Source organism: Nelumbo nucifera, chromosome 4 (assembly GCF_055504915.1).
Source record: "Nelumbo nucifera cultivar China Antique chromosome 4, China Antique-T2T, whole genome shotgun sequence".
Classification (NCBI taxonomy): domain Eukaryota; kingdom Viridiplantae; phylum Streptophyta; class Magnoliopsida; order Proteales; family Nelumbonaceae; genus Nelumbo; species Nelumbo nucifera.
Window position 1 is genome coordinate 2,766,198 of NC_142652.1, and position 284,406 is coordinate 3,050,603.

The following is a 284,406-nucleotide window of genomic DNA, read 5'->3' on the forward strand; positions in this document are numbered from 1 at the left end:
ATCACAATTGAATCTTTAATGTTGTTAAAGTCTTTAATAATAAATACATATTGTGAAATATAAATAGATGAGAATAAATAAACTATATAATGTCTTTAATGTGATTGATTGAAATTTTGATTTAATACATAGAAAATATTCAAAATGCATCATATGATTGAATTGTAAATACATCCATTGAATAATCCGTTGTTGATCTAGGTAGTAGGATTGGATTGGCAACCTCCTGGTTCAACTACAATTCATGTTACAATCAAACGAATCAACCATTAACTTGACATACTCGTCATCTACGCCTTAGGTGACGGGTGGGTTGGGCAGGTTTAAGCTCAATTTGGACCCTACCCGCAATGAAACTTGATGCATTCACGGTTGGCCTTGGGCCCAGATTGGACTTGCATTGGTCAATTAGCCCAAACTAAATTTTGACATAAATGTATATGTTTTATTTATGTATGCACATATATGAATATATATGTATATGTTCAAAAATGTGTTTATATATACATGTAAATAGTTAGGCTGGACTTTAGGTTGGGTTAATGTCATGCCTAATTCATGCTACCTAAAGGCCAGGTCTAGACCCAGTTCAAAAATAAAAAACAAAATTTTGTGTCCAAACCCAGCCTGAAATTAAACATCCAAGCCCAATCTTAGGGTTCGTTTGGTTCGTAGTCGAAATCGGAATCGGAATGATCCATTCTCATAATTTGTTTAGTTTAGACATGAATATGAATAGGAATTAAAAGCAGCAGGAATGGGATTTTATTCCCAAGGGAGGGGCAGGGAATGGCCATTCCCTCAAATGAGGGAATGCCATTCCAGCAGGAATGGAAATGGGATTCCAATTCCACCCAACCAAACAGTGGGAATCAGAATAGCCCATTCCAATTCTGATTCCAGACCCCTATTCCCGCGAACCGAACGGGGCCTTATAAAGTTGCAGGTTGGGTTGGGCTTAGGTTGGGCCTATCCAAGTTGCACCCCCTCCTAAGCCTATCCCAATCATATAGAGCCGGTTGCATGAATCTTTGTTTGACAATTAGTCCTGTTTTATGACCACACCATCCAAAAAAACATGCATGTTGACGTGACTAAGGCCATGTTTGGGGGTGATTATGTTAAAAATAAGTGCTTATTCGAATAAGAACTTATTTGTATTTGGCACCCAAATTTTTCAAGTGCTTGAAATAAGCACTTATTTCATATTGGGCATTTGGTAACATTTTTCTCTAATAAGCACTTAAAATGAGCATTTGTGACTATTTTGTCCTTCATTTTATTTCAAATTTTCAAAATATACCTTTATGAAAGTACTTTTATTAAATTACTTTTATAAAAACACTTTTATGAAAGCACTTTTATAAAAGTACTTTTATGAAAACACTTTTATGGAAACACTTTTATTAAATAAATTTTATGAAACCACTTTTACGAAAACACTTTTATAAAAGCAATTTAGGCCCCGTTTAGCATCACTCCTTGGGAGTGATTCTAGCATTTCTTGTGATTATCGAGATGAGAATCGCGTTTAGTGTGAACCTGATAGGTCCCACTCAAAGCTAGAGAGAGATAGAGTATTCTACTTAGGGCGAGAATAGACCACAAGAGGTTTATTAACTTTCAACTGCCCCATCCATGTGTTGGGGTGGTGTTTAAATACATAAACTTCTTAACTTCCTACCACTTAAATTAAAGGATTAGCCTTCTAACTATATGGCCTATCCCTATGCCTTCTCATGCTAACAACTTAACAGAAATAACAAATAACTTATTTGACTTAATCTTGCTTAAGACCAGCTAACAACATGCTTAAGACTACCTAACAATCAACAACTAACTACTTGACCGATTCTTGTGGCTTGACCGAATCCTTCTCTACTAGGTACTGCTCTACTGGGTCGTTGCATGGGCCATGCATGATGGGCTGGCTTTACATGGGCCATGCATGCGCATTATCAGTCCACGTACCTTGGGTCACGCATGGATACCCTGTTCGATCTTCTCGGCCCATCATTGCCCCCATCCTGAAGATGGACCTTGTCCTCAAGGTCCAGATTGAGATACTTCTTGCGCAACTCTTGGGAATTCTCCCAAGTGGCATCTTCGCTAGGAAGGTTCTTCCACTGGACAAGACTTTCCTCCACGAAAGTGGATCCTTTCTTCACCCAGCGGTTATCCAGAATGGCTGCTAGTTCGGTGATGAGTTCTCCCTCCTCGTTTATGGGTGGTAAGTCGGTGTCAGTGGCAATGGTGTCGCCCACCTATTTTTTTAGTAGGGAGACATGGAAAACTGGATGGATGCGCGAGCCCTCGGGAAGTTGCAATTTATAGGCTACCTTGCCTATTCGTTCCTCTACTAGGTACGGCCCATAATAGCGACTGGCCAGTTTGTGATAGGCCCGCCTATGAACCGTCTGTTGTCGGTATGGGTGGAGCTTGAGAAAGACCATATCGCCCACTTGGAACTCGACATCTCTTCTTTTAGCATTAGCCATTTGGGTCATGCGGTTAATGGTCGCATGTAAGTTTACTTTGAGTTGCTGCAAAATGGCATCGCGAGAGAGCATGGCTTGATCTACTTCTTCTACTAGGGATATTCCACCTTGGTAATTTGGAATACGAGGTGGAGATCTTCCATATAGTGCTTGAAAGGGGGTCATTCCGATAGAGGAATGATAGGTGGTGTTATACCAAAATTCGGCCCATGGCAGGAAGGAGCTCCACTTCCGAGGTTGCTGAAAAACAAAGCAACGAAGATACTACTCTAGACAACGGTTTACCACTTCTGACTGTCCATTCTGGGGGTGATAAGCGAAGCTCATTTGCAATTTGGTACTAGACATCTTAAAGAACTCCCTCCAAAAGTGGCTGATGAAGATAGGGTCTCTGTCACTAACTATCGTCTTGGGCATACCATGTAGCTTCACAATGCCTTCTACAAACCTTTCAGCTACTATCTTCGCCGTATAGGGGTGCGACAGGGTCAAGAAATGAGCTGATTTAGTGAGACGGTCTATTACCACAAAAATAGTGGTTTTGCCTTTGGAGGGTGGTAGTCCTTCTATGAAGTCCATGGTAATGTCGTCCCATACTTGTCAGGGGACGGGTAATGGCTGTAAAAGTCCTGCCGGGGATAGAGTGTTCGCCTTATTTTTTTAGCAAATGGTGCAAGAAGCTACATATTGTTGAATATCTTTGTATATGTTGGGCCATACGCTTGTATGTGCGTAGTACCCCAGAATGTCCACCATAGGGGGAGTCATGGAACTCCTGTAAGAGTATAGGAACGAGGTGGGACTGAGGAGGGATCACGACGTGGTTTTTGTAACATACCAGTCCATTTTTTCATGTGTAGGGAGCTCCAGGATTCTCCGTTGCCAGCTTGCTAATGCGGATCATGTAGGGGTGTGTGCTGGCTTCTTTCTTGATGGTGTCCCACAGAGATGTTTGAGGCATATAGAGAGTATTAAGGCTGGGACTGCCCAAGACTCTCGAAAGTGCATCTGTAGCAGAGTTTTCTCGTCCAAGCTTGTAGATGATTTCATAGTCATACCCGAACAGTTTGGATACCCATTTCTGTTGTTTTGGTGTTCCAATGCGCTGCTCTAATAGATACTTGAGGCTGCGTTGATCGGTCTGGACATAAAACTTGCGGCCCAACAGGTAAGGTCGCCATGTCCATATTGCCTGAACAATGGCGAGCATTTCTTTGGCATATGTGGACCAGCTTTGCTTGTTGACGCCTAGAGCTCGGCTCATGAATGCAATGGGTCATCCCTGTTGCGTCAATATTGCTCCAATACCTGCGCTGGAAGCATCTAACTCAATGGTGAAGGGCTCCTCAAAATTAGGCATTGCCAGTGTGGGAGTCGTGGTCATTGCCTTTTTTAAGGCTGTAAATGCTTATTGGGCTTCGGTGGTCCATCTGAATTCACCCTTCTTGAGAAGATTAGTAAGGGGTCGAGCTATAATCCCATAGTTGCGGACGAACTTCCTGTAATACCCTATAAGGCCTAAGAAGCCACGTAAGTCAGTGGGTTGAGGCCACTTAAGCATAGCCTCAATTTTCCCTTGGTCTACCTTGACCCGTGGGAAGTGACAATGTGTCCCAGATACTCCACCTCTGGCTGGCCGAATATGCATTTACTAAATTTGATAAAAAATTGGTGATGCCTTAAAACCTCAAAAGCTGTTCGAACATGTTCAAGATGCATGTTCCAGTTGGGACTATAAATAAGAATATCATCAAAGAAAACTAGCACAAATTTACGAAGATAGGGTCGGAAGACAGAATTCATAATAGCCTGAAATGTGGAAGGTGCATTACACAGGCCAAAAGGCATAACCAAATACTCATAGTGACCATTGTGTGTGCGAAATGTCGTTTTATGAATGTCCGGTGGGTGGATCCGTACCTGGTGATATCCGGATCGTAAATCAAGTTTGGTAAAAAAGGAGGCTCCATATAGTTCATCTAGCATATCATCAACAGTTGGGATAGGAAATCTATCATTAATGGTCACGGCGTTGAGTGCCCGATAATCGGTACAAAAACGCCAAGTCCCATCCTTTTTCTTAACTAGCAAGCCAGGGGAAGAAAATGGACTTGTGCTAGATCGGATGAGCCCCAACCGTAACCGTAACATATCTTGTACTTGTTTTTCGATCTCAGCTTTTTGGAAATAGGCATACCTGTACGGCCGAACGTTGACGGGTTCCGTTCCTCCTTTGAGAGTGACGCGGTGGTCTATCTCTCTTCGTGGTGGCAGTTGTGTCGGTTCTAGGTAGAGATCACTGAATTCCGCCAACAGTTGCTGCATATCCGGGTGTAGTTGTGGAGACACCTCTTATGCGATTGCTTGGAGACAGACGACAAATAGCGAATGTTTCTGTTTGATCCCCTTCGTAATTTGTTTGAAGGAGGCAGGCTGAATTGTTTGGTGGTCGATCCCCTTCAACAGCCAGTGTTGGTTGGCCCAAGAAAACTCCATCGTCATACGCTTCCAATCACACACCACAGTTCCCAACTGCTCTAGCCAATGGATTCCTAACACCATATCCAACCCAATTAGTGGTAAAGAATAAAGTGTCAAGGTGAATGGAATACCTTGTAGTAGGACATGCACGTTCTCAAATCTTCCTCGGCACTTAAGGGGTTCGCCATTGGCTACTTTGACGTTGAACGGCTCGGTAGGTACAACCGGCAGGTGCAGCAGTTCGGCTATCTTATTGTTGATGAAGTTATGGGTGGATCCATTGTCGATGAGAACAATCAGTTCGTGTGATCTTACCTTGGTCGTGATGTGCATGGTTCTAGCTACCGACCAACCCGTGAGAGCATGTAGAGATATTTCAGGCTCCCTGCGCAATTCAGTGAAGCTTGGTTCGTCGTCGCTGCAGTTCTCGGCGAGCAGTAATAGTTGCGGTCCCTTGCATTTATGCCCGGGCCCAAACCTCTCGTCACAGGTGAAACATAGATCTTGGGCACGCCTTCGTTGCATCTCTGTCCAAGAAAGACATTTCAATGATGGGGTTGACTTTGTCTTTGTCGGGAAAGAGTTGTCGGCAGTCCTGGTGGTTGTACGCAGAGTCCTCTCCTGACGACGTAGCTGTTCATCCTTCATTCTAGCTAGGCTGATAGCCTCCTTCAAGGATTTCAGTTTAAACATTCGAATCCCGTCGGCTATGTCAGTTTTGAGCCCTCCCATGAACGTACCGACCAATGCCTTCTGGGTCCATTCGTGCACCCTATTGCCCAGTCGTTCGAACTCTTTTTGATAGTCACGTAGAGACCCGGTTTGCCGTATTTTGGATAACGACTCATCGAAGTCTTCGCAGTCGGTTGGGCCGAAACGGGCCCAGAGTTCTTCTACAAAAATCTTCCACGTTACCTCCTTTTCGTCTTCGAGATAGGTCCGGTGAAGCCATTGCCACCATTGGTTTGCTTCTCCTTCCAGATGGAAGGAAGCTAGTGACACCTTCTGTGGATCCTTGGTGTGTTGGTATTCGAAGAACTGGTCAACACGGGCGAACCATTCAGTTGGGTCATCACCTGCATACTTGGGAAACTTGAGCTTGGCTAACTTTGAGGAAAACATGGGTCGTCCTCCTTCTGTATTGTCACGGGATTGTCCGTAGGAGGGCTGTCCGCTGTGTTCATTAGCGTGGCTCGCAGATGGTTCCTGCTGCGTCAACAAGACTTCAGACATCTTACTAATAGCTGCCTCAAGCTGTTGTAACTTGTCATTAACACCTAACTCGAGCCTGCTCAAACTTGCTTGGAGTCCTCCAAGTCCAACTTCCAAACTCTCAATTCTTTCTTTGTTGGTTTCCATGGAACCTAGCTCCGATACCAATGATAGGTCCCAGTCAAAGCTAGAGAGAGATAGAGTATTCGACTTATGGCGAGAATAGGTCACAAGAGGCTTATTAACTTTCAACTGCCCCATCCATGTGGTGGGGTGGTGTTTAAATACATAAACTTCTTAACTTCCTACCACTTAAAGTAAGGGATTAGCCTTTTAACTATATGGCCTATCCCTATGCCTTCTCATGCTAACAACTTAACATAAATAACAAATAACTTATTTGACTCAATTTTGCTTAAGACCAGCTAACAACATGCTTAAGACTAGCTAACAATCAACAACTAACTGCTTAACCGATTCTTGTGGCTTGACCGAATCCTTCTCTACTGGGTACTGCTCTACTGGGCCATTGCATGGGCCATGCATGATGGGCTGGCTTTGCATGGGCCATGCATGCGCATTATCAGTCCACGTACCTTGAGTTACGCATGGGTACCCTGTTCGATCTTCTCAGCCCATAGCGCTTTAAGTTTTACGAACACGTGTGCGGGGTCTCACCCGTGAAAGCAAGGTGTAAATGTAATTTCCCTAACATTATCCTCAACCGATCGAGGAAACCCTATTGAGCTCTTCTTTATCTTCTCCCTTCTTCTGATAGTTCTCCTTTCTTCTCCGTAGCATCCTTTTTGATTCTGCATTCCATAAGGATTCCGGCGCCAGTCACTTCACTAGTTCCAAGTAACCGAATCAAATCTATGGATTCTATTGTCCGCGTTTCTTGCATCCAGTGTTCTACGTCAAATTCCTGTTCTCCGGTGCCGATCAAGTTTCAAGTGAGAACTCCCGTCCTTCTTCCCCTTTTATTTTGTTCTAATAGCGGTGGATGTTTCCAGTGGCTTGATGTTTTTTTTTTCTCTTGTACAGATCGATTAGATCAAAATCATTTACAACTTGATCTTGATTAGACCGTGTTCTTCCTTTCTCAAACTTGATTTTTTCCTCATGACACGGTTTGATCTTGATTTTTTCTCCTGTACATGGTCTAATCAAAGAAATTGTTTTGCCAAATGTGATTCTATCTTTGAGAAACAAGAATTAGATGGCTGTGCCAAATAGGACAGGACTGACAATTCACATGATGATGAAAATTCCCATAATCCATCTATGAAAGGATCCAAAGAATGAGAATCCTGAGAATTGATGTCAAATAGGACTTAATAAATACAGTACTTTTATAAAATTAAACTATGGATAATTTTATAAGTGATATTTTAAAATTTAGCTAGGATTAATTTTGGAAGACAAGTTTTGAATAAGTGCTAATTGCACGCCCTTATTTTTAAAATAAACGCTTATTTCAGGCTTATTTTCCAAACACCAACAAGTGTTTAATGGTGTAGTCTCCACCCAAATAAGCACTCCCAAACATGGCCTAATGACCATTCCAAAATGATTGAACCGTGATTCATTTATCCAAATTATCAAAATTGGTATTAGTTTTTTAATTGTCATTATATCATAGGTTGATCCATTGATACAAAAACGTTAAATTAATGACCCATCCACCAAAGAGACCGGCTTCTATCGAGGCAAACCTGTGCCCATACCATTCTAACAGCCTTTCTCAACCTTACATTAGGAATATCTCTCCATGAAATAAAACACATAAATACGGACAGAGATATTCTTAATGCCACTGAAGCTGAACTATCCACAGAAGGGGTAATTGCTAATTGGTTTCATTGATGGGGCTGCGTTTTAAACCACGGGTTTCAATGACCAGATTGAAACGTCTCATGTCTCGTTTCTAAATGATTCGTGAAACCTCCCCACACAATACACCTGCAAATATAATTTATTCCATTTATTGCTATATTCACATTTTCTCTCCGATTAAAAATAACTATTTCATTAAATGCCAGTCTTCTTTTATAGCTATCCACAAGTATGGTTTACAGATTTAATAATACAGCTGTGATATCTAATTAAGACAGTGTTTGGTTCCAATCGTTAGTTTGGTATTGGTGCTAGTTCAGCGGCACATAGGTGTTCTTACAGAGGAGTTTGAAATTTGTTTGGTTTATCCATTTATAAAAAAAGCACTTCTATCGTTTTGTTTGAAAGCCAATCATTGGAAAAAAAAAAGATGAGATAAGGCGTATTTTTACTGTTTAGTTTATGTGGTGCCTAATTGTGCTCAACTGTCCTAAAATAAAAATGTTTTGTCCTGATTTTCAAGAAAAAATCTATAAAAGATGTTTTTTTTTTTCATAAATTGGTGATGAAACTAGCAGCCCCTGACATGGTATTCAATTCTTGGTTCTTTAAAAAAAAAAGAGTGATATGGTTGTATAATTGTATCAATCTCTCTCTCTCTCTGAAAATGACATTTTTGAGAACCATACAATGCAAAAAAAGCTGTTATCTTGGTAGTTTATTTATTTATTTTTTGGCCATGATATATATATCCCGAGCATTGATTATATGATTCATGTGTATATGTACTTTCACTATCTACTTTCGAGTGTATAAATGAGATAGAGATATCATAACTGGAACCATATTGATGTGTGAGACATCACATAAATGGTTGTCTTGCTTACATCAGTGAACTATATTTTCTGCTACTGTATAAAGAGAATGCCATTTCACTGATTTTAAAACCACAGATTATGAACTATGAATACAATTATGAACTGAGTACTTCACAAGGTTGCATTTGGCTTACCAGGTTTTCCTAAATCTTCTTTCAAATCATACACAGCCTAAGAGAATGATTAATAATAATACTATTACGTAGTATTGCGGTGGCATTAAATAGGTCGATTGCTCATGAGCTGAAATCGCAATGGAGAATTGGATAAAATAGTCATCTGAAGAATGCCAATAAAATTCAGACAAACCATCGGAGATATATGGAAATAGCTGCTGCATGGACGTTTGTTTATTACGTTGATTAATTCTGAATAAAGCTTTACAATTAGGTTGAATACTTTATCATGCAATGATGCAATACATTTAAAAAATGAATCGCTTTTGATTCTATATATTATCCTCGTTATTATTATTGACATCATTATTCTTCATGAGCTATAACTACACCCATGATTTTTTTTTTTCCTTAGAAAAAACAATGAAGAATGCCAACAAATTTCTTGATTCTCTTGGTAAGTTGGGTGATGTTTGGTACTCGATGTCTTTTTTCTTTTTCGATCTTTTAAAAATCAATGATTTTTCAAAAGTCGTGAATTTTGTTGTTTGGTATTATTTCTGTCATGTAAGCCATTTTTTGAGAAGTTGAATTTGAACCAATTTGATATTGATTCTCAATTTGATGCCATGTTATTATGAATCAGTTGAAAATCAGAAAAATCATTGAAAATGGTGACCTTTGAAAAGGGGCCGATTTCAATAATTGATTTTGGGTCAATTTCCTGAAAATCACCAGTATGGGCCAAGCAAACAGAAACCTCATGTTGATGTGCCTTCAACATGACAGTGATTTTTAGGAAATCAATATCGATGCCAAACATCACCTGATTATAAATTTATTTGATAGTGATTATCAACAACAATTGTTGTGTTGATGGGAACTTTCTCCACGCTCTTTTCGGCCTGAATTTAATATTCGTTTTATTTCTAATAAATCGGTATTACACAACACAATTAAGGGATGTTTGGAATCATAACCGTTTTTTAAAAAACAGTGTCACGTCGGATTCACATAGGTGTTTCAACAAACGCCTATGTATCTGTTATGGGCCCGCGCGTAGGATCTCATCACGGAGTGGTCCACGGGGAAAACTCCTAGCCTTACCTTGCCCTTCCCTTTGTGTGCTGACCCTATTGTGGCGAACTAGGGGGTGATTTGTCTAGGATATCACCCTAACTTTCCTAAGCTCTTTTCTTGATCGAAAATTCAATGCCTTTTCATTAATTCGTGGCTCCTTAAATAGGAGATTACATAAGGAAATTCCTAATTAAACTCAAACTCCAACTTGAAATCAAACTCCTAATTACATACTCCTAATGGTAACACAACTCCTATTTAAGATAAGATAAGATAAGATAGAGTAGCTGGCGGCGAGTTGGTGAGAAGAGATAAGTGTGAACCCACCCTGATGAGTTGTCGTGTGGGTCCCGCTCTACTGCTGCTGTCGGGCGGCGTGCGCGTCTCACAGTGCTGTTGCCGTGTGGCGCGTGCTGTTGTGCTGCTGTGCGGCGCTGTCGAGCGGTGCGTGCTGCTGCGCGGCCTGCTGTGCGTGCCGCTGCCTGACTGCGCCGCAATGTGCCGCCAGGCGGTGTGTCCATAACATCACACTCCTCCTGGACAACGAGCTTGTCCTCATGCTCGAGAGCTGGGTAGGCACTATGAAGGTCGGTCCAGGGAATCCAGGTGGCCTCTGCTGAGGGTAGTCCTTCCCATTCTACAAGAACCTCGAAGGTACCCTGATTGATGCGTGACCGGACAAGAGCTCGAGGGTGGAGGATGGGTCTGCCATCCTTTAGAGGGGGTAGAGAAGGCATGTGCTCAGGGGGAGTCCCTGTAAAAGGCTTCAGTAGGGACACATGGAAGACGTCATGGATTATGTTGTGCTCCGGTAGCTCGAGTTGATAGGCAACCTTCCCGACCTGCCGGAGAACCTTGAAGGGCCCGTAAAATCTGGGGGCCAGCTTGGGGGGGCCTCGCCGCCTGAGGGAGAGCTGGTGGTACGGTTGGAGCTTCAGCCAAACGAACTGACCTGGCTCGAAGGTGACCTCGCGGCGGTGCTGATCGTAGGTTTGCTTCATACACGCCTGCGCCTACTACAAGCGTAGGGAGACTTCGACCAGGAGGGCGTCGCGGTCTTGGAGACTGCGATCTACTTCTTCCAACCGTGTGGAACTTGGTTCGTAAGATAAAAGACGGGGAGGGTCTTGGCCATACACAACCCGGAAGGGGATCATGCCAAGGGAGGAGTGGTAGGACGTGTTGTAGCAGTATTCGGCCCAAGGAAGACAATCTACCCAGCGTCGTGGTTGGTCCCCTACGAAACAGCGGAGGTACATCTCTATGGTCCGGTTGACAACCTTCGTTTGCCCGTCCGTTTGTGGGTGGTTGGCGGATGAGAAGGCCAGGGTAGTGCCCTGTAATCGGAACAACTCCTTCCAAAAGGTGCTGGTGAAGACTGCGTCCCTGTCGCTGACGATGGACTCTGGCAGCCCATGTAGGCAGAAGATGTGTGTGAAGAAGGTGTGGGCCACAGAGACTGCACTGTATGGGTGGGACAACGGGATAAAAATGGGCATACTTGGAGAAGCGGTCCACCACTACGAATAAGACTGATTTTCCTCCGACTTTAGGCAAGCCTTCAATGAAGTCCATGGAGATATTGGCCCAGATCTGTGTTGGGAGTGAGAGGGGCTGCAGGAGGCCAGTTGGGTGTAAATTCTCCCATTTTTGTTGCTGACATGTAGAGCAGTTCTGGATGAAATCCCTAACTGAGCTGCGCATACCATACCAATGAAAATCGGCGCGGACGCGGTGCAATGTCTTCTGAACCCCTTCGTGGGTGGCGTTATGGATGCTGGCGATGATGGCTGGAATCAATGGGCGGGAGATATACCCTCCCTTTGTACAGCACAAGTCCCTCATGGATGGACCAGTTCGGGCTGGTTGTACCTGCTTGTAATTCTTGCACCCGATCCCTCCAAGTTGGTGATTGGGGCAGTACGCTCCTTAGGTTCTCCAATAGGGTAACGCGGGGCCGGGAGATCACGCAAAGGTGGACCGTGTCTTCATCACGCCTTGATAGTGCATCAGCGGCCCGGTTTGAAGTCCCTGCCTTGTGGTCTACGCGGAAGTCAAACCCTAGCAGTTTACTTGCCTAGTGTTGCTGGGGTGGGGTAATAAGCCGCTGCTCTAGAAGGTACTTGAGGTTGTAATGGTCTGTCTTGACGACGAACGGTCTGCCCCACAAATATGGCCTCCAGTGTTGGACGGCCTTGGCAAGCTCAATTAATTCACGCTCGTAGGCAGGTAGCTTTAGGTGCTGGTCTGCTAGCTTGCAGCTGAAGAAAGCTATGGGGTGCTCTTGTTGCTGCAGCACTGCGTCGATGCCTATGCCAGAAACATCACACTCAACCGTAAACTCCTTATTAAAGTTTGGTAGCTGCAGCACGGGGGTAGAGGAGAGTGCCTCTCTTAAGTTTGTGAAGGCGGCGTCCGCTGCTTCATCCCACTGGAATGCATTCTTCTTCAACAACTTGGTTAATGGGGCAGCTAGGAGTCCGTAGTCTCTTACAAACTTGCGGTAGTATCCTGTGAGACCTAAGAACCCGCGGAGAGCCTAATGGACTAAGGCTTGGGCCACTCCCGAATGGCCTGAATCTTGGAGTCATCTACCGAGACTCCTTCCCTGTTGATTATTGTCCTAGATAAAGGACCTGTTGCTCTCCGAAGGAACACTTGGTTCGTTTTAGGAAGAGCTTATGTTGGCGAAGTAGCTCCAGAACTGTTCGTAGGTGACGAACGTGCTCCACCCACGACACACTGTAAATCAGGATGTCGTCAAAAAATAGTAGGACGAACCTGCGGAGGTGGGGTCTAAATACCTCGTTCATCAAGGCCTAAAATGTGGATGGAGCGTTTGTGAAACCAAAAGGCATGACCAAGAATTCAAAGTGGTCGTGATGCGTTCGGAATGCTGTTTTCTTCACATCTTCTGGGGCCATTCGAACTTGGAAGTAGCTTGACCTGAGATCCAGCTTAGAGAAATATTGAGACCCATGGAGCTCATCTAGCAGTTCGTCCACCACAGGGATCGGGAACTTGTCCTTGACGGTCCTGTTGTTGAGCTCCCGATAGTCTACACAGAACCTCCAGGTGCTGTCCTGTTTTGGCACCAGCAAGACTGGCGAAGAGAATGGGGAGCGGCTTGGGCGGATAATACCATGCTTCAGCATCTCTGTACACTGGTTCTCTATCTCATCCTTCTGAAGGTGTGGGTAGCGGTACGGTCGAACGACCACGGGTCCAGTCCCTGGCATTAATGGTATCTGATGGTCACACAATCGGACAGGGGGAAGGCCCTTGGGTTCTGAGAACACGTCTGGAAAATTGACAAGAAGTTTCTCCATCTCGGCAGTGTGCAAGGCGTCGCCATGGAGAGTATGTACTTGTGGTCTTTTTGCTCTCATCTTGGTCCCTTTCCAGGTGACTTGTTTTCCATGTAGGTTAAACGTCATGGTCAAGGCACTGAAGTCCCATAGGATAGGGCCGAGGGTGATGAGCCACTTGATTCCCAATACTATATCAAACTCGTATAGGGGCAATACAAACAGGTCAGCGAGGAATGGTTCAGAATCCACCTGTATTTGGATGTTTCAGAAGATCCCTGGGCTGTGAACTCTCTCCCCATTTGCTACGGCTACCTGAAGCCGTGGTCTGTCTTCCACCGGTAGTTTCAGTTGGAGCACCACTTGCTTGCTGATGAAATTATGTGTGCTCCCTGAGTCTACCAGAACCCGTACTTGTTTTCCTGCTACTTGGGCCTGCAACTGCATGGTTTGAGAGTTTTGAATTCTGGTGATGGCGTGAAGGGAGATCTCGGGTTCTAGAGTTGTCTGCTCCTCTTCTTCCTCCTCCAGTTCGTCTACCAGGAGGCAGAACAACCGCTTGCAGCGGTGGCTGGCAGAGTACAATTCGTCACAGTTGAAGCATTGGCCCTTGGCTCGGCGTTCTGCCATCTCAGCTCTGGATAGGCGTCTGATGGGAGGTGTCGTCGTGCTGCTCCCCATGCTGGTTGCAGATCGGGGAGGGTTACTGGTGAAAGGCCGTGGTTCCCTGTTGGCTGCCAACGAAGTTCCTCCTCTAGCAGGCTTCGGGTTTGTCCAAGTCGTTGTTGGGCGTCCCATGTTGGAATGCCCTCTACAGATCTGCAGTTTGCGCTCGAAGGCTTGGGCTAAATTCATTGCCGTGACTAGGTTAGGCGGGCTCTGCATCTCTACGTCAACTCACAAAGGTTCGGATAGGCCAGCTGTGAACATATCCACCTGCTAGTCTGGCCGTACTGAAGAGGCTCTGGCGAGAAGGGTCTGAAACTGCCGTTGATATTCTGCTACGGTCCCTGTCTACTTGAGGTTAATGAGTTCCCCCAAGGGGTTGCTTGTTAATGGGGGTCCGAATCGAAGGAGGCAGTACGACTTGAATTGCTCCCAACTAAGACCTGGTTCTTCCTGCTCTACTCGGTAGAACCAGAGCTGCGCTTCTTCGATTAGGTGAAATGCGGCCAGGCTGACCTTGTCCTTCTCCTCTGTGCGCTGATTACGGAAGAATTGCTCACAGCGGTACAACCATCCCAGTGGGTCACCGCTGTCGCTGTAGGAGGGAAACTCCAGACGACTGTATTTGGGTATGACCGCTGCAGCTGGGGTGGTGTCTTGTCGTTCACCGGAGCCTTCGGCCCGTTCTGGGCGGCGGTTGTGGTTGGTGGCCTCCTCTTCTGGACTCCTTTCTCTGGTGGCGAAGTATAACTCTAGTAGGCACCGAAGTTCCCTGACATCCTCCTTGACCTCTCTTTACTTCTGCGTGATTTTCCACGAGTCGGTGTTCAAGTTTGTGGACCTTGGATGATAACTGCTCCATGTCGCCCATGGCGCTAGGCTCTGATACCAAAATGTTATGGGCCCGCGCATAGGATCTCGTCACGAGGCGGTCCACGGGGAAAACTCCTAGCCTTCCCTTGCCCTTCCCTTTGCGTGCTGACCCTATTGTGGCGAACTAGGGGGTGATTTGTCCAAGAGATCACCTTAACTCTCCTAAGCTCTTTTCTTGATAAAAAATTCAATGCCTTTTCATTAATTCGTGGCTCCTTAAATAGGAGATTACAGAAGGAAATTTCTAATTAAACTCAAACTCCAACTTGAAATCAAACTCCTAATTACCTACTCCTAATGGTAACACAACTCCTATTTAAGATAAGATAAGATAAGATAAGATAGAGTAGCTGGCGGCGAGTTGGCGAGAAGAGATAAGTGTGGACCCACCCTGATGAGCTGTCGTGTGGGTCCCGCTCTACTGCTGCTGCTGGGCGACATGCGCGTCTCACAGTGCTGCTGCCATGTGACGCGTGCCGCTGTCGTGCGGTGCGTGCTGCGCGCTGCCAGGCGGTACGTGCTACTGCACGGCCTGCTGTGCGTACCGCTGCCTGTGACTGCGTGCTGCTGCCGTGTGGCGCGTGCCGCTGTCGTGCGGTGCGTGCTGCGCGCTGCCAGGCGGTACGTGCTGCTGTGCAGCGCTGCCGAGCGGTGCGTGCTGCTGCGCGGCCTGCTGTGCGTGCCGCTGCCTGTGACTGCGCCGTCAGGCGGTGTGTCCATAACAGTATCTCATTGTTTGGTTCAGCCGATTATTAAAAAACCGGGCAAGCCTCGAAAATCGGGCCCCCAACGATGCATGAAACGCCAAATTTGACATTTTCATGCATCGATGAATCGTTTCCCCCATGGTTGACTGATGTGTATCCTATGTGGTGCTTACCAAGGTTTAAAGTATCGACACGTATGAAAACGGTGATGAAAATCACTTTGCCAAACAACATAGTGTTGCTCATGCCTACGTGGCAGAACCATTTTTCTTTTTTTTTTTGTGAAAACGGGTCTTGGAAGCATGGGCATTTTTTCTTGAAAATCGATCCCGAAAAACTCCAACGCTTCCAAACACCATGTAAGAAATTTATGATTTTTACTATCTCATAAAATTTTATTAATTTATTTTAATTTCATTTATCAAAATCCGATAGATTCTTCTACCTAAACTTTTATAAACTAATAAAAAATAAAAAATTTATGAAATAGGAGAAATAATAAAAATACTTGATTAAAGAGAGGAGGCTGTTGCCGGTAATTTTAGAATTTAGAGGCAGTAAGGGTCAACATGACTCGTGATTTTCTTGACAACTAGTCAAAAAGTGGACACTTTCACTCAGTCACTCACCCAGGGCCCAGGGGTCTACATTGCTCAACTCTCGTTCTTGATATTTTTCTCCGGTTTAATCTCGAAAGTTCCAACCTTTTGCCATTTATTGTGGTCTTTATGATCCTTTTAACCGACAGCGCCTCTGAACTCTGAAGCAAAACAGACTTAACTGCGGTAAAAACGACATATCAGGGTCAGGGGTTAGAGCGAACAAATCATAGGGGGAGAGTTAACTCGTTTAACCGCAGTTAAAAGCAGCTCGGCTCGTGGTGGCCGTGGGTCCCTCGGAAAAGGAGGTAGGGTAAAGGGAGTCCCGAAACGAATGATTTCAGTGGTACTAAGCCAGAAGGTTATTGTTGTGTGGGACCCACTCGGGTGTCCTGTAAAGGTGCGAGACTGCGAGCATCTCTTTCTTAAAAAATGCCAGGTCGGTGAGTGAATGCTTAATCTAGAGAGAGAAAAAACGGAAACGGAGAGAGAGCGAGGAAGGGGAGAAGGGGAACTGGGTAGGGAGGGTTTTATACTCTCATTAGCGGACCCAAAATGAAAAATCGCAGAGGTTCTGTTGTTTAATGACAAAGCTTCCTTCAAATCCGGTCAAGATAAAAAGCCAAAAAAAAAAAAAAAAAGCTAAAACACAAAAAAAAGGCTTCTCATTTCTCTGTCATTTGGATTTCAATGTTCCCGATATGAAATCGCTTTGTCGATCCATTCAATTCCCGAGAATCCATTAAGCTCTAATTTGATCGTCAAGGTCGTGTTTTTTTCCTGCTCCTCTAGGGTTTTGTCTCGACCGTTTTGTTTACTATTCTAGGGTTTAGGTAGTGGCAGAGCTGGAGCATTGAAGAACAAGTACTCGCCGATGTTGATGCATGGCCTTAAAATCATGCTGGAGATTCTTCGTTTGTTGGTTTCAGCACCAGGGTTCTTGATAGGAGATCATTTTCGTTGCAAATGGAGAACTTGATGAAAATTTCTTTTCTTTTTCTCTTTGCCTATTAAATCAATAATGGTGATTTTATATTGTGATGGGTTCGTGATTTAGTTTGGTTTTGAGAGTTGCTTACGTGATTGATGGGTACTTAGAAGATTTGGTTGGTTCGAATACGGGGGATTGAGCTTCAGTGTGATGTTAATGAAGATTTGCTGCAGAAAGGAGAAAAAATCGCGGTTTCAACATGCATTTCGCGAAACTAGACGATTCTCCGATGTTTCGGAAACAGGTGCGATGCTTTTCCTTCTTGAGCTCTTCTTTGTTAGAAGGAAGCGTTTATGTTTCTAAGGATTCGTTGTTCAGCTCTCTTTTTTTTGACCATTTGTTTTTATTTATTTTTATTTCGTTTCTTACTCCTCGTGCACTAGGTGTTGGTTAAGCTCTGTTATCTTCTCTACCGTGGGATGTTTTTACATTGTAGAACTTTGAACATTTGACGGGACGGGATGAATGCAATTGTTGCATCTGCTCTTCCTCTTAAATATTTGAATTGCTAAATGTCCTTAATTTGTGTTTTTGGTGGGCAGTCATGCATAAATATAAATTGATCCTCAAGGATTCAAGGATCCTAGAGCAATAGATAATGGATAGTTAGAAAAAGTGTGTACGTTGATTCAAGGATCCAGTAAACTTTTGTAGAACGCTGAAAGAATGGATAATGGATAGTTAGAAAAAAAGTGTGTACATTGATTCTAAGAGCAATATATAATCAAATAGATTCACTCTCACATCAATGTTGTACCATTGCAAACGTGATCCAGTAGCAAAATTTGAAAAGATAGAAAAGAAACAATGTACCTTGGTTTGACTGAAAATGCAGTCCTTAAGGCTGATTTTGTGCCTTTTGCTTGACTTCCCTTGGTGGTGTGTTGGGACGGCTTGTTTCTGTGGTTCAGCAGTCATGGCCAAAGTAGTGAAATGCTGAAACCAGACATCACGTGAACTATTTGATGCTTGTTTTGGATCACTTTAAAAAATGTGAGAAACTGCAGCTGGTGATTGAGACAGACAGGGCAAGAAGTATCAGGGACAGAAGTAGAACTGGTGGAGGAACAATCAGGAGGAGGAAATTCGTTTTTGGAATAGTTATTTGAGTGGTAATGGCTGAATAGTTTGGGAGATTACCCTTTTGATAATTTTGTTGGTGCCTTTGAATTTCCAAGTGGTGGCCATTGCCGTTTTTTTTTTTTTTTTTTATATGGGCTTCCTGGTTGGTTCCTTTGCCTCTGGGATGGTTTGGGTGATTTTTGGATTAAAAACTGGGAACTTATTAAAGTGATCAGGATATACAGTATAAATTTGCTAAGATACACATTTTGTATGTAATACAATAAGTTATTTATATCAGATCTGGTTATTGATTTTGTATTCAGGACTATAGGTTATGGTGATTCAATTCAGGCCAAATTAATAACAGTGCTACTAGGCTTGAGATTGGCTAAACCTCTCGTGCATAAAGATACAATGGTGGAAGAAGATTCTTACATGGTTGTGGATTGGCTAAGAAAGAATGGAACAAATTCATGGAAAAGTAGGTACTTACCTACTGAAAAAATATGGAAATACAGGTACATGATGAGGGAAGTAGTGAAGCTGTTCAAAGTTGATAAAAACTTTTAACTTGGTTCCAAGAACTGCCAATTGGTTGGAAAATGGGCATGCAGAACAAGGGTGTAAAGAATTCTTCTGTATTGGTGTTTTATTCCCCAAGAAGGATTTAATGTAATGTGAATGTAATGGTGTGTCTAGCATGGGCTAGGCCAATTAAGGGGGTAGTGGTTGCAAGTCAGGTTGCCTGATTTGAAGAATTTAAATATTGGGCTTGAGTTTGTGCTTGGGTTCATTCAAAATTTAACAAATCAATATTGTGATCCAGGTGGCTCATTGGGTCAAAACTTTGCTTTTATTTGAGCCTTTTACATTAGAAGATATTGTGAGGGGTTGGCAGCAATTCAACATCAAGAAGAAGAACAACAATTCATCTGCCTGATCAAAACAAAAGTCAGATTGAATTTTGATGGAAGTAGCATGTGAAGTGATAGAAGAGTGGGTATTTTGGGGGTGGTGTGGTGGTTTTATTCTCAGGTCCAATTGGTCAAGGGGATGATCTAAAAGCTGAGATGATGGCTTAAAGCTGGTTGCATCCTTAAATCTTTCTAATCTCCTGGCATAAGGTGATTCAACTATAACACCGGAGAGTTTATTAGATTGCAAGCAAGGCCTGGAGTACAGGAGTTTACCAGTGAACATGATAAAATGGATAAGGGAGCTAAGAGTTCAGATAAGATGGATCCCAAGGGAAGGGAACAGCATGGCAGACACTTTTGCTAAACAAGTGGTGAATAGAACTAGTATTTATTTGGGGTGGGGGTGGTTTTATTCTCAGGTCCAATTGGTCAAGGGGACGATCTAAAAAGCTGAGATGATGGATTAAAGCTGGCTGCATCCTTAAATCTCTCTAATCTCTTGGCATAAGGTGGTTCAACTATAACACTGGAGAGTTTATTAGATTGCAAGCAAGACTCAGAGTCCCGGACTACAGGAGTTTACCAAGAGACATAGTAAAATGGATAAGGGAGCTGAGAGTTAAGATAAGATGGATCCCAAGGGAAGGGAACAGCATGGAAGACACTTTTGTAGTTTGCGAAACAAGTAGTGAATGGAACTAGTATGTATTGGAGGGTAACCACTGGAGATCCAGCTGATTAAAATGTGCAGATAGAGGGTGCACATGGGCTGGCAGCAGGGGCTACTAGGGGTGGTGTAGCACATGGTTTCTCTTGTACAGATATCATCATCAGAGTCTTATCACTATATGGGGTTTCCATGAGCATAAGAGTTTGGCAAAAGTTTTTAGATGTCACCTGCCAACCTGAAACAACCCCTCCTTTATCTGTGCTTGGTATTGGCAGTGTAAGACAAGTTCACACCGGTGGAATTTTCTCTTGTACAGATATATTCTTTACTTTTTATAAATAATACAGTTTATACAGTTACCAATAAAATAATAACAAATGCTCAACCCAACCTGGCTCAAGTTGCACCCCTAATAGTGGTGTTTTGGCACTTATAGTGTAACTGTAGATACAATATTCTTTATTTATATCTATAAAATTTCAATTTTCAAGTATACTGATAAAAATTTTTCTTTTTCTTTTTTAACCTTTTGATATATTTTACCTCTACTGTCCAGAAAAAAAGGTGTTTACTCTCTGCCAAAAAAGGTGTTATCCTTTTGAAAAGGATGATGGATTAAATTCCCATCAACTAAGCTAACATATTATAAAATGAAAGATTAAGCATAGCATACATAATTTGAAAGATTAAGCTTGTGGATGCAAATATGCAGGAAAAGATATGCAAGTCTTATTAAATAAATTTTGTTTTCTGATTATAATTAATTAACAATGTGTAAATATGCAAGAGGGACGACCCTGTGACATCTAAATTAAAAAGATTCATGAAGTTGTGCTAAAGAACTTGTAAGTCCCTGTTTAATTTGCAATAAGGTGCATTAATATCCATTGTGTTTACTGCCATTATCTTTTTATTTTAGTGCAATGTTTTTTATTTTATTCTTCTCTTGTATTTCCAGTTTAAACAGGATTCATGTAGCCGATCCCATATGGTTGGGACAAGGTTTAGATGATGATGGAAAATTCATAAAACCATTAGGAGATGCTTTCTTTATTTGTGGCACATGAATCCTTAATTATCTTTAAAAAAATAAAAAAAGGAAAAGGACTCAATGCTAAGTAAAAAATTATAAATATGTGGTGAAATTATAAATCTGTAAAAGAATATGATTGATTTGAATATGCCATTTTCTAGATTCCTATGCATTCTTTGAGGGGACGTTCAATTTGCAGGATTACTCATTTGCATCATAGTCCTTTTTGTTGTACTAAAGAAAAGAAGCATAGTCCTCTATTTGTGACAATTGGGTTGGCACTTTTTGCTTAGTATGTATTTATGTATAATGAGTTTTGAGGAGTTGCAGTTGCGTAATTTTACTGGTTTATCTTGCTTGATGAAACAGATTCAGTGCCTGGAGGAAAGTGCCGAATCATTAAGGGAGAGAAGTCTGAAGTTTTATAAAGGATGTCGAAAGTACACGTATGCCTCTACTTGCACTTTCTTTATTGCATCGTGCCTACTTTTTCACTTTATGTTCTCCTAGTGTGTCATGAATTAAAGTTTTGTGAACATGCCAGGGTTATTTTAAATCCAAGTTTGAAAATGTTAATTTGGTGGTTTTGATGGGGTCTGTTGGTTTTGCTATTATTGGCTTATTGTGTTTAGTTTCTTTGGTGAGACATCTATCTGCGTTTTGGTTTATGTTTTCTATATTCAGTTGGTCTATCTTGTGATTCTTTGGTGAGGCATCTATCTTGAGTTTGAAGATTCCTTGGTAGGGGGAGGTGGAGACGAGTGGGATGAGGAAGGAGATGGGCAAGACAAAGTTTTTGAAGGAGATGACTAAGTTGCTTTTGGATAGGGAGGTCTTTCTTGTTCTTTCTGTGTTTAGTGTATTTGAAGTTCTGTTGTTTGGTTGCTGGCATGGGTGCTATCTTATCACCCCTGTCTGATGTTTGTAATCGGTTCCTTTTTCTTTTTAATCATTTAAAAAAAGATTTTGGTCTAGTTGCGTTTATGTGTCACAACCATTTATACATACATTATCATCCCATCATCTATGCTTTGTCCTATCTATATGGGACAATGTTTTAAAATCGCAAGGGACATTTTGCGCCCAAGGCGCAATAAACTTAAATTTTAAAATAAATTTTATAAAAAACCTATTATCTCAAATTAGCATACATAAATATAACATGTAAAACTCTCAATCTTTTTATTTTTTTCCTATTTGCATTACTAAAAATATTTATTATGATGTTAAACATTTTTTGTTCTTGATTCTATAAGTTGCCTTTGTCCTAAGCAAGGTGCACCTTCAATTTACTTCTCTCATTCTGTCACAGTTGGAGCTACTCTTAGGTTCCTTCGTATGACTTCATTTTTAAGCTTATCCTTCCTATTTTTACCACTCATCCATCTAAGCATTTGCACATTTGCCACACTCATTTTCCTCTGATCTTTTCTCATGCCGTTTCTTAGCTGCATAACACTCTACCCCATACAATGTAGCTGGCCATACAACTGTTTTATTGAAGTTTCCTTTTAGCCGAAGTGGTATTTGCCTATCAAATACACAAACACATACATATATCATCAATAAAAAATAATGCATTCCCCATTTACACTCCTATTATTACTAAATTTACATGTCATATACTCTGTTTTAGCCTTACCTATTGTTTTTTTTTTCCAAAAATTTGTGCCTTGCTTCAAATAGGAGTGTGCCTTTTCTTACACTTTCCACAGTTGCACCTTGGACACTAGAAGGACCTTGTGCTTTTCTTGCACCTTGTGCTTTTAAAACACTGCACCAAACACCCTCCAAATGTAATAGAAACAGGAAGATGCAAGAGAGAAAGGAAAAATAAAACTACATAACAATTTTTTGCTGTGCTATAAAGTCTATAATTCTTTAATTTCATGTATTCAGAAATGAAAACTGTTCTTTTTTAAGGGTGGACTTTTTTGGAGGTCCCTAGTGGATTGTTTTGTACCACATTGTATAAAGGACCTTTTTTTGATATTAATACAACATACTATACTTTACCTTTCTGAAAAAAAATCCTTTACTTTCTTCACTTTCTTGAATCTTTCTTCTTAAGTTCTTATTCACATGCCTGAGAATGATAGTGAATAGAATGCCTCATAAAATGGGTATGGGTTCTTATGATATGATTTGATTGTATGGCCATAAAAACCATTGAAAAATCTCTAGGAAGGCATATACAAAATTACACTAATACAGATTCCTTGTGATTCCATTAAATAAAATCTGTATTTTCATTCTTATAGGCCTTGTGATAATGAAGAATTTCATAGGCGTCCTTTAATTGCAGGGAAGGGCTTGGGGAAGGATATGATGGGGATATTGCTTTTGCTAGTGCCCTTGAAACATTTGGAGGTGGGCATAATGATCCTATAAGTGTTGCTTTTGGAGGTGAGCCTCTTGTTTATCTATTTCTCTGTTTCATTGCTTTTATCATTATCCTTCTGTATAAGTATACTTGAATTCCTGTTCTAGCAGATTCTAAGTTATGGATCTTGAATTATTGATTCAGATTCATGGAAATATCACTATTAGAGTCTGAAAATTATAGTACTCTTAAGAAGACGTTTTTTTTTTTTTTTTGAATTTTGCATGTCGCCTGTTAACAGACCTCATCACCTTCAGAATGAAACAGTTGAGGAGGATGTCATGATTCAGATTTTTTTTCCCCTATATATCGAGATACTTCAACATGGCTCTCTTCTCTTTCTCTATCAGATATTCTAGTTCTCTCTCTCTCTCTCTCTATATATATATATATATATTGTCCCATATCTTGTCCTCATTCTGTCAGGTAGAACTGTTGTTTCGTAATTCATGCTTATTTGTCTTGCCCAAGTTCAAATTGATTGGGATAATATTGTAGGCTGTAGCTTCTAGCTTTGTTTTCTTTTTAATTGTTACACTTTTATCAACATATGGAGAAGAATGGATAAGTACATTTGGAGGATGTTTAGGCTAGTACTGCTGTGTACCCCAGTAACTGAAATTTTACACACAAATCCCACCATCTGAAACTCCTGTTCTCTGCATCTAAATGAAGGATGCATTATTGTAACCTAAAGATTTTTTTTTGATCGTTATGTTTCTGTTTGGAATTTTCTATCATTAGGTTGGCCTGCTTTTTTTTTGTTTGCAGCGACTTTTTTTGGGTATTCTCTAGTTTTTTTTTTTTGATCAATAGGTATTCTCTAGTTATTCATTCTTTGCGTTATCCAATTTTCAGCAAAACATGATAGATAACGAGCTAACGGGACAAGGAGCAGAAAGCAAATTCCTATACTGGGGGGATAACCTCCAGGACATGTATGATATATAATTAAGCATGATAGAGTATAAAGAGTAGGTAAAAAAGAGGGACATGGGCTAGGCTAGGCAGCAGAGGGCTGGCCTACAATCCATGGCGTGCTGGGTGCACGTTTTTGTACGACATTCTTTTTTATAATGAATAAAATCTCTAACAGTTACCTATAAAAATTAAATTAAATCTTTTCTTTATTTTGTTATGAGAATTATGTTTTGTTTAGTTGCTTTTGTCGTATTTGGCATTATGCATATTTCATTTCTATTAATAAAATCTATTCCTTTAATAATGATAAGATTCTTGTTTATCTAGGACCTGTTATGACCAAATTTACAATTGCTTTGAGAGAAATTGGGACGTACAAGGAAGTCCTTCGGTCTCAGGTAAAGATCTTCTAGTGGAGCTTGAAAGTTGTTCATAACCACTTATTGATGTTGCATTGTTGGGTAAAATCTTCTATTACTCTTAGTAGTAAATGCTATTTGTTAACTACAGACACTAGATTTATTAATTGAATTGTATTATTGAAGTGATCTAGATGCTTTTTTCTTTTTTTTTGGTTCTTGATTAAGCTTCTTTGTATTTATTGAACTTGAGTTCTATGGATATTTCTAACCAGTATTTATTTTCACAAAATTATCATCATCATAGTTACCCTCATTATCATCATAGTTGAATCCTTGTCCAATTATTTCTAAAATAACATATTTTACATGAGGTTTTCTCTTTGCTACTGTTCACTCAAGGAATATCAGTTTAAAGTGCAGAATCTTTCATATTAACGGAGCTACTTCTTTTTGTCAATTTTTATGGGAAACAGTAACTTTTGTTAATTAATAAAGGACGAATTACAAATGATAACACTCAAAACAGGTTTTTCCCAACAATCTGAAACAAACCCTTACAAAGTCGCTCAAAAAAGTCCACCCACTTGTCCCTTGTTTAGCTAAGATATCCCCCATTTGATGATCTCCTAATTCATATCTATAGACAACATCAATCTTCCTTGCTAAACATGAGATTTCCCTCATAACCTGTCTATGAGATGAAACTCCCAAACTATTTATTTGCAGCCACCCTGTCATTAGCTTAGAATGACCTTCACTTCAATCTGTCTTAGCCCCCATCTGTTTAGCCAACCTTAACCCTTGATAGAGTGCCAAAATTTCTGCCCTCAGAGAATCACCCTCCCCTATTGGTCCTGAGTATAATGCATTAATGCTAATACTTTTCCTTCTCTATCTCTTGCAACATCCCCTATTCCCGATGGTCCTGGGTTTCTATACAATCTCCCATCAAAATTCAGGCAGCTTAACCCAAGTTTCCCGAATGACCAGTGTAGAAGTTGAGAAAGCTGCTATTTGCATTCCAGCCCCTAAACAAATCATCTGTTGAGAAATCCTTGAAGAGCTCTGCTGATTTTACCCAACAAACAACCATGGTGATAAGGCTATCATTTAACTATTCTCTTGATTTGGCTTTTGCATTGACTATTTTGTTATTCCTTTTTTGCCAAACCATCCATAATATAGCTGCTCGTGTGGTTCTCCACTACATCCTTCCCCTCTTCTTTGGCTGCCAAAGAAACTTGTCTCAAAAGATGCTGCCACATCGTGAGGTGTCCACCCAAAGAGAGAAGTAAACCATCCCCAAATATATGATACAAAAAACAGGAGATTCGTAGGTGCATAGCCATCTCACCACAAGCATAACATAGGAAACGGATATTAGGGGAAAGACACCAATTTGAGCTTCTTTTCTGAAGCACATTACAAGTGTTGATCTTCTTAAGAACCAGCTTCCCAACAGAAAGCCCAAACTAACTACACCAAATTTCCATTACATGTTAATCTATGCACTCTTCTTTCCATTGCATGTCTCTTTGCTCGTAGACAAGATACATAAGAAATTCAACTTGTGAGCGCTTTTGGCAAATTACATTCCATGCATATTCACACTTATTTCTTTTATTAACAATAAGGAGAAATTTATTAAAAGAAAAATGAAGGTTACACAAGATGGGAGGAGGTTTCACCCGAAGAGAAAAATAGATGATTTCTAACAACTTACAAGCAAACATAGTTTTGCAAGGCGTCTAGGCGATTCTGGGCGACACTGGGGCACCAAGTCGCCTAGGTGATAAAAAATTTATAATATGAAAAGCTGACTTTTGGCTAGTTTCCTAGTTTTACATGCCATTCAGCATGTACGTTAATTGAAAAATAGCAATGCTCTTTATTAAGAACATTCAATTTCCTCTAAAAATGTGGTAAATCATCACATCTAAAAGATAAAAATCTTTTACATATATTAATTTCATTATTTTCAAAAATAATACTACTATAATAAGTGTTTAATAGAGCAAATTCATATTAATTAGCAGCTAAAGAAGGTTATTAAATTTATATGATAAATATTCAAGACGGAAAGTAAAATAGAAAAAAAAACAAGGATGGAGTTTCTGTTTTATTTAATTAGAGAGAGAATAGAAAAAAAAAAGAACTTTATTATTCTATTGTTTCTTTCCCCTTTCTTTTCTTTTCTTTTCTTTTCTTTTCTTTTCTTTCTTTCTTTTTTTCATCTCAAAACCCTTTGATCTTTTAAATTTCAATAGTAAAACATTAAAACAAAATATAATTGATATATATAGCATATAATAAAATGTATTAACACATACATTAATAAGATACAGCAATATAAATGATATTATAAAAGGCGCTTGACTTGTCATTTTTGAAGCCTAGGCGGGGGCGCCTAGTTGCTAAAAGTCAAGGCGTTTGGGCAAGGCGCCCAGCCAAGGGCGCCTAGGCGACACCTTGACAACTATGCAAGCAAACAAAGGAATAACTAAATCTAATCAATTACATGATCTAAAGTTGACAAGATATTTCCTTTTTATCTTTACTGTCAAAAAAATTGATTTTTAGAGTTTAAACGGTTTAGCCTATGTAGGACTTGAAACTACATTGCTACATGGCTACAACCTTCATGGTAATAACACAAATCTCTAATCAATTGATCTAACAGAATTTTATTTCTTAAAGAATTTAGATTTTATTATTGCCAAATGGTAAGTTCTTTTAATTTATTTTTCATAGGTGCACCACACTTTTTGGTTTACACCTCACCTTGCACCTTAGGCTCTAGGCATTTCATAGGTAGAGTTGTTATTGGGCATCTGAAATTAGATAGGGATAAATCAAACCTTTGGTTTTAGGCACTTGTTTACTTTAGTGGCGATATTGTTTACCTATTTTACCAACTGGTGGTGGCTCAGTTGGTAAGGTCTCTGGCCGGTTGTATTGTAGACTTCTGATCAAATCCTGAGGTTGATTGCCCTTTCTTCCTCTAGGGAAAGAAAGATCCTGGAGGTATGGTCTCCCCCAAGTGGCGGGTGGATGAAACAGAACTTTGATGGAAGTAGTTTTGGCAAACAGTGACTCTCCGGAATTGGAGGAGTGATTGGAGATGGGAGTGGGAATATTTGTGGTTTGTTTTCGGGGCCTATTTGATCAGGGTGGTTCAGTGTGAGCTGAATTCATGGCTGCTATTATTGGGGTGCAAAAAGCAACGGCTCAGTTTGGAAAGAGTACAAATACAAATATGTACAGTGCAAATATATACAAAATAATACAATAGACAAGGTTTTGCACTCTACATATTTGTAGTTGTACTCCTTTCAAATTGAGCCTAAGGATTAAGGAAATGGGAATTACAAGGCTGATTGTAGAAGAGGACTCAAAAATAGTCATTGGTTGGTTGAAAAAAGGAGAAGGGGTATTATGGAATTCAGGCAGTTCAAGTGGCAGTCAAGACAATTGCAAATTCATGTAAGATGGGTTAGGAGGCCTGCTAATGGTTTGGCGGATCAATTAGCTAAGCAAGTAGTATATAGACATCATTTGGTTTGGGCTCAATGTTAAAAGGGTGGAGGGCCGTTTTGTTGTAAAGGGTTCTACTCCTAACAACTTGTTGTATTCTCTTTTTCTTTAAGTTTTAATGAAATTCTTTGAGTTGCTGATCCAAAAAAAAAAACCTTGCTGTCACCATGGTTGGGGGGCTATGGGTTTGGGTGACAGGGGCTACCCACCTGTTGTGTTTGTGTAGCCATATGAAGAAAAAAACCTTTGTGAAGTGGTATGTTATTATGCTATAAAAATCTGTACATGTTAGATATTTGATTAAATTTGGCAAGATACAAGTCTTGAGAAATGGGCATTTAGCTTAAAAAAATAGACATAAACACACGAAATAAGTCTTGAGAAATGGGCATTTAGATATTTAATTAAATTTGGCAAGATACAGGTCTTGAGAAATGGGCATTTAGCTTCAAAAAAATAGACATAAACACGCGAAATAAGACTGTAGTGGGTGAAGATATGTGCTAATTCCTTTGCGGATGTTTTAGCTAAACAAAGCACAGGTAGAGATAATCTTTTTTGGGCTCAGTTGTAACATGTAAGAATTGTTGAGGGGAGTTAAGAGAGTTTATCTCCTCTTAACTCTGACCTTTGTACTTATTGATTCTTAATCAAAATTTGCAGTTATTGATCAAAAAAATAAATAAAAAACAAATGTACGACATATGCATATCAGATGGGATGCTTGTTCCCTTACCCGTGTCCAAGATTTTAGGAAATAAAGTGTCATATCCCCATTTCCCATATCCATGTCCATGTCCTAGTCTGTTTATATCTTGTCATCATAGGCCATTTCCCCAGAGTCATCAGATCATTCTTGACTGATATGATTTTTAGCACATAATATTTGTTAAGCACGATTTTTTGTGATAATTTTAGCTGGTTTCCAGCAGATGTTATGCGAGTATCCTATAGCTTGACCTAGAACATGTTTTTTGTTTTCATGATATCCATGTGTATGTATTATCCTCTATCTGCTTCCCTTGGCTAATACTTTCTGAACATTTATGTCAGGTTGAGCACACGCTAAATGAAAGGCTGCTGCATTTTGTCAATGTTGATTTGCTTGATGTCAAGGTACCATCTTTACATATAAATTGGCATTTTATTTTCTTGAAAAAGGATGTGGCTATGTGTTACCCGGATACAACAAGGACACAGCTAGATACAGTATTGGATATGAAATCTGCACTAAAAATTGAATTATTTGACACAACACGGCACCCTTGTATAGTTATCTGGACATCATAGATGTGGTTACTCCTCAAGTACTTGAGATGGAATACATAAAACATACATTAGCAGAAGTATAGTTATAGGTTTTTATTGTGAAGAAGATATTACCTGTTTGATACTGTGGTTCAATTACTTCGGATCTTCTACCATTTTCTTCCAGTTCTTCCACACAGGAAAGAACAGACCTGAGGATTTGCAATTTGAACCTCATTCTCAATCACCTTGTTCACAGTTGAAGATGACTCACTCAAGCTTCAAATTGAAATTGGAGATAAAATATTCTCTCCTTTGTAGCCTCTCTCAAATGTGTATTCTCTATCTCAAGAGTGGAGTGAATATGAACCACCTTTTGTTGTCTTTTCAGTTTGTTCTCAGTTGTATAACTACTTTATTCTCCCTTTTGTTGCATCTTGGATGCTTCCATCAAACTTTTGTGAATTGTCTAAACGTAAATTGGTCTCTTGTCACACTAAAAGGAAGGAAATTCTTTGGTATTTGTACGAGGATAGCTATATATATATTTTGATCAGAAACGGTAACTTTTATTTAGAGATAAATTAACCTGAAATACAGAATTCAACCCTTATTAGAAAAGGTTGATCCAATAAACATCAAACATTACAGCACTGCCCAAAAAAGACTCTCCCTTGCGGTCCCTTGTTTTGCTAGGGCGTCAGCAAAACCATTTGTTGATCTCCTTACCCACTTGAACCAAACACCCACCTCCCTTGTTATGCTAAGAATTTTCCTTACAAGCTGTCTATATTGCCAAATTCCTAGCTGCCCTGATTGCATCCACCCAATTTTCCTTACAACTTGGAGTCTCCCTCTATCTCAATCTGCTATAGCCCCAACTGTTTGACCAGTTTTACACCTTGATGTAGTGCCAAGATTTTCGCTCTTAAGGAATCTCCAACTCCTATTGGGCCTGAAAACTAGACCTGTTCATGGGCCGGGTAGCCCGATGGCCTGGTCCGGCCTGGTCCGCACCCCGGTCAGGCTTGGTCATGTAATTAGGCCCGCAGGCCTGACCTCGGGCCTAACACAGTAAGCCCGACTGTGTTTCGGGCCGGGCTCGGGATTTGTCAAAAAAGCCCGGCCCGACTTAGCATTATATATTTTATAAAATATATAATATGTATTTTATATATTATATAAAATATATAAATAATATAATATTTATTAAAATATATATTTATAATTTAATATATACATTTTTTATTCTTTTCTTTATAATCTCTCTCTCTCTCTATATATATTCAGCCGCTAACAATATGGGCTAAATTTCGGGCTCGGGCCCAGGCCCGGGCTTCGGGCTTTTTATGAGAGCCGGGCTCGGGCTCGGGCCTTAGAAAATTCTGTTAATACAGAGTGAAAGCCCGGCCCGAGCCCGGCCCATGAACAGGTCTATTGAAAACAAAGCCATTATCTTGCCTTCATTATCTTTGAAAACACCTCCTATACCAAATGGGCCTGGATTACCTATAGAGCTTCCATCAAAGTTCAGTTTCACCCTTTGTTGTGCCGGTGGGGACCAAACTTTCTGTATCATAGCTTTGGAAGTAGTAGTAGATGCCACAATACCCCAACTTCTATAAATGTCTTCAACTGAGAAATCCTTAAAAAGATCACGGGATTTCAACCAATGGATAACCTTAGTAGTTATTCCTTCCACAACCTCTTCCTTAGATCTACATCTGCCTTTAAAGATCCTATTGTTTCTTTCCTCCCACACTGACCACAATACAACAACTCTAGTGGCTCTCCACATAATCCTTTCATGAACCGTTGGTTGCCAGAACCCAAACAGAGGCAACAAACATGGGGGGAGAGGCACATATTTGGCCTCTTTTTCTGCAATAAATCCAAGGTGTTTTTTTTTTTTTTTTTGAGTACCACTTCCCAACAAAAGGCCTGAATTTTAGGGGGTACAGGGCTACCCCCCACCTCCTTTGAAGGAAAGTTCCCTACAAGGTTAGAGGTCTGAAGCAAAATGTTATAAAAAGAAGAACAATTGAAAAACCAAAAGGGGAAGGTTTCCAAATTCTGCTATCTCTACAGGACTGATCAAGAAAGAGTTCCCCTAACTGAGTGATCAAATCATCAACCATCCCCATTTCAGAATCCCTTAGACCTCTTCTCAAGCCCAAATCCCAGGAGTTATCAACAAACACTGAAGATATCACTTTTCTTTTGTTTTCAGACAAGGAGTAAATAGAAGGAAATCTATCTCTAAGGGAGTTTTCACCAACCCAAACATCTTCCCAAAACAAGACTTTATTTCCAGTGCAAACATCATATTTGAAATAAGAAAGCATAAGAGGAAAAATACCTTGAATAGCTTTCCAAGGAGAACACTGAGAAGCCCCAGGGTCGAGTCCTGCATCCCAGCTGTTATCTGCCAATCCATGAATACTAACAATCACTCTAGACCAAAGTCTGTCCTATTCCATCGGTAGTCTCCAAATCCATTTCCCCAGCAAATCCATGTTTCTCAATCTTATATTTCCTAACCCAAGGCCTCCATCATCCCTACTCTTAGAAACCACCTCCCACTTCACTAAGTGATCCTTCTTAGTATCCCTTGGTTCCCACAAGAAATCCCTCATTATCTTCTCTAACTGGTTAGCTACTTTCATTGGTACTCTAAAGGTAGATAGGAAATACTGGTAGGTTGGCTAAGGTTGACTTGATTAAGGTTATCCTACCCCCTAAAGAGATGTAATTCCTCTTTCAATTTGCTAACCTCTTGGAGAATCTTTCAATTACAGGGTACCAAAAACTCTCAACCATTGGGTTCCCTCCCAGTGGTAGCCCCAAATATTGTAAAGGCCAGCCCCCCACTTCACACCCCAAAATCCTAGCTAGGGAATCCACCTCCTCTCCGCCCAGATTGAGCCCTGCCCAACAACTTTTTCCCCAATTCACTTTAAGATTGGACTTCCTTTCAAATTGAAGCACTAGACTCTTTAAGTTCCGTAATTCCCCTTCCTCCCCGTCACAAAACAAGATGACGTCATCTGCAAATTGTAAGTGTGTGACCATCACCTCCTCCCTACCAATCCTCCAACCTCTTATCAAATTGTTAGCATCGGCCCTCGAAATCATGGCACTCAACACATTAGCTACTAGGGTAAAGAGGAATGGGGACAATGGATCTCCTTGCCTAATACCCCTCTTTGCAGGAAAGAAACCCCTAGCTACACCATTCACCAATAAATGACATGAAGAAATGCATCCCTTTACCCAACTGCACCATCTCTCCCCAAACCCTCTCCGCTTGAGAACCTCTAGTAAAAAATCCCAGTCCACCATGTCATATGCCTTTTCAAGATCCAATTTGCAAACCAACCCCTTTTCCTTTCTCCTCCTCTTCACCTCAACACATTCATTGGCAATAAGTATTTGATCTACAATTTGTCTTCTTTCTACAAAGGCCCCTTGATACGGTGAGATTAGAGACGGGAGGATCTTTTTTAATCTTAGCGTTAGGACCTTAGAGATGATCTTATACATGCTTCCCACCAGGCTTATAGGTCTGAAATCCTTTGGTTGGAGAGCGTCCTTCTTCTTAGGAACCAAGGCAATAAAAGTTGCATTTGCTCCCGAGTTAAATTTGCCTCTCTCATAGAACTCTTCAAAAACCTCCAACAAATCCTCTCTAATTATCTCCCAACAATCTTGATATAAGGCCATTGAAAAACCATCAGGCATAGGAGCTTTAGCTCGATCCATGGAGAAGATTGCATTTCTCACTTCTTGGGCCTCAAATCTTCTTTCCAAAGATTCCAATAAGACACTATCTTCCACCCTCCACTCCAAGTCCTCTAAGCTCTCACTAGGTTTCCCTGGGTTGTCATACACTAATTTGAAGAGCTTAACCAAAGCTTGAGCTATATCATCTTCCCTTGTCAGCAATTGCCCATCCCACTCCAATTTTGAAACAGAATTCTTCCTTCTCCTCCCATTTGCCAACGAATGAAAAAACCTTGTATTGATGTCCCCTTCCTTTAGCCATTTGCACCTGGATTTTTGCCTCCAACTTATCTCCTCCTTCCTAAGAAGATCTTCCAGTTCCTGTTTCAAATTCCATCTTTCCACCTTACCCTCTTCCCCCAGCCTTCTTTCAGCTTCTAGTCCATCTAGCTCTTGCACTCTCTGACTGATTTCCACTTTCCTTTGCTCTAATCTACCAAAAACCTCTTTATTCCAAATCTTGAGTCTAGCTTTCAGGAGTTGTAGTTTCTTGTAAAACCTATACCCTTTCCATCGGAATTCCACTTGGTCCACTTCCCACCATTCTTTTACCTTAGCTAGAAACTCTGGATGAAGTAACCACATGTTTTCAAACCTAAAAGGACATGGTCCTCCATCTAGTCTTTCTTGAGTCAACCTGATTGGGCAATGATCTGAAATAGATCTCGACAATGCTGTAACACCTAAAATCCCCCATTCAGCTTCCCAATCCACTGTAAAGAGGAACCTATCCAATCGACAACAGGTAGGGTTTTCTTGGAAGTTTGACCAGGTAAAATTTGCTTGCTGAAGAGGGAGGTCCCGCAATGCAAAATTCTCCACAAAGAGATTAAACTTCCTCATGCTAGATGTAATCCTACGACTGGGGTTATTGGACTTGTTTAAGAATCTTATTACGTTGAAATCCCCACCCAAACACCAAGGGCCATCCCACAAACCCCTAACATCTGCTAGTTCTTCACAGAAACCTTCCCTTTCCCTGTAAGAGGTGGGACCATAGACATTAGTTAGCACCCAAGCCCACCCATCTTCCTTTCTCTTCAATTTTATTGACACCGAGAAGTTCCCAATGAATTCTTCTTCACACTCCCAGTCTTCATTTCTCCATAAAGTAATAATTCCCCCTGAAGCTCCCCACGATTGTGCAAAGGCCCAACTCAAATTTCTTGTTGACCAAATGCTCCTCACCCATTTCTCGTCCACCTCTGACAATTTTGATTCTTGTATTAAGACCACATCTGGATTTTCTCTTCTCAAGAAGTCTTTGATCACTTGCCTTTTCTTTGAACTCCCCAAACCTCTTACATTCCAGCTTATTAGCTTCATGGACAAACAATTCAGGTAGCCCCAACCAAACCACCCTCTTTACTCCTTTTTTCTATCCTTCCTACCCCCACTCGCTTTATCATAAACCACCCCACTCTTCAACCTCTCCACCTCACATAGCTTTTTCTTCCTCTTCTTAGAAAGCTTTCCTACCTTCTTACTAGACTCTTCCACCTTCTCAATTCCTTCTAGTTTCTTACCTGACCCCTTCTTCTTTTTCCGTTGTCCTTTTGATTTTCCACTGTATCCACTTTTCTCCACTGTATTGGGAAATTGAATAATCTCCTCCTCAACCCTACCCTCTTTCATATTCAGCTCCTCTTCCATTCTGATTCTAAATAGTTCCAAGATCAACTCCCAAATTTTTTCCCCTAGTTCTCTCTCTTTTGCTTCTGAATTTATCTCCCCCACTACCTCTGTCACTTGTCCCGAATCAAACGAATTGGCAGACTTTAAAGCTGGGCTGGAATTACCTGTAGGCCAGACACACACAGGACTTGGGGAAACAGAGTTAGTAACCAAAAACTGAACCTGAAAACAATCCAAACCTTGGGAGGAAGAAGACGCAATATGAGTTGCTGGAATAACCTGAACCCCTTTTGTTTGACTTTCGCTGGGAATAGGACCCTCGAAATCAAGATCTGGATTGATTGCAGTGGGAAGCGGGCAGTTTATAGCTCTGCTTGGAGGAACCAGATTACCAGCACACACCGTACAAGCACCCATTCCCTGGTCTTTACAAAGGATTGAATCCCCTTTTCTCCCTGTTTCGGTTTTCTCCTCACCCGAGCCTGTTTTCTTTCTTTCCAACTCCTTTCTAGGCCGAACCAACTCTCCTGGAAGTGTACAAGCCTCTTCTTCGAACAGTAACTTTAATCCTGGGTCATCTTCCTCCCCAAACCTTGAACGGCATTTACTCTGTATACTACCATAGCTGGACTCTTCAACATACAACTCCTCTTTCAGAGACTCATCATCTACACTTACCCAGTCTGAAGCAGAATCCTCCTCTTCTAACCTCGTGCGATTATATCTCGGATTAGGTTTATCTGGAGTGGAGTAAGAGACCAGTCTTGGCTGCCACGCTAAAGTTGGACCAGACAAACGTTTTTCTTTCGAGCCAGTTGCAGACCAATCTGAAGAGGGCGAAGATATACCACAGCAAATGTCCATAGTCTTTTGAACCTTGTTCCACCTCACGTGCCTATTTAAGTGGTTACCTGATTTATCTATGAGCTTACTTGCTGTTGGAGTCTTATTTCCAGGCCCATCCACTTGAAGTTTAAGACTGGGCCCACCAGTACCCCTCACGTCTACCGTTGGCCCATCCTTATAATTTTGAACCTGACCCAGTCTTTTTAAAAGTTTAGTATTGGTTCCCTGACTGCAGGCCTGGGCCATATCAAATGACAATCCACCTGGTTGCTGTTCCAATCTACCTCCACCTGTCCCCACCTTTGGACACTTGTTCAAATTCAAAAAGTCTTCTGACAGACTTTCTCCACCTTTGGACGTTACTACCTGAGGAAAAGTCCTAGTCTGATCCTCTGATTTGCCAATTAAAGTGGAAGACTGGGGTACTGCTTTCCTATCCCTTGCTTTTACAGTTTCCTTCCCAGTGTTAACTCGAACCTTGGAGGCCACGTCATCTTTGTCTTCCCCACTCCTCCCCAATCTCCACCATCTAGCTTCTGTAGAAGTTGCAATCCAAACCCTGAGTTCTACATTATCTGAAGTTAAATCCAAAGACCTTGGGATAAGCTCTGGCTTTGCTCCAGCTACATTAATCTGCACGGCACTCAGGTTGGAAGCATCAAAGGAAACCATCTCGCCTCCACATAGCTTCGCAACTTTCCTGAATACCTCCATCTTCCATAGATGGAAAGGCAACCCAATAATTTTCAGATTGATAAGTTCTGTGGGTTCTACCAACTGTACATTGCATAAAGGCTTCCATTTCTCCAACACCACCACACCTTGCTCTGTTACAGCCGAAACTGTAGCAAAATCCAGAGGAATCCCCTGAAAATACACTACAGCCTTGTGGTTGTCAAAGGGAGAAATCTGCAACACCTCTGTAGTCTTCAATATCTGTTGGACTTCTTCACCTAGTCTCTCCCAATCTTTTACTTTCTTGTTTACCGAGAGGACAAGTTTAACCTGCCAATCCTCTTTAGGTTTGTTCACCCACAATTTCACCAAACCTAGTCCAGCATCAATCTGCAATTTACTTTCCGTCCCTATCTCCTCTCCTGGGATCTCCCTGAAAACTTTCCCTGACTGCCCTTCAGATTGTTCCTTAACTTTTTGACCATCTTTTAGGGCACTTTCTCTGTCATTAGTTACCACCATAAACTCCTGAATTGCTTCTGCTAACTGGTCCCATCCCGAGGCCTCCCTTCCTTCAGGGAAACAGGTAAACTGCTTCAGCCCCTCACCAAAGTGTTCCTGCACTCCCAAAAACCTCCACTCCCTTGATTTTTCTGTTATTTTAGCTCAATCGAGAACTCCTTGGAACCATGGTACGCCCTTCCTTCGAGAAGCAAAGAAGCTTTCATCAATTCTACAATCTTTAGAGAGAGTCCATTTCTAGTCCAGATTTCTTCCAAGATGAAAGTCTTCGCTTCCACCTTCAACACTTTCTTCCATTTTTTTGCTCGCAGGAACTGACCCTCCCTCCCTCCCTCTTTCCAAGCTTCCCCCGCCGACCTTCATGTTTTTCATAACTCCATGCAGTTTGCTGATCCTAAGACTGCATGAGTTTCATGGAAATCAGTAGTTCTTGTAAAAGCATAGACATGTAAAGCACCAGACACCAGAGACAGACGGGCCCAATGACCAGCTTCAAGGTTCAAAGGGTAGCTATATTTTGGAGCCAATGAGGGACAGAAATGCAAGAAATAATTAATGACTAAGAACAAAATATCCATTCTCTTATTTAGTCATGGTGGATGATTTATTGAGGGATTGGTGGGAAATTGTAGATTTTTCTATTTGAAGTTGGCCAAGAACAATGGAATGGATTCTGGAACAGGCAAAAGCACTGTACATTTTGATAATTGTAGTTTAGGCAATATCAATAAAAAAATTGTAGTTTAGGCAATCCAGGTGCATTTGCTATAGGGAACACTGTTGGAGATGATGGGGGTAAAATCATGAATCACGATGCCAATCTTCCATTAAATGCCCATTCCTAATAGTTCTGGATGTTGATTTGGTATCACTTCCTGAATTGTTTTATTTTCTTATTTTGCTTTTTTGAAGATAGATAAAGAAGAATCTTACTCATAAAAAAGCACAGTACATCTTCTCAGTGACAATGAGTCACCAAACATCAGAAAAAGAGAAATTTAAAATAAAAAAGCACAATCACTCACTAATTGAATCACAAATTCAAAATACAAAAATCAACTTAGTCATTCAAGACTCTACATATTTTGTCTCCAAAGTCTTCTTTACTGAAACCTTCAAATTCTGGAAGAACTAGAACCCATCCAACTATCTTCAAATTGATTAACGCCTCTACGTCTTCATTGCTTTTCCTTTTCCCTTCAAGTATTCTTCTGTTCTTTCCTTCCAAACCACCCAACACACCGCAAAGGGGATGCAACTCCAAATGATTTTTGTTTGGATAAATTTATAGCATGTTGATAGTGTAAAGTGGAGCTACGCCCGGTTGTAAAAAAAGATATTGGAATGGGATTATTTTAGGCTTTCAAGAGATGAAGTCAGTTTAGTTCCTCAGGGTGGGAATTTGTAAGCAAAAGAAGAAACACTATAGGTCACTAGCTGAGGCTGTCTACCTATTTTGTGGTGCATGGCAGTTTGGATTATACTTCCTGTTATATATTTTTCAATAAAATTTTCTGCTTTTGATAAAAAAATATTGTCTCCCATAAAAAAATCATGCATCTTATTTTAACAACTCAAATGAATGTGTTTCTAGTTTTTGAAGGTGTAGATTGGAAACTTAACATGCTATTTGAAACTACACTGTAAGTGGTTCAATTTCATGTGATGTCCAAATGGGCTATAGATAAATTATACCATGCTAGTCCTAATGTACTTGATGTTGATATTTTCTGGTAAAAAATATTTTCCTTGGTATCACTTATTTTCATGGGCATTATGCTACACATATTGAGGCTGAGTGCAGACCATGTTTCAAAGCATCGATAGATACTCTTGATATATACCTATTACATCAGGTATTGGATCTTCATATTAAGTGTATTGGTAACCCTGAAAACTGGTACAATACTCCCTGCATTGTGCATAACGTGTTGATATTTGAACCTTGGTGCAGATTGCATTGTAGGGCTGCAACTTGGGTTTGGTTTGCTCAAACCCTATCCAACCCAACCCAGAAAACTTGGGTTAGGTTGGGTTGAACTGTTGAAGTTCAGTTTAGGGATGGGGTTGAAAAGTATGAGTGAGTGCAGCCCAACCTATGTGTGTATTTAAGCATGTGTCTATGCATGCAACTGTGCATCCATAAATGTATGTATATGTGCATGCCAACAATTTTAAGGCAATTTTTTTGCAAAGCAATGATAAAAATGTCTAAAACTGAATTGAGAAGTTGGGAAGTTGGGCACTTAGGCCAATCTGACCCCAATCCTCTTACTCTTAGGGATGGGGGTTCAATAACTCAAGTTGGGTTAGGGTTGACCTTAACCTGACCTAACCCAGCTCAACTTGCACCCCTACTACAGTGTAATGGGCCATAACTTGGTCAAATCATGTTCAAATAATATAAACCAGGCTTGTTGGATAGATGGCTGACTAAGCTAAATGTACCAAAGTCATTGCATTTGATCATATGTTGACACAGAAAATAAGAAAATTGATACCCAATGGTGACTCGTATAATATGTCTGATTCCAGGCTTTATAGCCTATCACATATCTTGTATTTTATTTTACATCTTAATGCATTACATTTCCATCGTCTTTTGACCTTGTTTTCATTTCTTCTTATTCCTCTTCTTTTTTTTTTGTTTCATTAAAGTATCATATCATTAGCAATTTGTTTTATTAAGAAAATTCCCTGTTTATTGTGTTGTTTTACTTTTCTCATAAATGCTGATTACTTGTTTAGGCTCTTAACCCCTTTAAGTTTTATATTTCTTGAAACGTGTGTATATGCTGAAACTTTTTGTATTATAGCATTTTTTTTATAATGAATCTTATCTTGTGCAGGAAGCTCGAAAGCGTTTCGACAAAGCCAGCCTTCTTTATGACCAGGTATGTCTTTAATGACTGTTTAACTGTTACGTTTTTTGTTTTTTTTTTTTTACTGATAACAGTGAGAATATTTTATTGATTATGGGTTCAAGATTAAAGAATGAGATATGTACACCAAAGAGGCTTGATTCCCAATTTTGTTAGGTTGTTCAGTGCTTCCTAAGCCCAGATTTTACAGATTATGTCACTCAATGCAATAGATTTGCCCAAAATAGTTAAATTTGGTGTACCCTTGTGTTTGGCAATGAACAAGCCAATCAGCTTACTGGTCTCGGGATGCATATTAGTGCACATCTTAGTTCCCTATATTGCCATAGGGCCTGGTTATTGTTTCTTAACCAGCACACTGCAACTGGAGAGTCCCCTGTCACCACCACATTCCTCAGGTGAAGTGATCTGCCCCTGCAAAAGAGATGGTAGTTCTGCTCTTGTTAAGTTCCCAACTCCAATGGGTTCTTAAAACTCATCTTATGCTAGAGTTTCCTTGACTACCATGCTACACCCATCGAAATTGAGTTTGATGAGGTTTGAGGCTGGTAGGCTTCAGTCCACCTTTGCTGTAGGTCTGCTTGAAGATGAGTCCACCACTTTCTGTCACCTCCTAAAGATATCTGATTATCTTTACCTTCTCGGTACTTAATGTTTCTATAATCCAATTATTTCGATTCATTGGTTCTCATTTCTAGAACGTAATGGATGTATTTTGAAGCCACTGTGCTGTTTGCTGCTATAATCTTAAAATCACATTATAACGCTTGATATATTTGCTTTTATTAGTTGTTTCTTCCGTTATGTCATTGAAATGATCAGGATTATTGAAAGAATCGATTACTCCAGGTCCATAGGCCATCTCTAGCCGTTATTTTTAATTGAAGTTTGATCTTATGGAATATGGAATAATAAAAAATGGAAGGATGACAATCAATTCTTTTTCAGAAGGTACCTGAATTGTTCTATTAAGACAGTGGAAGTGTGTGTTTATGGTGCAGAAACCTAGACAAAAAATAGCTCTGGAACCTGCTGAAGAAAACCCATGTAGGCAACTAGGCATTGAGATCTAAATGTGCAACAAAGTCCATTTCATCAATTCAGAACACTAGATAAGCACAATTATCTGGTTTGTCCAGGATGAGCAGAGCAAAACCAAACAAATTCATACCAAGAGGCAGATGAAACAAGCAATAAAGAGAAACCATAAATGGGAACACCATGAAGGGAAGGAGGTATTATAATACAAATTGGTACCATGTGCTCCTTCACTGGGCAACTTTGGCATTGTTCCTTCCTATTTCTGTTCCCGAAGAAATTCCTGTTCCGAAGCAAGAATTTTATTTCTTGTTTTTGAGGAATAACTGAGGCGTTTGGCAATTTATTCTCCGGGAAATCGGGAATAAATTTCTGTTATACAAAAACAAAAACAATGTTTAGATAGTCAATTCAATATGTTATTATGTCAAAGCACACCAAACCAAAACAGAGGCGGAAAAACCAATTGATGAAGGGGGAAACAATAGAAAGATGGAAAATTGGTTGAGATGGAACAAATTTGGGAATGGTAGACACTAAAATAGATTTGGTGTTACCTGAACTGGTTGTCAGAGGAATAGAGGGTGAAAAAGGTGAAACATTCCCTGGTGTCATTGGTGAAAGAAGGTTGCGTGTGGAGCAAGAGATAGGTGGCTACCAAGCATTGATTTAAAAAATCATTCATCAATGTGGGGGAAAAGATGTTGAAACATGGCACATCGATGGTGTTACTTGATGTTGTCACCAGAGAAGAAGAAGGTGATGTCTATGGAGCAAAAGTGCCGGCTGGTCGATCGAGCAAGAGGATGAAGGAAGAAGGCAGTCTGTTGAGAGGTTAGGGCTTATTGGTTGTATGCGATTCTAATTTTTTGTGGTTTTACCAAAATAACCCCATTTCCATGTGAATGAGGTTGACAAGTGTTCGGTTTTTTAAATCAGCGCCTGGGGACATGTTTCTCATTTCCATGTTCCTGAGAAAGAACAATATCCTCATTTCTCAGGAACATGTTTTTGTGTTTCATAGGAATGTTGGGAACAAGTTATTCCATGTGTTATTTTTGTACCAAATGTATTTCTGTTCCATGGGAATGTCGGGAACACCAGAAACGTTCCTGTGGAACGATGCCAAACAGGGCCTTGTTTTCTGACCTCCCAATCCTTTTGAACAAGATATTGACTCTAGAATCATGGCCTCTTACCTTTATTGCCAAATGTCTATGGTCAATCCGTTAAAAGTTACCCCTTAATCCAATTGGGTTAGTTTGATATTTGACATCGGTTTTGGACCCTTGGTGCAGTTTTTATATTTGTTTACCATGTCTCATGACCCTATCATGTGTCTCCTGTCTTATGCTGGTAAGCTTTCCCATACACCTAATGGCTCCAAGTTTTTGAAGGACCAGCCATCAAAACCTGTGCTTCGCTGCTCCTTTTGTGGTGGGGGTCAAACTCTAGGATGTAATCCACTGGCATTTAGGTGATTTCATCATATAGTACTATCCTCAATCATACATTAAAGGAAAATCCTTGAATTTCTTGAGAGTTTAGCTTCTTACTCCACTACAAGGTCAAATTCTGCTTTCTTTGGGCTGGTTTGTATGTGCTAGTAGAAGGTGATTGACTGATTGCAATTGTTTGGCTATATTTGAGCACCGGTGGTCCTGGCTACTCAGACAACTGATAAAGAAGGCAAAAGCATTATCATCGAACATGAACTAGTCCTTCACATAGGTCCACAGATTTTGCTAATAGCATAGCTGATTTGCCATCCATGGAGGGAGTGTCCAGAAATGAGCTAGTCTGGGGCAGGGTTTAGCTTTGTAAATGCTGCCTATTATTTTAGAAAAGCCTAGGCTGTTAGTTTATTTGTCCCTTTTGTTCCAATCAAGTTGATATGGAGGTATTATTTTAAATTGCATTAGTAAATTCTGATTATAGAGAGGAAAAAAAGGACAGAAAAAGAAATATATGATTGTTCTTTCTGGGTACTTTAGTATTCCTCTCATCTCATCTGTTCAATAGAAAGACTGCTTTACCTCTAAAACATTTCCACATTTTCCATTTTTGTCTTAGGGGAGATTATTTGCCAGTAATAGGCTGGGGATGTCTTCTAGCAGCTCCGACAAAAAAAGCTAGAAAATGTCTCCAAAATCCAAACTCCTGAAACATAGGGGACATGTAATATAGATATGATGGGTTTCAAATGGAACACATGGGGGAACCATTTCATGAATGTTACTATATTCAATGTATATGTTACTAATAATGTTCTTTTGGCTAATTTCAATGTTCTCCATTATTTGTCAATTGTAACAGGCTCGCGAGAAGTTTCTGTCACTCAGGAAAGGCACGAAAATGGATGTTGCTACAGTCTTGGAGGAGGTATTATCCAATATTAATTCTCTCTCAATTGAATAAAAAGGAGCATCCATTCTGGGAATATGATGATGTTGTTTTTCATTGTGAGGTTCTTCATTCTTTGAATGCTGATTTAGTTTAGGGATATTTCAGGAACTTCACAATGCAAGGTCTTCATTTGAACAAGCTCGCTTTAATCTGGTAAGTGAACGTCTGTCACTGTTCTATTATGATATCCGGTACCCTTCTTTCTTCAAGGGTTTCATATTTAGACATATGCCATGATGGCTAGTGTGCTTTCCTTAATTTGATAGTTCCTTCTTTATCTAGGTCACTGCTCTCTCTAATGTTGAGGCAAAAAAGAGATTTGAATTTTTGGAGGCTGTTAGTGGGACAATGGATGCTCATCTTCGATACTTCAAACAAGTAGATAACCTGGTGGCAGTTATTGTCTTTCTCATTGTAATGCATTGCTTATATTCTGCTTCTGAACCTTTTTGTCTTGGACTTAAATGCAGGGTTATGAGCTACTGCATCAGATGGAGCCATATATAAACCAGGTTTATTCTTTATTTGGCAATGATTTGGTGGAAATATTTTAGAGATATTAATGGGCCTTAGTTCTTCCTATTTATTTGTCCTTTTAATAGACTTTATTTCAGAGTTAGTGGACCTTATTTATTTGTTTACTCAGAAATTGAGTGCAAGCCTTTTCGTTTCTTCACCTTCTGAACTAAAGGATACCTTGGCTCTAAGTTTTGTTTTATATTTATATGAATATATAATATAATGGAACGCGTATACCATTGAAATTCATAATTGGTAGTTTAGAACCCAACTAGCTTAATTATTGGCATGAACTTTGCTAGTTATCTAAATTGTGGAATGACAATGGGGCTACTGCATCTAACACAAATTGAAGCATACAATGATCCTTTTGGAAAATGGAAGCAGCTTAGTTCCACTGCTGTAGCTAAGAATTGCCATATTGAATTGACACACTGTCTGTTCTGTCATTTCTCCTGAAAGTGCAACACAACTCATTCTCACCATCAGTGCACGTAAAACCCACTTTTTTCCGTTCTTTCTTTGTTTCTCCTTTTCCTTTTGTTTTTTGGTTTTTAGGGTGTTCTCAGTTATTGCATCTTTAGACACTTTTTCCCCTCAAGGAAGTTGTTGGTTAAAACTCTTGGGTTGAACAATCTTCCTAGGTTATTCATTATGCTCAAAATTCTGATATTCTAACATCTGATTTGATTTTTGAGAAAAAGAACGTATAATTTCATTAACAAACAAAAAACATGGACAACAATCCACTGTGCATAGGGGTATACGCAGCCGATGCCCATACACCCTGCTTTATAAAAAGATTATCATACACAAAAAAGGAATTGAAATTTCTCTCCCTAAATAGTTGTTCATAGCCAGCCAGGAAAACCATTTCCCCAAGATTTTCTGGTATACTGTGTCTACCGAGCTGCTTTTATTTTTGAAAATCCTTGTATTTCTCTCCTATACACACCAAAAAACTTCTGCAGGAGCAATATTCCACGCCACCTTCCCCCTCTTAGTTTTAGGCCTTCAATTCTCCAGCATTGTATAAAATCCACCACTGATTTTGGAATGCAAGTTTTCACCTCGAATAATTTCCATATTCTTGACCAGTTCTCATTGGAAAATTTACAATGTAACATCAGATGGTTAACTGATTCAACATTCTTGTCACATAAAACACTATTGGTGGACTACAGATGCATGCCCCTCCTGGTCAAGTTATCCCTGGTTGAAATTCTGTTTAGATAGGTGGTCCAAAAAATGAAAGCTACCTTTGAAGGGACATTCTTACACCAAACATTGTTTACTGGAATGGCCTGATCCTCTGATCTGGAAATGTAATTATAGAAAGACTTGACAGTAAAAGTTCCAGATTTATCCCACTCCCACATTCTTCTGTCATTGCTCCCTATCTCCACCTCAGTGCTATGTAAATTTTTGTAGCATTTCCACCATTGCCTCAACCTCACAGTTATTTAGGTTTCTTCTAAATTGAGGATTCCAAACCACATTCCCATTCTGTACCTGCAGGTAGTCAGCCACCGAAGCTTTTTTGTTCAGCACCAACTCAAACAGGATAGGGAAAGATTCTTTCAAAGGTCTGCCGTCACACCAAGAGTCTCTCCAGATCCAGAATTTTACCCGATGGTCTTCTCCAATCTTGAACCTTACTCCCTTTATGAAAGGATCATAGGCTTTCCTGATACCCCTCCAAACAGAGCACCCGCAAGACTGATTAGACACCCCTGACTCCCATCTCGCAGGGCTCTATATCTGGCAATTGCCACCCTTTTCCGTAAGCCTCTTTGGCTCTCTCACCAAACCTCCAAAACCACTTTTCCAGAAGGCTGTGTTAACACCCTTCACTCTCCATACACCCAATTCCCCTTGAAGTTTAGATTTGCATACCTTTTTCCAATTTACCAAGTTGTATTTCTTCTCATCCTTCCAACCTCCCAATAAAAATCTAATTTGGTTGTTGCATTTCTTTTTCTTGATCTAGTAAGTTGGTATATTAGACCAAGTGAGATTGTGTGTGTGTATCATTGTATTCCAGGATTGTTAATATTTAAGGTATTTTGGTGTTGTGAAGGTTTTAACTTATGCACAACAATCAAGAGAAAGGTCCAACTATGAACAGGCTGCGCTTACTGAAAGGATGCAAGAATACAAGAGGCAGATTGATCGGGAAAGTCGGTGGTCTTCTAATGGCTCACAAGGCTCTCCTAATGGAGATGGTATACAAGCTATTGGTAGAAGTTCACACAAAATGATAGAGGCAGTCATGCAATCTGCTGCAAAGGGAAAGGTATCTTAAAAGAACTCTTGAACTATTAAGGCACTCTCAATTCAAAATCACAAGAAATGCTGTTTTCATCTCTCTCTCTCTCTGTATATATATATATATATATATGTATATGTATGTGTATGTATGTATATACATATATATATCCACTTTCATACCTAACATGATATGCCATACATGATATTGTAGGTTCAAACAATTCGACAAGGTTACCTTTCAAAACGCTCTTCAAACCTGAGAGGTGACTGGAAAAGAAGGTTTTTTGTTCTTGATAGTCGTGGAATGCTGTACTACTATCGCAAGCAATGGACTAAGCCATCTGTGAGTAGCTGGAATATATTTTGGGATTTGAAGCACTTAAACTTTTTCTCCTTGAGATCTATTTCTGCTTTTGAAGGTTGATTCCATATATTGTTTTAGGGAGCTGGTGGTCAGCTCTCCAGTCAGCGAAATCATAATTCCTCCGAACTGGGTTCTGGACTGCTGAGTCGTTGGCTTTCTAATCATTACCATGGGGGGGTGCATGATGAGAAGTCAGTGGCCCATCACACTGTGAACCTGTTAACATCAACAATTAAAGTTGATGCAGACCAGTCAGATTTGAGGTTTTGCTTCAGGATTATTTCACCATCAAAGAACTACACTTTGCAGGTATAAATTTAGAGGTTAGACATGAATATGCAGATTTATTATTTATCTTGATAAAGAGTATGTATGTTTATTATTGATATCTATTTATCTCATCAATTATAACACCTCCAAGGTCAGACATGAATATGCAGATTTATTATTTATCTTGATAAAGAGTATGTATGTTTATTATTGATATCTATTTATCTCACCAATTATAACACCTCCAAGATCTTTTTGCATTACAAATTTGTTTAGTATATATTCTAGGTTCCAAGTTTATATTTAGTGATTGCTCATAAATACAGGCAGAGAGTGCAATGGATCAGATGGACTGGATTGAAAAGATAACTGGAGTTATTGCTTCGCTGCTAAGTTCCCAGACACCTGAACAGGCAAGTATTAAAAATGGCAATATTACTATGCCCCGTAAATGTTTACTCTTTGTACATTAATCATTTTAACTGTAAATATGAATTGTGTTTTAGCCTCTCCCTGCTAGTCCCATGGGCAGTGGTCATCATCGATCTGCCAGTGAAAGTAGTTCATTTGAAAGTTCGTCCGATTTTGATCATTCTGCAATTGATGAATACACTGCTGAAAGGAATTTATTCACTGGACATCATGAACGGATATCTAGAAGTTCTCAGCAGCAACGACTCAGTGTAAAGAATGAGAAGCCAATTGAAGTGCTAAGAAGAGTATGTGGCAATGATAAATGTGCTGATTGTGGTGCTCCTGATCCAGATTGGGCATCTCTAAACCTTGGTGTTCTTGTTTGCATTGAGTGTTCTGGTGTTCATCGTAATCTGGGTGTGCATATATCAAAGGTTAGTTGGAACTTTTTGCCATATCTATATCTGTATTTATCTGATTTTGTTGTCTCTGTATCAAATTGCATTTATCTTCAAATGATGTGTTGGGAACTTGTTCAAGAGATGGTAATTAGTTATATTCATATGTGAGTTTACAAATACCAGTTTGCTGCTAACTTGCTTTTGTTTTTCATTTACCTTTAAATTTTGTTTTAATTATTGTAGGACAATCACTAATTATGGTCATTTTTGTGTTGGAAAGGTGGATATGTCTATCGTCAACTTTTTAGTTTTCATTTTATTTTCTCCTTGAGCTTGGTTTGGTTGGGACATGGGAGGATTATATGTTTTCTCAAAGGAGTTTTTTTTTTTTTTTGTTGAAGTGGTAGTGGGAAAGGTTGGAGTGGATTTGTGTAGAAAGTAGGTTCTTCTAGTCTCTGTGGTCTCTGATGGAGGGGTTGATGCGAAGAAAGGTTTTAATAAATCTCAGCTGGTACATATTATGAAGGTTTTTTTTTTCTCGTTTAAAGGAGGGGTTGGTCGGTGCTGGTCCTTGCAGTAAATTTTGTTTTAATGATTGTAGGACAATCACTAATTATGGTCATTTTTGTGTTGGAAAGGTGGATATGTCTATCGTCAACTTTTTAGTTTTCATTTTATTTTCTCCTTGAGCTTGGTTTGGTTGGGGCAGGGGAGGATTATATGTTTTCTCAAAGGAGTTTTTTTTTTTTTTTGTTGAAGTGGTAGTGGGAAAGGTTGGAGTGGATTTGTGTAGAAAGTAGGCTCTTCTAGTCTCTGTGGTCTCTGATGGAGGGGTTGATGCGAAGAAAGGTTTTAATAAATCTCAGCTGGTACATATTATGAAGGTTTTTTTTTCTCGTTTAAAGGAGGGGTTGGTCGGTGCTGGTCCTTGCATTAAATATTGGGTGTATAAAGGAAGAGGGGTGAGCATGAAAGTTTAATTCAGAAGGTTTCTGGTAGGGATGGTGGTGATGATCTCTGGGGTGGTGGTGAAGGATTGTGGGAAGATGATGACTCACTTGGAGGTTTTACAAGTGAGCCTAGTAGGATGATTTTTTGGATTCAGATCCAAATGAACAAGAAGACTCAATGCAAGTTTGTTCCTTTTCATCTTTAATAGGAGTGGGGGAAGGGGAGTTGATTGGGAGGTTTCCGAGCATGATAGCAGAGGAAGGGGGGGAGAGGTTGAATTGTCACATAGAAGTGGAGGAAGATGAAACATTGAAAGAAGTTGAAGTCGAAGGGTTGAGATAGGGGGTGGTGTTGTAAATTTGAAGGGGGTCCAGGGTTAAGGAGGTAAATAGGGGTACTTTCCTAAGTGGCACACGTGGTGGAAGGTCCAGATTGTGGGAACCTGGTAGAAGTTGCAACGGAACTTCAAGCTAATCATGGGGGCCTTAAAGATGGTCGATGTTTCAATAAAGTTGGATATACAAGTGACAAAGAAAAAGAGGTGGATATACATGTAAGTAATCTTTTGGTTGGGGAGAAGGGTGGGATTTTAACTTTTGAAGAGGAAGGGGAAGAGGGTATTGGAACTGAAGAACAAAGGGAGGGGCGGTTTGAAGAAGACAGTGGGAGAAGCAAGGTGAATTTTGCAAGGGAAGGAGAAGAAGATAGGAGGGGCAGTGGTGATAACATTCTGTGAGGGGAAAAAACGGAGGAGGACATAGCAGAGGAGTCTGACAAGCAAAGTGAAGAGGGGTGGTTTGGAGAGAAGAAGATCTCGGAGAAAAAGGAGGGCTATGAGGCGGAATCAGGGGATGTTAATCTGTGAATCACCAGGTGTATAAGAGAAAGAAAAATAACAGAAAGGAAGCAGGTGGGGGGAGGAAAAGTAGGAATGGTCCAAGGAAGTGGAAGTGGATAGGATCTATACAGTGCAGAGAAAGGTGAATATGGAGAAGGTGGTGGAAACAGAGGTTCAAGTTAGTAAAATTCTTGGAATTTCATTGATAAAAAAAATTCTTGAAATTTCATTCATTGGGGGGGGGGGGGGGAATTTGCAAGACAGGTGTTCAGGGGAAATACACGTTCTTTTCTAAGAGAAGAGATGAGAAAGACAGGAAGCGTGATTTCAACAGCATCAGAACAAAGAGTCTAGTTAAAAAAATATGGGAGCAGAAGAAAAGTCTTAGAAACTGAAGAAATTGGTTGTCAATTTTGGAGAAAGAAAGTTTAAGAGGTAGGAGAGTGGGGTAGTGGGAGCTGAAGGTTTTGCTATTGGGTGAGTGAAGAATTGTAATTGTGTGGAGTAGGTTCTAAGATTCAAAAGTGTAGGGGATTTGTGTTTTTGTTTTGTATGGTTGCTTTCTGGGGTGGCTTTTCTTTCTATTTGGGGTGACTTCTTATCACCCCTGTTTGTATTCCTTCTGTCTTTGTAATGAATTTTCTTTTTTATTCATCTTTAAAAAAAAACAGCCTCTAAATAGAGTATGTTAGAGTTGTTTTTCTGGTCAGGGTGGCTGTTGATGAGGTGGAGCATTGTTGTTAATGAGAGTTGCTTTCTTCCTGGTCAGTTTCGTTTAGGTTGTGAATGATTTGATTGTGTTGTTGGGTTTATCTTTTCTCTCAGGTGATTTTTTATCATCTTCCCTCTGTAATTTCTATTTTTTATTTTCAATGAATTCTATTTTAGTATAAAAAACAGATTTAGAGACCTGGTATACAAGGGAATGGGATCAACTTCAGTGCCAGACAAATTTTAAACATGGTAATTAAGTAAGCCCTGTATATTAGTTATCAACTTTTAAATGATAACCAAAATTAAACTAGTTGGCAGATTCTGAAAATTGCATGAAGTGAAACCTTGGAAGGAACACTTCTCACGAACTCATTAGCTTCAAATTTTAGAAATTATGGTATACTCCTTTTTCATAATTTTATTCGAGTGGGGCCCAATCAGCAACTTCAGACCTTCAGACAGTCAAATTTTCATAGTGGTCAGATCATTGAAAAATGAACACATACAATTGGGGTTGAAAGGAAGGATATCTTCAATTGAGTAGGGGCTGTCTGGAGGAACTCAGATCAATTGTCTAGATGTTTTGCCAAGCTTGGTAAAATTCTCTTCTATTCCAAGTTTCCGCTGTGTTTCGGATATTGAATCATGTGGAAGCGTGCCTTGTTTGCAATTAAGAGAAGTTTCTTGTCCTCACATTACTTAATATCAGTATTGATGAATTTAATGTTCTTTTTCTGTTCTGATTTTCTCTGATCTTGTGCCTTGTGGTTGTTGCAGGTAAGGTCACTAACGCTTGATGTGAAAGTCTGGGAGCCTTCAGTCATAACTTTGTTTCAATCGCTGGGTAATACATATGCAAACTCGGTCTGGGAAGAGTTATTGCAATCAAGGAGTATTTTCCAGGCTGATGAATTCTCCATAGGGTAAGTAGAAATGAGTGCATTATTATATTTAAAAGCCTTTTATGGCTATTTATATATTTTGTTGGAAGTGTGTAATTTAACTTGGTATTGCTGAACATCTTTGTGCAGTTGCTCCAAATCTGATAAACACCAGATCCTTCTTGTGAACAAACCTAGTCATGCTGACCCTATTTCAGTAAAGGAAAAATTCATTCATGCAAAGGTATTTCTCTGAACAGTGTTGCCCATATTTTTCTCATCCCTTTGGAAAATCTCAGTCATTTGGAAGTGATATAACATGGTTTACAAGAGAATATACACTTTGTTCAACTGGTCTTTCTTGTTATTGAAGTCAGAATCTTATCATGGCAAATTCTAGTTGTTGATCGATAATATAAGTGAAAACTGGCCCCAATCATTTAATTGCTCAAATAAGAACTATCAACTCCTGAATGATTCCAATAAAACATTACCAATCTCACTGAAGAGAATGGAATGGGAAAACAGGATTCACGTAGCCGATTCTATGTGGTTTGGACAAGGCTCAGGTGATGATGACGAGTATATCTTAATTTTACAATAAATAATAATTATTGGAATTGGCATTGCTACAAATAGCAAGTCCAGAGTTACCATAAATAGTAATTCCAAAATAACAGAAATTTTCTGGAAAGCTTAGGACCCTATTCTTAAGACACCTAGGACTAGAAAACAAATTAAAAAACTCAAACAATGTCAATATCCTATCAACCAAAACTTATGAAATTGGTGTTCGAATTGAAAAATTGATTTCTTTCTCCACAATTCTTTCATTGCTTCAGTATCTGCATCAATTAATATGTATGTGGATATGTTTGACATGTACATGGTGTTTGCATACATGTATGTGCATATCCGATTCAGTTTCTTGCACTGTTTAATGCTGGTTTATCATAAAGGTTGTTAAAAAGCCGTTAAATAAGAGGTGAAACCTCACTGATTAAGCTTCATGAGCTGCTAAAATATTTTGAAGACAGAACAATCTTTCATTGGTAGTTAAAGAAATATGTATATACAAGGGTGCTAGATTGGATCCATGAAAAGTCCCAATAAACCTAGAATCATTGCATATATGAGAAACATAATTATATAGAAAACATACTTTAGCCATTCCTTATGCACAAGTTTGATCCAGAATGCTTCCATGAATGGGCTTACCTCTGTATTCCATTGATTACACACTGCTTGATGATAAGAAACTTAAAGCATGGGAGTGAGAGCAAGGACCAATTCCTATTATAGAATTCCCTTTATTCCAATCTTAATCCATTGGGGATTCATTTGATGAATCCTAATCAGCACTAACAGTGAATATACCTAGCTGATGGCTGTGATTTCAAGTAAACAGGTACCCATATTTTCACAAATCAATATCAGTTAAAAGTGTTATCTTTACCAAGATCATCTTAAAGTGATGTTTTCATATGTCTATGAGTCTTTTTACACTTAAAGGTGGGCCTTGAGGTGAGGTTGTCCTCAAATTGCAACCAAGCACTCAAGAGCCATGAGGCTTACACTACATGGGTTGAAGTGTTGACTCTTACATGAAGTGTAAGATATGCTTCAATCCTGAACTGTGTGTATGTGTGTGTGGTGGTGGTGGTGGTGCCACCATCGCCATCTTCTCTATGAAGTGAAAAAGAAGAATTGTGTTACATTTTAATAATTATAGCTTTTACATATTCATTCCTAGGAACTACAATCATTAGAAATTAATCCTAGAACTATCATAATTAAAAACTTATTTTATGGGTCTGTCAAAATACATTTTTGTCTTTCATTAAAACAATAAAAAATTAATTTTATTTTGAAATTAATTATGAATTGTACATTGCTCTTTTTTTCATATTTAAATTAAAGGAGGGAGTCCAAAAGATGTTAAAAAATAATTAATTATAAAATGTAAATTAAGTAATGAAGAATGATGCGTGCATGTGTGTCTAAAAGGTTTTTACAATGAGCCTGTTGACTTACGAGAGAATCAGGAGCTTTCTTACATTGTTTTTATTGATCTTTGGGGATACCCCCTGAGACGTGGACATCCTCGCGGTTGCCACGTGTCTTAATCTTATTGGAGGTTACTACTGGCTGTCCCATCACCACCAATGTGTGTAGCCTCATTTATCATATTTTTTACCAACAAAAAAGATGGTTTTTTAATCTTTGTGAATTGTGAAACATTATTATTTATTTATTATTTACTAAAAATATGCATGCTTGTGAGTCTTATGCTTAAGGCAAGTGAAACTCCTCACATCACACCTCAGCATCTGAGAATTGATTTAAGAGTAAAAATTTCAACAATGGATAACTCCAGCATATTATAATTTTGTTACATCCAATTTTATTATACTGTATGGTGGTGATTAACCAGAATCTGGTATATTTGTGTAAACGAGAAACTAAACTTCCTTTTTTGTAAGCAAAATGATAGATGCTATTTGAGTCGTCAATGACTCAACCAACATACCTTGTGAATTTTATGGGTTTTAGCTTGTTTGTTTGGATTATGTCATGGTTATACTTTGTTCCTTCTCTCTTTTGTATATTAAATTTTTTCAAAAGTATAGAACTTTTCCACTTAGGAGGTAAAGTAATAATAGCAAATATATTAATAATATTGGCAATGTTTATGAAATTAGATTACAAATTCTTTTGGGGTTCTTTCCCTTGTGTATGTGAAGAATGCCTCTATTTTGCTAGCTGTCATACAAGGAATCCAGATTGTTAACCAACTTGGGGTGGAGAATCTACTAATTGAAGGAGATTCTAAGGTGGTTGTGGGGTGGCTGTCGGATCCAAATTTTGTTATTTGGTGTTATAGGGATTTTCTAAAAAAAGTTACTTGTCTTACAAGCGATATGACTATTAGGTTTCAATGGGTGAGCAGATTGGCAAATGTAATGGCAGACAATTTTACTAAACAAGGGGCTAATTGGGAACAATTATTTTGGGCTGCTTTGTAATTGCTTAAGCTTTGAAAAGCTGTTATTTTAAAGGGAGGTTGCATGTTGTGCCTCTCTTTGGGCTGATTGTGAAGTTTTTTCTTCTTAATAAAATATTTATCCAGTTACAAAAAAAAAGCCTCTATGCTTGCCTGGTTAGTTGGTTACATTGTTTTCATTTTTTTTTCATGTGCAGTATGCAGAAAAGCGTTTTGTTTGCAAGCCAAAGGATGATCAGTATCTACTTTTGATAGCCCAACGGATGTGGGATGGTGTTCGTACCAATGACAAAAAAGCAGTGTATCGCCATATTGTTAGCTCTGAAGCAGATATCAATGGAGTGCATGGACAAGCATCTTTTAGCACATCTTTAAAAGTGATGTTGTTGCAAGAGCAGTCAAACCACGAACAGAGCTCCAGCTGCTTATCAGGGGATTCTTTGGACAATGCCTTCTCAGCAAACTCTTTAAAGTCAGCAAGTGCAAATGAAGAGGGGAATGCAAATTGCTTTGATGGGTACTCCTTGCTTCACCTTGCTTGTCAAACTGCAGATATAGGAATGATAGAGCTCCTTTTACAGTATGGAGCAAATATAAATGTCCCAGATTCAAAAGGGCAGACGCCACTCCATCATTGTATTCTTGGAGGCAAAACTGTGTTTGCTAAATTGCTTCTTACAAGGTGACTATTCTTTTCCTTCTAAATAATGCTTATTGTTCTGGTAATTCTTTTTGCCTCCAAGCTATTCTCCTCAGGTTCAAATTTTATGTACTAGGTGATGTAAAGTTCTTTTGTTTCTCCATTTTGTCATGGAAAGTTTTCTTAGAGAAGATTATTCTTGCAATAAGCTTGAGATAAAGTTGGGGACCTTTTCTTGTGCAAGCAATAAACTTATAAACCGTAGATTACTAATGTATTATAGGATGACCAACCATTTAATAGGCCCTTGGTAAGAAGATTGAATGTACAAAATTGCCATGAGATGGAAGTTATTTTGTCACCCACAACTTGTAGTTTGAGTTGTAATAAGACTGTTCTTCCACTCCCAAATGACTGCATTATTTACCCAGTTAGCCTTGCAATAATGCTGTATTTTGACCTGGATAATCTCTTAGGTGGGACCCCTTTAATGGTATTTCCTGATCCTCTGTTAGATTTATGAATCATTGGTTAGGGCTCAAACTCAAATTATTTTATTTCAGATCGAATTTCCTGCAAGGTTACTTTCTTAGAAAACAAAACTTCATGAACTTTAATGGCATTACTAGGAATTTCTTTTAATTTTTATGTAGACATTGCTGAAGTCTTCTTGCATCCTACATACCAGAAGGGTGTTGTATGTGGAAAACTTAACAAGGTGTATAGTACCATATAACAATTTGCAAATTCTTGGTTACTATGGGGCTATTATTATTGTTGTTATTTTTGGGTGAAGATGAAAAATAGTAATCTACACAAGATGTGGGGCTATAGTAGTATTTTGTACTGTTTGTTATAGCTAAAGTTCTATTTTTGTTTTTGTTGTCATCATAAATGGGAGATAATATTCTTTGTATAAGACGAGAGCATTTGGGACAGCATCATTTTAGCTACCATTTGGGCATGCTTCGTATTTGGCTAAATTTTTGTCAATAGATTTCTTGGTGTTGGCCATTTAGCAACTTTGGACACTTCTTAGAATTCCTGTATTCTTTACCTTCTATTGTCTAGTTTTCAGTACCTTTCATCATTTAGGTTTATACCCCGTATCTTTGTCTTGGAATTAGTTGAAAGTGTTTTCCCCAACATTATTCAGGAAGAGTGTAATCCCAGTCCACAATAACATAGACCTATAGACTGTAAGAAACAGTAACCTGCTGCTATGAAAATCATGTACATATCTTGTACAAATATTTGGATGATTGTACTCAGTCAAGCAGTTTTACTGGTTTATCTTGTGATTGGGACATTTGAAGGCTTTGACAAATTTCTGACAAGATTATCTGGACTTTAGACAAATCAAAGCTTGTTGAATTTATGTTTTCAAGTTCTTTGTTGTTGTATACTATTATATATCGAAGTATTTGTTCTTCAAGGTAGAAACACTTTTCTTGCTCTCTTATCCTTCATTTTCTATGAAAGGACTGCTGAACAATTACCACTGATCTGGTTGCAGGGGGGCTGATCCAAATGCTGTAGATAGGGAAGGCAAGACTCCTCTTGATCATGCAGCAGAGACAACCTTCAATGATGATGAGGTCCTGGCACTGTTAACAGATTCAAACAGATAACATCGTCTCATTGGATGGTTGAAGAGCTTGCAGAAAGAAGGCTGGAATCTCGTCAATGATGGTCTGGTTTGTGTGTGATAATATTTCGAAAAACCAGTGTCTATTTCTCATTGGAGGCAGCCGTCACAAGTAGCCTTGTAATTTAAAAGACCGGCAGGTTGGTATTCTTGTCCATAGGGTCCGCATTGTGGACCCCAGGTAAGTTAAAATATGGCCTTATCCTCCCATAATCTGGGAGTTGCTGCATGTTCTCTTCGGGGCTTTGTAATGTAATGGTCTTTTTGTCCTTGTTGTCATGTTGTGTTTCCTTTTCCTTGGTTAGTTGGTTGGTGGGGTTTGTGCCTTTGTGGGACTGGCTTTTGGCATTGTGGTTGTACATTGGTTTGTCTAGTTTTTCATTATGGGATGTTTTGGGGGATGATAACTTTACTGAATGTCCGAGGCTGAAAAAGAAATGGAAAAAAGGGGGAAATGTGCAAATAGCTACATCATAAAGTAGCCCGTGGTCAATTATGTTGAAAAGCTTTAGATTACTATTTGTTAAGAATCAATCCCATTCCCTTCATAGTGTTGCCATAAATGATAACTGCGCTGTGTAGGTGTCATTTTAAGGGAAAATTCCAAAATCCCCCTGGATCATGGGGGATGTGTTACTATCTGAAAACCTGAACTGTGAAAAGCCCCAAATACCTCCCCAATCATTCAATCGTGTATTAAATTACCTCTTCTGTTACCATTCTGTCAGGTATGGTCATGTAGGCATCTTGTGGCCTTTTAAGTTTTTCAAAATACCCAAATTAATCTTTAAACAACTCTTTCCTTGTTTTCTTCAGAAAAGGTCTTATCTGTATGAGATTTTTCACTCTTTAATCCTTACAGCTTAAGGCTGGTAAGCCCCTTTCAGACCTGAAAATCATTATCAATGATTTATTTTGGTGGAAAACCGTAAATATAGAAATGAAATATAATAAAACCCTGCCAAACATGCCAAATCGATGGGGTAATATGGCTATTCTCCTCTTGCCTTAAATCCGCTTGACATACTAGAAACCACACAAAAAAAAAGGAAAAAAAATGCTTTGCATATGAAAGTTTATGTTTATCAAATTATCCTATCTTTATTTTTATTTTTTTTACAGGGATTTACTATGAAGGGAGCTCTTCCAGAAATTCTCAATGAGTCCAAACCCAGGCCAAAGACCGGGTTTGGAAATGGTTGTCAACCAGCATTAGTCCCCTCTGGTTACGGTGACTTGCAACATAACATATGAACATTCCCTTGTTTGGTTGGTGGGAAAATAAAGTATAATGAATCCCTCTCCAGAGAAGTCCAGTGACGACTCGTATTGGCTGTCCTATACAATGTGATTGGGAGGGCACCCACAAACGCCCCTCTGTATATTCCAAATTACCAGCTTACTTGTCCTACAAGTTGGTAATTATAGGAAAGACATGATATTGAGGAAATATATAACCAATCAATTGGCATCCTAGAAGTGATAGGTGGTAATTATAAAATTAATAGGGGTGTAAAAATTAACAGGGGTGTTTTGATGGTCAAAGCTTTTCCGTATCATGCCTTTCGATTTTTCCATGGTATATATGGATGCTACATTGTGAAATAGTTAGATATGTATAGATACACCAGGGAAACACATACTTGTAGGGTTTGTTCATTTTTTAGATTTTGAGAGAGACAGTGGGTCAATAGGATTTTGGGTTTCTATTGATCAAGATATTCATGTTCTTTTTTTTTCAGATTTATGTGGGGTTCATGAAAAATTTATTTTCTTTGGGTATCACTTGGTAGGGATGCAAAGGGATCAGATCAGATTCGAATCATGGTATGTCTGAATTCGATCTGATCGGATCTCACAAACAGGGATTTGAATTCGAATCCGGTAAGTAAGTCGGATATTCAGTTTTTGATTTGATTTAAATTTAAAAAATAATAAATTATTAAAAGAAAAATAAACTATAACAAAAGATACAAGTATCTTTTTAACTATTTTCATCAAATATATACATGTTTTTTTTATAAAAAAAAATAAATAAAACAATGGATCCTATTATTCGGTCTAATCCAAAGAGCTGAAATAGTGATATCTGGATCCAAAAAATGGGATTAGACTTCGGATTGGATCAGATCGGATCATGATTTGATCCATTTGTAACCTCATCACTTGGTGGGTAAGTAATTTTTTTACCTGGGAGAAAGTTGCTAATATTTGGATTGGACAAAATTGCCCCTTTTAATAATGACTCTTTATGGGTAAAACAATCATTATATTATTTACCTGGGAAGTAAAAGAACATGGATAAAAAATGCACTTATTTGGATAAGTGCTTCCTACCCAGATAACTATTTTTCAAGCACATTTATTCGAGTAAGTGCATTTAGCTAGATAAATAGTTTTCTAAAGAACGAAAGAGGCTATAAATACATTAATCATATAAAATTAAAAAGGGATATAAATGAATTTGTCATCATTCATCATCATCATTACCATCCAATTCCAATTTCCAAACTACTCAAAAGGGATATAGATATAATATAAACATAAAAAACTTGTACTTAATGTTTTTTATCAAGTGATAAATTGATAGTGGTAATTGGTATAATGGGCATATGGTAAAATGCAAGGTTTAAAGTGCCGACATATTAGTCAAGGGAAAATCTATGATGCTGGAAAGACATGATATGGGATAAGTTTTGACCAATCAAAACCCACCCATGAATTTTGATAATTAACAACTGATTGGCTATCACGTTTATGATTCTAGTTGACTGGTTATAAGTTTTCAGTTATCATATCTTTTCTATATTATAGTCAAACCCATTAGCCAATACTCTTACCAAAAAAAAAAGTTGTATTAGGCAGTGCAGTCTTACATGCATGAGATTTCATGTAGGGGTGCAAATGGATCAATCTAATCCTAGTTGGTCGAATTAGGATCACCCCTTTTGGATTTTTGGATCGTATCGAGTCAAATAATATGATCCAATCATAAAATTGGATTAGATTTGGGTCACCCCTATCTGATCCAATGTATATTATATATTTATAAATATAAGAATATATATATATAATACATATATGTTATTTATTTATAAATATATTATTTATATTGCATTTTTATAAATTTGTCATATTATTTATTTTTTATAAAAACATTTATATATATGGTGAAAATAATTTAAAAAAATACTTGTATTTTTTGTTTTTCCTTTATTTAAATTGGTATATTTTAATTTTCTTTTAATAATTTATTATTTAAAAAAAAACAAGTCGAATCGGATCAGATCGGAAGATCCAACTTACCGATAGGATTTGAATTCAAATTGAGGTCTATCAAATCTGACCGAATCTTCGAATCGGATCAGATCCGAAATGTCAGATCGGATTTGGGATATGCCCTGATTTGAATCCGATCTGATCCGTTGCATCCCTAATTTCTAAGGTTGCAACTTGGGGCGGGTTGGCCCGAATCCAACCCGAAAATGTTGGGTTGGGTTGGATTGGGTTGATGTTTGGGTTAGGGTTAGGGTTGAAATTCATGAACCCAACTTTACTTCGGGTTGGGTTAGAGTTGACCCCTTAGCCAACTCGACCCAACCTGAACCCAACTCTATAGTACATGTCATATATAAGTATATATTATATGTAATATATAACATACATTAATTGTTTAGATGCATGATATTTGTATAGCCCTACCACATAGTATCATGCGTTTCTTTTAAGATAATCACTTCACTTAATCCTAATTAGAAAGACTAAAACCTTAATAACATTATTTTATGTTTTTTGAAAATTTTATTCTTCATCTCCTCTATATTGTTTATCGCCCAAGAAAGATATATCGTAAGTCATAACTCATAATAAACTACAGTCATTTCTAACACTTGTTTTTTCTGAGTTTTGTATCAAAAGAACAAAAAAACGTTAGTAAACAAATAATAATGAAACATAGGATTAATATATGTAGTGAAAGTTGATTTAAGATCTAAAATTGAGAAATTCTATGAGGTTTTAAGGGATGACAAGAAGGTTGGGTTAGGGTTGAAGCAATTTAGTTAGGGTTGGGTTGGTCGAGTTGAAGGTTGGGTTGGGGTTTAGAACTTAGGATTGGGCTAGGGTTGGCCTCAACCCGACCTAACCCGGCCCGACTTGCAGCCCTACTAATTTTATGGTTATTGGCATATGGATCGGATTTGGATTTTAATCTAGATGCTTAATATAAATAAAATTTGAAAGGTTATTAAAAAATTAATTACATTTTAACTTATATATATATATATATAATAAAAGTTCAAAATATAACAGTTTGAGTTTAATAATGTTAAACTTTATAATATAATAATAAATTTTAATCGGTCTCTGTTCTTAATCCGATAGGACGTCGGATTGGGTTTCGGACTTTTGGAGTCTATTGCCCGCCCCACCAGCAATAGCAAATAAAAATTCTGTGATCTGTCCCGCTGTCCATGATAACGTACCGAAGAGGGCATTTACGTAATAAAGTGGCGCCGAAGACACAGATTTCCTCTGGCCGTGATCTCCCCGCGATTAAATTTCGTCTTTGAGAAATACACGCAGAGTAAGATGGGGAGAAATTGAAGAACTAGAAAATAAAGATGCCTTGCGCTGATTCAGGGTACTCTCCTTTCATCCACTCTATGATTCATTTCCCCTTTTTTTCTAGTTAATTATCTCTCTGAAATTGGCTACACATACGCTCTGAATTTACGACTGTTTTGCCTTTCTATTTGATTTTTCTCCATGCATCAACTGGTGTCGTTTTACTATCTGTTTTTCTTTGATTTGACACCTATTTGAACTAGTAATATCCTGTTTACTAAATCTCACTTCCGATTGAACGGATGAAATCAATTAATTTTTGCGGTTCTCTTATGGAGCTCTGACTTCGGCATTGCATTATTTTGATTCTCTAAGTACTCTGTTTTCAAAAGTATCAGGGTTCTGAAATGGTTACTTTTCTCTAATATTCTGTGATTGTCTTGGCGTATTTTTGCGATCGGGCATTATGTCAGGCGTAGTTCCCAATTATTTTAAGTTTTTTCGATTAGAACATCCCAAGACATTCAGATCAATTGAATTTATACAATGATAGCTGTTTTTTTTTTAAATTTATGATCATTATCGATTATGTATATATTCCCGTGTAGTTTGATCAGTAAAATTCTGCAACATTTCTAGGACAGTTATAAATATGCTTGATTTACTTCAGTCAACAAAGTCTGTCATTCTTTCTGATGTTTGCAATAATTTTTGATGAAATGCTATCGTCAACTAAATTTTGAAGTTGTTAGGCAACATTGTTATGCTTTTATGCTTACTTATAGTTCAGCTGAACGTTATACTTCCATGTAATTTAAATGTTGCATCCTGAAATGAATCAACACCGTTGTCTCCAGTCTGAGGCCTCTAAGTTATGGGTATATTTCTAATGATTTGGTATATTGGTTACTGTTAATGTCTTCTTTCTATCGTACTTGTTGTCTGTTATGGGATAGTGATATATTATCTCATGAAGGAACACGAAAGAAAGGCATCTGATTCTATATTCTCATGGATTACTGCCATTGTTATGCAGCCAAGACATGTCCAAATAGAAAGAAAGGTATCTGATTCTTTATTCAACCAATTGTGAAGTTGGAAAGTCAAATAATTCTGGTACTTAATGATGTGCTGAGGAAATGCTTCCAAACATTTCTCGTCGGTTCTCCTTTTTGGGGGTAGGAGGTTCCTTTATATCTGATGAGAAAAGGGTTGATGGATCTTCCATTGGTCTCAATGCTGCATGTTCTCCAGCCTTGAAGATACGAACAGATAAAGATGCGTATAGGCCTGGCGAATCAGTTATTGTGATCATTGAGATTTGTAACTCGAATGCCACTAACAAGATATCTGAGAGGGAGCATAAATCTGATGATCCATGGTCACTTCTGGTTGAGAAGATTGCTTTTGAAATTAAAGGAATAGAGAAGTTGGATACTCAATGGTTTTCCATGCAGAAACCATTACCAGGATCGAAGCATCAGAGAGGTCTGTTTTTCCAATTCCTGTGAGTTCATTTGGATGTAGATATCAAGATGGTTGTTAAATTTGCAATCATTTATTTATTTTACTCAAACATGGACTATATTTTGATGATTTCACTTGCAACTTTTCGAAAATTCGTGGATTTCCATACTTACGTACTGAGAGCCTTCTTACACTGGTCAACATTAAGTTGAGGTTCTTCTATGCTTTTTCTGGAAACAGCAAGAATTAGTGTGTTAATATAACATTTGATTTCTGCCCATGTACCATGGACCTCAACAATAGGTTCCTACAAACAAGTGTCAAGTCAGATGGAAGTTAAGACATGTTGGGTTAAAAGATCGGCTAATTCTCTAGCTGACGGTTTAGCTAAACAAGGGGCAGAAAGGGATTCACTGTTTTGGGCTAAGCTGTAACTTTAGTGTCTTCTTTTCTCTTTTTCTTCTTTTTTTCCTTTCATGAGGCTCTTTGTGGCTCTTGGAAGATAAGTGTGTTTGTCTTCCTCCTGTAAATTTTCTACTGATGATTTAATGAAAGTGTTATTGATAAAAAAAAAAAAAAAACGTGTCAAGTCAGTTTTCTATGGAGCATATACAATTGATCAATCTCAAACACACATACACACACACACACACACAAAGGAGATGCCATTCCTATCATTTTTCCACTTCACAGCCATGAGGAGAGGAAACTTTATTGCTGAATGTCCTTTTATTTCTTTCATCCCAAATTGTGCAAATGGTTGCTACTAGAGTAATTTTTTAAAGGGATTGCCTTTTTTGGTCAACCTCCCAAACTTTCAAACACCTCCTTTTGAGTCCTTGGGGAATCAAGATATTGGTGGTGATTTCATGTTGTCCTTTTGATTTCTATCTATGGTGAATTCATGTTTATACTACCAAGATATTGGGTTTTATAGAGTTTTATTAAGATCATAGGTTCCTACTTTCCTTCCTAAAGAAAAAAAAAGAATATTTTCATGCACATAAGAATAATATCAACAAGAAAATAGAGCTACCAATTAATTAACTTTATAATTGTCATTTTGGGTCTTACCTACGCTTACATGGATACCTTCTTGTTGCACTGCTTCATTTGTTATTGCCCTCTACAGGTGAGCTGGTTTTCCTGGATTGTTCAACGCCATCTATCATTTCAAACCAAATCATTTCTTCAGGTGGCACAAAAACATGTAAGTCAGTTCTCATTTTGTACTTGAACTAGTTGTGACAACTTAGCATTTGGACTATCTTAGAATGATTGCATGCTTGGGTAATTTGGTTTCAATGAGTTCACATTGTCACGACATCTTTTTGCAACCCTACTATAAAACAGACATGCTAACAATCAAATGAAAAATCAATCACCCAATGAGTGCATGCCTTTTTCCTACCCTAAATGATACAAAAACAACCCACTAACATATGAAAAAATAGAGGCTACCTCTAAGGTAGCCTAACATGTGTTCTAATACTCACATTTTTTTTATCAGTAAAAAGAAATTTCATTAATGTAAAGAAATTACAGGGGTTATAGTTTATGAGTAGCCTCGGCTACCCCACTACAGTGCATCCACTAGTAAATTTACTTTTCACTTTTACAGTTGAGCCCAGAAACATTGATCCCTGTTCACCCCTTGTTTGGCTAGCTGGTCTGCAAATCCATTTGCTGCTCTATGGGTCCACTGAATTGAAAGCTGCATGTCCTTGGATAGACTTTTAATCTTCTTGATGTCATTTCTGAATATCCAGGGTGTACTGTCATGTTGTTTTAGCCAACTGATGATAACTTTGGAATCCCCTTCCACAACCAACCTTTCCACCCCCATCTCCTTAGCTTTTTGTATCCCATATACCATTGCCTTCAGTTCAGCTGTAATGGAATTTCCCATTCCAATGGGACCCGAATACAGCCCCAACACATTTCCTCTTTCATTTCTTATAACCCCTCCGATTCCAGATCTTCTTGGGTTTCCGAAACTGCTGCCATCAAAGTTCAATTTGACAAATCCTGGTTCAGGGGGCACCCACTCCTCCTTCAGGATCTTCTTTTTCACCGAGGAAGAGAAAGTAACTAGCCGCCAATTCCTAATCATATCATCCACTGTAAAATTTGAAAATAAGTTCAGTGTTTTCACCCATGAGATCACCTTCACTATAATACTTTCTATCATTTCTGCCTTGCATCTTTCCTTATCTTCAAATAATCTCCGATTTCTTTCCTCCCATCATACCCAATAGTACTGCTGCCATTGCTCATCTCCACATCATTCTCCCTCTTCGCTTTGGCCATCTAAAAGTAGATGGCGCAAACAATCTTTCCAAGCTCATCGGGGTGTCCCACCTGCATCCAAATAGGTAGAAAAACCAATCCCAAATGCTACTAGCAAGAGGACAGGAAACAAGAATATGAAAAGCATTCTCACCATTTGACTTACATAAATAGCACCAATTTGGTGAAAGGCACCAACTAGGTCTTTTCCTTTGCAACAGATCACTAGTGTTAATTGCACTATGATATACTTCCCAACAAAAAGCACCCACTTTGTGAGTAATAGGTCGACACTAAACTTCCTGTAAAGGGAAGGGTTCCTCAGGTTGGGCAGGAGAAGACAAAAACTTGAAGAAAGAGGCACAACTGAAAACACCCAAAGGATGGGGAGACCAAAGTCTAGTGTCTTGTTTAGAAGTGTCAAGCCACACCCCATCAAGTACCTGAAGTAGAGAAGATAAAGAATCCAGTTCTGAGTCCCTGACATTTCTGCGAAGTCCTAGGTTCCAAGTCGGACCAGACAAGGGTGGGGAGGGGGCAAGAAAATCAGCAATGGGTCTACCTTTGAGGGATGAAAGAGCAAAAATTGAGGGAAAGAGGGTTTTTAAAGAAGACTCCCCCACCCAAATATCTTCCCAAAATTTGATTTTGTTACTTGAATTAAGATAAAATCTTATATGACTAAGGAATGAGGGGAGAAGTCTGTGAATTGCTTTCCATGGTGAATAGCTCGATGCCTTGCTGGAAACTCCAGCTTCCCATCCATTCTCTGAGAGCCCATGTATACTAGTTACCACTTTGTACCAAAGCCTATCTGTCTCACATGGGAATCTCCATAACCACTTGCCCAAGAGAGCTTCATTCCTCTCCATAAGTCTTCCAATGCCCAGCCCTCTCAAATCCTTCCTTCTAGTCGCTACTTCCCATCTAACTAGATGATCTCTCTTCTTCTCATCAGGTTCCCACAGAAAATTTCTCATTATCTTCTCTAATTCCTTCCCAATAGCTTGAGGCATACTAAACACCGAGGGATAGTAAACTGGGAGATTTGCTAAGGTGGCTCTGATAAGAGTAATCCTTCCCCCCAGTGAGACATAATTTCTCTTCCATCCTGCCAACTTCTTTTCAAACCTCTCTATTACTGGTTCCCAGAAACCTAAGTTTTTTGGGTTTGCACCCAGAGGGAGTCCTAGATATTTCAAAGGCCACTCACTCCGCAGACAACCTAATTCCTCTGCCCAAATATTTATCTTTTCTTGGTTTAGTTTAATCCCGGCTATCACACTCTTGTTGAGGTTCACTTTCAGATTTGTCACTTTTTCAAAAAGGTTAACCACCAACCTAAGGTTCCTTGCTGCCAACTCATCTCCATTTTCACAAAAAATGATGATGTCATCCGCAAGTTGAAGATGAGTAACTACAACTCATCATGGTCACAATACTTTCTTGTGACTTTCCAATGAAACACCAAAAAGCTATCAATCAAAAGAAAAAAACAAATCACCTAGTGAGTGCTTGCCTGGGTGATTTGATTTCAATAAGTTCACATGGTCACAACACTATCTTGTGACACTCCAACAAGTCACGAACATGCTAATAATCAAATTTAAAATCAAATCACTTCATGAACGCATGCCAAGGTGATTTGGTTTCGATTAGTCTACTTGGTCACAAACTTTTTTGCAACCCTCTAATAAAACATAGACATTCTATCAATCGAATGAAAGATGAAATTACCTAGTGAATCCATTCATGTTGTTGCTACCCCAAGTAATACATGAACTATCTACTATTATATGATAGACTACCTCACTAGGAATATCAATAAATATGAAGTATTTTATATTTCATGGACTACCAACGGGTGCAATGTACCTTGGATCTACAAACATGCTCTAAGGGAAATAGAAAGCTTGGAGAGGGACCTAAATGCTAATTTTACCTGGACAAGAAAGGCTGCAAATGGGATGGATGACACATTAGCTAAATAGGGGGTTCTATGTGCCAGCAGTTGTTTTGGGCTCTGCTTCTCAGTTTTCTGCTTCTTGGGTGAAAGGTTACCCTCTCTTTATGTAACTTAAAACTGTCTTATTTTAATGAAATCAATTTCTTCTTGTTGATAAAAAAAATCAAGAAATGTGAAGGTAGTCTAACATGTGGAGCAATGAGCTCACAAAGCCATAACACTTTCTTGTGGCCTCTTAAAAAACCTAGACACGCTATATACGTTAAAGGATAAAATAAAACACAAACATGTTGTTATAAACCAAATGAAAAACCAATTAACCCAGCAAAGGCATGTCTATTGTTACTATACCAATGATACAAAAACAACCCACTATCATATAAAATAGAGACTACCTCTAGGATATACTACCCAACTATGACAATTAGGTAAAACCAAGGTAGCTTAACATGTAGAGTGACACATAGTTGAACGGACATTATTAAACTAAATTATTTAGTTTGAAGTAAAATACTTTTTTCTTTTTATTATTTTTCTTACATGGTGCTCAATCAAGATGTATACCGTCTTGAACCCTTCAATACTTAAAAACTTGAACTAATAAGCATGGAAGAACTCAAAATTTTGTCCAAACAACACACACTGATTTTCTTGTTCTTCTTTCAGTATATCTTTTCTTTTATTCTTTTTCTAGGACAAAAATAGAGTCTCAGCCATATATTTTTTGAAATTTCTTTTTCTTTCTTTTAATTTTTCATGAATATGTCAATTTTCTATGTTTTAAATGATTTTTATACATTTTCTATGAAGATCATAGACAATTAATAGTGAAAGATGGCTGCTGCTTGCTATGGAACCTAAGAAATTTCCCTAGGATTCATGATTTTTATTCAAAAAAATCCCATTGCCTAGGCAACTAGGCGACAAGGCATCCCTCTATTAGGGGTGTTCACAGTCTGCTTTGGTGCATTTTGGAGAAGATCTCAGGCCAAACTAGTAAATTACGGTTTGAGAAATTCCCAGACCAAACCAAACCATTTTGGCATGGAAACCGAACCAGACCGAACCGTTTTATTATGGTTTGCTGCGGTTTCTAATACGGTTTGGGGACTTTGGGCCATTCTATGATTCTATTGGGCTTAATCCAATTAGAAAGCCTGAACGACACCCTTAAAAAGTTAAAAGTTGAAACTTTTGTTTTATTATTTTATTATAAAATTAAAGAGTTATTATATATTTATAATTTTATACATTTGGTTTAGATATTATATATTCATATTTGTGGTTTACAGTTTGGTTTGGTTTGTAAAATCTAATAAGCCAAACCGAAACCATAAACTGCAAATTCGGTTTGGTTTGGTTCAGTTTGCAGTTTGAACTTTGAATTGTACAATGAACACCCCTACCCTCTATTGCCTATCCTTGCCTTGGCAATTTGAAAACTATGATATATATATATATATATATATATATATGTATATATATAAGATCTCTAATGGGCTGAATTGTGCTTGAGCCTAGAACCTTAAGGTTCTAAAACACTCAAGTACCTGAACCTGATCATGTCTCTTCTGGTTTGACATATTGTTGGACTGTTCCCTAGATCCAGCAATATGTTAAATTCAATTGTGGTTAATTTAATTGTTCTAAAAAGTAAGTTGTTTGGCATAATGTGCTCATGCTGATTTTAGCCTTTCCTACTCATCATAGCATTTAATCAATTTTCCTCTGATATGTAATTGCTTGATATAACAATTCTTTTTTGTTGAAAATACCTCGAACATCTGCAGATATAGTGCGAACAGAACTACCAAAGAGCATACCTCCATCATACAGGGGTACTGCCATTCGTTATCATTACTATGTTAGAAGCATGCTGTCTGGACGATGGTTGGCATTGGAGAATGGGCATTCTCACAGAGAGCCCATAAATGATCTCATTCAGCTGGTTGGTTTAATTTATTTATATTTTATTTGTAGCTCAAAAGGTTGTGAAAATGGCTTTAAATATCTCTGTGATTGTTGAGTACATGATAGTCAAGGTTGAGTTTTAGCTGATGGTGTTCTATGAGATTCTGTTTCAAACATAATAGTATAGTTATTTAGCTGATGGCGTTAAATTATGACTTGCTTGCATGTTGGAAAGTAATATCATGACCAAGACCAATGTTACTTGGTATATATAGTTATTTAACTTTGTGAAGCATGACTACTCTTCTTGTTGTCTTTGTATAAGAAGCAAAAAGTTAAACTGAGAAAGCTTCTATCTTTTCATGCTCTTATCTCTTTCTACATCTTTTTTATAAATAATGGAAAAATAAGAAAATGGTTTTAGGATAGGACCTTGATTACACAATAGAAACCAGCCCCACCCCCTAAATGTAAAAAGAGAGACTTTCTGTAGAGTATGATTTATGAAATCTAGAAGTTTTCAAAAGAACCGGGCTTAGCTTGTGTGCTCATCCTATTGTAGGAGTTAATGAAAGAGTTGGAATTCTGTAACTAGTATGATGAGTTTCTATATTATTATTATTATTGTTGTTGTTGTTTTTATTGTTGTTGCTATTGTTATTTGATTCTCTCTCTCTCTCTCTCTCTCTCTCGGACTTCATTTGAGTGGAACTGTCTAACTCTTATTTAGGACATTTGGCACCTCTTAAAGGACTAACTTCACTGACCATGGACAGATTAATTCAATCTACACACATATTCTATAATAACCTATAACTCTAGTAAGGTTTAACCTGCAAATTATACTGATAAAAAAAAAACTTGTAAATTATAATTACTGGTGCATAGCACAAAGGGGGTCATTTTCTCTGATCTAGGTAACTTTGATAAATGTTTTTACCCTTGTGATGATTGCCTCTTAGGAAGACATACTTAGTGGGATAAACATGATTTTAAACTTTTTAATTTTAGCTTATGTTGTTTTTTGACCTTATGTTTATATGGATTGTTTCTTTTGTAAAATATTGTAAAGGCTTTGCATTTTCTTTTTTTCTGTCTATGGTTCATTTTATATGTAAACTCTAATTACTGCAGGAAGCTCGTGTTCCACTACAAATATGGGCCACACAAAAGACCAGTGGCTTTCTAAGTGAAGAAGGTCAAAGTGATGGTGTGTTCCTCCTTGAAAGTTGAAATTTATTTGTCCCAATTATCTATAGATTCCAGGATGTGTTCTAACTATTACATATCCCTTTATTTTTACAACTATATTTAGAAACTTGAATTGTGCCTGCCACCACCTGCAGGGGTTTTATCTTCTACAGTCTTCCAAATGGATATATATTGGAAAGAGAAGGATGCAGACTCTGAATGGGTAAGCAGTTATGGTGCCTTTAGATATATCTATTCCATGTGTTCAATTGGAAGTGGTATCACTACCTAGTTTCAAGTTCTTGGGTCATGATCAGCCAGTCTAAGAATATATTCTTTCATGAATTAATTTTCATAAATTATTTTAGTGTATGATTTTCTAAATTCAACTCTATGTTTTTTCTTTGGCAGTCTAGAGCCAATGAAATGTATGATGGGGTAGAGGAAGGCTATGAAAGCTCCAGGGATGAGATATCCTCTGTTTCTTCTTATAATCCGACTAAGGGAACTGTAGACCTACCATTTGGAAGATCTCTATCCTTGCAATCTGTAGCAAGGAATTCAAACAAGGATGTGTCATATCTCCAAGGAGAGCGTGCAAGTTTATATTCCACAGCACTTACTCAGCTCTCTGTGGCTGAGGTCTTGGATGATCCAGGTGATATGAAGCACTTCCATAAACAAGAACTAGTATCATGATTGAGAAATGGTTTCTCATGTATTCTTGGTTCTGCAGTGTCGTCTTACCAATTGTGCTTTCTTATGCCCCTTTCTGAATTTATTTCTTTATTCTACAGAATGTGTTCAATTATGGGAACATTAACTGTTTAACATTTAACAATGCTTTCTGTATATTTTTATCAGATACTTCTTTACGTGTTTGAGTTTATTGTGCAAGCCAACTTTTAAAATGATGGCTTATTCTTCCCAACAGATGTATTTCCACCCTATAAGAGGCCTCCATCTGTTCTCTCTCCAAGGGAGCTGACAAAGCATAGAAATCTGATCTCCACTGAAGATGATAGAGAACTTCCTGTTGTACATGGAAATATTGAACCTATTGCATGTAAATCATCATAATTTCCTTCTAGTATCAGTAACAATGTTCTGTCCAATCTCTAGGATTTCCCAACTTGTCTGGTAAGCTTATTTGTGAAAATCATTTTCTGCAGCAGAAGGCTTTATTCGAGGAAAGTCTTATAATATCAGGTTGGATGACCAAGTTTTGCTCCGATTTTCTCCAAAGAACTCTGACTCAACTTATTACTTCAGTGACATGGTAAACATTCTATATATCCTTAATTTCATGTTCTGCATTACTCCAATGTCTAATGTAGTTATGGCATTTTTTATATTTGGCAACAGATTGGTGGGACTCTCACCTTCTTTCATGAAGAAGGAACAAGGAGATGCCTTGAGGTACTTGTATATTTGGCTCAGTAGAACATTCCTTTGAAGTAATATAATATTTTCTTCTAATTTTATGGCTCTTTCACTTTTAAGCTGAATTGCTGCTTGTCATGGAGTTATAATGACAAAGTCATTAATATCTTACAGGTTTCAATAACCTTGGAGACTTCAGAAACTATAGGTCAGCGTTTTATTCATCCTTCACGAAGGAATTCCCCAACAATCACAAAGGTATCCTTTTATTTTTTTTCATATTCATTGTTTAAAAGCGTAGCATGTATGAGTTTGTTTCTTGCTGTATGAGGCTATGGTTACCAGTTTTAATTGTCAGGTTAACATGGTCAGTCTGTTTTTCAACAACAATGAAAAATAATTTTGGGTGGTAAAATAAAAGAGAGCTTCAATAATGAAAAAGAAGAAATTACAAAAGACTGTTGCAATAACACCCAAGCAAAACAAAGAAGCATCTCAGAAGTGAAATAATACGTAATGTTTGAAATAAAGTTGTATGAATTGATAACATGCTTTTCAAGTGATGTTATCAATTTATCATGATTGATAAAAAAAAGTGATGTTATCATGTTTTGAGTTATTTTTTATCAGTAACAATTTCACAACCTCTTCAATTATTAAAGTACAAGCAAAGTACACAGCAGTAAGAAACTAAACCCATCATGAAGAACCTTTATTTAATTATCATAAAGATAAAATGTGATAAAAGTGTATCATGTTCTTATCTTTTTCTAATGTTGTCTTTTGTTTGTAGAGAATCTAGGCATATTGCTTGTGCATGTTTTCGTGCTATATTGACATCCAATTCATCATTTTTCTTGGATATACTTGATGTATTTTTGACATATGTGTCATAATTTTGAGCTTGTATATCAAGTTTGTTATTCATAATATATAGAATTTGTTCTTTACCTTTTGTCGAGATTAATACAACTTTACTGTTATAACATGCATACACACACAAGTTAAGCCCTGTTTTTTGAAAACTTAAAACACTAAATCATAGTTATCGGGCAAATAAAGTAGATCAAAATGATGGAGCTTCTATCTGGAGGGGCGAGAGTTCCATGATTTGTTAGAATATATGTTTATGGAATTGAAAGAAAAAAGATAGAAATGGAGAGTATTTTACCCATGTTGTAAGGGTATATTGACAATTTTGAATTTGGGGCTGAAGGGAGTTAAAGGCCTAGGGGAATGGTGAATGAATGTATTTTACCTATGTATGTATGATGCATCAACTGCTCAAACATCACATATAAGATTAACATGAAGAGGAACTTGAGTAAGATTTATCTTCCTAGTTTTGTACATACTGAAAAACAATGACCTTCAATTGGCAGTTTATATGCAAAGTCAACGATATTAAGATGTAAAACTGTCAATTCCAAGAAGTGGAGATGAAATGCCATGGTTATTATATCAAATTCCACTGGCTAGGAAATCTATAAAAGAAACTCTCAATTGGATGACATCTTCAAATAGGCCATTCAATAATTTTTTACATGTCAATAGTGATAGTCTTAGGACTTAGGTAGATTTTTGTTTGCTTATCTTGGGTTTTTTGGGGTTCTAAGTGTATTTCTGCAAAAAATTGTATTTATCCAGTGTGGAATCCAGCCATTAGGATTTTTAGTTAGAAAATTGTTTACTTATGTTCATGGTTTCATAGTCACTGGATCAGTAGATATGAAGTTATGTGATTTTTCTTTCACTTTTGTTAGCAGAGGCAGAACAATAATTCTGTCAATATATCCCATAAGTTGACTAATGATGTTGAATTTAATTTGAAATCGATGCCACCAACTTGGTGGGGATTCCTATGACTTATTTATTCCTAGGAGGACTCAAGTGCTTCTAAGGACTTTCTCTCGTTTCTTCCTGTTCTCTCCCTAATAATCTCTTGCTATTATGATTGTTATGTTGTTCCTATGTTCTAATTGATGATTGAAACATAGGCTAATCTTATCTTTTTTGTAGAAATCAAGTGATGGACCATCTATTGAATTTCATCCATTACTTGTGTCCCAGGCCCTAGAATGCCTTATGATGAACCCAAAAGAAAAAAAGAAAAAAAGAAAAAAAGAGAGAAATGTGAATGTGTTCTATATTTGTATCATTGTATGTTTTTTGTAGTAGGATCCCAAATTGTTGTTTTTAAGTAGCTTTGTTGACAGTTTGGATCCAGGGGTATTTTCATCGTTTTCATAATTCAGAATCTGGTTAGGGGCAGTTGGGTGCACATTTGTTTGGTTTTGGTCTTGGGTCTTTTTGTAACAAAAGTTTGTCTTTTGGGGGTTTGTTTGAAGTTTTTTTGTTCTTAAGGAGTTGTTTGTCAAAGGGAACATTTTAGGGGCTTATTTGTAAATATTTTAATTGGCTTGTCCAACAAGCCATTGAGTCTTATAAAAGACAAGGAAGTTGTTTCTGTAGTGGTCTTTTTGGTTCTTTTTTTCTTGTTTTAGCTATAGCTCAGCCCCAACTAGGGTTTTCAAGTATTGGGAGCTTTGGTTTTGAGGAGTCAACCCATTTTGGCACCTTCCAATCCCTCTATCATTGCATGTCCCGCGAGTGGCCAGCTTGATGCCATTGTTATTGTAGTGAAACTATTCCAGAAGAAGTCCCAAGTCTAAAATCTCTAAAAATTCAACTTGTTTTGTTGTTTTCAGCTTGGTATTTTATTCTTATTGCTGTATACTTCAAGTGCTGCATATAACTTGTTTTTCTGTCCACATCACCTTGTAGTAGGGATGGAAACACTGGGATGTTAACTTAAAGAGAACTCCATATAAAGCAATTTTCCTCTTTTTGGAACTCCTCCCTAGTCCTTTTCAGGCCTTTAGTTAAATTCTACCTAAATCCTTGGCACTCTCTATTTCCTACTTCTCTAGATTTTTTGTTAATAACAGTGACATTGTGTTATTTTGCTTAAACTGTTCTAGATGCCCTTACCAGGGAAAAAAAGAAAGATAAAAGAAAGAAAGAAAGAACTTACAGTATTTTGCTCATCAGCTTCTAGCTGTGTATCATGGGTCTTCCTTTTACCCATCTTAGGCAAAGCAGCAGCCTACCTTTCTTTCTTGATTCTTTAGTAAAATCCTTTTGATTGTTGTTGATGTTCATAAAAAAGAAAAAATACAGTGACTCAGATCCACAAATTCCAACTGTAACTTTTCTGAATATAGGGCTGTTGACAGGTCTGATTTAGATTGGATATACCTGAGGAAGAATCATTTATGAAAACTTCCCAGAATAATCTGATTAATACAGATTCAAATTAAGCCCAATTCATTGGGTTTGGATCAGACTAATTGGATCTGGATATCATGTATCATTATAAAAGCACTAAAAAAATGTTCCTTGTGACTCTATTATATATCCTTGAGAAAATAAACTGAAATTGTCTTCCATTCAACTGAAACTGTCACAAGACTTGAAGCCCGCAACCTTTCAGATAAGTACATGAAAACCAAACTAATGTTATTTACAAATTTATGTTTAGTTTATATGCTCATGCCTTTTTTTATCAGTATATGCATATATTTATATACATAAATAACTTTGGTGTATCAGATCATAGTTGGATCACATTGGGGTGGATCTAGATTTCATCCAATTTAAGCAGATCTACTATTTGAAATCCATATCTTGCTTAACCAAATTGTATGTGCATAATGATCTGACTTGTTGAAATCCATGTTAATATCCATCCCAACTTTCCTATGCATGCCATAGTAAATTGAACACCAGTTCAAAAAATTAAAAAAAAAGGAAGAAGAAAAGAAAAGAAAAGAAAAAAAAAGAACCCCAATTTAAGACAAACTTCCTTGTTTTTTCTTACTTATTTGGATCAGTCATGCATACTTAAGTTTAGAGGCAAGCATTCAGCCTTCTAAGGTTAGAGGCTTGAGGTGTTTTCCTTGATCCTTTCCTTGATGTGAACCTCAAGGTGTCAGTATCACATGCTTTTTGTCAAGACCCCAGGATAATATCTTATACTCATTTTTCCTGTACTCTTTTGTTCCGATGTCATAGAAGTATTTTTAAGATGATTGTGTCTATATAGTATTCTTGCTTTATCAATGTATAAAAATTGTACTAATGTTATATAGTCTTCCAAACCTATAAAGGTCACTCTGGATCTGCTACCCACTAATTGTTTCCACATACCTACCCACAGAGTACCACCACCGTGCATTGGGAACATCTCCCCACGAATGACAATGGAGATGTTCCCAATGTGCACCTGTAATGTCTCGGGGGTATAGATGTGGGAACAGCTTGCGGGTAGCAGATCTGAGCCCTATAAAGGTATGTTAAGTTTGATGGGCTTTCAGAGGGCACTGCAACACATTTTATCTGCTTTGAAATCAGTACGAGTGTCCATGCCAAAATGTTTATTTCTGTTAATTTATTTTGTGTTTTATTGCTTTTGTTCACCTTCAGTTTTGCCATACTCCTTTATGGTTTATTCCTCAGTGTTGGCATCAATTTCAGTTAATTTTTCTAACCAATTTGTCTTTTCTTTTAGGTTCAGAGTGATTACCATGAAGTTGTTGCAGATTTGGTGCAGACAAGCTTTCTTTTTTCTATTCCCATGGATGGACCCATGTCATTTTCCACACCCCGTGTTTCTGTGCAATGGGCTCTCCGATTTGAATTCTTTACTACTCCGAAGAATGTAGACTGGACTAGGTACAACTGAAATGTATGATACTGTCATTGTTTATGTTACCATTTTCACCTTTGGTATATATATATATACAGATGTCAACTTGGAAAAATTAGAGAGAAAAGAGGAAGAAAAGAAGAAAACAGCAGTACAAGAGAAATAAGATGGAGAAAAGAGGAGGAAGAAGAAGAGTTCGAATTATCTCTTCTCTCCCTTCTCTAATCCTTTTACTAAACTTCAGTCTTAACATAAATTACAAGTATACCCTTAAGTGGGCGGTCAGCTAGGCAGTAACATAAAGAGAACTAGAAAAAGAAACAACAGGCCCATTAGCAACAAATAAATAAAAAACAAACTACAAGAATAGATACTAGGGCCCATTCGGCCCAGTCTCTTTACACTCCCCCTCAAGTTGGTCATAGATGTCAATCATGCCCAACTTGCTTATATAGTGTGTCAGCTTCCCTTTTGGAACTCCCTTGGTCAAAATATCAGCCAACTGTTCTTCAAAGGTGATGAATGGCAAACAAACTTCTCCTAAGGAAACTCTTTCCCATATCAAATGTCTATCAACCTCAATGTGCGTAGTTCTATCATGTTGAACAGGATTATGTGCAATATTGATAGCTGCTTGGTTGTCATAGTAGAGCATCATTGGCTTCTCATAGTCAATCCCCAATTCTTCTAAAAGGGATCGTAGCCACAGTAATTCTAATACACCATGTGCCATTGCCCTGTATTCTGCTTCAGTCGAGGATCTGGCAACTACAGAATGTTTCTTACTCCATGAAACAATGTTCCCTGCCACCAAAGCACAATAACCCAAGGTGGATCTCCTATCATCAATACATCCTGCCCAATCAGCATCAGTGAATGCTTCTAGCTTCATGTGTCCATGTTTGGCAAATAGAATACCTTTCCCTGGAGTACCTTTTGAGTAACACAAAACTCTTTCTACAGCAGCTAAATGAGTATCTCTAGGAGAATGCATAAATTGACTAATAACACTCACTGCATAGGAAATGTCCGTCCGAGTCATGCAAAGATATAACAACTTCCCAAGCAGTCTCTGAAACACTCCCCTATCAGATAAAAGTTCACCATCTGTAGCAGAAAGTTTATGATTGGGATCAATAGGAGTGGAGGCTGGTTTAGCACCAAGTTTACCAGTCTCAACAAGGAGGTCAAGAACATATTTGCGCTGAGAAATGAAGATACCATCCTTAGATCTAGCAACTTCAATGCCCAAAAAGTATCGAAGATCTCCTAAATCCTTGATCTCAAATTTAGAGTTAAGAAATCTTTTGAGTTTACTGACCTCTTGGGTGTCATTACCCGTGACCACAATATCATCAACATAAACTATCAAAAAGGTCACCAGAGAGCCACTTCTTTTCGAGAACAGGGTATGATCAGATTGAGTTTGTGTGTAACCAAAGGAGACAAGAGCAGCCCTGAACCTCTCAAACCAAGCCTGAGGAGACTGTTTGAGACCATAAATGAATTTCTGCAGTTTACACACCTTTCCTTGCATTTCCTTTCCATACATCACCCCCAGAGGCAAAGACATATAGACCTTTTCATGTAGATCTCCATTCAAGAAGGCATTTTTAACATCAAACTGATGGAGAGGCCAATCAAAGTAGCAGCTAGAGATAACAAGACCCGAACTGAGGTCATCTTAGCCATAGGAGCAAATGTCTCAAAATGGTCAATACCATACATCTGAGTGTAACCTTTAGCAACCAGCCTGGCCTTAAACCTCTCAATAGAGCCATAAGAGTGATATTTAATGGCAAATACCCATTTACAACCCACTGGTTCCTTCCCTTCAGGCAAGTCAACAATATCGCAGGTATGGTTCTTATGCAAAGCATCCGGTTCAGCCATCATAGCATCCCTCCATTTAGGTTTAGATAAGGCTTCTGGTACAGACCTGGGTATCACATGGGAAGAAACAGAAGCAAGAAAAGAGTAATAGGTAGGAGATAGAAGGCTATAAGACAGGTGTTTGGAGATACAATGGGTTGTACACTTCCGCTTGCCCTTGCGGAGAGCAATAGGAAGATCAAGGTCTGGGAAAGAAGTAGATGGGTCAAAGGAAGGCTGACCTGTTACCTCAGTAATGATGGGAGGAGCAAGAGGCTCTTCTGTAGGAGTGGAAACAACTTGCCCATGTTTGAATCTGTGCCTTTGGTACCACCTTTGGAGAACAGGATGAGGTGGAGAAGGAACAGGAATATTGGAGGTAGGTCCAATGGGAGAAGTGGACACCTCATGAGATGACTAAAAGGAACGGGAAGAGTCTGTTGACAAAGTCATGTTATGTCACTTTCAGTTTGGTCATTTGTCTTTTCCTACTTTGAGTCATTTATTTCCAGATATGTTTAAGGGAGTGTCTTTATCAAGTCTTCATTGTGAGCCGTGTGAACTGGCAAAGCATTGTAGACAATCTTATTCAGTAAGCAATAAAAGATCTATTTCTCCTTTTCATATTGTTCACTCTGATGTGTGGAGGCCATATCATTTCCCTACTATGGGGAGTTACAGGTACTTTATCATTTTTATTGATGATTACTCTCGTTACACTTGGATTTATCTCATGAAATCTAGGGATGAAGTACCGGCTATTGTGCAAAAATTTCATGAACTCATTTTCACCCAGTTTAACACCCGGATCAAAATATTCCGTTTTGATAATGCTAAGGAGTATTTTGAGAAAATCCTTTCAGCCTATCTTGAAACTTTTGGGGTTATTCATCAAAGTTCTTGTTCCTACACTCCACAACAGAATGGAGTGGCGGAAAGGAAGAACCGACATGTGGTTGAAGTTGCCAGATCCCTCCTTTTTGCATCCCATGTTCCTATAAAATTTTGGGGAGATGCTGTCCTTACTGCTACCTTTTTTATTAACCGTATGCCTTCTCGGGTTCTTAACTTCAAAACCCCCTTTAGCCTTCTCTTTCCTGATGATGATCTCTTCTCTCTTCCTTTCCATGTTTTTGGGTGCACTTTCTATGTGCATGTTCACAGCCATCAAAGACACAAATTTGAACCTAAGGCTTGTAAATGTGTTTTTCTGGGATGTGCCTCCACACAGAAGGGATATTGTTGTTTTGATTCGGTTAGTGGCACCCACTTTGTATCTAGGGATGTAACATTTGTTGAGTCGACTCCTTTCTTTAGTATTCCTCCTGAGGGGGAGAAATCTGAGGAACCCTTTGCTATGTCTCCAGTAGTTCTTCAAAGTGAACAATATGAAAAGGAGAAATAGATCTTTTATTGCTTACTGAATAAGATTGTCTGTAATGCTTTGCTAGTTCACAACCTTAAACATATCTGGAAATAAATGACTCAAAGTAGGAAAAGACAAATGACCAAACCGAAAGTGACATAACATGACTTTGTCAACAGACTGACAAGACTGACTCCAAGGCAACTCCATGAGGTGGACCAAGAGCTCTATCAGGTGTGTCCAGCAAGTATATTCCATTCGCCTCATGGCCACTCCCAATCATCCTCTAAGACTGTAGGTCCTAAAAAATACAATGAGTGGGAAAGAAGGTATGCTACAGTTCATGGATTTAGTTAAGCTACTAACAGATAAATGATTTGTATTAAGTTTAGGGACATGAAGGACATATGATAAATAAAGGGTGTTAGAGGTCTTTATGTCCCCATTTCCAGAAATGGCAGCAAGATGACCCATCAACAAGGGATATTTTTTCTTTACCAGAGAGAAGATGGTATGAACAGAAAAGGTTAGACAAGCTGGTCATATTGGTCTGATGCACTAGAATCAATGATCCAAGGGATTTTATGATTACCTGAAACTGAAGCATGGTTTGTAGAAGCATGAATACTTGAGTGAGCAAAAGCTGATGATGATGATGTGTTGCCTGAAGAGTGAGATGTAGAAACAGTAGCCTCCAAGTGATTTAATAGCCTTCCATACTTTTCTAATTCTACCTTCATTGATGCCAACTGTTCAATGGTGGACATCTCTTCACTCTCCTTACTTCCTCCTTCAGGTACTATGGCAACATTAGCTGTCTTAGGCTTTCCTGTCTGACTGCCCTTCTTAAAATTGTTGTTATTCTTAAACCGGTCAGGTAGAAGATCAGGATTCCAGCAAGTGTCCTTCGTATGCCTCGGTTTCTTGCAATATTCACATACTTGCTCCTTCTTAGTTGGACCCTTCGGCTTTATTCCAGCATGTGAAAAGTGTTTCGTAGGTGGACTCTGTAATTGAACCTGCCGCCTACTCTCCTCACTGCTCACCATAGCATATGCTTGGGCAAGAGTAATCTCATCTTTGGCCAGAATATTCTGCCTAATAATGTCAAACTCAGGGTTGGGTCTAGTAAGAAATTCAAAAACCTTGTCTCTTTCCACCAACTTCCTAAACATTTCTGCATCATTCTTACTCTCCCATATAACTGTCTCCATAACATCGATTTCCTGCCATAAGGATTTCAATATATAGTAGATTGCTACACTCTTATCCCCCCTGTCTTAGGTTTTTCACATCACTTTTCAGCTTGTAGACTCTAGCCACATTCAACTTCTGTGAATAAGTTTCAGTAACACTGTCCCAAATCTCCTTGGCTGAGGACATCCAAAGATAGTGCTGACTTATATGAGGCTGCATAGAGTTGACCAACCATTCTATGACAGTATAGTTCTCCTGCATCCATTTCTCAAATTCAGGGTCTGTCTCTTCAGGTTTCACTTTACTGCCTATGAGGTACTCTAATTTTCCTTTGCTACAGACATAAATTCTTATAGATTGTTCCCAAGCAAGATAATTTGTCCCATCTAGCTTAATTGTGGTCACACTAGTCAAAATGGAATCTACCGAGCCAGGCCCGAAAGCCGGAACTTGCTTGAACTCACTTCCGTATTGCTTCATTAATCAAACGAAAATCAAAAACCAAAAATTTGGTCTTTATAAACTTGAAGTCAAACTAGTACCCAAATGCTTGAAAACTAGGGTTTTACTGCGTTCGGCTGTTGGGGAGAAAGAGAGAAGATACAACCGCTCCTACCAAAGCTTCCCAATCTCTTCCAAACCTGAACCGCCCTCTTTTAGAAGTCAAAAGACACCTCCCAAACTCTCTACCAACTAGGCAAAAGATCCTCTGAACTATAGAGAAGCTATCTCTCCATACACTCTCTTAATCGAAGGGTGTATGGGAAAAGAGAAAGAGGAAAAGAAGGAAGAAAGAAACCTGCTCTGATACCAAGATGTAAATCAGTCCTCTAAAACAGATGTAAACTTGGAAAAATTAAAGAGAAAAGAGGAAGAAAAGAAGAGAACAGCAGTACAAGAGAAAGAAGATGGAGAAAAGAGGAGGAGGAAGAAGAAGAGTTCGAATATCTCTTCCCTCCCTTCTCTAATCCTTTTACTAAACGTCAGTCTTAACATAATTACAAGTATACCCTTAAGTGGTTGGCCAGCTAGGCAGTAACATAAAGAGAACTAGAAAAAGAAATAACAGGCCCATTAAGATAGGCCCATTAGCAACAAATAAATAAAAAACAAACTACAATAATAGATACTAGGGCCCGTTCGGCCCAGTCTCTTTACATACATATATATATATATATATATAGGGCCTGTTGGCAAATGGGCTACACAACATTGGATAGTCCTTTCAAGATTTTTAATTTGTTTGCCACTGTGATGGTGTCACATACACCATATTAATGTCATTGTTTATTATTGGTAATAACTGTTAAAAACTTTATTAATTCTGTGAACAAATGATATACAAAGGAACATGTGCCTACTGCCTAGCACCCCATAAGAAATATTGATGTAATTGAATTATGATCTTTTATTTGTATTTTGAGATTTTCTAATATGGGATTAACCGATGCTTTTGTATGTCATATCGTATTCGTATCACTGTATTTAGTATCACTATAGCATGTTAGTGGTTGGAGTATCCCTTTTGGGTGCATTTGGGTTATTGAACCTTAGAGCAACAAGAATATAGCTGAACAAAGTTGCTGTTAAGGGAATTGAGCATCAAACACATGAAATTCTGCTCTGGGAAATTGGGTGACAAAAATATACACAAAGGTACCTGCTTGTTTTTGGAATTTTTCCTCAAATGAAAGAAAAAGCCATAAAATTCTTGAACAAATTTCCCGTTTTTTTTTAATGATTTTACAATTTCCTATTTGAGATAAACACCAAACATTATCATTCTACTTGTGGACCCTCTTGTACCTATCAAAAAAAGTTGGTTTTTATGCTTGATTCATAGTTCAGTTTTGTTGAAAATTCCAGTTGGAAGTAATAATCACCTGCTACCTTTCTTTTTCAATATTGTCTACTGTGCTTTTTTTAATGTGAATTTCTAATATACAGTGGCACTGTTAGTGCGTTCCCAATTCTTTAGTAAAGGAGAATATAATGTGAGTACTCCGAGATGGAACTTTGGTACCACTGAATGGGCACAACCTAGATGTCCACTGAAATCAGTTAACTTATTTAAAAAAAAATAATATATGTAATAAAAAATAAAAACATGTTAAGGTTAGAGATAAGCAAATATGATTGATTTTCTGCACTCTAAATCTCTTCTATAGGACACATTTAAATATGTAGACTTTTCTGCATGCCTTCCATGTTTTCACATATTTGTTCTTGAATAGTCTGATATAACTGCTTTAATTTCATCCGGGTGTTGTTCCATAATTCACAGGGTCAACATCATAAGATTATTTTCTGCACATACATTTTTTTCCAGCTGCAAATAAATAAGAAAAGAGCAGCAATAGGGAAAGGGAAGAGAAAGGGGAGTGGGCACTTGTAAATCATCTCTTTCAAGCAATCTCTGTTTCTGATCCTTTCTTGTATCTCAGATATGAACATTCCCTTCTTATAGAGGGGAGAGATAAAGGGGAGTGGGTTCTTCCAATAACTGTCCATGCACCTCCAATGCGTACTCAGGCTGCTCATGCAAGAAATGACCAGTCGTCTCTAGGGCCTTTGTGGACTCGTGGTTGAAGGTTAGTTCTTCCACATTCTTCTCAATCTTCTCAAGATAACTAGTGTTTGATGTGTGCAATATAATTTCTGTGTGAGTCATTGAATTATGTGAAAATGGATGGTTCTAATCTCAGATGCATATTCTAGTATCTACACAGTTTTTTTGCTCTTGTACTTGGGATCACCTAAAAGTATTTCAAGACAGATCTTGGTTTTAGTTTTGTCATAATGAATAGTTTTTGTAACTTTTGTATTACTATTACTATTACTATTATTATTATTATTACTATTGTTTTTGTGTGTGTTTTTGAGTCTATGTTTCAATTAAAGGACCCATTGATGTCACAAGTAGACCTGTAACCTGTTCATGGGCCGGTCTTGGGCTTGACTTTTGCCAAAATTTGAATGGGCCTGGCATGAAACCCAAGCCTGAAATAACACAAAGGTGCCTTTCTGATTATAATTCTTTTTTTTTTGGTCTCTTCAGATAATCACAATTTGAAGAAACTTAGGAGTAGCTCCAATGGGTGATAAAATGATAGAAACTAGACTAAGATGGTTTGACCACATGCATAGAAGACAACTATAGAATCCTTAAGAAGAAATGATATGTGACAAGTTGAAGGAGCTAGAAGGGCTTGGGGCAGACCAAAAAGGACATGGGTCGAAGTAGATTGGCAAAACAGGATTCATGTAGCCAACCCCATATAGTTTAGATAAGGCTTAGATGATGATGATGATGATGATGATGATGAGATGATCAAAATTTGAATTCAGTGTTTTAAAAGGCATGGGAGGCATATAGCTAGAGCTGCCCTAAAACGACCTGAGGTGTATTTCAGAGGCACTGGTGCCTCTAAAGCCTATGCTTCAGATCCATGAGATGCACACCTCATACACCTTTTGCATGAGGTGTGCTAGAGGCGTACGCCTCATGCATGACTCGTATGAAAAAGGAAGAAAGATGAACTAGGTCTCATTCGCCTCATCCTCCTTCCTCTTCTTCCTCTTCATCCCCTTCTTATGGGAGGCTTACACCTCTTACATTCTAAACTAGGCCTCACGCCTCTAGGCAGTGAAATGCCTGGCGTCACACCACCACATTTTAAAACATTGTTTGAAATATTTGCCATCACTCTTTGTTATGTGAGAACCAGTATAAAACAAAGCATTATTGCTCCAAAAGAAAACAGTACAAAACAGCTTATATGGTTGAAACCTTTTTTGCATATTACACTTGTTACAAATTGAACCCTGGGCCTGGAGCTCTCCAAGCCAAATCAGATCGTGTGATTCCTCTTGCCAAAGAATCGGCTAGGCTATTGGATGACCTCATGATCCAGTTGAAGGAGCAATTCATATTTGAAGCCAAAGCCTTAGCCTCTCTTATCATATGTCTAAGAGACCAAGAACCATAGGTTGCGGGAATGCACCGGGAAATTACCACTTGACTATAACATTTAAAAATCAATTTGTTTCTATTGGAAGAGTAACTAGTTTTAAACCTTGTCATAGGTCAAGTATCGATACTCTCAAAAGAGTTTCCTTCTTTCACTGGGTTTGACTACCTGAGTAAATAATGCAAAGCCAATTTCACTTCTAAGTACTCTAATTCCTATTAATATACCATAGCAACACCCATCAAAATTCAGTTTAATATATCTTTCTTCAGAGACTGTTCAACGATGAAGAATTTGTTGGCTTGTTTGAGTATAATCAACCACCATGGACCATCCTCTCATAATTGAGCATATAGGATGTCCCTTGCTTTTGTCCTTGTGCAAAATCCATTGAGCCACTTTGATCTTTAGGAGATCCATTTTGCCATCAACTTTATATTGGGATTTCAGATGTATCGAGTATAACGTACTAATGAAGTGAAAGCTCTATAAAAACTACAGATTAGTCCATTTAGAGAAACATTTAACTTTCTTGTTCCTTCTTTATTACTAACTGTGATGTTATGGGGCTTTTAGAAATCCATAGAATACAAGGTTGTAAACATAGTATAGGCTGTCAAAAGAAAGAGGCGGACAGAGAAATAAATAAAAAAGGTGGAAGGATAGTGATGTCGTCAAAAAGTGCATAAGTCCCTAGAGCAGCTCGGGTGTGTCCTGTAAGAGGGAAAACGAGGTCAGAGGGCCTGGAGTGATATCCCAGGCTTGTAACTCCGATGGTCAAGTCAGTTATGTCGAGTTATCTAGAGGGCGGTTGGATATTCAATGAGTCATAAAGTATGGATTCAATGCTAACCTGCCCCTTATATAGGATTCGGGATGCCTGTCAGAGTACATACTTTTCGGACAGGTGTAGGACACTTGTCGTAGCTTAAGACACCTGGAGCTTGCTTTGCCTTGGTGGAGATGGGTAGGACACCTGGGGCTCTGTCAAGACACCTGTTACTCGAGATTGGCCACATAGTGCTTGGCTCGGACATTTGTGGCCAGATTCAAGCCATCTGGTATCCGGTTGAGGCACCTAGAACTCGACTCGAGAGCCTGGAGCCTAATCAGGGCTACCCGTTAAGTCACCTGTTGCATGTATCAGCCACCTGGTGCTTAACTGTGACATGTTATGGCGATCTGTCCTCCACGTTTCCAATGTATGAAGTTGGCCCGAGACCAGCTACCTTACGTGTCGACAGTCTTGCTGCATGTACCGCCAGGTGGTCACTTGAAGGACAAGTATTGGAATGTGGAGCTCTCCTGGAAGGGAAGCTCATCTCGCTAATAAGGGAGGAGCTCTCCTGGAGGGGAGCTCGTCTCAACAAGGAGGCCTCCTCACCGAGGTCGGAATTGCTTGTACATACGAGTTGAGTTAAGAAGCTCAAGGTGGTTTTACATGTTGCCGTGGTGACTCTTATCCTCTGAGATGATGGTAGGATGGCGAGTTTCAATCTGAAAGCAAAGGCTACAAGTCCACCAAAGCGTGCCACATGTCCGGTAGTTCTGAGGCCAGACTTACGCTCATCACTTGCCCCCCACTTCCGAAGCTGAGGTGACTAAGCTCGGGTGAAGGAAGTATCTGACTATGTCGCATGTTTGGGTGTTAACTCTTTTTTGACCCCTGCCTTCTTGTTTCGTGACATGTTTAGGGGAGCTTCGTGAAGTGTTCCAGTTGGCATGCATGGACTTGAAATAGTGCTAGCTAACTATTTTCGAACTTCAAAAGTACGCTAAACTGATTTGGGACGTCAAGAAGCCCAACGATCACAAATTTGGGCCATTAAGCTTGTTTGATCGCAGCCATTCGACGTCCACCCCTTTCGGCTATAAATAGAAGCCCTAAAGGAGGGACCATTTGCACATTCATCCTTGGAGTGGTCCCATTGAGGTCAAAGAGCTCGCCCTTTGAAGCTTGGTTTGCTTCCCGTTCCAGTTCGCTTGTCTTCGTTTCCAGCTTGCCTCGGCGTCCTTGGCTCAGGCCTACTCGTAGGAGAGCATCCTCGGTCAAGTAGTCATCTATCTTGAACGGTGAAGCTCAGAACGACCTTTGAAGAAAGTGGTGTTGGGGTTCCCTCTTGCTGAGCCTACACCTCGGCCGTAGAGGTTGGAGGAACTTCGGCCGTAGAGGCTGGAGGAACTTCATCCTCCAAAGCGATGACCTCCGCCAAGCTAGGGGCAGGTCGAACAGCGACAGCTTGGAACGACTCACCCTCTGTGGTCTTCCTCTTCTTTGACCTTTGCCTCTTCAAAGCGGTCAGTCTGCCAACAAGTCGATCCATACTGTACCTGGATCTAACTACCTCGACGTTCTTGGCTCAGGCCTGCTCGTAGGAGAGCGTCCTCGATCAAGTAGTCATCTATCTTCAACCCAAGAAGTGCGAGCTCCCACAATCGTTTCTTTGCCTCCGAGGACAAGAACTGGCCCTCAGGGTTGGTGATTGCTGCGCCCTGCCGGTTAATCAATTGCCAAGGGCCATTATGGACAACAAAGAAGTACTTTGATTTCCAGTCTGAGACCTTGTTGGGAAGACCTTCAAGGAACTTCTTATCGGATCTGAAGGCGAAGTAGAAAAACTTCTCATCCCCAAGAGTGTGCTTGAAGGCAATAAAAGCTCGGATGTCGATGGGGATGCCATGGGCGTGACAAGACGAGACGACGCCAACTATTATCCTAATTGCATTTGGGGTGAGTTGCCCCAAAGTGATGAAGAAAATGTGCAAGGAGTCGGTGACAATATGAGGTAAGGGGAACCTTAACCCTGCAACGAAATGTTGCTCAAACACATAGACCTCATTGTCACTGTGGTGCCAAGGGGCCTCATGGGGAGTGGGGAGTCTAAATTGGAACTCATTGGGGACCCCATAAAGAAGTCGGATCCTTTGCAGGTCGGCCAAAGTGGACTGGGGAGGAATGAAAGGTTCGGTAGGACTAACAACAAGCAAATTCGGGATAGAAACGTGCTCGTTGGGAATCAAGGCGAGCTGCTCTGAATCCCTGTGAGCTTGAGAGGCCGATTCCCGCAACCTCCCTGTATGCTTGTTCAGCTCTCTCCATCTCGGCAAAGTCCTATGTCGTGGAACTCGACATGGAACTATTAAACGAATGGAAAAAGAACTTAGGAAGAAGAGACTCACCCGGGACAAGCTAGAAACAAAGACAAGCGAACTGGAACGGGAAGCAAACCAAGCTTCAGAGGACGAGCTCTTTGACCTCAATGGGACCACTCCAAGGATGAATGTGCAAATGGTCCCCCCCCTTGGGGCCTCTATTTATAGTTGAAAGGGGTGGATGTCAAACGGCTGCGATCGAAAGGGCTCAACGGCCCAGATTTGTGACCATTGGGCTTCTCGAGTTCCCAAATCAGTTTAGCGTGTTTTTGAAGTCCGGAAATAGTTAACTAGCACTATTTCAAGTCCATGCATGCCAACTGGAACGCTTCACATAGCTCCCCTAAACATGTCACAAAACAAGAAGGCAGGGGTCAAAATAGAGTTTGTTGGAATGTTTACTTTATGTTTGTATTCTGCTGAGTTAGGGTCCGTTTGGTGTAGTTAAAGTAGTTTTTTTATCTTTGTTTATGTATTCTAACTTAAGTATGGACATGATGGTCTTTTCCCTTTTAATTATGGTTGCCCTATATATAATAATATGAGCTGGCGCCTCCAGCAAGTTTTAGTTGGTTCCAAAACATTCTCTTCTCTTCTCCCTTCTCTCCTCTCTTTCTCTTCTCTTCTTCTTCCTTATTTCTCCTCTATTCTGCTGTTAATATGGTATCAAAGCGGTTCTGCTAGGTTTAAGAGCAGATCGAACAAGTTTTCTCTTCCTCATCTTGCTGTCTTCTTCGACTGTGATCAAAAGGGCTGACCTACTACTGGTACAAACTTATTTTATTACCTTCTTTCTTTTCTCTTGGTCATGTATCAAGAAAAAACAAATGAATCCAGACTGCTGAATGCCGTCAGAGAAGTTGTGAGGTTCTAACCAAAATACAAGATCTGTAGGTCGTGGATGGCCTGATTTTTAACCCTTGTGGTGTGACAGTACTGTTTTATGACACCTGCTGATAACTGATGTGTTTGGATGGTCTGGAAGTTGGTGGAGTGTGACTGTTAGGGCAGTACAGCACTGAGATCAACCTAAAATCTTGCTCTTTTTGGACAATCAAAGCTGGTCTATATTCATATTGTGTCCAGATTGTAGTGTGTGCATGTGGGCTTCATCCTTGGTGTGTTTCTAGGACTGTTTTTGGTGATAGGAGGGATCATAAAGTGTGTGTAGGATCTGAAAAGTGTTTGAATCATGTCCTCTGAGAATTCTGCAACTTTTGGAATTTCAGGAGGTCAAAATGGAATGAGTGGGGGATGAATATGAATTTCCCCATGGCTGTAATTCCCTTTGATGGGCTGAACTATCTTGAATGATATAGGGGAACTAAACTTTACATTACTGCTGGAGGAAAAATAGGGTATATTAATGGTAAAGTGAAGGAACCAAAGACTGGTAGTGCTGAACATGACAGATGGGACCAATAAAATAGTATGGTGATGTCGTGGCTCTTGGTTTCCATGCTGCCACAAGTAAGGAAGACTTTTATGTGGGCTAAAAGAACTTGTGAAATATGGGAACAAGCCAAATCTACATACTCAGAGCAGAGGCATTATGCAAACAAGCCAAATCTACATACTCAGAGCAGAGGCATCATGCAAAGATATATCAATTACAAGTTGAATCCTCCACTTGCAAGCAGGGGGAGAGGAGTCTCTCGGTGTACTACTCAGATCTGACATCAATTTGGAAGGAATTGGATCATTACCAAAATGTGAATTGGAAGTGTGGTGAAGATGCAAAGGCCTACAAGTCACTTGTTTCCCAACAACGGGTATTTGCTTTTCTTTTAGGGCTGAATCCTACATATGAATCCATGAGGGTACAAATCTTAGGAAGTAAGAACTTACCTTCAGTTCAAGAAGTTTATGCCTTAGTTCAGTTTGAAGAGAGTAGAAGAAGTGTGATGAATTGTACAGAGGGGGAACCGGTTGCACTAGCTATCTGAGGTGGTACAAGTTTAAATGTTGGAGGTTCTTTTAAAAAGGGTGATTCACAGAAGAGAGTGGATGACAAAGACAAGATTTGGTACACTCACTATTAGAAGTCTAGGCACACTAGAGACACATTTTGGGATCTTCATGGCTAGCCTAAATGGGTTCAGGAATTGAGTAAGAAATCTGATCCGAGTAAGAAGCCAACCTAGTAGAGTCAGAAGAAATATAACTCAGCAAATGTGGCATCCCAAGAGACTAGTCCCATGGTACCCTAGGAGCGACACTCTGGTTTTGACTCCAAGGAAGAGATCATCACCTGATCATTTGGAATTATATGGTAGAACACTTCGCTAGATGGATTCTGGCCCTACTCCTACCTCCTTTGCGTCTACATCAGGTAACACCACCACTGCTTTCTATTTGTCATCTCATACATTTTATTCCCCTTGGATAATTGACTCTGGAGCCTCAGACCACATGATTGGTAAGTCAAATTTATTTCAGGCATATAACCTCCTCTCTGGGGGAGATAAGGGAAGGAACCATCTCCCTTCCTCTTGGTCTTTCCCTCTCTAAGTTGCATGTTCCTAATTTACCTATCAATTTACTTTCTATTAGCAGTATTACTCACTCATTGAATTGTTTAGTGACCTTTCCTTCTTCGTGTGTGTTTCGGGATTTGACCTCGAGGAAGACGATTGGTAGAGGAAGCATGGTGTATGGTCTCTACGTGTTGGAGAATAAAGCCGATCTTGTGGCTACAAAGTCCTTAAGTTCATCTAGTGAGAGTCATGCCTATTTGTGGCATAATCGTCTTAGTCACCTTTTGTTTGAGTCTTTAAAACTTATGTTTCCCGAGTTATTTAAGTTTCTGCCAGTTAGTGAGTTGCAGCGTCAGACGTGTCAATTGAGTGAACATTGTAGAAATTCTTTTCCTTTAAGAAATAAAAGATCTGAATTTCCTTTTGATATTGTCTATTCTGATGTTTGGAGCCCTGTTACTCTACCTACTGAGACTGGATATAAGTATTTCATTACTTTGATTGATGACTACTCTAGATATACTTGGGTTTATCCTATGCGATTTAGAGATGAAGTGCCAAAGATTGTGCATATGTTCTACTTGGGTAATGCAAAAGAGTACTTCCATAGTGATCTCACGGAGTTCTTTGCTTTGTGTGGATCCCTTCATCGAAGCTCTTGTGGTCGGACACCCCAACAAAATGGTATTGCTGAAAGAAAAAATCTTCTCGAAGTAGCTTGTGGTTTATTACTTCATATGAATGTTCCGAAACGCTTTTGGATGGGTGTTGTTATGTGTTGCATATATCTTCAACCATATGCCATCTCGGTTACTAGAGTATAAGGCCCCACATCAACTTTTGTTTCCGCTGTCCATTCCAATGTGTGTCTTTGGGTGTCGGTGCTTCGTTCATGACTCGCCCCCTACTTGCGGTAAACTCGATCCTTGTGCCATTCCTTGTGTTTTTCTTGGTTACCCTTTATCTCAAAAGGGTTACCGTTGCTATGACCCTGCTTCACGCAAGTACTATGTCTCCATGGATGTATCATTCTTTGAAAGTCAACATTTTTTTCTTGGTTTCTCTTCAGGGGGAGAGTATGGTTGAGGAGAAACAAACTCAGGTTCAATTACCTCCTCTTCCTGATCCTCCTCCATTTTGTGTCTTTCTTCGCCGTCATAAGAGCCAGTAGAGTTCAAGAGCCATGGAACCTGAAACTATTGCAACCAACATCATCGGATTCTCTCCAGAGGTAGATCCTCCTCATTAGCCAGTTACACTTGTTCCCATTGATATGTTTGAACCTCTTAATATTGATCCCCTTGTTATTAATGATCTTGATGTTCCTATTGCTAAGAGAAAGGGTGTTAGATCTTGTACTACTAATCATTTTATCTCTCACTTTGTGTCCTATGATCATATTTCACCTTCATATCGTGCATTCATTTCCTCTATTGGTAAGAATGTGACAAAAGCTTTATCCAAACATGAATGAATAGATGCAATGAAGGAAGAAATTAATGCCTTACACAAAATTGACACCTGGGAGTTGGTGGATCTTCCTGAAGAGAAGGAATAAGTGGGATGCAAGTGGGTATTTACAATAAAGCATAGGGTTGATGGTTCGGTGGAAATGACAAAGCTAGATTGGTGGCCAAAGGGTTTACACAAGTGTATGGAGTAGACTATGCAGAGACCTTTGCTCTAGTAGCCAAGATGAATTTGATCAGAATCCTTCTTTCACTGGCAGCTAATCTTAACTGGGAATTTCACCAGTTGGATATTAAAAATGCATTCTTGAATGGTGGTGACCTAGATGAGGAGGTTTACATGACTCAACCTCCAGGTTTCTGTGCCAAAGGTAGTGAGAAAAATGTGTGCAGGTTAAAAAAATCATTATATGGGTTGAAACAATCACCTCAGGCCTGGTTTAGTAAGTTTCATTAGTTGTACAACAGATGGGATTCAAACAATGCCAGTCAGATCATACTCTGTTTGTGAAGAAGGGTGAAGGGAAAATTGCAGCTTTAATTGTGTATGTTGATGATATAGTAGTCACAGGAGATTGTAAGACTGAAATACAGAAGCTGAAGAAATTCCTAGCCACTCAATTTGAGGTGAAAGATCTAGCCCCTTAAATTATTTCCTGGGGATTGAAGTTGCCCGCTCCCAAAAGGGCATCTTTATTTCCCAAAGGAAATATATACTAGATCTATTAGAGGATACATGCAAGTTAGGAGTGAAACCAATTGATTCACCCATTGAACCCAACCATCAGCTAGGAGATAGTCAGAGGGAGTTTTTGAAAGATGTGAAGAAGTTCCAGAGACTTGTAGGGAGACTCTTATATTTGTCTATAACCAGACCTGATATTGCCCATGCAGTGGGTGTCCTTAGTCAGTTCATGCATAATTCTAAGACAACTCACTTTGAAGCTGCAGAAAGGATCCTTAGATAACTCAAGAAGTTCCTAGGAGTTGGTTTGGTATTCTAGAAACATGGGCATTTGAAGGTGGAGGTGTATACAAATGCTGATTGGGCAGGAGCAGTCGATGACAGAAAATCTACCAGTGGGTATTGTATCTTTGTGGGGGGAAACTTGGTAACATGGAGAAGTAAGAAGCAAAGTGTAGTGGCTAGATCCAGTGCTGAAGCAGAATATAGAGCTATGTCTCATGGAGTTGCTGAAATCATGTGGATAAAAAACTTGTTAGGAGAGCTGGGTTTTGCAGTTAACAAATCTATATCACTCTACTGTGACAACAAAGTTGCTATTAATATTGCTGCTAACCCAGTCCTCCATGATAGAACAAAACATATTGAAGTGGACAAGCATTTTATTAGAGAAAAGCTTGTGAGCAGAGAAGTGTGCACTCCATATGTCAATTCAGAAGAACAACTTGCAGACATCTTCACCAAGGGCCTTCATCATGTGCGGCATAATAATTTGTGTGACAAGTTAGGCATGATTGACATCCATGTCCCAACTTGAGGGGGAGTGTTGGAATGTTTACTTATGTTTGTATTCTGTTGAGTTAGGGTCTGTTTGGTCTAGGTAAAGTAGTTTTTTATCTTTGTTTATGTACTCTGACTTAAGTAGGGGCATAAGGGTCTTTTCTCTTTTAATTATGGTCGCCCTATATATAATAATATAAGCTAGCGCCGCCAGCAAGTTTTAGTTGACTCCAAAACATTCTCTTCTCTTCTCCCTTCTCTTCTCCCTTCTCTCCTCTCTTTCTCTTCTCCCTTCTCTCCTCTCTTTCTCTTCTCTTCTTCTTCTTCTCCTTCTTCTTCTTTATTTCTCCTCTATTCTGTTGTTAATAGAGTTAACACCCAAACAGGTGACGTAGTCAGGTACTTCCTTCACCCGAGCTTAGTCACCTTAGCTTCAGAAGTGGGGGGGGGGGGGGGGCAAGTGATGAGAGTAAATTCGACCTCCGAACTACCGGATACGTAGCACGTTTAAGTGGACTTGCAGCCTTGCCTTCAACTCGAAACTCATCATCTTGCCGTCATCTTAGAGGATAAGAGTCACATCGGTGACATGTAAAACCACCTTGGGCTTCTTAACTCAACTTGTATGTACAAGCAATTCCAATCTCCGCGAGGAGGCCTCCCTGTCAAGATGAGCTCCTCCCTTATTAGCGAGATGAGCTTCCCTTCCAGGGGAGCTCCACATTCCAACACTTGTCCATTAGACGACCACCTGGCGGTACATGTAACAAGACCGTTGACACGTAAGGTAGCATGCCAAGTAGCCTGTCTTGGGCCGACTTCATACATTGGGAACATGGAGGACAGATCGCCATAACGTGTCATAACTAAGCACCAGGTGGCCGATACATGCAACAGGTGGCTTAATTGGTAGCCCTAATTAGGCTCCAAGTGCCCAGGTCGGGTTCCAGGTGTCTCGACCAGATACCAAATGGCCTGAATCGGGCCACAGATGTTCGAGCCGAGCACTATGTGGCCGAGCTTGGGTAACAGGTGTCTTGACAGAGCCTCAGGTGTCCTACCCGAGCTCCACCAAGGCAAAGCAAGCTCTAGGTGTCTTAAGTTACGACAAGTGTCCTACATCTGTTTGACGCGTATATACTCTAACAAGCATCCCAAATCCTATATAAGGGGTAAGTTAGCATTCAATTCATACGTATGACTCACTAAATATCCAATTACCCTTTGGATAACTCGGCATAACTGACTTGACCGTCGGAGTTACAAGCCTAGGATATCACCCTGTGCCCTCTGACCTCGTTTTCCCTCTTACAGGACATGCCCGAGCTTCTCCAGGGACTTAGGCGCTTTTTGACAGCATCAGTTGGCCGTCAATTGGCGTCGTCTGTGTGAACTAGTGACAAAAAGCCATCTCCCCAGGCAATTTTTCTCTACCGGCATGTCTCTGACCTCGTTTTCCCTCTTACAGGACACGCTCGAGCTGCTCCAGGGACTTGCGCGCTTTTTGACGGCATCAGGTAGTATTGCCTTGTTGGGATTGAAAATGCATTGGAGAGTTACGAAAGGGAGTGGAAGTGTGGAACTCTAGCTTTTGCATATAGATAATAGATTTGATGTTTGGGAGTAAGCAATACAGTGCTAGGCATTCCTGAAAATATGATGTAGTAGAATGCCAAGGAGACAACATAGATGTTTGACACAATTGCACACTGTAGGTCTTAGAGAAGAGGATAAATCTATGCTGCGTAGATGAGAATCAAGTGACCATTATGTACTAGTAATTCTTCATTTTTACTAGTTTATGTACTTTCTTGTATTAGTGTCTTTTACTCCCCCTAATTTAGGTGGCATCACATCCTTTCTCTTGCAAGGAATCACTAATATTGGGAAAATGAAAGTGTTGTTGCGTGGCCAATCAGTGGCAAAAAGATTTTCCACCCCATCATGGACTGAATCCAGATCCTAGCTACTATTTTGTTTTACTGGATTGCCATGCTGATATTAATCAACTACTTGATTCAGTGAAACACTTGGGTGAAAAGTTGGTTTGATAAGAATAAGTCAACCATTAGATTAGTTCACTGATTTAACTCTTTAGGATGGTTGACAATTTCTAGCTGTGCAGGGATATGTGGATCGACAGCAGTCATTTCGAACAGGTGCATTGGATCTTTGTCCCTAGATCGAACAATACTTGCCCTTATTTTCTTGCTAATGAACAATGTAGAATGATCAATGGTTTTTCTTCCCAAATGTTCATCAGTTGGTCTGTAATAGTTGGGCTATGCATCATAACTCAAGCGGGAGTATCACCTTTCTTTTATGAAATGATTTTGTAGTTACCCAAAAAAAGAAGATGATTTCTATAGGGGCAACCTCGATAAGCAAAAGCACCTATCGTTGTACACTTGACTTACGCATAAGGATGTCTCAGAATTGTAGGCAGTGGTTGGAGTGGTTTTCCTTTTAACATAGCTCTGAAGCTCAACTTTCGTATAATATTCAGATCATTTCTGTAAGAACTTGCCAATTCGTATTAATGTGTATTAAGTGTTAACCATCACAATTTGAAAATAATGAAAGCCCATTCGCCGTTGGTCATCATTCTCAAGAATGGATCCCACATGTTACTTCAGCAATAGGTAAGCACAAAAGACCAAAAAATAAAAATTGTAGGTCATGCTGAAGTGGCAAATTGTTTTCAAAATTTTGAAGCTTCTACCTTCCAAAATCTGAGGGTCCATTTGGTTTGTAGTTGGAATCGGAATCATAATGGTCCAATCCCATAGTTTGTTTGGTTCAGACAGGAATGAGAATGGAAATAAAAATCAGCAGGAATGAGACTTCATTTATAAGGGAGGGGCAGGAAATGACCATTCCATCAAATAGGGGGATGCCATTTCAGCAGGAATTAGAATAGGATTCTAATTCTGTCCAATCAAACAGTCAGAAACGGAATAGCCCATTTTTATTCCAATTTCAGATCCTTATTCTTGCAAACCAAATGGGGCATGAGTTTAGATCTGATGACCACAACACATTGCTGGTCACATTCACACAGCCACATATGACGAACATTGGCAAAATAAAACACAAGAAATATTCACAATGTGGCTGTATGGATTTGGCCAGCAACGTGTTGTGATCAGCAGATCCGGACTCAAAATCTGTGTCAATAGAAATTTTCTAAAATTTGAAATCAAAGACCACAATGGTAAACGCATTCTACTTTTGTGGTAGAAATTTGTTACGACTATAATGGAAAAAGCACCCTTTAATCTGTACAAGAGGAGGGTATTTGGTATCGTGGTATTTTTAAGTCACATATTTGAATTTAAACCATGATTTGTAAGAATTTCCATTATTCATACTCTTCTTTCTCAAGAAAATGAAAGAGTCCAAAGGACCAGCGTGGGGGGTGGTGTTCTCAGTTCGCCACCGTAACCACCACCATGGGCCATGCTTGACGCTCCTGATCAAGAGAGAGAAAATGAACCTTGCAGCAACGCTAGAAGTTACATTGCCCATTAAAACAAACCCACCTCAAAACAACAGGCAGAAAACAGCAACGACTACTCCATTAACGATTTGAATGTCTCAAACTCTCTCTTCCTCCGTTTCTGTTGTGTTTCCCTTGTTCTTCTTTCAGAGGCGAAGGCGCGATAACATTCCTGCAATTTAAACCTTCTCTTTTGTCTTCTTCCCTGGCGGCCCTTTAAATGCAATCCTCCCCAACATCCCCCCTCGAAGTAATCAAGTTCTGCTCTCTTTCTCTCTCTCTGAACCAAAGGCATCTCCCTCGGAAGTTTCTCTCTCTCTCTGTACAGTACCATAGAAAGCAGAAAGAAGATGGAGCCAGGTCCACCGGTAATAGCCAAGAAAAAGTGTAACATCGTACGGATAGTGTTCTTTATGCTGAGAAAAGGCATTTCGAAGCGGAAGTTAATGATGGATCTTACTTATCAAAAAAAAAAAAAAGTTAATGATGGATCTTCACCTGATGATGAAACGTGGCAAGCTTGCTGGGAAGACTCTGGGCAACCTGATGTTCCACCACTACTCCAATCTCAGTTGCCGCTCCAACGACGTACAGCTTTCGTTCGTCGCTCCCCGTGAGTACGAATTCAGCTGCAGCAATAGCTCTGCCTACCCCTTTCACTTCCCCGTCCACGTCAACAAGCGCAAGGGCCACCACCATTTCTATTATTCTCACCACCACCATCGTGATCAGGACGAGATAGATGCCGTTAATGCGGTGCAGAAGGTGTTTGAGATGTTGAACAATGACGCTGTTAGCGTGGAGGCGTCGCCGTTGGTAAACCTGCCGGGGTTCGGGAAGAGCCCCATAGTACAGGCGAGGAAGACAGCCACGTCGACAAGGCAGTTGAGGAATTTATTGAGAGGTTTTATAAGGATCTAAGGCAGCAAAAGAGGATGGCTGCTCTCGAGGCAAGATACCATGATATGTGGTCGTCCCTGGGTTAAGATACCTGTGTCAGTTGTCGGCCGGACTCCGGCTTTGAATGTAAGACAGACCTACTACCGGCAATAAATTGGAACGAGTGCTTGACCGAAAGGTTGTCAATGTTGGAAAGGATGGGCTGGTGGACATGGCTGAGGGAACGGGCTTAGCAACTCCTGTGATCATCTATTAATATTAACATAAGGTTGATAAGGAAAATTATAACAGTGAGTTAACGCAAAATACTAAATCATGGCAAAATGAAAATTCGGATAATAGATTATGGCATTATAAAGTTTGGATAGTAAATTGGCACTCGGCCTAAAATACAGGTACCTGTCGGGAATTTTTACAGAATGAATTAGAAAATATTTGTTTCAAAAAACAGTAATATTTTGAAACCAATAAAATATTATTTTTTATAACAAAAAAACAAAATTTTTAATATAAAAATTATGTGATTTATGGAACACGGTGTTGAATAATTAGATGAAAACATGTTTTTAAAACCAGATTCGAGAACATATTTTTTGCTTCAGCTTTGAAAATAGAAAATATATATGCAAATGAGAATATATTTTTTGTGTTTTTGTATTAAGAAACAATCTATTTTCAAATAAGATGATTTTGATTTGTTTTTGAAGCCTACAACAAAAAAGTATTGTGGTAATAAATTTGCCCTTTTTATAATAATAAGTTTCATCTTCAAATAATATTGAAATGTTTATGCAATAAAAATATTATGTTCACTTAACAGAAAAACAAATGCTGAATTTCATTGGTTGGAGCTGGGATCCCTACCAACGAAACATGTTCCAATACCCTTTCAACATAATCCGACATTGCATATTTCACCATATCTGAATGGGATCCATTACAAAATAGAGACTTTCCATGCATCAGATGTGCGATGTATTTGAGGAAAAAAAGTTAAAATACAAAACCTTGAAGCTTTTGATAATCATAAAAACTTTTCCTATAGTTTCATCGTAACAAATATCTCTTTGAACTTTTGAAAAACTCATAAAAGCTTCCTTCAGTCATTGATTTAGACAGAAAATGTTTATATTTACGAAATTACCCCTGAAGTATCATTTAAAGATTTCATAAAATACCATATTTGCCAAACATCTCACTCACATTTACTGTTTTTTTGTTAGAGCAAAAGAACGTAAACCCTAACACTTGCAGGGCGCCATTGCTCAGAATATTCAGCTTCTCGAAATATTCCATCTGTTTTATAGCAACTGTTCTTCACCGGTGACTATTTTTACCGGCAATTTAAAATAAGCATATAGCTTCGACTATTCTTCACCAGCGAATATTCCATCTGTTTTTTAAAGCTTCCACTCTTCTTCATCTGAATATTTCGTTTCTTCCCTAGAGTCAAGGATTCAAGTGAATCTGGAAGTCTAAACCTTTTCAAGATATTTAGCTATATGCATAAAGTGAGCGGATATGTTTTTAGAATCTTTTCTATCAGCTTCAGTGATTATTTTGCAGATATAACTGCTCTGATGAAATTAACCTTGAATATCAAATGGGTTCCATTGCTCTGTTTCAAAATTTAAGATAAATTACACTCCAGACATACACTTTTTCTTTTCATTCTTGGGAAGAAATGAAAGAAGTAGTCATTATTATTAACGTTGTGTAAATTAAGTAAAATAGTGGGAAACTAGGAACTGGGAAAACGGTTCAGCATCAACTGTTCAATACTTCAAGTACGTGCAGAAAGATACAGTCATTATTATTCTAGACTTCCAGTACCCACGTTGATCTGTATATTAAGTTATTAGCATGAGTAGCCAAAGCAAGGAGCTCTTTTTCCTCCTCATAGTTCACTTGAACAAATTGTACATCTAGGTTCATCTCTGCAAATTGACATACTTGTATAAAGGAAAAGAACAAAACTAAAGTTTGGATTTAAGCCCGTGAAACCCTTTTCTTTGATTTTGATCGAGTTTCAACTTTGAAAGAGGCAAATAAAGAAAAGAACGGCACTGGTATTTGCTTCCTTATGATGAATAATGGTAGAGATTAATCATACCTTCAGATGGAAAGCTTTGCATCCTCCACAGCCTGGAGAGAAGAAATCCACGATAACAAAGTTTATCTCTTGCTATGGATCGGGGTTTAAAGGGTTGGAAGATTAAGAGAGTCAATGTTTTTTTGGGGTTTCTCTCATCTTGAGACGACGGATTTCGAACACGGCTCCTCTTTGAGTCATCTATCTTGGGGTCGATTGGGCGTTTTGTTGAATCTTAAAACGGAGTTATTTAAGGGTAAAATTGGTATATAGAAAAAATTGATGCATCAACTTTACGTTTTCTGTCTAAATTAGTAACGGAAGAAAAGTTTTTATTGAGTTTCTATTACAATGAAACAATGGGAAAAGTCTATGATTATCAGAAAATTCGGGGAGGCTTTTGTATTTTACTCAAAGATGTGCGGTGTCACATCAAGTTTGGCTGAAGGAACGTACTTTGTCGGTAAGAGAAGTGGGAGAGCTGAATAATGTTATGGGTTTCTTATAGCGAGAATGACTGATCAGTCCCGTCAAATAGGTAATTTGCCAAATGGCAGCACCTCAGTGTGCCACGTGACCAATCCCAACCATCTATCGTTTCAAGCTTTCCTACAGTTTTACCCGTCTAATTCAAAATTGTATTTTCCCCTAATTTTTTTCACCGGGGAACCCAAAAGTTTATCATGATTGATAAATATCAATCCAAGCGAGATGCCAAGAAAAAAAAAGTTGAATTTAAAAAGTAAAAAATCTCTTAAAAAGCTCGGTAAAAGAGAGAATGGCATAAATCCGATGGTTAGAATAGACTGATAAACGATCCGGCCCCAACTCTCAAGACCAGACCACGCTCACACGCGTACGCGTCTGTCCCAGACCCGAGGGCATCAACTTTCAACAATCAACCTACTTTTTAACTCCGCGTCCCTCACGTGACGTAATGAGACGGAATGCTTCTTTTTTTTTAATAAAAGAAATAATTAAATTAAATGTACAAAAAGCTATTATTCCCAGAATAACTTTACTCATACAACCATGGAACACATAACTAAAAAGACTCTCCCCCCCGGCACAAATTCTGTGGTTCGTTTGATTTTGATCTAAATTAAAATGGATAGCCAGGATCCTTCTCCCCTCTCGCTCTGGCACCAGGTTCGACATTTCGCTTTCGGCCCCGTGATGGCGACTGAGCCGTCTATGCTCCTGCCTTGACGTGCATGTGGGCCCACTGTACGGGAAGGAAGGGCGGGAAGATGAGAGAGAAAACAGAGAAACGAAAGAAAGCGAAAACGAGAAACCACGAGCAAAATGCAAATGCTGCTTCTGCAGTTCTGCCTGAGCTGGAGCCTGGAGCTGAGAGTCTCTTCCCACCTGAAGAATGTTTTGCTTTCCCCGTTGAAATTTATTTCATCAAGAAAAGGAGAGAGGTGTTCCCTTTCTTCTGTTTTCTTGCAAAAAAAAAAAAAAAGAAAACTACCAAAGTGAGTAAAGAGAGTTCATACCCGGAGCGGAATGGAGTAGATTTGATCAATTTTCCAGGCTTTAATGGTCGGAAGAATCTGGAAGTGTCATCTATATGGTATGGATGGATAGAAAAAACGGTTTATGGTATCTCTGTCTAGTATTTGCGAGATTCTGTGTTGTTTAACGAACCTTCAGGTTTTAGTAATTTCTTCGGCTTCCCTCTCGTCTCTTTCTATACTTCTGAGTATTTTCCTTCCTTGAAAGTTGAAATGCGATTTTGGGTTGTTGAACCTACCGTGACTTTTTCTAGCAAATGAATCAATCTGTCAGAATAAAAAAAAAAAGAAATATGCAAATGCACCTTCTTCTTTTGTTTTTGGGTTCGGAATTTAGAATTTCAGGTTAAGAAGAGGTTGTCGTAATGAAAAAGCTTGGAATCGGCATGGGAAGATTTGGTTCTGATATTCCAAAAGGATTTAATTAAGCTATTCAAGTAATCTTCTGTAATGGTTTCAATTGAGTGTATTTATAGGAGTTGTCTGATTTTTTGGAAGGTGAGGAAAGACTGGTGGGCCTGGGGTTGGAGTTGGGAGGCCAGGCTGAAGCCTTTCTCGCTACAGTTTGTAGTTCAATTGGTGCAAGTTGAAATGATTGATTTACAAACGGAAGCTCTTTAACAATCCTACAACTACGATTATTTGGATGCCGTCTTGATGAATTTCTGAGCTAAGGAAGAAGTTCTCTTCGTCCTTTAGTGTGGTTCCAGCGGAGCGGTTCTCTGACGTACTCCCATCCCATGGATAAGAGAAGCTCCAAGATCTCCGTACCTTTTCTGTTTATCTCCTGCTTTTGCCATGTCATCCAATGTCGAGAAGCCATGATTGAAATTGAACACCTGGTTACAGAGCCGCCGACCCCATTTAGGGTTCCCAGTTACAGGAGTGGCCTTCGGAGGATTATTCTGGGCACCATATTGGGGTTCTTAACAGGATTTATTTGTGCCATTCTTTTTGCTTGCTTGGTCCGATTTCTCATTAGGTACTTGTACAGAACCCCAATTCTCAAAGGTCCGGTTGTCTTCTCCCCAAAAATTGCTCCAAGAACACTCCAACTGGCCCTCTCCAATGAAAACCAGTTGCTTGGGTCGAGCCCTAATGGAAGGTACTACAGAACTGTTCTTGATAACGGGCTAACCATCGCGGTCAAAAGGCTTGAACCCTTCGAAAGCCCTCCTTCTCCGGAGACTCTAAGCAAGTCCGTCAAAAGACGGATACAGCGAGAGCTAGAAGTGCTAGCCAGCCTAAGGCACCGGAATCTGATGAGCCTCCGGGCTTACGTTCGTGAATCTGATCGATTTTCTCTGGTTTATGATTACGTGCCTTATGGCAGCCTCGAAGATGCAATGAACAGAGTCCGGGAGAACCAGCTCCAGCTTGGCTGGGAAATTCGCCATCGCATTGCAGTTGGGGTGATTAAGGGACTCCACTATCTCCACTTTAGCTGCAGCCCAAGAATTCTTCACTACAGTCTCAAACCTACAAATGTGATGTTGGATGCAGAATTTGAACCGAGGCTGGCAGATTGTGGATTGGCTAAGTTTATGCCTAATTTGGGTCAAACAACATCTGGCTATACAGCTCCTGAATGTCTCCAAAGTTGCAGGTATTTTTGACAAGATACAAACTTAAATCATTTTTCTTAAATCCCTATCTTAACGCAGTTGCAGTACTTATTTATAAGGTTTCATGACTAGCATTACATTTGCAGTGATAAAAGATTTATTGCCTTTGGTTTTACTTTTACCCTTATTTTGAGAAGCTTTAAATGGGAGTTGTTTACAACGATTTGAGTTACAAATGATATGTGGTATTACATGTGCTGATTTAATGTTTTTCTGCACATTTGGCGTGGTTAAATTAAATTCAGAAGTCTTTATAGCACTTGTCAGTTGTATTAACTATTAAGGATCTGCCTACTGCCTAGTAGAAGAAAATTTTTACTGGTCTATCTGATTCGTAGTTCCGAATTTCATATCATTGGTGAAACTATAAGGAACTAATCGAATGGAATGTGGACTTGGGATTTCCCAATGGGTTTGATCTTTGCTGAAGTACAACTAATTGAGATCATCAGTGTGTACAGTACCGATGAAAATTGAGAAATGGTTAATTGATTATGGAACATATTTCATCTGTTATTCCAAATGAAAGTTCATATTTAGTGGTGTTTCAACTTTCGAGGAAAGGGGCTTTTCGGGGTTGTGGAGGCAATGCAATTTTATTGGGTTGTGGGTAGTGGAATTCATTATGAAAATTTGGTTCCTTTTGGTTCATTAGTTAATTTAGCAAATGGTCGTCGTGTTGTCTTTTTTGTCCCTAACTAAGATGCCATTGGTCCGTCCAATTTCACAGGTACACGGATAAAAGTGATGTGTTCAGTTTTGGTGTGATTCTGGGTGTTCTGCTAACTGGAAGGGACCCTATGGATCCATTCTTTGGTGAAGCAGCAAGCGGAGGAAGTTTGGGGCGCTGGCTTCGGCATTTGCAGCAAGCAGGAGAGGCACGAGAATCACTAGACAAGAGCCTTCTTGGGGAAGAAGGTGAGGAGGATGAGATGCTGATGGCAGTTAGAATTGCTGTCGTCTGCCTCTCAGATTTGCCTGCTGACCGCCCTTCAAGTGATGAGCTTGTTCCCATGCTCACACAGCTACATAGCTTTTGAAGAAAATGCATGTAAAATATATACATTTGTTCCAGGTTGTGGGTCCCCTGTAACTCTTCGCATCTGCAGAATTTGGAGGTTGGGTAATTCTAGGTATTGATCTACTAGTGGGTTCTGATCTGCATTACCCAGAAAATCTGAAGAATCCAAGGATTTATTTACCTCTCTGAAAATCCAGCTTCCAGCATTTTTACTTAAATCATGTTTCACTGCAAATACCGCAGTAGACACCACAGAAGTTGGGGATGATGCTTACATTACATGGTGTTAACAGTAAAGAAGTTTGCCGGAAGAAATTTCTTCACCCCAAACTGCAAAGTCCATGGGGATAATCATCTTCCATAAACACGATATGTTGAGATGTGCAAACATGATTATCAACGCCATTAGAAATGCAGACTTTTGCCCATCATTGTACTTAATATATATGCATTTAGCGGTTTGAGAAGAGAATCTATCTCACCCATGTGGACTAGTATGGAGTTAATACTTAGCACAAAACACCATGTCATCACTCATCATCATCCAAGCCATCATGTACTCTATGAATATGGGATTGGCTACGTGAATTCCATTATGTTTAGTGTCATATCATTATCAACTCTTAAATCATTTCTTAGGTACTTGTTGACTAACAAGTAACAAACATAAACTTAGCCAACAAGCATAGAACTTATAGAACACTACTAATAGTGTGAAATTTGGTTTGAAAGTTTACTAGTGTCAGAGATGGGTGATTTAGGCTGCATTTGGCATTTTTTATTTTAAGGTCATTTTAAGTGCAAAAAGGAGATAAGTCGTTAAAATTAGGAATGCCAAATGCAGCTTTACCACCATCGGCGACAAGAATGGATTGAGCGGCTTGAATGTTTTTATGGCTTAATTTGTTAAGAGTACAAATACAAATATATATAATATTAATATATGCAAAATAATACAAAATACAAGGTCATGTACTTTATAAATATGTACTTAGTACTCCTTCCAAACCGAGCTTATGGGGCTAAAATTTTGATTAAACTAGATTAGTTGTGTAGGGCCCACCTTGGAAAGCCAAAAGCCGTTGTGTCTTAGTGTCACGTGACTAGTTGATGAGGCCCCATGTGGTGTTTGATGGGGTCGAGTAAACCTATGAAAGAAAGCAATAACACACAATAGGCAACAAAGAAGGCACATGAATTAGTAAAAAGACATTTTATATTGCAATGGATGGCAAACACACAAGTTTGTGTCGAGGGGATCTCATGTTTAACCTTTACATGGTCTTGGCACCACTCAACTACTTATCTCCCCTCAAAGAGTAGCTTAAGCTTTTGGTGCTCTAATAGAAGGTTACATCAAAATATTGAAAAATCATACTAGTAATTACAATAATGCCATTGGCATCTCCCTCCTACAAAATACACATGTTGCCCCACTCAATACACACTTAGACAACACTCTAATGGTAAGATGCCAGTACGGTGAAGGCACTCGATGCCACGACAAGAGGTCACTTGTGATAGTCTCTCCCACTCAATTCAGCCTTCGTCCTCGAAGACTAGCTTCTACTTGTTGCCTGAGCCTGTTGTTGGTGAAGGAGGATTCTTAAGCTGCTCCACGAACTTCTTTTCTTCCAAGGCTTGGGCAAGTGCTTGGGTGATAAGTTTGAAGATGCTTAAAGTATTGGGGAAACTTATGGTTGGGTCCTAAGTTAAGTTCCTGGCTAACGGCTTGGAGGTAGGTCATACGAGGCCTAGGTGGGCTTGTCCTACTAGCTAAGGTAAGGTTGGCTGCAAAAGTTGAATTTGGATTGTAAGGGTGTTGGACAATAAAGGACGTCCCCCAAGGTTCTCTCCTCATAGGGCAGTTAAGCACGTTGGATGGAGGTCGAGTATTGGAAAGGTTCCTATCAGATGAGGGTGGCACTCTCTTCCCATGATGATAGGTATGGTTGCTGTTGGAGTTGGCCTTGGGTCTTCTGTTGAGTTTGGTAGTTGATGTCTGGCGTGCTGACAACAACTGTTGAGATGTTGAGGACGACTTGCTAGATTGTCGCTGCTTGTTAGAGTCTTGACGGGGTTTGACACTAACAATCATGGCTAGGTAAGTGAGTCTCTTCTTTGTTGCATACTTCTCACTGGTCTTGAACAGTTGCAACATTGAAACTTGCTTCTTCTTGTTGATTGTTGTAACCATGTAGGGTGACTTTTCATTGAGGATAAGTATGGTGTCGAGATGTGGGGCTGGTGTTGCCTTTGCCTATAGCATAAAGTCCATGCCTAGGACCACATCAAAATCATCCATGTGATCGACGAAAAGATCAATCTCTCCATCCCAAGTGTCGACTTGGAGTCTCACTTGACAAGCCATGCCTTCAGTGGGTCTAGCACCTGTATTGATAGCTATGAGCCAGTTTCGCTCATTTGAAATCGCCAAGTTAAGTCTCTTGGCCTCTGCAATGGATATAAAGTTGTGAGTGGCCCTGGTATCAACTAGGGCCTTGGTTGGCCTTCTGCCAAGGCGTATGTCAACATACCTTAGCCCTCTTTTGGCTGAGGCGGGAGGTTTAGATGTAGCCCCTTTTGCATTGAAGAGTTGAAGGGCGCCCACTCTCGGGGCCTGTGTACTTCGCTCCCCATCACACTGTTCATCATCACTAAGTTTGGCAATGAGAACGTTCATCTTCTCTCGCTTTGGGCAATACTTCGTCAAATGCTCCTCTCCACATATGTAGCAAGTGGGAGAACAGCTTGGTCTCCCCGTGTATCTGTTGTTGTAGGAACTTCGATCTCCCTATGGCTGCTTTCTTTTCTGGAACTCAAGTGGCCGGTTGTAGGGCTTCTTTTCTGGAGGGGAGCTTGGTTGCTTATCCCCCCCACTCAAATTTGAGGTACGTGAGCTAGAAGGCTTGATGGCTTCCTCATCTCATTCAACTGCTCGGCCACTGCCATGGTGGTAGCAAGGTCTTGGGTGCCATGACGTTGAAGTTCTAGCTCCACCCATGGTTGTAACCCGTCATGAAGTTGAATAACAAGTCCTTATCAGACATGTTCACTGATCTCCAAGGCAAGGGCTGAAAACTCCTTGACGTAGTTGTGTAGGGAGTCATCGTGCTTGAGAGACTTCATGTTATGGCAAGCAAAGTACTCCATGTTCTCTGGATAGAATTGTCTCTTCAACTCTCGCTTGAAATCGACCCATGTATTTACAGTGCACGTACCTCATTCTATGTCAATGCTCCTTCTACACCACCACAACATAGCAACATCAGTCAAATACATAACCATTGTGCGTACCTAAGCCATTTGATCATCAATGTTGGCAATGTCTCTCTTCATAATTGCACACTCCACCTTAAGTTCATCTAACTGGGCTTGGAGGCTGGCGGAAACACACAAGGTTGTCTTCATGGCAACCCATTCTCCTCTTATCTCATCTAATTGGGCCTGGATGGCCGTTGGGGAGGACATGGCCCTCCTCCACGTTGCCCACTCACTTATCATTCCATTGAGTTGGGCCTGGAAGTTGTCGAGCTTGTCTTGAATGTCGGAGTGGGATGAGCTTCCTTCTTGTTGGCAGGCAGTGCTGTAGACTTCCTTAAGGGTTTTGTTGAGCACGTCACGGACCTCATTGACAATACCACTCATGTGGCCTTCCACCTCTACCACTGCACTCTCGATGGCTTCAACATTTTGGTGGAGCTCGTCCACTCGATCACGCATCTTGCCTACAGTGGCTTCAGAATGTAGTATGTGTAGGTCAATGGCTACATGCTTATCAGTGGATCTCTCGCGTTTGCTTGCCTTTGATGTTTGGGTCATCGATGCTTTATCTTTGACGATGTCGTCGGCGAGTGCATTGTCAATCTTGCAGGATGGGGAGAGTCCATGCTCGATATCCTCTATGATGTCCTTATTGTTCTTAATGGTGTTGCTTGCATCACGGGTCAATCGACTTGTAATGATCTCTTGCTTTGATACCAACTGTCACGAGGCTAATCGATGAGGTCCCGTGCAATGCTCAATGGGGTCAAGTAAGCCTATGAAAGAAAGTCATAACACATAAAAGGCAATAAAAAAGGCACACGAATTAATAAAAAGACACTTTGTATTACAATGAATGGCAAGCACAAGCACACAATTTTGTATCGAGGGGACTTCGTACTTAACCTTTACATAGTCTTAGCACCACTCAACTATCTACCTCCCCTCAAAAAGTAGCTTAAGCTTTTGATGCTATAATAAAATATTACATTAAAATATTGAAAAATCATACTTGTAATTACAATAATACCATTGGCATCTCCTCTACTAAACTAATGTTGCACCACCTAAGACCAATGTTCAAAGTATTGATACGATATGCAAATCGACAGTATCATATCGGTACTTAGAAACGGCCAAAACTCTATTTTTTTTAGTTTTTTTTTAAATTTTGGATTCTTGGGAAGCTAAAAATATGTTTTTTATTATAAAAGTTGAGATTCCGAAATATCTAGAAACAAACATTTCGGGGCGTATCGTATCGATACTTTAAACCATGCCCAAGACACACTTAGACGGCACTAGGATGGCAAAACGCGGGCACGGTGAAAGCACAGTATCATATCGGTACTTAGAAACGGCCAAAACTCTATTTTTTTAGTTTTTTTTTTTAATTTTGGATTTTTGGGAAGCTAAAAATATGTTTTCTATTATAAAAGTTGAGATTCCGAAATATCTAGAAACAAACATTTTGGGGCGTATCGTATCGATACTTTAAACCATGCCCAAGACACACTTAGACGGCACTAGGATGGCAAAACGCGGGCACGGTGAAAGCACTCGATGGCGCGGAAAAAGGTCACTTGTGGCATCAGCCTCAGCCCTACCAAACGAGCACTAGCATCTAGTGGTGTGGCCGGTTGGCAGCTGTGTAATGCAAAATGCAGTTCGATACGTCATGAAGGGCGCAGCACGGTTGGTGAAAAAAACACAATGCTCCTGATCTAAGGTCTATGATGCATTTACCAGAAAATGATGCACGTGGTACTGTGGTAGAGAGAGGGGGAACACTAGAGTTGCGAGTTTGGGACTAATCGACTCTGGAGTTGAGACAGAGCCCAGAGGATGAGAGGATGGTCTAGTCGATCGGTGGAAGCAACCCGTAACTATTTCCCTCGCTTCAAGCCTTCAATAACCGACTCTCCTCCCATTAACTGTTAAACCCCGTCTTTGGTCTTTCCATGAAACCATTCCGAACTAATTTCTTGCACTCCCTCAGTTATGTTAGAGCTTCTCTTACGGGTCAGTTGATAGTCACTGTCAGAAAGTATGTGGTAGACGCCCATATGATTAAGACCGGCTTCAATCCTAGCATTTGCCGCTCTAATTACCTCATGGAAGATTGTCTCAAAAGAGGTCATCTTCTAAAGGCGCGCCAATTGTTTGATCAGATGCCTCAAAGAAATGTAATCTCAACGAATACATTGATCTCAGGTTACGTAAAATCGGGCAATCTTTCAGTGGCAAGAGAGCTTTTTGATTCTATGGTGGACCGAAATATGGTTACTTGGACAATTTTGATTGGCGGATATTCACAGTGTAATCAAATTCAAGAAGCTTTTAAACTTTTCTCAGAAATGCAGAGGTCTGGGATACACCCAGATCATGTTACCTTCACTAGTCTCTTATCAGCATGCATTGGCCCTGAGACAACATACCAAATAGTTCAAGTTCACGCTTATGTATTTAAATTGGGCTATGACTCCAATCTTCTTGTCTGCAACACTATGATCAATTCTTATTGCAAATCCAATTGCATTGATTTAGCTTGTGAGCTCTTCAATGCGATGTCTGAAAGAGACTGTGTCACATTTAATGCAATGATTACCGGGTACTCAAAAGATGGGCTAAACGAACAAGCAATGGATCTATTCTTAAAAATGCATAGTTCAGGGTTGAAGCCCTCTGACTTCACCTTTGCAGCAATTCTATCTGCTAGTATTGGATTAGGCGACTTGGCTCTTGGCCAACAGGTTCATGCTTTGGTTTTTAAGACCAAATTTATTTATAATGTGTTTGTAGGCAATGCATTGCTAGATTTTTACTCAAAACATAACTGTGTGGTTGATGCCAAGAAACTATTTGATGAAATGCCAGAATTAGATGGTATTTCTTATAATGTGATAATTACAGCCTATGCATGGAATGGGCAACTTAAAAAATCCCTGGATATGTTTCGGGAATTGCAGTCAACTGGATTCAACCGAAAACAGTTTCCTTTTGCTACTGTATTAAGCATTGCTGCAACTCTACAGGATCTGGAAATGGGACGGCAAATCCATGCTCAAACAATTGTAACATCTGCAGTTGAATCTGAAATTCTGGTCAGGAATTCTCTAATTGATATGTATGCCAAATGTGGTAGCTTTGAGGAAGCAGAGTTGATTTTTGCAAATCTAGCCCCAAAGAACACTGTTTCATGGACAGCCATGCTCTCGGCTTATGTTCAGAAAGGACTTTATGAGGAATCGCTCAAACTGTTTCCCATGATGCTTAGAGCCAATATTACTGCCGACCAAGCAACTTTTGCTATCACCTTAAAAGCTGCTGCTAACTTGGCTTCACTTGGACTAGGGAAGCAGTTGCATTCATATATAATCAAATTTGGATTCATATCAAATGTTTTTGCTGGAAGTGCACTTCTAGATATGTATGCGAAATGCGGATGCATAAAAGATGCAAGTGAAATCTTTGACGAGATGCCAGATCGCAATCTGGTCTCTTGGAATGCCATGATCTCAGCTTATGCTCAGAATGGCAATAGTGAGGCCCCAATTAGGTTATTCAATGAGATGGTCCAATCAGGTCTTCAACCTGATTCTGTAAGCTTCCTTAGTGTCCTAGCTGCATGCAGCCACCGTGGGCTTGTTGAAGAAGGATTGCATTACTTTGATTCCATGACTCAAATTTATAAACTCGACCCTAAAAGAGAACATTATGCTTGTATTCTTGACATCCTGGGTCGAAATGGCAAGTTTGATGAACTGGAGAAATTGATGGCACAAATGCCTTTTGAGCTTGATGAGATTACCTTGTCATCAATTCTGAATTCATGCAGGATCCATGGAAATCTAGAACTAGCACAGAAAGTAGCTAATCAGCTGTTTAATATGGAGCTCAGGGATGCAGCTCCTTATGTTGTTATGTCAAATATTTATGCAGCAGCTGGTCAGTGGGATGATGTTGGGAAAGTGAAGAAGTCAATGAAGGACCGAAGGGTTAAGAAAGTTCCAGCTTATAGTTGGGTTGAGATCAAACAGAAGATTCACATGTTCTCATCAAATGACAGGACCCACCCACAAATGGATGTGATCAGGAGAAAACTTGAAATGTTGTTTGAGCTGATGGAAAAGGAAGGGTACAGAGCAGATATAAGCTGTGCTCTTCACAATGTTAAAGATGAGCTCAAAGTTGAGTCTCTTATGTATCACAGTGAGCGCTTGGCCATTGCCTTTGCCTTGATCAATACACCAGAAGGATCACCAATACGAGTGATGAAGAATTTGCGAGCTTGTGCAGACTGTCATGCCGCAATCAAGGTGATTTCAAAAATTGTAGGGAGGGAGATTATAGTTAGAGATTCAAGCAGGTTCCATCATTTCAGAGATGGTCTCTGCTCCTGTGGAGATTACTGGTAAGTTTGCTGACAAAAAAGAAAGGGAATTTGTATGGCTTTCTTTCTCTGTCAACAGATGACAGGCAAGGGACCTCAGGCATATCAAGACTTGCTTTAGAAACAGCCTCTTGAAAAATCTACTGCCTGATGAAATCTGTTCTTCTCTATATCAAAGACAAATATTTATTGGGAGGCAGTGCGGCTGGATGTTATGAGAGGGTTCAATGACTTTCATGGTAATGCCTCACTTGAAAGAAGCCTCAACACAACTTTTATTTCTTTAATTCCAAAAGTTGAAGGTGCAGTAGATATCAAAGACTTTAGGACAACAAGTCTTCTGAATTGTTTGTACAAAATTTTGGCCAAGGTATTAGCTTAAAGGCTCAAGAAGGTGCTGGGAAGTGTTATCTTTGATCAGCGGTCTTCGTCCCTGGGAGATATTGGACAGTGTTCTAGTGACAAATGAGTTAATTGACTCAAGGAAGAGGAAGAAACAGAAGGTATTCTTTGTATAATTGACCTCGAAAAGGTGTATGGTCATGTCAATTGGAGATGCCTAGACGTTGTTGTTGTGTTAGAGAAGATGAACTTTGGGAAAAAATTGAGAAATTGGGTAAAACTTTGTGTCTCCTCTCCATAGTTCTTTGTTCTCATTAATGGGCAGTTCACTGGTTTCTGCAAGTGTTCAAGGGGCATACACCAAGGTGACCCCCTCTCCCTTCTTCTGTTTATCTGTTTGATGGAGGTGCTTATCCAATTTATAAAGAGAATTGGAGCTGGTGGCCAATGGGAAGGTTTTGAAATTCCCCTAGATGGTGAGGTGTGCCAATCTTACAGTTTTCTGATGACACATTGTTTTTCTTGGATGGTTCTGCTCAGTTGGAATCTCTTTTGGGGTTGTACACATATTGCCAAATCATAACCGAACCATTTACCAATTTCTTTTCCTATTTTGATTAGTAGTGTTTCTTGCAGGATCTTTTGTCCAGATTTATTTCCTACCTTTGCTCAATTTTCCTCTGGTTCAAGCACTACCAGGTTCACTACCCCCCCCCCCCCCCCCCCAATGGAACGTTTCTGCTTCCTTTAAGTGACAATTTTGCATTATAAATTTATGTCTTTTATTTTTTCACAGTTCTATTCTAATAATTTCACTAACCTGAGTTCAGCATCCATTCTGCCAATGGAACATTTTCTTACCAGATTTACAGGTTACATACCCCCTCCCCCCAACAAAAGAGAAAAAAAGACCTTTACAAGACCATAAATCATCTACCTTAAACCCTCAAAATCAATTTTGGTGCTTTTATTTAAATCTTGTACTTTCATTGTTATAGGTTTCTGGTGGGAGGTGTAAACAAATATAGAGGCAAGTTCATTTTTTGTGGTAGTGCTCAACATGTAAGGACTCAAATCCATGTGATCTTCTTTTGATTTTCTTTCAATATTTCCCAGATTTATTGCAAATGCTTGGGTGTCTTGACTCAAATTCAGTTTATACCTACTCTACCCAAACCCACTGTTTCAATTTTGATGTTTATATTTCATCTTATGTTTTCATTGTCTACAGATTTCTGGTGGGAAGGGTGAACAAACATAAACCCAAGTCCAATTTTTTGAGGTATTGCTCAGCAGGTAAGGACTAAAATTCATGTTTTACTTGATTGATTTTCTTTCAGATTTTGCTACATTTACTGCAAGTGCCCGAGTGTCCTTGCTCAAATCTATTTGGGATACACTCATATTGTAAATTAAGTATTACAATGTTGAATGCTTCTGGGTTATATTTCTAGTGTATGATTGCGATCATTTTATCAATATAATTTTATGGATTTCCATTGGATATGGCTTTTGAAGTCTACAGGGTTTTACTGAATCTGTTTTTTCTTTCCTAATATCTTCAGTCATTTTGCACCCATCACCTTATGTTTTATCTTAAAAAGAAGGTAACCTACTACCCTGGATGATAGACCATGAATACTGTTACAAATGTCATTTTGAAAATGTACATTGGGCATATTGAAAAAGATAGTTTTGCCCATTTCCCTTGTGATAAGAAATCAATCATTTCTTTAGTCTCTATTTCTCATGAGAATGACTGACCAAGTAATATTGCAAATCAAAATGAGCGTGTGTAAGAGGATGAATGTCTGATGCTGCGCAAAATATAGGAAGACGGCTCCAAAGCATGTAAAGAAAACTACTCAAGCCCTCCTAATCTTGGTTGAATTAGCATATCTGAAATTGGGTTATATATATATAGTGACCCAACCACTAAGGCATGCTTCTTAAAGATTGGCATCTCTTAGTAATACTTTTTGACCATTTATGCTGACTTAAAAGAATTCAACTGTTTAGAACTCGGTCTTGTGCACTGGGGAGACCTTTCCTGTATATCGTATTCCTGAGATTGTTACTCCAACGAGACCGCCTTGGTATGGTGTTCATGAGACCGTTACTCTGCAAGCTCCTCCTTAGTCAGATCCCACTCTGTCATGGGAGATCATGTTTTGTGATCCCGTGAACTCCACCATAAAGTCCTTTGCAGACTCATTTTCTTGTAGAACCAAGGTTCCTGCAAGGCCTTTGTCTCGTAATATCGCTATCACTTGATGCTCTCAGTCAATGCCTCACTTCCAATCCACAATAATATATCCACCCTCTCACAGTTTGATCTTTTGTTGTCTTTACCAAAAAACACGTATTGGTAACCTTGTTTATTTTTGGCAAGATAGGAAAAATTTCATAGACAGTGTATAAGATAATTTTGATTAAAAACACTTGTTTTAAACTTACCTTAATTTTTAAAGTTTATTTATTTTTTTGCTACCATGGTACCGAAACACCCCCGCATGGATTAGGATTTCGGATTATACTGTCAGGGTTATATTGGAAGACAATGTCACTCTAATGAAGTTGGATAAAATACATGTCATGCTAGCCATGACAATTAAAAGCATGTGCCCTCTAAGAACATTGTAATACTTATACCCATGAGATGAATAAACACCAGCATATAGGAAAAGAAAAAAATATTATAATGGTTAAAGTTGTAATAAACATCTGCAAATGCATGGTGCATTATAGGAAGGCTACATGTTCTACATGCTTAACAGCTACAGGATATGTACACAATGAGAGATTCATAAGACCACCAAGTAATGGAGATCTTTGTAAAGAAACTTCATATTATTAAACACTTGAACTACTACTGCATTGTCAACAGGAAACAGGCTATCTGTTGAAGTGATCTTTTGATATGGAATGTCTCTGAAATGTTATTTTGTTTAATTATAGCCAAGAGGTATTTCAAATTTTTTTTTGATAAATAAGAGGTATTTCAAAATTATGCACAATTGAAGTAATAATCATCATCCACTGTTTATTTCATTTTAAAATATCTAAACAAAATCAGTATGCACTGTTTATTCACATAAATACAGGTTGCATCAAGATTGCTTAATCTTGACTAGACATAGGCATCCTGAAAACATACAGTTGAGTCATGCACAACTAGCACCTTCAAAGTCCTAAACACCATGCTTTGACTATCAAAAGAATGAAATAATTCAGAAATAAGGATCAAACCCTCAACTAGTGTAGTTACTTTTGTTTGTTTGTTTTTTTTGGGGGGGTAAGTAGACTGCACTCCACCTCAGAATTCTGAATTCCATTGCATACCTTCAAAATTTCAAACACCTCCACCCTAAACACCAATACCCGCCCATGTATTGGCATCAATTTCGAGCTGGCACCGACCACAACTTTACAGTGGAGTGAAGGATTCTGGGGTTGGACTGAACAGTAAAAACCCCTTTTTTTCTTCCTCTTCTTTTTCTCTTGGTGGAGGAGGTTAGAAGAAGAAACTACCTAAACTCTAAACAGCACTAATAATATTAACATAAATAATAATTTATATTAATAAATGTAATTAACAGCCTTTCAATTAATTAATTGATTACATAGAGCTAATTAATTATGCTTAAATTATAAATGACCGGATTTAATACAAATTATTACGATAATTAATTATAGTAAAATTATTATTTAATTCATTACAGTTAAATTATTACTGTTAATAATTAGTTATTTATTTAATTATGGTAATAAATGACTGTGATTAATTACTGCTAATTACTTTAAATACATAAATGACTTTAAATCTTTGTTAATTTAGTATAAATGCTGTTAAACTAATATATATTATAAATTGCTATTTTTTTAATTACAATATGGTCAATTAACACTGATTATTATAAAGTAAAATAATAGTTATTATAATTAAATTATTGTAACTTTAAAAACTCATTTAATAGTAATTCTATAAATAAATTACTAATTTCTTTTGGTATAAATTACTATTAAATTACTGTAAATGTTGCTGTTAAATTAATTTAAATGCTATCAAATTATAAATGGCATATAAATTAATATAAATGATGTTAAATTACTATAAATTGATAATTTTTTCAATTACTTAGATGGTGTTCCCCTCCCAAATTTTCTCCAAAACTATCTTTCCCACCTAAAATTCCTCCTAAAACACCTCTTAATCTATATTACATGCCCAATAAACCGTCTAAAAACCAAAAACGTGGTTAAGACTGTTTGGTTCCGTAGGCGTTTATTGAAAAAGCGCCACCACATCAGCGCCACATAGGCATTGGTGTTTATTGTGCATGAAACCACTGTTTGGTTTCAATTTTTATCAAATAAACACTAAAAAACATAAACGCTTGGATGTATGTGCATGAGGCATTTGGAAAACGTCAAATCCTTGTTTCCCCCAATGCACCAGCATTTCTTAAAATGAAATGCTTATGCGGCATACTTTATGGGTGTTAATCTGAGGTGAAAAGTATGAATTGTTTAAAGTTATGCTCAACCAAATAGAAAAAGTAAGAAACGATGTTTAAAGTAAAGTTTTCCAAATAAGCGTTTAAAGCAATAAATACCCCAAGATAAACACCCACGGAACCAAACACATAATAAATTAATTAGTTAAATTAATATGGGTAGTTAAATTAATTTGTGAAATGTTTTTAATATTTTCAATAATTACTGATATTATTCAATATTATTCAATAAATATCAACACCTAAACTATAATTTTTCATAATTTTGGTAAATTGAAAATTTTAATTACTAAAAATTACTTGCTGAAAATTATTGATTTTGGTAGTTTAATTTCAGAAAATTTTGAAAATTAATTATTGAAATCAATAATTACTAAAAATTAATATTTAATTAACATTATTAATAATTAAAAATTTAATAATTAAAAATTATTGGTAATGTTTCATTGGAAAATTTATTTCAATAAATATAAATTTATTTTTTTTACATTTTCAGTCATTTTTTTAGCAATGAGTTAGTTATAGATATTTTCAGTAATTTTGGCCAATTTATTAATATTTAATTATATTATTAGATAATAATTAAAATTTTCAGTGGAAAATTAACTTCAATAAATATAATGTTTTTTATGTTGTCAGTAATTTTAATATCTACTATAATTTTTGAGCAATAATTAGTGACTTTGGTAATTTAATTACTAAAAATTACTGATTTTGATAATTTAATTTAATGAAAGTTAAATTATAAAACTTCCAACTATCCAAATAAATAATTGGAAAATTTTAATTACCATAATTATTGGAACTATATTTATGGGTTTAAGGGGGTGTTATGGGTTTGGGGGATGACTCCCCAGGTAGGAACGGCGGCAATGGATGGATTTAGAGCGGGGATAATACTCCCTGTCTCGATCCCTAGTTTTAAATTAATCCTTGTCTCTGACCCCAATCCCCATTGGGAAAATTTTAGCCTACATTCCTGGTCCTCGATGGAGACTGGTTCCCCATTGGGGACCTGAATCCCCAAATTTTTTAATTAAATGTTTGTTTTTAGAAAGATATTTACTTAAAATAAAGGAAAAATTAAAATGCAAATAATATTTTAAATATATAATCGGGGTCGGGCGGGGTGTTGACTTCACTCCCCGTCCCCAATCGAGTATTCCTATTAATCCTATCCCCACCTTGTCCCTACTAAGGTAGTCTCCATCCCCACCCCCGCTTGGTGGAGGAGGCTAGGTACTCGGTGAGGATGGGGAAAATTGCCATCCCTACCCCCAAGTTGTGTAGCCCCATAGAGCAATAAGTTTTAAGCCCAATAAGCCCTAACATGATAACATCTTTTTCTCGTGCACCACACGAGGGCCTGCTAGTGTATGTATAAGATTTTGTTTATTTTCTTATAATTTTTATCATATTTTATGTTTGAAATGGTAAATTTGATAAATGATCTATAAACAATATTATTTAAAATGTTTAATTTATTAACATATAAATAGTTTAGTATTTTTTGTCATTTTTATCAAGGCTATGTTATCAAAATTTAAATGTTAAGTTATTATTTAAATAAATAAATATAGTTTTCAATATAGTTGGGTTTATTAGGTTAGACCCGGCTATTAACTAGGACAGTTCAAGCCTATTGTTTTGTCCTAATTAATAATCGATTCAAAGACTAGGACCACCCTGTCCTAGGGGTGATCATTTCAGCCTGCCCCGAAAATTTTGGGCTTGGGCCTGGGTTTTGTGTTCAGACCCAGCCCAGCCCGCATATATTTAAACTTACACATTTTGTGTATAATGTATGCATATGTATACATGTTATTTTACATTGTATTATATGTTATATATATATATATATATAAATATTATAACATGACATGTATAATTTATATTATATGTAATATTTTATATTATATAATGTATAAAATAAGTTTATATGCATGTTATGTCATTTAATATATAGATATGTAATGTTTTATATATGAGTGGCATTGGCCCGGAATCAGGCCCGGCTCGACCCAGGCCCGTATAGAACTGGGTTAGGGCTTATGTTTTAGGCCCGGAACCCCGGGCCAGGCTTGGGCCTAAGCTATAGCCCTTATCATAAGTTCAAAGCCCAGCCCGGCCACGATCACCGTCCCGACCCAAATCCAACTTGTTGACAGCCCTAATTGTTTAAAAGGAATAAAAGGATAGACCATGTATCTTTTTAGGGAAAATTCCCGATAGGTACCCTATACTTTAGGCTGAGTGCCAAATTAGTACCCGAACTTTCATTTTGTGACAATCTAGTACCTATCGTTAATAACCGGCAGTTATGTATATCATGTGACTTCATGTGTCATTTAAGACTTTTGAAAATGTCAAAATTACCCTTAAATACTTTTCTATCATCTTCTTTCTCAAGAGAAGCAAACAGCTGCTTCAAGCTCTAGCAAACCTCCAAGCACCGGACAGCAAGCATTTTCCACTGGGTTCTCTAATCCAACATGCACCAACCTGCCAAGAACATCCAGTTTCAGCGCGTTGGCAACGTCTGGAATGATTCGACGCTTGGCAACGTTAACACCGTCTTTGGTTATGCCGCAGTTTGATTACAGGATTCCAGCCTTAGGTCTGGAAACGTGTAGCACTGGTGCAGGCAACGTTAACACCGTCTTTGGTTATGCCACAGTTCGATTACAGGATTCCAGCCTTGGGTCTGGAAACGTGTAGCGCCGGTGCAGGCACGGTGGAGAACGCGTTGCAAATGAATGGACTCCCAATCAGCATATACGCACCCGAGACGGTGGGTTGTGCGGTGGTGGACGGGCAGGGGCGATGTGCAGCAGCCACTTCTATGGGGGTATCATGAACAAGTCCGGCCGCATCGGTGATTCCCCCTTGATAGGTGCAGGGACCTATGCCTGTGATATCTGCGCTGTGTCATGCACTGGAGAGGGCGAGGCCATTATACGTGCCACTCTGGCCAGATATGTAGCGGCTGTGATGGAGTACAAAGGCCTGGAGTTCCAAGACGCGGTGGATTATGTGATCAAGAAAAGGCTGGACGAGGGAAAAAGCGAGGATGATCGCAGTCTCCAGAAATGGGGAGGTGGCTTACGGGTTCAAGGTCAACACTACGGGAATGTTTAGGGGGTGTGCCACCGAGGATGGGTTTATGGAAGTTGGTATTTGGGAGTAGTTTTTCTTCTTTTCTTCTTTTTGTTTTTTATTAGGAAGTTGGATGCAGACGAGTGTTAAAAATGTAAAACACTCCTTCCTACGTGTTCTTGATAGCCTATTCTATCATATCCCTCCGTGGCACCGTCTTTGCCTACTTGTAATACTTTCCGCCCTATGTGATGATCTCTTGTAATACTTTGCCCTCTGTGGTGCCTTTTCCGAGGAATGATCCGTTTTTCAAGGGGCTATACGTTTCCAGACCTAAAGCAAGCATTTTCCACTGGAATGATCCGACACGCTTGGCAACGTTAACTGACCATCCAAGGAAGATGTCGGCGATGATGCACAGTGGAGGCTGGCGTCTTGCTGTGTGATGGTGGAGACAAGGTTGTGGAAGGAAGGCTCAAGGGTTTGTGAGGCACAGAAGAGCAGTAGAGTTTGCTGGGCGATGATGCACAGTAGAGTTTTCTCCTGTTTTCGGAAGAGCAGAAGAAATTCCAGTGCAGTGCAGTATCCCAAAGAACAACAACAAAAAGGTAATGGTGTGTGAGAAGAACCAAGCAGAAGTGCTTGAAACGGTTTCTCCGTCAAAGAGAAGAAGCTAGACGATGAATAGGCGGCACTGCTGGTCTAGTTTTATGGGATGTTTGATAAAGAAAATTAAATGACACTTGAAAGGCATTTTTGTCTTTTTACATACCACTTAACAACTGGTTAACGTCAGGTACTAAATCATCGTAAAATGAAAATTCAGATACTAGATTATCACATTTTAAAGTTCAAATACTAAATTAGCACTCAACCTAAAATATAGGGTAACTATCGGAAATTTTCTCATATTTTTACAATATCTTTTTGTATGATAACGGTTAAAATTTGGGTACAATGTAAGTGTATCCCATTTGAATCCTGCACGTTCTAAGTCCGAAGTGACACGGGCTAAATGGGTTGGGCAGGGAAGTGATTGGGCTGCATGAGTCCAGTGTTGTTACTCAAATCTCAAAATGGACCATTCAACGGAAAGACCCGATAAATTTGGGCCACGTATATTCTTTGAATTTCTCTTCAAATATCAACATTTTTTTTTTTGAAAATCAAATATCAACGGTTCAAATATGGAGTGCATCCGATTAAATCCTGTAGAGTGTAAAACCTTGCAGGGTGTTGTTACGTGTTATAAAGGGATTGCAATCATCTCCACTCGTTAAGAAAAAAAATTTGATCCGTATAGAGTTTGCTGCTCAAGCACTTTTCACATCAATCTCATAATCAATGTTTTTGAATCGCCGTTCATTTGGACAATTGGACCGTTTGGCCCATGAAGCATTTAGGCAATCGGTTCCGTTTTACCTCAAACTGACCTAGATAGTCAAATCATCAACCTCGATCTGTTCAATGGTTTTTGACCTTTTTTAATTTTAATTATTGTTTTTTATTTTTTATTTTTATTTTTTGTTAGAATGGGCTGTCCATTCGAATCGGGCAGTTGAACCATCAACCCAGAAACTAGTGGCCATAACGACTTCGATTCCGGTTCTGGGTCATTTTTTAAAACATTGGTCATATACATTCCAATCACACATCAAGAACATCTCCCGTACTTGTGTGTTTTTATTCATGGGAGATGATCCCAATATATGGTGGGATGTGTTGTGAGTGTGAAGTGCACTAATTGGTTATTGGATAAGGACCTCTTGTTTTAGGGTTTGAAAGAATATCTATAGCGAAATTTGTTTTAGCCAGGTGGACACTATTTACAATCTTGGCTTTTGTGTTAGCTTTTATATGTTTGGTTCCATGGACGTTTATTGAAAAAATGCCGCCACATCAATGCCACATAGGCATTGGTGTTTATTGCATATGAAACCATTGTTTGGTTTCACTGTTTATCAAATAAACACTAGAAAATTGAAATACTTTTATGTGCATGGAGCATTTGGAGAAACGTAGAATTCATGTTTCCCCCAATGCTTGGGCATTTCTTGAAATTAAATGTTGATGTGGCAAACTTTATCTGAGGTGGAAAGCAACTTTATGGAGTGTTACTTGAAACGCCCATAAGATGTCCAACCAAATAGAAAAAGCAAAAAGCATTTAGGCGGTGTTTTGTATGGTTTTCATTTATTTGATAAACAATGTTGTGTCATTGTCAAATCAACATTTATTCCATCATGTTGGTTTATACACATAGGTATTGATTTATGTGTACACCAACCATTAGGGGATACTTCATTTTAATGCTTCTCCCAACGTCGAGTTATTTATTGTTTCTCTGATGTCAGTGGCATTTAATTGTCAATAAATGATTTATCAAATAATTTTCTCGATTTTGAAGACAGATCAAATATAAATATTTACTTAATAAATGAAAATCATACCAAACACATATTTAAATAGCATTTTTCAGATAAGCGTTTTTACGCTCCGAGTTCGGAAGTCCCCTGAATAAATCTTATCAAATAATTTTCGACCTTTTGGAACAGGAGGGTCCCGCTGGCTTATGGGAGACGGGAACTTTAGTTTTTTTTTTTTTTTTTTTTTCAATAATATCAGGATAACAAAAGAAGGGGAAAGAAAAATATCCCAGCTGATGGGAAGATTTTAATGCTTAGCTTCTCCTCCACCACACACCGGAGTGGAGTCAAAGAGCACTGAACCTTATCTAGTCAGAATTCAGAAATATCTTGCGGTCATATCTGTAATAACTCACAACTACCACGTTTATAAATCGAATAATCTCACTTCTCTCAGGTATACTGAGAATCTCATCATCAAATTATAGAAGCCATCAAAATGCAGGCATCTCTCTGCTTTACACCGTCCGTCCCAACTCTGCCACCTACCAGGACCACTGCTGCTACAACTTGGAGATCTCCTGCAAAGCTAGGGCAAGGTCTTGTTTCCCGATGTCCACCGATCAAAGCAACTGCAGTGGCCTACGAAGTTTCTACGGTTGATTACAGTTCCATGACCTCGTAAGTATGCTGTCGGCTTTGGTTTCCTCACTTGATCTTTCGACGAACTCATGATTCATGAATACTGAAGTGAAGTGGACTGTATATATTTTATGTTTTTTTCAGAGTGTTTCCCGCAGAAGCCTGTGAAACAATTGGTGGAGAAGCCTGTGACGTAGAAATGTATCCGGAAGTGAAACTCAAGCCGGAGGCCAGAAGCGGCGCAGCGAGGATAATCTCAGAGTTGATCGATAGGGAGTATCTCGAGTATAACGATAATGCAAAGACGTAAGCTGCTCGTCTCTGTTTTTAATTATGACCTAACGCTTTAGATATATGCTCATTTCATGAATCATGATCATTGTTATTGCTATTATTTATTACAGGGTGTTTCCAGGAGAAGCTTGTGACGATCTTGGAGGAGAATTCTGTGAGGCAGACTATCAAAAGGGGGTTTACTAGGGGAAGTCTAATCGAAAGATAAAACATGAGGATCGATCTCTCTCGTAGACTTTTGCTTCTGTTTGTAAATGCTTAATATATGTGGTTTAATACTAAATCATCGCAGTTTAAGCCTTTATGTGATGAAAGTTATATATACGAGTCCACTGAGCAAAAACCTAGGTTTCTGACGTTAGTCATGGTTAGCCTTTAATATCGCTTAATTTGGTCTCGGTTAGATGGCTCCAAACTTCATTCAACGAGGGTGGGTTTCAATGTTTCATCTGACTGGGTTCTGGTTCTACGCTTCACATCCATACGGCTAAACCGCACCTTCACCTTTCGTAGTCATACGCGGATTGCCAAATCATAATCAGGACAGCCAAGAACGAACCTCTGTTGAATCGGCAACCACGATTTAATATATTTCATTTGTATAACTATGTTAAAAAAAAAATCACCGATTTCCTCTTTGCCTCTTGATCTGGTATTCTGGTGGCCAAATTCAATTTACTTAGTCTTAAGTATCTGAATCACGGACTATTGAAAAGGCAATTTTGAGGGACATGTCACCGTATCGGGATACTTGATTAAAAAAAGAAATTGTAAATTTAAGATGCGTATAAATATATGAAAAATATAAATAAATGTTAAAAATACATCAATAATACAAAATCCAAGAGCCCAAATCTGCTACTTGTCAAACTATACCATAACCCTGACATATTCACTTGTGATTGCTTACATGGCCCATTACACACGGCAGGGCAATCCCAAGTGATATCTAGGTCTTAGATGGCTATAAATAAGGTATTGAAATATAAAAAAAAATACTCATAAATATATAAAGTATAGAATATAAATATATAAGTTTTAATAATTATTTTTTCTAAATTTATTGATTAGCATGACTAAGACAAGAAAATGTAAGTTAAAATTTAAAACTCGCATAATTCACTTTACATTGGTTCTTTATTTTTGGCGAAGACAGTGAAGTCAAAATATTACATTGGTGCAGTTCCCATTATTCTAGATTCTAGATCAAGTGGATTATCTGATTTATGTAAATTAAATCAAAGCCCTCAAATAAGAGGGCTTCTCCTTCAAACACGTGGCTTGCTTCTGTTCAAAAAATGGGATAAATACGTTTAATTCAATAAAATAATAGGGCAGGTCCTACTTTTGTTCTCAGATCATGTTGACTCCTAATTCAAAGTTAGCTCAAATAAAAACACTAATATAAAGGATATTACATTGCTGTAGCCTTTATGGTCCACTTAATTTAAATAAGCGTAAATTTCTTAAACTATTCCTACTGTTTGTAAAATTGATTAATTGCATCCTTATTGTTTACATATTGTCTTAAAGTAACTTTATTATTTTTAAAAATTGATATCACCATTAAGTGTTAAAAGCCTAACAGAAAGAAACAAAATATTGAATTTGCCCTCCACTATTCCTTAAATTTTTAAAATAAAACCCAATGATGAAAAAATACTTCTTGCCAAGTACCCGTTCAGATTTTCACTTCAGATTTTCTCTTCTGATTGCTTTACCACTACTCCCGAGATGAAAGCTCCAGTTGAAGTGGCTGCAGCTGCATGCAAGTAAGTTCCTTTCTAGGTACTAGTTCAAAACTCCACAATGTGCCCATCCAGGCAGAAGGTCCATTTGGGCATTATCTTGATAAGGAGGAAGACAGTCTTCATTTTCAAGGACAAGGCACAGGTGCTGATCAATCACTTCGTGTTGATGAACCACCCAAGTTGGAAAAATGGAATGCTTCTGGGGGTGAACGGGATTGGTGAGCTACTAAAACAAGGGAAGCTCAAGGGTCTAAATTAGTTTTCAACCCATCAAAATCTCAATTTGAAATCTTAAATTTTCATGTCATGAAAGTAATGGCATGTGACATCTGAAAGAAAACAAAATCGAAGCTCGCCAGATGGAAATTCTAGTTGAAAGAAAAAGAAATTCGCAGAATGGAATTACATGTGAAATCCTCGATGTTGTAAATTGCATGTGAAATTATCTTTTTTTGGAATTACAAGTTGTGAATAAAGTAAACAACATGTCGAGAAAGAAAGAGGAGAGATTGGAGAGGAGAGAGATGAGAAGGAGCGGATGAGCAATGTGCGAATTAGTTGACCTGAGCACGACTCAAAGTCTTCGGTTGCTGAAGCTGAGGCTCAATGCTCATCAAGCACCCATTGGGCGGCGTGGCTGTTGCATTTGTAGAGGGAGTAGTAGCCATGCTGTTGCCTTTGGTGGAATTAAACACTTCCGGAAGCCGAGGCTCATCACCAATAATGCCGTCGTCGTCATCGACGAGTACCGAAGAAGCTGTTCGAGCTATCATCAGAGGCGAAGCCTCATTGGATGTAGCCAACTGGCAGCGGTGGTGTGAGTTGGTTTCGCACGACTTTAGAGAAGCTGCCGGTTTCACCAGATTTTCTCGCTCTCTGGATGTTATCTTCTCCAGCTCTCTCCTCTATTGCTCCTGTTCTCGTTCTCGCTGGTCTTTCGCGTCATTATCTGCCTCAGGAAGTCCTCCAACTTCAGTTCCGACGTGCTCCACTTCATGTTGCCGCCGAAGTTAGAGGAATAATTCAGTTTCTGTGGGCGAGTTGGGTCGCAGAAGATCAGTTCGTCGAATGTTTTTTGATCCATTGTGTTCGATAGATCGAGAGAGATGAAAGCAGTTATAAGTAAAAACCGAAAAAGCAAAAGCACAGGGATTCGCAAGCAATGAATTCTCTGTTCGCTCTATGCAGCAAGGAGAACAGAGCATGCTGCATGTTGACCTTTCGCCCTTGGACAACAGTGGTGGCCGAGGGTTTTTGGACAACAGGGTATTTTCGGAATTTTTTAAAAAAACATCGGTCATGTGATGTCATATGTGACTGAGTGTGATAGAAAATTAATGACAGGGAAAGTTTTGACCAATTGTCAGAAAACTTAAGGGTACTCTTAAGACAATAATTAAAGAGTAAGGGTAGAGTTAGTCAATTAGCTCAATAATAGGGGTAAGTTAAGAAATTTACCCTTTAGATAAATTGAATTATTTAATTACAAATCAAGCCTGAATTAGCATCCTACGAACGGATCATACAGCAGTACTACGAATCAAAGCAGCCTGGTATAGGACTCAATGTCTCATATGGCAGAAAAAACCCAGAATTACGGCAAACGGAAGCAGAGATCCTGAGCTCCAAGCCCTCTACGAAGGATTACTAATGGCCAAAGACCAGAGCTTGGATGATGTTTTGCTCCAGTCAGATGCAAAAGAAATAGTAGAAAGAATACATATAAGAAACAAGCTTACGGCATGTGGCAGGAATTTTTGCTTTTCTACCAGATCTTAGACATTATGAAGTCCTTTGATAATATTGTAATACAGCTTATATGTATAACAGACAATCAAATAGCACATCAGCTAGCTTATCAGAGGCATGTCATCATGCAGTGATACGTAAATATCCTACACTTATGTACTACCATCTGAGCTGTTTTTGCTAAACCAAACAAAAACTACCGAGTAATAAGTCATTAACTAGTATTAGTTTCACTGCAAATTAAACCTAATTTTGTCTTGTACATTAAATTAAAAACGCGAGACTAAATACTTCAAGACGTGCTGCTTGGATAGTGGATCTCAAACAAAAACATAAAGATTTTAAGTTTCCCTGCAACAAGAAAACAAGATCATAGATGCTATGCTTAAAATTAGCCTAAACTGCAGAGTCTGTACTCTATTCTTGGGACAAATTAGGAAGTGCTCATAAGGTCATGACAACCCTCACTGATACACTAGACAAGCTGATTCTACCGAGCCTAATCCAAGGAATGGAAAGCATATAAGTGAAATCAAGAGTGAATTTGGTAGAACTCATGAACCGTTACCCTCTTTCTTTCGATTAACCACAGAAGTGGAATCAAGAGTTCAGAATAATAGAATTGCTGTCGATAGCCTTTCTTTTCTTCTAAAATGTGGCATCTGACATGACTGGGAGCATGTTCTGCCATCAAAAGGTTCTTATGGATTAGTAGGCAGAACTACTACTGGGGTTTTCTGTGTTGTTGTGGGTACCCAAGTACAGATTTGCGGAGGAGTTTTGGAAGCAGAGATTATTGCAATGCTGTCTGCAGTTCCATTGGCTTGGGATCAAGGCTGGCAGATTTTGTTGGTCAGTTTTCTGCTTTGAATGGTTCTAAAGAATCTTTTCCTTGGGTTCTGTTGGAGTTTTGTGGATAAAATCAAACAATTATCCTCAACGCTAGAGTATGTTGGTTTTAGAAATGTTAATAGGAGGTTTAATAGAAATGTTCACGAGATAGATCAAAGAGCAAATATATCTAATTCTCTTTCTGTTAGGTGGACTCGTCCACCTAGTTGGCTTCAATAATCTATAAACTCGGATGTATCTTTTGATTTTGGTTAATATACATATGTTATTTTAAACGTCAAAAGAAATAGGTTCGATGTAACAAAGTATATAATTTTCATTTCCTTGTTTATATAAAATGTGGGCACCATGTCAAACAGATTAACTTGCGGTTTAATTAACACCACTTGGAATGGGTTTTATTCAGTTTCAATATAGGTACAATCTTAGTTTTAGTTTCGTTTCAATTTAGTGATATAGTTGAAATATGCCTCTTAATGAATATGCACATTGCATAAAGCTGGATGAACTTGTTAATTGCTCAAAACCACCTTATAACTAAATCTTTTCTACAAAATTGAACAGACCCATATGCTGAAAAGAAAAATCAAAGCAGAGGATAACATCATTCTCATCAAAACAAAGACATGATTCTTTCAAGTTCCATTTCTGGCGAGTAACATGAACCGTAAAAATAACAAACGGCGAAAGAAAAGAAAAAAGAACTCCATATGTTTAGTAGATTAAAAGAAAAACAAACAAAATCAACAAAATTTCAACCTACTTCTTCTTAAGCAACTCGTCAGGGACCACCTTCAGAAGCTTCTTCTCCTTCGACTTAGCAATCTTCTTCAACGTCTTCGGATTAGTAATCTTCTGAAGCTTTGTCCCCGACCTCAATATATTCTCCTGCTTCTTCTTCTCCCTCTCCTCCCTTTTCTTCCTCTTCTCCACCTTGTTCAACCGTATTTCCTCCTTCAATTCGGTCATTCGTTCCCTGTAAGCCTTTTTGATCTCTTTCTCCTTCATCCTTTGCTCGAACGACGGTCCCTTTCGAGTGACCTTAAGGGCGGAAGCTCGGTGTTTTCGAGGCTCCTTCCATTTCCTGCCGGAAACTCTTCCAGCGATTACGCCGTCGTAGGTAGGCTTTCCAAATACGGGTTTCTCGGGATTCTCAGAGGAAGGAAGGGCAGGCCTTTTGGAGGGAGGTAAGATGACTTCATTGTTGGTGCCGTCGAGGTCCATTGAAGAACTCCGAATCTCTTCATCTTCTGCAGATCTCTTGCGCTTGTTCTTTTGACCGCCAAGACCTTCGTCTAAGAACCTGAAATCTAGCGTACAGGCCATTGTTGCCTGAGCTTGACGAACGAACAAGACGGAGCTTGGAGACGGAGAGAGAGAGGCGGGGGTTATTTAGGCCTAGGGTTTTATATTTCCCGCAAATGACAGAAGCAGGGTATATCGGGCGGCTAGAAATAGAATTGGTTCATTGGTTGGGTTGGATAATAAAGTGGTAATAAGACAACTCTTGCCGGTTTGGGTCGAGTTGACCCAACCAAACCAACCTGAATCGGACAGGAAAGGGTTCAGACGTTGAACTTCGATTGAGCCAAGATTGGTATGAAAGTGCTGTAACATAATAAGAAAATAATATTTCAATTAAAAAAATAAAAGAATACCTTGCAAGTTGCAACCTATTGCCGAAAAGAAAAGAAAAAAACAGAAATACAAAGTTATATTTAATTCCTAATTCCTATTACCATTAGTGTGTCGCAATTTGGCAGGCTGACCTGAGCCCGGCCGAACCAACCGTGTTATGTATCAGTATCATCAGTGTTCAAAACCGTATGGGAGTTGTAGCCTGGTAGTTGTAGGATTGAAGTTGTAGTTTGCGCACCATCATATGATGGTGGTAGACCGGTAGAAATATCAATGTTTAAGAAGTTGATCTCTTTCGATATTTATATGTGTTGTGATAATTGAGTAATGGTTTTGGCCAGATGACTTTTAAAGAGAAACTATCTGGACCCGTGCGATGCACGAGAAAATATGAAAGATTTAATAATTTTATTTTTTATTTAATGTTGATTTATAAAAATAATAATTGTTAATTGAATATGAACAAATATTTTTTAATAAATTTAGTTTTATTAATAATTTGTAGTAATTTTAATAATTTTTAAATAAAATTTTGATTAACTTTAAATAAATAAAAATAATTATAAAAGCTAACATTTTTATTAATTTCACTAATAATTAACAATTATATAGGAATGACAACGGGGTGGGTTCAGGGCAGGGCACCTCATTCCTTTCCTTACCCCATAGTCAAGACACTCTACCCCATCCCTTCCATGTCCCTAGTGTTAAACGGGTTCAAGACAAGGTAACCACTCCTCAATGTCAAGCGAGTTTAGGGGCAAGGCACTCCACTCCTCATCAAGGATGGAGAATCCTCGAATTTTCCTGCCTCGTCCCTAGTACTGGGAGGGTTCAAGTTGAGGTGTAAATTGGGACGTGCTGGATCGGCACGACACGACCCGCATGTGGCCCGCACAAAGTGCGAGTCGTGCCAAGCTGACCTACGAGGCATCCCGACCCACAGCTTGAGCCCGCACAGGCCCGTGCCGTGGCATGGGTTGGGCTGGTCCATGGACTGGGCCTTGGACCAGGCCATGCTGCACACCAAGCTAAGCTCAAGGCGAGGCACCCACTCCTCGTCTAAGGTTTTTAAAATTGAACCAAATATGGAATCATTCTAGGGTCGAATAGTTCGACTGTTCGTCCGAACAGATGACCCACTCTTACAAAAAAATTAGAAAAACAAAAAAAAGGACAAAAACTGTTCTCTGGGTTGATAATTTGACCGCCTAGGTCAGCAATTCACTAACCAAATAAACAGTTTTTGGACAAAAAGCAGTTTTGAGGTGAAACGATGTCCGATTCCCAATTTTTTTGGTCTAACCATCTGGTTTGATCTAGTTTTAAAAATATTGTCCCCATCAACCCAATATTCAATTTGATGATAGAAATGATCAAAATGATATATTGAGTATCAACCACATGGTAGATTTCGAAAATTACACTAAATTGTCTTTAATATTCAAAAATGTAATTTTATTAAAATTTTGGAAAATTTATTGTACTTGTAATTTTAAAAATTTATTCATTTTTTATAAAATAATTAATTTACTTTTTAAATGGTTTACTTACAAAATTATACTAATTTATCTTATAATTTCTAATATAAACTATCCTCCTTTTTCCAATATTATACTAATTTATCTTAATAGTTTGTGTAATTATTTGTTCAAATTATAGTTTTCCATTTCCCATAGTCATTTATCTTTAATAATTTTCAATGAAAATTGATGAATCAATTTTTGGTGATGGCCAATTTTTTGTGCTAAGTACCTCGTCATTTGGTCTGCTTCCAAGTGGCCGATGACTCAGGCTGAAGTGGAGAACTTTGGCTGTCGAGCTTAGTCGAGCTGGGCAGGCTAGGTGGTAAGCTGACTATAGTGTCGAGCTGCATGTGAGGTGCCGGGCTGACCAGGTGTCGAGCTGCCTGTGAAGTGTCGGGCTAACTGGGTGCCGAGCTGCCTGTGAGGTGCCAAAGTCTTTTATCAGTTCACCAGTTCGCGCCTGGGCCAAGCCGCCAAAATTTTGCTCAAACTTGGAAAATTTTGAAACTTTAAAGTACTGAATTGTAACATTTTGAAAGTTTGGATACTGAATTGTTGCATTTTAAAGTTTTGGAACCAAAGTGGCACTTGACCTAAAGTACAGGGTACTAATCAGGAATTTTCCCTTTCTTTTATGTTAGAAACTTTTATCTTGATATTAGGTTTAAAGTTTCTTACTGGTTACTATAGTCTCAACGACAATAAGTGAAAAAAAAGTATAATTGTTTAATTTTGGAACTAAAATACAATAATTATGCCCAAAATCTTGGCCCGGCCCGACCCAAACCCATGTAGGATTGGGCCCGGGCTTATATTTTTAGGCCCATAATGCGGGTTGGGTTAGGCTTTGTCCTAGTCTAAGCCCGTTGTTATGAAGGCAAAGCCTGACCCGGTCCAGCCCATGATTAGGGTTGGCAATCTTGACCCCAATTTGAAACCCACCCATACCCACCCAATCTATTGGTGGGTCAATATGGGTCAAGCAACCCATTAGGGTCGGTAGAAAAGGGTTATGGTGGGTTGGGTCGAGGGTACCCATTAGGGTCAGGATGGGTTGGGTTGCGCGAATCAAGATGGGTTGTGTCACTCTATCTATACTTGCCAAATCTCAAAAAATAGAAGTTGTAGAGATTCAAGCCCAAGCCTTAATACTAACATTTCATAACAGTTCCAAACCACTGTACCACATCTCGTTTTGAGAATAAAACTGGAATAAAATAAATTTACGTAATTTCGTGTTCACATGCAATTTTATACAAAAACACTTTTACAAAAGCAATTTTATAAAGTAATTTTATGAAAATGACTTTTATGAAAGCACTTTTACACGAAAGTACATTTATAAAAGTACTTTTACAAAAGCACTTTATGAAAGTATTTTTACGAAAACACTTTTATGAAAGCATAAAAACACTTTTATAAAAAATATTTTTATGAAAGCACTTTTACAAAAGTACTTTTATGAAAGCATAAAAGTACATTTACAAAAGTACTTTTGTATTTTTATGTAAGTACTTTTACATAAAAGCACTTTTATAAAATTACTCTTATGAAAGCATAAAAGCACTTTTATAAAAGTACTTTTATGAACGCATAAAGCATTTTTTAAAAGTGCTTTTATGAAAGTACTTTTATGAAAGCGCTTTTATAGAAGTACTTTCATAAAAGTACTTTTGTGAAAGAACATTTATAAAAGTAATGCATTATTTTGCATTTTCTGTTATTTCCTGCATTTTTTGTATTTTCTGCATGTTTGCATTTTTTTGGTATTTTTCTACATTTTCTAAAAGTTTTTGGTATTTTTCTGCAAATTCTACGAATTTTTGGTGCTTTTTTTCATAATATTTGCATTTTTTTGGTGTTTTCATGCATTCCCTACAATTTTCTGTTTTTTTTTTTGCATATTTTCTAATTTTTTCTGCAAAATTTATGAATTTTCTAATTTTTTTAATATTTTTCATATTTTTTGTATTTTTCTACAATTTTTTTGGTACTTTTTTTTTGCATTTTTTGTAATTTTTCTTCAAATTTATGCATTTATCTACAAATTTTGAATTTTCAAGTATACAGGTTGACTTGACTCGTTTTTGTCACGTGGCAGTCTTGAGAGAGATTAATCTCTCAAAATTTATTATTTTGCGTATACGGGCCATCCCGGCCCATTTTTGTATCTATAAGTGTGGGTAGGTGGGTTAGTACGGGTGAGGGTGGTTAAAGGTCAATATGGATGGGTCAAGTGGGTCAATATGGGTGGGTCAGGGTTAGGGTGAGTTATGACCCTTTAACTATGATTGGTGATGGCTCATGGTGGGTTGGTGGGTCAGTATGGGTGGGTTGATATTCAACCCTTACCCAACCCACCCATTTGCCACCCCTACCCATGATCACCCCTAGGGGAAGTCCCTCTTCATAGGGGCAAAATACAAAAATGTCATTTTAAGATACAATAATAAGTTAGGTTATATTTTTTAAATAAAATAACTATAACTATATTATTATAAATAAAAAATAACTGTAGTGAGCTCTAATTTGGTTTAGGGTTGTCAATAAGTTAAGACTAAGTAGAACCAATCTTGAATCAATTATTTAATTGAGATCAAATCATAGACTTGATTATATTGAAAATAATAGTTAAAATAATACTAATTTATTTTTATGTTAATAAGTTAAAACATTTTTAACTAATATTATCTTATTTATTATTTATCAAATTTACTATTTCCAACATGAAACATGACAAAAATTACAATAAAGCAAAAATTATATATTTCATAAAATATTTGGTTTCGGACTTGAATCAATTCTAGACAGATAAGAATGAGAATCAACCCAATAATTAATAAAGACAAAATCATGGAACCAAAACTGTTATAATTATGTTCAGTCAATTTAGCTCCATGAAGATAGACCCAATCCATTGGTTCAGCCCTACTTTTTCTTAAATAAGCTAACGTTTATATAATAACTTATTAAATTGAATAAAATAAATAAATAAAAGTTTATTGGGATGGGACAGTTATAGGCTATCTCAAACTAGACCCAACCCGTTGACAACCCTAAATATGGGCTCAAGGGGAGAAAATAATTTGTTAGTAAATTATTTCTAAATAAATAAATAATTTAGTAAAATAAATAAATAAATAAATAAATAAAATGTTTATTAAAATCTTTCTCTCAATTTCACATCTAAATAAATGTTTAGATAATAATAAAATAAATAAATGAATAAATAAAAAATGAGATAGAGAATAGAGGGGAGAGAGAGAGAATAGAAAGAAGAAAGATGACATTTTATTTATAAGATGGCATAATCATAAATAATTGTATGTGATGCTCCTGTAATTTTTGAGTGCCATAGAGTCAATTACATAAGGAGATTTGTCTTAAATGTGACACACTGTAATTTTTGAATATCATAGAGGCAATTATATGGCAAGGTAAAGAAGGTGCATTTGTCTTATAAGTGGCATTCTTATTTCCAATGCTAAAGTAAAGACAAGTGTGTGTGTGTGAGAGAGAGGGAGAGAGAGAGAGAGAGAGAGAGAGTAAAAGAGAGAAGGGAGGGAGAAACACATGTCAATAATTTAAAGCATGCCTGTTAAAGCAAGAGCAAATCACATGTCAACCTCCAAATGCTATCGTACATCTTCCCTATGCTTTAAGTATATAGTTATAGATTCACTTGATAAAGTGCAGTTGTAGGTGCCCATTTTCTCAAAAATCAATAGAGAAAAATAGCATGGGGGCACTTCTCACAGCACCAAAAGATGACTTCCTCGAACTAGGAATTTAGATGGGAAATTTTCAACTGCCTAACCAACATGGATTTAACTGTCTTTGTCAATGATATACACTACTAACACCAGGTCAAAGAGTTATCTCGTAAGTAATCAACTGAGAAAATGCTCATGCATAAACAAAATAGAATTCAAAGTGCAAAGTACTTTTTACTCCAGACATATTAAGAATACGGGTTACAACTGTGAGGCTGCTCAAAAATAAATAAAATCATTTGAAAACCAGGGGAATAAAATAAATGTTCCCTCAGTCGGGTTGAGATGAGAAACATGATGCAATGGCTGGGCTGCAACTTCTTCAGGCCCAATTTCAGCTTTTGTAGGGGTGGGCATGGGCTTAGAGTTCTGGTCATCGATCTGGGCCTGGGCAGCCAAGCTTGTCCCATCATGGGCTCTTCTTGTATTTAGGCCTTAGCCCAGAAACAAATACCATTTTTTGTCCAAACGCCATGACTCGTCTCATTTTAAAAAGTATATTAATTTTCATTGAATCTACACATATCAAAAAGTCACTTTTCTAGGGAAGTGATTTTGCCAAAGCATGTTTCCTTTAAGATGTTCCTTGGCGCAACGGTTGGATTGCTCCATTGTAACTTAGGTGGGTGATCAGGGCATGGGTTTCAATCTTGTAAACAACCTCTCTATATGTACAGAGTCAAGTTTGCATACATCTATCTCTCCCTAAACACTGTATTGACAGGAGCCTCGTGCGCTAGGCTGCCTTTTTCTTTATGTTTTCGTTAAGACAGCGAGAAGATTGCCCCAGTCAAGCCTTTGTTACACACCAGAAAAATATCATTTATGTAATTTCCCTGACATTAATAGTATTGAAGTATTTCTTCTCAATATTGCTCCATTTTTTAAACCATATTATTTTTTATGTTTATAAACAATTTTATGCAAATTTATCTTTAATTAGCTGAATATGGCTTGCAAAACAACTGTTTTGAAATGTCGACATTCTTCACTCGATAAAAATCAAATTAACATGGCTTAGCATTTCTAGTCTTTAAACGCCAATTTAATATGACTTAGGTTGCATTTGGCATTTCTTATTTTAAGGACTTATCTCCTTTTTTGCCCAAATGCAGCCTTAATGGGAATATGAATGAATATTTGATATCTAGCTTGGAAAATGAAAATCCATGCGTCCATATCAACACATGGAATTCAAGATTTAGCTAATAAGGTGTCATCACTGATGGATTTGCAAGCATGATTTTCAACCATTAGTAGCGGCCCTGTGACGCTTTCTAGCCGCGGGTGACAGGTTATTTTAATCTTTATTTCTTTAATTCTTTCTTTCTTTTTTTTTTTTTTTTTCTAAATAAGCATGGACCTTACTTGGTCCATCACATTAAATTGTGATCAAGAATTGTTATTGTCGTTATAATGAAAGTTAAAATGACATTTTATTTGTTTAGTGTATCATGCTTCAAAATAATGTCATTACAATAATTAAAAAATATTTTGAAAATTTAAAGAGTTGAATCATGGCCTAATGGGTAAGTCATCCAAAGATATTTTTTTTCTTTTTTAATGAGTTTTATATCTTTTAAGAAATAAGGCAAGGAGAGAGAGAGAGAGAGAGATTGGAGGGAAAAGAGCTAAGGCCCATTACAATCAGGATCCAAGACCTTTGATCAGTGGCCTCACCTCATAGGCCTTTTAAAATCATGAAAAAAGAAGTCAAATTTTATTTGATCCCCTGCTATTAAATTTCTTCATATACATATAAAATAATTTTAAATTTCATTGGGGGCAATTGCCAAAACTGGCTTATACATAGATCCTCCATTGAATACAATTGTTTTGCTTGGAAAAGAGAACATATGGATTGACAGATAAGTCGAAGAGGTTTTAAACACAATATGGGGTTAGGAAATCTCTCGTGTGATGAGAGCATGTCGACAACTTGGTTGATTTTGTTTTTGAAAACAACTACTGTCATATCAGCAAAATTTTGCTATGTGGAAGTTGTTTTTGTTATTAGAAACAAAACCAACCATGTTTATGAACATCTCCTAAATGACACTGGCACACTGTTTTCAAAGGTGGTTATGGTTAATATTTTACTGGCATGGTAGTTATTTCTATTTTCAAAAATAAAATCAACCATGTTGTCAAACACTCTTAAGTGAGACTGTATTTAAAGGCGGTTATGATTAAAAGTTAAAACCTCTAATCTGGGTTATATGCTTGGAAGTAAATGCGACCAATATACATCACGTCTGAGCTGTTTCATACCATTTGTGTTTCAAATATGAATGCCGTCACATCAGGGCCATATAGGCGTTTTGGTTCGGTGGTCAATTTTCTGTTTGGTTGGAGATGTTTTGAGTTAAAAACAGTCATAAGACATTTCATATGAAAATCCATGCTGAGGGTGTTTTAAGAAACATCAGTATGATATTTCCTGCTTTAGGAGACGAAATCTTGATACCCTAACTATTGTGGTTTTGATGTAGGTCATGTTTATACTATTGCCATTTCAAGCTCAAATGTTTAAAGAGGAAAAGTCATTTCATATCAAAACACAATACAAGCATTTTGCTATGAAGCTTATTTGGTTGGTATTTGTGTGTTTGGTATTGACATTGCTACTTAAAACATTCAAATGAAATGTTTATATTCAATGTAATACCACCCTACCAGACTGAGGTCTCATTCAAATATAAAAATAAATGTTTTCTGAATATTGGCTCATTATTAAACATAATTAATCTAGATGCATATATATTATGATTCTAAAAGCATCGAACCAGAAAATAATAATAACTTTGTTTTTCAATGATGTATATGCATCTTTGCTAGTATGTAATGCAGTTTTAAGTTTCTAGAAAAAAATGTTTATTATTGTAAAAATAACAATGATCACCATAATATTGACATGAATGAAAAACACACATTTCATACAAAGTAGGATTCGAGTACAAACCATAATGATTACATTTCAAGATAAATGTTGTTTCAACTTTCAACTCAAAATATTGTAGATTAAAACACCAATTATACCAAACACAACCCTAGTTTCTTGGCAGAAATGATTTTTTATTTTGATTAATCATGGTGGCGGGGGCTTCCTTCGTTAGGTCGCCATCGTGGATTTATCACAAAAACAACATTCCGTGAGGGTCATAAGGATAAGCAACACGGCACAGAGCTAGAACCTCAATGTTCATACATATACACACACTGACATACACGTTTTAATTTTTTCTATTTAATATAGGACTATAGCAGTATTTGTAGGTTCTATTTTCATTTCCCTGCATTTTCGGTTCAATATTTTATACATCCCTGCCCCTGTAAATAACACTTGGTAAATGGTCTGTACTGGTACACATGATCTGAATTTTGAAAGAGAAGGTGTTCACTCAGATTGCCCATGAGTTGTTCCCACATCCCTACCCACCGGATATTACAGCTGGGTATTGAGAATGTCTCCCTTGTCATTCATGAAAGTTGTTTTCAATACATGCGGATGGTGTCCTGTAGGTAAAGATGTCGAACAAGGGTAGCAGATTTGGAGTGCTATGGTTGTGGTATCCATTTTCATCTCAATTAAATCTACCAACCAAAATAATAGGCAAGAAAATGGGTAAAAGTAATCTTTAAAAGAATAAGATGTCAACCTTAAAACTCAACCATTTTTCCATTTATCCATTTCCCTCCGGCTGGGGTTAGAGAGCACACTGTACAAGTATATTCGGTGCAAATACATATAAAATAATACAAAATACAAGGTTTTATACTCTATAAATTTCTATTTGTATTCCTTCCAAACTGAGCCTGGGGGACAGAAAATTTTCTAGCCTCCAATAGGAAACTGCCACGTCTTTGTTTACATTTGAATTCAATTATAACGGACTCATTACTATGGACTCCAAAACAAATTAAATTCTCTTTAACTTGCCCCAATTCTTTCCATTTTTAACCTACCCCAAATTTCTCTCTCTCTCATTTCTTCTTCTCCCCTCACCACCACTGCAACTATACCGAGTGCTCTCAACCTACCAAAATCTTTTCACCGCCACTTCTTTCTCTCACTGGAGACAACTCTCAACCCTCTCTGCAATGCCGTTGTAACCGCCGTTTGTTCTCACCACTGGAGTTCTTACATTACCGGTTATGTTGCACATCAAAGCTCTTAAGTGAATGAGCCCCTCTCCCAGAGGATGTCATTTGCTTTTTCCAAGCTGATACTAGAGCAATTGGTCTATTTGTTTGTTTGTTATGTTTTCGGATATGAAGCCCTAGTGGGTTATGATCCAATACCACTTTGTAACCCTGTTTAATGGACAGAAGTTTTTGTGGATCACGTGCTACAAGACTGATGGATTAATCCTAAAAATTCCAAGATGAGAGTTTCTTTGTCAACAACATCCATGGAAAAGGAAGAAATTTATTGGGCTACGTTTGTTTGGGTGGAAAATTAAATCAGGGTAATCTTTACACCCCAGTTCAATTTTACTGGCATTTGGTAAACATGTAACTTTAATTACATTTTGATTTTTATTTAGATCGATAATCAATGTAATAAATACATCAAAATTATTGATGTAAAAGGTAACCACTCTTTCTTCTCCTTCTCTCTGTCTCGCTTACTTGCTCTCTCTCTCTCTCTCTCTCTTTCTCTCTTCTTCTTCTTCCCCATTTTTTTTCTCTTTCCGTCACCACCGTTGCAATTAGTGGCAGATCTGAACCCACCTTCGAAGGGAAAGCCGAAGATGACCCAAAATAGAGATCGTCCTCGAGTAATACCCCAACCTCGACCACTGAAGGGAGAGTTAGATAGAACCCAGATCTGAACCACTGCAACCAGTTGAAAGTTGGTTGAGGACTAGAAAACAGACACCATCTCTTTCTCTCTCTCTCTCTCTCTCTCTGTGATAAATCTCCCACTGCAACAAACCAGAAAACAGGGTAACCTCTATTTACGTTGATGTAACCAAACAGGACAAGTGTAAATGGGCACAATGGCTAGTCCGTATTTTACACTCTCACCGAACGTCGTGTCTCAACTCCATCAATGTAAAAATGCATTTACACTGGAAACAAATGCAGCCTTACGAAATGGTTAATAGCTTCAAATTTTGAAGATTATAATTAAATTTTAAAGGATGGAATAGCTTACTTGGCTTCAACTATGGACAATTCTAGTCTATCATTGTTCTTCCACTCTGAAACAAATGGGTATATGACTCACTATATACAGAACTGGATTTAAGTGCAAAATATGCTTAGTACTCAACATGTCGCCTGTAACCATGAAGAATAGCAACAGAAAATGTTAAACCCTAAAACATGTACAAATTCTAGAGCTTCACATGTCGCCTGCAATTCTATTATTGGATGGCCTATCTCGTTAAATTAAGTCATAGTGCAGTTCATCTTAACGGTGACATGTTGCTTCCCCATTTTGAGTATATTAACCCATCACCGATCCTAGTGTAGCTACTCATCATTAGCACTATGGAGCTAATATCAATAACCGGATTGTGTTTACTTATTAATCGGTCAACGATGTCAATAGTGACATTCATCTGCAAGGTTTGTAGTGTATTTGCATAGCTAGAAGGATTCCTTGCTTCACCAATAACTATGCCTCTGTCGTGGAGCTGTTGTTGCCATTGTTGAATTTGGACAATGTAAAATCTGGATTCTTGATGGAAATATTGGCAATAAGGAACATATTGACGTCGGGGGATATACTGCGCGCCAACAAGTTCTAAGTAATTCATGACTTCGTTCATCTTGATTTCAAGATATCTGATGCAAAACCTAGTGAAAGCAAGTAGGGGTGTTAATGGTATTCGAAAATTCGATATTTAACGTAATCGAATGGAATTTAGATAATTCAAATATCTAATCGATCGAATTTATATATTTTATTCTTACCAAATAGTTAATCAGATTCGAATTCAGATATAACCTGATTTGATTCAATAAATATCCAAATTTGACTAATTATTTAATTCTTATATATAATATATAAATTATTTTATATAATTTATATATAATAATTAAATTATATAAATAATTTATATATTTATATACTATATATGATGGAGGGTGATTTGGCCTGACCTCGTAGCATGGGGACATGTGGATACAACCTGGCATAAGTGACAATTCAGCATGACAGCCTCGCCATAACTCGGCGTAATGAACTCGTCGGGCTCCGGTGATACAACTTGGTGGGCGTGGCAACTCGCCCAAAAGAAGCATCTAGCTTACTCCGAATTCTCCCTGAGGGAGGAGCGCCCCGAGCCCCCTCCAAGTGAGGACTCCCAAGCTCCTCCCAAGACTCGAGCTCCTCCCAGCAAGCCTCGAACTCTTCCTTCCTGAGAAGGGAACACCCCGATCTACGGGTAAGTATTCCGAAGTGGAAGCACTTCGGGACAGCCCCATCAACACTCCTGCCCATACTTGCCTAAGGCTCGCCTCAAGCGTAAGCACCTCGGCGTACCCCCAGCACCCCGGCGTAAGGTAGCTCGGACCAAGGCAGCTCGGTGCAAAGTAGCTCGGCAACCTGCAGGGAAGATCTGCCTGACAATAGTACTTGCCGAATTTGGAGGCTACGCCCACGACTTTTGTCAAGCGGCGTCGTGCTTGCCACTTCTGCCAGATGTGGCACACCTGACAAGTCCGTACCTTGCAACGGCTGCCCGCATCCGCCACCTCGGCTCTGGTAGTAACGGCTGTGACAGATGCGGTTATGCCTGATTTGAGAGATCCCCAATATAAAAAGACTCTGACCCTTGAGGAGCAAAGGTACTGAACTTGTGCTATCTGCACTTTTAGCTCTCTCTCTTTATATTCTTCAGTTCTCTCAATGTTCTAACTTAAGCATCGGAGTGTTCCCGTTGGGTGAGCTCCTCGGGAAATCTTCACCTTCCTCCTCGTCTCAGGTACCGTCCGTCACCAGTTAGGAGCCAGGTTTCTGCCAACTAGGAATGCTTGGATCGCACAGCATCAATATATTAATAAAATATTTATTTTATATATTTATTAATTATCTAAAATAATTAATTAATCGAATTCAAATTCGGATATGAATCGAATTCGGATATCAAATTTTTTAATTAGATTCAAATTTGGATATTACTTTATCCGATTTGAATTCATTCGTTTACACCCCTAAAGACAAGCATTATGATCGCTACAGCCAGCAACATTGGTAGAGGTTCTTGCAATATAACTTAGTTTCACCTTTATCGTTGCCCAAGGTTATAGAACAAACGACATTGCAGAGGAAGGAGTTGAGAGTGGTCTCCATTGAGAACGAGCAATAGCAAAAAGATTCCGGTGGGTTGAGAGCGTTCAGCGGCCGGTTGCAGCAATTTGACGGGGGAAGAACCGAAGAGAAAAGAGAGAGGGAGAGAGGGCAATGAAAATTGAAATAAAGGTGGGCTAGGCCGTAGGCGGGTAAACAAAATAAAATGCTATTTTTGGAGTCCAGACACCGTTAAGCCCGAGAACTCAAGTTTAATTGAAACAAGCGACGTGGCCGCGTTGTATTGGGAGGGTTAGAAAATTTTCTATTCCCTGGGGACAGATGATGTGTACTCCGGGGCTATACTCCATATATTCTATATATGTTATTAAGGTTGGGTGATTACATGGGTCAAGGTTTTTCTCGGTTAGATATCCAATCGAATTGAGATCTTCTCCTCACACCGGGCGCTCCCGTAAATAATAAGCAGATCCGGTCTCCATCCAACCGGCCCTTTGACTTTTTTTCTTTTAATTGTAATGAGAAGAGGGAAGGAGGGAGGAGGGAGAGAGAGGTTGGGCTGGTTGGCTGGCCCACTGCCACTTCCCAGAAATTCTGGTTTGTAGCTCGATTCATGGGCTGCCGCATTTAGTGTCGGTGGCGAACAACGCAAAGGTTGGAATTTTAAAGCATGTGGATCGTAGACTGTAGTACGAGTAGAGTAGTCATTTAGTCAAGGATGGCCGAAACGGAAAACAAAATTTGGGATGACATGACATTTTCATGTGCGTGATGTCGTAGGATTCAACCGTAGTTTATAGCTAGTAGTCTTGTGCATTTCAAGTTTTTTTGTCGTATTTTATAATCTTTTTGGCCCATAATCTCGTGAAGTGACTTCTCAAATATCTGTCGTCCTTTTCTGTAGGATGCAATGCAACAACACCACCTACAGCTAGCTACATATATCATCATACTGCTTTTCTCATGTTTGAACTTTGAATTTACGATAAATTTGTTATTTCACTTATTTGTGTGTGAATCGAGACATGAAAATTGGGAAATGTGAACGAAGGGGTCTAGGCTCAGGAATCATGATCTCGACTCGGTGGGTGCAACTATGTCTATCTTCAAGTTCATTTCCGATCAACACCCAACCACCCGCCTTTCATCCATGTTTGCATTTTATGCAACTATGCGTAGTCGTCGTAGCTTCATGGGGTGTTGTTGGAAATGTGTGGTGGGTTGGTTGGTTATGACTTATGAAGTCTGGTGTGGAATTAAGCTGTTGACTTGGGAGGATGTAATTTGTAAGCCATCTACTTCCAACTAATTGCCTCGTCCATTCATATGGTTGGGCAAGTCAAATTAAGGATTCAACAAGGGCTTACGCCTATTTGGACCCATCCATGGTTCATGGATGCTTCTACTGCCATGCATGCATGACTAGCTATATAGAGAGAGAGATCTATAACTACTACTGCTATTATCCTATCCTTTTTCTTTTTCTCGTTATATCATTTATAAAAGAACAAGCGTTTTAATAAAAGAAAAGCGTCACTGATTTTAAAATCGGACCGGATCTGATGGTTGGATTGGAAAAAACTGAGGTTTTGATCAAAATGGAGATATCTGTTTTCTCTCAAAATCATTTTTTCCCTAAAACCATTGATTTTGATCAGCAAACCACTGAATTGGTATGTTAATTGTTGGAACAGTTTTGACCATTTTTTAATTTTTTTTTTGTCAAAAAAGGCTTGCCATTTGGGTCAAACAGTCGGACTGTTCGAACCAATAACCAGACTCTTGACCGGTTCAGTTTTAAAAACTTTGGTGTTGAGTCTCAGCCACTCATGCAAGTGAGGTTGTCGCAGTGAGGACTAAGGAGGTTTCCAGGGCCCCGCTTGTTTTGTCAAATATAAACACACCATTTTCACTCTCTATTTTTTGACAAGCATCCTTCAGTTCACATCTCAATAGAGCACTATAGAAGGTGTTAACCAACCATCAATTCCCGTCTGTGTCCCTGACAAAAAGAAGGCGTTGAGAAAACGCCACAAAAAAAACCAATTATATATATCACCATTCACCAACTCTATGTGGTGGGCAATAAGAGGTGGAGTTTGAAGAATAGTCTCCCCAGTTGTTTTTCTTTTTAATTCCCACGCTGAGCGAGCGGCTGAGAACTGATAGGGTGAAGTGAGTGTGAGATACAAGCTTTGGGACTTTGAAATCGCAACATTTACCATTTTCAATCCACAGACTGTATGACAGATAAATCACATTTAACGCTTCGAGATTTAATTTGATTCAATATAATTGGATCGGCGACCTAGACCTGCTAGAGCCAACGTTTCAATGAAGCAAGAGCATTTGTGCAGTTAATAATCAACATATGTTGAAGCTGAACAGAACAGTGGGACTGATGTCACATGAGCTCATATAGGAACTTGGTCAAGTTAATCGTGCTTAGTTGTTTGTTTTCTAATTTCCATTCTTTTTATTAATTTCAAATTTTACATTAATTAATTAATGTAGTCGCTATCGTCGTGAATGGTATAGAAGTTTCCATTATTTTAATTACTACTAGTCTTGAGAATTTTCAGAACCACCTTTCTTCTTAGCCCTACCAACCAACCCTGTTTTTTAATTAATTAATTAAGACCAGGGGAGGATAGAAGAAATCAATGGATGCCTTGTCTCCAGATGGGGAGAAACGGAGAAGACGACCTTTCCCATCCTTCACGCTATAGTCCAGAATCCAGCCTCATTATATTATCCTACGCTTTAATAAAACGTGCGCACACGTCCTCTCTCCCTCCTTCCTGTTCGCTAATCTCTGATTATTATTATTTAGTTAATCCATGATTAGCGAGTGGATGGGAGAAAGAGGACACAACACGCACACCCTGTCTTCAAACCCTGAACCTCAATTATTTATCTCATGCCTCTCTCCCACCCGCCTGTTTACTTTTCCTCGAACAACGATTTTCCCGCGATCCACCTCCAATAATATAGCCAAATTCACATTAACAATTCATCATTATTAATTAATTGATTGATTCATTTTGATATTATTGAAAAAACAATAAAAGAGTGCTCCGTCATCTTCCTTCCACCAAATCCGACGGCCATCCTTCTAATGTACGTGATAATGTGGAAAGAGTACTACCAAAGTACCAACCAACCCGAGACCCCAGTAAGCGTCCAGTCATCCTAGCGTTATCCACCCGTCCTACGTGTCTGGAGACTGAGGCGGCTTCTATCAAAACTTTCCGTTTTTCCCACCACAAAAGTGCTTCTGCTCTGTACACGATACATTGTCTGGAGACTGGCCTGGGTTCGGTTTCAAGGTGAATTTGAGTTGGACTCCACCGCATATTTTAATTTTAATTCCGGACTCCTTTCAGATCCGTGACTGAGAAAAGATGTGTAGTTTATGTACAAACAGGACGGTGGATGACGTGGATATAGAGTAAGGTTAAGCAAGGATGAGTCGGAATCTGGGTTACTTTGACGAGGGTTTAAGAGAGAGAGAGGGAGATAGAGGTGGCCAGGTGGGGGAAAAAAGAAAAGAGAAAGACATGCTTTTGGTTTTGAGGTCAGGTGTCAGGAGTGTGAAGTTCAGGGAGTGTCCGGGAGAAGAGGGTTTGTCCATACCTTGGGGGGCAAAAATGGATCCCGCATCGGTGCAAACAGTGGGTGATTGTTGGCTAGATAGGGAACACTACACTAGAGGGTCCCGCTGCGGCTCTGTGGACGGAATTCTCGAGTCACACGGTAGACCAAGGCAAAGCCTAGTGTTCAGCGCTTTGGCCTATTTTCACGAGTTTGCTTGCTTCTGATCTGCTGCGCTATCGCACAAAATTGAAAATTCTTGACATCTCACGTTTTAAGGCAACCGCCAAGCGGGGATCATATCGAATTTAAATCAGCCCCCCCCCACACAAGATTGTCTCCCACAACGTCGCACATTCCCGTTGTGTATTGAAAACATCTTCCGATAATGAGGAGATATTCCTAATATACGGCAGAAATGTGCTGTTGGACAATCTTGTGGGGGTTGATTTGATCTCGATCATATCATATTCATGTTTGATCGGAATCAGAGGATGTCAAGATCAAGAATTTACGAGATAATGATAGAGTGCTCCGGGTCTGCTATAGCCTACGAACAAGGCGTAGTAGTAGCATACTTGTCCACTCCTGATTGGAATCTCTCGATCGACGTGGCTATTACTAACCTATTTACCCTCCATCGATTTACACTTCTGTCCTGCTAATTGGTATTTATTTTATATTTAGAAAGGCTAATTGGTATTTTTCTTTTGAATTGCGCGACTTGGTTTTTTGCCTCACGCAGCAAAGTGCAGAGGGGACCACCACCACGTGTTTGGAATTGGAGTCTTGTTTACAACTGAGATTCCATCTTATTGCTCCTGCCACGTCGCTAGAGGAAATATAAAAAATATTAATAAAATTTAATAGGGGAAGTGGTGGGATCCACAGACGATCCACCACATCCACATGAAGGATGCAGCATCTCCTCGCCGATTGTAAATTGGAACTTGTTTGGTAATTGGTATGTATGAGGGAGGAGGGTGCATAGTCGATACCACGTCTCGTGGATAAATGTTTTATTACTACTCCTAACATCATGCTCCATGTGGGGCTTTTACCACCTACCATTTGTCATAAACGATTTCCTATTCACTATTTCTAGATGTGTGATTGCAATTCACGGATAAGAAAAGTGAATAAGAAATCTGGGCTCTATTTTCTCTGATTTTTCCTTTTTCGTTATACGAATTTCAAAGTATTCAAACAAACATTCCAGATTTTAAGTACATTGCTTTTGGGCATATCCATCTGGGTTAGGATAGTTGCAGCCAAACCCCTGTGGTTTGATATAGTTGAGATCGATCATTGATTTGTTGATTCATCAATTTTGGGTAAAAATCAATTATTGATTTGCATTTGAGCCCTTCTTGAATTACTCACTATTAGCACTATTGAAATGGTTTTTTCCCTTTCCATTTCCTTTCTGGTAAAGAATACCTTTCTAAATAACTTCACTTTTTACGTATAAAAAAATAAATTTCATATGAATAGAAAAAAAACCCTCTCTATTAGCCGAAGATTCATAGCACATTTACCTACAAAATAGAAAGAAAAGGAAAAATCATTCGCTGATTCATCCATCGCGTCTTCCATAAATGCAAAGGATTCCCAATCAACTGCAATACTTGCCTCGCTTTATCCCATTCTGAAACATCTAATTGAAGGGAAACCATATATCTTGATTTACCACACTTGCTTTCCTATTCAGTTTCAGTCCACCCCACAATGGATTGAATTTTAGGTTAAATTTTACAAATTATTTTTCAAATAAATTTATAAAATCAATACAAGCTTTGGTTTTGAACCTTTTGATTGAACAACATTGAAGAACGTACGTACTCAAAATTAGCTTCACGGGAAAGCCAATTTATTAGCTGAATAGGACCCGTCGCTGCATGAAAGACCTTCCAGAAAGGCACTTAGTTTGGTCATATGGTAGCCCAAGTGAAATTTAGCCCTATAAATATATGATGGTAAGGGAATAATGTAAAACCAGTATGATGCCATCATAAGATTCTTGGGTTGCTCAAAGTTTATTAAAAATCATTTCCATTCATTATAATTGATGTTGATATATTGAAAGGATCATAAAGGAGTGGTTCATTCATTAGGTAGTTTAATACATAAGTTTTAAATCCAACTTCGATACATTTACTAATGTTCAATGCATATTTAGTTAAAAATGTCACATGATGTACTTACTTTTTATTGATTCATATTTCTTAAAATATATTCTTACTTTTTGAAGCATTTGCTAAAGATATTAATAATGATATCATATTATTACTGATTCACGTGTTTTGCTATATGGTGCAATTGATGTATAAATGCATCAATGTATACCATGACTCTCATGTCATTCTTATCTTTTTCAGTACGTATGTGAAGTTTTACTATGTTTAGATTCCAAATTTTATTATTTTTAAAACCGAAAAATGTAAAAAGCTCATATGGGTGTTGCACCAATATAAGAGGATTTACCACTAAGAACAATTTTTACCAAGCTATTCGGATAAGAACGTTTACAACCAATAAAAATAGATAAGAACGTTGGTTTGGTTAGGGAGCCAAAGGCGGCCTAACATAGACTGCAAATGGGCCCATGAAAGTATGGACTGGACAGTAGTGTTCCTGAAGAGCTGACACATTCAGGACATTGCGTACTATCTAAATGTGTGGTCTTCATGCTTTTGGCGCGTATGCATCCACCTATAGTTCAACTGCCAAGTCTTCCTTATATTTAAAATTTACTTCATACTTAATATATAATATTTTTTTTGGAGAAATACAGATAGGTCCATTGCAGAATTTTGATTTCCACTACAGTTTTATAACATTTCAAAAGATCAATTATTCCTATTCTATGCATCAATGTCTACTCGTGAATGCACACCAATTCGAAACTGGTACCTATCCCAACTGTATTTTAGGTTTATGAATTCTAATACTGGGCTGAACCGTCATTCTCCCAATAATTTTAAAAATTGGAAACAAAACTGTTACTAGTCCTGATCAAATGGTCCAATCATCTGATCTAAATCCTGTCAAATAGTTTTTAGATTCAAAACCAAATATGGAGTCATGATTAATTTTTGGGTCAAACGGTCCGACCATCGATCTGATCAGATTTTTCAAAATTATATTTTCTTTTTAATATTTCATGGGAGAACTGTTCAGAATTATCCAGACTCCATTGTCTTCGACAGGACTAATAAAATAACTGTCTTCTTATGCTTGTCATTTTCATCCTTATTCACACAGATGAACTGTTTACCCAAAAAATAGAAGGATGTAGTTTCAAAGTAGTTAAGACTTAAAGAGAGAATGCAAACATACCGAATTGCCGATTCTCGGAGTCGTCTTTGGTATGTATACACTATACACTACGTTTACCGTATACCTTTCAGAATTAGGGCGAATTAACCTTAAAATTTGGCATTTCTTTTGAAAGTGTAATTAAGTGTTAATAAAGAATGAAAATGACTAGAAGTAACACAAGACACAATCCCGTGAATTAAGGTCAGAAGTATTCGATGAACACATGTGAACCGTGGAAATTTACAGTCAGCGTAGCAAATTTGGTCCCGGAAACCACAATAATCAATACGCGTGCCGTATTTGTAAAGAAACAGGACCCCACCATTGAATAGGACATATCTATGATATTTTGATGCAATAACAGGGTTTATCTATCATCATCCTTCCATCAACTCCCTCCGGCTAATTGTTATACACCCGATCAGTGATCACTGCACCCAAAGCCCCAAGAGTCAAGACCTAATATCCGTCTCTCTTCCTCATCCCCCCCCCAAAAAAAAAATTAAAAAATAAAAAAACTCATTTATAATTAAGCTCCAATGCAAAGTTTAGGTCTTAATTCAAATTTGGCTGTACTTGGAATAGTCCATATTAGCTTGGCCAATACATCAAGTCAAATTATTTTTTTTTAGGAAAAATCCACCTTGTATTTTGGGTCTAGTGTCATTTTGGTTGTCAAATTTTAAAATGTGACAATTTAATATCCGAATTTTTAAAATATATCAATCCAGTACCTGTCGCTAATCAATTTGTCAACCCATCGTTAAGTGGCATTTGAAAAGACACAAATGCCTTTCAAGTGTCATCTAATTCTCCTTTATGACCATCCAAATGTTGATAAAAATGAACAGTCTCAAATCCTTACCTCTTCTATTTAAGAAAGTTGGGGTCATGTTTTGAATAACGGCAGGTATTGGATTGGCACGTTTTGAAAATCCGGGTACTGAATTGTCATGTTTTAAAGTTCGGGAACCAAAGTGGCACTAGGCCCAAAGTATAAGGTACCAATCGGGAATTTTTCCTTTTTTTATCCTAACACTAATCAATCATTTTTTGTTGTTTAGAATATCACGTGTACATTTACAAGACTACTCTATGTGCGTTATAAATACATCCATTTGCGAAAAGGTGTGATTGATTCACCACAGGAAAACAGTGGTGTAGAAGAGAGAACGGCCAATCGACGATAATTACTGTGTTTGGTTTGAAAGAAAAAGTAGGGAAAGGCAGGGAAACCTTTACAAACCTTGTATAGTTTCCCCTACCTGTCCCTATCTTTTCCATCAGACCAAACATAGCTTTAGTGAAGGTACTCTGGCCTTCAAATTTCAATCCAACCAATAGAAATATGATCTAACCATTTTCTTTTTCTTTTCTTTAATTTCTTATTTTACAAATATAAGTGTTTTTTATTTATGACTTTAATATTCAATCGTCCATCACACCGACAATTTTGGGCTTCTAACCAGTTGGAGGACATGCCTTTAACCAATGACATTTTAGGCATTAATTTTAAAGTTTAAGGATTCAGATTTAGGGACTAGGATTTAAAGTTTAGATATAAAAACCAAGGGGTGGTATTACGTTTTTCATCCCATCATAGTAGGAGCCAAGCAAGACCCCCCCATGGTGGTCGGTTTCGACCAGTGCAAGTCCGTGCTCATACTGTTTGAACAACCTCTTACAATCTTACATTTGAAACTTCTCCCCATGAAATAAAGCACACAAGTATGAAGATATTTTCAATGCAAGGTTGTAAAGGCTGTTCGAACAGGCATTGCATTGACTAAAGTCAAACTTGGCTCCATCATGCTTTTATAGTTTTAGAGGGTGTTCAAAGAATTCATATCTTTTGTCTCCTTGGTACATAAAATTTTCTATACCATATCAATATCAATCTGCCAGATCATTTAAAAAATCACTTTAATTTTAAAGTGGGAAAAACATGATGGTGTCGCAAATTGCTATTGGCTAGGTGTACAAAAAATTTCCTGTACTAAGGAGACAGACGATGTGAATTTGTGTTCAATGACGTGGTTAGTAAAAAGAAATCCACATTGGTAAAAATGATTTATTTTTATTCTCATGGCAGTTAACCATGTTATAGAGCAACCCCTTACATCTCGTTTGATTGTTGAGAAACAATGGGATGAGAAAGAAAAATTTTATTTTCTCATTTTTAGTATCATTTGTTTGTTTGTTGAGACATATTATCCTACAGAATTTGCTTCAAGTGTTTGGTTGATGAGAAAATTTTGCAGGATATTTGATTTTAGCCCACTTGGATAAATTCATGTTTTCTCCAACTCCACAACACAACCCTATTTATGGGGTGAAATGGCATATTTGAACTTTGACTCATGGCATGCTGACATGGAAGAGATCGGCTTCAGTCACTGCAACGTCCGTTCGAACAGCCTTTATAGCATTGCATCGGGAATATCTCCTTATTTCTATGTTTTATTTCATGGGAAGATATTCCTAATACAAGGGTATCATGATTGTTTGAACGGACTTTGCACTGACTGAATCCCATTTCGACATGGAAATATTAAAAACAACATGGGCATTGAAAAAATAGCATATTTGTAGTATTTAAGTTAGAAAAAGTAGCACCCAAAGTCATAACAACCTCAATAACTACAGCTACGTATGACTTCCTCTTCCCTAACTCCTTCCATTCAGCTGAGCCACTTGATAGTTTGTCCACATTGGGTTAGCTATCTCCTCTCTAAGACGATGTCCTTCTCTAATAGTCTCTAGTGTCTAGCCCTGGTTTCATTAAGTAATGACAGGAGGAATTAAAATGAGGCATTTGATGAGAAATTCAATTAGAATAATGAGTTCAAAGCCTAAGTCAATATGACCAACTTGCTCAAGCAATATTCCTTGATTCTTCACCTAACCCTTTAAAGTTAAATAGAAGATGAACCCTTTTATGAACATATAAAGATTCAACCAAAATATCTCGCCTGCTTAGTATATATAGTTGGGTCAAGAAGATGATGGGAATGGGCTATTAAAAGAGGTGGTTTATCTAATTGGATTGTTGGGATTTGCAGAGGGCTTTGCTAATTGGGCCATACCTAAAAGAAGATATATCGATCTGGATGGGTTGAGCATTGTATTGTATGTCCCTCCCAAATATGCTAGTCCCCCAAATCCATGGGGTGGAAGATAAGGGTTGTATGGTTATTCTTCTTTACACAGTCTATGGCAATGGTGAAGACTTGAAAAACTGTGAAGAATAACTGAGACAATGATGATGACAAATTAATAGCTGCTTTGACTTATAGACAATGCATTAGGATTCATCAAATACTATGAGGTGGGGTTGGGGCTTAGGATTTTGTGTTTGATGAATTTGGTGAAGTCCTGCAACAACATCCAAGTTGAAGTTATTTATTTCAATCAAACCATATACTGCACTCTACAGATAGGCCAAGTTTCTCCTTCAATTTGAAACAGAGAAAAAAATGAAAAGAAAAAGAAAAAAAAATCTGTAAAAAACATAAAATGCCTTCCAACACCCTTCCAATATAATCTGACACTGTATCTCATATACATGGCAGGTCCAAATTTTATGATGAAATCGAGTCACATGGTGAGATGTGCGCTTGAATGATTGTTGGAACATATTTTGTTGGCAGGAGATCCCAACCGGTTGGCTCAAATATATCAGACTTGGTTCCAGATCCGAGAAGTGTTAGATGTATGGTGAATTACTCAGAGGTCTTTCCTCAAGTAATATCCACCTCACAAAATCTCTCCCATAATTCAATTAATTGTTTCCAGATCAAAGCACGCATGCGATGTACCATTGTTGGTATAGTATAGCCAATCTACTTTTCCTGTTCCCATTTTTTTTCTTTCTTTTTCTCTTTTGGGTTGGTGGTGGGGGGCTGTGGAGGTGGCTGGGTGGGGGGGGGGGGGGGGGGGGGGGGGGGGGGGGGGGGCGCCTAAGGCACTCCTACGCCTTATAAAAGTCGCACGATAGGAATTTCCTTTCCATGTTGGCCCCAGAATGGTTAAACTACACCACCTCGATCAACAATTCATTCTAATTGAGGGTTGGGGCTTTAGTGTTAATGGGGGGGGGGGGGGGGGTTCATTACTCATCAACGAAGGGGGAAAACAAAAACAAGAACATGACGGAGCACATTTCTTTCCCCGTCCTTTCGTTTAAACTGAATATCATTCCTCTATGGTCTCTTGTACTTTCCCAAGTAATTCCTTCACAAAACGGGTATGGAGTTGAAAAGATGCCCACGATTCATGTTCCTGGATGAACAGCCACATGGCATGTGTGTTTGTGCGATTTATAGATTTACCCCTTCTTTCCCTTCTATAATACCACGTTTCTCAATTCACACGTGCTTGTATTGTTGCGGGCATCGTCTATGCCACGGACTCATGTAAGCCACATACATTATTTTGTATGTTACGAAACCCACATCCGGAATGGCGGAAATGTCTCAATACTGGCCAATAATAGTAAAGACATGATATTCGGCATCATACCTAAAATTTATAACCAATCAGGGAGTTTTTCATCAGAATTTAGATAGGGGTTGATTGGTCAAAGCCTTTTTTTTGGTATCATGTTTTTTCCGCAGGGTAGATTCTTCTGTAAAGAAAAACTGTTTTTGCAGAATTTTATACTTTTGACCAAATACGTACTGTGCAGGATTGACACGTAATATTTATTTTCTTTTTAAAATACAATAAAAACCGGATTAATGGGTATTACTATTGGGTAATAAATGTATGAAGTGCACGGTGCACCACAACAGAGGTGTACTTGTGTATTTAATTAAATAATAATGACAAAAGAAACTTATCTGACCGAACAAAACCAAAACAGAGGTGTACGTGTGTATTTAATTAAATAATAATATTTTCAGAGCAGCAGTGGTGTCCATGGATCCAAACACATACCCGCCAATCAATTAACTGTTGATTACTAGAAATTAAAGGGGGTAAACGGCTAATATTTTATATTAGCTTTTCTTTTCTTTTCAGACAAAGATTCCCCCGTTTGTTTGCTCTTAGACCATACACAACTGCTAATCAAAAGGCAACACGACTGGTTTCCCCCATTACTTACGCCGGCATATGCTTTTTTCCAACAATGCTTCGCCAACACGTGGAATGCTGATTCCGTTCCCCAATTCCGGACTCCCCACACTCCCTGCTCGCTTCAGTATTTTGATTTTCCCTCGAAGTCCTATCTGGCTATTTCCCGTCCTCTCGTGCGCTCCTCGCTTTTCTCAGGTTCACGTAATTTTTTAATCCCTCCCAGCCAGACTCCATCCCAACTCTCTTGGTGTTTTGTCATAGTTTAAGGAGTTGGTTCTGTAGATTCCAAATCCGACGGTCACAAAACCACCGTCTGACTACCGTGTGGCCTTATCCACGAAAAAAGCAAGACAGCTCCCGCATTTATTTGCTTTATCTTTTTCTTTTATGTGCTTTACATGCTTTGGGAGATAACAACACGATCAGAAGAGAGAGAGTGAGAGAGACAACAACTCAACTTGATTTTTTATTTTGAGGGTGGGTAGATAAGATGGGATGGCTAGATGCTACAATGCTAGAAGATGGGCATCATGCCATCATGAGAGGCTTCTTCATCTGCTTTTGCGACACGTCTCATGCGCCAGAAACTCATGCTAACGTATACGGACGATGAAAGGTGGCCAATCACATACACCCACATAACAACACCGATAAACCAAAGCTAATTCTACTCGCGCGCGAGTAAGCTGTAAACTTCAATCTCATATGTGTCCGATTTTGCTGCTGTTGATAAAAAATGACCCTAAGTGAAAAGACAAGGACACCCTTGAATATGGACGGGTGTAAATGCGTTAGTGAGAGTAGATCTCGTAAAACCTACTCGCGACTCGCGAGGGTATGAAACTGTGCATAGCGGAAGAAATGAAACTCATCAGAAATACGAAAAGTAACCATGGTTAAGTCAGGTTAACCAGGGTAAGGGGTAAACACACACACAGATCCCCCGTTCCTCGGTTCCCTCCAATCCTGCCTGTCAAATGCACGACAAACCTCCTCATTCTCCCCAAAACACAACAGCTTTCCATCCTGTCAAAGCGTGACGCCGTTACATGATGTATCCAATACAAGGGACACACGTCAAACATCGTCTTAACGGTGCTCTGGTTTAGCACCTGGATGTCTCATCTTCAAGCGGATTAGCTGGTGGTCAGAGTGTCCTTAAAAGTCTGGTGACCAGTGCTCCCCGTGGCCACTCTTGTTAATATTTGACCGTGGTTGAAATGATTGCATGCAGATTTTTGACCCGCGGTTAAGGTACCGGAGTTGAGACGACTGTACGAAGGTTATGGCAGCTGGACCTCTCCCGCAGAGAGAGTTGCAGAAGAGAGAGGGGGACCTAGCTACTGCTAGATATTGAGGAGACATAGCGGCAGATGAGGAGAAAGAGATCGAAGAAATGCTTATATCGAGAAAAATTGCTTGCGGATAAAGAGCGGCCTTCCCGTTTCTATTCTAGGGTTTCAAACCAGATTCTTCTGTCGGACGACTCTTGCCAATTTAGGGTTCTTCAGCCCCTCTGCTTCACGTTTTTCGGCTTCCCAACTTGCTAGCGCCTCCATATTTCGATTATCGGTTCGACAAGTTGCGGATGAGAGATCTTTGCTGAAGTTTACCGCAATGGCTTCTTCCGAGATATCGATTAAAGGTATTTGCACTAACGGCAACGGAGAAAGCTTCTCTTCCGGGTGCAGCGAGCCCAACGATGTCGGTGGACTCGCTAGGAAGAGCGTCTCCGAGGTTCCGAGAACTTATTCCAGTTTTCCGGCCACCGGAAAAGGTTGATCCGGAGATTTTATTCCAAAATCCGGCTCTCTTGGAAGGATCTGAGTCTAATTTATTTTGTTTTCTGCCTGGAATTGCTGTAGATTCTGAGGACGCGCTTTACACGGAGCTTTGGCATGCCTGCGCCGGTCCTCTGGTAACGGTGCCGCGCGAGGGAGAGAGAGTTTTCTATTTCCCTCAAGGACACATCGAGCAGGTATGAGTTTGTTTGGGTCTTTCTCTGAGTTTTCCTCTCTTTCTATACAGCCTCTAGGAATGGATTTCACCGAGCTTCTGGTAATCTATAACTGTTCAAAGATTTCCCGTGTATTTAGCTGCATTTTGCACATTTTGTTCGAAAGTGGATGTATTTTGTTCATTTAAGAGGGTGCCTACTATTCTGATTTTGATACTTTTCGTTCTGGAGACCCTTGCTTGCAAGTGTTTATTCTTGTTGTAATTTTGAGTTCCGATCCAGGTTGAAGCATCCACGAATCAGGTTGCTGACCAGAAGATGCCGGTTTATCAACTATCATCTAAGATCCTCTGCCGTGTGATCAACGTCCAATTGAAGGTGTTGCTCAGTCTCATCCCTTTGAATGATTAGGGTTTTGGGGGGTTTTCATGTTCTTGTGTCTATGCTTCAGTAAAGCCGAACTGCATAACTATTAGAATTTTATGTCTGTCTGGATGTTGATGGTCGCTCTTTTCCTTATAGGCCGAACCAGATACCGACGAAGTATTTGCTCAAATTACTCTGCTTCCTGAACAGAACGTATGTCTCCTTCCTTGCATGACTGTTAGCTTTCAAGTCTAATAGGCAGATCTTGCGTCTAATATTCTTTATTTTTTCTTGTATCAGCAAGATGAGAACTCGGTCGAGAAGGAGACACTGCCATCTCCCACTTCGCGCCCTCACGTACATTCCTTCTGTAAAACCTTGACCGCCTCAGATACAAGCACTCATGGTGGTTTTTCTGTCTTGCGACGGCATGCAGATGAATGCCTCCCCCCGCTGGTCAGTATTCCTGGTGGATTTTGTGCTTCACTGACTTCGCCAGTCTAGGTTTTTCTGAGATGTAATTCACATTTTCCCTGACAGGACATGTGCCGCCAACCACCTACTCAGGAGTTGGTAGCGAAGGATCTGCACGGAATTGAGTGGCGCTTCCGCCACATATTTCGTGGTAACAACCATTTACTGTTTTTATTCTCCATCTGTGTAGGATTCGATGAATCCTTGATGTACTGTATAAGATATAAAAAAAAACTCGCACTTTTCTTCTGTTTCTATTTTGTCAGATATTTTCACAGTTTCAATCTCGTTTCCTTATTTTGCATTGTTTGGAGTGCTTACTGATTGGATCAAATTTAGAAATTCTGGAAAATTGTCACTAAAAAGAATTTCTGATGTGGAATATGGGAAATTTTATTGGATTTGTGACTTGTCTGAATTCTGAGTGGAGATTAGATGGTGAAAGAAAATGATCATTGTCATCATCATCGTCATCTATGCCTTATCCCAAGTATGTGGGGTCGGCTACATGAATCCTGTGTAGCTTGTCCTTTCAATTTAAATCCATGGTGAAATAAAATATAGACTCATTAAAATTCAAATTACTTTTCATGCTATACTTTCTATGTCGAGGTGGCTTTGCACATGTTGGAAATGGTGTGATTTGGTGCTTTACAGGTAATTTGCTCATTGTTTTTTTATGTTGAATGTCTTCTAAACATGATGTATGCCTATTAGAATTTTGCTTGTTTCTTCCTAGAAGTTCCATCAAGTTACCTGTTTCTTTACATTGGACACAACTGCCATCATTGTTCAAATTGTTGCATTGTCTTCTTGTGTGGCTTGATCAAAAGAATGCCATTCAACATTTAACAGTCCCTAGACAAATGATCTTGTCATGGTAAATTATGCTTCCCATTTTTCAAGGCATAACCAGTAACCTGGAACTCCTAGTTTGTTGCTACTTGCTATTTGATAAATTAACTTTTGAGCCTGGAGTTCTCTCCGTTTATAAGGAAGGTTCTTGATTTTTGTTTCAAATACCAGGTCAGCCTAGGAGGCACCTGCTTCAAAGTGGTTGGAGTGTCTTTGTTAGTTCAAAAAGGCTTGTTGCAGGGGACGCTTTTATTTTTCTGAGGTAGTTTTTTTTCCCCAATGGTTCCACGGTTGTTAATTTTCTCTCGTATTTGATTAATGGGTTGATTTTTGCCTTTCAGAGGTGGAAATGGGGAACTTCGAGTAGGGGTGAGACGAGCTATGAGACAACAGAGTAATGTTCCATCTTCGGTTATATCTAGTCACAGTATGCATCTGGGCGTCCTTGCTACAGCATGGCATGCTGTCTCAACAGGAACCATGTTCACTGTATACTACAAGCCAAGGTGTGTGTCTACTGTATTTTGATTAGTTTGGAATATCTTTTTTAAGTAACATCAATATACCTATCTATAGTTAAAGGAGATGAGCCAAATATGGGGACCTAAGTAGGCCTCTGGATTATGCATTACATTATCATGGGAAGAGGGTATCTTTGGTTCTTTTCCTCTGGTCTGACTGTAAGGAATCCTAGCAGTCACATGATCATCAATGTAGGTGCTGATTAAGGGGGTTGTGTGAATCATTGCCTTTTTAATCTAATGCCTGATCCTCCAAGATTGTTGTGGGATTCAAATAATATAATCATCAATAATTAATATATTCAAAACTTTTGTCGTTTTGTTTAGCCTCTTGTCACTGAGTGTGTACATTGTCAACAAGCATATCATGTTCATGCATTTTTCTCATCAGTCAAGGTGAATAGCTCAATTTGTTGATTATAAGCTAGTGTTAGGCTTTGCCATGTGCTTGTGGCAAATCTGAGACATGTCTCAGCTTCCTTGGATATTCCCAAGGTCCATTACTTTGGTGCCATTTATGAATCCTATGTGATAGAAGATGTTCCCAATGTCAAGTTTGTGCCATAGTAGTGTCCTTTTCTGGGGTAACGATGTTATATATGTCCCATCTCGGTTGTATTTGGTTGCATTCGTTGTTATAATTGTTTCATGACTCCAGATATGCTTCAGGGTCTAGCATAACAGTTTCCTTCTACCTCCTGTTTCTTGCCTTCTAATTTTGCATATTGTTATTGATCTTATTTGTAGGTGTTTTCATTATTTTTCTTTTTCAGGACAAGTCCTGCTGATTTTATAGTTCCATTTGATCAATATATGGAATCTATAAAAAATTACTATTCTATAGGTATGAGATTCAAAATGAGGTTTGAAGGTGAAGAAGCTCCCGAGCAGAGGTATACTTTTTGTCAATTTGCTTTTCCTACTGGAACAAGGTTTTCGTATAATGCATTATCGTTTCCAAAACCATTAATTTATTTTTTTTCTGATGCCACTCTTTTGTCCTGTTGCAGGTTTACAGGCACCATAGTTGGCATTGGAGATGCAGATCCTGACAGGTGGCCTGGATCAAAATGGAGATGTCTCAAGGTAAGTTTCTTGTAGTGTTTTTGCTGTGTGTATTTGCTGTTTTACAGGCACCATAGCTTATATGCTGTGTGTTTTATGTATTTAAGGTGCGGTGGGATGAAACTTCTTCTGTTCATCGTCCAGAGAGAGTTTCCCCTTGGCAAATAGAACCTGCTTTGGCCCCTCCAGCACTGAATCCCCTACCAATGCCGAGGCCCAAAAGGCCCCGTTCTAACATGGTTCCCTCCTCTCCCGATTCCTCTGTCCTTACAAGAGAAGGTATGTTAAAACCTGCATTTCCTGTCTATTGCATTGCTATTGCCTCAATATAGGGTCTTCTTTCATTATGGTGTCTAGACAAGTTTTTAACTTTTGCTGATGTCAGGTTCATCTAAAATCACAGCAGACCCTTCACCAAATGGGTTTCCAAGGGTCTTGCAAGGTCAAGAAATCTCGACCTTGAGATGCACCTTTTCTGAGAATAATGAATCAGACACAGCTCAGAAGCCTGTTGTATGGTCTTCATCTCATGATGAAGAAAATAGTGACATGGTTTCTGCCGAGAGAAGATTTGGAACAGAGAATTGGGCACCTTTGGTGAGGCATGAAACATCATATAAAGATCTGCTGTCTGGTTTCCGTCCTACTGACTCCTCTCATGGGTTTTGTCCACCTTATGTTGACCAAAATCCAGAGGATAACCTGATGAAAAAGCATTTCCAAGACCAGGAAGAAAAACTGAACTTGCTTTCAGGCCCGTGGTCGATGATGCCTTCAAGCTCCTCAATGAACATGTTGGAGCCTAGTATAAAGGCACCTGGACAAGCTGGTGAAATACCTTGTCAGAAGCCAGGAAGTGGAAAATATGGTGGGTTTAGTGGTTATCCTATGGTACAGAATTTTAGAGTGGAGCAGCATTCAGGAAACTGGTTGATGTCTCTTCTGCCACCATCTCGTACTGAAAATATACCTCATTCAAGAGGGAAACGCCCCCAACCTGAATTTTCACAACCTGATGCTAGAAAACCCAAAGGAGATGGAAGTTACAAACTCTTTGGTATTCCCCTCATCAGCAAGCCTGTCACATCTGAACCAGCAGTGTCACATACAAATCCTAAATATGAGCCTGAAGTTTGTGCACATCATGCGTTTCAACAGCAGCAAGGATTGGATTCTGATCAACACTCTGAACAGTCAAAGGGCTCAAAGTCAGTAGATGCTGCGATCCCGGGCAATGAGAAGGAGAAACCCTACCAAGCTCCTCAGCATCTTTCTAGGGATGTTCAAAGCAAGCTTCAGGGTGCTTCAACCAGGAGCTGCACCAAGGTTCTTTACCCTTTATGGATTCCAGTTTAATTTTTTATTTTCAAAATAACGATGAATGCTTTGTTGGATTCTAGAATTCAAAGTGGTATATGATTCACTTGGAACTGAGCAAATTAATTTCATTCATTTCAGGTTCACAAGCAGGGAATTGCTCTTGGGAGGTCGGTGGACCTAACCAAGTTCAGTGGCTATGATGAACTGATTGCTGAGTTGGATCATATGTTTGATTTTAATGGTGAATTAATGTCTCCCCAAAAAAGTTGGCTGATTGTATATACTGATAATGAGGGCGATATGATGCTTGTTGGAGATGATCCTTGGCAGTAAGAAATAAACCCTATTGAATTTTCTTTTTTCACATTTACTCTTCTAATGCCTATTGATATATCATTGCACTTTATATGGAATTTGTTACATTTTATCCTCCAATCAATTCATTGAAATGGCACTTCATGTAATAGGGAATTTTGTAGCATTGTTCGCAAGATCTGCATTTACACCCGGGAGGAGGTCCAGAAAATGAACCCTAGAAGTCTAAACCCAAAAACTGAGGAAAGCCCAGTGGTGATAGAAGAAAGTGCGAGTGCAAAGGAAGGGAAATGTTCAGGCCCTAAAGTGGCCACTCTTGGCAACTCTTAGGTTTGTTTCACGTTGCATGGTAAGTTGGTGGTCATATTTACCTAACTAGTTAATCCAGTATTGGGATCCAAAGGGGCTTCTTTGGGTCTTCCTGAAGAGGGGATTGAATATCAATGCAGAGAAGGAAAGCCTGAAGTTTGGAGTTCTGTACCAGATGATGATTAAGGCCTTCTTCCTCTGGTGCAACTTGCACATATTTGGAACGACAGGTTAAATCTCCCAGTTTTGGATGTATTGTGATTTTTGCTGACAATAGTTCCTATGGTGGTTTTATAATATCGTATACACAACATATATATACATATTTTCTGCAAGGCTTGTGTAGCCTTGTAACCGTGTACAGAGTTCTTTTTTCAATCCTTTACTATTTTGTTAGATCGCTCCCTCTTTTCTTTCATATGTACGCAGACAGAATGTCATACGACTGTTTTAGCGTGTGATTTTTATGGTCTCCTTAAAAAGTCCATTCCCTTGTTTGTACTTTTGTAGCTGAAAGAGTGAATGCCCTGCAATGTAAGATTTGGATGCCTTGTCATGAATTTTCTAACCCATACGTTAATCTCAGTTCTGATGACCTGTTTGTCTGTTACACTCGGTCCTTTTATAATACAATTTTCTTTTCTTTGGTATTTTACATATTACAAGTTACAGTAAGATTAATACCATACAAGTTACGTGAGATTAATGAGCAAGATATTTTACACCACTCCGAGGCGGCAGGAGATCTTGTCAGCAATGCCCAGGCACGTTCTAATTTTGGATGACTTGGGGGGTGTTTGGCACTGCGGTCTTATTGAGTTTTGTTTTTTAATCCACTGGTATGGATGAGCTGATGTTTTGTCAGCCACAAGTTTTTCAATAAAATCTCTCATTTATCGAAGTACATTAATGGTACGTTTGGTTTATGCCACTGGGATAGGAAAACGGGTATCATTTTTTTGTGTTTGTTCGCCTACATGGGATGAGAAACTGCATGATCAGTTTCCAAAATCAAGGATGTGGAGTTGCAAATATCGAGCCTTTTTACTAATCTCCCTAGCCGATTCTCACAGCCTCACTGTGTCTACAAGTCAACTCTCCCACCATGTTTCTACCAATATCCGGCCATGGTAAGACTAGATCCATGACCATTGATGTATTGCAACCAAGGTTCAAAGTATTGACATGTATTGGTCTGTATCAGTTGATATGTATTATTTTGGGACCCTCTGAATCAGTTGCGAAAAAAAACAAAAAATCACTAAAAAGCTGTATTGATTCGCCTGATATGCCAGCCCATACTGGCATATCAGGCTTATCATACTGGCATATCAGGCTTATCAATATTTTGAACCTTGATTGCAACTATTTTTATTCCAATTTTGATGTCATCGGTCTCATGCAGTCATGCTGTGAAGAAAAAACGGGCAAATGGTGAAAATGGTGGCCTTGGTGTTTTTAGGTTCCGATAACCTTTGCCTTTTAATGGGGTTTCATTTGTAATGGTAAAGGTGGCCTTGGTGTTCTCTCTCAATCCCATCTTTTTATCTTTGCTTTTTGTTGTGATTTTATGGCATATACCAAGTTGCTCCTATTTTGGATGCCATTGATTCCAACGGTGTCTAATGCATATAGATTCCTTTGTACCGGTTGGTGTTCTGTCTCAATCCCTCTTTTATTTCTTTGTTTTTTTGTTGCAGTTTTAGGGAGCTGATGATACCAGGTTGCCCGTTTTGGACGCCATTGATTCCGGCAGTATCTAATGCATGTAGATGGGGTTTTCTTCTAGATCTACTAATATACTTGGTTTCTGGTAGCTCTAAATGTTTTCACCACATTTTATAGATCAAAGGCAGATGCTGAGTTCTTTATTGCTAATGTTGAGTTCTCATGCTCTTGAAGCTTTGAAAGAATTTTTGAACAAACATCATCAGAACTTTCTAGGTATATCTAACAAACCAAACACAGGAAACCCCAGTGAGAAAATAAAATTTTTTGCTTCTCATCCCATCCCTTCCCATCCTTTCCTTTCCCAGAGCAATTTTCATAGAAACCAAATAGACCATAATGTGGCACACTGCCAAAAAAACACGTGACCACCTAATGTGTGTCGCATTTCAGAACCAAGCTTAATCCAACAGTATCCATTCCGGATCTTCTCCTCACCCCTACCCCACAACGTGTACCAGCTAGACATCAGGAACATTTCCAGTAGTTATATATTATTAATCATGAATTCCTAAAACATGGTGGAATGTGGCAGTGAGGTCGGTGTGAGGAACAGATCCCAATTCAATATCCATGGTACTGAATACGGTTGACAGGGTCCCAACAGCCATTGTATCCATGGATGGGAAACACATTCTCGATGTTCCTGAGACCAAATCCGAACCGCCATGATTTAACAGGGGCCAATGTTTATTGGTTTCTCAGATTAGGTATGAAGCTTTAAATCACGTCATTAATTCAATTCTATCACATCATTGCCTATATGATAAATATCCGAAGTTTCGACTAATCAAACCCTAAATTTTGATAAATACCAACTGATTTGTTTCCACTTTATTTGTTTCCAGCTAATCGTAGCTGAGACTTGAGTTAGAGGATGAATTACCCCCCGTTGTCTAGCCCTTTAAATATATATAATTTTTAGTAAACCAAAATTTTTACTAATCCTTAGTATGTTAGGTGGAATGATGAATCACTCCAGCATAGATGGGGGGAGGTTATTAGTGGTGTGTATCACCAAATACCAAAAAAAACGTCACATATATAAGTTGAGAACCAAGAAACCCACACCCACACCTACACCATGCTTCAACTAGTTTAATGATTATATGGGCTCAAAAGTTTACCCTGTAGACATTTTCTACTTCTTAGATCTCTATCAAAAAGTTCTAAAAAACTTAAATCACTTATTAAAAGTCATACCTATGAATGTTAAAACTAGTTTAGATACACATATCTTGAATACTAGGATCATTTTTCGACATTTCCCAAGTATGTTTGGTAGTTTGCACTTTACGTAAACTATCAAGCATGTGTTTCTTACGTGCAAATGATTTAGAGTTTGCTGGTGCATGCATCCATATCATAATTTTTTTCAAGATATTCACGTATCCCAGTGTCTATTAAAATTGCATTTCCGATAGTTTGAACCTGACTACCCAAGAAAAGAACAAATTAATTATACATGACTACAGATTAGCAGAAATAGCACCAGTAAAAACAAGAACAATGAAACACCGGCATCAATTTTTATCTGGCACTGTGGTTGTTGAGCCATTTTCAGACACAAACACGTGCTTGCAAATATAAACAATTTGGTACCATGATGGTTTGGAGTTGCCTGAACCAACCCCGAAAGCCAATCTCCCTTTTTCTGTTGGGTGGGGGAAATGAGGTTTGATTCACCTGTGCCATATGCATCCCACCTTAGTTTGGTTACAAGAATTGTATCAGGAATTCTAAGATAGCTTTACTGAAATTCAAATACCCATCTTTTAAAGTTATTGTCCACTAACCCTCTAATAAACACCCTCACCCAAGGAAGAAAACTAACAAAAGGCCTTGCAGAGTCAAGCCAGAAGGTAAGCAGTCGGCCATCTTCTGTTTGGACAAGGAGTTGGTGTTTAACTAAGTTTAACCACCTAAGCAGTTGCTTTGGTACTGGGGATTTTGACTGCTTGAGGATTGCACGAGTAATTACTGTTTATATGTAAGTTGGAGCAGAAAGTTGGGTTTGATTATTGGTATATTTGGATAAATTTTTTCTTATAATATTGGGAAGACTACATTTCACAGTTTTCAATTTCAAAATGTTGCATTTAACAGATTGACCTAGGGTTTACATGCATTTCACACTGGATTTTCAGTTTCACCATCAAAATCATATGGTGAACCAAGCCTCGGGTTTGTCATGCGCCTCAAGCAAGCCCAACACTCACCTTGAAGTGACAAGCCCAAGCTGAGCAGGGCAAAACCCTTTATTTTATTGATAGACAAAACCCATTTTTTCATCCTTTTCGTTTGGCAAGCTGGAACTTGATCCCATCCCCTTGATGTTAAAAAACTTTAGATCACAAACAGTAGGATAAATATATTTCTAATCACAATACTTTGAATGTCTTGCATCACATTTCTATGCAGATTTCTCCGAAAACTACAAGGGGAACTTAATTATGTATTGCCACAAAAAATTTTGTGCATTTTAATTTAGAAATTCATGAAGAAATACACATACAGCATGCACAGAATATATAAATTTTGTATATTTGTGTATTTTTATTTTAGGGAAAACAATATATGGCATATAGTCAATGTAAATGACTGAAGAATCTTCTATGTGGCAAATTAGTTTGCATGAAAAGGACTCTGTTCCCCTTATATTCTTTGAACAAATTTTGGCCCCACAGACCTTACTGGGAGTTCAAAAGCACTTTACTGATTGGTCAAAAGAAGCATTTACTGTGGTTATATTTTAGAGTAAATAAGCTGACAACTTTGAGGGTCAATAATCAATATTCATTTGGCAAAAGAGCTGTTGTTGACTGAAAAAGCACGTGCACATGATTGAAGATCTCTTATTTAATAGAGTGTGTGGATTGGCTACAAGATTTCTCCATGCACCAATAAAAATATTGCACAATAAGCTTGTGATCGTATACTTGCCTGCTGTATTAATTCCCTGCTCCAAAGCTTTGATGGATCCTGTGTCAAAGAAATACCGACTTTCACTAGTAGCAACAACATCAACAGATATATGCCCAAATCTTCAAATATTGAGAAGACCTTGCAGGGAGAAGGTAAAATAAGCCAAGTAGTAAATTACAAAAGCAAATGAGATAGAAATAGGGATAAAGAGCATCATATTCATGAAGTTACTTACCTTTGCAAGAAAACCAAACTGGCCAGGCGTACGGGTGCCAACTATATCCAACATAGTGATATTCCGCTTCAACACTATACTGGTAAGGACAGCCTGGTGTTGGAAAATAGAGCACATTTCATGCAGTCTATAGGTTTTCAATTGATAATTCTTACATGTGGAAAGGTCTGCTGATAATTCTCTTGATCTACCTATGAGGGTACCTGGGGCTTGAGGATTGTAAGAATTTTTCACCCTAACAGGGATGTCACCTTCTCTAGCAGGTCTCATAGACTGTGGATGCAAGACCTAAGAAATGCAATAAAATTTAACTTAGATATAGAACTGTTGTTTCACTTTATTGTGCAACTGCTGACTGCTGTCATGCCTTTTTCTGTTTAATTGACTTCACACAAAACGAACCAATGAGGGAAAAACATACATGTCACATATTGCTAAGCTGATTTGCGATCACTAGTCGAACATTGGTCGGATTAGCCCGAACCCAACCCCAAAAAGTTGGGCTGGGTTAGGTCAGGTTGAAGTAGAAGTTGGGTTAAGGTTGAGGCCTTGGGCAACCAAACCTAACATGTCCTCACATTTGTCCTTGTACATACGATAAGCTAAAATTAATCCACTAATCCTAAGTCTAAGAAATAAGAATATCTTAGTGTGCTAAACCCCATCAAAAACCTAAAAGAATGCATAGATTTTTTTTTTTAAGAAGTAAAAAGAAAAACAAATTATTGAAAGAAAAAGGATCAGGTACAAACTACAAACAACAAACAAGAGCAAGCTTAAAAGTCTTCTTCAAGCATTTCATCTTGTCCATCTCCTTCCGTGTTCCATGCCTTGCTTCCTTCTCCAACTGCAATCTTCTTCCATGCATAGAATGATATAAGATGCGCCATATTCAAGGGAGCAGTACTGGATATAGTTGAGCCAGGCTCAAATATTTTATGAAAATGGATATAAAAATCATGCAATTATATCATAGGCTGAAAAGAAAACAAGACAATAATTGTACTTGTGGCGACTGCATATGGTTCAACTACTGTGCAATGATGACGGGTGTTCTAAGACCTAGCCCTGCCCAATTAGTAAGACCTTTAGGCCCATAGCCCAGCTCCAAATCTGGGTTTCAAAATGAATGGTTTTACAAACCAATGACTTGGGGCATATTTGGTAGCGCTCATTGTGCCAATTAATGCTGAAAAATTCACTTTTCAGCAATATTCAGAGAATAATGTCTCCTAAAGGGGTGCTTATCAGTGGGGCTGTCAATAGGCTCCGAAAGTTTGATATCCAATTTGGTTCTGAATCTGATTATCCCAGATTTGGATGTTAAGAGTTGCATCCGAGTAACAGTTGGATCAAATGCTGATTTAACCCTATTCGGTTCTATTAAAAATCAAGTCCGTAAAAATTTATTATTTGATATACATATAGTATAATTATGTCATATATATAGATATTATATAAATTATATAATTTTTTTTGAAGAAAATTTAACCATAATTCTTTAGAAAAAGAAAAAATACATGAGTATGTACAAAACAGGGGAAGAACCCCAAAAGCTTACAGAGGAAGTCTGTCACTATACAATAACTCTAAAAACGCACCACATTTGGCTAGACCGTCTTCTATGTGATTTAGTTCCCTAGGAATCCAAGTTAGTCTTGTGTTTAAGCAGTTCGGGGAGTCCCTAGCCTCTGCCAAGAAGTGGCTCAATCTCCAAGGTCCCACCTCCTTGTCCCTTAACCATTTTATAGTATTTGCTGAGTCACCTGCAATGATTAAATTCTCAATTCCCAGGTTTTTCAGTATTCTGATTCCAAGCAGCCATCACTTCAGCCTTTGTAGAGTCAGCCAATCCAATTGTACCACTGAAGGTCCAGCAAATGTTACCCCTTTCATCCCGTAAAATGCCACCAATGCCAGCTGGACCAGAATTGCCTAAAGCGCTTCCATCAAAGTTTAGGTCACCACTCCTTCACTGAGAACAGCACACTGTCTCAGGCTTTGAGGGTGTGTAAGGAACAGAAAGGTGTGAGCATCTCTGTTAAGGTCATTGATTGAGAGACCTTTGAAGATCTGAATTGATAGACAGAGATTACAAAGGTAAGTGATATATGAAATTAGTTCTTCAAGAGCCCTGAATTTATTATCAAACAGGCATTTGTTTCTCTCTTCCCAAAATCCCCACATTACTGCATGTAGCACAGTTTGCTGGTAAACTTTACCTCTTTTGATCAAATAATCTAGAAGGAGAAAGAATAGGTCAGAAAATTAATTTCAGAAATTGAGTGGGAGGCACAAGTGATACCCTTTCCACTCTTCGTATGGCACCTTGAAAGCCAAAAGCAACCTCCAAAGGAACTTCCGTATCCCATTTTTGTTTTGTTAGTGGCAGATCTATTGACTGTTACTTCCGCTCATATAATTGAGCAGAACTGCATTCAAGCTTGTAAAAACATGTGTTTTGCACCTATCTTCCATGACTGCTCAAAACTCAATTTTCAGAATGTTTTTGTTTGTACATTAATGACATCTCAAGGCAAAAATTACAAGGCAACAATCCATAAAAGAAAATGATGCCAAGCCGGGGGTTTCTGAGAAGAGCTAATTAATGGGTTGCAGAAAATCCTGCAATCATATTTATTTACGTACAGACTAAGGTGAATCATCCATCAACTTCCTTCAAAACGAGCTCAGAGGAATCACAATTACCATTCCAACCTATTACCATGTCAATAGCGATGAACTTACCTCAAAAGCTTGTAGAAAGTGGCAGGACACTTCAATGAAGGTGGAGAAGTAGTTTTGCAGTTCAAAGGCAGTAGTAGGTTTAGACAATTAGGCCACTAGGGTTTGAAAGTTTTGAAAAGACACAGGAACTAATGGAGGAGCAAATTCCCCCCTCATTAGTTCGCACAAGTGCCAACTAATACACATGCTGGGAACAGACGGCATAAAATAATGTTACTTGCATCATGTTCCAAGTAGATCCAGGCTCCTACCATTCAAACACCCGACCAATTTCTCTACATTCATGACCCAGAAAAGCAAAGAAGCAACTTTTCACAATTCAGATCCGTTCTCAGAGAGTTCATGTTCCAAGTAGATCCAGGCTCCTACCATTCAAACACCCGACCAATTTCTCTACATTCATGACCCAGAAAAGCAAAGAAGCAACTTTTCACAATTCAGATCCGTTCTCAGAGAGCTCAGGTTTAATGGATGGCACCTTGGTCAAAGCATTCATAAAACATATATGCTAAAGAGTTTTATATTTTCCTCCTGTGCTTTTTAAGTCAAATGGCATAACTTTATAACAGTACAAGCCCGTTTCAGTTATAAAGGCGGTTTTCCCCTGGATCCATCTGGATTTGGTTGTAACCAAGGTTCAAAGTATTAATACGATACGAGTTTTGGTCGTATCGTATCGGTACTTAAAACAGCTGAAACTCTATTTTTTTTTAGTTTTTTTTCCAAATTTTGTTTTTTTGGAAGCTTTTAGCATGCTTTTTATTATTAAAAAAATTGGGGGTCTGAAACACTTGGAAACAGGCATTTTGGACCGTATCTTTTTCAAAAGATACAATACGATACGACCCGTATCAGGCGTATCGTATCGATACTTTGAACCATGGTTGTAACTAGAATAAACATCCATGAAGCTCAACGGCTCGAACCCCGAGGTCGCGTCTATCAGGCGGTCTATCCTAGGGAGTGGAAAGTTGTCCTTTAGGTAGACTCTGTTGAGGTCGATGTAGTCGACACACATGAATCATTTGCCGTTGGCCTTCTTCATGAGCATCGGGTTTCGAATCCAGCTCGGATATTGGACCTCTCTAATAAAGTCTGCTACGAGAAGCTTCCCTACTTCCTCAATCACTATCCCCCACCACTCCTAAGCGAGGTTCATTTTCCTATGCTGAACTGCTCTAACTAAAGGGTCAACATTCAGCCTATGAGTTATGACAAGAGGGGTCTATGTCAGGCATTTCTGCTGCCGATCAAGCAAAAATATCTAAATTATAAATTAAAAAGCTTACCAGTTTAGGACGCAATGGTTCCGTGAGGCGGGCTCCAATCTGCACCATCTTCGCGGGGTCGGTATCTAAGATGACACCAAGACGATGTCCTCAATGGGGTGAGCTTTCTTGTCATCGTTCTCCATGAGTGCTGCCACTCGAGCTAATCTCCTTGCACCACTCCCACTCCATAGTCCATCGGGAATTTCATCGACACGTGATAGGTCGACACCACGTCTCTGAGGGCGTGTAGGATTGGTTGGCCTAAGATGGCGTTGTAGGGCAAAGAAATCACAACCACAAAGAAGTTGTGGTTGAAGTGCTCCTGATTTGGTGGTGAGCCCGCTGTCACTGGTACTCTCATGCGGCCTAGAGGTCGCACCACTTCTCCATTGAAGTCGACTAGGGGAACGTTGGCCGGTTGCAAGTCCTTCCTCTCTAGTTCCATACGTTCGAATGCCTCCTAAAAGATGATGTTCGCAGCGCTGACAAAGTTTACCAGAATCTACTTTACCTTGATGTCGTTTATCACTAATTTGACCACAAAGGTATCATCATGCAGATATTGGATCCTGTGAGTGTCATCCCTGGTGAAGTAAATTACTTCCTCCACGTGAAGGCGCTTGGGCAGGTTCTCGTCCTCATGCACGAGCTCCTAGGTTGACTTCTTTCTCACCGAGGTACTACATCCTGCCACAATGGACCCACCTGTGATCATGTTGATCACACCACAGCTGGGCCACTTTGCTAGTGGTGGGTCTCAGGGAGACTGTCCCTGTTCTGATCCCTACTCGACTGTGGTGCTTCTCTGGACTGAACGGTAGGTCGGTGGCTGTCCTCGTGCTTGATAAACTGCTTCAGGTAACCTCGGCGGATCAACTCTTCGATCTCATCCTTGAGATTACGACAGTTCTCTATATCATGGTCGATGTCCCAATGGAAGTGGTAGTACTTATTCGGGTTCCTATTGGCAAGGGTCCTCTCATCCTAGGTGGCCATGTGACGTACTCGGTCGTCTTTATTTGCATCAAGATTAATCCCCTCTTTGCGCTCAGTGTTGTGTAGTTGCGGTTCTGGACGGGAGGGGTGCAAGAATGCCGGCCTGAGGACTTGCTACCTCTGTAAGGGGCCCTGCTCCTTCGTAGCGACCTGCAACACCAGCTAGGCCGATCTGGTTAAGGAACTCCTCCATATAGGCCGGAGAGTTCAACTCAACCTCCCAACGCAAGTCTGGATGTTGGACGTCGATGACTGTCGTGGGGACCTGTACAGCCGAGTTGAGGTTTGGGATCTAAAGTCGCTCCAAGTCGAACCGCTTGATGTAGTCCCGGAGCTTCTCATTGGGTCGTAGGACAACGTTCATTAAACAAATCGCCAACTTCGGGCACCGTTTGCTTGTCACAAAGTGTATGGTGAAGAGGTCGGAGAACTGACTCCAACTCTTAATGTAGCCTACGGCCAACCCCGAGTGCCACATTCATGCTGTACCTCGGAAGGTGGTCGGGAAGGCCATGCAAAGGCTTGCATCGTTGGCCCCGTGTAGATGCATCAAGGCTTGGAAGCTATTAAGGTGGTTGATTGGGTCGGTGGTTCCGTCATAGGACTCTAGGCTGGGGGCCTTGAAATCCTTAGGTTGTGGGGCTATGAGGATTTTCTTGGCCAATGGCAAGGTACGGGTCACCGACTGCACAGACAAGGTGTCGATCTGGCTCAACTCCTTTTCTTCCTCTTTCTTTTTTGCCTCCTCGTTGTCATTCGAAGCGAGGCAGCTCCTTCTTGTGTTCTTGCGTGCACGTCCTCGACGCCTTCGGGACCCCTTAGTAGAGCTAGTAGCCTCAGACATCATGGCTCGGGTTGATTCCACAGCGAGAACTTGGTTCTGGTTGTTGTGACGGTGAGGTGGGTCCAATACTTGGTTCTACTTCTGATTTTGGTCGTTGGGCTATTGGTTCTGGTTGGCGTTCTGCCCTACGGCCCGATGTTGCTGGTGCTATTGCTACTGTTGTTGCATCCTTGCTAATGCGGCGTAACGACCTTCCCACGTTTTCATCTGCAGGTCAATTCCGTGGAAGAACTGCACCAGCTCGTTGAACTAGCAACCATCAATTCCAATGGGAACCACTCTGGGCTCGATTGGTGGAAGAGACGCGTTTACAATGGGTAGAGGGTGGTTAGGGTTCTACGTAACAGGGACGCCTAGTAAGGTTAGGGGCATAGTGAACTTCCCGATAGTAACAAAGCAGACATCGATATGCATGGCGTGCTGGTATTGCCCCCCTGTAACTGTCCCATTAGAATGTGCATTGTTGTTGATGGGGGTGTTGTTGGAAGATGCCATTGAAGTTAGAAAGGGAGTGTGAGAAAACGACTTTTGTGTAGCGTTCCCACAGACGGTGCCAATTGATGGTGTGCGGTCCGGTGCTCCCTACTAGTAGATAGCTCGAACGTCGAACTGAGTAAGTCGCCTGATCGAGCTGCAAGAAAGTGACTATCAGAGTGTCCGGGTAGCTTGACCCAGGTGGGCACTCCGATGCTTAAGTTAGCGAGCTGGTAGTTGTTTGCTAGAAAGCAAGAGAGATAGAGTGCATAAAGAGCTAAATCGTGCGTACCTTGTGAGGTTGGAGGTGATGCCTTTATATAGGCGAGGTGTCGTGGGTCTCACGAAACGCGTTCGGGATCTCTGGCCCATCTAGTTCGGAGGTGGTTTAATGCCTGGAGGTGGACTCCACATAAGTAGGTAACGTTTATCCAATCTTGCCCAAAGTAGGCGGAGTGATAATTGGCTCTTTCGACGTGGCATTGTGATCCCGGGAAATTCAGAGACAATAGCCCGCTTAAGGGGAGGTCACTCGACATGTCAGGCAGGTCGCTAACCGAAGTCGGGTCAGTTCGGTGGAAGTAAGTTGCCTCTTACGCTGACCTGAGGTCTTGCCCGGTTGTTCGCATTTCAGCCTACCGAAGTGGTGCAGAAGTCGTCGATGCGGTTGTGGAGTGTCTGAAGTCCTCTTGAAGTCTGCTTACTTGGTGCCGAGATGTCACTTTGTTGTACTATAATGTCATGTGTCGCGATATCATTGGAGGACCAAATTACCCCTCATCAATTTCAAATACCATAAAATGCTGTATTGTTTGTTTTGAAAAAACATGGTATCCACCGTGGAAGGGTCATCTTGATGAAACTGCAATGTGAGCAAAAAAATATATGGAACACATCGCATGCCAAACATAAAATAATGAGATAAGATGAACGTTTACTTCAAAATCCGGTATTAATTGCATTTAAACAAGGGAGAATGACGATTCAGAAATTATGGCATCGATACATCTACGCAACTCCGAATTAATTATACTACACCTCATCACCAAAAAGATCCTCACCAGAAATTATGGACCCATCCACTCCAAGCTCATCAACCGTCCAGAGAAAAACAAAGACAAGCAAAAAAATATATAAATAGACGAGTAGAGAATCACCATTTGCATGTGCATGTACGTATGCGTGTGTGAGAGAGTTCTTACCTTAGATGAAGTTTTTTTGTGAATCCTAACTCATCAATTTCAGACACATTAGGCACCCTGCAACTAATAGCCTTTTCTCCGGCCTGAACGGCGAATTGTAAAAAAGAAGTTAATACGCAGCCAATGCCACAAGTACTCGTCCAGATTCCAGAAAGAGAAGGAAAACAATTGAAAGACATTGAGAAGCGAGACTAGGCAAGAGCTGTGAGTTGTTCATACCGCTAAAAGATTGTTAGTCGTCTTTCCCATTGTAGAGAGAACAACTACGGGCCTTTCTTCAGGAAAGCTGAGAATAAGATCAGCAACCTCCTTCATCCTCTCTGCCGATGCCACGGAAGAGCCACCGAACTTCCTCACGCATGTCAAGTGTCCGATATTTCCATCAGAACTTTTGATGAAGGGAAATTTGGCCCGACCTTGCGATCGCCCGACACGTGGCAAAGGCAAGCAGCTCGGGACAGTAGAGCACCCAAAGCGAACATCGGAAGCAAGTCCAAACTCACTACCGAGCCCGAACTCCAGACCGATGTACTTAGTCCGAGCTCCTTGTTAAGAGCGAGCTCCCTGTCAAAGGTCCGAGCTCCCTAAAACCCGAGCTCCCTAAGTCCTAGCTTAGTACTTGGAGCCCAAGCTCCCTAAAGAACCCGAGCTCCCTACTAGGAGCCCGAACTCCCTCATTAAGAGCAAACTCCCTATCAAAGGTCCGAGCTCCCTAAAACCTGAGCTCCCCTAGTCCGAGCTCGGTACTAGGAGCCCGAGCTCCCTAAGAACCCGAGCTCCCAAAATCCGAGCTCCCTACTAGGAGCCCGAGCTCCCTGTTAAGAGCGAGCTCCCTGTTAAGGGTCCGAGCTCCCCAAGTAAGAACCCGAGCTCCCTATTAAGAACAAACTCCCTACTGGGAGTCCGAGCTCGCTATTAAGAGCGAGCTCCCTACTGAGAACCCGAGCTCCCTGCAAGGAGCACGAACTGTACTGGGCCCCAAGCCTCACAAAGCTGACCCGAGCTGACCCGTGGCAGCTCGGAACACTCCAAACCGAACTCGAGGCACCTCGCTCGCCACTCCAACACTTCACTTCCAAGGCACCAGGCCAGCCAAACGTACCCGACACCAATGACGTCTTTATCCAAGGGCAACGTACCTGACTGATTTGGGATCTGACGCCTGACAGCCGCATTTCAAACGACTTCCTGCCACCGCCACCTGCAACCATCGTCACTAGCCGCAGAGACGGCTCCGACAATAGGAATAGTGGCGGTTCTGTCCGACCAGAGGAAATGACACCCGAACTGGCAGGAGTTCAGAAGTAATCATGCCCGACCTGACGGAGGCCTGGAAGTGAGTGCGCAAGGTGGTTATAAAAGGCTTCTAGCCCCCCAGGGACGAGGTATGCTAACTTTCGCGCTATCTGGTTATTCTTGTCTTTGAAGGATTCTAACTTGAGCTTCGGAGCCCTTATGCCGGGTTCTCCCCGGAGCTTCTCTTCTCCTCCCGTTTCAGGTCCCTGTTACTCAGTTCAGAGGCAAGATCATCGACAGCTAAGACCGGCCAGATTGTGCATCATCAATTGGCGTCGTCTGTGGGAACCGCTTCAAAAAGCCTCCCTCCCAAACTTTCATACCCTTTCCTTCTTCTCTGAAAAACTCATTACTTATGGCCTCATCCAGCAACGCCGGACGCGGCACAGAGACAAACACCACCGGGGAACAGCTCCAAGTTCCCGTGGTGTGTGTTGGGCAGTTCACCATCCCCCTCACGGTGGATGGAATCCCCAACCTGACTACGCCACAAGCAGTGGCACCTGTAAGCCTGCCCTCCGCAAACATCCCCTTCCCTCTTCCCATTGAGACTACCTTCACTGAACCAACCGCCGTCTCCCTGGCAGCTAGCCAAAATCGGTTGGACGACTTAATGCAATGCATGCGGGCAATGCAAGCCCAGATGCAGCAGTTCTAGCAACACCAGCTTCACCAGCACCAAGTGTTGCACAACCTCTCCCAATACCACTATCAGCAGTAGTTTCCCCAACTGACACCGAACCAACCGCTACTTCCACCACGCCACCCTGTCCCGAAGCCAGTAAAGGCCTCTCCGCAGGATGGGCGCCTCCACCAAGGAAAGGCCTCCAGGCCCCAGAATCCCCCAAACAGCCAGGCCTCGTCCCCAGGTCGAAGAAAAAGAAAAGTCGTCCCCGCCTCGCGGCTCGCAGGCGGATCAGGAACCTCGCCCGCGAGGTCAGCACCTCGGGTCTCAAAACCGGAGTCCCCACTGGTGGGAAACCGATTCGGCGCACTGGCAGCAGCGGACTACCAGAACTCCGAGCCCATCGAGCTCGGCAACACGGAGGCCAGCAGCGCCAGCACAAGGCCCACTCAGCAGCGAAAATGCCATCGAAGTCGATGAACCGTCACCCGCATCTTATCCGAGCTCAGAGGCAAAGGCGAGACGAGCTCGGACGAGGTAGGAGTCGCCCCGATTCTCTCAGTTCCTTCCCCCCTCGCCTCAGAACTCCTGGCAGTCCCCTTGCCTAGAGATTTCAAGCACCCGCCCCTAGACAAGTACGACGGATCCTTCGACCCCAACGACCACGTGGACGCTTTCCAGTCCCAAATACACCTCGCCAGGGCCAGCGAATCATGCATGTGCGTGGCCTTCACCACCACTCTCAAGGGGGTAGCCCGCACTTGGTACAGGAACCTGGCCCCCGGATCGATAAAGTGTTCGGCTCAGTTCGTGCAGGTCTTCACTGCACACTTTGTCACCAGCAAACGGTGCCCCAGAGCAGAGGAAAGCATCTTCGAAGTAGTCCAAAGGGAAGGAGAACCCATACAGGGCTACATCAAACGATTCAACGAGGCATGCTTATAGATACCTCGGTTGGACCCCGCGGTACAGCTCGCCGCAACAAAAAGAGGGGTGACGCACAAGGAATTCAAGTGGCACATGGTAGCTAACCAGCCCGCGACCGTGGCCGAGTTCCTCAAGCTCGCGGACAAGTTCATGAGGACGGAGGAGGAAATCAACCAAAGAACCAAGGGTGGAAACGAAAAAAGAAAGAGGGACGGCGAGCAATCTAGCTCGGCCGACCGAAAAAACCCGGCCCGGGACCCAAAACCGAACCAGTCATTCCGAACTCCCCTGCCAGCTCGAACGGATTACACGCCACTGAACACAAGGCGGACCGAGATCCTAATGACGATCAAGGACGCCCCCTTCGTGAAATGGCCACCTCGCCTAAAGGGAAATCTGAACGAAAGAAACAAGAATTTGTATTGTAGTTTCCATAGGGACCACGGTCACAGTACCAAGCAATGTAATAACCTCCGAGACGAGATAGAGGGGCTCATCCGTCGTGGATACTTAAGAAACGTTACAGCACAACAATAATAGCAATAAAGCGGATCAGCCGGGCGAACACTTAAAAGACGCCCCGGAGACTAGCAGCAGGCCTGCCGAACCGATGCAGCGACAGCCTCCGGCAGAAAGGCCAGTTCGGGGAACCATCCATGTAATTATGGGAGGTTCAGTGGTGGCGGGGTGCACATCAGCAGCAGCTCGGACCTCAATTCGCGAAGCGGTCCTCGAGGAGCGGAACCCCCCGAAGAGGCCGAAGACCGAGGAGCCGATCCTCTTCACAGAAGATGACGCGCGAGGAGTTCGCTACCCTCACGACGACGCACTTGTCATTAAACTCAGGATCAGCGACTTTGAAGTTAGGCGCATGCTCGTAGATTCAGGCAGCTCGGCGGACATCCTATTCAAGTCGGCATTGGATCGGCTACAGCTGCCAAGGAGCGAACTAAAACATGCAAGCACTCCCCTGGTGGGCTTCAGCGGGGAGGAAGTCAGGCCCCTTGGAAAGATAACGGTGCCCATGGAAGTCGGCACGTGGCCTTGTGCGGTCAGACTCAACCACGATTTTCTGGTGGTCGCGACCCCCTCCCCATACAACGCCATAATAGGACGGCCAATCATGCATATCCTGCGGGCGGTGGTCTCTACCTATTATTTGGCAATGAAGTTCCCAACGGACTTCGGTGTGGGGGTAGTGCGGGGCGACCAGCTCGAGTCCCGCAAGTGCGACGTCGCCGCCCTAAAGGGCAAGTCGAAGCCGGCCGACGACCTCGACCTGGAGCGGCCTACGGAGCAAAGCGAAGAACGAGCCTCGCCGACAGAAGAGACAGTCGCGATCCCGACCTCACCTACGGACCCAGCTCGCGCACTCCAAATTGGTGCTTTTGTCAAGGAACCCCTACGGACCGAACTGGTAAGTTTTTTACTCCAAAATTTAGATATTTTTGAATGGTCCACGGCCGATATGCCCGGTATTGACCATAGTCTTATAACTCACAAACTTAACACTGACCCTTTAGTCAGACCCGTTAGGCAGAAGAAACGGAACGTAGCCCTGGAGCGCTGGAAAGCGGTCGACGAGGAAGTCGAAAAGCTCCTCGCGGCAGACTTCATAAGGGAAGTCCATTACCCGAGCTGGGTGGCCAACCCTGTGCTGGTGAAAAAGGCGAATGGCAAGTGGCGCATGTGCGTCGACTACACCGACCTGAACCGAGCTTGCCCGAAAGACTGCTTCCCACTTCCTAGGATCGACCGCCTAGTGGACGCGACCTCGGGACATGAATTGCTAAACTTCCTGGATGCCTACTCAGGCCACAAGCCATCCTAGATACGAGACCACCTCGGAAAATAAAAGAAGTCCAAAGGCTAAACGGCCGCATAGCCGCCCTAAGCCGCTTCATGTCCAAGTCAGCAGACCGCTGCCTACCCTTCTTCAAAGCAATCAAAGGCAAAGGGTTCGAATGGACCCAAGACTGTCAGCTCGCGTTTGATGAGCTAAAAGGCTACCTCGCCAATATGCCAACCATAGCTCGGCCCGAGGAAGGCGAAGTCTTAGAGCAATACCTCTCGGCTAGCGACGAGGTGGTCAGTTCGGAACTAGTAAAGGAGGCAGACCGGGTCCAACGACCCATATATTATGTTAGTAAAATCTTGTAGGGAGCAGAGACAAGGTACCCGCAGATAGAAAAGCTAGCGTATGCCCTGGTGGTAGCAGCACGGAAACTCTGCCCGTACTTCCAGGCCCACACCGTCATCGTCCTGACCGACAAACCTCTGAGGCAAGTTTTACTCAAACCCGAGGTTTCCGGCCGGCTGACGAAGTGGTCGATCGAGTTCAGCGAGTACGATCTCCAGTACAAGCCAAGAACTGCCATCAAGGCCCAAGCCTTGGCAGATTTTATCGCAGAGTGCACATTCAACCCCGAAGCCCCTGAGCTGGTCGAGCCCGAGGTCCCCAGTTCGGGCGAACTCGGAGCTCCCAAGCCAAACGAGTCCGAGCCCCGTGAAGTAGCAGCCAGCGTGGCTTCCCTCCTGGTTAGACCAAGCGCGAACTGGGATGAGGAGCCCTGGATCCTTCACGTAGATGGCTCCTCGAACCAACAAGGCAGCGGGGCTGGAATAGTGCTGCGCGGCCCGGGCGGAACAAAACTGGAATACGCACTACGCTTTGAGTTCGCGGCATCCAACAACGAGGCGGAGTACGAGGCACTGATAGCCGGGCTAAACCTAGCGCGCAAGGTCGGAGCAAAGCACATGGTTATCTGCAGTGATTCCCAGCTCGTGGTCAACCAAGTTACAAGCGAGTACGAAGCACGCGAACTCACTATGATTGCGTACTTGGGAAAAGTAAAGGAAGCTCTGCTCAACTTCCAATCACACTTCATCAAGCAAATCCCGAGGTCAGAGAACGCTGAGGCCGACGCCCTGTCTCGATTGGCTAGCACGAGCCACAACGCCAGGAGAACCATGTACGTAGAGGACCGGCCTCGGCCCAGCATTCTCGGTGGGGCAGAAGAGGTCGCTCCCGTCACCGAAGCGGAGCCGAGCTGGATCGACCCACTCGCGAGCTTCCTGTTAGACGGAACCCTCCCCACGGACCGCAACACAGCCAAGAGGGTGCAGCGCCAGGCAGCCAAATACGTCATGATAGACGAACGGTTGTACCGACGATCCTACACGCTCCCCTATCTGCGATGCTTGCGCCCAGCCGAAGCCGAGCTGGTACTCCGCGACATCCATGAAGGCTTGTGTGACGGACACCTGGGGGGCAGAGTCCTCGCCCAAAAGGCACTTCGACAAGGATACTACTAGCCAACGATGAAGACAGAGGCAATCGAGCTCGTCAGAAAATGCGGCAAGTGTCAGAAGCATGCCAGCATCCACCATCAGCCCGCTGCCGACCTCAAATACCTCACCAGTCCATGGCCCTTCGCCCAATAGGGCATCGACCTCTTGGGGCCATTCCCACCAGCGACAGGCGGGAGAAAATTCCTAGTGGTGGCAGTAGATTATTTCACAAAGTGGATAGAAGCCAAACCCCTGGCAATAGTTACGGCCCGAAACATACAAAACTTCTTTTGGAAGAACATCGTATGTCGCTTCGGGCTACCTCGGGTATTGATCTCCGACAATGGCAAACAGTTCGAAGACATCAAGTTCCAAGAATGGTGCCGAAGTATGGGAATTAGTCAGAACTTCACATCGGTCGCACACCCGCAGGCAAATGGCCAAACAGAAGTAATGAACAGAGCCATCCTCCGCGGACTAAAAGCGCGATTGGACCGAGCCAAAGGTTTGTGGGCAGAGGAACTACCAAGTGTTTTATGGGCACACCGAACCACGGAAAAGACCGCCACGGGTGAGACCCCCTTTAACCTCACCTATGGCACCGAAGCAGTGATCCCGGCGGAAATCGAAGTGCCTACGTTACGACTAGAAGCGTACGACGAACGGACAAACGAGGGCGAGTTACGCACCAACCTCGACCAACTGGACGAAGTGAGAGACCTCGCGCACATCCGAACTGTGGCTTACCAACAAAAGGTAGCTCGGTACTACAACGCGCGAGTAAAAAAGAGGAATTTCTGCGTCGGCGACCTGGTTCTCCGTAAGGTCATGGTGCCCGAACCCGGCGTAGGGAAACTTGGACCGAACTGGGAAGGACCTTACAGAGTAATGAAAACACTCGGTGGGGGAGCATACGAGCTCGGAACCCTAGAAGGGAAACAAGTACCCCGAGCATGGAACGTTGTCAACTTGAGAAGGTACTATCTATAGGCCACCAAAGCAAGTACGCCGAAGTCATTTCATAAAACGAACTGAGGGACCGAAATGGTCAGTTCGGCAAAAAATAAAGCTCGAAGACACCAGTACATGAACAACAAGACATTTCATTTCAAAACAGATGTGTACAAAAAAAAAGGAGACATTTCATTTCATTTCACAAGCCCGGGGCAACTTCATCGTTATCAGAAGCCTCTCCGACAACGCCCGAAGGACCTGCCTCCCCCTCGGAGTCTGGTTCGGCATCCGCAGCATTAGCCATCTCCGGAGTGATGCGCGAAGTGAATATGGCGCTGGTATCGAGGTCGGGGTACGTATTCCGGATCATCCACCGACTTAGCTTGAAACCCCTCCTATAGGAGTCTACCATCAGGTCATCGAAATCCGGCGAAGCAATGTAATCGCTGACAGCCTTCTTCTTCGCGTCTTCGATGCCTTGAGAGAAGATCTGAGTCCTCTCCCTGATATCCTCCTGAAGATACTCGACCTGGTGCTCCAGGTCCAGCTTCATTTCCACCATGCGCTGCACCACCACCCCATGGCCTCGGCATCCCTCTGAGACCTCGCTTGCCTAGACCGCGCACGGCGAGCAGCAGCATCGGCAGCACGAGCATTCTCCTCGGCAGCTCGCGCCTACCGCGAGCATTTCTCCACCTGGTTCGCCAAGGCGTGAATGGAGGAGTTCACCTATCAAAGGAAAACGAGATCAGAGAAACAAATAAAAAAAAGAAGCCGAGCTCTAAAGAAGGGATCACTTACCACCATGGCATGAGTAACGGCTCGGCAGGCCACTTGGGGCAGAGGGAGCTCGGTCCACGCCGCAACTTCCTCAGGAAACATCGCCTCCTTACTCCGTTGAAGAGCATGCACAGGCGACAGCACGCTCCTGAAGTCCCCCGGGGCATTCGAGCCCGATGACCCAGCTCGCATATGAGCGGACTCGGAATAGGCGGGAGCCCCCGTGTGTGTGGTTTCGGCATAAGGAGCCCCCGCCGGCCCCTGCATAGGAGGAACCATCTCAGGCTCCTCTGCCGGATAATCCGGCACCTCGGGCTCCGCAGCTCGGGATGGCTCGGCGCGAGCTCGCGCGGCCACCCGCTTTCTCCTCTTCATCCCCTCGAACAAGTGCGCACCTTGGGACCCTCGAGAATCCATTGTACCTGCGAAAAGGAGTTCGGCATCAGTAAGACGTAAGCGAAGAGCAAGCACCATCCTGCAACTTCCGAGCACCTTCATCCTCGTAGGTGACGGCGGCTACTGCAACTTCATCGTCGTAGGTGATGGCGGCTACTGCAACTTCCGAGCACCATCCTGGCCTTCATCGAATCCATCAACCCGGTCTTCTCTTTTTGAATGGAGGGGATCCCTTGTTCATCAATCTATGTCGCGGCGTCGCCGGTGGCCGCCCACTTCGTTAGATTGAAGCTAGCAATCCCACTTCGTTAGAGATGACTGAGCGAGATTCAGGCGGCCGTTAACATACAAAAGACAGTGAGGTATCAGAAATATGCAACGAGCTTGAAGTGTTTTTCACGAATAGAGAGCGTTCCAACGGCACCATCACCACCCACAAAGATTGTGGCAACGCAACTACCCAGTATGGTCGGCTGAAGTTTGTGCCGAACCTGGCCATGGTAAATACATCCAAGAGCTCACCGAAAATGCTTTTTCCATAGGATGGGTTTTAAAATCATTGGTCGAAGACAATGATGATTCCTGAGTTTTAGAGCTGGAACAGAGCGAAGATGTTGCCGTTCAACGATTTCACCGGTGAGATTCCTGTTGAAATCAGGGGCTGAGGATTCGTGTGAAGATTTCACCGTTCACAGAGAATGTTGGTTGTGGATTGAAAGAAGATGGCCGCTGAGAATTCGTGTTCTCGTCGGAAGACGATGAACAGTTGATCCGAGAACTGAAAACAATTGAGAGAGAGAGAGAGAGAGAGAGAGAGAGAGGATGGATAAAATGGATGCCACTCATTTTGTCGGATTGATGATGATTTCAAAGTAGGAGAGGAGACCCCATCTGATGAAGGGAAATTTGGCCCTACCTCGCAGTTACCCGACACGTGGCAGAAACAAGCAACTCGGGACAGTAGAGCGCCCGAAGCAAGCACCGAAAGTAAAGTCCATGCTCGCTACTGAGCCCGAACTCCAGACCGCCCTACTAGGAGCCCGAGCTCCCCACCAAGGGCCCGAGCTCCCTACAAGAGTTCGAACTCCCTACTAGGAGTCCGAGCTCCCTGTTAAGAGCCCGAGCTCCCTACTAGGAGTCTGAGCTCCCTGAAGAGCCCGAGCTCCCTACCACGAGTCCGAGCTCCCTACTGGGAGTCCGAGCTCCCTGTTAAGAACCCGAGCTCCCTGCCGAGAGCCCGAACTCCCTACCAAAAGCCCGAGCTCCCTATTAGGAACTCGGAGCTCCCTACTGAGAACCCGAGCTCCCCAAGCCTCGCAAAGCTGACCCGAGCCGGCCCTTGGCAGCTCGGAACACTCCCCAAACCAAACTCAAAGACACCTCGCTCACTCCAACACTTCGCCTCTGAAACACCAGGCTGATCAAACGTACCTGACGCCAGGGACGCCCGTATCCTTGGGCGACGCACCTGACTGATTTGGGATCCGACGCCTGACAACCGCACTTCAAACGGCCTCCTGCTACCGCCACCTGCCACCGTCGTTACTAACCGCAGAGACGGCTCTGACAAAGGAACAGTGGAGGTTCTGACCGGCCAGAGGAAATGACATCCGAACTGGCAGGAGTTCAGAAGTAATCATGCCCGATCTGACAGAAGCCTGGGAGTGAGTGCGCGAGGTGGTTATAAAAGGCTCCTACCCCCCAGAAACGAGGTATGAAAACTTTGCGCTATCTGGTTTATCTTGCCTTTGAAGGATTCTAACTTGAGCTTCGGAGCCCTTACGCCGGGTCCTCCCCGGAGCTTCTCTTCTCCTTCCGTTTTAGGTCCCTGTTACTCAGTTCAGAGGCAAGATCGTTGACAGCTAAGACCGGCTAGATTGTGCATCATCAAACGAGTCCGAACCCCGTGAAGTAGCAGCCAGTGTGGCATCCCTCCTGGTTAGACCAAGCGCGAACTGGGAGGAGGAGCCCTGGATCCTTCACGTAGATGGCTCTTCGAACCAACAAGGTAGCGGGGCTGAAATAGTGCTACGTGGCCCGAGCGAAACAAAACTGGAATACGCACTACGCTTTGAGTTCGCGGCATCTAACAACGAGGCGGAGTACGAGGCACTGATAGCCGGGCTAAACCTGGCGCACAAGGTTGGAGCAAAACACATGGTTATTTGCAGTGATTCCCAGCTCGTAGTCAACCAAGTTATAGGCGAATACGAAGCGCGCGAACTCACAATGATTGCGTACTTGGCAAAAGTAAAGGGAGCTTTGCTCAACTTCCAGTCACACTTCATCAAGCAAATCTCGAGGTCAGAGAACGCTGAGGCCGACGCCCTGTCTCGACTAGCAAGCACGAGCCACAACGCTAGGAGAACCGTGTACGTAGAGGACTTACCTCGGCCCAGCATTCTCGATGGGGCAGAAGAGGTCGCTCCCGTCACTGAAGTAGAGCCGAGATGGATTGACCCACTCGCGAGCTTCCTGCTAGACGGAACCCTCCCCGCGGACCGCAACGCAGTTAAGAGGGTGCAGCGCCAGGCAGCCAAATACGTCATGATAGACGAACGGTTGTACCGACGATCCTGCACGCTCCCCTACCTGCGATGCTTACGCCCAGCCGAAGCCGAGTTGGTACTCCGCGACACCCATGAAGGCTTGTGCGGCGGACACCTGGGGGGCAAAGCCCTCGCCCAAAAAGCACTTCGACAAGGATACTACTGGCCAACGATGAAGACGGAGGCAATCGAACTCGTCAGAAAATGCGACAAGTGCCAGAAGCATGCCAGCATCCACCGTCAGCCCGCTGCCGACCTCAAATACCTCACCAGCCCATGGCCCTTCGCCCAATGGGGCATCGACCTCCTGGGGCCATCCCACCCGCAACAGGCGGGAGAAAATTCCTAGTGGTGGCAGTAGATTACTTCACAAAGTGGATAGAAGCTGAACCCTTGGCAATAGTTACAGCGCGAAACATACAAAACTTCTTTTGGAAGAACATTGTATGTCGCTTCAGGCTACCTCGGGTACTGATATCCGACAACGGCAAACAGTTCGAAGATATCAAGTTCCAAGAATGGTGCCGAAGTATGGGAATTAATCAGAACTTCACATTGGTCGCACACCCGCAGGTAAATTGCTAAACAGAAGTAATGAATATAGCCATCCTCCGCGGATAGAAAGCGCGATTGTACCGAGCCAAAGGTTTGTGGACAGATGAACTACCAAGTGTTCTATGGGCACACCGAACCACGGAAAAAACCGCCACAGGCGAGACCCCCTTTAACCTCACATACGGCACCGAGGCAGTAATCCCGACGGAAATCGAAGTACCTACGTTGCGACTAGAAGCGTACGACGAACAAACAAACGAGGGCGAGTTACGCACCAACCTCGACCTACTGGACGAAGTGAGAGACCTCGCGCACATCCGAACTGCGGCCTACCAACAAAAGGTAGCTCGGTATTATAACGCGCGAGTAAAAAAGATGAACTTCCGCGTCGGCGACCTGGTTCTCCGTAAGGTCATGGTGCCTGAACCCGGCGTAGGGAAACTTGGACCAAGCTGGGAAGGACCCTACAGTGTAAAGAAAGCGCTCGGTGGGGGAGCATACGAGCTCGGAACCCTAGAAGGAAAACAAATACCCCGAGCATGGAACGTTGTCAACTTAAGAAGGTACTACCTATAGGCCACCAAGGCAAGTACCCCGAAGCCATTTCATGTCAGAAAACGAACTGAAGGACCGAAATGGTCAGTTTGGCAAAAATATAGCTCGAAGATAGGACAACCAGTACATGAACGAAAAGCCATTTCATTTCAGAATAGATGTGTACATTCGAAAAAAAAAAAAAAAGATGTGTACATTTCATTTCACAAGCCAGGGGCTACTTCATCATTATCAGAAGCCACTTCAACAACACCCGAAGGACCTGCCTCCCCCTCGGAGTCCGGTTCGGCATCCGCAGCATTAGCCATTTCTTGTGTAATGCGCGAGGTGGATATGGCGCTAGTGTCGAGCTCGAGGTACGTATTCTGGATCATCCACTGGCTTAGCTTTAAACCCCTCATGTAGGAGTCTACCATCAGATCATCGAAATCCGGCGAAGCAATGTAATCGCTGACAGCCTTCTTCTTCGCGTCTTCAATGCCATGAGAGAAGATCTGAGTCCTCTCCCTGATATCCTCCTGAAGATACTCGACCTGGTGTTGCAGGTCCTGCTTCAACTCCGCCATATTCTTCACCACCACTCCCATGGCCTCAGCATCTCTCTGAGACCTCGCCTGCCTAGACCGCGCGATGCGAGCAGCAGCCTCGGTAGCACGAGCGGCCTCCTCGGCAGTTCGAGTAGCCTCCTCGGCAGTTCGAGCAGCCTCCTCGGCAGCTCGCGCCTGCCTCGAGTATCTCTCCACCTGGTTCGCTAAGGCGTGAATAGAAGAGTTCACCTATCAAAGGAAAAACGGGATCAAAGGAACGAATAAAAGAATAAAAGCCGAAGAACTCAAAAAGGGAACACTTACCACAATAGCGTGAGTAACGGCATGGCAGTCGCAGCCCCGCAGCGAGCTGTTCCCGGAAAATCACGATCTCATCAGGACCGTGTTCCCAAGGGAAGCTACCCGTAGGGATGAAGTAAGCATGCTCCCCGGGCAAGTCATAGTAGTCTATGAGGGATTGAAGCCCCTCAGGCGTCATAGTCGAAGGCATGAACTGATCTATAACCCGGCCACGACGGGAGGTGGATGCCGACCTACCCGAAGCACCTCGGCCCGTAGGTTCAACCCATTCCTCAGGACCTACATCAGGCTCACTCGAACTACCAGGGGACGCAAACCGATTTGTAGAACCTACATCAGACCCGCTTGAACATCCTGAACCCTCCGAACTAGACATCAGAGAATAAAGCGGGATTCTGAAAGCACTCACCCGGGAAGAAGACTGAAGGAAGACCGCGAAAGCTCGAACAAGCAAGGAACCTGGGACGCGAGCTGAAGAGCCTGAACGTGAACTGGAACTTAGGCGCGAGCTCAAGAGATACAACAGTAGCACGGACGGGGTCCCCCCCCCCGGCGCGCTATTTATATCCACTACAGCCAGAAAGTGACGGCCCAGATCGAAGCCAATCCAATGGCCCACAGCCGCGGTAAACCGCACGTCTTCCAAAACCAATCAGCGCACGTCTCTCCGAAACCGACGAGGCATCGCGCACGTCTTGTCAGAGGACAGGTGTCGGCACGCGTCTTCCCGAAACTGACGGGGTGTCGGCGCACGTCTCCTCGCAATAAAAGCGTCCGCAACGCAACTCCCGAACAACTGCCGTCACGACTCCCAAATGCGCGCCCTTTTTTGAAAATCAAATTAGAGCAAGCGCGCTCAACACGGACCAAAACCCTCCTGCTACCTTGCAAACTCCCCGCACCAAGACGGGACCCTTGTCGCAGGGAGTGGGGGGCAATTGATGAAGGAAAATTTGGCCCGACCTCGCAGTTACCCGACACGTGGCAGAAACAAGCAACTCGGGATAGTAGAGCGCCCGAAGCAAGCACCGAAAGCAAAGTCCAAGCTCGCTACTGAGCCCGAACTCCAGACCGCCCTACTAGGAGCCCAAGCTCCCCACCAGGGGCCCGAGCTCCCTACCAAGAGTCCGAACTCCCTATTGGGAGTCCGAGCTCCCTATTAAGATCCCGAGCTCCCTACTAGGAGTCCGAGCTCCCTGAAGAGCCCGAGCTCCCTACCACGAGTCCGAGCTCCCTGTTAAGAACCCGAGCTCCCCGCCGAGAGCCCAAACTCCCTACCAAAAGCCCGAGCTCCCTATTAGGAACTCAGAGCTCCCTACTGAGAACCCGAGCTCCCCAAGCCTCGCAAAGCTGACCCGAGCCGGCCCTTGGCAGCTCGGAACACTCCCCAAACCAAACTCAAAGACACCTCGCTCACTCCAACACTTTGCCTCCGAAACACCAGGCTGATCAAACGTACCTGACGCCAGGGACGTCCGTATCCTTGGGCGACGCACCTGACTGATTTGGGATCCGACGCCTGACAGCCGCACTTCAAACGGCCTCCTGCTACCGCCACCTGCCACCGTCGTTACTAACCGCAGAGACGGCTCTGACAAAGGAACAGTGGCGGTTCTGACCAGCCAGAGGAAATGACATCCGAACTGGCAGGAGTTCAGAAGTAATCATGCCCGATCTGACAGAAGCCTGGGAGTGAGTGCGCGAGGTGGTTATAAAAGGCTCCTACCCCCCAGAAACGAGGCATGAAAACTTTGCGCTATCTGGTTTATCTTGCCTTTGAAGGATTCTAACTTGAGCATCGGAGCCCTTACGCCGGGTCCTCCCCGGAGCTTCTCTTCTCCTTCCGTTTCAGGTCCCTGTTACTCAATTCACAGGCAAGATCGTTAACAGCTAAGACCGGCCAGATTGTGTATCATCACCATCCAAACCAATGAACAAAAGGAATCACAGATTTCGACAACCAATAAGAGGGGAGAGTGAATAGCTGGACCCTCTCAAGCTGCTTGGTGTTTCCAAAGGGCCTCCCTTCACAATATCGATTGCAGAAGTTGAAATCACTGGCAAAGATTTCTCTCCAATTAATATCTTAGATTTTACTCTGGAACAGGACCAAAGATTTCACCCTGTAATAGAGCCGGATACTTCTCTCCAATTGAAATGTCTGGAGTCTCCAAGCCCTTGGTCAATTTCGGTGGCATCGTTAATGTCTGAACAAGCTCCAAGAGGACCTCACCGTCGAACGATTCTCGTGAGTGCTGGTGCTGGAGACATAAAAGGGTAAGTTGAGTATTTGGAACTTTTAATATTTAGACGGTTAATGACAAAAGGTTAAGGGGAATATTAGTCAATTGTCAAAAACAATAAAAATAGTGACAGCAAGGCTACATTTACTCAATTAGCTAAACCGTTTAAGAAATTTACCCTTTTGAATCTAACGGAATTATAACAGGCGGTGTGTGGAATTAAGATTTTATTAAATTTGTTTAACCCCTCATCCCTTTTATCATTCGGTCATTCCCGCCCGTGCCCGAGTTCTCTTCTTCTCCCTCTCCTCTCCACCCACCACCCCTTCATTCGAGACGAAGTTACATCTGAACTGCTACAAATCTCTCTCTCTTCTCTTTTCCTCCCTCACCACTGACAAGCTGCATCGCGACGCGAATTGCAACCCTCTCCCTTAGGGATCAACAATTATGTGTTATTATCCAGGAAAGACATGGGTGCCTTACAATTGAATGAAGTCTTGGGCTTGAAGCCTCTTGAGTTGATGCAAGATAAAATAAGCTTGGGAATGGTGGTTGAGCTTTCACAATCGAGCTGAGATGCTGGTGTTTGATTCAGTTTTAGGAAGATTTCTATCAAACACTTGATCAGTTCTTCTAAGATACTATTTGGCTTTTCCGTGTTGGTCTCCTCATCTGCAAGAAGGCTCTGCTTTTGGCTTCTCGCATTGCATCTTCTTGGTATTTTAGTAAATTCATCTGTTCCTGCACATATGTAAGCAATTTTATAAGCAAAGGAAAGTTGGAAACATAACGGATGATAATCAATCCTCCATAAACGAGATATGAAGATATAGCAACGTTAAGTTTGTGGGATCTCAGCTTCAGCTTGGGTTGGTTTTTTCATTTTTGGCATAACATATCTGGTGGGTTTCACCTCCACCGGTACGGTGAGCCCAAGGCTCTGAATGTCATTCATGGTGCTTAAATATAACTCAGGCTCTATTATTGTAAGAGCTTACCATTTAAATTCGTGGAGTTCATGGTATAGGGTGGAGGTATGGATGATATTTCAAAGTCTGCTAGCTCTCTTAGGCTTTCTAACTCACAAACCAAATGTTTCCCTTTTAGCTGTCTCCATCGATGTTGTTATACCCGTTGCAGTTCACATTCTCTATTCTGTTTCTTTTCGTTGCGACGCGAACCGCAACCCTCTCCCGTAGCCCATAGGGATCAACAACTGATGTGTTATATCATCCAAGAAAAACATGGGTTGTGATTCGCGTCGCGACGCAGTGTATCGGTGGGGAGGGAGGAGAAAATAAGAGAGAGAGATTTGCAGCAGCTCAGATGTAGCTTCGTCTCCGATGAAGGGGCGGTGGGTGGAGAGGAGAGGTAGAAGAAGAGAACTCGGGCACGGGCGGGAACGACCGAACGATGGAATGAAAAGGAATGAAGAGTTAAACAAATTTGATAAAATCTAAAGTCCACACCGCCCATTAGCATCCTCATTCCGTTAGTTTCTAAATAAGTGGGAGAACATGACGTCCCTAAGGGACAGAAAACGGAGATCGGGTCGTTTGTCCCCTAGGGACATACGAACACATCACATTCTACCACTCATTTTGAAACTAAGGGAATTAGGATGCTAACGACAATGTAGACGTCAGTTTTAATGAAATTTGTTTAACCCCTCCTTTTCATTCCACCATTCCCGTCGAGAGTTTTCTTCCTCTCCCTCCCCTCCCCACCACCGTCCCTTCACTTTCACATACGTCCGAAAGCAAATATCTCATTGTAATCGGAGATGAAGCTGCATATAAACCCCGTTGCAAGTCTCTCTCCCTTTTCTCCTCTCTTTCCATCAACACGTTGCATCGCGATGCGAATCGCAACCCAACCCCGTTGCAGCAACCATTTCCGGAGCTGTATTCCGGTCACTTCAAGAACCCTCACCTGTGCTGTATTCTGGCCTACTCCATAACCCCACCTCGCCCCAACATCTCTCGCGATTCTTATTTCGGCCACTTTAGTTTTAATGTGCTGTATTCCGAATAGATTTTTTATTTTTGATTTATTTCGTTTCAGGGGTCTATCTTCTCAACAAGAAAATTCCATTTACCCAAATGCCCAATCATAGATTAAATCACATTAAACAACATGGTGACACAATTATCTCTCAAGATCGTAGAACTTGGGAACAGAGTCATTCCCTTTTGTTTCTCTTCAATCCAGTTATATACAGTGTACAAGGAATTTATGGCCTGTATCTCTGTAAAGTTTTAATTATCAATTGTGAGATTTTCACCCCGTCTGCAATGCAGAGATCATATCAATAGAAAACTTCTATGATATTTCCCAAACTTGAAAAGAAAATCCAATCTTCAAAAAATCGACACTTATCGGCCCGTATTGGGAGCACCCCGATACGCCCCACAGAGGGTGTATCGGGGTTTTGACCGGTTCAGAGGGTGGAAGAACATTAAATCGCCCCCCTAAATCAGATTTGAAAAAAGAAGTTCGAAAAAAAGTAAAAAAAAAAAAAAAGTACTGATCAGCACCAGAGAGAGTTGCAGCGGTGGGGTTGGGTTGCGATGCAGAGTATCGGTGGGGATGGAGGAGTAGAGAAGAGAGAGAGACTTGCAGCAGAGCTCAGATGCAGCTTCGCCTCCGATGATAGTGAGATATTCGCTTTCAGATGTATGTGAAGGTAAAAGGGCGGTGGGTGGAGAGGGGAGGGAGTGGAAGAGAACTTTCGGTGGGAACGATGGAATGAAAAGGAGGGATTAAACAAATTTGATAGAAACTGGCATCCACACTACCGTTAGAATCCAAATCCTGTTAGTTTCGAAATAAGTGCGAGAATGTGACGTGTTCAAAGTATTGGATGGGATAGACGATCCAAACTCTTGCAAAACCATCCCAATAGGCTTCCAACATGATCCGATACCGCATATCTAGGAATTGGAAACATCTCCCATGAATAATAATGCATAAGTACGGGACATGTTTCCTGAGTATGTGAGGTCGGTGTGATGTGTGATTAGACCTGTTCATGGGCCGGGTCGGGCCGGGCTCGGGCTGGGCTTTTAGTGTTTATTAATAAAAAAATAATAGGCCCGAGCTCAAGTCCGGCCCGACCAACGGGCCTAGAACTTGGGCCCGAGCCCGGCCCTGATAAAAAGCCCGAAGCCCGAGCCCGAGCCTAAAGCCCGACCTAATAAAAGAAAATCAAAATTTTCTCAATTCAAATAGACATCATCTATTTTAATTCAGATGTTTTTTCCCCTATTTAAATGAACAATGGGCCTACAAGTGAATCAACAACCTTCTCAAATCAAAAAATTTATTCAAATGGACATCACATAGGGTTTTTACTTAGGTTTAACTATAGGTCGGGCCGGGCCGGGCTCGAGCCGGACTATTTTGGCAAAGCCCAAGCCCGGCTCGAATTTTATGCAGGCCGGGCTTTTTGGCCCGAGATTAAGCCCGCGGGCCAAAAAGCCTATTCAGACCTGTCCGGGAGTCGGGCCAGGCCGGGCCGGCCCGTCGGGCCACCCGGCCCATGAACAGGTCTATGTGTGATGTATGAGGAGGAGATCCTGACTAATATCGAATGCATGACCATGTTCACACCCATGGAAAAGTCTTGCAATCTTGCATTGGGAATTCTTTCCCATGAAATAAAGTATATAATATGCATGGTTTTCAAAATTGGATCACACCAGAAAAGTTGGGAACCGGTTAGGTGATCAGTTCTATTTTTTCCAAAAACCAGATTTTCCTTCAATATCGTTGATTTTAGTCAATGAACCGTTAAATCAGGCGGTTAATCGTTTGAATGGTTTTGACCTTTTTTGTTTTTTTTGTTTTTAATTTTTTAATTTTTTTGTCAGTCGAGTGTCTGATTCAAAAGATCGGACCGTTTGACCTGGTAACCGGACCCTTGACCGATTTGGTCACGGATCAATTTTAAATACCATGTAATTATGGAGATATTACCGATTCAAAGCCGTAAAAGTTGTTCGAACGGGAGTTGCACTACTGGAAGCCAAACTCCTTACATGCACATCTCAGCTTGTGCTGAAAACATCTCTTGTACTTGTTATTGGGAGATGTTCCCATTACACACTTGGGATGTTCTGTTGGGCGTTGGTGAGGGCGGAGATGTAAATTCTAACAAATCAACTACTGCACATCTCACCATGATTTTAAAAAACAACCTGAAAATAGAACCGTACTGTACACCAGTTTTCGGGTCGATGGTTCGACCATCCGATTCAAATGGATGGCCTGTTCTAACAATAAAAATTAAAATAATTAAAAATAAAAAACGGCCAAAAGCCATTGAATGGGTTGATGGTTCGATCGCCCGAATCAATGGTTTTTGGTTAGGGACCGGGTTTGGGATAAAACGGAACCGATTGCCTGAACAATTTCCAAGCTGAACGGTCTGACCATCCGGATCAACAACGGTTCAAAAACCATGCATCTCACCATGAAAGCATAGATGTAAATTCTAACAAACCAACTACTGCACATCTCACCATGAACAGTTGTTATCAGTGCACTCATTAGAACAACCAATATCGGCTCAGTGCACTCACAGTCGTAAATGACTAGAATGCTCGATGTGAATTTTCTAACACGTGGAGGAGACCGGATCTGCTCCTCACACAGGGCGCCTCACACCGACTTCACATGCACATCCCACTATGCATTGGGAACATCTCCCGTACTTATAATTTATTATTCACGAGAGATGTTCCCAATGCATGGTGGATGTGCCTGCGAGGCGCCCCCATGTGAGGAGTAGATCCTGTTTCTATGTGGACCATGGTTTTCAAAACCAGACCGAACCGAACAGTCGGACCAAAAAAGCTGGGAAGTTCTGTTTTTCCCCAAAATCATTGATTTTGGTCAGCAAACCACTAAACCGGCCAATCAACTATTTGAACGGTTTTGACCGTTTTTCAATTTTTTTTAATTTTCTTTAATTTTTTTTTATTTTTTGTCAGAATGGGATGAATGGCCAGACCATTCGAACCGGTAACCAAACCCCTGACCGATTCGGTCAACGGTTCAGTTTTAAAAACCATGATGTGGACTAGTGTTAGCCTGTTAGGTGCGCCATATCACCAGTTGGCCACCGTGCATTGTTGCCCGCATCCATCAAAAGCGGAATAGAACAAGGTGAGACACGTCATCTAGGTGACGTTAGCTGGAACTTAGAAGCAACAATTTTGTCTAAAATATCCGGAATAAAACTGATGAATCTGTTGCAAATTCACAAGTTTTATTATTTATTTCTATTTGTTCTTATTTTAAGATGTTAGACCGATGGACTATACATGTACATGTTATAACGCGGACTGCACTTTCATCCACGTTTTAAGGTTTATACAGAAACTAAGACAAAGAGTTGCCACCACTTTTTACCTGAAACCAATTAACCAAATAAGAAATCAGTTGTAAAGCGGACATGACGGTTTCTTTTAAGAAAACAGCTCCAATGTCAAACACCATCACCAACACTCATAAATCACTTGGGCCATTCTAATATCAATATTGTATTACGAAGCATTGCAAAATGGCATAGCATCCCGTCTGTCGAACTAAATGCTTATGAGAGAGTATGAGTAGGATGATATTAGAATAAATTACAATAAATGATAGTTATGTTTGGTTCTATGGACGTTTATTAGAAAGTGTTTATTGTGCCTGTTTGCTTTTAACATTTATTATTTGAAAATCCAATGAAATGTCCAACTAAATAACAAAAGTATCAAGTTTTTCAAATAAACATTTAAAGCAATAAATATCTCATCTATAAACGCCCACAAAATCAAACATGTAACACGTGAATCTAATTTGTGGGATCTATGTGAATGAAGGTAAGAATCATTGTATATGTCAAATTCGCAATTGTCCTAGTACAATGACCATACTTATATAGACTATAAAGCATGGTTTTCAAAACCAGATCGAAAAAATTGAGAATCAGTCAATCGTTTTACCTTAGAATCATCTTTTTGGCCAAAAACCATTGATTTGGTCATCAAAACGCTGACCCAAGCGATCGAACTGTTCAAACCGTCCAGCAGTTTTAACCATGTTTTATTATTTTTAATTTCTTTTGTCAAAATGGACCATCCGTTCGATTGGAACAATCAGACTATTCGACCCAAAAACCAAACCCGTGAATGGTTGATTGTCCGGTTCGATTTTACAAACCTTACTATAAAGGATTCGAATTTCCAATTCTTCCTGATGAGGGCAGATTTGGCCCTCCACTAACATCATGACACATGGCAAATCAAAACAACTAGGTGACCCCTAGAACCACCTAGGCAACAACTAGCCTTAGCCAAAATGATGGAGTCCCAGCTAGCGACCTGGCACTGTCGCCGACCTACCTCTGGTGCCGACCTGGTGACATGCCTCTAGTGCCGACGTGGCGACCTGCCCCTGTTGCCAACCTGGCGACCTGCTTCTAGCGCCAACTGGCAACCTGCCTCTGGTGTCGACCTGGCGACCTGCCTCTGATGCCGACCTGGCGACCTGCCTCTGGTGCCGACCTGGCGACCTGCCCCTGTTGCCGACCTGACGACCTGCCTCCACCACCAACTTGGCGACCTGCCTCTAGCGCCGACCTGGCGACCTACAAGACGTGCTCGCTGTCGATTTATGCATGCATCCCATCACTCTCGAGTCTCTCGGAAGTCAGCTCTCACACCGAATGTTTTGGGAGAATCCGAGTAAGGCACAAAGATTGGCCTACATGCACGACTACCTCCGAGGACTTCAGAGCAGTTAGGCACGTCCTCCCGGAGATCCCAGACGTGTTGCATGATGCTCATGCCAAACAATGCCTATATAAAGGCCTTACCTCCAACCCCAGGGCAGGCACAGTTTAGTTCTCGCAGCTCTCCAGTTCTCTCACATTTAGCTATCTTAAAGTCTCTAATTCGCTAACTTAAGCATCACAGTGTCCTCCCCAGGTAAAGCAACCCAGGCACTTTGATACTATGTCCTTGTAGGTCGCATCAGAGCCACCTCTCCAGCTTGTCACCACTCAACTAGACATCAGAGCTACCTCTCTAGTTCATCACCATTCAGTTAAGCATCAGAGCCACCTCTCCAACTCGTCACCATTCAGTTAGGCGTCCAAACCACCTTCTAGGTAGGAACCATTCAACCAGGCATCCAAACCACACTCCAGATAAAGATTATTCAACCAAGCATCCAAATCACCTGTCAGCCAGAAACCACTGAAATGCGCATCATCACTTCCCACGGCTCTTCAGTCCAAGTCCTACATACAAACATTCCAAGATTTGCTTCGTAGGAATGAGGTCTAAAACTGGAATCTGACCAATCGTTTAGTTAAGTAAAATCAGAATTTCATTTTCATTATCAAGATAGAATGGCAATCCTCCTCTATTAGAAATGAGAATTAATTTTAACTGGTTCTGATTTTAATTTCCACCAAAATCAAACAAACAGAAGGAATAGACTATTCCTTATCCAATTCCGATTTTCCGACTACAAACCAAATAACTTGTATTTGAGTGGAGGCTGCAGTGCTGCACGGAGGAAGGCGGGATCAGGAAGAAAAGTTAGTCAAAGTTTCTTCAAATAATCAGGCGGTTACAATGTAAAAGTTTGAACAGCCAATTACGCGACAAGACCCACCATTTGATGAAATCATCCTTTATGTTATAAATTGATCAGAATAATATGACCATCGATATGGAATTATCACTGACATCCGTATGGATTGTCAAATCTGACTCACTTCACACCTTTCTAAAGGTGAGTCCTCGTTGTTAACACATGAAGCAGGTGGCAAGTTAGGGTGTCCCCTCGGTTTCGGTCACCACGGAATGTTTTCCATATATTTACTCTCTCTATATATCGTCTTTTTTTTATTCATTTGAATTGCCCTTCTTTGCTCTCTTATGCACCTCTCTCTCTATATCATAAAGATAAGTATGAGAGACATTAATAAGTCAATTGTCAATTGCCACTAATTATCCCTTCCTTTAATATGGCATTAATTCGGTGCTCTATTTATTATATTTATAGTTTTATTTAATAAAATTTAAATACAAATATTAACACAAATAAGGATTAAAATAACAATATTGTTACGTATAGACATGATAACGATTGATACTTATTTTAAGTTTTTTTTATTTAATAATCATTAGAGCATTGTGATAAATGCATGGAATGTTTTTAAAGCTGTGTTTGGAAATTATGCAAATAAGTGTGAATGCAAATGTATAGAATGTAAAACTGTTCATATAAATTATAAAATTGGGTTAGTTTTGCATTGATAAATTTACTTTCTTACTAAACAGACTTTTAGCTGTAATGGATGCAAACATGAAATCCAATAAAGCTTTTTTTATCAAAAGCCCACTTGAATGCAAATTTACTTCTTTTTTATGGATGTACGTTTACATCTTATTATCAATGTAAATATGCATTGATCTGTCATTTGTCAATGCATAAATGTAATGTTGCCAAACACAGACAAAAGTGAACCAGAGTGCAAATTTACCCTGAACTGGGATTTACACTCCATTTGCATCGTTTCTAAATGCAGCCTAAAGTTTTAAAGTACTTCTACATTGATGCATTTATACATATCTCTAGGAATCAATAGAAGTACGATATGCTAAATATAGGGTGTATCATATCAATACTTTAATCCTTGACTATAAAATTAGATGGCTAACAATATTAAAAATAAATAAATCAATTAGACTAATTGGCTCATTAACCAAAATAACCTATATTGTTATTATTAGTTTTCTTTAAATGTAATTTTATATTAATCTAATACTCAAGAAAAGGATTCATATATCTATAAAAGAAATATAAACTATTAAAGTCGTCTATAGTTTCAAATTCTAATATCACATACACAAACAATTTATTCAAATAAATGATTAGTGTGCCATTGATCTATTTTGCATATAAAAAAGGATTGGCTTGACATTAGTAATTTAGTAGTCTTAGCTTATGGTAGATCAATAATTGAACCGTTTAGCCCATGTCATCATAAATCATACAACAAAAAATATGAAAATAGATCATTATCATCATCATCATCCAAGCCTTCTCTCAACTACATCGGATTGTCTACAAGCCTTCTCATCATCCTGCTTTGCCATTTCATATTCATTGTTAAATTATTGATGTTACTACTTCTGACCAAGTTCTTATTGTACCCCCTAGCCCTTCTAGGCACTTCAGCTTGTAGTAAATCACTAAATGCAAAAAATAGATATAGATGCAAAAAAAAAAAAAAAATCAACATTGACCATGTTTATAGGGCTACAGCTGAGTTAGGTACAAATCAAATCCAACCACATTTGAATCTAATTTGATTATTGAAATTTCAAACCCAAATCTGATTCAAAATCTGACATATTGGATTTGGATCCAGGTAAACTTTACTGTGGTTAAAAATAAAGAAATATAAAAAAGTTCAAAAAATTAGTTAACATTAAACTTATACATATATAATAAATTTATATAAGCATAGAACATTGAATTTATTAATTATAAGCTAATACAAATCCAAACTGTGTATACATATGTACATAATTATATTACACGAATACAAAATCTTAAATAAAAAATTGACCATTTTTATAATATTATATATTCATCATATTGAATAATAATAAGTATAGTAAATGAAGATTTTTTTTTATTAATAACTGAAATGGATAAAAACACAAAAAGACATTTAAAACCTAACCATTAATCCATTGACTAGGTTAAAAACTTTAAAGGTGCAACCGGGTTTAGTCACTAGGTCATTGGCTAATATCATTTTTAAGTTTGAGGGACAAATATCTATCGGCATGCTTATCTCTATCATCAATTGACAGATAAAAGGCATGTCTATTCGTGTTCAGTGTCTAAACTTGACAAAGATTAGATTTTGAAAAGAGAGAGAAAAAAAGATGTATTAAGAGATCCCCTAGAAATAAGTTAGTATTTTCTGCCTAAATAGAAAAAGTTTTGAAACATCAACTTTGTATATATGTATGAACCCAATTTATATATTTGAAAGGATTGCTTTTCAATAAAAATATAAACAAAAAGCGTTTTCATTTTGCAATATTTAACAAAAGAAAACGTATTGAATTATTAACAATTACACAAGTCTTTTCAACTGATTTCTTAGCTTATTTTTTATTTTTTATCAAACCAAACTATGAATGAAGCTTTTAACTTTTAAGTAGCATGCATTTCTTTTGTATGATCCATGCATACATTTGTAGTGTATAGAATTTGAGTACACATGCATGGTATTATCTATTATCACAACACAACATTTATACCTTTGGGCTTTCCCCAATTATTTTCACCTGTAATACCACATTTCTTTTAGGGCTTGGAAGTATTCTGGTGAATATTGAAAAATGAAGGGAACCGCAAATGAATATTGAAAAATGAAGGGAACCGCAAACGCAAATCAGGACGATAATAGCACAGCGTTGGCAGAGTACAACGTCGGACTATAAATTCTCATTCGATTGCATTAACGTTTTCTCTTCTCATGAGAGAGAGAGAGAGAGAGAGAGAGAGAGACTATATAAGACTACAGAGGAAGACCACATAGCCAGCTCTCTGGCCACAATCAAATTAACGACCCCACTTGGATGAAAATTCGAAAAAGACGCTAGAAACAAAACTTAAAAAGCCCTGTACAGTGGAAACCGAGTACATTTCTATATTCTACTCTGATTCGTTCAGATTTTATAAAGATTGGGAGATTGTCCTGCAACTACAAGAGAAAAAGAAACAACGTGGAAAGTAAAACTTTAGTATTGCCTCAACTCAAATTCTACTCGGTCAAGGTCAATGAAGTACAAGCTTGATCATGGCCCAAGCCCATGAGAAATGATTAATGATGACCCCCCACCACTGTATTAAGTTATTAACTATAAAATATTAATTTGACGGTGATACTGAAATTTGGAGAAAAAATTGCACTTGGCAAATTCCAGTATTCTACACCAAATACGAACTTCGCTTTTACAAAATAGGTAAAACAAATTCTACTAAGACCCTAACAACTGAAAAGCTTGTTGTGTTAGATGCAAGCCTCCCCAACAGTGGCCAGCAAAACGATGTAATGTGCTTGCGAAATTGTAAGCAGAAAGAAATGCATGGGAAATATATTGTATCAAAAGGAGATTTTTTATTTTAAAACTAAATTGCCGGATCAAATTCAAAGGAGAATTGGCCCCCACCAACATTATCCAAATTACTGAGCTGCTTAGAGGCTCCTATCCTACTAAATTGCATTTACAGACTATTACCACCCGCTAAAGATCGCTGCAAGTCCTTGAGCATTGGGTGACAGCTATATCATGCTATGGAAGCCGGCTGAATTCAACAGTACTGCTTTGATATCCTCAGGCGGGACGTCTGGGCCTTCCTTACATTGCTGATAATATAAATGGAAAAAAAGGAAATGAGACATCTTTTAATATATCTTGGTAAATCTAAGATAATTGAATTCCAACGCGCACTTAACAATGATACATCGTACAAACTTGAAAGTTGGATTGGAACCATGCAACTAGATCAAACAGGACGCATATCAGATTCACTTAAGCAGGCATTAAGTAGTAATACCCACTTCCCCGCATTTCTCTTCATATATTTGTGAAAGTGGTACCATGGATTTCATCTTATTTCATTAAGGGTCCGTTTGGTTTGCAGTCGGAATTGGAATCGGAATGGTCTATTCCGATAGTCTGTTTGGTTCAGACAGGAGTGGGAATGAAGATTGGAATCAGCCGGAATGGGGATGAAAATTGAAATCAGCAGGAATGGGATTTCATTCCCAAGTTGGGGCAGGGAATGGCCATTCCCTCAAATGGGGGAATGACATTCCAGCAGGAATGGGATCGAGATACCGATTCCACCCAACCAACCAGTTGGAATCGGAATAGACCATTCCAGACCCCTATTCCCGCAAACCAAACGGGGCCTAAGAATGGAGAGCAAAATTCAAACTTCAGTGTTGAGTCCATATGGTAATCAGAAGATGCTGAGAATTGCACCCATGACAATATCAGTTCTACCCTAGCTAACCTTATAAAATAAGGACATGTTGAAAGAGAGGCATACCTCAGCTCGGAAAACATCCAGAGCAAAGCCATTAAAACAGCTGATGACAGCCTGTTGGATGTCTAGCCCAAGGGTATCAAGAGCCTTCATGGTGGAGAGTAAGAGACCTGGCCTGCGAGCACAAAACATATGGATGTTCACAGCTCTTCCTTCTCGTACCCTGACTTCAACCTACAAATATAGATAATTGGCAACAAATAAGAATTATTCGTTTTGGTTATTGTAAATCATGGTTGCATTCAATCGAACAAAACAGAAAATATCAATCCAAACTGAGATACCATATACAAGATTAAACAGCAAAAACAAAATGGATAGCCTAATACATAGCTAACAGTAGTAAAAGTGAAGTACTGTGGAAACCACAATCCACATATGGCCCATTCAATCAGCCCTATACAAGGGAATTCAACCCTAATCATACCATCAAAATTATCCAAGCATTTCCAAGTTGACAGGAATGTTGGGTGTTACAGTAAAGACAGTGGGGTATCCCATTATTCACATTCTGCATGGACATTAGAGATATTTACTACTAGTAGGTCACATTTCAAGCATTTCTAATCCATAGGCCTTTTAAGCATTAAGGGGCCATTGCTTGGTGTAATGGTAAAATTTCAGGCTGACAATCATGAGAATATGGGTTTGAGTTTGAGAGCAAACACTTTGTGCAGAAAATAAATAAACAATACCATTGGTTAAATCCATATCTAGTTCACCCCTCCCAAGACCCCAGGTAGCTAGGACCAATATTAGGTGATGGCCTTTTAGACCTTTTAAGCATTAACTAGAATCGACGATGGGGTGTTCGGAAGCACCTGGGTCTATTCAAATTTAAACGGTTAAACCAACAATTTCATCATCTTAATGGACTCAGCTAACTGATAAAGATATACACATCATTTCTTGAAATCTTGAACTGACTCATTTCTGTAAATTGTTAACACTTTCGACGTGACTCCATTTGAGTTTATGAACTTATGCACTGAAATGCAAGAAGAACCAAAAGTAAAACCCTTGTGAAAAGCTGAACCTATACAATGCCAATGGCATTTTCTTTTTCCGCCACTTTTTTTTTTTTTTGCAATATTGAAAAGCATACTCACATATATTTGCAATATCAAAGATATTGGCTACTGCACAGTTTATCAAGACAATATAAACAAATTGAAGGAGAAAAAGAAAAAAAAACTTATGCACAAATGCAAACAGGACAGAGTATGGCAGTTTAAACAGCAAGCATTGAAACGAGTCTGCACAGACAAAGAACTTCTTTTCTTGGGGCAAGTCTAATTTATTTACCCTTGCAGGTTGGCTATTTGGACTTGGCAATGAACTTGGGCAGAGCTCTTCCTTGACACGGCAGGGAAGGGTAGGAAGAGTGGGTGTCAAAGGGTGGAAGCTTGTGCTAGGTGGCAGTGAAGAACCAGGAGGTGTTGATTCTAGTTCGTTGTGGAGGTCATTGATCCTTTGCAGAAGCTCCTTCAAGTACTCTATTGCATCACCAAGGATTGAGGCTCTATCCATCTGTCAAGGCAACAACTGGAAATTAAACTTGTATATAATCACTTTATCAAAGGGGAAACAAATTTTATGAAGCTTTCAAACTACCAACTTGTGGCTGGCAATGAACAAGGGCTTCACATACCCTAAGTCCGCAGTGCAAATCTTATTTCCTCACCATTTTTTGAAAAGCCAATGAGTTTGTAAAAGTTAAAGCACATGGTTGAATATTTTGAGGTTATCTCAAATAAAGTTTAAAGAAGAAAATGCAATCCCATTACTTAGTTTTCAAAGTTCCAATCCCCCATTCCAAAGTTTGCTACTAAAACATGGCAAAACAAAAAACAACAAACTTAGCTTTGACTGAGTATAGTTACTCCACCTCCCACGATTTTTTTTTATCAATACCCATCTCCCATGAATTTACCAGGCCTTAAACGAATATCAAGTATTGTTTCAAAAATATTTGCTTTGTTCTTTAACCACTAAGGTCCATTCAGTTTAGATGATTTAAAAGAGAAGTTAGAAAGGCTGACACAAGAAAAGGGAAGAGCATTTGTTATAAGGAAAAAATCATGTGGGGCTAGATGCTGGATATTTCTTTGCAGAATGCTCAAAAGAGAACATGCTTGACATAAAGAAATTATTAAATTTTCAATGCGAGCGGCCATTCATCCGAGACGATAAAATATGAGTTACGAGTAGAGTAACATGTAAAAACAGGAAGAAAAGTAAAACTATTAGTTCGAAGTTAAAAGAACAACACCTGCATAGAACGAAGCATTTACCTGGAGAGAACAACCAAAGTAGATCTTGCCAGGAAAAATAAGAAAAGGAACATGGACCTTAGAGATTCTCACCTTGCTAATCTTTGGAACAACAGACCTAAGCATGTAGAGCCTGTCATTCAATTTCTTCCTACGACGCCTCTCAGCCATGAGATTTTTAGCAGGAAGCCCTTTCTTTTTCCCCTTCTGATCGATACCGGTGACAGTGCTGATTGTGTTCGAGTTGTTTCCAGCGTTCTTTGCATGGTCCTCCACTTTATTATTCTCCATCGCCTCGTCCGAATCGTAATTCAAACCCGACCCATCGACGCTTGCCTCCTCCACCTCATCCTCCTCGTTGTTCTTCCTCCTCTTCTCCTGTTCTTCCTCCAATTCCGTCTTGCCCTTGCTCCCCTCAACCCTAGCTGAATGTTGACCACCTTCCAAACCAAAAAACCCCAAGTTGCCCCCTTTGTCCGCTGCGGCTGAATTCTGCCGGAGAGCAGCTCTCTTCTGAAATAGGGTGGGCTGTGCGCCGACAGGAGGGAAAATTTCGAGAGGTCTCAAAACTTTAGACCTGTTGAGGAACAGGTTATTAGCAGAACCCTCAAAACCTCCGAAATCAGTCGTATTGAAACCGGTACCCACAGTGGTGCTATCTCCGCCCAAGGGCAGCAATCGGGTGGCCGGAAATTGTGAATTAGAACTAAAATCGGGAGTATCCATCTGACCTTGCGAACTCAACCCGCCGAACCCATTCAAAACACCTGCTCCCCTGCTCATCAGAACAGAGGAACTCGAAGTCTGGTTCCCATGCAACGGTGCGAGAAATCCGGGGTCGCAACCCAAGTCGAACCCATTGTCGAAGGGGTTGCTGCAGACAACGTTAAGAAGCGACGACAAGCAAGATTTGGGTGGCAAGAACGGCTGTACCTGCGACGGGTCGAGGTTAAACACGGACGACGGAGAACAGGAAGATGAAGAGTCGACTGGCTGCAGCAGTAGACTCTCCGCTGCAGTAGGGTTCGAAGGGAAAGCAATATCTTTGATTTCTGGATGGTTTTGGACGCTCTGGAAGTCGTGGTGAGATGGGTTTCCGTTACCGTTCACATACCAGTCGTCCCCAAGCATGGACTTGAACGTAGATAGAGAGCCCATGTCGTCCTTGTTATCTCCTCCACCATTGCTCCTCGTCCACGAAACCGCGTCTTCGTCCTCTCCTTGTTCATCCATCCAAACGACACTGTTAACACCATTAACCCTCGAGAGCATTTCTCCTCTGCTTTCCTGCTGGTTGTTCTTCAATCTTCACCCAGAGATTTTTAGAAGCGGAAAGAGGAACAGGTTGTATAAATGCATAAAAAGGGAGTAGGACTTAGGATGGAAACAGAAAGTGAAGAAGAATAAGTCGCAGAGGAAAAGGGAAATAACTTTTTCAGAACAACAATGCCATTTGGAGGAGAGGATGAGTAATAGATAGCTTGAACGTTACCCTGAGACTTCGGTGTAGCTTCTCTCTTCTCTCTCTCTGCTGCATTGGTTGTTTAACAGCAGGAGATTAAAATACCAAATTACCCTCCAATATCTGCTAAATTACTAGGTCATTTTCTCTGAATTAAATACGGAACCCCTTTTTTTTTATTGCTTTTACGAATTCAGAAAATGGTCCACATGGTGTTGATGGATTTTGGTTTGGAGGAGGGGAATATTAGAAGGGGAGATGGGAGAGTTTGTTTAATTTGTAATGTAGTGAGTGATGGGAGAAGTAGGAGAATGGATAAGAAGAATGTGTCTTCATTTAGAGATGATGAACGTCGCATTGCATCTGCATGGGCTTCTGCTATGCGCTTGCCTTTTTGTCAAATTTCTTAAAAGAATGTCTTTGTTTTGGGTTAAGTGAATTATGGGAATTGAGTTGATATTTGAATGATGGCTGGGGTCCTCTACTTGGTTAAGAAAGCGTGTTTGCTTTGTTAGAAAAGTGACTTTTCTGTTCCGGGTTCTGAGTACTCGTGCATAAAAGAAAAATCTCATTCCCTTTCTTTTCCTACTACGTCAAACAAATTAGTAGGAGCTCTGAGTTCAACTCAGTGAACCACCATTATTTTATTACTAATATATATTAGCAATTTGTACTGTTGTCTCCCACAAACATTCGACCTTTTTAATTCATTTCGGCACTCCCAGAGTCACAGTTTAATAAATAATATTCATAAATAATTTTTTTTGTTGGGCTCATTCATGCACACGTACGTACAGGATTTTTTTTATTTTTTTATTTTTTCAGTTGAATGAATAAAATAAAGGAAATGTACAACCAGGTCTAAACTGTCAGTCTGGCCACTCGGATTGGGAGTGGACCCATACGCCTAAAGTAAGCTCCATAAATGGTCCTGGACGAATATATGGTCTCCAATTCCCCTCGACAAAACTTGGAAAGTGAAGTTTTTTCCTTTTTCTTTTTTACGCCGTTTGATAGTTTTTGAAATAGGTGATGATAGTGACTATAAGTATTAAAATAAATTTGGCTTAAATTAAATCTTTGATTTGGTTTGTTTTCAAATAAACTGAATTGAATGTTCACTCCTGAGTCTGTTTTGTATGCTTGGTAGGAGCGAAATAAGGAGTTCAATATAAAAGCAAAAGCACAAAACACAAAAGAGAAGATTGATCGTAAAAATGGCTTTTTTTAAACATGTCGGAAGTTTTTTGCATGAACGAGGGGTGTGGAAGGAACAAGGGAGTTCTTTTGGGTATGAATTCCACAATCCAAATTGCTTTTGTCACGTGAAGTCCTTAAAGAGACTAAGGGAGTTTCACTAAAATAACTCAACTAGCTAGTACTAAATCCCTCCCCTAGAGTTCATTTTCACTTCAAAAAGGAACATGATACAAAATTACAAATAATTCATGCCCTAATACAAACTTAATTTAAGCTTTTTTCTCTAATACGATGACATGGCTTTACTTCCACCCTCCATAATGGATTTTGTAAGGCTCAGTTTGGAAATAGTACAAATGCAAATACATACAGTGTAAATACATACAAAATATAATAAGGTTTTGCACTCTACATATAAGGAGGCATTTTTTTTTTCTTTCGTACAATCCAAACCCTCTATCAGAAAATAGATTCATTGGCATTAAGCTGGTCACAATGTCTAATTTCATAGCCTATTTGTCATGTCTCACTTCAAATTGGTGGATTTTACAAATAATGTTGATAGTTAAAGTTTTATTTTTCATCTATAGAAGTCTTATTTTATGTATGTATATATGTATATATGTATATATGCATATAAAGTTTATCGATAAAATAGTCTTATTTTAAATATATTACCAAGGTTCAAAATTTTGGTCACATATCGACAGATTCTTAATGTATCGATGACCATCAATATATGAAATACTAGTATTTCAGAATTCAAAGTCTTGACCTATTTCAGGGTTTAAACAGGCCTAAGACTTATCCCCTGAGCTATTTTTGAAAAAAAAAAAAAAAAAAAAAAAACTAAAATCAAAGGATCGTTTCAAGGTTGAAAGTACCAATACAACGCTTGTATTATATGAGGGCGTATCAAAATTTTGAACTCTGCATATTACAAGAACTTTTGGGGCTCCTTAAACAACTTAAATAGTAATTCACTTCTATTATATATGTCCTCTGCTTCATGGGCTATATAACTAGGGGGTAGCCGGTCCCCCGAACGTACCCAGAGTCCCCAACCCTGGTGATAAGCGATAACTGTATTTGATATCTTTTATCTCAAGTATTGGCTACAATCAATTAACCAAATAACTTATCAAAGCCACTATCAGTTGGTTCATATATGTCTATTGTTGGACCACTAATAATACCCTAACTGTGTTTGTAAGGATGTTTTATCGTGTTTGTACTTGCACATGTAATTGAATTGCTATAAGAGTTTGCATGGAACCATAGTTTTCAAAATTGGACCGGATCCGATGGTTGGATCGCAAAAATTGGGAATCGGTCTATTTTACCTCAGAATCGTTATTTCTCTAAAAACTGTTAATTTTGGAAAATGGTTTGGTCGATTTTTTAAATATTTTTTATTTTTTTGTCAGAACAGACCATTTGTTTAACCCAAAAACTGGACCCCTGATTGGTTTATTGTCCGGTTCAGTTTTAAAAACCTTGCATGGAACTAAATTTACGTACATTATATGCACCACCGATGTAGTTGACTGACTTCTTTTTTACCTCTTACTTGACTTGGATAGTAAGGTTGTTCTAACTAAATTAGGCTCAATTGGTTTGCAGCACAAATGTCATTTGAATTGATGTAAATGTATAGGAATGCAAATAGGTTGAGTGCAAAGTCTGATTTACTTTTGCTTCATATATAACTGTCTTATTTATTTATGAGAAGTAAAATAGGAACAAAATGATATGGTTCCCATCTTATATGAAAAAAAAATGAAGGTAGAAGGGGGGTTATTTGTTTGTGATGCAGAGAGCAAGATAATGTGATTCCCAGCAAGACAGTGAAAATTGACGTAGGAGGAAGGTGGTTCGAACATTACATCAGTTTTTGATATGCAAAACTTAACCAAAGGCTCAGTTTGAAAAAAGTATAAATACAAATATATACAAAGCAAATACATACAAAATACAATGTTTTATACTCTACATATTTGTATCCAAAATTCCAAACTGAGTATGTTTATATACTAATCAATCAATGGATGTGTAATAAAATGGGTGGAATTATTAACACAAGATAAATGTTTTAATATCTAAAAAAAAGTGATAATTATGGTTTTTGGAGTTAATAAAGTGAGTCACAAAACAGTTGGTATAGTAATTATGCCAACAATTCAATATTGGATTTTTATTTGTGCTTTGATTCTATAGGGGCTGTGTTTGGTTTGAAGGAAAAGGTAGTGAGAGGAAGGAAAACTTATGCAAAGTTTGTACACGTTTCTCTACCTTTTCCTATTTTTCCTTCAAACCAAATACAGCCTTAGTGAAGGACGCAAGTGTCTTTCCAATAGAATTATTTGATGGAATCGTGGAAAGAAGGAAATTGAACTCCAATATACAACAGCCCCCACCCCACCTCCTCAGCCCCCGGCATGGATCTAGGAGTCTGGCTTTGGCCCCAAAGGACTGAACAGTCTTTGGTGAGGTCAAAGAACCGGTACAATGTCACTAAGTATGAGAGAGTAGAATTTTCCCCCAATTCTGTTTTTAGCTACGCGTCTCAAGCTACATTCCTACCCACCAATCAAATCAAAAGGTACTTGTACAGGAGGAGGGTGGTGCAACCATCAAATCCAAGCAGAGATGTGTTTCGTCCTTCTGTTTGGGGAGTGCGTGTATGTGTCAGTCTTTGCCCAACTTTCTTCCCGAGGGAGAGGGAGAGAGGATCATGGTTTTGAATATTTTGAAATAACCGTATCAAATTCAACCAATTTTATTTGAAATATGAGAAATATTAGTCGTGTAAGTGTCAGTATTTGTTAAGTGAAATTGAAGCAGAAGGAACCATATATACTTTTATTAATATTTAACTTTGTCATAATTTTTTTAATATTTAATTTTATTAAGTCCGGAATTACCAAAACGTGCATCATCAACATTTAAATCAATGAAAACAAATTTCAAAAGTAGTAAATTTATATTATTTTTAACTTATTTTTCATTATTTTTAATTTTATTATTGTTAGATAGATTTTTATTAAATTTTTATTAAATTTTGAATTGATAGTAATTTTTAGTTTATTTTGTAACTTGTACAAAGGCCAGGGGTCCAGGCCAAGCCTGGGCCTATGATGTAACCTTATCATATGTGTTAAACCCGGCCATTTGTCCCCCCCCCCCCCCCCCCAAAAAAAAGGCTATGTTTGGTTTGAAGGAAATGGTAAGGAAAGGTAAGAAAACCTTGTACCTACCTTTTCCTTCAAACCAAACAGTCTTAGTGGATATTTCATTTTAGAAGGTAAAGAATGAAGAGTTTTGAGTTTCTAATCATAAGCACACATGTTAGGCCAAGTTGGTACTGAGTTCTAACCTAATCATACTTATATGATTAAGGTAGATTTTTATGTTGGTGATTTGGGATCTTGGTCACTTTATTTTGCATGAAATTTTTAAATATAATATGTAAAATAATAAAAATAATAGTATAAATATATTATAGAACTTAATAAAGTATCTTCCGTAAATTTATCCAAATTTTTAAAAAAGAAAAAAAAGGGTATAGGAAAAACAACTCACTAATAAACTAGAATTATAAACGTGATAATGATTCAGGTGTTCTTTATCAAAATTTATGGATGGGTTTTGATTGGTCAAAACTCTTTTCACACTATATCTTTTCCCTATCAAAGATTTTTCCCAAAAAACAACCCCCCATCTTGTTTGGGTGAAAAACTGAACATAACAAAAATAATCGAAACAAAAAACTTTGGCTGTTGATACATGTTCGATAACCTACAGGATGTCAATGGGGCTCTCCCACCCAACAATAACACTAAGGGGGCATTCTTTTTTTGGATTTTGAGAGGGGGGAAAGTTGGTCAATGGGATTTTAGTTTTCATTGACCAAAAATCTCATATTCTTTTTTCAGATTTATGTGGGGACCAGGGAAAGTTTATTTTCCTAGGTATCACTTACTTGGATAAGTGATACCCATCTCTTAAGTGGATAAACAACTTTTTCACATAGGGGGAAAGTTGCCAATACTTGAATGAGACAAAAATACCTTTTTTAATAATGGATTTTTATGGTTAAAATGGTCATTGCCTTATTTACATGAGAAATAAGAAAACATGGATAAATGCACTTACCCGGATAAGCATTTCCCAGGAAAAACTTACCCAGGTAAGTAACTTACAGAAAAGCAAACGAGGCCCAATAGTTATACAGTTAGTTAACTTGTAATGCGGGGAAAGCCTTGTTGAACATAAAATTGTTAAAATTGGATGGCTCAAACATTTCCCTTATATAACGCCACATTTGACTACATTAATAACCATAAAGCTTGGCTAATGAAGCTTAGGTTGTGAAGTTCGTAAGTCTTCAAGTTTATATTATACATAATATTTTTAATTTTTTATATATAATTTTTATTTTTATTTTTTTATCATCAATCTTGATCTGAGCCTAGTTCAAACATACGAGCTCTTAAGTCAAATCTAAATTCATGTTTTTTTTTTTTTTTCTTTTTCTACTAGCCAAGCATGAATTACTAGATATTTTCAGTTCGACTAGCTAAGTTCAAATGCACCCTTTTTTACTAATTCCAATTTTATATAGATATTTGTTTCATGGTTTAACTACCCATTTATACAAGTCATAACTAAACATAAAAATATAAGACAGTTTTCACATAAGATTTGTTTTGTTTTTTCACCTCCCCAAGGATGATGAAAATACTAGCTGATTCAATTGGTAAAGTTAGTGGATATAGTCTTTGATCTAATCCCGTTCTCACTCTCTCCATTCTTCTCCTAACACCTAAGCTTTGGCTTTTGTAATTATTTATTTTTTCATAAGGCTTGTTTTGGAAAGAGTATAAATGTAAATATATACAATATAAATACATACAAAATAATACAGAATATAGAGATTTACACTCTATATATTTGTATTTATACTCCATCCAAATTGAGCCAAAGTGGCCATTCTCGATAAGCTCAAACCAGCATTATCCTGACTTGCTAGTTCAAGATTTTATTATTACAGCAATTAATATTGCCCTTTAATCAAGGGAGAGAGATTTTCTTTTTCTTTTTTATCGATCATCGATTTAAAACTGAAAACTAGCAGACCAGCTTATATATCCATTCGCCGTAACCAAGAAAATAAATGTAAGGATGGTATCCGGCTCTTTATTTTTATTTTATTTTCGAAAAAAAAATATTTAAAGAAATCCATCATATAATCCATTACTTCTTCTGTTTGTTTTTTTAGACTCTATTTAGGAATATAAATACAAATATATATATATATATAAAATAATACAAAATATAAGATTTTGCATTCTATTTTATATTTATATTCCTTCCAAATTGATCCTTAATTTCTTTTTTATGTGCTGGCTGCAGTCAACCATGAATAAAATCCTCTTCCTTTTATCTCTCGTTCTCTCTGTCCTCTCTATCATAAAAGAAAAAGAAAGAGGTAAGAAAGGCCACGCGTAGGATTTGGGTTGTTGAAAGAGGAGTTACGCAAACCATAAAGTAGCTTTTTATAACTTATGGCTGCTGGCACTTGGCAGCCAGTATACTGTTACGTTCCAATCTGTTGCCAATTGCAGCCCACTCAAAGTCAAGGGCATTTTGGTAATGAGATTATCAGGAGAGAAAGATGACGATAAAGAGTTAGTTAAAAGGAAAGACAGCAGCAGACGGGTGGTGACTGATGAGTGGTGATGAGAGGAGAAAGAGAAAAAAAGAAAAAGAAACAGACACGAAACGAAGGAAGGAAGAGGCTGCCGCTGCCGGAGGAAATCGGATTCAGTCAATGCAAAGTCCTTTACAAATACAACAACATTTTATAGAGTACGGAAATGTTGCCAATGAAAAGCTGTTCGAACGGATCAAGCCGATTATAGAGTCTGTGTGGAATAATAAATTGGACGTGGGGAGACGCAAGTTTCTCGTGAGTGCATGTCACAGTCAGCCAGTCACCGCACTTACTACCCAATCAGACTAATATTTCTTGCTTGTTTCACGTTGTTGCTTTCAGAGGTTCCTTTCCATCTTTCCTATAGGCTTGTACATTTGTCACTCACTCTGCGCCTCTTTTCCCATCTTTCCTTCTGTCTTTTTCTCTCCGCCAGAATTACGTTTTAAACTTGACCATAATATATTTAAATATCATGATTCATTAGGCCTTGTATCTATCTATCAAAATAATCATTAAGGCTTAATTGCTCAAAAGAATGATTAAGGCTTAACTTAGAGTCCTTCAAAATGTGAGTTTGCATTATATCGTCGATTATCAGGCTGAAGAAAAAATGAAAAATAAAATATGCACCGAAACGGCACACTATGCAATTTTTCATATCCATTCTTCTACTCCTCTCGCCAATATTCTTTTTCATTTTCTTCATTTATTTTCCACTCGCAGCACTATTTCTCTATTTTTTTCCATTCTTTTTTATCTCTTGCACGTGTCACTGGACTAATATGATTATAATCTTTATAACGGTTATGGGAATAAAAATGGTACATTTGATATTTAAAAATAAAAAAAAAAGATACATTAGATGGCATTGATAAGATGGTGTAGAAGCAACGCACGTCCCTACTTGAGAAACGACGAACTGTGTACATAATATTGGCTAACGCATATGCCAAGTTGCCGGCCACATATTACACTACAAGTCTACAAAACAATCAATCAAATGGAGACTCAGATGTATTCATTCTCAACTTTCCAATCTTCGTTGGAAAGTGTAACCAATGAATCACAAAAGTGCTAGTGGTATTCATGATTGAATAAAGCTCTTCCAATATCATGGCTTTTTAACATTATAGATTTTTCCTATAAATTATGATGGTGTTTGGTGCATCTTTTTGGCATGTCATTTGATTTATAGAAAGCTTAGAAGACTAAAAAATGGTCTTTTTCCATTTGATCAGTGGTGGAGCTAGGAATTTTCTCTTGAGGGGGCCAAGTTAAACAAGAAAATGAGGTGGAAGTAGAAGAGGTAGGCTGTATAAGGAAATGGGGTGGGAAGGTTTGGGTCTATTATAGATTATTTTAAAGAAAAAACAAAAAAAAAAAAAAAGTTTTAGATTTTGGGAGTTGGATGAGCATTAGAGAACGAATGATTCTTTTAACATTTTAGTTCAAATTTGTGAGGGGGGGGGAGAGGAAGGACCCACTTTATTACATTTTTTACCTTACCTCTACCTAGTAACTATATAAATATTGATTTAACAAAAAGTTGGGAGGTTTAGAGACCCCCCACCAATATACTTGGCTCTGCCCCTACATTTGATATTGTGTAAATTGAAAGACTTGAAATCGAGGGGGGGGAGGGAAGGACCCACTTTATTTATTACATTTTTTACCTTTCCTCTACCTAGTAACTATATAAATATTGATTTAAAAAAGTTGGGAGGTTTAAGGACCCCCCACCAATATACTTGGCTCTACCCCTACATTTGATATTGTGTAAATTGAAAGACTTGAAAACGAGGGGGGGGGGGGGGGGGAGACCCACTACTACAAACCCATTATATTGATTTAACAAAAAGTTGGGAGGTTTAGGGACCCCCCATACTACTACAAACCCATTAACTCCTGCATCCACCCATACTACTATAAATATTGATTTATTACATTTTAAATCTAGAGCCATCCCTCCCTATGCATCCACCCATACTACTACAAACCCATTAACTCCTGCTAACCGTGTTTAGCGCACTTGATCTCTATGTGGACCAACGACCTAGGGCTATAAGTCGGTTCTGATTCCAAAAATTTTAAACAGATATAGGTCAATTGAAATTTAACATATTTCCACCCCCAACTTGGCCCAAATTACAACCCTAACCAAAGCCATGTCAATTTATCAAAAAAATAAAAAAAATAAATCATCAAAAATTTGTTTTTAATAACATTACTATGAACTTAGGGGTAGATAAGAGCAAAGCCGAGCTAAATATTAGATTATTTGAACTCTACTTGGTAGAAAAACATAAGACTTGAGTTTGGGCTTGAGCTTATTCGAGTTAAAATACTACTTTGAATTCTGCTCGACACAAAAGCTCATGAGTTGGACCTTGACAATGAGCCAAGTCTATTTGAACTAAATTTGGAGCTTCAACTCAATACTTGCCTTGCTTGTTTAACATTTAAAAAATCATATATATGTATAAGTGTGAATGTAGTGTGAAATTTTTTTTATTCGAATTACTCTCTATTTCTTTGTTTGAGAAAATATATAAAAATCATTTTATTATAACTTTAATGTCAGCTTTAAAGGTTATTATAATGGCTATATTTGTGTATTTAATCCATCTCTAATTGTAAATGTTGAAAATGTAACTTCAATTATTACTTTCCACCTTATTTAATCCCCTCTTGTTAAATCATATACTTAAAGGTACTAACTCCCATTTTCTCTTACTAAATTTTATATTTAAAATATTTTTCACCAATAAATGGCACTAACTAGATCTATCTTAATAATTTTAACAATATAAACTCATATATTTTAAAATTGACTAAAAAAATCTTTATCTAAGTGATGGTTAAGCAATTCAACCATTCGAGTCAAATTGATAAACCTATGAAGTCATAGTTAAGTAATACAATTTTTTAAATAGAAATAAAGATATAAAATTACAAAAAATGTAGAAAAAATTACACATTTATGATAGTTCTATTAATCAAATTAAAAAAAATAAATGTAATAAAAAAATTATTTTTATTGATAATGAAAATGAAATACATATTTTACAACTAACCAAAAATGAAATTATTTTACTATTTGGTAAAGATCAATAGTTCAACCTTTGGGTCAAATATATTAACACTTACTATTTGGTAAATATTATACATGTGCTATAACACTGCTTGCCCTCTTCTTACATCTTTTTCATCTCTCTAAATCTCTATCAAATCGTAGACCATTTGATATACTATTGTATGTCAGATATTAATATAAGATTGGTATTTAATCTCTCATCTTTTGCATTAATTTATCATTTTTTTCATTGGAGTTGCACTTTTTTTGTTGTTATAACTTAAAAAGAATCACAAAAATGAGAGAACTCAAAATCAAAATAAAATAACAAAAAACCCTAACTAGTTTTTGCCATTAGGAATAATTGAAGAAGATTTTGAGATATGAAAGTTTCTTTTATCATTTTTTATTTTCTATTTTCTATTTTTAAAATAAATAACAACTTTGGAATTAGTTTGAAAGCAACCCGAGAACCATTAACCGGGTAGAACATTTTAATGGTTAAACTGTTCGTATCAGTAGTTATTTGACCATTTCAATGGTTTTTTTTTATAAAATAGTGGTTCAAGGCCAAAACGGTTCGACCATTGGGTCTAGTCCAATTTTTAAAATATTAATTAAAATACCCATTTTCTAATTTAGTTCTTATTTAATTGTAAGGCTTAAATTGTAAATTGAACTACTACTTTTCACTCCATTCAATTCCCTCTATTTAAATCTTACATTTTTTCTGAAAAATGAATAAAAGAGAAAAGACCTATACTATATATAAAAGTGCGGATGCATAGTGGAATTTTTTTGGACTAAAATTACTCTCTATTTCTTTGTTTGATAAAGGGTATGAAAGTCATTTTATTACAACTCTAATGCCAAATTTTGATGGCTACTAAAATGCCCATATTAATATTTATTTTATTTTATAATAATATTTATTTATTAATATATATATTTCTATATATAATCATTAAACAACTATTATATAACTTTTGAAATTTAACTTATTGTATTTTTTATAAATTTATTTTTAGTAATTATGTATTTTTTATAATTTATTTTTTAATATTTATTAGAGATTTAACTATTATTCGAGATTACACTATTTATTGACTAATTTAATATATTTTCAATCTTTATTGTATTTTTATTATATATCTATTGTATCTTCATTATAAATTTATTTTCAATAATTGTTTTCTTTTGCTATAAATATTCAATAATTATTGGATATTAAACTATTATTATTTATTAGAGAATAGATTATTAATTTAGTTGAAATTAGGAGAGTTCAAGGATTGGTTCAGTTCGGTTGTAGGTTGTTTCGCCAACCAAAATGACCTAGTTAGGTCGGGAGTTTGTCACCCAAAACGATTGACCATTAGTGAAAACTCGCCAACTCGAGTTGTATCAATTTGGGTTTATATTTGGTTTGGTTTGATTGTTCAAAAGAGTTAAGCTTAAAAAATAAATTTAAATTTAATAAATTATAGTGGTATTATTAAAAATTAAATTTATGACATAAAATATTTTAGATTAAGAAATATGGAAATTTTTTCCATTTCTCGTATTAAAAAAATTATATTTAGAATATAAAATATTAATATATATCTATGATCGGATCGATTCAGTTTTGGTCGATTTACAAATGATGAAATCAAAACTGAACTAATTGTCGAGTTGGAAAATTGCTAAACCAAAACTAATCAAAAACACTAGAAAATCGACCAACTTGGGTCAAATTTAACAGGATTCGTTATAAAAAAGTTAAAATATAAAACAATTATATACTTCTATATATTTATATTTTTAACTTTCGCTTAACAAAGCTCGTGCATCGCAAGACGGTCCACATCAGCATGCCTTTCCTTGCTCCATTACCCCCACCCTACATAATTTAAAATAATTTTCAATGAATTAAAATAATAACAATTTAAAATAATTTTCAATAAATCCTCATAATTACACAAATGTAATTAATTTTCAACAAATTTCATAAAACTACATTTTTGTAAAATAATATTTTGGAAATTAAAAGATAAAAAATTATTGAAAGTTTATTTAAAATGTATTAAATAATTATTGAAAATTATTGGAATATTTTGGAAATTTTTGGAAAAGTTATTACATTTGATAAATTTTTAAATGAGTATGGGAAAGGGAAAAATGTAATTTGAACCAATAATTACACAAATTATTAAAATACATTAGTATAATATTGGAAAAAGGAAATTATTGATTAGTTTATACTAGAAAGTATAAGACAAATTAGTGTAATTCTGTAAGTAAACCATTTAAAAATAAAATAAATTATTTAATAACAATTTAAAAGCAAATTTGAATAAATTTTCAAAATTACACAAATGTAATAAGTTTTCCAAAATTTTCACAAAATTACATTTTTGAAAATTAAAGACAATTTAGTGTACTTTTAGAAATTTACTATGTGGTTGATACTCAGTATATCATTTTGATCATTTTTGTCATCAAATTGAATATTGGATTGATGGGGAGTGGGTGTCTTGCCTCGAACCCACCCAAGACTAGGAATGGGGCAAGGAAATTCAAGGATTCCCCATCCATGATGAGGAGTGGGTGCCGTGCCCTGAACTCACCCATCATTGAGGATGAGAAATTCGAGGATTCCCCATCAGTGGGTGCCTTGCCCTGATGGGGTAGAGTGTCTTGACTATGAGGTGGGGACAGGGATGGGTTCCCCCCCCCCCCCCCCCCCCCCCCCAAACCTGCTCTGTTGCCATTCCTATATAATTGTTAATTATTAGTGAAATTATTAAAAATGTTAGCTTTTGTAATTATTTTTATTTATTTAAAGTCAATCAAAATTTTATTTAAAATAGTGAAAATAATAACATTTATTAAAATTACTACAAATGATTAATAAAATTAAACTTATTAAAAAAATATTTGTTCCTATTAAATTAAGAATAATTATTTTATGCAAATCAACATTAAATGAAAAATAGAATTATTAAAAATTTAAATATTAACAATAACTTTTAATACTTTTAGTTGATTAACAACAAATTTTGATTATTAATTTATCAATTAATTAATAGTAAATAAAACTATTCAATCCTTCATGTTTTCCCGTGCATCGCATGGGTCTCCAGTAGTATAATATATAGATAATATATGATCTATATTAAAAATATATACCAGTTGGTTTCAGTTAACCACCAATTTTTTAGATTAACTGAGAACCAAATCGGTCCTTTGGTTTTTGAAAAATAGCAAACTGATGGTTCAACTAGATCAGTTCAATTAACCACATTTTCAGTACAATTTTCTCAATTTAGTTCGATTTTTCAGTTTTATATGAACCAAGGTTTTTAAAATTGAACTGAACAACGAACTGGTTAGGGGTCTAGTTCCTAGTTCAAACGGCCTGACCGTTTGAACCAAACGGCCTGACCGTTTGAACCAAACGGATGTTCCATTCTGAAAAATAAAAAATAAAAATAAAACAAAAATTGGCCAAACCATTGAATGGTTCGAATGGTTTGAACGCCCGAATCAATGGTTTGCTAACCAAATCAACGATTTTTGAGAAAATAACGGTTCTAGAGTAAAACGGAACCGGTAACCTGACCGGTTCCCGATTTTTCCAGTCCACAGTCCAGTCCGATCCGGTTTTGAAAACCATAGTATGAACACCCTTAGCCTTAGGTTCTGTACCAAGCCTGGGCCTGCCATAATTCTGGAACAATTACAGACCTGCTTCACTGAAGCCATGCATATGTTAAAAGAATTGTAGCGTCCTTTGTATTTTGTTTCATGCATGGTTGGTTGGCCTAACTGGACAGTTAGACTGTAAATTTGTGCTTGGTTTAAAGAAAAAGTAAGAAAATAAGGGAATAGGTAAAAAAGCTTTTACAAATCTTTTCTCTTTCTTTCCCTACTTTCTTTTATCATCATCAATACTCAAAATACTTGTTAAAAACATTTGTTCATTTGTGGAGTGACCATGCATGTGCGGCATTGCTTATAAGACAAACGACGATGGCGACCACGTCCACGTGGCCACAAGACACTATAACTACACTGTACACGACCCATCCATCACGTGGTATGTGGTCGTGGCCCCAAGCTCCTGTTTAAAACTCAGCCCTTTGACGAACGAAACTCTAGAATAGAGAGTCTTTAGGATCTAGGATTTGGCAACGGCTGGATTGGAGCCTCTATTAGGAGTCCGGATCTTCTGCCCATGAGAATTCTGTCTATGTTTATCTCAATTACAAATGGATAACATCTTATTCTCTCCATACCTCTCCTTATTATTATGCAGGAGGAGATGGGAGATGTTTTTAATTCACAGGGGGTAGTGCATTGTGAATAGGCGTGGACAAACTTCTCATGGGAAGATGGTTGGATTGAAAGAATGGAGAACTAGTCAGATGATTGATTCTGTTTCATTTCAAAAACAATTTTTAGTTAAAAATTGTTGATTTGGTCAGTAAATCATTGGCCAGGGTAGTTGAACCGTCAATTGAGATAATAATTTTTTGTCTTTTTATTTTTTTATCTTTTGTTAGAGGGCTCTTCAACATGGGAACGGAAACCAATTCGGTTCCTTGTCCTGTTCAGATTTAAAAACCTTGATTAATCCCCATACATTCAAACAATGTGTAGGATTTTGGATTTTGAAAATCCAACCCATTAATAATTATTGAGAGGGGTACGGGTTGAAAGGTTTGAGAAGGCGGAAAGAGAATAGTTTTATTGTTTCTCTCTTACCTCGTGACTTTGAGGGAGAGTTGCCATCGTATTAAATGAAAAAAAAAAAAAAAAACTGGCAAATTGTCTGTCCTCGCTACTGTGGCCACTTGGATATCAAAAAGGACCAGTCAATGATGCTATGGCTCTTCCTTATAATTCTAACTATGGCCACTACGGCTCTATCAGAACTGGCTTACCCCTTTACTCGGTATAAGCTTCCAAGTGAATCCGGATCCTTTATTTTGTTTTTATATTTTTGGAGCGATGAATTGGACAAATTTCATTTTTGAAATTTGATTGAAGGAGTACATCCATCCCTACTTACCTTGTAATGAGCTAAAAAGTTTTTGATAGGAAAAAATTTGAAAAAAAAACACTCCATGAGTTGACTTTATCCTTGTTAGTTTGTCTTTTCACTGACATGCCCCATTCACTTCATCTGGAAATTTTAGTGGACCGTAGTCCGTAGATTTCGATCCGATCGTTTATTAAGCAAAATCTAACATGAAGTCATGAAGGTATACTAACTCAATCATCATCTTTTCTTATTTATTATTATCATCAAATCAGAAGTTAATATATTTTGTTAGAGTAGGCCTTCTTTCATTCTTTGACTTCATAATGACGACAACAGATATAACAAACAGTTAAAATAGGTTAAAGAAATTCTCTAACATGAAAATAGAGTTCAAATCAACCCCACAAGACTGTACTCCACAATATCCTACGGTACATCTTGCCGTGTATTAGAAACATTATCAGAAATGATAATGTAGATATTCTCAATACACGGCGGAAATATACTGTGAAACGTTAAAGGGGGCAATCTTGTGCGGGGCTGATTCGATCTCATAAAGATATAGTGGTTGAAGATAGAAGTAATTAAAGATTGTAATTCTGGATTATTCTACGACAATTACATCTTCATAAGCATTATTCGTTATGATCGTCTCTTCTGTTTGATGAACAAAATTTTCAAAAAAATTCAAAAACTAAGTAAAAAAATTGGAGAGTTTATTGGGTGGGGTTTGCTGGTGAACTGATGAATCAGTCACTTGCTCGGCTGCTCTTCATAACCCATGTTGTAATGATTGGGATGAATTCACGTGTTTTGAGATGTAAACATTAATTACAATACGAGGCCTGAGAACTGAGAAGAAGGGCTTTGAATGAATGAATTCGGGGAACATGACATCCATAATGGTCCGTTAAAGGACCGTACGTTTCGCTTATTTTAGGTTGCATTGGGTAGCATGGTTTTCAAAACCGGATCGGATCAGACGGTCGGACCGGAAAAATTGGGAACTGATCACCTGACCGGTACCTCAAAACCGGTCACCTGACTGGTTTCGTTTTTCCTCAAAATCGTTGATTTTGATTAACAAACCGTTGAACTGGCCGGTTAATTGTTCGAATGATTTTGATCGTTTTTTAATTTTTTTATTTTTTTGTCAGAACGGGCCGACCGTTTGGGTTCGGTAACCAGACCCCTGATTGGTTCGGTCGTCGGGTCGATTTTAAAAACCATGTTGGGTAGTGTGTGTGTGTGTGTATATATTGTTTTGGTCTCGTCCACGGTAAGATATGGTCTTCCGCTATATATGGACGGTTCCCGTCCACAAAATAGCGAGGACAAAGACGGACTACACCCCAATTTATCATCCACGGTATTTTCTTGTGGATTCACAGTGTTTGGGAATGTTTCAGTGTAACACATCTTCTCTGTTACATTGCTCCAATTACTCTCATTTTATTTAATATTTTAATAATTTTAATATTTTATCTATAAAATAATAATTGTTAATGTTAATTCTAGCACAAGTTCGACGATTCTCCTTCTAAACTCTTTTTTCATTATTTAAATATTTTTATAAAAAATAATATTTTAAAATATTAATTTTTTTATTTTTTAATGTTTAAAATATTAATTTATAATTATTTAAAAATGCAATTGTTGTCTACATATTGATGCATTTTTTTCAATTTATTTACCATATAAAATGCAAAAAAAATAGATATTTATGATCAACTGTGTAGATCTCCAATAAAATGTATATGAGATACATGAAATCAAAAAGTATGGTGTGGACTGGTCTACACTACACCTATAAAACGCCACCGTAGATGTGGATTGATTCGGTCCACACAATCAATCCACAGTTCAGAACAAACTGTGGATTTTGGTGTGTGTGGATTGATCCCTTCCAAAGAGTGTAGTGTAGACTGGTCCACACCCATCGATTTCTCATCCACACTATAAAACACTCCCTTAATTACATCATGTCACTCCTTTAAGCCCTAAGACTCAATCGGAAGAAATATAAATTAAGATATCTAAAATGCAAAATTTTATATTTATATTATTTTAAATATATAGATATACATATTTGTATTTATACTCCTTCCAAGCTGAGTCCAAGCGTTTGTGAAACAGACAAATGGTTGGGTTGGTAAGGCGTGTGGAGTTAGTAAGGGCTCCACATTTTGTCCACGTCTCTCTCTCTCTAGGAAAAATGATAATTATTTCAGAAACTTTTGGATTAAACTGAAAAGAGGTTATAATCTCCTTGATGGCTGTATAAACTACTAAATCATCCAGTTAATCACTTTAGCTATCATCAAATGGCTCCTAAACGCAACGTAAAATGTTATTTGTATTACAAATCTGGAAAGGGTAGAAAGTATGATAAAAGAGGTGTCAAATTAACAGTTTTCACAAACTATATATATAATAAATCCAGCTAATGGACCCAGGAATCTTCCAAGAACATATTTTAGATGCCTCCAAGCCCAAGGGCCCCCACGTGTTTGTCTTGCTACCTTGACCTCCTTGTATTTCGGCCCAATAAACTTCCGTTTTTACGGGTAATAGAAGCAAGGTTAGGGAAAGCTTCAGTACAACGTGGGATAGAGTATAGATCTCTAGCCCACAAGAACTTTGTTCATGCCTATCCATATAACATTGCAGTCATACATGTGGAATATCTATTCTCCTATATGGTATTATGCACAGAGATGTTCTAAATGCACGGAAATAGTCTATTGTGAGTAGACGTTGATGGAGGGTGATTTGGCCCGACCTTGCAGCATGGGTACACGTGGGCGTGATCTTGTTTAAACAGTGACTCAACGTGACAGTACAACTGACATAACCACAACTCGGAGGGAAGGTCCTGCCGAGTTTAGCTCGGCAACTGGGCAAATAAACCGCTCGCCGGAATCCGCCTTACCCGCACCTCCTCCCCGGGGTCAAGGCACTTCGGGGCGCCCCGAGTTCGGGGCGCCCCGAGTTCGGGGCATCCTGACCTCTCTTGAGGCCCGAGCTCCTCCCAATGGACCTCGGGCCACTCCTAGACAGGAACGCACCGATCCATCTCTGGACACCCTGAGGCATAGACACCTCGGGTCAACCAGCTCAGCATAACATGCTACAGGCAGCTCGTCACTCAAGAGACAGCCCGGCGCAAAGTAACTCGCAAAAGGGTAGTTCGGCGTACTGCCGAAAGATCTCATGCCCGACAACCGTACCCGGCAAATCTGGGGACAACAGCTGTGTCCCTCGTCAGACATCGTCGCGCCTGCCACCTTCAAAAGGTGCCTTACACCTCATAGGCACGTATCCTGCGACGACGGCCCCACGCATGCCACCTCAACCTTGCCTGTAAGGGCTGTGGCAGACTGACAGTGGCGGTTATACCTGCCCTATCAGGATCCAGAGGGCCTGATGCGACAGAATTCTGTTATAAGGGGCTTATTCTCAAGGAACCAGGTATCTTGGAATCACCTGCGCAATCTGCACTCTTAGCCTTCGTTTTCCCTTTGCTTCTCACACAGAAAACTAACTTAATCATCGGAGTCTTCCCGTCGGGCAACCCCCCGAGAGTTCTTCTTCTTTCTTCTCGTCTCAGGTACCTCTCAGGAACCACGCGAGTGCCAGCTAGGAGAGACCGGATCGCGCTACATCATTTGCCGCCGTCTGTGGGAAGCGCTTCGAAAAGCCTTTCTCCAAACTTTCACATCTCTTTACTCTCCAGAAACCCAACACTCATGGCTTCCTCTAGCAACGTCGGACAAAGCACGGAAATGGATAACTCCAGGGAACAACCCCAACTTCCTACTGTCTGTATCGGACAGTTCACCGTCCCCCTCTCGGCGGACAAAATCCCCAGCTTGAATGTGCCTCTTATAATGGCACCTATCGTCGCCCCACTCCCTGCTACAGCCGGAGCAGCGTTCACCGAACCTTCGGTAGTGCCCCCAGCAGCCAGCCCGAATCAACTGGAGGACTTGATGCAGTGCATGCGAGCAATGCAGGCCCAAATGCAACAGTTCCAGCAACTTCAGCTCTATCAACAACATGTGTTGCACCAGGTCTCCCAGTATCAGTACCAGCAACAGTTCCCCCAACTACCTCAACCTCAGCTCTAGCAGCCGCAGTTCTCGTCACGGCACCCAGCCTCGCAGCAAGCTTGGTTTCGCCGCCAGGACGAGCGCCCCTCTGGCCAAGGAGAGGCCCCCCAAAACCTCCCAAAAAACCAGGCCTCCCCCCGCGACAAACGAGAGAGACCAGCTACCCTGGTCTTGCCACGGGCAGACAGGTCGGGAGGACCCCAACTCGCCAGGTCTACATCACCTCGGTAGTCGAAGTTTGAAACCCCGCTCCTTGAGAACCGGTTCGAGATCCTGGCAACAGGCTCCAAGCAGGATCCCTCTGTCCACAACCATCACCAGCAGACCGGGCAACTTCCTACACAAACCATTCCGGACAGCGTAGAGGTAGGCAGCACGAACGCCGAGCCCACCAAGAAACAGAGACGCCGCCGCTGAGCTCGTCGATCTGTCACCCGCGATTTGCCCAAGCTCGGGGGCAAAGAAGTGGTAAGCTCGGCCGAAGTCAAAACTCCCCCCCTCTCAGTTCCATCCCCCCTGTCTTCCGAACTCCTGGCAGTCCAAATGCCCAAAGACTTCAAGCTCCCCCCTCTTGACAAGTATGACGGGTCGTTTGACCCAAATGATCACGTAGATGCCTTCCAGTCACAGATGCACCTGGCAAGAGCCAGTGAGTCGTGCATGTGCGTGGCCTTCTCCACTACTTTTAGAGGAGTAGCCCGTACATGGTACCGAAACTTCGCGCCTGGATCGATAAGAAGTTGGGCGCAGTTCACGCAGGCCTTCACGTCCCACTTCGTCACCAGCAAACGGTGCCCACGAACTAAAGAAAGCCTTCTCAGCATAGTGCAGAGAGAGGGAGAGTCCATCCGGGGCCATATCAAGCGGTTCAACGATGCTTGTATGCAGATACCGCTTCTGGATCCTGCCGTACGCCTTGTAGCAGCCAAAAAAGGCGTAACACACAAAGAGTTTAAATGGCACATGGTCGTCAACCAACCGGCGACCATAACCGAGTTTCTGAAGCTTGCGGATAGGTTCATAGCCACCGAAGAGGAGATCAACCAAAAAGGCGAGGGCGCGCCCGAAAAAAGAAAGAGGGAAGAAGAGCCTTCCAATCAAGGGGATAGCTGAAAGAAAAAGGATACAACTCGGGGGGCAAAGTCGGGTCAATTGTTTCGAGCTCGTATAGCGGACCGAGCTGATTACACTCCACTGAACGCGAAGCGGGCCAAAATTCTAATGGCGATCAAGGACGCCCCGTACGTGAAGTGGCCACCCCGTCTGAGGGGGAAACCCAATGAGAGAAATAAAAGTCTGTATTGTAGTTTTCACACAGATCACGGTCACAGTACTAAGAGTTGTAAAACCTCCGCGACGAGATAGAGAAACTCATCCGTCGCGGATATTTGAGAAACTTTGTACAAAATAATAATAACAATAGTAATAAAACAGGTCGGGAAGGGGAGCACGGTAAGGGCGCTCCCGAGTCTAGCAGCAGGCCGACCGAGCAACCGCAGAGGCAGCCTCCGGAGGAGAGGCCAGTTCGGGGGACCATCCACATGATAGTGGGAGGTTTGCTCGTTGCGGGTTGCACTTCAGCCGCAGCTCGGACATCAGTTCGTGAGGCCACCCGGGAAGAGCAGAACCTCCCAAAGCGGCCGAGGATAGAAGAGCCAATTTTCTTCGCAGAAGATGGTGCGCGAGGGGTCCACTATCCCCACGATGATGCGCTCGTAATAAAGCTAAGAATCAACGACTTCGAGGTCAGGCGCGTACTCGTTGACTCAGGCAGCTCAGCCGACATTCTCTTCAAAGCTACGTTCAACCAGCTTCAATTGCACAGAAGCAACCTGAAGCCTACAGACACTCTTCTGGTGGGCTTCAGTGGAGAAGAAGTCCGTCCCCTTGGGAAAAAAACAGTACCTGTGGAAGTCGGCACATGGCCTTGTGTGGTCAGATTCAAACACGACTTCCTGGTGGTCGCGACCCCCTCCCCCTACAATGCCATAATAGGTCAACCAATCACCCATGTCCTACGAGCGGTGGTCTCCACTTACCATTTGGCTATGAAGTTCCCAACAGACTTCGGTGTGGGGGTAGCGCGGGGCGACCAGCTCGAGTCCCGCAAGTGCTATGTCGCCGCCCTGAAGGGAAAAACCAAGGTGGCCAACGACCTCGAACTGGAGTGGCCCACAGAGCAAGGCGAAGAACGAGCCGCGCCCATGGAATAAACAGTCGCAGTCCCGACCTCAGCGTCAGACCCCGCTCGAACGCTTCAGGTCGGCGCTTCCGTCCAGGAGCCCCTACAATCCGAACCGGTAAGCTTCGTACTTCAAAATTTAGATATTTTTGCATGGTCCGCAACAGAGATGCCCAGTATAGACCCCGAACTCATAACTCACAAGCTGAATATTGATCCTGTAGTAACGCCCGTGAGAGAGAAGAAACGCAACCTAGACCCGGAGCGGTGGAAAGCGGTCGACGAGGAGGTCGAGAAGCTCCTCATAGCTGATTTCATAAGAGAAGTCCATTACCCGAGCAGGGTAGCCAACCCCGTCCTGGTAAAGAAGGCCAACGGCAGGTGGCGCATGTACGTCGACTACACCGACCTAAACCGGACTTGCCCAAAAGACTGCACCCCGCTCCCCAGAATTGACCGCTTGGTGGACGTGACCTCAGGGCACGAGTTGCTAAGTTTCTTGGACACCTATTTGGGCTATAACCAGATCAAGATGGACCCGGCAGACGAAGAAAAGACTGCCTTTATCACGGAGTTCGGTCTATACTGTTACAAGGTTATGCCCTTCGGGTTAAAAAACGCAAGGGCAACCTTTCAAAGGCATGTAAATAAATTGTTTGCGCCATTAATTGGCAGAAAGGTAGAATGCTATGTAGACGACATGTTCGTCAAAACCCACTTCTCACATGAATTAACACAAGATTTGCATTCTGTTTTTGAAATTCTGTGTAAGTTTAATATGAGACTGAACCCAAACAAGTGTGTATTCGATGTGACCTTGGGTAAGTTCCTAGGATACATCATTAACCGGTGCGGCATTGAGGCCAACCCGGATAAGATTAAGGCCATTTTAGATATGAGACCACCCCGAAAGTTGAAGGAGGTTCAGAGGTTGAATGGCCGCATAGCCGCCCTAAGCCGCTTCATGTCCAAGTCGGCAGACCGCTGCCTGCCGTTCTTTAAGGCAATTAAGAGCAAACGGTTCAAATGGACCCAAGACTGCCAGCTCGCGTTCGACGAGCTCAAGAAATACCTCGCTAGTGTGCCGACCTAGCCGGAGGAGGGAGATGTTTTAGAACTGTACCTCTTGGCGAGCGACGAAGTGGTCAGTTCGGTACTAATAAAGGAAGTAGATCGGGTCCAACGACCCATCTATTATCTTAGCAAAGTATTGCATGGAGTAGAGACGAGATACCCGAAGATAGAAAAGTTAGCATACACATTGGTAATTGCAGCTCGGAAGCTCCGTCCGTACTTCCAAGCTCATACTGTTATCGTCCTCACCGACAAACCTCTGAGGCAAGTCTTACTTAAGCCCGAGGTCTCTGGTCGGTTGACGAAGTGGGCCGTTGAGCTCAGCGAGTATGACCTCCAATACAAGCCGCAAATCGCCATTAAGGCTCAGGCCTTAGCAGATTTCATCGCCGAGTGCACATTCAGCTCCAAAGTTCCCAGGCCGGTTGAGCACGAGGTCCCCAATTCGGGTGAGCTTGAAGCTCCCAGGCCGGTTCAGTCCGAGCCCCGTGAGGTAGCAGCCAATGTGGCACCTCTCCAAGCTAGGCCAAGCACGAGCTGGGATGAGGAGCCCTGGATCCTTCATGTAGATGGCTCCTCGAACCAACAGGGCAGCGGAGCCGAAATAGTTCTGCACGGCCCAAGCGGTACGAAACTGGAGTATGCGCTACGCTTTGAGTTCGCGGCATCTAACAATGAAGTAGAGTACGAGGCGTTGATAGCTGGACTAGCCTTAGCCAGAGAAGTAAAAGCCAAGCACATCGTTATCTGCGGCGACTCCCAGCTCGTGGTCAAGCAGGTCACTGGTGAGTACGAAGCTCGCGAGCCGACCATGGTCGCCTACTTAGCCAAAGTCAAAGAGGCCTTGCTCAACTTCCAGTCACATTTCACCAGACAAATCCCTAGGTCGGAGAACACTGAGGCCGACGCCCTGACCAGGTTAGCCAGCACCAGCGACATCACCATGAGAACCATGTACATAGAAGACCTGCCTCGGCCTAGCATTCTCAGGGGGGCAGAGGAGGTCGCTCTCGTCGTTCAAGCAGAGCCAAGCTGGATTGACCCGCTCGCGAGCTTCTTGCTACACGGGACCCTCCCCGCAGATCGCAATGCAGCCAGAAGGGTGCAGAGCCAGGCAACCAAATATGTCATGATAGACGAACGGCTATACCGAATATCCTACACGCTCCCCTATCTGCGTTGCTTGCGACCTACCGAAGCCGAGCTCGTACTCCGTGACACTCATGAGGGTCTGTGCGGCGGACACTTGGGGGGCAGGGCCCTCGCCCAAATGGCACTTCGACAAAGGTATTATTGGCCAACAATGAAGGCAGATGCCATTGAACTCGTCAGAAAATGTGACAAATGCTAGAGACATGCCAATATTCACCACCAACCCGCTGCCGACCTCAAGTATCTCACCAACCCGTGCCCTTTGCACAGTGGGGCATCGATCTACTCGGGCAATTCCCGCCAGCAACGGGTGGAAGGAAGTTCTTAGTAGTAGCAGTGGACTACTTTACCAAGTGGGTAGAAGCCGAGCCTCTCGTAACGATCACAGCTCAAAATGTTCAAAACATCTTTTGGAAGAACATCGTGTGCCATTTCGAACTACCTCGGGTATTGATTTCTGACAATGGCAAGCAATTCGATGACATCAAATTTCAAGACTAGTGTTGAGACATGGGAATCCGATAGAACTTTACTTCAGTCGCACACCCTCAAGCAAACGGTATGGCAGAAGTCACGAACAGAGTCATCCTCCGCAGATTAAAAGCACGGTTGGACCGAGCTAAAGGATTGTGGGCAGATGAACTACCCAGTGTTCTATGGGCATACCGGATCACGGAGATGACCACCACGGGAGAAACACCCTTCAATCTCACCTACGGCACCGAAGCAGTGATTCCCGCAAAGATCGATGTGTCTATGCTACGATTAGAAGCATACAGTGATCAGACAAACGAAGATGAGCTACGTACCAACCACGATCTACTCGACGAAGTAAGGGACCTCGCGTACATCAGGAAAGCAGCCTACCAGCAGAGAGTAGCTCGGTACTATAACGCCAGGGTCAAGAAGCGGAATCTCCACGTTGGTGACCTGGTCCTTCGTAAAGTTATGTCGTTTGAGTCTGGTGCTGGCAAGCTCGGGTCCAACTGGGAAGGCCCTTACCGAGTGAAACGAGTGCTTAGGGAAGGAACATACGAGCTCGAGACCCTCGAAGGGAAAAAAGTACCTCGGGCATTGAATATTGTCAACCTAAGACAATACTATCTGTAAGAATCGAGTAGGCCACGAGCCACTCCCAAGGCCAAAGGGCCAGAACACCGAGCTAATATGACCTCGGCACGACAGGACCCAGTTGCCTCTATGGCATGGGCAGACTCCGAAAGTGGGCCACGAGCCGCTCCCCCAGCCTAAGCGCTGAAATGCCGAGATAAATGAGGAAACCTTGGCAGCGTACAAAACAAAGTTACACCACCAGCATGAGCTAAGTATTTGCAGCGCCTGAGGCACAGGCGGCTCGGGCACAAACCTCACAACAAATAGCCCACCCTGCCATGCGAAAAGTTGAACCCGTAAGGACAACTGACGACAAACTACCCCGGGTGCAGACAGGTCGGGCATGCGCCCTACTATGTCTCTCACCCCAACATACACAAGGCTACCCCTACAAAGCAGTTCGGGGCCACGGTGGCCGTTAAGGAACGCCCACTTCGAAAGTTCAATACGATAGGTTAACAGCTTGGGGTGAATGACCACTCCGACAAAATAAAATGCACAAACTTTTGGCAAAAAGAGAGAAAAAATCTCTTCATTATAGGAAGTTTGGTACATAAATTCTGTTGAGAATGTCTTAACTACAAGAAAGAAAAGGGGAGAAGAGTCAGTTACAAATATAAAGAGCAAACTACTTCGGGAGCTCGTTGCCTCTATCAGGGACCTCCTCGGGGACAGTAACTGGACCAACATCCTCTGCTTCATCTTCAGCGCCCTCATTTTCGGAATCGGGGTCATCTATTGACTTACGCACGATGTCGTCGGTGATCCGCGACATAGTGATGGTGCTCGTATCCAGATCGGGGTAGAGGTGCCTGATCAGCCACTGACTGAGCTTGAAGCCCTTATGGTAGGCCTCCGTCATCACGTCATCAAACCTTGAAGTGTTGACGTAGCCAATGACGGCCTGAGTCTTGGCCTCCTTGAGAGCACCCTCGAAGATTGCAGTCTTCTCTCTTATGTCTTCCTGGACGTACCCCACTTCATGTTCCAGCTTCCCCTTCGCCTCCTTGAGGCCTTGCACCTCGAGCTTCAAGGCATCCCGCTCAGCCTTGAGGCTGTTCACCTCGAGCCCTAAGGCCTCCTGATCGACCTTGAGGCCGTTTATCTCGGCCCTCAGCTTGTCTTTGTCTCGGGCCAGCTCCCCCATCTCTGCCATTAACACCTCGATTAAGCTCTTCTGAGCCGAGGCGTCACTCTCTAGGCGGTGGACCTGATAGTGAGCAGCCCTCAACTCAGTATGGGCTGCACGGGATGACTTCTCAGCCTCCAGAGCCCGCTTTAGGTGCCGATCTGATTGAAGGGTCAAGGCGCGAATGGCGGTGTTCACCTGCAAAAGGGAAACCGGTCAAGAGGGAAATAAAAAAAAAAAAAAAAAAAAAAGAGAGAGAAGAGAAGAGAGACTCACCACCATAGTATGAGTGGCAGCTCGGGCACCGAGCTGACCAAGAGTGAGTTCAGCCCACTCGCTGACCTCCCCCGAGTATGCAGCCAACCTGCTCTTCTCCAGGCTGCACTGGGGGTTCAGGACGGTTTGACTCCCCTGGCCCTCCGAGCTGGATGCCGTCATCCCTACGTCATGAGTGGAACTCTCAGAGGCCTCGGTGGCAGCTTCGGTAGGACGAGCCCCGACAGTAGCCCCTGCAGCACAAGCCTCGGCAACGCTCTCAGCAGCAGTCTCAATGGGCTTGGCAGCGGGTTCGGTGGGCCTAACGGCTGCCTCCGCTGCCGCCCGGGCCCCTGAGGCACCGCCCCTCTTTCCGAGTCGATGATAGGCTTCGCTACCACCTCGGGCCCCGGAGCTGAAGTCTGTGGAGGTTGAGCCCCGGCTGGAGCTTGCGGGGATTCAACGCGCGCCTTCTTGGCTACGCGTTTCTTTCTCTTCATCTGGCGGAAGAACTTCTGGTTATCTATTCTCTCCACCTCCATGGGACCTACAGCAAGACACGGCATTCGCAATCCGAAGTAAACATACGTGCAAAGGACCAAAGTAAAGCGAAACCTACTCGAGCTCAAGTCGGCTTGGACAAGCTTCTCTTCGGATGTGAAGTCTTTATAAATCAACCCGAGTTGAGTCAGTGACTGAAGCACCTTCTTGGTCTTCCCGTCTAGGATGACACCGAGGTCTTGAATGGCCATCCTCCAATTAGTGGGGAAGGGCCACCCCGTGGTACTCTGAACTACGAAGTAGTCCCGCTTCCAAGTTGGGACATTACTCAGGAGCTTGTGCATGAGTTTGAAACCCGGGCAGGGGGACAAGTAGTAGGACCGCCTGTGCCCGGGGAGAGCGCCCGAAGCACTCCTCTTTATGGCCAAAATTGTGCTAAGAATATCTAAATCTATGGAGAGAGAACGGTAAAAGCAAAGAGAGATGGACCCCACCACATTCCGTATGGAGTTTGGGTGGAGTTGGTCCAGGGTGATGTTAAAGTGTATCAACACCTCAACGATCAAAGGATGAAGAGGAAGTCGAAGCCCGACTACCAGTTGCTCCCTGAAGATCACGATCTCGTCAGGACCGTGCTCCCATGAAAAGTTGCTGGTGGGAAGGCTATATAAGTATTCCTTGGGGAGGTGGAACCTCTGTATGAGGTCCTGAATCCTCTCAGAAGTCATTATAGAAGGGCTGAATTGATCTGGCTCCTGACCTCGGTGGGAGGTGGACACCAAATGACCCGAAGCCACCCGTACTTCGGATGGCTGAGCAGCAGAGGAGCCACCCTGAGGTACCCACCTCGGGCTCGTCGATAAGGCTGTCTACACTAGATGACATAGTGAACTAAAGGGAAGAAACAAATTGAAAGGGGAAAGGAAGCTCGGGAGGACTCACCAAAAGAGATGCAACCGGACTGGGAGAACAGGACGAACTGGAAGACCCAAGCTAAGAGACCTTCAACGCGAGCTCAAACACTAATGACGAGAGCTTTGTGGAGAAGAAAATGGCCAAGGGTCCCCCTATTTATAGCCACAGCTGCGGGTTCCTCGAGGCGAAAACAGTTTGGCGCGTTTTTTACGTCCGCGAAGTCCAAATCGTGTGAGATCCATGCGTAATCCAGACGCGATGAGTCTTTTTTGATCAAACCGGGCACTAGACCGGTCCAGCTGGACGAAGCGCGCGACAAAGCGGCATGAATACCGGCGCGTCATGACCTCCCCGCGTTGGGTCATCGCCGCCAGCGTAGGGAGTAGGGGGCAATTGATGGAGGGTGATTTGGTCCGACCTCGCAGCACAGGTACACGTGGGCGTGACCTTGCTTAAACAGTGACTCAGCGTGACAGCACAACTGACATGACCACAACTCAGAGGGAAGGTCCCGCCGAATTCAGCTCGGCAACTGGGCGGATAAACCACTCGCCGGAAGCCGCCTTACCCGCACCTCCTCCCCGGGGTCAAGGCACTTCGGGGTGCCCCGAGTTCGGGGCTTCCTGACCTCTCTTGAGGCCCGAGCTCCTCCCAATGGACCTCGGGCCACTCCCAGAAAAGAACGCACCAATCCATCTCTGGACACCCCGAGGCATAGACACCTTGGGTCAGCAAGCTCGGCATAACTTGCTACAGGCAGCTCGCCACTCAAGAGACAGCCCGGCGCACGGTAATTCGCGAAAGGGTAGTTCGGCGTACCACCGAAAGATCTCCTGCCCGACAACCGTACCCGGCAAATCTGGGGACAGCAGCCGTGTCCCTCGTCAGACATCGTCGCACCTGCCACCTTCACAAGGTGCCTTACACCTAACAAACACGTACCCTGCGACGACGGCCCCGCGCGTGCCACCTCAGCCTTACCTGTAACGGCTGTGGCAGACTGACAGTGGCGGTTATACCTGCCCTGTCAAGATCCAGAGGGCTTGATGCGACGGAATTCTGTTATAAGGGGCTTATTCTCAAGAAACAAAGTATCTTGGAATCACCTGCGCAATCTGCACTCTTAGCCTTCGTTTTCCCTTTGCTTCTCGCACAGAAAACTGACTTAATCATCGGAGTATTCCCGCCGGGCAAACCCCCCGGGAGTTCTTCTTCTTTCTTCTCGTATCAGATACCTCTCAGGAGTCACGCGAGTGACAGATAGGAATGACCGGACCGCGCTACATCAGACGTAAATAGAGTTTTTGTGCAAATTAGATTCAATGAGTGCAATACCCATTTGAACAATCATTATAGCCTTTTATTAGAAACATCTCTCCATATAGGAAGATGTTCCCGATATAAGACTGTTTAAACGGTGTTTGAAGAAGACTTGCACTACTGAAGCCGATCTCGTTTTTGTGGGCAGGAGATCCGGAGTCCGTTGGAACTTGGGATTGGCCACATTGTGATGGGTCAAACCTTCTAGAGAAGGAAACCTGTTGGCCCACTTAGGGTTACTTTTCTTCTTACGGAAATGACATCTGCCTCTGACTTGATTAGCCACAAAGCACAAAGCAAATGGTACATGCATGCCAAATTGCCAATCACAAGAGGAGGGTAGCCTATCGTGGCCTCGTCCATACCAATAAAACAATAACCGCCCCCTCGAGTCTCAAGTCTCAATCTTGGTGAAGGCAAGTTTGGGTCTCTGTTAAAAATTTAAAACCGAATCCAGATTTGCTCCTCCGTCCTCAACTTCACAGCACTAGGGGTGTTTATCGCCGGTTTAGTAAGATTTGGAGAAGATTTCATATCAAATCAATAAATTACAGTTCGAAAAATTCTCAGATTAAATGAAGCTGTTTTGATATAAAAACCAAATTAGACCATACCGTTTTATTATGGTTTGGTGCAATTTTTAAATGATATGAGAATTTTGGGCCATTCTATGATTTTAATGAACTTAATCCCATTAAAAAGTCCAAACTACACTTCAACAAAGTTAAAAGTTAAAACTTTTATATTTATTATTTTATTATAAAATTAAAGAGTTTAGTATATAGTTATAATGTTATACATTAAATTATAATTTTAATTTAATTTATAAAATCCAAAAAATCAAACCGACGTAAACCGCAAATTCAAAAAACATCAAATCAAACTATATCATTTTTAAGTATGAACCATACAATAAACATCCCTACACAGCACTTGCAGTGTTACATCCAAAACATCTCCCTTACAAATCCGGATTTGCTCTCGCAGCATTTCCCACCGTGCAGTGAAAACGTCTCCATAAATGAGCGGCTGGGAATAGCCTGGGATGTACAATGAGGTTGGTGTAACTCTGTGAAGAGCAGATCTGGATCCCAATGCACGGCTATACTATAACGTCCTGTGAGAGTTTGGTGTGAGCAACGTGTCTGTTATGAACAAATTCAAGATAGTTGAAAACGAAAATCTGCCAAAAGCCTTGCCAATTTATCAATTGGCTCCTTCACCCCGCAGTTGAGTTGCTTGTTGTAAGGTCTATATCACTCCGACAGTGCAAACACGCGATCAAAAGTTCAAAACCCCAACTGTATGGCAATTTCATTTCTATGATGCCCAAAGCATAAAAATCAATATAATATTCTAGCCCATGCTACAAAACGATCACTCAAAGCCCAAGCTCAACCCATAGTTTCTGTCTGACTAATAACCCACTGAACACCTTCACCGTCGTGGGCTTTTAGGTTTTATTACCCGTCAAAAATCCCTTGGGTCTCAGTTTCAGTTCCACTTTCACCACTGCTCCTTCACCAATGTGGGCTTGGTCTTAGGCAGTAGGGCCACAGTTATAACGGTCAAGGTTCCCCACCCGACCAGCAAGATTAATACAGCGGTCCAAATCGGGAGATGTTCAACAAATTCAGAATGGGAATTGCTTACTGATAAGTGAAGGCAACTAGCCCTAATATTGAAAGCATCGACACACAGACACACTCTCTCTCTCTCGTGTCGATGCTTTCTTGATTGAAGCACGGCTGATTGAATGCACTTATGTGGCTTCTCTTCCCTTCATGCCTCCCGACTCGAAAAAACTTTCAATTCCCGGAAAGATTCCGACTGAAAAAAAAATGCAAACTGTATTCGCCTCTTGGGTATTTCTTAACCGCTGCTCTTCTTCGACTATGACCCAGAAGTCTTGAAGAGGACTGCTTGAGCATCTACATCTAGTTTCTCTGTCGAAATTACGATCCATGAATCATAGGTGGGTCGGAGGCGGGCCTATGGCTCCGATTACCAATAGTGGCTGGGGCAGAGGGAAAACTGAAAGAAGCCCGCGAGTTTCTCAAGGAAATGGACTTGACCTGTATTTCTTTTGATAATTATTCTCATCAGTACATGTGCAAAAATGAACAAAGGCTTGAGCCTTTTATGTGAGATTGTAAAATTATAAATATTAATTGAATGGATTTCGGCCTTAAGCCGTCGCAAAATAATAATAAAGAACAGGAAGGCTTCACGCCTCATTGATTTTTTCATGGCTGAAACATTTTTCTCTTCTCTTTTCTCACCAAATCTAGTATCGTTTTAGTTCAGTAATATTATGAGCAAAAGAAAGACGTGCACGACGTATGATGCAGAAGACTTCATATATAATAAAGGGTCAACATTTTAGTAACTACTAGGTACTAGCAATAGCATTAGCAAGAACAACATACAGAGGAGTCTACTCATATCTCCGATTCCCATGCAAGTAGAAAGTATTGGCCTCGCACTCTGCTAAATCTGATCTGGTCTAGGGAATCCAAGATGCTTAAAGCAAGTGAAGCCTCCGTCTACCACCAGATTATGACCTGTAACATATTTTGCGTCGTCGGATGCCAAATGCACGGCGGCCCGAGCAACATCTATTTCCTCGCACCTTGCCCCATGCAACTCCCCTAATCCATCTATCATCTTCCTTATCCATTCATCTCCTATGCCCGGATAGGATGCCACCAGCCTGTCCACCACCAGGGGCGTGGGAACCACAAATGGCGATACGCAGTTGATGCGGACCCCATGCTTGCATAGCTCGCTGGCAGCAGACTTCACGATCCCAGCTATTGCAAACTTGGACGCCGTATAGGGGTGCGGCCCAAGCCCACCCAAGAGCCCACTAATGCTTGACGTGCAGAGTATGGAGCCCCTTTTCAAGGGCACCATTACCCTGGCCGCGTGTTTAATTCCGGCGACGGTGCCACGTACATTGACTCGCATGACACGATCGAATTCCTCCAGGTTAAGGTTGGCAATGCCTGGAGGAGTCAATGCACCGGGAATTCCAGCGTTGTTGTACATTATATCTAGCTTACCGTAATGTGCTACCGCGAAGTCTACGGCTTCTGCTACCTGAGACTCGTTAACAACGTCACAGTGAACGAAGTGAGCCTGTGGGCCGAGATCTGTAGCCAATTGTGGGCCGACTTCCGCATTGATGTCAGCGATTATGACCTTAGCTCCTTCTTGGATGAACTCTTGGGCCGTCGCCTTGCCAAGCCCACTTGCACCGCCTGTGATCAAGGCGACCTTACCTTCCAACCTGAGACTATTGAGATGTGAGTTCTAGTAATAATGTGAGCGTTGTCCTTGTTCCGCCACTTGATCAGAATTGATGGTAAAGAGTAAAGAGTAAAGAGTAAAGACGATGGATCCGAAGTCGTTCCATCAAGACCAACAGGATGCATGATTACTCCGAGTGCTGTTATTCGAAACCTAGATAGCACAGATCTTAGATCTTGGAGACTATAGAACCGACATTGACGTATCTAAATCAGCCATATGTTTCTGATGATCAGTTGTGCAGTCGACTACCTTGGGACTGAAAAAGATAGTACCAAAGGAATCACCAAGGCCATCGATCCCGACTGCTTTTTTATTTTAATTTTTATGTACTTATTTCGATTTATCAACTACGTATACGCGAAAAATACCAAATGATTTTCCATGCACGGAGTTGTACAAATGAAAATGAGAAATGATCCTCAAAAACAGTGAAGGCTCGAGATCCACAGAGAGAGAAGACAGGAACAGGATTATCGAGAAAAGAGAAAGATCAAGCTAATAAGATAAAAAGCTAATATCTCTAAAGTCGTAAACTGAAATTATGAAGCTGAATACGAAAAAGTAATTCAAAAGAAAACGTACCGTCCAGTCGGTGCGTTGGAAGAAGCGAATCCGAGACGGTTGTGGAAGGAATGCGCAGCGCTCCCTTTCAAATGTCCCAAGAAATGTCCTCTGCTTTTCAGGACAAAACACACGGATTATTTACGGTTTTGTTCATGAATAAATAAATCGAAGGAGGAAGATTTGGTGGGAAGAACTGGTGAAAACAAGAAAGATACGTAGAAGAGATTGCTCGAGAAACAGGAAGAAAAAGATGAAGTAAGGCTACAAGGAATGCACAGACCTGGTAACCGATCTTAACATCTCTCCTGTGAAAAGTATGAATATTCCAGGCTAGAGAGACTGAGAGAGGGAGATTATCTTGGTATTTCTTGTTTTGTTTTACTGTGAAATGTGAAGTATTCTGGAGCTCCGGCGAGATTTTGAGAGTGATAAACGGAGAAAGTGAGTGGACGTGATTTGAAGAGTAGTACTTATTACTTTATTTATTTATGGAATCTACACTGGAAAGTGGAGATGGTAATAAATATTTTCTCTCTCTCATTGCTTGTCTTTTGACACGCATTCCTACGAAGAGAGGGAGAGAGGGAGGGTAGAATGGGACAGACGACCAAAGCATGCTAATGCAGGGGGCCTGGCGGGACAGGCGCTGGCCTCTAAAGGTGAAGCAAATAGCAATAAATAACCCCCTCCTTTTTCATTTCTTTTTTTTCCTTCTCGCTTAACTTTTTGTCTAAAACATCATTATAAATATCTTCTGCAAATCGCGAGCGGAAAATAGAACTGAGCGAGCCAGTCGAAAATAGTCAAAAGACAACCCAAGAAAATTTTTGTAGTTTATACATACATCATCGAAATCGAATCGGTATCACCTGGTTAATTAATTCATCGGTTTTGATTTTTAACCGGTTCGATTCTTTGATTTTTTATATTTATGATATATACTATATAAATATATATAATATAATATTATAAATAATAAGTGATATATAATATATTATAAATATTATAAAAATATATAATAAATACATTATTATAAATCTAATACATAAATATATAATATATAGAAAATATGTGATATATTAAAAAAATATAAAATATACATATAAATATATATATATTGATCGATTTAATTAATTATCCGTTTTATTTTTTTATAGATTAACTGAAAACTGAACCAATCCTTTGATTTTTCAAAAATACCAAACTGGAATCGAACTCATCGATTGAATTAACTGCATTTTCCGATTCCGTTAGATTTTTTGATTTTTCATGGACACTCGTTGTTCAAATACTCTACCGGAACTGGAGTGGTCTTCCAGTAATCCAATCATTATACTCCACGTTAGTCTGATCCCAGGGCGTCTTTTTTCCCTTTTCTGCGTAGAAATCCCCGTACGTATATGGGTTCACGAAGATCCAGTAATTGGCGCAGTTACGAGTACAACTGTAGGCCTTACGCTCCGTGCAGTCATCTGTACTATATCCATATATAGGGGCGTAAAACAGATCAAATTGCTATCCGATTATAAAATTTAAAATCCGAATTTTATTCATATGCGACGGATATTGAAAATCAATCATGGAATTTGAATTCTATTAAATATTTAAATATTGAATTTAATTCAAATTTGATCAATTAATTATTTTAGATGATTAATAAATATTTTATTTATATAAAGTATATAGATATATACATTATTATATAATTAAATATTATATATATTAAATATATGTGATAATTGTACAAAATCCATCATCACTTTTTATGAATTCTCTTAAATTCACCACAAGTTTTCAAAACGTCCAAAACTTAGCATGTCATATGAGTTTTATTTTCCAAAACTCACCTTCCATTAGTGCACCGTTAATATTTCTTAACATAAATGGCCATGTCAACATAAATAACACTTTTCATGACCAAATTATCCTTGCATGGCGAATTAGGGAAAATGGTCATTTAGGTTAGGGTTAGACCGAAATTCTCTCTCTCTCTCTCTCTCTCTCTCTCTCTCTCTCTGGTATGCCTCTCTCGCTCAGATCTTGAAGGTAGTCACTTCATCACCCTCTCTCTCGCTCAAATTTGGTAGCCGCACCACCTTCTCTCGCTTAGATCTTGAAGGTAATCACTACATCACCCTCTCTCTCTCTCTCTCTCGCTCAAATCGGGCCACCGAACCACCTTCTCTCGCTTAGATCTTGAAGGTAGTCATTGCATCACTCTCTCTCTTGCTCAGATCTAATCGTCGCCGCACCACACTCTTCGGATCTTGTTGTCACCGTAGCACCTTCTCTCTCACTTAGATCTTGAATAAGATGATCTACTGGTTTGAAGATTTGAAAGAAGACAATCATAAATTTCAAAGATTTTTGATGTTTTGAAGCATTTATGCAAAAAAAAAATATTTTTGTAATTGTTTATCTGATTGTCTGAAAATATTTTTGAAATTTTGTTGCAACAATCTTCAGATTCAATGTCTAATTTTTGTTTATTTTTTGAAAAAAATTATCATTTTATTAGTTTGTTTGTAATTTTTTATTTTTTCTGAAATATATAATTAAAAATCTTTTTTTTTCTTTTTTAGTTGATATTTTTAAATAATTATAATTTTATGTATTTTTGTGTAGGTTTTTATTATCTTTTTGAAAATTTTATCACTTTCTTGTATTTTTTTACAAATTTTTACTTTTTCTATAATATATAATTTTTGAATTTTTATCATTTTATGTATATTTGCAAATTCTCTTTTTATCCAATCTTTATATTTTTCAAGTTTCTTTTGTCTTTTTTACTTTTTAATTTTCTTTTTTTTTTGCATTTTTAGTGTTCTGTTATAATTTCCAATGTTTTTTTTTCTAACTTCTGTTTTTTACATTTTTCTATTTTCTACAATCTATAATTTTTCTGTATTTTTTGTTATTTATTTGCAATTCCTGTGTTTTTCTATAATTTTAGGTGTTTTTCTACATTTTTTTATTTTCTGATTTTGTTTTTAATTTCTATAGTTTTTTTTTGTAATTTCTGTGTTTTTGTGTATTTTATATTTGAAAATATTTTTTTGAACATTTTCCTTTTTTCATGTTTTGTAGTTAAAATATTAAAAAAGTGATGGTGGGTTTTGGACAATTTCCCTTAAATATTTTATATATTATATATAAAAATTAAATAATTTATTTAATATGAATATTTATTCAATTGAATCAAGTGATATCTGAATTATCTCATTTATGATGTTCTAATTATTCAAATTAACAATCAAATCTCAAATTCAAAATTGAATTTTCTAATACTGTTGACCCCTTTATCCATATACTTGTCTTAATTTTTTATGCTGAAGTTAAATTTGATATTATATTTTTAATTTATAATTTTGCTTTGATGTTTTACTCACTATATGTATAGCTAATATTTGCACATGTATTGCTATAGTCGGCTATTTAGAAGTCTTACAACCCACGTTTTTGTTGGAAAAAGATCTAGCCACCAAAAGATGATGCCCTGAAAAAGATGGGTGAAACCCGTTTTGGGCTCTTTTCGGAAAGCTCCAAATAGAGATGTTCGAATTTTTTCATCACGTCTTCACACGGAAAGATGTGCAGAAAGACACGCCTTAATCAAGTGGTCTTTATGCTACTAAGATCTTGATACAAAAGTTCATTCGTCTTTTGGCTGTCATGTCTACTTAAAGATCTTTCAAAAAAAAAACTTGCCAAACAGTACCTTAATAAAGTAAAATTCAAATACCATGTATCATATATTTTAATACTTACTTCTACATGTGCATAGCATTGTCTCTTAAGTTTTAACTAGTTTTGATAATTTCTTTTTTTCTATAGAGTAATAGCAAACAAAAGGAATCCTCTTATCTTTTTTTTTTTTTTTTTAAGCCTGATAATGCTATTTCATAAACTAGAGCTCAGAGAGCACTAGAGGGCAATCGACATCAATACAACCAAAGAACATCTATAACCAAAATTAGCCAAGATATGGCTTACCCGATTAGTGCTCCTAGAAACAAAACTTTCTGAATCGAGAGGGAACTATGAAGAAGAGCTCTGCAATCGGCGATCGTATGTTGAATACGCCAAAGAAGATGAGACGACGTCTCCAACAGAGCCTAAATCACAGCCAAAACATCCCCCTCAAAATAAACTAAGGAAAGCCCAATCTCCAGACAGAATTAAACACCTTTCAACAAGGCACAAGCTTCGGATTCCAAATCCATTATTATTAGACAAGAGCTTTTGAAGATGTCCAACTGCCGAGAAACTCCTGCCACCTTGACAGTTCCACGCTATGACTCTCATGTTTGCTGGGGGCAAATTAAGGTTCACCCCTATAGCTTCTAAAAAAATGTTTGTGGTAATGTGAAATTCGTTCAATGATTTCTGTAACTTTGTTCTTTTTTAGGCCCCATTTACTTTTTGGTAAGTTACTTATTCAGGTAAATGTAGTTATCTGTGTAAGTTTTTTAAGAAAAACACTTACATGGGTAAGTGCATTTACCCATGTTCTTTTATTTCTCATGTCAATAAGGCAATAATCATTTTATCCATAAAAATCCATTATTAAAACGGGTATTTTTTGTCCCATTTAAGTATTGACAATTTTCTTCCTAGGTGAAAAAGTTATTTATCCATCTAGATATGGGTATTACTTTCAAGAAAATAAACTTTCCTTGGTCCCCACATAAATATGAAAAAAGAACATGGGATTCATGGTCAATAGGAACCATTGACCAACTTTACCCCTACACAAATTCCGAAAAAAGAACACCCCCTTAAAGTTGCCACGACCAGCTGCCCATGGGGGTTCACCCTCATCTGTAGTGGTAACCAACCCAGGCCCATTTGGGCCCATGCGAGTTTTCCTAAAAAGAAAATCCTCTATCTGTTCCCACTTTCCACCACCATCACCAATAATGACACCCCATTATAACCTTTATCTATTATTTCTGGAAGCATTAATTTTAATATTGGTTTTAGTAACAACATTGCTTTTTATGAAAAAGTTCTAATTATTTTTTAGAAAAACTCACGTTTTGAAACATATACTTGCTTTTCATGGAGAAACTTGATTTCTTGTGAGCTTAGATGGCTTCCCACATGAGTTTTCCCCACACCTACCCACAAAGCAATACAGCCGTGCATTAGAAATATCTCCCGTTGAATCAAGGCAAGCAAGTAAGTTTTTGGGTGGTTGAAGCTTAAGCTCGACTCAAAACTTGGAGCTCAAACTCAAGCTTGACTTGATTTGACAATCTTCGAGCTGGGTTGGAATATTTATTAATAAGTCAAACCCGAGTAGCTCACAAGTCAGCTCATCTCACTTGTGCCCTTATTTCTGATGCATCAGCGCTGTACTGTCTTGTGAGTAGGCGTGGGAAACGGTCTAATATCATTGGTCATCAAAAGGAGGCCGCCAAATATTACTCGTTGAGTAGTGGGTTTGGTGGGGAGTCATGGGCCCACCAGGGTCTGGGCCTGCTGGGTTTTAAGCCTTTAACAATAATTTGAAGAAAATTAAGAGGAACTCACCATGATCTCAAACGAGATAATAGTTGGAACGAAGCAAAGATAGAAAAGAAGTAGACAGTTAGAGTAACAAGGTTGTCATGCCGTAGGCAAAAATGACTTGGGGGACAATTGTATGATCTACCAGTTCCACCGGTTCTGTTCTGAGTTCTGACTCATTTGAGTAACGTTCTATTGCACACTCTAATGTAATGAATCGCAATTTCTCTACTAGTCAGTCTTCAAATCTTCAGGTCTACCATGATTTTAAATGAAAAAGGAATTTCCAAATTCCTATATGGAGTGAATAATCTGAAAAATTGAATATATCTGTTTCGGAAGCAGACCAGCTGTTTGAGTTTATCAACGGGCAATAGCTGCCATTTCGTTTGGTTTATATGGTGCAAGAGATGCTTTTGGTTCAAGACATGTCACAATCGTTTGGCAGGTTCATTGGTATGGAATTTGGACCGCTGGATTCACTATATATATTAAAAACATATGTGTGTGGACAAGAAAATAGTACTGCTTTCCGTAACGAATTATTGTCATTCAGTCGTTTGCGTTTCTACTTCATATGATGATTGGACACTTATTTGATATTTGATTTTTGCTCAAATTAAAAGGCATCGTGTATCCTTACTTGAGTTCAATATTAGGTTGGCAACAAAGAGGAAGGAACTGGATAATGAAGGCTTTGTTTTGGATCTAACATGGGCCAGCCTGTCGGGTTTGCCTTTTTTTAGACTTTAGGACTGACCTGGATTTGGGCCGCCGTGTTTATTTCCCTACTATATCAGGCCTTACTATGGGCCAGCCCAGTACACTGAGTTTCACAACCTAACCAATGGTGTTAGGCTTAGGGTGCAATACTAAACCTTGAATCAGGTTGGTCCGGTTTGGCTAGGTCGAATTCCAGGTTGTTTAGGCTTGAGAAATACGAACCTAATTTAACTTCAGGTTGAGTTGAGTTGGAGTTGAGGCCTAGTGTGAAATGAATGCAACTTGTCTTTATATTTGTATGTATAAATATTATATATATATATATATATATATATATATATATATATATATATATATATATATAAGTGATGTTGTTCAAACTGAGGTGGACAAGCAGGAGATAAAGTGCTCACTAGACGAATTGAATTGGATCCGACAACCTTTAAATACAAAAAGTCAAAAGCTCTGAGGTGATACATCGGGGAAGAACACTCCGATGCTTGAGTTAGTAAAGAGAATGAAGAAGTTGGCTAGGCCAAGTTGGTTATAGCTGAGAGAAGGAGATCAGAAAAGGCAAGTGAGCTAGAGAGTAGAAGAGCTAAAATGAGAGAGCATGAAAAGAGAGAGAGAGAGAGAGAGAGAGAGAGAGAGAGAGATGTACTTTAGGCTCAGTTTGGAAGGACTACAAATGCAAATTTGTAGAGTGCAAAACCTTGTATTTTGTATGTATTTACACTGTACATATTTGTATTTGTATCCCCTCCAAACTGAGCCTAAGGGAATATGCCCTTAAATACCCGTGGGGAAGTGTCATTGTACTCCTCGCTTTGAGGGACACGTTGCCATTCTCCACACCTGTCGCACTACATTGCCTGGCCAGGAGTCATCCACACCAAGATCTACGTGGTAGTTCAACTAGGGTGATTCACTCCATCAGTATGTAAATATCGAATATTGCATGTATGCATATTAATCAATAATTTAATTTTAAAGACAAAAATTTTTAGGCCATGTTTGGGAGTGCTTCTCTTAAAAACAAGTGCTTACTCAAATAAGCATTTATTTGCATTTGACACTCTTATTTCACATTGAGCATTTGGTGGTCTTTTCTCCAATAAGCAATTGTGACTCTTTTGTCCTTCATTTTTTTCAAATTTTCATAACATTCAATCCAAAGTGAATGAATAAAAGTATTTCCATAAAATTACTTTTATAAAAGTGCTTCTGTAAAAAATCTTTTATAGTGTTTTCATAAAGGTGCTCTTGTAAAAGTAATTTTGTAAAAATACTTTATAAAAGTGCTTTTATAAAAGTACTTTTATAAAAATACTCTATTTTCATAAAAGTACTTTTCATAAAATTATTTTTATAAAAGTGCCTTTGTAAAATGATATAATTGATATGATTTGAATAAGTGCTTATTGTATGAGCACTTAAAAAAAGCTGAAACTTTGGGCCTAAAAAATAAGCCCTTATTTCGAACTTATTTCTCAAACACCAATAAGTGCTTAATGGTATTAACCCCCGTCCAAATAAACACTTATTTTTAAGCACTCTAAAACATAGCCTTAATTTAATAAACAATCACCTTATTCTCATATATAGCCAACCTTAATTAATTGTGATTAATATTTTTTAAACAAAAGGAGGTAAAAATTGGGCTAACTCCCATCCCACCTAACCCGGTCTTACACCAGTATGTAAGGCCTTGCATTTTAGGCCCCATTTGTTATAGGAGTGCAAATAGACTGTAAATCCTGATTTACTTTTTATTTCATATTTGACTCTGTTTTCTTTATTTCTGTGATTGGCATTGGATAGGAAACAGATAATGTAGTCTCCACTTTATTTTTATATGAGAGAGAATTAAGGTAGAGGCGAGTGGTGTAAATCTTGCATTGTAAAATGTAAATTGCCCACATGGAACATTTCTTCAGGGGGATAGAACTACAGAAGCTTCTGAAGACGCAGCCAGAAAATTAGGGATGAAAGCCAGAGAGCGAAAGAAATACTGTTGAATGTCATTTCTTGCTTAGAAAGTTACATCCATAAATGAAATTGAGCGCATCACATCAATCTTAGTAAGGACACATAACTAGCTGAAAGTCCATGGAGCCTTTCTCCATTTGATGAGGAAGAAGATTTTGGGGCATAATCGCAGAAGAAATTTAAGGTTTTAAACTAATATAAAAGTACTGCTCTTTTTGGTTTGTGAAGTATGAAAGAACCAAAGTCAGTTTATGCCTTAATCATAATGCGTGACCAGGCCCATCACAAAGGTTGAAAGTCATGCTTCCTCATTAACAATGAAAATGGGAGTTGAATTCTTACTACACCCTGAAAATGGTAATGATTGTCCACACTTGAGTTTGTAATTAACCTAGGTGATGTTTGGCATCGATAATGGTTTCTTGAAAATCAATGTCATGTTAGACCCACATCAGCATTAGAGGGAATCAGCATTAAAATTTCCGTTTGGTTGGTCAATTTTGGTGATTTTCAAGAAATCGGCCAAAAAATCGATTATTGAAATTAGCCCTTTTCAGGGATCACCTTTTTTGATAATTTCCTTATTTCTAATTGATTCTGATTTTTTGAAGATGAAATGGCATCTAACATGACATTGAATAATAATTCTAATACAAAAATAATCAGCCATTGAAAATCAATACCAAACAGACTTAAAGCTGATTTCTCACAAATCAGCTTACATGGCATAAATGATACTAAACAACATTTTTTTTTTTTGTGATTTTTCAAAAATCATCCATTCCATAAATCACCAATTACATGGCATTAGAGGGAATCGTCATTGATGCCAAACATCACTCTAGTTGCCCACACCTTTGCAACGCATGCTGTTATATGTCTTGCCCCCACGAGATGTTCTTGTGTTCCACTATTGGATGGTGAATGAGAGCCTTAGGGATATTTTCCCTAAAAGTAAGGGAATGCCAAAAGTGAAGTAGTATGATTAAGAATGCTCATAAAAAATTGAAAATGAACCAAATTGAAATAATCGAATCTAAAATGCAGTTAATCGAACCAATCATGTAGGTATTATATATATATATATATATATATATATATTAGAGAGAGAGAGAGAGAATTCAGATTTCCTCAGAGAATGCCCTTCACACCCACCTCACAGCAGGAATGGGATCTGCTCCTCACACAAGGGCGCCTCACAGGCACATCCACTGTGCATTGAGAACATCTCCCATGAATAATAACTTGTAAGAATGGGAGATGTTCCCAATGCTAGGATGTGCATGTGAGGTTGTTGTTAGGTGCCCTGTGTCAAGAGCAGATCCAGTCCTCACAGCACATTGCATCCACACAGTGGGAACAACTATGATACATGTATGTTTTTATTCACGGGGAGATGTTCCCAATGTACAAATGCAAGTACTGCGAGGTGGGTGTGAGGACCATTTTATGAGGGTAGAGTCCGGATTTATTTGAACCTTCAATCACTTGATCTTCTACAAGCGAAATTTCTATGCGAATAACATTTAGCCGCAACATGGGAACATGAACATCTCCCATACATGACTGCCAGTGGTGTGAGGTGCTTGTGAGGACCATTCTGTGAGAAGGAAATCTGGATGTATATGTGCCTTGATCTTCTACAAGCAAAAACTCTATGCAGATTGCATTTATCTACACATTTGGAACATCTCTCATGCATGTACGTTAAATTCATAAGGAAATGTTCCTAATGTACAACTGTATTCCCATACTTGCACGGTGTGTGTAGAGTTTTTACTAACAGAGTTGTAGAGAATCCCGACACGATTCATATACCAGGGATGCAAGTGAGGATGGCTAGGGCAGATTTATTATCAACTCAGGCTCAAGGCCAGATTGAGCCCAAGGTTAAGCCAGATTTTCCAAACTTGAGTCCGCCTAATGCATTCGAATTGGACTCAAGCCCAGGTCAGATTGGGCTTGGTCAATAAATCTATTCTATATTTGGTTTGACTTTACATTTGATCAATTACCGAAAAAAATAAAAAGAAAAAAAACTTTACAGTTGATCATTAAGGTCGAGCATGTTCCATTAATTAATTAAATCCTAAATGGTGTACTTTTCTTATTAACTCCTGACTTTATATTTCAGCCTCTTATTCAGAAAGTTGAATACGCTACAGTTTTGCAACTCGAACCGTAATTCAGTCCATCAGTCCAGGTTCCAGGACAATCTCGCTGGGTATGCATGATTTATTAGATTTGGTGTCTGGCCCATATCTTAGGTTTAATGCGAGATGCCATACTCATCACTCATTGGCTTCGATCTGGCCGTTGGTTCATGAAAACGAAATCCAACGGCATTTCTATTGCCCTAATTGGGTGCCGTTGGTCCGAGGGTAGGTGGATATTATATAAATTCAATTCAATCCATGGTAGACAGTTTTGGTTGAAGAAATTAATAGACAATATCACATTGCTACACTAGTTCGCATATTCAATTTCAATACCACGATAAATCCGTCGACAACGAACCAACGATATTTATTGGAGTAAATGACAATTAGAATCTCCATTGGGTGAAGTCAATGGACAAAGGCCTCCTTTAAAATCAGTTTGCATGTAACATTATATGTTGTTGAAGATTTTTTTAGGAACCCAATTTTATGATCAATCAAGAAAAAAATAAAAATAAAAAATAAAACTTGATATCCTTATTTTCTAATATTTCTTAATCGATGTTGAAATCATTGCTAGATTCTATGATGCAAAAAAAGTCAATCCTAAAGAACTCGGCAAAACTGGAATTTGGGTGTTGTAAATTGCCAAAATCAATTGAAATAGCTCATGTGAATGGGTCTGTCAACAATACCCATAAATCCGTGACCCGATCTGATATTCGATTAGATCATTTCGGATCCGGATGAGGTAAATGTTATATTGGATCGAATTCGGATGACTGAAGTATAATCCGATTAAAAATTGGATTGAAATTGGATTCATCCCATCCAATTCAATAAAAATTAGAGTCTGATATATTTATAAATATAAATATATTTTATATTATCTACTTTTATACATTAATGGAGTAGATAAAATTTCTTAGGGGTAAATGAGAAAATATATACTTCAAACCCCTAGTCGGTTAGCCCTAATCAATGTTCAAAGTATCGAAAACGCCAAGTGTATTGGAAAGCAATTTTAAGAGATGTATCAGGATATGCCTTAGATACGCATGTGTATCGGAAAACAAAATTAAGATATGCATAGATATGCTTGAAAACACTATAAATACTTTAATAAATCATAAAAATGCATCAATGACACTAAATATAAGACCTCAATGATGTGTATATGCATTAAATTAATATATTTTAATAGTTTTATGAAGAAATATATTGTAGTTAATTATAATTTCATTAAAAATTCAATGCTTAACTATAATTTATAAATTATAATTTTTAAGTTTTAATGTTTTATGGAATGGAAAAACCCAACTCTCCTATCCAACCATAAAACATGCATTGGTATAACTTCTAAGTGAAAATATAATTAATAATTATTTATTACTTAAACCATTTTTATTTATTATTTATTTCCAAAAAATATAAAAAAGTAAATAAATATTATATAATATATTCAGAAAATAGTTATTAAAGAAGAAATTTCAATTGCTTTGTGTATATGATAGATGATCCAAAGAATTATAATATATTCAATCATTGTGATCAAATGATAAAATATAATTAATTATTTATTTATTTTTTAATTCTAAAAATAAAAAAAAAATTGTTAAAGAAGAAATTTCAATTGGTCTATGAATATGATACATCATCCATAGAATTATAATATATTCAATTGTTGTGATCAAATGATAAAATGTAATTAATTATTATTTATTTTTTAATTCTAAAAATATAAGAAAATCAAAAAAATATTAAAAAAGAAATTTCAATTGCTCTATAAATATGATAGATAAATCCATAGATCTAAAACATATTTAGTCTTTATCGGCAGAGAAAAAATAATATTTTCAACTTTGTTGTTAATTTATATTTCCCCGAATATCTTCATGAATTTTACATAAATCTACTGTTAACACAAAAAAATTGTGATTTTGAATGTAAGAAATGTAGATAAACATAAATTTAAGCATTTAAGAAAAAAATCACAAGATATCATAAAAAATTAAAAAAAAAACTTACTTATTTTTGCCATATTTTTTCAAAATTTGAAAAATATTCAAAAAAAAAATAATGATTCACACTTGTTTCTTGTAGATTTTTGCAAATTTAGCACTCTAGGAATGAGGTTTGGAGTTTTAGAGTCATTTGAGGGTAAAAGAAGGTTTATTTCAGGGAAAAGAAGCTTGCTTTCTCCTTTATTTTTTTTTCCAGTTTTTGGTCGTATCTTTTTCATTGATACACCCCCGATACGCCTTTGATACACCCCCGATACAGCCCAATACGCATGAAAAAAGATGAGAAGCCCGATTCCCATGTGTATCTCGTATTTGTTTTTCAATGATACGATACGATACACCTCGTATTGGGCGTATCGTATCGAAATTTTAAACCTTGGCCCTAATATCCTAAACCCTCACTCGACACTTCGACATTTTCTTCTCACTTCTCCTCTTTTGTTGTCACCTTACTCGCCTTCCCATTTGCCAAGTTGTTGTCGTTCCCTCCTCTCTAAACTCTCACTCTCTGCAACAACCAAGTTGTTGTAAGTCGTTCTTTTCTCGCCTAGGTTTTCTTGACCATAGAGCGCTCATGTACCGTTTTCTTATTGACCATAGGTTTTCATTGTTCTGAATAAATTACATATTATAAAATTTTAAATTTTACAAATTACAGAATTGTTTCAAAACTTTTGAGTAAAAATTACTGATTATAGAACTTTGTTTTAATGATATTACATTCAGCAATTGTGACCATTCAACCGCTGAAATATGTAGCTTTAGTCAGAGTTGGATTAAAATCCAAAATTCTAAAAATCCGATAGGATTCGAACTCGGATTCCCTGCCCATAATCGGGTCAAAGTCGGATGCAGCCAACAGCATGTTAAATCGAACTCGGATTTAGATGAATCCGATCCGATGACAAGACTACTTGTGAGGATGTGTGTAAGGGTGTGGTCAATGTACAGGTTGTACGGATCAATAAGAGATATTGAATGACCACTCCAAACTTAATGAATCAAAGCATTTATTGGATTGGATTAGACCTGATTCATTAGTAATAGATTTATATTGGATTGGGTAAGATTGAGCCAATATCTGGTCCATTGATAGAAGATAAGAATATAAGTGTCAATAGACCAAGTTTGGATTTGAACCAATCAAAATTAAAACCAATCTAAATAGATTGGGCAGTCCAGACATTGAATTGGATTAGTATGAAATGATCCACAGGTCCAGAATATTCATGAGATTGGATTGGACCTGATTCATCTATAATGGAATTATATTGGACCAGATCAAATTGAATGAAATCTGTCCAATTGACAAACCAAAATTGAGCTAAACGGTGTAAAGCCCAGCTGGATCAAGAATAAAAACCTCAATTGAATTTACGGGAAAAAAGGCCTGTTGTCACTTCTCTAGGAGATATATATGTGGGAACAGCTTTTCCATGAAGGTCATATAGCTGATGTGTCTATATTAATACTGATGAAGTGATGATGATGATGATGCAATTTTTGCACATGCTAGAGTTCTTGTGAATTACTTTTTTTTTCCATTAATATTACAACTTTTTTTACTTTTCAGCTAATGCTTTCTTGTCTTGTTTCACAACTATTTTTTTATTAGATATCTGCCAATACGGTATGGCTTTTCCCGTGTTAAAGAACATTTTTTAGTGTATGAGAGTAGGGTTGTTCATAAGAAGACCCAACCTGACCAAATCGATCAATTCAGACTGACCCAATCCAAGTCAGTCGGGTTTTCTTTAGCACCGGTCGGTTTTGGGTTATAAAAACCATAAACTGATGATTCGGTTCGATTTCGGTTTTCATGTGTGAAAACTGAAATCGATCTGAACCGAATCAACTTAGTAGTTACAACCTATTTAGTTTCTACTTAACAAATTTGTCTCTATCCTAGTTAAGTTAGGTTGTACAACAACTAAATCACCATTAAGTAGATCCGAATTTAAATTCGTGGCCTACACGACGCGACTTAATTGGCCTGTGTCGTGTCATAGGTTGGACTGGTCCATAGGCAAAGTCTTAGGCTAAGTTGGGCCACGAATTCGGCTAATCCATTTTTTTAAATTTTGAAAAAAATAAAGAAAAAGTTAGCATAAATTAAAAAAATAGATAAAAAATTAAAAAAAATATCTCAAAATTTTATATTTTATATGAATTTTGATGTATACAATTGTTTATATATGCAGTAATAAAATGAAATGATATAACAAAATTGAAAATAAAATTATATATATTAATATATTATAGAATTATAGAATATAATATACGACCCAAGCCCGCGCAGGCCTATGCCATGTCGCGGGCCAAGTCTTAGGCCAGACCGGGCCACGAACTGGGCTAAGCAATGTTTTTTAAAAATTAAAAAAATAATAATAAAAATTTTAACATAAATTAAAAAAGATCTTAAAATTTTATTTTAGCTCGAGCTCGCATGAACCGGGTTGGTTTATGGCCCAAGTCTTAGGTCAAGCTGAGCCGCGAACCAAGTTAAGCTTGTTTATGGGCTCGATAGCCCGATAGTTCAACCTGACCCATTAAGAACGCTAAATTAATTAATTAAATAATTTAGGATAGCCTTTACCATTCTTGTATTGATAATACATGAAGTTTTATTTATTTATTTACATATTTTACTAAATTATTTAATTAGTTAATAATTTAATAATTTGACAAATTATTATTACTAGCAAAGTAAGACATAGAATCATGTACATATTTATATATATTTACTCTCTCACTTGATTGTCCATTTATCTCATTTATTTTACTAAATTTATTTATTTATTTATTAAATTAAATTAATTATTATTTAACTATTTACTCTCCCTCTTTCACTCTATTGCTTGATGGCTATGATTATTTATTTATTTATTATTTTATTAAATTAAATTAAATATATTATTATTTATAAATTTTTATTTATTTTAAATACATATTTTTCCAATAAACTTTTAATTAAAAAATTTACCTTTCACATATTTTTTCCTATATAATAATTTACCTATGACAAGCCACTTACCATCATGTTGTGCCCCGGCAATGCAGGAGCCCCTATGCTAGTATAAATAAAAATAATAAAAAATGATTTAAATATAAATATATAAACTTAAATAGAAGGGAATTGTGAAACAGGATTCATGTGAACCCATATAATTGGGATTGGGATAAGGCATGAATAAGGAGGAGGAGGAGGATGATGTTGTGAGAAAGCAAAGAAAAGTCATGATTACTAATTATATTAGTGAATTACTCCATACTAAGTACGGGGAATCAATAATATTAAATTTATATTTTAAAATCAGTAATGTTAAAATTATATTTTAAAATCAATAATATTAAATTTATATTTATTAATATTTTAAATAATTATTAAAATTTCAAGAAATATTTATTTCAAAAAATAGATTTTCAATAATTATTAGAAAATGGATAGTTTTCTTTTGTTATGATACGTAGAGAGTTAATGATTAACTGAGATTGGTAGAATGTAGGTAGAAGTGGTTTTGGATAATCACTTTTACATTTTCTGCATTCTTTTAGGAATGGATTGAAAATGGTGGTGGTGGGTTGTGGGATTTAGCACCAACTACTCAGAAAATGCCACGTGTCTATCTTTTCCGAAAAATGAGAAGGCCATGTGTCTGAATGCTGGGGTGCTGTAACGAGTTAACTTTGGCTGTTGGGGGCCAACAACCTTTCCTATTGAGAGAGTTTTTGGGTTGGGCACATTCACGGCAATTCATGCCAATGCACACCCATGTTTTTGTTTTTACTCAAAATAAATCAAAAGGTAATTACTAATTTGCCCACTCTCATGGTAATGTACCCAACCTAGAAACTCTCTCAACAGGAAAGGTTGTTGGCCCCTAACAACCAATGCTTTCCAGCTGTAGCTTGGCATTAGGTTGTGAGTTTTAGCATGAATTTCTTAGAAATTGCTATGTGTCTAACTTTCTAGAAAATGAGAAAGCCATTTGTCTAAATGATGGTAGTATATTGTGGGCTTTAATAGCAACTTATGTGTAAATGTTGTGTGGTTTGGTAGCAACTAATGTATATTGTGGGCTTTAAAAACTTCATCTGGAAATGTTGTGTAAATGCGATTGCGGTAAAGGAAAACTTAGTTAAAAGAAAATTGGCAATTGATGCTATTTGTCCTGTTTGTTCCCTCAGGCCAAAAACAATTTTGCATTGCTTATTTGAATGCTCTCATGCTAAAGCTATGTGGTTTGCTGATCACATGGGAATTAGAATCCTGGATGGGAGCAATTTGAGCTCCTTTAAACAGTGTCTTTATTTTTGGCTTACTAGGTGATCAACTGATAAAAGTGTCAAGGACGAAGGTTCTTCTCTTCAGCAACGAGACAGTGAAGCAAGGGCAGATTTTTTTTTGGAAAGTGCCAAGGCCAAGACTTTTAAAGCTGAATGTTGATGGTAGCTTTTTGTACCCAGGCCGCTTGGGGTTTGGTGTTGTTCTAAGGGATTCTTCTAGGACAGTGCTAGCAGTTGTTTTTGGTAAGTCTACTACGACATCTCCGATACATGCAAATGCTTTAGCCATTGTAAGGAGTTTGGAGTTGCTAAAGAGATTCAAGGACAATTCCATTTTTGTGGAATCAGATAGTTTGACTTTAGTCCAATCTTTGAATGCCAAGAAGTTTGACCTGGCCTCAGACGCAAGTTTTTTGTGCATGGACATTCTCATGTGTACAGTTGGACTTTCTATTCACTTTGTGCATGTTAATAGATGTGGAAATCTGGTAGCCCATAAGTTAGCTAGAAGAGGTATGAAGGAGTTTGAGTTATTCTTAGAGGATCCACCAGAGTGGATCCAACTTATAGCTAACCAAGACTTGGTTAGAACTTAATTTCTGTTTCTGCTGCTTTGTATTTTGTGTTTGCTTTTTAATAAAAATTAATAGCAACTTCTTAGAAAATGACACATGGACTAAGACCTTCCTTTAATATATATATATATATATATACTAGTGGAGGGGGCCCTGTGTTGCAAAGGCTCGCTCATAAACTATCTCGAGCTCAATTCGAATTAGAGACTTGAGCTCGAGCTCGAGCTCAGAAGTTCAAGCTCAGCTACCTTTGATTGTAGGTCTTTCAAGCAGGCGAGGTGTTCCGAGCTGAGGTCTTCCTTGATTGTCAAGGTGCCAAACCGAGGTCTCCCTTAGCTATTGAAGTGTCGAGCTAAGGTTTCCCTAATAAGCAAAGTTTCAAGCTAATGTCTCCCTTAGTTGACAAGGTGCCGAGCTGAGGTCTCCCTCAGTTGTTGAGGTGCTAAGCTGAGATCTCCCTCAGTGATCGAGGTTCCAAGCCGAGGTCTCCCTCAGTGGTTGAGGTGTCGTTTAGCTCAAGCTCGATACGAATTATAGACTTGAGCTTGACCTCAGAAGTTCGATCTTGGCTTGGCTCAAACTCGACTACCTTTGATTGTAGGCCCCCTAGCAGCTGAGATGCCGAGCTGAGGTCTCCCTTAGTTGGAGAGAGTGGCATTCTTGTAATTTATAAGGAGGGAGAGAGAGAGAGATGGCATTCTTGTAATTTATAAGAGAGAGAGAGAGAGAGATTTGGTAGGAGAGAGTGGCATTCTTATAATTTGAAAGAAAAAAGAAAAATAGAGAGTTGGTAGAGAGTGTCATTCTTGTAATTTCTATGAAAAAAAGGCAAAAAATGCTGTTAGATTCCATTTCCCTCATCCTCAGGCCTTCTTACATACACATTTCAGCTTAATATGTTTATATAGGATAGATATAGATATATACTAAATCTTTATTTTAGAGAAATACATTAATTGCCGAGGCTCGAGCTTGATTCAAATTAGACTTGAGCTTGACTTGAGTCAAAAGCTCAGAAGTTTTAGCTCAGCTTCCTTTGATTGCAAGTCTCTCAAGCAGTCGAGGTGCCGAGCCGAGGTCTCCCTCAATTGCCGAGGTCTCCCTCAATTGCCGAGGTGCCAAATCGAGGTCTCCCTCAACTACTGAAGTGTCGAGCTGAGGCTTTCCTAGCAGGCGAGGGGTCAAGCTAAGGTCTCCCTTAGTTGACAAGGTGTCGAGTTGAGGTCTCCCTCAGTTGTCGAGGTCCTGAGCCGAGATCTCCCTCAGTAACCGAGGTGCCGAGCCAAGGTCTCCCTCAGTGGTCGAGGTGTCGTCTAGCTCGAGTTCAATTTGAATTAGAGACTTGAGCTTGAGCTCAGAAGTTCGAGCTCGGCTCGGCTCGAACTCAACTACCTTTGATTGCAGGTCCCCTAGCAACCGAGATGTCGAGTTGAGGTCTCCCTCAATTGGAGAGAGAAAGTGGCATTCTTGTAATTTAAAAGGAGAGAGAGATGGCAGGAGAGAGAGAGAGAGAGAGAGAGAGAAAGAGATGGCATTCTTGTAATTTGTAAGGAAAAGAGAGATAGAGAGAGAGAGAGTTGGTAGGAGAGAGTGGCATTATTGTAATTTGTAAGAAAAGAGAGAAAGAGATAGTTGGTAGGAGAGAGTGGCATTCTTATAATTTGAAAGAAAAAAAAAAGCAAAAGAGAGAGTTGGTAGAGAGTGGCATTCTTACAATTTATATGAAAAAAGGCAAAAAATATTGTTAGATTCCATTTCCCTCGTCCTTAGGCCTTTTTGCGAACACATTTCAGCTTGGGGCCCGGCATTGTAGGGGCTCGCTCATAAACTATCAAGCTTGAGCTTGATTCGAATTAGAGACTTGAGCTCGAGCTCAAGCTCAATTCGAGTCAAAAGCTCGAAAGTTCGAACTCGGCTACCTTTAATTGTAGGTCTCTCAGCTGCTGAAGTGTCGAGTTGAGGTTTTCTTAGCAGGTGAGGTGTCGAGCTAAGGTCTCCCTTAGTTGACAAGGTGTCGAGCTAAGGTCTCCCTTAGTTGTCGAGGTACTGAGCCGAGATCTCCCTTAGTGACCGAGGTGCTAAGCCGAGGTCTCCCTCAGTGGTTGAGGAGTCGTCTAGCTCGAGCTTGATTCGAATTAAAGACTTGAGCTTGAGCTCGAATTCGACTACCTTTGGTTGTAGGTCCCCTAATAGTTGAGGTGCTGAGTTGAAGTCTCTCTTAGTTGGAGAGAGAGTGACATTCTTGTAATTTATAAGGAGAGAGATGACATTATTGTAATTTGAAAAAAAAAGTGTGGTATTCTTATAATTTGAAAGAAAAAAAAAACAAGGAAGAGAGAAAGAGAGTTTTTGTAGAAGATAGTGCCATTCTTATAATTTAAAAGAAAAAAAACAAAAGAGAGAGTTGATAGAGAATGACATTCTTATAAATTCTATAAAAAAAATAAAAAAAATAATGTTAAATTTTATTTCCCTCGTATATATAACTTTACAAACCCCTTTCGGCACGTGGGTAAAAACGCACCTTACAAGTACCAACAACGCAATTATTGAAAGAAAGAGGGCCCATACAGCTTTCACTGGTTTGTAGCTAACTGGTAAATGTAAAAATAAAAATAAAACAGAGAAAAGTCATGATTAAATTATTTCCTCAAACCCAGATGCAATGCAGTAGGTAGTATATTTCATTTTCACATGTGTTATATATGAAATAATATATAATTTGATCATAAATCAGTGGTGGAATGTTGGTTCTGGGAGATGGAAACAAAACACCGCCGAATAAAAAAGTGGAAAGATCTTTATATCTATTAATTAGGGGTGTTCATGGTAAATTTGTAACCGAATTGTTGATTATCTTGAAACCGAATCGGTATTGAAACAAGTTTCGGTTTTTGATCATTTTGGTCTTTTTAGATATTGTTTGGTTTATAGTCGGAATCGGAATCAGAATTGAAATTGAAATGGCCTATTTCTATAATCTGTTTAGTTTAGATAGGAATGGAAATAAAAATTAAAATCAGTAGGAATGAGATTACATTCTTAATGGAGGGGCAGGGAGTGGCCATTTTCTCAAATGAGGAAATACCATTCTAGCAGGAATGGAAATGAGATTTCAATTCCGTCCAACCAAACAATTGGAATCGGAATAACCCGTTCCGATTCCAGACCCCTATTCCTGTGAATCAAATAGGGCCAGTTTTTTGTATTTATAATATATTATGAATAGATAATTATAAATATGATATATAGACCAATCAGTTCAGTTAGTTATTGTTTTTTTACATTAACCAAAAAATCAAATTATCCCTCAGTTTTTCAAAAATATCAAATAGAAAACAAATTGATCGGTTCGGATTAATTGGATTTTTCGGTTCAATTTTCTTGGTTGGGTTAATTTTTTTATTTACAATCCATATAGAAATAGATGGAGTGGTAGTAGTAGATCCAAATTCCAATGTAAAACACTCGTGCTATAGCCGAAGCGGAAAAGGATTCTTTGATAAGATTAGGAAAACAAAATCTGAAGTGTTATGCGAAGATTAGTTGTGGCCAAAATGGCAAACAGTGTAGCCCATGTTGTGGTAGCCCTCTCTTCTTTGCTTGTAATGATGACGTGCTCCCAGCCCTGGCTTTTGTCCCGGGAAGGGGGTGTTAAATGTGTCTCCCTCCAAGTGCATACAGATGTGTCCATCTCCTTGTCATGTGTTCACTTATGTGATGGGTTGCAAAACAGGTGGCATTTCGTGGCTGAGAGAACAACTGGATAGAAAAAGAAGGTACTCTATTCTATTCTTAGGGTTTGTTCTTTGCATTGAAGTCTACCATCTGAATGCTTTTGGAGCTGTAATAAATTAATAATTACTTTTTGGACTGTAATGAAGTTTGTAGATTTTTATTAATTCTGAATATTTTGAAATTTGAAAAATGACAATTGATTATTTTAATTAAGGGTGAGCATACGGTTGAAAACTGAATTGACTAAATAGAAATTTTAAAAATCGAACCAAAACCGAATTATAAGAAACCCAAAATAATCGAAACTATAATTTTTTATTCGGTTTTCGGTTAAAAACCGAATTTAGTTAATATATATAATATTATATATTATAACCTATAGTATATATTATGAAATTGAATTTCATTATAACACATTATATATAATATATTAATATATATATAGCATATTATATATTGTATATTATGTATTACATATTATAAAGTAATTTTCAATTAATTCGATTTTTCCGTTAATCGAATTTCTAACTCTGAAAACCGAAACCAAAAATTGGAATTCCTAAAAACTGAACTAACTGAACCAAATTACGCAAAAACTGAAAAGAGGCAAACCAAAAAAATCAAAACCAAAATTTTCAATCTGGTATTTCGGTTTTAGCCGAATAATGCTCACCCCTAATTTTAACCCTAGAAATGAGATAGTTTGTTTAACTACTTAATAATTAATTATTAACAATTAACTAAATGAATATAAAATAATTAGTAAATAGTGTAATTAATAAAAATATAAATGATTAAATATTTTAAAGAAAATGAACACTAATTAATTAATATTAAAAAAAATAATTGCATATTTATTAATTAAGTAAATGATACAATAATTAGTAATAGTTAATAATTATTAACAACAATCAATTACTAAATAATTGAATAAATACTAAATAATTATTACAAATAATAATAATAATACATAAAAGGTAAATTGAACATTATTGATATTGTACATGATCTGATGTACATTAAAAGTGTATAAAATGAGAAACAAACAGTCTTAATGACTCTTAAAGGTGTTAAGAGGAAAGAGACAAGAGACATTAAAAGCAAACCAACAGGGCCTTATTATTTTGATGATCTCATTTGGTCCAAGTATCGATTAATTTTAAAATCGAAAAGAAGGAAAGGCATCGTTGCTTTTGTGATAGCCATTTCAGTGACGCAGGAAAATTAAATGACACCATAACAACTTTGACCAATCAGAATACAACATAAATCTTGATGAATATGATTTGTCATTTTTTATTTCCAATTTCGCTGAATAATATCTGAAAGAACACGTTTAGTGGTAGTGGGAGGTTTGGCGGCAAATAAATGAATAATATCGGACAATGACAATACGACAAAATAAAACACACAATGTGCACGTGTTTTAAACCCTTTATCATTCACTCTGAGGTGGAGTGCAGTTTATTTATCCCCGAAAAAAAAAAAAGAAAGATAAGTAGGCTAGGTTAGAATACGGCTTTGGACTGGTTGTTTTTTCGATTTCGAGAAAAAAAAAAAGAGAGGAGGATAAGGGTGTAAATGGATCAAATTCGAATAAAATGAGGTAATATTCGAATTCGATTTGATTAGAAAATTCGATATTTAAATTTAATTTGATATCTAATAGATATTATTGAAAATTAATATTCAAAGTCAATTAAATATTCGATTTGATTTCAATTTGACCAATTAATTATTTTAGGTAATTAATGAATATAAAATAAATGTTTTAGTTATATAAAGTATATAAATATATGAATTATTTATATAATTTAATTATTATATAGAATATTTAAATATTTTATATAAAAATTAAATAATTAGTCGAATTCGAATAATTATTGAATCAAATAAGGTTATATCTGAATTCGATTTGATTATGTCGAATCTTGAATTTAAAATCAAATTTCCAAATACCATTGAACCCAAGGTTTTTAAAACCAAACCAGACAACGAACCGATCAGGGGTCTGATTCCGAATCGAACAGTCCGACCGTTTGAACCGAATGAAAAGTCCGTTTCAACAAAAAAAAAGTAAAAAAATGGACAAATTATTGAACAGTTTGAACGATTCAATCGCCCGAATCAACGATTTACTAACCAAATCAATGGTTTTTGATGAAATAACGGTTACAAGATAAAACAAAATCAATCACCTGGTCTGGTTTTGAAAACCATGATTGAACCCCTGAATGTGGATAAAAGAATAGAGAGAAAAGGAGAATTTGCCTTGATGGGTACAAGGAGCGGGGTGTTGGTTGGGTTTTTCCAGAAGACAAGAAACACTACACGTTAACAGTTTCAATGGTGTAAATAGGGATTAAAAAAATCTAAGCTTTACTATTAATGGCTCTTAAGTGTTCATTAATAAATGGGTGTTTATGTTTTGCAGGGCAGGCATGTATAAATAATTTTTTATCTCATAAAGTATAGTTTTCTAAGATATATACAAGCACGCAAATAGGAACAGCCTCCTCTACCTTAATATCCTCATTCCAAGATGAAATTAAGCAACATGCAACTCCATGTCTAGACTTTACCCTTGTTGATGCTACAAATCAGTATGTCAATTTTACGATTTCTATTTTGGTCCCTGCCTACAGTTACATATGTCAATTTTGCAATATATTTTCTTGCACGATTTTCAATGCTTTGGCCCCGCACAGTCGCTATGATGCTACAAAACTGGCATGAATGGTCAATTGTCATCTTTTGGTACATGCTTTTGATTAATGAAAAAGTACACTGCAGTCCACGCGGAATTCTGAAATTATAGTCCTTATAAATTCTGTACAGTCATTCTTCCAAAAGTAAATAATAATTTGAGAGGAGAATAAATCAATAAATCCTAAATTTTCATTGAAATAATTACTCCGTATAATACATGATAACATCTGCTTTATATATTAATAAATAATTAACCATGCATATTGTTTATTTGCCTATAAATATGTAATATATGGAGACGCAGATACCATTCAACATCACTAAACTGAGTGTGTGTTCAGTGTGGAATAATCAAGCAGCCAAACAACCATGAAACCCCCTTCTTCATTCCTCATTAAAACTCTTGTAATATTAGCAGCTCTAGGTGTTTCACGAGCTTTTGATTACCAAATCTTTGCTCAGCTGGTGACTATTGCTCTCTCTCTCTCTGTGGTTTAATTAATAATATTTGTTTCAGTCTGTCTCTCTTCTACTTTCATCTTGGTCTTGGTATAAAGAGTAGAGCTACGTTGTCTATTATTGGTTTTCTCATTTTTGTTTCAGTGGCAAGGCTCATACTGTGAAACATCGATAACATGCTGCACGCCAAGCACAGGAATGCCTGCGGCAAATTTTAGCATTCATGGGCTATTTCCACGTTATAAGAACGGGTCATCCATCTCATACTGTGATTCAAGCAACACTTTCAATTCATCCCAGGTACCTACTCCTCTTAATTTATCTTTCTTTATACCAGGCGATCGACCAAATTATAGGAAGCATACGCTTTGCCTGAAGCTCGAAAATCGAAGTTTCTTTTTTTCTTTTCAATTGAAACTTTTGGCTTTAGAACCCCCTACCCTGGTTAACAGCTTGATTGCATCCAAAGTCTCTCTGCTACAAACAGCCAGAAAACTTATTATATTGAGCCACCGTCTATTTCTCTTCTTTCTTTCCCAACATTTGGGGTGTTTTCGGGAGCGGGAGGCTCCTTGGCAAGTCGGGATCTGATTTTTCTCCAACCGGCGGCAGTCGGAGGAATTTTCCGTCAAACGAATGATTGACACGTCACAAGCAATATACAGACAACTTTGTAATTAAGCGTGAAAAGCCATTTCCTTTTTTTTTAAAAGAAAAAAGGCAAAATCCCCGTGGTCCCGCAGTCCCGCTGTTTCATCCGTGCACCCCACCTTTTATCTTCTTCCGAGGCTTCCCTGAGTCTCTCTCCCTCCATTAGCAGTCAGCCAATCACCAATATATACAATGTGTAAATTTTCAACCTTTTGCTTTCCCTTTTTTAATATGTTCGAAATAACATTTTGTTTGTATTTATATTGTATATATTTACATTTGTACTCCTAAACCGAGCCTTAGCAAATGACTTCAACTTAAAACGATCTTCGAATCAACACTTTTTTTATTAGTGTTTTACTGTTTTCTTTCCCTGCTTCGGTTTTTTTGAAGCAGAAAGTATCAAAGTTTATTTGCTTCGGTTTATGGTTATTGTATTTCCTAAAATTGATTCTCAAATGGATTTCAATTTTGAGACACAAGAAATTGTATGTTAATGTTTCTTCGAGCACAACAACACAGGAATAGCAGAAAGGATATATCTTTATGCTCCCATGAAGAATGACGTTTTGGTTGGCCAAGATTGGTGTGGGTGGCTATGAGCCTATGACTGGCTGATACGACCCCTTTTGCTCGGATCGTTCTCTCATTGGTGGAAACCATTGGTGTGGAGGTGTAAAACAGGTCATCCTCAGCCATGTCGCTCTCCCCTGAGATAATTGGGGTAAGTTCGGCACAGCCCACGGTTCAAGCTCGTGTCGTGAGGCAGGCTGGTCTATGGGCCAAGTCGGATCATGAATCAGACCAAAGTTATCGATCGTGCCGTGTTAGCTCAGCCCGTGGATCTAAAACCTCGCACCCAACACAACCCTCACAATTGTGTCGGGCCTGACACGGCCCATGGACCATCGTGTCAGGCCGGTCCAAATTCATGCTGGGTCATACCGGGCCATAGGTGATACACCAATACAACCCGATTTACACCTCTATGTTAGTGCCCATAAAATATTATATGGGATATTTCCATGTTATGATAATAGATGAATACGTTTTCTTGTGTACCTCCGTTGCCTCTGGTGGCCGGAGCTCTGCCAAAAAGCTTGTCACCAGCCTCTACCAAACCATCGATTGGAAGCCAGGATTGAAAATCTCGGACATTCCACTTTGGTAACAGGCGCCATGGGTGTTGTCATCTTCTCTCGGACCAGACTGTCATTTGTCATTTTTAAAAAGTGGTTTTTAATCTTTTTCAAGATAGATTGGGATTTGGGAGCATTTTAAGGGATGGGTATCAAAAAATTTTTCTAATTATTCATTGAAGGTGATTATCTGATCCAGACTGTCTTCTCTCTCCGCGCTTTGGCCATCCGCTAGGTAGAGTTGTATATGGTTTTTGAACCACCGTTGATCTGGATGGTCGGACCGTTTGGCCTGTGAATCGTTTATGTAATCGGTTTCATTTTACCCCAAGTCCGGTCCCTGGCCAAAAACTGTTGGATTGGTCAATGACCTATTGACCTAGACGGTCAAACCATTAATCCGTTGACCCATTTAACGGTTTTAGCCATTTTTTATTTTTAATTATTGTCATTTGTCAAAAGCAGTTTTTAATCTTTTTCAATGATAGGTTGGGATTTGGGAGTATTTTAAGGGATGGGCATCAAAAATTTTTCTAAATGGTCATTGAACGTGCTTATCTGATCCAGAATGTCTTCTCTCTCTGCTTTGGCCATCCCCTAGGTAGAGTTGTACATGGTTTTCGAACCGCCATTGACCCGGACAGTCGGACCGTTTGGCCTGGGAACCGTCCAGGCAACCGGTTCCGTTTTACCCCAAGTCCAATCCTTGGCCAAAAACCATTGAATTGGTCAATGACCCATTGGCTCAGACGGTCAAACAATTAACCCGTTGACCCATTTATTGGTTTTGGCCATTTTTTATTTTTTATTATTAAAACAGGTCATCCGTTCAAACCGGATGGTCAAACCATCAACCCAAGACCAATGGCCAGAACGATTCCATTTCTGGATCATTCTTTAAAACCACGTAACTGTAAAGTGGATCTTACCGGCCACCAGGCATGGTCCAAACCCTATCCCCTGTGTGATGTTGAGCTTGGGCTTTAAAGCCTGTGGATTAGCATGCAGCCCAAACATGGCATGGCATCCACGTAAAATCCTTGAACACATTATGTACAGGACACTACAGCCTTGCGATGCTTGTAGGTTGTCATTCATGGAAGGATGTTCCTGATCTGTGGCTGTAGTCACCTATGTATAATGTTTGCATAAGGTGTTGCATGTAGCAGATTCAGACTCGTCTTAATCAAGAAAATTACTCAACAAAATCGGAGTTTAGCTAAACTAAGGGTTCAATTAGGGCTGTTCCGACTCAAAACCCAATTAAGTTTTTACATGGTTTGAGCCTGAGCTAGAAAGTAAAAAATTTAGGCCTAAGCAAAACTTAGGTCGGGCTTGGGTTGAGGCGTTAGATAGATCGAACTCAACAGAAGTCTGTTCAAGCTCGTTTAAACTTAGCCTGGTCCAACCCAAGCCCAAATCCAGCTGAAATTATATTGCATTATGCTCGTGTTGAGCATCGATTGGTAAACTTGAAGTTGTCCTCGGATTGGGCCAGCCTAAGTCCGAAGCTTGCACCTGTAGGGTTGTATCCCTAAGCTAAACCAAATCCCATTAGACTCGTACCCTTTTCAGCAACATGAGATGCACCATTGCCCCGGAAGAAACTTGAAGGTACATCTAACATATTCGAAAAGTTCGGAAATATTAATAGGAATAAATATAACTCCTTTTTATGCAATTACCTCCACAAAAAATTGGGTTATAAGGTAAACTGCCTTATTATTTTTTTCACTGTTTTTAAAACCGGACCGGACCGGATCGTAAAAATCAGGAATCGGTTATCTGATCAGTTTCGTTTTTCTCCAAAACCGTTTTTTCCCTTAAAATCATTGATTTTGGTCAACAAACCACTGAACTGGCCGATTAATCATTCGAACCGGTTAAACTGTTCAAACTGATAACCAGACCCCTGACCGGTTCATTTTTAAAAACCATGATCTTTTTCTTCAAAAATAAAAAAAAAGGGTTTTACTGTTCAGTCTACCCCAAAAATCTTAGCCCTACAGTTTACAAAGGGATTGTTGGTCATAATTCATTCTCATAGCATAAAATTTATATTGTTTTCCATAAATAAACGCAGGCTTAATCAATTTCTGATCCAATTCCCTTTTTTTTCCGGTGTAGGTATCAGACCTTATTAGCAGATTGGAAACTAGTTGGACAACGTTTTCCTGCCCAGTAATGGTCAGTCATATTGGGAATACATTTGGTTGAAATTTGGGACCTGCACAGAGCTTGTATTGAATCAACACGGATACTTCGAAGCGAACCTCGACTTAAGGGACAAAGTGGATATGCTCCAAGTCCTTGAGGATGCCGGTAATTTGAAGTTTGAATTGATGATTATTAGCTTAAAATTGAACTGTTTGTAGGGTGTCAATGGCTTGGTTTTGGGTTGGACCTTATTCAAATCAAAATCACTTTTGGACGGATTGGATAGATTATATTGAATTGGACCAGGGTCATGGGTCCAAAGTATTTATTGGATTGGATTGAATTTGATCCATCTCTAATGAATTTATATTCGATTGGGTCGGATTAAATTGATATCTGGTCCATTAATACGGGTATTAATGGACTAGGTTTGAGTTGAAACTAATTTAAATTAAAATCAATTTAAACATTAAATTGATATCTGGTCCATTAATACGGGTATTAATGGACTAGGTTTGAGTTGAAACTAATTTAAATTAAAATCAATTTAAACACTACTCCACTGCACAAACTTGAGCTTTAATTTCTTGTTTTTCCGTTTTATCTTGATCTTGTCGTTGCAGGAATCAAACCCAATGGTGACTTCTACAGCTTGGACGCAATCACGACAGCTATTGAAGAAGCAACTGGATACACTCCTACAATCATCTGCAATGTCAACACGTCCGGTTACTATCAGATGTATGAAATTTACATGTGCACAGACACTTCTGGATCTGACTTCATTGAGTGCCCAGTTTCACCTACCACCAATTGTCCTTCCACCGTCCTGTTTCCTCCCTTCGTTGAAAGTGCTAGTGCTGCACGGATCTATCTTCCTTCCCAGCAGTATGCTTAAAATAGAGTTTTAGTTTTGTGTGAAGAAGGATGTTAACTAGTTCTAGCTACTTTAATTGTCTTCTTCATAAATAATTCACTTTGACAGTGAAATGGAGGTGATCTAAATATTGTATGTGTATGCTTTGTGTTTATGTAAGGAACTTATGTAGCTTAGCTTCTGGGTTTATTTTGGATTTACTCCTGCTCAGATATTGGATGATTTCAAATTTTCAGTAGAGAAAAGTCTGCCAGTACATAATTAGGTAATAGGCATGAAATGGCTTATGCATTCTGAATTAAGACCCGATTTGATGGAGGCCCACCCCAAGGCCCATCTCCCTCCTAGGGGCGGCAGCTCTTAGGATAAGGCCAAGAGTCCAAGATAAGCCAAGGAAGGATAACTCAAGATCCATCAAGACTCTTCCAAGACTTCAAGACTTATCAAGAATCCAAGCTTATCAAAACTCTTCCAAGATAATTCAAGAATTCAAGATTACCCCAAGATAATTCAAGAATTCAAGAATTATCAAAATTCAATAATTCAAGAATTCTAGATAATCCAAGATTCATGCATGGAGAAGATCAAGGGAGATCGGACGGTGGAAGATCAAGCCCAAGAATTCCAAGAGGGTTTGACCTTATCAAGACAGCCCAAGAAGATCAAGGTCAAGATCAAGATTCATGTTTTTTCCTAGTTCTTTTACAATTCCCAGATGTATTATAAATACTGCTATTTTCCCAAAGTTATTCATCAATTTCATACTTCAGATTTCAGAATTTCTTCAAGTTCTCTTCTTCCTATTTTCGCCACCTTTTCTCTCTCCTAGAGAAATCGTGTTATTCGCTAGGTGCTAGCGAATGCTTGGTGCTTGCATAGCCAGCTCCGGTTCTCATTGCTTCCACGCAACGTCACGATTGGTTTGCGAAAATAGAGGTTTGGAATCGGATTCAGAATGGGTTATTCCCATTCCAACTATTTGATTGGATGGAATGAGAATTTCTTTTCTATTTTTGTTAGAATGACATTCCCTGCCCCTCTTTTGGGAATAAGATCTCATTCTTGTTTGAACCAAACAAATTATTTTTATTCGTTCTTGTTTTAACCAAACAGATTATGGGAATAGATCATTTTAATTTCGATTCCTATTCCTTTCTTATTCCGCCTGCAAAACAAACAGACCCGAAAGATAAAAACCTATTCAGGGTCCTTCCCTGGCCGTATAAGCTTTTAACCTAAGATATGGATGGGCCTGTGTGGTTATATCTTATATGTGTATAAATTTCTAAATCCGACCAATTACATGGTTCCTCAATTAACTACCAATCCTACATGAGTTATGTTCCCTCTAACCCAATAAAATGATTCCAGCTGTCCCTAAGTCCCACCTGGTGTAACGATTGACCAGCACCTTAATCCCTCCATTAGATATTCTTTTAAATAAATACCTATTTTTTATGCATTAATTAGATATTTCGAAAAATTTATAAAAAAAAAATCGGTGATATATAACTCTTTTGCCATGCATGAATTTGCCTTATTAGGCTTAATAAAGAAATAAAAATAAAAATATCTATTTTAATTATACACGAATTCCCCATTCTCTCTTTTCCACTTATAATGTTCATTGAAACTCTATCACTGTTCTGTTCAATGAAAGCTTGTTTTCGATTTCTCCAAGAATCAATAAATAATTGTTAATTAGGTTAGCTTTCAAGTTGTGGGTTTAAAACAAATAAAGATCAAACTGAGTTCTTTTGCAAAGGACACTTGTACACATTCAATTTCCTCTTATACATTGGATTTTTTTTTCTTGTTGCTGTCGTTGAAGATGTTGGGAGGAGTACAACTTTTATGTTTTTATGAACAATATTAAGAAGGTTTTTGGATTGTGGGAAAATTTTGAATTAGTTGTGATAAAATAGAAAACCTTCAGTCCAAGCAAATAGTTTCTAGAGGCAAGGCAAACAATTGAGATAGAAGATTCAAATATTGATAGGGGGAAGAAGAATTTAGGCTTAAATGAAATATCTATTTTTTAAAAAAGGTTTAATTAATGTTTAAAGAATCGATATATTTTAAAAAGAGTATTTAACAGAGGGGTTAAGCTCTTGGTTAGTTATTACACTACAGTTGGACTCCTCTAACATGATTAAAAACAGCTAGAATCATTTTATTGGGTTAATAGAAAGGGGAGCAGAGAGAAATTAGTAGGAAATCCGGACTGATATCAATTATCACAAGAGCACAAATTTGTATCCAATGTTGGAGCCAAAACAGGGTAAAAGCCAACCGCAGAGCAAAAGTGGAATGAAAAATGTTTGGTTTCACCAATTCCCTCCTGACGTAACGTTACACTACCACTAACCTGTTGGCGAATGAAAATGAAGTGGCAACTGGCAACTAGAAATAAAAGCAGAGATGAACAGAGAACAGAAGACGTTTGGAAACGTGGCTGGATGTGGATCGCAGAATAATTAACCGGAGAGGATCGTCACTCCTCATTGGAATTGGGAAACCAGAAAGCAGAGAAAAACAACAGTAGAGCAAACGAAAACCGCGGCGTGTGAATGTTATTATATTCCATTGGCGCCAAATCATGTTTATGGATAAATTCATGCCACGCAATCCCCAGTACAATGTACTTAGGCATATCAAGCTTTGAGTTGAGCCTTCGTTTCGTTGTCGCTGTATGTACATCCTCTTTCAAATGCACACACACACACACTCATACATCCTCCAGTCTCTCTCCGGCTCACTACTTACCTCAACCAAACAAGCTCACATAGTCACATATATTCTTCGGACCCAGAAACAATGTCTTCTGTTCTGGATTTTTATCTTTGGTGCCTGCTAAGAGCTTCAATTTCGGTTAGCTTTTCGGTCCCGTTTTTTTATTTGTACTATTTACATTAATACTTCATTTATTCCCCAACCCTCTGTTCTCTTTTATTTACCATTAAAAATATTAGGGTTCTTCTTCTTCTGGTTCTCTTTTATATATTCTGTTTTAGGTTTCGCAAATTTGATTGCTTCATTGCTATATTGAACGAGTTACATACTTTTATTGGTAGACTTTGTTGTTACTCATCTTTTCTCAGCTGTTCTTCTCTCGTTTGGACTATTTGCTATATTTGAGTTTTTGGGAAGCTCTACTTTTCAATGAGGTAAGAGGAAGTATTTGATTGAGTAGTTCTGAATTCTCCAAAGCTGTAGATAATGATAGATGATTTATATAAGATAAAGTCTTAGTATTCTGATCAAACAATTAGAAAAAAAAAAATCTTCCTTCAAAATACCATGTTTATCTTTCCTTTTTTTCCTTTACATGCGAAGTAACCCATGTCTATCATCAATAAATTTAACCAAGTTTGCAAAAAGTTCCTTTTCTTGTTTCATATATGTAATTCGTGTGTTTTTAGTGTTTTCTATTAAAAAATTTATGAGAACACAATAATAGGTTTGGGTGTTTCCCTGGACCCAAATTTTGAATTTTGTTGAGTTCCTTTTTTCACTTTGTCTTTATATCTTCAGGCTCATAGGATCTGTTTGGTTGCAAAGATAATATATTAAAAAATGAAAAAAAAACTACAAGAAAATAAAAAGGAAAAGAAAAGAGAATAAAATGTTTATTTATTTTCTTACCAAAATTTGATTGATAAGAAAAAATAAATATTTTTTAAGTGTGACAGTTAGTGGGCTTCCACCTATTTGCATCCTGCACATAATTTTGTTGCATTTTCAGATAGTTTTACAAGGAACAATATTAACTATTATTTTGGTTGTATTTGGTTGGATACGATATATGTATTTTGCAAAAAATATTACTTTTTAATGATTGGTTCTTTGTAAAATATTAAAATAAGCAAAATATTATCTAAAACTAGGGTGGGAATGGCTTTAAAAGGACTTTCCCCTGTGAGTAATTTTACTTAGAGTACTCTTGGCTCTATTTTTAAGAGTTCTACTATGTAAATGTTTCCTTGAATAACTAATCCAATAAGACTTCGGCCTTAAAGTAATCCTAAGGCTGTGTTTGGATTGAATGAAAGAGTAGGGAAAGGAAGGGAAAGGTAGGGAAACTATTACAAACCTTGTATATGTTTTCCTACCTTTCCCTACTTTTTCCTTCAAACCAAAACATAGCCTTGAAGTTAGGAGTAGTTCAATCCATGATCCCCTTGTTTTTAAGTTCCAATCAAACATTAGAAAATGTAACCAAAATATTTTTTTTATGAGAAGTTATTTTCCCTTACAAATGTTTTATCTAAATGCATAGAAAACTTTTGGAGTAAAAAAAGCTTGTTGTAGGTCTCACACTTTTTTAGGCCAACCAAATGATTGTTTTGCATTATTTTTGAGAAGATTTTGAAAATTGCTCTCATTCCTTCTCACTTTTAGGGGTGTTATGTAGGATGGATGAAATTTTGGGTGATGTGGATTCATCTACACTATAGTGATGGTTTAGAGTTGTTTTAACATTGATAAAATTTAATAAAAAACAAATAAGAAATTAGTACAACTATTTTTGTAATAACCTTAAGAATTAAAAAAAAAATGTTACACTTGAAATTAATTTTAAACTTTTGACGTTATTTTAAAATAATAAAAATTATTAAAAATGAGCCATCCACGTCCATGCCATGGCGTGAACCAATCCATGAAAAACATCAATGGCGGAAAAATTCAATATATTCAGTTTTGGTCCACAATATAGTGTGGACTGAAATGTTCCACAACTCCAACAAACAACTTCTAAGGTGTGGTCCCTTTCTAACTATGCCATCCATGCCAATTTCCACATAGCTAAACACTGCCTTAGGTGATGTTTGGTATTGGCTTCCGTTAATTTGAAAAATGTTTGTACTTGATTTATCTTCAAAACTGAGAAAAAGCAGTTGATAAATGTTTTTCTATTGCTTTTTGACCGTTAGACACCATTAGATGTCATTAGGCGCCATATAAATATAATAGTAAATAAACACTTTGGTATTGGGAAAACACTAAAATGAAGTTTCCCCCAACAGTTGTCTTACACAAATCAAGAGTTCGAGACAAACATTTATTTGATAAACAGGCCTACTACATAGCATATTGGGACAAACTCTCACATGGCGATGAATTGGCAACCTGGACCCAAAGTGAACCAGAATTTGCCATACCAGACACCATCTTAGATAAGCCTCTTGACCACAAGGAGGCAATCAAGTAAAGTGAGCGAGACCCAAATTTTTTTTCCCCTTCTCATTTCTTCCCTTCCATTTGTTTTTTTGTTCTTAAGACCCGGTCTGTTTGTAGTGCAATTTCATTTGCATTAATGCATAAAGTAAAAAGTATGGGAGTAGAAATTCTGTTTTATTTTTGCTTTAGACTTTTCTTTTTATTTTGTTTGTTTGCATTACAGACCAAGTAAAATAAAACCCAAAGTAGTATGAAACCGAAGGTAAAAGTGAACCAGAATTTGCATTTTTCTCTTGCACTATAGCAAATGAGTTAAAGAAAATGGCATTTGCATCGGAATTAGGACTTGTAAATTTGCTCTGTCTTAGGTTCTTGCTTACACCTATCAGTTGACATGCTAGGGTGAACAAAAGCGAATCAATAAACTAATTTTAGAAGCCTACCTCTAGGGGTTATCATTTAGAAAATCTTCATGGAAAAAAAAAAAACCAGTTGTACCTCTGCATATCCACTGTAAAAGTTATACTGCTCTAGTATATTAGCTGTTGTACGTAGTTAGGGTCTTGGAAATGTGAGAGAATAGGTGGTTTGTAAAATCTTTCCCTCCTCCAAATCAAATCCCTTGCTCTATTAATCTTAATATTTCAATGCATACATCTTACTCGGAGTTATAGAAAAAAATTTAAACTTATTCAGACAGTTAAACACATTACTCTCCATTCAATTGTAGCTAGTGGCAATTTTAGCAAGTATGGATATAACCAATGTTTTTGAACTGTTATTGGAAGGTCGAACCGTTCGACCCGAAAATCACCCAGGCAATTGGTTCCGTTTTATTTTAAATTCGGTTTTTAGCCAAAAAAATGTTGAATTAGTCAATGATTCATTGGCTTTGGTGGTCGAACCAGTGACCCGTTCAACGATTTTAGCCATTTTTTATTTTATTTTTTTTGTCAGAACGGACTCTCCATTCGAACTGGGCAGTCAAACTGTTGATCTAGAAACCAGTGGCCAAAACAGTTCTGGTATTGGGTGGGTTTTTAAAACTTTGGATATAACATTTATAGTATGTAATTTTGATATATTGATTTGAATGGTGCACTTGTAATTTGTAAATATATGGGAAAAATAAATCATCTTTTTCATATGAAATGTGTGCTACACAAATGATATGGATATTCAAGAGGCAAGGGATACATTTTGGAACTGAACCATTCATGAGCTTTCCGGGTATTATATTCATGCCACAGACGTGTTTGTTAAGTATATTATATATATTGTTGGCTGCAGTTCCTAGCTTCCTGCCTTTATGTATGTGAGCAATGAGATTAGTTCCGTGGATGCTTATGTTACTATATTTCCCTTTGATTTTAGCTATATATTTAGGTTATGTTTGATTTGAAGGTTTCCCTAACTTTCCTTTCCTGCCCTACTTTTTCCTTCAAACCAAACATAGCTTTAGGGTTTGGTCAGTTTGTAGTTGAATCAGAATTGGAATGGGAATGATTTATTTTCATAATTTGTTTGATTTAGAGAGAAATCAAATAAAAATTAGAATCAACTAGAATGAGATTTCATTCCCAAAAGAAGAAGAGGGAATGATCATTGGAGAAATACCATTCCATCAAGAATGTAAATGAGAGTCCGATTCCACCCAACCAAATAATTTGAATCAAAATGACTCATTCCGATACCATTCCAAATCAAGCGGGCGCTTATTAATTTCATTTGACCAGACTGAACTTTTGATTTGATTTTCCTTATAATTTTTTCCTGATTGTATGCCATAGTCTGTTCAATGCACGCGCATTAAAATGCTTTGTCTTAACATTTTAATATGCGTAAAGGTAGATATGAAGGAGATGGTCACCTTAAGAAGATCTGTACAACATGGGCTCAGATGAAGTAACGACAAAAAAATAAATATGGGCCTAATTGAGTTCACATCTGCCTAACCTTTTAATGATGGATCAATTCCCGGCCCATTGATGAGTAAACTAATGTATGCGTCGAACTATATTATTAGAAGAAGAAGAAACAAATCTCTAACAACCACTAACAAATAAACAAACAGGAATTATTGACCAACTCACGTACGTTCTTTTCTCTTTCATGTAAATCTTTGCTTTGCTTTGGCACATAAAATGCAAAGGATTGCCATCCATGATCCATGGACCATGGAGCCTCTCCCTACAAATTTCTTCAATAACCTGAGCCTGATCATTGGCTAAGAATGCCACACACGTTGTTCAATGAGAGGCCCATTTTATCACAAGCATAAATTAATAAAAGCGCAGGAGAGGCCCATTATATTATATCATTGTCAGAGAGACACGTGGTAGGTGGGTAACAGTTTTTTTTTTTTTTTAATTTTTGGTAAAGGATAAAACAATCAAAGTTATTATTCCATGTGACGGGTTATGGTTTATTACCAAATGGCGGTGCTATGCTAGTCATTCTAGCGTGTCCGGTCCCACCAAACCCATACTGCTTAAATGAGTTGCCAAGTATGCAAAACCTTTTCTTGATGGGTCCCACCAAACCCATACTTACTGCTGAGCTGAGAGCTGAAAAGTTTCGCTCGTTGTATCCAGTATCCACAACACAAGGACCACAAGGGCAGTAAGAAGTAAGAAGCGCGGCGTGTGAGTTTATGTATGGCGCCAATTCACGCTCAAGGATAACAGCACTGCAAGAACTAAGAAGCCTAACATCCTTTCATCATCTGTAGTACTCTTTACACTTGGTCAGCTTTGTGGACGCCTGTCTCTTGAAACACTCGAATTCAAACGTAGATCCACACAACCAGAGAACGCCAGCGAGCTAGCGGCAGAGTCTGTCTGTCTGTCTGTCTGTCTCTCTCCACTGGATTTAGTTTCTGGTACGTTTTCGGTTTTCGAATTCCAGATCGAAATCTTTTTATTTCCATTTCTGGTTTCTTGCATTCTTCTTTTTGTCCTGGATCATTTTTATTGCTGCAACTTTTCAGTTAAGAAACTAGCCCGCCTTCTTCTTGACAGGCTCACTATACATTATGCCTCCCTAGTTGTTATTTTCATGTTCTTGTTGTGTATTATTTGGTTTGGTTAGTTTCAGCTTTTGCCATTTGTTGATTCCCTTTTTGGTGATATCTGTCTCCTTTAGTATTAGTATTATATGAAGTCTGATAGGCTTTTGATTTGGTTCTTGGTGAGGTAAATGGAAACATTTGGACAATTCTGAATTCTTGACGTATCTAGTTGAGAAGTGGAGAACTGATTTAACAGAATAACAGAACTCCTATTTTTTCAAATAACTTGTTGTTTGAAGATGCCCTTGTCTTCTCCCCCTTAGCTCCGTTTGTTTCACATAAGTCGTTTGCCTCTTTTATAACAAAAGTTCTGTTTTCCGTGTCACGTACATCAAACCAAATTAGAAGGGGCAGAAAAATTTTACGCCTATTTTACAGGGAAACACACACAACCTTAAGGAAACTTCATATATGATTATCATAAAATCAGCTATATGCGATGCTTCAATGTAATATAAAGAATCCCTGCCATTGCACAAATAACTTCAATGGCTAATGGATTGTGCAGTTTGTTTTTGGTTTCTTTTAATTTCATGCTAAGCTTTACTTTAAACCATTTAATCATTTATGGTCAATGCCCGGTTTTAACAATCCCATTAGTTTTGGCATTTTTCTATGCCAAAATTATTTACTTTCTTCAATTCCTTTCCAATCTAATTGTAGCACTCTAGTCTTGTTATCATTAGCTCATATTCTATAAGGGTCTTTATGGCTTTTACCTTTTCAGAATTATGGTGGTTACTAAAGCAGTTATGCAGACAAACCAAGCAGAAGGTCCCTGGATGCATCAAGTTGGTATAATGATTAATGCAGATTGACCTACTTATTTGGAAATAACCTCATGGGACCACACCTTATATGCATTCCATGGTAAAATGTGGCGAGAAGAAATTGCCATACTTGTGTTTCATAGGTTTCAAAAATTTCTAGGGTAAACCATAAAGAACCATTTCTGGTGATTGAATATGTTTAAAATTTTACACTACATGTTGCTGATATCTCATTATCCTGTTCATAGATTTATAGGAATGGACTATAATCCTTCTTGGTCCTTGGCATACACTGTAATATTATATGCTTTTTTCAGAAGTTAAATAGGATCATCTGTTGCTTCCTATGGTTAGTCTCCTCCATCATGGAGTTATAGGACTTTAGAGTGTCAGCTCCCTCTTTTTTTTGGTAGTAACTTGTAAAATCCAATATCAGATCCATGGAAGTTCCAGATACAAAAACATCTTCAAGTTATGTGAAACCACCATGGTTATTCAAAGGAAGGTAGAGTTCTGCAACTTTTGGTCTTTCAATGAGAATCCATGGTCTTTTTTATTTAACTTTTCTTCCAGTTCCATTGTTACAGAAATCAAATATTTTATTAAATAATCTGTTTCTGGTTTTCAGTGCCCTGTACCAACTCCATCTTGTGAAAGCAGAGACTGCTCGAGCTTTCATTCCAAAAGACTTTAGATTAGTGGAAGCTTTTGGGTACACATCTGTGTGTGTGTGTGTGTGTTTTGTATGCACCCCATGTTCATGTATAAAAACATATACACAGTGATGGTTATTCTGACTTTTTGTCTTTCAGATATACTCTTGGTGGTTTTTTCCTTGCTCATTATGATGACAGTCCAGCTGGAATCTTTGATGAGGTTAGTGTTAGACACGTTAATGTTAAATTGCTTACACCTAATAGTTGTTTGAGGATGCATGTTAGTATCAAATAACATCACTGGCTGAAAACCATATTTCGTATCTTTCAATTTTCTATTTCATTTAACAGTTGAGGAGTTTGTACTTTTAGATGTTCCATATGCTGTTTGTAGCTCCCCTAGGAATTTGATTGATCATTGACCGTCTATATTAACTGTTTTTATTGTAGTTTTGTTAAGTGAACAATCTGTAGTTATCAGAAAGAGAAAAAAAGAGAATACTCTAAATCCTCTTTTTGTTGGAATTGATGCATTTTTTTGTCCTCTCCCAGCTCGTGGTTATTGCAGGAATTGTATGGAACCCACCAACTTCTTGTGCGTAAGTTCCCTCCAATTTCTTTGGTCCATGTTAAATAAAAAAAGGTGATGTCCTGGAAAACGACAATGAAGGATTGCCATTTCTATTTATAGCAATTAATATCTGAATTATCACATTGGAACTGATTCAGCTACATTGTCCCTATTTTGACAACTCAGGTTGTAAATGAGAGTTCAGAACCATGAATAACAGCTGTATTAACTTGACTTGAGTAGATCAAACATGAATGATGAGTATCATTTAGTTTGTTTCATGAGTCATGTTCATTACTTTTGTTGAAGTTGTTAATTGGGTCTGTTTTTTCCCTTTTACTGAAAGAGTGCCTTTGTTGTGCCATTGCCTTTCTGACTCATGTAAAAGCTCAGTAGACTCATTAAATACTCCTAGGACATCTGACTTTCTAATTGGTAGACCCAAAAGGGAGGTTGACTCAACCAAGTTGCATGTCAATGCATAAATCATGATGCAACATGAGCCAACTTGATTCAGTTAATACCATTCTCTTTTAGATCTCTGATGGAGTGGACTCATTCTGTTCTATTAAAATGGTGACTTGATCACAATGGATCATTAAATCCCTTGAGACTTAGAGATATGAATGGTATTATTGCAAATGAAAAGTGTTAATACCTCTGTGGACAGATGGGCTGCTAGGGTACTTGTTAACAGCCAGGAGGCTTGCTTTCATGGACGAAAGGTGAGGAATTGTGGCAATCTTGAAGCCCATTCCACTTTTTCATCAGGAATTATGGGAATAATTTGCTTGATCTCAAATTATTAGGTTGTGTGGCCTTTCTTCTTGACTTAGCTTGCTTTTATGCAGTGTGTAGGGCTTCCAAGTCAAGTTGCTGGATTTTCAAAGGTAACTGTTGAAAGTACTTCTAGTGGGTAAACATGATATACTTATTTCTTGTTTCTTGCAAAAAAAAAAAAAAAAATGAACCACTATGTTATTTGTGACGTGACGCACTTTGTGATAAATTTGAAAAATTGATTGGGGAAGCCCACAATAGAGATCTCAGAACCCAAATTCATGATTATTGGACATCCTCAACAGCCGATGAACCTCTTTGGGATCTGTAAGTTTTTATATAAAATCCAGAAGTAGTGCATGCTACTGGATGTCTGATTTTTGGCTGCAATATTTGGGTTTGAAATCCGGAACATATGAGTTTCAAATGAATGGCTCTTACAAGCCACCGCCAGGCCTCATGGCAGTGTTAGAGTGCAACTTCCAACTAAAATTTGAACTACATATCTCTATATACAATGACGCACACATGCGTTGGTGTTTGTGTATCATTGGTTAAATCATGGCTATTGCATTATTAACCATGTTTTTATTTTTTATTGTAACCAATTCTTGGACAATGGTTTCATTTTATTGTATTGGATAGGATCATCTAGGAACATCCCTCAATTGGAACCTTAGGGTATGATATTGCTTCGTGCTATCCCTATTAACAATTTGTCCATGCATTGCTACATGCAGCAATTGTAAATTTTAGTGGCCATGCACGATAGCAAGTTAGAAGCCGTACACAATATCAAGTGTTCTGGATCATTCTTATATGTTATCTGTCTCATTGAATCTGATGTTACATTGATAAGCAGAGAACCATGGCAATCTCAGAGAGGTCAAGAAATAAAAAGAATGGTTTCTTAAACATGTTTGGCATGGGTTCTGCTTTCTTTTGTCCAAAGAATCAACTAGACATTCAAGTAATGGAAATCAAAGGTTCTTCTGCAACTGATTTTTGTAATATCAGCCTTCCGACTGCTGGTGAGTTGGTTGAATTTTTTGTTTTGCACTATTCTGTGTATATTCTCATCATGGATATCCTCACAATGAAAGCACACAGTAGATACTGGCTTTAAATTGTAATGGGATTTTACATTTCAGAATATGAATACCCTCACAATGGTTGAAATTATGATAAGATGTCATGTTCTGCACAAAAGTAATGTTTTTAGTTTCTTTTATTTATTTATTTCTTGTTTTTTGGTTTCTAAATTCTAATAATTCATCCATTAATGAAATACAACTCTTCTGAGATCAAAATATGGCTATTCTTGAGCCGTGAACGGAAAGGGTCTAATCTCACCCAGCCAGACACTACTTATAGGAATACTTCTATTATATAAAAATAAAAGGTCTAATATACCCCTACCTAAGTTGAGACACATCTATACATAATAAATAAAAAATGACAAATACACATACATCCCTGGTCTCACAACAATTGCCTAGAATTTTCCTTTTGAAATTTTCTGATTAGCAATGACCGCAAAGCATAAAACTTTCCTTGTTAACATGGATCACATTAGTTCAGCTAATAAACTTGTTTTTGGATATTCACCCTGTATGGTATGTGAGAATAAGCATTAGGTGAAAAGTTGGAGCCAAATCATGCCATGTCCGCTGCATTTGAAATGCTGAAAATAAGTTGCCAGTATACTTGGGATGAACCTGTTTGCCAGTTTTTATTTGATAAATTGAACCTATTTGTCAGTTGGGACCAAAACATGGACCCTGAACAATGGGTTTCTGTCATAATTCATGATCAAGCACCCACTGGTGCATGAATGTTTCTTCACAAAACACCTCATGATATGGGAAGCAAGGACCAAGCAAGCCCTTATTCCTCATCGATTTTAGAAATGTTCTTTTCTTTTCAAAGTATTTTGATTTATCCTCTTTTTCATTTTCTTCCTCTCACGAGCTTGGTGATGGCACCCCCAGAATCGAAATCTGATAATATGTGGATGGGTCCCACTATAAAAATGTCACTTCCAAGTTTTAGGTAATAATTTTCTCTATTGATTGATGTTTAATTGATTCTTACTTCTGAGGACAGATAATTAGTTTTTCTGCTGTAAAATTGCAGTGGCAATACAAAGTATACTCCACACCTTCTCAAGTATTCATGTCAGATCAGCTGCAGGTTTTTCCTTCCTTCAGAGTAGCATGCTTTTGAATTATAATGGTAAAAGATGTGCATAGATATAAACTTTTCTACCTTTTGTAAAATGATCTGACATCTTACTTCCATTTTAACTTAGGCATCCATTAGAATTGGGGTTCAGGCTTGGGTTCTTTTATATTCATTGAATGAGCTTTTGGTGATATAAGAAAAAGTATTAGTTTTGAACCAGTTCAGACCTGATGCAAATTTGACCCTTTTAAGGGCCTAGGCACCTATAAATTGCTGGGAAAATAAATGTTCTGCAAAGGAAAACTGACATACATTTTGGAATGTCAGCTACAGAAAGGAGTTTGGGGGGTATTAAGTTGAACTGTAGAAAGAAGGAAAAAATGGCGAAGGGTGACCACATTAGTTGTATCTTTTTCTTCAAATTGGTCAGTATTGTAATTATCCAATCATTTGACCATTTGGCTCTGTTTTTCTTGCAAAAAAAAAAAAATGTTGATATCTTAATTCTACTTGGGTTGTTTTGGTAGGAAAATAGATACTACTGAAATATCACCAAATTCAAGCGTTAAAATGATGTCTCTTGGTGTGTATGTGAAATTGTCAACAATTTTGTTTCTCCACCTAAAGTGACCTCAGTTCTGATCCTAATTTATAGGCTTTAGCGATTTAACTTCTGGCCCTGGTTTACATATATTTTTAACTTAAAGGTCAAAGTCCTCTTGCTGATCCTGTTTCGTGATTAATGCCTTTGTCTAGGGTGAGACCTGTGGTGCCTGCGAAAGTATCAGGGCCAATTTCTGCAACCGAGAATGACAGGGATATGCCATCCAATAACCTTAGTTTCAATTCTGAACACTCCGAAGTTGCACTGTCAGAAAGTGATGCATGGAATCGTAGCATTTCTGTGTTATTGTCAAAGCCCATAATGGCATTGGAGTTCAATTTTTTGAAAATGCAGGTTGAAGCTCCAACTATAATTTCTTATTGCTCCGAGGATGCTGGGAGGATGTCTTCGTAATGTGTGATACTGTTTCTGGAATCAGCACTGCAGTTTTGGAAGATTGAAATTAGCTCAGTAATTCTCCTTACCTGCATCGAGCCGATGCTTGTCTTTGCAACATTATTCAAGGACTTCTGAGCGGAGATCCCAATCGCATAATTTATCGAAGGAGTAATATGTGGAGAACTCTGGGGCTGCTTTTGTTTATTATCAATCTAAAGGAATGCGGTATTTAAATGATCTAGATTGCCTCAGCTTGGGCTTGGACCTTGGAGGCATGTCTGAGTCGTTAAGCGCCTCAATTGATCAATTGTGCTCGAGCAACAGTTGGGATTTTAATCTGTTAACTACATTTGTAAAGAACCATTTTACAAAATGTTTACTCTGTGCTATTTCATTCTTCGGGAAGCGCTTTAATTTTATTTTATTTATTTATTTTCTTCAAACTTTTTATTTATTTATTTATTTTTGTGTGCTTTTTTGATTTGCACTTTACACAGAGCAGGGCAGGTGGCTCTCCATACCATGCAATTTTGGACGATGTGCAGAGCACTGCTGGCATGGTATCATTGGGAGGGCTTAACTCTTATGCGGTGATGGCTTCACAGGAAGGTTGGGCTCCTCCTGTAAGCCTATTTTTAGTTTTTCAGTGTTTTACTAAATAGGACTTGGGACTTTCCGGGTTTCTTAGCTCATACAATGTGCACAATGTATGAATTATGATGTGAAAGCTCTTTCAAACGGCAACTTAGAAATATAAATAGATTTTGCTCTGTTTTTCTATTTTTTGGGAAGCCTAGTACATTTTAATTTGTTTTGTTAGGTTAAGTGATTACAATAGGTTTAATAAATGTTCAAAAAGATGAGGTTGAAACCTAAGACAAGTGATTACGATGGGATTTTACTCTGATTTAGTCCAACCAATCAAACGGTTGAACGGGACATTCTGATTCTGATTCCAGAGACCCTTATTCCTACCAACCAAATGGACCTAATGTTATCCTCATCCACCTAGATTATTAAGAGATGCACTTACACGGTGTATATCTTACATCTTATTACAATGGGAAAAATCCTCAACATTCCTTTCAAGCACACAAGGATATATCAACTTTATGGATTTGTCAATAAATACCACTAGAATGGCTACTTGTCATCATGGGCAGACACCACATGAATGATTAAGGCGTAGGGAGGAATGGGCCAACTTAAAAGCGTAGAAATAAAAACATGTACCACAAGAGGGAGAAATGGGCTTCAATGGGCTGGGTTGTTGCTACTTGCTACAATAAGTTTAACGCCTACATATACAAGAGTCGCTTTCGATAAGCGATTTTTGGGCTCGTGTAACTCTATTTTTGGCTTTTTACCAAACATGGCTTCACAATGTTTCTTGAGTCATACAACGTCAGAAGCAGCTACCTGGAAACCCTCCCAAATGGGCACTTATAAGCATAAATAGTTTTTTTCTCTGTTTTCTTTTTTGGAAGCCTTATGGATTTTAGGGTAATTACTCCCTTGAACTTTCAGGTTATTACCTTGTAATTCAAGGGTAGTGGCAATTATTCCCCTGAATTTCCAGAGTTACGTGATGGAAGAAGTTAATAGGAGTGGATTTGTGCCGAGCCAATCCAAATATCTGGCTATTAGAGCTTGACTTGCCAAGAAACTATGAGGCTCGAGTTCAAGTTTCATTGTGAGTCAAGCTTACTATAAAATTAAAAAATATGTTCGGTTAGGCTCAAATTGCTCATGAAAAGTTAGATTCATGTTCACCCCTAAAAGTTAATTTATCAAAGTAGTACTCACTTGAGAAACTTCTATAAAATGGAAATTGCAATAAAAAAAAATCAAGAAACTTCTATAAAAACCTAGGCTTGCAACAAACACAACATGCAATTAATATCAACCAAGTTAGTAACAAATGGAAATTGAAAAAAAAAAAACACTAAGAATAGTTGGAAAAGGGTAATTTAGAGATTTAGAAAAACTTGAATTTACATGAGATTTAGAAAAGGTTGAATTTAGCACTAATGGAAGGGTTTTGTCGGAATCTAAAAGTTCAGGATATCTTTGTTGCAAACGAAAGTTCACGAGGGGTAATTGCCACTACCCAAAATACAGGATAATAATCTCTAATTTACCATAGACTTTAATCTGTTACTATTAGGTCAAGTGATTACCATAGGTTTCATCGTCATCATCATCCATGCCTTATTGCCACTACCCCAAAGTACAGGATAATTTACCATAGACTTTAATCTGTTAGGTCAAAGTGATTACCATAGGTTTCATCAGTCATCATCATCCATGCCTTATTTTTAATAAATGCTTAACAAGATGGAGTTGAAAATCTAAGACTAATTTTATCCTGATTTACCTGGATTTTGATGAGGTGCACTTATACAGATTTATCTCTAACATCTTATTACAATAAGTAAAATCTTTAACACTCCCGTCAAGACCACAAGGTTCTATGAACTTTATGAATGTGTCAACGAATACCACTAGAGTGGCTGCTTAGAGGTGTAAACAGATTGAATTCGAATCGGATCAGGCAATATTTTATTAGAAAATTTGATATCTAAATTCGATTCGATATCCGATGGATATTGAAAATTAATATCCGAATTTGAATTCTATTCAATTCAAATTTGATTGATTATTTATTTTAGATAATTAATAAATATATAAAATAAGTATTTTATTGATATAAAGTATAAAAATATATAAATTATTTATATAACTTAATTATTATATATCTAAATTATATAAAATATTTTATATAAGAATTAAATAAGCGACTGAATTCGGATATTTATCGAATCAAATTAGGTCATATCCGAATTCAAATCCGATTAACTACTCGGTATGAATAGGATATCCGAATTTGACCGATTAAATGTTCGAATTATCCGAATTCGATTTGATTATATCAAATATCGAATTCGAAATCGAATTTTCGAATACCGTTTACACCCCTATGGCTGCTTGAGACAAGTATAGGCCATTATGGGCCAACTAAAAACACTACATGGGGTCAAATGATTAAGGGTTAGGGCCTATCTGGGCCAAAATGTCCTTCTGCTTTAACGGGCTGATAATAAAGGTCCTTGATGGGCCAATTTAAAGCGAAGAATAAAAAATAGGTACGGCAAGAAGGAGAAATGGATTTTAATGGGCTGGTTTGTCGCTACAACAACAATTTAACACCAATATAAATTTTAGGGGTTTTTAGTTTTTACCGTCCACTCCATCTCAGATTTCATAATTCGATCGTAGAGCTGATTAGTGTTGGGGGGAGGGGGAGATTCCCCGATTCATGGGGGAGGGTTGTAGGGGGAGGCTGGGAATAAATGCATTTGGGAAAATAATTTTCCAATTCTGAGGTGGAGTGGACCGTAAAATGGCCTATATTTTATTTGTAAATTCATAGGTCCAAAGCTTAGCCTATGCCTGGGCCTATGTTTTAAGCATGAGGTACAGGTCGGGGCTGGCTGGTTGAGGCTCGAGCCTATGTTTTATGCATGAGATACATTGATATTGGCTATATGTCAAATCTAGATTTCAATCAATTATATTAAAATTTATTTATTTTTTACATTTAATAAAATATATTTATCATCTGAAATCATGTTTTTTGCTGTATCGATGTACCATATATTTCGCATAAATACAATATTCAAATGTAAATGTATATATATTGAGTATGAACAGTACGTTGGCCACAGTTGCAAGAATCTTGTAATGGAAGTGACCTAAACATACACGAGTTAAAGTGATTGAGTTGCAACAAGCAGTATATCTCGTTGCTTGACATGTTTTTACATGGTCTATTATTCCATCCCAATAGACATTACTCATTCCAAACATATGTATCAGGTTAATTCCATTATTAAATGATACAGATTATGTGATTGATTTGGCCGAAAATCAGTAATATTCTTGATAAACTTCAATAAATACAAAAAAAAAAAGTCTACCTAGGGAGAGAGAGAGAGAGAGGGCAGAAATAGTATGCATAAAACTCCAAGAAGATTGTATCTGAGAACTGGATTTTTCCACAGGTTGAAAACGATGTTGTGTTTGTAATAATAGCAGCCAGCAAGATTGTAAATAAAAATGTCGTGTGGTGTGTTTTAGAACACGTAATAGAACAATAGCGTGTTCAATTTTCTGCGAGAAAATTTTTTATCGAGAAATTTCTACAACCGACATCATGCATCATGTTAACAAAGCATCAATATTTTTATTTATACTCCTTAACCGACCCTAATTTACTATCGTAATGTGTTGCATAGACCATTATCAAACACAAAACTATTGTGATAAATGTCTCTCTGTGGGTCGATTTTTATGTTTTTTTGGTCTTGTACCAGAAAAAAGGTCCGGTGTTTGGGTTAATCGGGTATGAAATCCAACTTTTAACTGCCAAACTAAACATTCACAACACATACAGAGTTGGTTTTTTTTTTTTTTTTTTTTTCTTACAAGGAAGTGAAGGAAAAAGCTAAAAGCTTGTATACTTGGATATGTAAGGTGCTTCGTAAATATTTCTGCGACCAAACATCTAGAAGCTCTATTTAATTTAAAGCTTTCTAAAATCTTTCGTTTAACAGTTTTATAGATCATGATAGATCTAGAATATTTACCAAGCTATCAAAACTTTTAAAGACAAACCCCAGAAGCTCATTTACATATTTTGGCTATCTAGGCTGTTGAAAATGAGTCCAGATCTGCTTCTCATAGAGTGTTCCTCACAGCATATTTTAGTCACACATCAGAAACATATCCAATACTTATATTTATTATTCATGGGAGATGTTTTCAATACATGGTGGGATGTCGCTGTAAAGCCAATGAGAGGAGCAAATCCCAATTCGTTGAAAACCTTCTTAAGAAGATTTGCCAAACTTGTTGTGGAAACCTTAAAATAATTCACTCTACGGCTGTAACGAAATGGCTTTAGTGTACAGCCTTTTACAGCCGTGCATTGAAAATATCTTTCCATGAAAAAAAAGCATACCAAGTATGGATGTATTCTTATAAGCTGTGAAGCTGTGATTACATTTACAACCGTAGGCTAGATATTCTGGGAGTGACAATGATTCATACGTCTCGTAGACGTAACTACTGATTATTCCTAAACACAGTCAGGCCTTTTCTCAAACAAATGGTGGATGAGGCCCCTCTTGTTTATTTGTGTTTTTATAAAATTTGCAAAATGCATATAAGCATATTGTCAGAAAAATCCTAAAAACTATGGTCACAATAAAAAAAAAAAGAAAAAAATATCTATAGAAGGTTGACCCGACTCCCTACCGCTGTTTTTGAAGAAGAAGACTGTTGTTGCTTGTAAGCAATGGACACAATTTGGACTAGAGAGTCTAGGAC

The 284,406-nt window shown here is 39.3% G+C and overlaps 12 protein-coding genes and 2 pseudogenes across 27 annotated transcripts; 10 read left to right on the forward strand and 4 right to left on the reverse strand.

Annotated features, from left to right (window-relative positions):
• The first annotated feature begins 16,688 nt into the window (after positions 1–16,688).
• On the forward strand, positions 16,689–56,549 carry LOC104591852 (ADP-ribosylation factor GTPase-activating protein AGD3). 2 transcript variants are annotated; one of them, XM_010250918.3, is made up of 19 exons: positions 16,689–17,489; positions 21,300–21,376; positions 23,236–23,336; positions 24,562–24,632; positions 29,184–29,246; positions 39,689–39,733; positions 43,076–43,141; positions 43,271–43,318; positions 43,448–43,543; positions 43,636–43,677; positions 45,765–45,980; positions 46,167–46,298; positions 46,398–46,628; positions 46,916–47,002; positions 47,096–47,437; positions 50,685–50,830; positions 50,939–51,032; positions 53,990–54,474; positions 55,949–56,549. In XM_010250918.3, the coding sequence occupies exons 1-19, from the start codon at positions 17,445–17,447 to the stop codon at positions 56,061–56,063; spliced, it is 2,502 nt and encodes an 833-aa protein (XP_010249220.1). In that variant the 5' UTR covers positions 16,689–17,444; the 3' UTR covers positions 56,064–56,549. The 2 variants fall into 2 exon arrangements, with proteins under 2 accessions (XP_010249220.1, XP_088759758.1); XM_088903632.1 differs by having other exon boundaries at positions 16,690–17,489; positions 46,413–46,628.
• A 4,003-nt stretch (positions 56,550–60,552) lies between these two features.
• On the forward strand, positions 60,553–95,050 carry LOC104591851 (immunoglobulin). Of its 3 annotated transcripts, XR_016085625.1 has the most exons (15): positions 60,553–60,722; positions 61,683–62,134; positions 63,246–63,323; positions 68,159–68,316; positions 69,414–69,489; positions 69,626–69,693; positions 69,882–70,128; positions 70,405–70,536; positions 70,643–70,749; positions 70,836–70,889; positions 71,028–71,111; positions 75,424–75,587; positions 82,441–82,587; positions 94,000–94,048; positions 94,657–94,813. XR_016085625.1 is itself a non-coding variant. In XM_010250915.3 (14 exons), the coding sequence occupies exons 2-13, from the start codon at positions 61,786–61,788 to the stop codon at positions 82,583–82,585; spliced, it is 1,662 nt and encodes a 553-aa protein (XP_010249217.1). In that variant the 5' UTR covers positions 60,553–60,722; positions 61,683–61,785; the 3' UTR covers positions 82,586–82,587; positions 94,657–95,050. The 3 variants fall into 3 exon arrangements, 1 of the variants encoding a protein (XP_010249217.1); XR_016085626.1 differs by lacking the exon at positions 94,000–94,048 and having other exon boundaries at positions 75,424–75,600; positions 94,657–95,050; XM_010250915.3 differs by lacking the exon at positions 94,000–94,048 and having other exon boundaries at positions 94,657–95,050.
• Positions 95,051–96,369: 1,319 nt separating this feature from the next.
• LOC104592012 (uncharacterized) lies at positions 96,370–97,150 on the forward strand (annotated as a pseudogene).
• A 3,202-nt stretch (positions 97,151–100,352) lies between these two features.
• LOC104591850 (inactive leucine-rich repeat receptor-like protein kinase CORYNE) lies at positions 100,353–103,652 on the forward strand. The gene is made up of 2 exons (XM_010250914.3): positions 100,353–102,145; positions 102,895–103,652. Exons 1-2 carry the CDS (start codon positions 101,280–101,282, stop codon positions 103,202–103,204), a joined length of 1,176 nt encoding a protein of 391 aa, XP_010249216.1. The 5' UTR covers positions 100,353–101,279; the 3' UTR covers positions 103,205–103,652.
• Positions 103,653–107,922: 4,270 nt separating this feature from the next.
• On the forward strand, positions 107,923–112,690 carry LOC104591849 (Pentatricopeptide repeat (PPR) superfamily protein). 2 transcript variants are annotated; one of them, XM_088903634.1, is made up of 4 exons: positions 107,923–111,665; positions 111,821–111,883; positions 112,183–112,246; positions 112,416–112,690. In XM_088903634.1, the coding sequence occupies exon 1, from the start codon at positions 108,411–108,413 to the stop codon at positions 110,865–110,867; it is 2,457 nt and encodes an 818-aa protein (XP_088759760.1). In that variant the 5' UTR covers positions 107,923–108,410; the 3' UTR covers positions 110,868–111,665; positions 111,821–111,883; positions 112,183–112,246; positions 112,416–112,690. The 2 variants fall into 2 exon arrangements, with proteins under 2 accessions (XP_088759760.1, XP_088759759.1); XM_088903633.1 differs by having other exon boundaries at positions 111,821–112,246.
• Positions 112,691–117,449: 4,759 nt separating this feature from the next.
• LOC104591848 (putative isoaspartyl peptidase/L-asparaginase 2 pseudogene) lies at positions 117,450–119,064 on the forward strand (annotated as a pseudogene).
• Positions 119,065–121,606: 2,542 nt separating this feature from the next.
• LOC104591847 (light-regulated protein, chloroplastic) lies at positions 121,607–122,403 on the forward strand. Its single transcript, XM_010250909.2, has 3 exons — positions 121,607–121,844; positions 121,950–122,111; positions 122,210–122,403. Exons 1-3 carry the CDS (start codon positions 121,663–121,665, stop codon positions 122,283–122,285), a joined length of 420 nt encoding a protein of 139 aa, XP_010249211.1. The 5' UTR covers positions 121,607–121,662; the 3' UTR covers positions 122,286–122,403.
• A 4,622-nt stretch (positions 122,404–127,025) lies between these two features.
• On the reverse strand, positions 127,026–127,889 carry LOC104591845 (coiled-coil protein). Its single transcript, XM_010250908.3, has one exon. The coding sequence runs from the start codon at positions 127,775–127,777 to the stop codon at positions 127,211–127,213; it is 567 nt and encodes a 188-aa protein (XP_010249210.1). The 5' UTR covers positions 127,778–127,889; the 3' UTR covers positions 127,026–127,210.
• Positions 127,890–153,833: 25,944 nt separating this feature from the next.
• On the forward strand, positions 153,834–160,310 carry LOC104591844 (auxin response factor 2A-like). Of its 4 annotated transcripts, none has more exons than XM_088903934.1 (15): positions 153,834–154,423; positions 154,512–154,624; positions 154,886–154,981; positions 155,126–155,182; positions 155,270–155,425; positions 155,510–155,594; positions 156,470–156,560; positions 156,640–156,804; positions 157,593–157,712; positions 157,830–157,905; positions 157,992–158,163; positions 158,270–159,210; positions 159,343–159,533; positions 159,672–159,868; positions 159,969–160,310. In XM_088903934.1, the coding sequence occupies exons 1-14, from the start codon at positions 154,264–154,266 to the stop codon at positions 159,847–159,849; spliced, it is 2,601 nt and encodes an 866-aa protein (XP_088760060.1). In that variant the 5' UTR covers positions 153,834–154,263; the 3' UTR covers positions 159,850–159,868; positions 159,969–160,310. The 4 variants fall into 4 exon arrangements, with proteins under 4 accessions (XP_088760060.1, XP_088760061.1, XP_088760059.1 ...); XM_088903935.1 differs by having other exon boundaries at positions 153,834–154,291; XM_088903933.1 differs by having other exon boundaries at positions 159,672–160,310.
• A 2,693-nt stretch (positions 160,311–163,003) lies between these two features.
• Positions 163,004–168,884, reverse strand: LOC148791963 (aspartokinase 2, chloroplastic-like). 2 transcript variants are annotated; one of them, XR_016085435.1, is made up of 5 exons: positions 168,754–168,884; positions 164,920–165,004; positions 164,717–164,809; positions 164,500–164,619; positions 163,004–163,242 (listed from the first exon to the last, which is right to left on the reverse strand). XR_016085435.1 is itself a non-coding variant. In XM_088902988.1 (4 exons), exons 1-4 carry the CDS (start codon positions 168,799–168,801, stop codon positions 163,117–163,119), a joined length of 582 nt encoding a protein of 193 aa, XP_088759114.1. In that variant the 5' UTR covers positions 168,802–168,884; the 3' UTR covers positions 163,004–163,116. The 2 variants fall into 2 exon arrangements, 1 of the variants encoding a protein (XP_088759114.1); XM_088902988.1 differs by having other exon boundaries at positions 164,717–165,004.
• A 29,575-nt stretch (positions 168,885–198,459) lies between these two features.
• Positions 198,460–203,516, reverse strand: LOC104591842 (transcription factor ICE1-like). Its single transcript, XM_010250904.3, has 4 exons — positions 201,781–203,516; positions 200,720–200,944; positions 199,418–199,588; positions 198,460–198,728 (listed from the first exon to the last, which is right to left on the reverse strand). Exons 1-4 carry the CDS (start codon positions 202,957–202,959, stop codon positions 198,645–198,647), a joined length of 1,659 nt encoding a protein of 552 aa, XP_010249206.1. The 5' UTR covers positions 202,960–203,516; the 3' UTR covers positions 198,460–198,644.
• A 30,617-nt stretch (positions 203,517–234,133) lies between these two features.
• On the reverse strand, positions 234,134–236,252 carry LOC104591841 (momilactone A synthase-like). 2 transcript variants are annotated; one of them, XM_010250903.3, is made up of 3 exons: positions 236,083–236,252; positions 235,821–235,910; positions 234,134–235,215 (listed from the first exon to the last, which is right to left on the reverse strand). In XM_010250903.3, exons 1-3 carry the CDS (start codon positions 236,100–236,102, stop codon positions 234,414–234,416), a joined length of 912 nt encoding a protein of 303 aa, XP_010249205.1. In that variant the 5' UTR covers positions 236,103–236,252; the 3' UTR covers positions 234,134–234,413. The 2 variants fall into 2 exon arrangements, with proteins under 2 accessions (XP_010249205.1, XP_010249204.1); XM_010250902.3 differs by having other exon boundaries at positions 234,134–235,221.
• Positions 236,253–259,814: 23,562 nt separating this feature from the next.
• On the forward strand, positions 259,815–265,058 carry LOC104591840 (uncharacterized). The gene is made up of 3 exons (XM_010250899.3): positions 259,815–259,982; positions 260,121–260,276; positions 264,547–265,058. The coding sequence occupies exons 1-3, from the start codon at positions 259,887–259,889 to the stop codon at positions 264,832–264,834; spliced, it is 540 nt and encodes a 179-aa protein (XP_010249201.1). The 5' UTR covers positions 259,815–259,886; the 3' UTR covers positions 264,835–265,058.
• Positions 265,059–267,425: 2,367 nt separating this feature from the next.
• Positions 267,426–279,458, forward strand: LOC104591838 (protein NEOXANTHIN-DEFICIENT 1). 7 transcript variants are annotated; one of them, XM_088903623.1, is made up of 13 exons: positions 267,426–267,671; positions 267,875–267,967; positions 272,576–272,862; positions 274,258–274,326; positions 274,450–274,533; positions 274,634–274,697; positions 275,030–275,076; positions 275,719–275,773; positions 275,900–275,938; positions 276,691–276,859; positions 277,820–277,880; positions 277,965–278,021; positions 278,769–279,458. In XM_088903623.1, the coding sequence occupies exons 4-13, from the start codon at positions 274,262–274,264 to the stop codon at positions 279,028–279,030; spliced, it is 903 nt and encodes a 300-aa protein (XP_088759749.1). In that variant the 5' UTR covers positions 267,426–267,671; positions 267,875–267,967; positions 272,576–272,862; positions 274,258–274,261; the 3' UTR covers positions 279,031–279,458. The 7 variants fall into 7 exon arrangements, with proteins under 7 accessions (XP_088759749.1, XP_088759748.1, XP_088759746.1 ...); XM_088903622.1 differs by having other exon boundaries at positions 267,902–267,967; XM_088903620.1 differs by having other exon boundaries at positions 267,902–272,862.
• Positions 279,459–284,406: the final 4,948 nt, after the last annotated feature.

Excerpts from the sequence above, each read along its gene's own strand:
- LOC104591841 (XM_010250902.3), bottom strand. The coding sequence starts at position 236,102 with ATGTTAAGATCGGTTACCAG. Across the intron at positions 235,911-236,082 it reads ATGTTAAGATCGGTTACCAG|AGGACATTTCTTGGGACATT; the intron begins GTCTGTGCATTC and ends CCTGAAAAGCAG. Across the intron at positions 235,222-235,820 it reads TCCAACGCACCGACTGGACG|TCTCAGGTTGGAAGGTAAGG; the intron begins GTACGTTTTCTT and ends ACATCTCAATAG.
- LOC104591849 (XM_088903633.1), top strand. The coding sequence starts at position 108,411 with ATGAAACCATTCCGAACTAATTTCTTGCACTCCCTCAGTTATGTTAGA.
- LOC104591851 (XM_010250915.3), top strand. The coding sequence starts at position 61,786 with ATGCTTCCAAACATTTCTCGTCGGTTCTCCTTTTTGGGGGTAGGAGGT. Across the intron at positions 63,324-68,158 it reads TTCAGGTGGCACAAAAACAT|ATATAGTGCGAACAGAACTA; the intron begins GTAAGTCAGTTC and ends GAACATCTGCAG. Across the intron at positions 70,750-70,835 it reads CTTATTACTTCAGTGACATG|ATTGGTGGGACTCTCACCTT; the intron begins GTAAACATTCTA and ends ATTTGGCAACAG.
- LOC104591850 (XM_010250914.3), top strand. The coding sequence starts at position 101,280 with ATGGATAAGAGAAGCTCCAAGATCTCCGTACCTTTTCTGTTTATCTCC. Across the intron at positions 102,146-102,894 it reads GAATGTCTCCAAAGTTGCAG|GTACACGGATAAAAGTGATG; the intron begins GTATTTTTGACA and ends CCAATTTCACAG.
- LOC104591842 (XM_010250904.3), bottom strand. The coding sequence starts at position 202,959 with ATGCTCTCGAGGGTTAATGGTGTTAACAGTGTCGTTTGGATGGATGAA. Across the intron at positions 200,945-201,780 it reads TTGTTCCAAAGATTAGCAAG|ATGGATAGAGCCTCAATCCT; the intron begins GTGAGAATCTCT and ends TTGCCTTGACAG. Across the intron at positions 198,729-199,417 it reads TGGATGTTTTCCGAGCTGAG|CAATGTAAGGAAGGCCCAGA; the intron begins GTATGCCTCTCT and ends TTATATTATCAG.
- LOC148791963 (XM_088902988.1), bottom strand. The coding sequence starts at position 168,801 with ATGGTGCAGATTGGAGCCCGCCTCACGGAACCATTGCGTCCTAAACTG. Across the intron at positions 165,005-168,753 it reads AACCATTGCGTCCTAAACTG|GTCTTGCATCCACAGTCTAT; the intron begins GTAAGCTTTTTA and ends TGCATTTCTTAG. Across the intron at positions 163,243-164,499 it reads GCAGGGAATTAATACAGCAG|GTGAATCAAACCTCATTTCC; the intron begins GCAAGTATACGA and ends CATATGGCACAG.
- LOC104591844 (XM_088903933.1), top strand. The coding sequence starts at position 154,264 with ATGGCTTCTTCCGAGATATCGATTAAAGGTATTTGCACTAACGGCAAC. Across the intron at positions 155,426-155,509 it reads ATGAATGCCTCCCCCCGCTG|GACATGTGCCGCCAACCACC; the intron begins GTCAGTATTCCT and ends TTTCCCTGACAG. Across the intron at positions 158,164-158,269 it reads CTCTGTCCTTACAAGAGAAG|GTTCATCTAAAATCACAGCA; the intron begins GTATGTTAAAAC and ends TGCTGATGTCAG.
- LOC104591847 (XM_010250909.2), top strand. The coding sequence starts at position 121,663 with ATGCAGGCATCTCTCTGCTTTACACCGTCCGTCCCAACTCTGCCACCT. Across the intron at positions 121,845-121,949 it reads GATTACAGTTCCATGACCTC|AGTGTTTCCCGCAGAAGCCT; the intron begins GTAAGTATGCTG and ends TGTTTTTTTCAG. Across the intron at positions 122,112-122,209 it reads TATAACGATAATGCAAAGAC|GGTGTTTCCAGGAGAAGCTT; the intron begins GTAAGCTGCTCG and ends TATTTATTACAG.
- LOC104591845 (XM_010250908.3), bottom strand. The coding sequence starts at position 127,777 with ATGGCCTGTACGCTAGATTTCAGGTTCTTAGACGAAGGTCTTGGCGGT.
- LOC104591852 (XM_010250918.3), top strand. The coding sequence starts at position 17,445 with ATGCATTTCGCGAAACTAGACGATTCTCCGATGTTTCGGAAACAG. Across the intron at positions 17,490-21,299 it reads CTCCGATGTTTCGGAAACAG|ATTCAGTGCCTGGAGGAAAG; the intron begins GTGCGATGCTTT and ends TTGATGAAACAG. Across the intron at positions 46,299-46,397 it reads AGCAATGGACTAAGCCATCT|GGAGCTGGTGGTCAGCTCTC; the intron begins GTGAGTAGCTGG and ends ATATTGTTTTAG.
- LOC104591840 (XM_010250899.3), top strand. The coding sequence starts at position 259,887 with ATGAAACCCCCTTCTTCATTCCTCATTAAAACTCTTGTAATATTAGCA. Across the intron at positions 259,983-260,120 it reads ACCAAATCTTTGCTCAGCTG|TGGCAAGGCTCATACTGTGA; the intron begins GTGACTATTGCT and ends TTTTTGTTTCAG. Across the intron at positions 260,277-264,546 it reads ACACTTTCAATTCATCCCAG|GAATCAAACCCAATGGTGAC; the intron begins GTACCTACTCCT and ends TTGTCGTTGCAG.
- LOC104591838 (XM_088903623.1), top strand. The coding sequence starts at position 274,262 with ATGGAAGTTCCAGATACAAAAACATCTTCAAGTTATGTGAAACCACCA. Across the intron at positions 274,327-274,449 it reads CCATGGTTATTCAAAGGAAG|TGCCCTGTACCAACTCCATC; the intron begins GTAGAGTTCTGC and ends TCTGGTTTTCAG. Across the intron at positions 275,774-275,899 it reads CTTGCTTTCATGGACGAAAG|TGTGTAGGGCTTCCAAGTCA; the intron begins GTGAGGAATTGT and ends GCTTTTATGCAG.